This window comes from Carettochelys insculpta, chromosome 6, assembly GCF_033958435.1.
Source record: "Carettochelys insculpta isolate YL-2023 chromosome 6, ASM3395843v1, whole genome shotgun sequence".
Taxonomy (NCBI): Eukaryota; Metazoa; Chordata; order Testudines; family Carettochelyidae; genus Carettochelys; species Carettochelys insculpta.
Window position 1 is genome coordinate 8,781,222 of NC_134142.1, and position 286,329 is coordinate 9,067,550.

The 286,329-nt window shown below is 47.7% G+C and overlaps 6 protein-coding genes across 10 annotated transcripts; 3 read left to right on the top strand and 3 right to left on the bottom strand.

The window, feature by feature from the left end:
- Positions 1-29,594: 29,594 nt before the first annotated feature.
- Positions 29,595-105,412, bottom strand: TXNDC16 (thioredoxin domain containing 16). Of its 3 annotated transcripts, none has more exons than XM_074996215.1 (22): positions 105,294-105,412; positions 103,960-104,155; positions 89,347-89,449; positions 87,059-87,262; positions 84,518-84,600; positions 79,449-79,522; positions 76,114-76,188; positions 73,969-74,090; positions 73,590-73,680; positions 70,212-70,368; positions 68,702-68,868; positions 67,409-67,469; positions 65,121-65,256; positions 64,166-64,312; positions 61,173-61,232; positions 54,228-54,396; positions 46,024-46,142; positions 38,936-39,020; positions 38,106-38,244; positions 36,998-37,158; positions 33,551-33,741; positions 29,595-30,364 (listed from the first exon to the last, which is right to left on the bottom strand). In XM_074996215.1, exons 4-22 carry the CDS (start codon positions 87,225-87,227, stop codon positions 30,072-30,074), a joined length of 2,499 nt encoding a protein of 832 aa, XP_074852316.1. In that variant the 5' UTR covers positions 87,228-87,262; positions 89,347-89,449; positions 103,960-104,155; positions 105,294-105,412; the 3' UTR covers positions 29,595-30,071. The 3 variants fall into 3 exon arrangements, with proteins under 3 accessions (XP_074852316.1, XP_074852317.1, XP_074852318.1); XM_074996216.1 differs by lacking the exon at positions 105,294-105,412 and adding an exon at positions 104,652-104,779; XM_074996217.1 differs by lacking the exon at positions 89,347-89,449.
- Positions 105,061-133,166, top strand: GPR137C (G protein-coupled receptor 137C). Its single transcript, XM_074996218.1, has 7 exons — positions 105,061-105,530; positions 122,700-122,743; positions 124,074-124,302; positions 126,194-126,343; positions 128,025-128,150; positions 128,362-128,480; positions 129,919-133,166. The coding sequence occupies exons 1-7, from the start codon at positions 105,174-105,176 to the stop codon at positions 130,091-130,093; spliced, it is 1,200 nt and encodes a 399-aa protein (XP_074852319.1). The 5' UTR covers positions 105,061-105,173; the 3' UTR covers positions 130,094-133,166.
- A 7,045-nt stretch (positions 133,167-140,211) lies between these two features.
- On the bottom strand, positions 140,212-182,336 carry ERO1A (endoplasmic reticulum oxidoreductase 1 alpha). Its single transcript, XM_074998518.1, has 16 exons — positions 182,163-182,336; positions 168,153-168,272; positions 166,791-166,874; positions 162,933-162,971; positions 162,402-162,478; positions 162,242-162,315; positions 157,563-157,683; positions 152,564-152,601; positions 151,189-151,200; positions 148,577-148,603; positions 148,309-148,401; positions 145,965-146,211; positions 144,925-144,994; positions 143,456-143,542; positions 143,096-143,229; positions 140,212-140,603 (listed from the first exon to the last, which is right to left on the bottom strand). Exons 1-16 carry the CDS (start codon positions 182,268-182,270, stop codon positions 140,543-140,545), a joined length of 1,392 nt encoding a protein of 463 aa, XP_074854619.1. The 5' UTR covers positions 182,271-182,336; the 3' UTR covers positions 140,212-140,542.
- A 12,090-nt stretch (positions 182,337-194,426) lies between these two features.
- On the top strand, positions 194,427-208,213 carry PSMC6 (proteasome 26S subunit, ATPase 6). The gene is made up of 14 exons (XM_074996220.1): positions 194,427-194,569; positions 195,839-195,918; positions 196,251-196,290; positions 196,484-196,536; positions 200,383-200,450; positions 200,911-201,025; positions 202,230-202,317; positions 202,860-202,921; positions 203,011-203,134; positions 203,500-203,561; positions 204,623-204,743; positions 204,841-204,921; positions 206,780-206,851; positions 207,734-208,213. Exons 1-14 carry the CDS (start codon positions 194,443-194,445, stop codon positions 207,850-207,852), a joined length of 1,212 nt encoding a protein of 403 aa, XP_074852321.1. The 5' UTR covers positions 194,427-194,442; the 3' UTR covers positions 207,853-208,213.
- Positions 208,214-213,046: 4,833 nt separating this feature from the next.
- On the top strand, positions 213,047-242,075 carry STYX (serine/threonine/tyrosine interacting protein). The gene is made up of 11 exons (XM_074996221.1): positions 213,047-213,249; positions 230,073-230,105; positions 231,089-231,142; positions 234,102-234,199; positions 235,109-235,169; positions 237,024-237,060; positions 237,627-237,666; positions 237,748-237,798; positions 238,666-238,738; positions 240,423-240,516; positions 241,623-242,075. The coding sequence occupies exons 1-11, from the start codon at positions 213,193-213,195 to the stop codon at positions 241,694-241,696; spliced, it is 672 nt and encodes a 223-aa protein (XP_074852322.1). The 5' UTR covers positions 213,047-213,192; the 3' UTR covers positions 241,697-242,075.
- Positions 242,076-257,640: 15,565 nt separating this feature from the next.
- Positions 257,641-272,121, bottom strand: GNPNAT1 (glucosamine-phosphate N-acetyltransferase 1). 3 transcript variants are annotated; one of them, XM_074998520.1, is made up of 6 exons: positions 272,042-272,121; positions 267,384-267,580; positions 264,081-264,143; positions 260,825-260,952; positions 260,500-260,561; positions 257,641-259,163 (listed from the first exon to the last, which is right to left on the bottom strand). In XM_074998520.1, the coding sequence occupies exons 2-6, from the start codon at positions 267,553-267,555 to the stop codon at positions 259,016-259,018; spliced, it is 573 nt and encodes a 190-aa protein (XP_074854621.1). In that variant the 5' UTR covers positions 267,556-267,580; positions 272,042-272,121; the 3' UTR covers positions 257,641-259,015. The 3 variants fall into 3 exon arrangements, with proteins under 3 accessions (XP_074854621.1, XP_074854622.1, XP_074854620.1); XM_074998521.1 differs by lacking the exon at positions 272,042-272,121 and adding an exon at positions 271,936-271,966; XM_074998519.1 differs by lacking the exon at positions 272,042-272,121 and adding an exon at positions 269,598-269,816.
- Between the last annotated feature and the right edge of the window lie 14,208 nt (positions 272,122-286,329).

Here is a 286,329-nt window from a genome sequence, read left to right on the forward strand (position 1 = left end):
AGAAGACATTCCAATGCCACCCAGCTGATTGACTGAGTGCCCACAGCTAGGTTTTGTGTTTCTCCTGGTGGTACACATTTGCACACACCTCGGGGCACATAAAATTTATTCTATACACGAATGGAAAAAAATCCATACCTCGATGGAAAAAAAAAAAACCTAGCAAGATCATTGCTGAGTGTCTTCCTGCGCTCTCACATAGTCATTGTACCTGAAACCCTCTTGGACACAAAAAGAAGCTTACTAGGAGGAGGGAGAAAAATTGTTCTCCTTGGTCTCTGAGAGTAGGTACAAGAAGCAGTGGGCTTAAACCACAGCAAAGGGAGGTTTAGGTTGGACATGAGGAAAACCTTCCTAGCTGTCAGGGTGGTTAAACACGGGAATAAATTACCTAGGGAGGTTGTGGAATCTCCATCACTGGAGATATTGCAGAGCAGGTTAGCCAGACATCTGTCAGGGATGCTCCAGATGGTGCTTGGTCCTGTCATGAGGTCCCTTCCAGTTCTAGTGTTCTGTGAGTCTATGACACGGTATTGCCTTTGTGAAGCTCTCTGCGAGGTCCAGGGTGCCCAGAGTGTCCCTGCTGGTACAGGACAGGGAGGACCTGGCTGGCTACAAGGAGGATTCTTTACTGCATAGATTGGTCCCAGACAGACCTGTGGACTACATCACCTTGGAGGCTGTCCCTCACTCCCACCTAAGGCTAAGCAGCCACTGAACAGGCTTCAGGCTTTGTCACAATGTCTGACTAACGACACTCTCACTACAGGATTGTCTGGATATGTGGACTCTCTACTCAGACCGTACAACTACCAGTGCTCCCAGCTTTCTTCAAGATACCTCCGACTTCCTCAGAACACTACAATCCATTGGTGACCTTCCTGAAAACACCATCCTGGCCGCCACGGATGTAGAGGCTCTTTACGCCAATATCCCACATGAAGATGGACCCCAAGCTGTTAGGAACTTTGTCCCTGATGAGACCAAGGCACAGATGGTGGCAGAGCTTTGTGACTTTGTCCTCTCCCACAACTGTTTCAGATTTGAGGACGATTTATACCTTCAAATCAGTGGCACTGCTGTGAGCACCCACAAGGTCCCACATCATGCCCACATTTTTATGACTGACCTGGAACAATGCTTCCTCAGCTCTCATCCCCTCATGGTCCTCCTCTGCTCATGCTACAGTAATAACACCTTCATCATCTGGACTTATGGGAAGGAGGCTCTTGAAGAGTTCCACCGTGATTTCAACAGTTTCTACCCCACCATCAACCTCAGCCTGGACCAGTCCACACAAGAGATCCACTTCCTGGATGCTACAGTGCAAATAAGTGATGGTCACATAAACACCACCCTATACCAGAAACCCATGGACCGCTATGCTTATCCACACGCCTCCAGCTTCCATCCAGGGCACACCACACGCTCCATTGCATATAGCCAGGCACTAAGATACAACCCTATTTGCTCCAGCCCCTCAGACAGAGACAAATATCTACAAGACCTTTACCAAGCTTTCCTCAAACTACAATACACACCTAAGGAAGTGAGGAAACAGACTGATAGAGCCAGACGGGTACCCAGAAGTCCCCTGCTACAAGACAGGCCCAACAAGGAAAACAAGAGAACACCACTGGCCATCACATACAGCCCCCAGCTAAAGCCTCTCCAGCAAATCATCAGTGATTTACAACCCATCCTGGACAATGATCCTTCCCTCTTACAGACCCTGGGAGGCAGGCCTGTCCTCGCCTACAGACAGCCTGCCAACCTGAAACAAATCCCCACCAGCAACTATAGACCACAACACAGTAACTCTAAACCTGGAACCAATCCCTGCGACAAACCTCGTTGCCAACTCTGCTCACATATCTACACCAGTGATATCATCTCAGGACCTAACCACATCAACCACACCATCGGGGGTCTTTCATCTGCACATCTACCAATAAAATATATGCCATCACATGCCAGCAATGCCCTACTGCAATTTACATTGGCCAAACTGGACAGCCTCTAAGTAAAAGAAAAAATGGACAGAAATCAGATATCAAGAATGGTAACATACAAAAATCTGTAGGAGAATGCTTCAATCTCCCTGGACATTCAGTAACAGATTTAAAAGTAGCCATTCTACACCACCACCAAAAAAAAAAAAAAAAAAAAACTTTAGAAACAGACTCCAAAGAGAAACCACAGAGCTGCAATTCATTTGCAAATTTGACACCATCAACCAAGGATTGAACAGAGACTGGGAGTGGCTGGCCAATTACAGCAGGAGTTTTTCTGCTCTTGCCGTTCACACCTGTACATTAGCTACTGATAACAAGCCATATCCTCCCTGACTGAATTGATCTGAGTTCTCCTGTCTTGATGTTCACAACTCCACATTAACTGCTGTTAATGGGCCACATCCTCAATGACTGAACAGACCTTGTCAACTCTGGCCCTCTTCTTGACCGTGACTCCTCCTTCTCATAAGCCCATATATTTAAACCCTCCTCTGGAAGCCCCCACTCATGCATCTGATGAAGCAGGTCTGTGCCCATGAAAGCTTATGCTCCAAAATATCTGTTAGTCCCTAAGGTGCCACAGGACTTCTTGTTGTTCTCAAAGCTACAGACTAACTCGGCTACCTCTCTGATACAGTGCCCGTGTGTCTGTCTGTTCCCTGCATGGGTGACTACACCCTAGAGTGGGCAATTGGCCTCTTCCCATCTGGTTGTTTACAGCTACACCATTCAGCTTGGCTACTGGAAGCTCCTGCTTTCCAGTTCCTGGCTCAGGTCCTGCTGTCTACAACTCTGCAACAGTGTTGTGTGACAGCTGCAGGAATCAGACTTGCTCCTGGCCCATGGCCCTCGTCAAAACAAGGAGGCAGGTGCTCTCCCCTTAGGAAATGCAGCTCCCCAGTTGCACCTGAGCACCTCTGTTCAGAAACACCCCCTCCTGCAGGCCCTTCATTAAGCACAGCCGGGGTCACCGAGGCCATGTTACGCAGAGTCTAGCGCTGTTTTAAACCCCCCAGCAAGTTTGCATTCATGCGACAGTGGCTGGTAGCTACAAGCCAGTGTGGATAAAACTAGAAGAGCCCATCCTCACAGAGTGTCTCTCTGCAGGCGAGAGCAGTGGCTGGAACACAGACCTGCCTTGCCTTATTCTCTGGCCTTGATATCGGCCCATCTCTCTGCAGTTACAGCCTCCTGACCTCTGTCTCACTGCAGTCAGGCTGCTTCCCACATGAATCACTCTCCTTCAGCCTGCACAGACCGCCACTGCCTCCGCGGGCCTTTGTACTAACAGCCGCCAAGCTTGGCAAACCGCACTAGATTGCTCCCAGGCCCTCTCCCCCAGCCAGCAGGACATGCTGTACTACAGCCCAGGCTCCCCGTCTGTGGAAAGATGGGGGCTCCCCCTAGTGAAAATCGGGCTGGAGCAGAGAGTGTGGCCATGCAAGCCAGCTGCTGGGTTCACCCCTCTGTGAGAGACCATGAAGCAGGCGGGGCTGGCCAGGGAGGTGGGAAAGGACACATCCCCCAGCCAAAGAGCTGGTTTATCTCATCTTCAAATGTGTCTGAAACGGGCTGGCTCCTATGGGGTGGAACCTTGGCTGGAGTGAAAGGTGCCATCATCTTGCAGAGGCCATTATCATTACCCTTGGCCCAGGGGATGAGTCACTGCTTGGTTGCAAACCCAACAAGGAGTCTCCTGGCACCTTCAAGACGAACAATTTTATATGGCCAAAGGTTTTGTGGGTTGCAACTCACATCATCAGCTGCATGAAGGGAAAGAAAAAGAAACAGAGATGGGAGCGAATTCCACCCCCAGAAACCTGTAGGGGAACATTGTCACCACCCTGGCCATTCAGTAACGGGGTTAAAAGCAGCTGTTCCTCTGCGAAAGAATTTGATCACCCGATGACTCAGGGAGACTTCTGGGGTTCAGTTACAAATTCAGCACTATCAATTTAGGCTGGAACAAAGAGCTTAACTGGCTCACACCTTACAAAAGCAATTTCCCCACCTTTGCTATTCCCATGTCCACATCACCTGCTATGAATGAGACACACCCAGCCTGACTGACTTTGCTTTATTAGCACTGGTCCTACAAGCGATGGGTAACTTCTTTTGCTGCACTATATACAGGCTGAATTTTGTTGTTTGCACTCCAACTCACCTGACAAAGTGGGTTTTACCCACCAAAGCTCATGATCTAATACATTTGTCAGTCTCCAAGCTCCCACAGGACTGCTTGTTGCTTTTAAAGTTATAGAATAACGTGAACCCCTCTGAGACTTCTTCCCGGGTGCCTGTTTGATACTGATGCAGCCTCCTTGTTCCTCTAGAGCGTGATTGCCCAACCTGGGGGGCAGGCCCCTCTGGCGGTGTGTGAAGAAATTCCAGGGGGCACATGAGGTGACCCAGTCCCCTCCCATGTCATTTCCCCACCCCAACAAAGAGCCGGCCCTTTGCTTCTGGCTTTCAGCCCCTGCCATTTTACGTGGCTGACCCAGCACAGCCCCTATAAAAAGCAGGCAGGCAGCAAAGACCCACATGGAGCTGGCTGCCTCCTGCAAAGGTGAGTGAGTGTGGGTTGGGGGAAAGGAGGAGGATGGGGTTGGATGGGGGGCTGGGGGTGCCTGGCTCAGGGGAAGAGGATGGAGTAAGAGCAGGGGGCTAGTGGTGCCTGGCTTTGGGGGAGGGGAGGGGCATAGGTCAGACTGGCAGCTCTCAGGGCTTGGGCTGGCGGCTGGACCTGGCAGTGCAGGGCTCAGTCAGCATGGGCGGGCGGCTCTGGCAGCACAGGGCCTGGGCAGGTGGGCAGCTGGTGTGGGCAGCTCTGGCAGCTGGTACAGGGCTCAGGCAGCTGGGCAGGTGGGGCTGCACCAGACACCTGCAAGGGGCGAAGAAAAACTATTTGTGTTTATTTTTAATTTGAAATAACATTTTTATACCAAGTTTTTGTGTTTATTTAAATTACAAATTGAAATTTTTGTTAAAAGGGGGTTGGCTGATGGTAAAGAAGAAGTGGGGGGGGGGTTTCTCAGAAATCCAAAGGTGGGGGGTGATGCCAAAAAGTTTGGGAACCACTGATCTAGAGGAAGAGGAATCTGAAATGGCTCCCATCTTAAAAGGTTTCTTCCCACCATATTTGCAACATAGCTTTGTAAAGTGGTAAGTGTGGCAAAAACACAAGATAGGAAGGGTGATCAAAGGGTTAGTAGGGTATTGCAGGAGATCTGTGTTTGATTCTCTGTTCTGCTGTGAAATGCATGTTTAATCTTGGGCAAGTCTCGTTCTGCCTCAGTTTTCCCATCTGTATAATGGGGATAATAGCACTGCCCTACCCCACAGGGTGCAGGCGGGGGACGAAGATTAAAGACTGTGAGGTGCTCCAGTCCTACGGTGAGGTTGGGGGAGCTGTAGAAATACCTACTCCGGGGGGGTATCATGTAACTTTTCCCATGCCGTTGAACGAACTGCCTTTTCAGGCATGTCTAGGGTGAAGCAATTTGTTTGTAATCTTCCATCAAATGATCTGACCCCAGAGGTTTCTGCGTTTCTATAAATCACATTGCAACAGAGCACCTTCCTTCCCACACTGTTTATACACTATTAATAAAGGCCTGACCACACTAATCCGAGGGAATTGTTTTTACGCAGATCCCATAAGCTGGTTTTGGCTCACATAACCAGAAAAGGCCACGCTGTGCTGCTGCACCAGGGGAACAGTTGACTTCTGATATTGTTCTGTGGCTGGAGAGAGGAGACACATAACAGCTCCAACACCTCTTGCCAAGGAGAGAGCCAAACCCAGAGAGCTCAGATAACTTCCCTGGCAAAAAAGGCCAGGGATCCTTTCCCAGCTCCTGGGTTTGTAGCTGCCCCCATGTAGATTTAAACCTGTGACTTCTTGAGCTCAGTGCAGGGGCTGCTACAGTGTGACCTAAGAGCCACCTTCCTGTCAGCTAAGGCTGCAGAAGAGACTTGGCCTTTCTCCATGTAAGAGGGCTAGATGCCACTACATGGGACAGCCAACAGCACCTCGGTGTGTGGGTTACGCTTTGAAGGGGTGTCATATGCGGGTAGGAGACCCCAGGGGCTGAATCTTTTTTGCCTCTTTGTGCCAGCGGAGGTGAGGTAAGGGGCTGCCAGTGCTCCAGCAAACTGGACCCTTAATGATAAAGAATTGCAGCGGGAGCACAAGCATTGTTAGGGGAACTAAGGGTAGGCATGTCTCCTGGGGCTACTGGGAAGAGATTTTCAGGAATACCTAAGAAATGAGGCACAGCCTTCAGCCACACTGGGCCTGGTAGGGGTTCCTGGAAGCGGCCCACCTAACACACGTTCTGAAGTTAATTCCATTTCAGGTCGATGGTATCGTGCTAAGCACTGGCCTGTCTGCCCCCACACGCTCGCCCTAATTTTCCAACAGACGCAGTTTTGTAAAAGTGAAATTTCAAAACAAAACAGCCAAAAGTGCTGGTGCCCACAGAGGTAGCTGATGTCCGTGCCTCCTTCTGGACAAATGCACAAATGCCTGTTGCTTTTTAAGGTCACCTATCAGAGACGGTTTAGAGGCTCTGGAAGTGCTTGGTCCTGCCGTGAGGGCAGGGGACTGGACTTGAGGACTCTAGAACATAAGCACAGCCAGACTGGGTCAGCCCATGGGTCCATCAAGCCCAGTATCCTGTCTTTCGACAGTGGCCAATGCCAGGTGCCCCGAAATGAACAGAACAGGTAATCATTAAGTGATCAATTCCCTGTCATCCATTTCCAGCCTCTGGCAAACAGCCATTGATAGACGTATCCTCCATGAATTCAGCTAGTTCTTTTTAAAACTCTACTATAATCTTGGCCTTCACAATATCCTCTGGCAAGGAGTTCCACAGGTTAACTGTGCGTTGTGTGGAAAAAATATTTCCTATTGTTTATTTTAAGCCTGCTGCCTATTCATTTCATTTGGTGACCCCTAGTTCTTTGTTGTGAGAAGGAGTAAATAACACTTCCTTACTTACTTTCTCCACACCAGTCATGATTTTATATACCTCTATCATATCCCCCTGAATCATCTTTTTTCCATGCTAAAAAGTCCCAGTCTTATTAATCTCTCCTCATACATCCAACATTCCATACCCTTAATCATTTCTGTTGCCCTTTTCTGAACCTTTTCCAATTCCAATAGATCTTTTTTGAGATGGCGCAACCACATTTGCACACAGTATTCCAGGTGTGGACGTATCATGGGTTTATGCAGAGGTAATATGACATTTTCTATTTTCTGTCTTCTTATCTATTCCTTTCTTAATAATTCCTGACATTTTGTTAGCTTTTTTGACCACTGCCCATTGAGTGGATCTTTTCAGAGAACTATCCACAATGACTCCAAGATCTCTCTCTTGAGTGGTGACAGCTAAGTCAGACCCCATCATTTCATAGGTGGAGACCCCTAGAGGTCCCTTCTAGTTCTTGAGTTCACAGATTCTATGAAGTAACCCTGCGTAAGTAACATGGTGGGGAGGGAGGGTGAAGGGGGTTAAAAGGAAAAAATGATTGGGGAAGGGAGAAAAGGGTCTACCCAATTCAGGAGGCGTTTTGCCCATCCTTATCTAAAAAGCCCACTTTTCTGGAGACATCAAGCATGGAAAATTTCAGTGTGAAAAGTAAATGACTCATAGATTCCAAGGCCAGAAGGGACCACTGTGATCATAGAGAACAACAAGAAGTCCTGTGGCACCTTATAGACTAACAGATATTTTGAAGCATAAGCTTTTGTGGGCAAAGACCTGCTTCGTCAGCAGCAAGGTGATGCTCCAGAATATCTGTTAGTCTATAAGGTGCCACAGGACTTCTTGTGTTGTCAAAGATACAGACTAACACAGCTACCTCTCTGATGCATTGTGATCATAGTTTCATCCAGGGGTGACAGGTGAGTCCCATGCAGCCCCCACCACTCACCGTTAGTGCCACAGTGCTTCTGGAGGAAGAAGTGGGTGGGAGCAGAGCAGAGCAGAGGATGGAGGGGGCAGGAAAGAGGCATGGGCAGGTGGGGTGCAGCAGGGATGAAGCTGGGGCAGGAAGTAGGCAGGACAAGGGCACATGGCCAGTGCCTCCCCTGGAACCCCACTCACTTGTCATCACCGACTTGACTGCCCATATCAGCAAACGGCCCCGAAATAATGCCTAGAGCACAGCTCTTAGAAAAACAGCCCAGCTCGACTCTGGGTAATTGCCCAACGGTTAATTAGTCTCACTGTTAAAAACATATCCTTACTTCCAGGCTGCATTTGTCTACTTTCACCTTGCACACATTGGAGCCTGTTGCACCTTTTCCTGCTGGCTTGAAGAACCCCTCAGTAACTATGTCTGCCACGTGCAGGTATTTATGGGCCCCTTAGCTGTATCTTGGTTAACAAAAGAGATTGAGCTCTTTGAGTCTGTCCCTCTAAGCCACGAGGTCGAGTCTTTTAATCATCCTGGGGGCTCTCTCTGAACCCTCCCCCATTTACCAGTGTCCTCCAGAAGGGTGTGATAACTTTGCGATATCAGAACAAGCCCAGAGGAGTTCCTACGACAGTACTGTGCATGTGAGTGAGGCGAGATGAAGTGGCCAAACAGCCCAGGGTGCTTTTAATTGATGCTGTGAGGAAGCGAACCAGAGCAGCCTGCTAAGAGCTGGAGATACACTGCAAAAAGCTATTTCGTTCCCTTCTAGCACGTAAGAAGGTTTGTCTTTGAGTGACATCTGTGGCTCCAGAGTGGCTGAGGGCAAACCGTATGCTTCAGAGTGTGGTTACGGCAGAAAGGAAACAACAGCGAAACTGAAAGCTTGCCAGAGAGCACTTATTGAAAAAAAACCAGGGCAGTGCAAGATTTTTCCATTATATCTCACGCTTGTGTTATCAGCTCAGGAGAGATTCAGGTGCAGCCCAGCTGATTAGCAGAGTGATTGCAGACACCCACAGCTGCATTTCTAATCGTGGCACACATCTGCACATGCAACATTTATTCTACCCCTGGGTGGAGAACAAGTAGAGGGAACAGTGTTGCTAGCTGCTTCTGAGTGAGGTGCAAGAAACTCTAAGGAACCATAACAATAGGCTGCTTATAGGAAGAAACTGCCTTCTAAACCAGGACCTTTAGGCCATGTCTACTATGGGACTCACACCTCCAGATTTAGTGTAGTTGCCCTTGCTGGGCCGCAAGGGGGACAATTTGTCCTGCCAACGCAGCTGAGCTGTTTCTGAATCACCTGCTCCCAGCAGCTGGAGTGAGCAACACAGAGCCCAGGTCAGTGGAAGAGCAAATGAGCCTATTTCTCAGTCCAGGTTCGGGGGCTGGGGAGAGCACCTGTGAGAGGCTGGAGGACACTTTGGCAGTGGTATCTGATCTGCTGAGGGAGCAAATGAGCACAGACGCTGCATGAACTACTTCATCATTATGCAGGCCCTGGTCAACCCCCGATACGAATGCGTGGGATACTAATGAGGGATGCTTCCAGTTCCTGGGAATCAAGTGAGAGCATTTGGGATGGACAAGCTGGGAAACACAGACCCAGGGGTTGGGGGACAGCACTGGCCAACTTTCTAGTCCTGAGCCTGGCTACCCAAGATTGAGCTGCTTCCACACTGGAACCACCTTCAAGCAGGCCTTTGGCTTGGACCCATCTCCACCCCCACCAGTTCTGAATCTTGAGGGTCAACTGGCTCAATTCAGACTGATTGCGAGGTGCAGGGGTGGGAAACGGTGGAGGGGATGAGGGGAGCTCGTTTAAACCTGCATCAGAATCCAGGTTTACTGTGTCTTGTAGAAACAATGATTTCTGTGACACCTGAGAGACTAATAGATTTATTCAGGCACATGTTTAGGTGAGTAAAAACCACTTTGTTAGACTCTATGCATCTGACAAAGTGGTTTTTACCCACAAAAGCTTATGCCTGAATAAAACTGTTAGGTTATCGCTACACTAGAAGCATCTGTCAACAGATGTTACTATTGACAGCGAAACCTCGACAGACCCTCTGTCCATGGCTATAGCCTACATACAACTTGCTCTGTCAATGGAGAACTGCCAAGGCTGCACTGCCTCCTGGTGACAGAAAATGGGATAGCAGCTCTGCAAACAGGCCTGAGAAATTTCTGAGCTACAATTCATCTGCAAATTCGACACCCTCAGCTCAGGCTTAAACAAAGACTGCGAATGGCTGGCTAAATACAGAAGCAGCTTCCCCTCCCTTGGTGTTCACACCTCCAGATCAACTGCTGGTGGTAAGCCTCACCCTTCCTGACTGAGCTAACCTTCAAAACAAAAAGCAGTCAAGTAGCACTTAAAAGACGAGCAAAATGGTTTATTAGGTGAGCTTTTGTTGGACAGATCCACTTCTTCAGACCATAGCCAGACCAGAACAGACTCAATATTTAAGGCACAGAGAACCAAAAACAAGTATCGGAGGGGTAGCTGTGTTAGTCTGGATCTGTAACAGCAATGAAGGGTCCTGTGGCACCTTATAGACTAACAGAAAAGTTTTGAGCATGAGCTTTCGTGAGCACAGACTCACTTCTTCAGATGCTGGTCTTGGAAATCTGCAGGGCCAGGTATAAATAAGCCAGAGCGAGGGTGGGGATAACAAGGTTAGCTCAGTCAGCAAGTGTGAGGCTTACTACCGCAGCTGATCTGGAGGTGTGAACACCAAGGGAGGGGAAGCTGCTTCTGTATTTACCCAGCCATTCGCATCTGAAGAAACAAAAAGCAGTCAAGTAGCACTTTAAAGACTAGCAAAATAGTTTATTAGGTGAGCTTTCGTGGGACAGACCCACTTCTTCAGACCACAGCCAGACCAGAACAGACTCAATATTTAAGGCACAGAGGACCAAAAACAGTAAGCAAGGAGGACAAATCAGAAAAAGATAATCGAGGTGAGCAAATCAGAGAGTGGAGGGGTGGGGGGGAAGATCAAGAATTAGATTGAGCCAAGTATGCAGACGAGCCCCTATAGTGACTCAGAAAGTTCCCATCACGATTTAAACCATGTGTTAATGTGCCGAATTTGAATATAAAAGTCAGCTCAGATGATTCTCTTTCCAAAACAGAGCAATAATGTCTCTTCAGTAACACACATACCTGAAGAGACATTATCGCTCCGTTTTAGAAAGAGAAGTGGACGAACTGACATTTATATTCAAATTCGGAACATTAACACATGGTTTAAATCGTGATGGGAACTTTCTGAGTCACTATAGGGGCTCGTCTGCATATTTGACTCAGTCTAATTCTTGATCTTCCCCCCCACCCCTCCACTCTCTGATTTGCTCACCTTGATTATCTTTTTCTGATTTGTCCTCCTTGCTTACTGTTTTTGGTCCTCTGTGCCTTAAATATTGAGTCTGTCCTGGTCTGGCTATGGTCTGAAGAAGTGGGTCTGTCCCACGAAAGCTCACCTAATAAACTATTTTGCTAGTCTTTAAAGTGCTACTTGACTGCTTTTTGTTTTGATAGTGTATAGACTAGCACGGCTTACCCTCTGCATCTGAAGAAGTGAGTCTGTGCTCACGAAAGCTCATGCTCAAAACTTTTCTGTTAGGCTATAAGGTGCCACAGGACCCTTCATTGCTGTTACAGATCCAGACTAACACGGATACCCCTCCGATACTTGACACCAAACAAAGCATTGTTTCCCAAGAGCCACAGTGGTTTCTCTCCACCGCACCCACAACTTTATGTACAGGGGGTTTTGTTGGATTATTTTTTTGTTTGTTTTACGGCTCAGCTCTGCCCTGTTGCATCAAATGTGCAGTATTTTCAGCATGCTGATTGCTGGGACCTTCTTGTGGCTGGTTAGGAAAGAAAGGAATTTCACAGCTTGTTAAACTCCTCTGTAGATGACAGCCAGGGAAGAGAGATTTCAGCCACTCAGATAGCCCAGAAAAACAAGCAGCCAGACACTGATTCCAGTCAGACAGTAATTCCCTAACTAGTGCCTGTGAAATCATCCTTAACATTAGGGAACATATGTTCAGTGGCTTTCTGGGAGCACATTTATGTGGGCCTGACTGCACGCAGGAAGACATCTGTTACTGGTCAAACCTCTCTAGTCTAGCACTTTCTCATCCAGTAATATCCATAACTCAGCATGGTTTCAGTTAGCTGGATGTCCACTTAGCATGGGTGTAGCCAAGTTTCCCACAGTTCCATAAAGTTTCTTTACAATCACCAAGGCTGCCTCTGCAGTGTTCTGTGTGGTTATTTAGTTATAAGTATCAGAGAGGTAGACAGTCTGTATCTTCAAAAACAACAAGAAGTCCTGTGGCACCTGAGAGACTAACCGATATTTTGGAGCGTAAGTTTTTCTGGGCAAAGACCTGCTTCTTATGCTTATGCTCCTAAATATGTTACTCTGTAAGGTGCCACAGGACTTCTTGTTGTTTATTTAGTTATAATTTACCCCTAAATGTCCTCTAAGAGAACAGCAAGCAGTGGCAACGTTGGTAATGCTACTAGACAATATTGATCTCTCATTGTTCAGCAAATTGTCTCATTCAGTACCAATCAGGTCCCGAGGGTGCCAGACCAGAGCGGGTCAACCTGTATTTTACCATATTTAGCTAAGCAACAGAGAGGTGGCCATGTTAGTCTGTACTCCAGCAAAACAAAACCGCAGAAATGTAGCACTTTAAAGACTAACAAAATGATTTAGTCAGTGATGAGCTTTCATGGGACAGAGCCACTTCGTCAGATCAACAGAAAAGTTTAGAGCATGAGCTTTCGTGAGATAACTCACTTCTTCAGATGCCAGCATCTGAAGAAGTGAGTTATCTCACGAAAGCTCATGCTCTAAACTTTTCTGTTAGTCTATAAGGTGCCACAGGACCCTTCGTTGCTGCTACAGATCCAGACTAACACGGCTACCCCTCTGATACTTCTTCAGATCAATCTCATTTCCAGGACAGACTGACATTTATAAGTACGGAGGACCAAAAAAAAAAAACCTGACAAATCAAATGGGACTGAAGGAGGGGGATAAGGGGAAGCAGAGAAGTTAAGTGTCCTGCCTGCGATAATTAGAAGCATGAGAGGAAGGGAAGCAGCCCTTGTAATGTGTGAGGTAATTGATGTCTCTGTTCATATCACGTGTTAATGTGTCAAATTTGAATATAGATTCCAATTCACAACTTTCACGCTGTAATCAGTTTTAAATTCTCTGTGCTCTAGGACACACTTTCTCGGGTCTTTAATAGAATGGCCCACTCTATTGAAGTCAACGAGAAGTCTTGTGGCACCTTGTAGACTAACAGATATTTTGGAGCATAAGCTTTCATGGGCAAAGACCTGCTTCATCAGATGCATGCGTGGGGGGGGATGGTTTCAGAGGGGTATTTAAAGAGTGGGGTCCCAGTAAGAGGGAGGGCCAGAGCTGACAAGGTCTAGTCAGCAAGGTGGAAATGGCCCAATATCAATAGTACTTAGCAAAAGAGGAAAAAACAAGTCAGATCAGATGGGGTTGTGAGCCTGTGTCAGCGTCTAATGGGGAGATATTAGCACCCAGAGCAGAGAAACTGCCTTTGTAAGCTGCGAGCCACTCCCAGTCTGTTTAATCCATGGTTAATGGATTCAAATTTGCAAATAAATTGCAACTCAGAGATTTCTCTCTCCATTTGATTGTTGAAATTTCTTTGTTTCAGAACTGTCACCCTTAAATCTGCCACTGAGTGTCCAGGGAGATTGAGGTGTTCCCCCACAGGCTTCTGTACATTACTGTTCCTGATGTCTGATTTATGTCCATCTATTCTTTTACGGAGAGACTGTCCAGTTTGGCCAATGTAAATTGCAGTGGGGCATTTCATCTGATGAAGCGGGTCTTTGCCCACGAAAGCTTATGCTCCAAAATATCTGTTAGCCTATAAGGTGCCATAAGACTTCTTGTTGTTCTCGAAGCTACAGACTAACACGGCTACATCTCCGATACTTGACCCCCATTGAAGTGTTCGCTGACCAGCTTATGTGCATTGAGTTTCATCATGTCTGCTCTGTGTCCATGTATTTTGTATTTATCATGGTAATGCCCAGAGGCAGCATTACGATATTCCAGGGTGCAAAAAGAAGACACCATGTGTGGAGAGTCGGGGAGGGTGCTCTCTGGAGAGGGTACCTGCAGCAGGTTATCACTGAAGGTGAGAAGCAGTGTCACTCCCTGTCATGGCAGCAAGGCATTTGGCGCAAGCCCAGGACTCAGTTACAGCTCTGCCAGCATCTCAATGCAGGACCCTTCCCCAGTGCCTGAAGCCGGGGTTTGCATAGGCGGGATCTGGCAGCTGTGGCTGCACATAAAGGGACCAATCAGGAAATGGGCCCATTGAGGTTCTTTCTGAGCTGCAGCATCTGCTCTGCAAAAAATCCAGGTATCTTCTCTTAGTTGACAAATCCACCTGGACAGAATCCAGAGGCTCCATGAGAGGCAGTGTCTGGGAACCCGATGGTAACCCTCCCTCCAGGTCACCCACGAGCAATGCCCCATTGCACCCAGCGCTAACCAAGTCTAGGATGCGCAATAGATTGCAGGCTTTGGGGGGTCAAGGATGAACTACTGTAGCTGATTTGCAAACATTAGCAATGCTAACACAGCGTGTGTGCGTTTGCCCCATAAGCAGTTCCCACTAGTGGCAGGGTGGCCTAATGGCTAGGTCCCTGCAGTGCCTAGGGGCCCGAGGGGAAGGCCTTCAACCTGCACCCTAGAGGCTGTACTGTCAGTTGGGGCACAGCCCCAAGAGTCTAGCTTTCCCTTCTTAGGGGGAAGGTGCCACCTTTTAGCCTGGGGGGAGGGTTTGGAGGCTGCATCCTCCAGCATCAGCTCTGACTCAGGCCCTGCAAGCATCAGAGCCAGCTCCTGCCTCCGGGTTGGTCAGCCCTGACCTAGGCTGGCTTCCCTCCTTTTATCCTGCCTCCAGGCCTGACACTGGCGGCAGATGAAACGGGGTGGAGCTAATTGGGCAAACAGGCTCTGTTTAGCCCCTGCACTGCCAGGCCTTCCTCTCACTCCCTTACAGTCCCCCTCTACTGGGGGCAGCAGTTATCACGGCAGCTAGGTTCCAGGCGGAGGAGATTTGTGCGTTTGGTGCAGAATTGGCCAAGTTCATGCCAGATGACTGCCCCGGTGAAGGGGTCAATACATGTGCTTAAATGAAAGCATGGACGAGCTTTGAAAGCGTTTTGCAAGCTCCTCTGGGTGCACAAAAGGCCAAGCGTCCTGTCACGTCTCTATTTTTCACTCGGGCCTTTCCCCGTGTAGGGAATGTGGCAGAAGGAACACAATGCTGCTGAAGGCTGGGAGGAATGTGTCTACCTGAGGTCATCTGCATGAGAATGCAAAGGGCTGCAGGGCTACGTCTACACTAGCCCCAAACTTCGAAATGGCCATGCAAATGCCCTTTTCGAAGTTTTCTAATGAAGCGCTGAAATGCATATTCAGCGCTTCATTAGCATGCGGGTGGCCGCAGCACTTCAAAATTGACACTCCTCGCCGCCACGCGGCTCAGCCCGACGGGGCTACTTTTCGAAAGGACCCCACCTACTTCGAAGTCCCCTTATTCCCATGAGCAGATGGGAATAAGGGGACTTAGAAGTAGGTGGGGTCCTTTCGAAAAGTAGCCCCATTGGGACGAGCCGCGCGGCGGTGAGGCACGTCAATTTCGAAGTGCCGTGGCTGCCCGCATGCTAATGAAGCGCTGAATATGCATTTCAGCGCTTCATTAGTAAACTTCGAAAAGGGCATTTGCATAGCCATTTCGAAGTTTGGGGCTAGTGTAGACACGGCCCAGGTGAGATACTGAGGCTGGGAGAAATGTGTCTCCCAGAGATCATTTGCATGAGAATGCAAAGCTGTGCATGTGTGATACCTTTTCAGGCAAAGCCTAATGTGTAGCAAGTAAGCCATGAGATTTGGTCTATTGTAAACATGTAGTTGTAAAATCAATGCAGGGCCTTCCAGCAGGTTTAGAGCAGTACAGCTTCTTGGGTCTCAGCTTTAGCTTGGAGCAAACTAGCGAGTGATCTGTATCACAGTCAGCACTATGATAGCTGCGTGTCAGAAGGATGTTTTTTGAGGTTATTACGCCTAGTGGTGACCACGTCTAGTTGATGCCAGTGCTTCGAGCGTGGGTGTCTCCACTACACTCTGTGCTGTGGCTTCGTTTGGAAGAATGTGTTTGTGATGCACAGATTGTGGTATGTGCACAGTTCAAGGAGACGCTGTCCATTGTCATTCATTCTTCCCCCCACCGAAGTGTCCTAAGCAGGAAGGCCATGAGGCCCAATCAGCTCCACCTCTTGCATTGAAGTCACCCAAGATGTACAGTTGTTCACGAGCAGGTATTTGCGCTACAGCAGCACTAAGCACGTCATAGAATTTGTCTTTTACTTCTGGTGTGGCGTACAGGGTTGGAGCACAAGCGCTGATCAGATGGACGGGACCGGCACAAATTTGAAGCGTGATCCGAAGAAGTCCTGAACTGAAACTATAAAGGGCGTGATCCATAGTCTGTGCAGACTGAAGGATGCCTACTAGTTGTAAAATCACAATTTAAGCTGACAGTTAGTGCGGGAGTTGTGAGATCTCACCAATGCTCTGGATTGTTGCAGGGGACAGGGCAGTTGCCATAGCTGCATAAGACATTGGTTACACAGGGCACCCTAGTATCCAGCTCTCTTTTTCAACAGATGGGGTGGGTTAGTCAAGCCAGTCTTACAGCTATATGGCATAAGCAGGGCCAAGGCACTCAGCAAGCCAGCTAAACCAGTACAGTACAGTACAGCACCCTCCCCCTTTACAATGCTTTAAAACAGGGAGCCCTGTGTAATCAATGTCTTATAGCTATGGCAACTGCCCTGTCCCCCACAACAACCCAGAACATTGGTGAGATCTCACAACTCCCGCACTAACTGTCAGCTTAAATTGTGATTTCACAACTACATGTTTACAATAGACCAAATCTCATGGCTTACTTGCTACCCATTAGGCTTTGCCTGAAAAGGTATCACACATGCACACCTTTTGCATTCTCATGCGAATGATCTCTGGGAGACACATTCCTCCCAGCCTCAGTATCACACCTGCAGCCCTTTGCATTCTTATGCAGATGACCTCTGGGAGACACATTCCTCCCAGCCTTCAGCAGCATTGCGTTCTTTCTGCCACATTCCCTACATCTGGAAAAATGTACCTGTTGACCCACACACAAACAAACTTTCACATCACAATTTGTGCCCCACTGGTGTGGGCAGAGAGGTGTTTAGACTACCAAAAGCCAATCTGCATGACCCAGTGCACACACAATCCTAGGCACACAAGTGCATACTTCTCTTGGCAAATGTCCCTCTTGGGCAACAGTCATCCAAGAAACTGGAAGTGGCCAAACCTTAAGCACGACTATAGCGGGTCAGACCAATGGCCCATCAAACCCAGCACCGGTCTCCAATATGCCCAGTATCACAGCTTCAAGGGGAATGTACACAACAGGGCAATTTGAAGAGCTCCACCTTGTCTTTCCTGCCCAGCTTCTGCGCCCGTAGATTACCTTACTACGGTTTGGTCAACATGCAATGGTCACCACTGATTTATTTCCCCCCCTCTACACACACACACACACACACACACACACACACACGCGCGCGCTCAGCTATTTTGCATATTCTTATTTCAAAATGCATTTTTTGAAAGACGAAAACCAGCGTAGACACAGCTCTTTCAAAAGTAAACCCCTTCTTCGAAGGAATACTTCTTCCCTTTTTTTATGGGAAGGGTTCTTCCGAAGATGGGGTTTACTTTCGAAAGAGCTGTGTCTACCCTGGTTTTCTTCTTTCAAAAGAAGCTATTTTGAAAGAAGAATATGCAAATGAGGTGCCAGCTATGCAAATCTGCACCTCATTTGCATTTTTGATTCCCCTCATATGCGTGCCTCTTTCAAACGAGGAATGCAAGTGAAGACACAGCCAAAGGGAACAGACCTTGACTGCTGGCTAGAGGGTGGCTGAGCTGGACGCCGGAGGTTGGCAGCCCGGGTTCCCTTGCCAGCCATGAGAGACTGGCATGATGTGCCAGGGAATGGGAAGACACCCAGGCTTGCTGATGGAACCTTTGGTACCCTGGCTGCAGGGCTGGGTGGCAGAGGAGGCAGCAGCTTGTGGCATGAGAGAGGGACGGCACCCCAGAGAAGCAGGCAGAGAGATGGTGACCTGGTGAGCTATTCCCCAGAGCAGCCTGAGGAGGTGCCACCCTAGCAGTGAGTGGCATGTGCTGTCATGCCCGCCCCTAAGTCAGCATATTGGCCACTGCCCTGCCCGCACGTGGGGTGACGAGGGGGTTGAGAGGGGGAGGTCTGCAGGTATGAGTGGCTCCTGATTGACTAGAAGCTGGTGGGGGCAAGACCGGAATCAGGACATAGGGGAGGCAGGCTCTTGCCTTCTACTGGGAGCCGTTCAGCCCTCCGTGGCTGACCTCTGAGGGAAGGGAGTAGGCCCCAGTCATGAGAGCAGCAGGGAGGGGAAAGGACCAGACCTTGCTGGGCAGCTGGGATCAAGCACCTAGTCCATAGAGCAGCAGGGATTTGGGGGAGGAGGGGTGTCCAGGACTCCCACCCCCCCCACCAACCCCAGGAAAGAGGTACTTGTCGGTAGGGGACAGGCGTCCCAGTTACAGGGCAGAAGGCTGGATTCACCGCAGATGGCAAAATCAGCCACAAGCGTTCAGATGCTTCCCCTGAGCAACGCACACGGGAGCAGCCCCTGGGATGTCCTGCTGGCAGCTCCCTGCCTGCCCCGCCAGATGCACCCTAAGTTCCTGGCAGGATCTGGGAAGTTCTACCAACATGGAGACAACCCCTGGTATCACCAGCCCCAGAGATTCACAGACCACCAGTTGCCTTCTGCCAGCTCGTGAGCGTTGAAAATAAATAAATAAATACAAACATTTGGTGGGCCCTTGAGTTGCCTCCTGGGCTGGTAGCCTGTAGGGGAGAGCCATGTCGTTCCTCTTTTCTCTGCTGCCACGCAGGCTAGAAACTCACTTCTCTTTCCTTCACACGCAAGCTGAGGTCTCCTGTAAATCACAGGACTCCAGGAGCTGGTGCCTGAATGGGAAGCACCAAACGGCATAGGCACCGACCGATCTGTGTTGCTAGCCCTGGTGTCACGGAACATGACAACTGCTGTTCCTGCCAGGGGCTCCACACAGCATTTTATAAATGGATGTGACAGACACAAGCCGCTGATCTGGTCATGGCTGGGCTGGGTGGGGAGTTGACTGTCTTAACAGCTGGCCCTCGGGCAGGGTGTCTGACAGGATTTCTGGGCAATGGGGAGCCCTGATCCATGCTCCTGAAAGGGGAGGAGCCTTGGGCAGAAGGGGCAGGGCTGGGGCAGTCTGTCCTCAGTGCCTGGATCATTTAGCATCCCCCTATCCCCGCTGGCCCTCAGAGCCAGCTGGAGTGGGTGGTGTGGTGCTGCTCAAGGGCCGGGGTCCCCACGCCCTTTAGAATCACTAGGCCCTGGGGCATCTGCCCCCTTGATCCACTCACCCACCCCCGGCAGTGGGTCTTCCTTCTGGGGCGGACTCTTGGCGAGACGGCTCAGAGGTGAATGTGGACCAGAAAGGGCTAATGCTGAAGCCAAGGCTCAGCCAGAGGGAGCTGCTGCAGTCTGCAATTATAACACTACGTCCCACTCCGTTAGGAGTGAGAGAGCAACTGTCCGTCTGTGTCCTGCAGGCTGGAACCAGGGGACAGGCTCAAAAGTGTAGCAGGAGGCAAAAAAAATACAGGCAGTCTTCTGCAAGTAAGCTGGAGTTTCCCCTTCTCCCGGGGGGTCTGCTCCTGAGATACCTGCCAGAGGAGAGTTTAAGTTGGCTAGCTGCTTGGGGCCTCCGGTGATCCCTGCTGAAAAGCACTATCCCCCTCTGCTGGGCATCTGTGCAGGGAGCAGTTGAAACAAATATTAAGAGTCAGTTGGGACTATGTTGCCAAGAATCGGAGCCAAGATTTAGATGTCTACAGAATTCTGTAGGCGTCTCCCCTACAGAGTTTCCCTGTAAGCTGAGCGCTTGGATGGTTGCCCAACAGAGATTCAGGTGTCCCTGCCGCCCCCAGCTGATTAGCAGAGCGCCCCCAGCTGGCAGTGTGTGTGTGTGTGTGTGTGTGTGTCTATTGGTGGTGCACAGCCCCATATGCTGTGGTGCACATAACAAAATTTATTCTGCCCAGGATGGAAAAAAATAGAGGGCACCCTGCTGCCCTGCATTCTGCTCAGAACTTCTCATACGTTGTGCAAAATACAAGAGACAGGACAAAAAAGAGGTGGTCATGCTAGTCTGTAACTTCAAAAACAACAAGCAGTCCTGTGGCACCTTAGAGGTTAATGAATTGATTAGGTCGTGGGTGAGAGCCTCTCCTTCAGACGCAAAAAGGAGGTTGAAAAATAAAATCCAGGGTTTACATGGGGTGGGGGGGCAGTGCGGGGAGGCGGGGACATTACCTGTCACTTGTAGGTCCCCTAGATGAAGCACATGAAGTAGACTGTGTCCCATTCCTGGGACTATCAGAGGTAGGGAAAGTGCCTTTGTAATGCAAAGGACAGTTGAGATCTACTTTCAGGCCTGGTTTAAATGTGTCACATTTGCAAATGAATTCCCATTCAGCTGGCTCCCTCTGTCATCTTGTGGTAAAATTTCCCTGCGGAAAGTTGCCTCTTTCTCTCCCTGTCACAACTCTGTCCATACCAAACTCCCTCCAAGCCCCTCTTCTCATCCCACTGTCCCCTCCACTTCCTATTTGCCCCTCCTCACCCGCCTGCCCCTTTTGGCCCACGATCTGTTCCCCATAAGGCCACCACCTGACCTTACATGGGCATCTTCTCCAGGGGACAGGCCCCTAATTAGTGAAGCCACACCTGTGGGTGATAAATAACTCCCCCCCACCCCCCGAGGCGTGCTGCCCAGAGGCCTCTGCTGCTTCTAGGAGACCAGCTGCAGCTCTGTGCTGTGGTCCTATGGCAGAAGCAGTTGGTCAGGTAACCAGAGCAGGGGCCCTAACTCCATTGCCTGGAATTCCACTCAGAAAATGGCTGTTTAATGAGCGGGCTGCACCCCGAGCCGCACGAGGGACGCCCCAGGCAGAGCACACGACAGCACGGATGGCTGGGGTCACCCTGTGTGAGAGAGGAAGGGTCTCTTTGGTGCATATGGAGTGAAGCCCCCTTGGCCCCAGCAGCTGGCTTGGCAGTGGGCTGTTGTGCACCCAGGCAGTGCTCCTGTATTGCAAATGGCTGCGGTGGTCTTGTCTCTCTGTGTGTGTGTGTGTGTGTGTGTGTGTGGTGGGGGGCACAGCGGGGCCACCCCACATTCTGCCAGTGATTTTCCCGCTCCACTGTCATCCCCGCCCTGCCTGCAGTAAGACGCGGCTTGCTGGGCCTCCCCCCACCCCAAATTCCCATCCAGCGAAAGTCTTCATCTAACACCCACTGCAGTGTCGCTCCCTGACCTACTTGGTCCACTTGCCCGGCCTGCTCAGACACCGCACCTTCAGGGCAGGATAAAGGACTGTCAATGCTTCCAGGAGCAACAGGGCCTCATCCTCAGCTGGGCTGATTACCCAGAGCTTCCATTGACTCCCACTGCAGCCACGGGTGCTCGGCGCTTCTGATAAATCAGGCCTCGAGGACCAGAGCCTCCCAATGGTATTTCAGCAACTGAGCTTCCTGGACGTCAGAGTGGAAAGATGTGGAATCAGGTGGAATCAGACGCTGATCTAGCATGGTGGCTCTGTGCCCGTGTTACCGCTTGACCAGTGCCCTATGAATCAATTGGCGGCTCTCCATTGATTTTAATGGGCATTTCATGGGCCCTTGAAAGAATTCAACGTAAACAGTCTAGGGCAGAGAAGGGCAGCCAGGAACAATGGCTGGGCTGAATGCATGGCCCTCCTTCACCTTCACCTTCACCTGTGGCTCTGCAGGGCCCTCCACGCCTCTCGCACGCCAGAGCCCCACACTTACCAGCTGCTCCCCAGCCCTCCCAACACTTTCAGAGCATGCAAATCACCTGAGTTGTGCTCCATCTTTACTCCTCCCCCACCCTCCCAGAGCTGGAACGGTGTGAACAGCTGATTCGCGGCATCCTAGCTCTGGGAGGGAGGGGGAGAGTCGGAGCAGGAATCACATGAGATCCATGGTGCTCCCAAGGTGATCGACGGGAGGGGGGAGGTTTACGAAGTGCGGGGCTCCAATGCCCCAGTGCATGAGAGGCAGATGGGGTAGCTGGGGGTTCACTGGTGCAGATGGAGTCCACTGATCTAGGGGATGTCTTTGCACATTGTGTTCTCCAGCTTACTCAGTGTTGGGCTAAAAGAAGCAAGAAGCCTATTGCAAACTTCAGTGTCTGGCAGAAACAACATCAAACTTGCTACGCTTCAACTCAATAGCTGTCAAAATAATTACAAAATGTAAATTTCTGCTGAGGCTGAAATTTGAGCGTTGGGTGGATTGCAAAGTTCCTGTGTGAGGATTCAAAGAACTAAACTTGTCTTCTGCGAGTCTGAATCACCAACTGCACTTTTAGCCTGTAATGAATGGAGAAAGGAACTGAATTTCGTATTAGCTACCAGACTCATCCAGGCATTGGAAACCACCACCATTTCCAGATGCTGACATACACAAAGACTTCTCTTAAGAGAACTATTTATGTGGTGGAGGATTGCTACAGACCTGGCCTTGGGAAATACATTTTCCTTGTGGTTTGTGAATAAACTTCTAACAAAACAAAATAAACAAAAGAACATAAGTGCCACAGCGGCATCTGAAATAAGTTGGCATAGACTTAGCAAAGCTATACCACTTAAGGCCCTGGCCACGGAGTTTTATTTTGGGAAAGCTTGCATATTTTACGAAGTTGTATTTCATTACAAGCTACCAGTGCAGCTGGGATTGCCTATCTACAATTGACCTGGTGTAAGTCATGCCAGCCTGCTAGGGACCGTTCTACAGGCTAGCGACGGTCAGAAAGTGAAGGGTTCTGACCAAGCCAAACCCACATTTGATAATCTCCTGCAACTCATGGCACTGCCTCAGTTTTACGCCAGACAGAAATTCTCCTGGGAAGGGTAGGTGCATTCCTGACTGCCCCTCGAAGGCAACTTTCTAGTAGTATTAACTGGGCCACACAAATAGCCTGACTGAGGCTGAGAATCTATCCTAGCCAGAGAGGACAGTGAGATGTTCTCATCTCACTTAGACTGATGTTACTCCACTGGCTGCTGTACTGTTCCGGAGTGACACTGGTGTACACAAGATCAGAATCAGGCTCCCGGTTCCCATTTTGCTCTGTTGGAACTGGGCCAGCCACACAACCCTTGCTTCAAGCCTCTCAAGAGTGGAAAAGTTCAAGTCCAAATATTGCAGCTGGTGCTTATCTCGGGAGCGGGATGGATCCCAATAGTCCTGGACCTTGGGGAGTTCCATTCTGGATGCAAATTCAGGAGTTCAGAGAAGCCTCTGCCTTCTCGGTGGCCAGCCAAACCAAATGACCCACAGGAATCAAACTCCCCACCCCCATCCCATTCAGCTGCGATTCCACCCCTGAAGCTCTTAAGCTGCAGCCTGTCGAGGGGAAATGTTTCATATGCAACATTTTCCTGGTGCAAAAAGGGGCCAGTTTTCAAAGTCAGAATTTTTTAATGAACAACATTGTTTTTTTAAGTTCCCATTTTTTTGCTGACAGCTCTGGAAAATTAAAATAGTAAGGGCTTATTTGTTTGTTTGATTGGCCCCCAGCCCCCACCCCTTCTTCAGTGGCAAAATGGACAATAACACCTTACTCTTACATAGCACTTTTCCGCAATTGATCTCAAAGTACTTCCCAATCCTTAGAAACAAAAGGTGGGAGAGGCTATCGTTTATTGCACCAACCAATTTCTAGGGGTGAGAAAGAGCACACCCTCACAACCCCTCCTGTGAAGCAGGGCCACATTATTGCTCCACTGTACAGATCGGGAAACTGAGGCAGGAAGTGGCTCATTGACTCGCTCAATATTATCCAAGCAGTTTGTGGCAAATCAGGGAACTGAGACCAGGTCTCCGAAATCCTAAGGCAGGGCCCTGACAGGAAAAGGGAAAGCCACAGAAGCTGTTGGTAATTTTCACAAAAAAATCGGAATGAACCAAAGACGGATCATTTCTAAAACCCATGGAATGCAAATGACTGGGATTTTTGGTGGCCTCTCCCCTCTTCTATTGCCACAGGCTCCTTCTGGTGAATTAAACATATTTTTGCAGCCAACAAATGCCAGACACATTAGTAGGTTGGTAAAGGTAATTTTTTCCAATACGTCATTTACCACAGGTGGGGGTGGGAGAAGGACGGAGTGCTGTGATAAGTCACCACCGCAGTGACTTCATTATCTGACGCCATAGAAGGTTCTGCAGAGCTTGCACTGAAGAAAAACCTACCTCAGTGAAAAGAGTGGATTTTGTTGCTTGAGAAACCACAGCTCTCTCACCTCTGCCTGTCAGGAAATTGAACATGTTCTCCAAACTCTGCGAAATTTAGAGCTGGCTGCCTGCTCCAAAGGACAAAAGTTCATGTCTCTGAGACCAAAAAAAGCCAAGCCAGAACTGCAAGGATGGCTCTGAACTTGGCTAAGTTAGTGCAATAAATCCACCCAATGACAGTCGTAATTATTCTGCACTCTGTCCATTAACTGGGCTCTGCTGTGCTGTCCAATGCTGGTGCTCATTCGTTCGGTTGTCTTGCCTCCTTAAACACATCATGACCTAGGTTTCAAAACAGCCTTTCCTTTTTTTTGACATTTAGGATTTTCCACAATTGTCCCTCTGGAGACACACTTTTTTCTGACAGGGGAGGGACATTTGGTTTATATGTTTAAGCAAGAGGGAGGATCAGCAAAGCCAAATAAGCTCTGTCTGAAGACAGACGAGCACAGGGTAGGTTCTCCGGTGATTTACACCAGTCTTGCCAACCAAGGATCTGGTGTCATATTTCAAGCGGTGTTTATCACCCAGTGCCCAGCTTTTACTTATGTACCACAAGAGCCATTCTGACTTGAAAAATAAGGTCATTTAAAATATATATGCAAGAGAAAGCCTGAAAAGCTACCAAACAAGTATTCAGCTCCTTGGCTGGTGTAAACTAGTATAGATTAACTCTGGCCCTTAAGAAGAAAGCTCGTTGGTGAAATATACTTGCTCCTGCTATTTTTGGTAAGGAGCAGGCACATTTTACAAGGGTCGGTCTGAAATAATTCACACTCCTGGTTCTGATTTCACCCTCCCCATCTCCTCTCATTTGCCCAAGCCTATTGCAGATGACATGATTCAGATGTCAGTTTCCAACTGCCTTCCAAAGGGCTCCGCATTCGCTCCTTGATTAGCGAATCTCTGGACTCCAGTTATTAAGACTAGTCGCGTGTGCAGATAGCACTGGGCAATCTCTTCACCGTGCATGTGGCCTGAGCCGACAGCGGACTGCTTTCCCCAATCCTGCAGAAGAAAGACAACATCTGCCCTGCTCTCGGCTGGTTCAGATTCCAAGGGGACCTGCAGCTAGGAAGAGGTGGAGCAGAAAAGTGCAGAGGAAGTGACATTTTGGGTGCAGCTCAAATCAGCGAGCGCCTGGGCCACTGCCTGCCCTGCAACACTCAGGGATTGAAATAGTCTGCAGCTAGGACTCACAGCCCAGATGCTATCAGCCAGTGACAAGCATGGACCTCCCCCAGGGGCTGCCTGCTGGGCAGTGTTCCTTGTAAACTGAGCTTGTGTGGCCACTCAGGAGAGTCAAATGCCACTCAGCTGATTAACGGTGCACCTGCAGCTAGGTTTTTGTTTCTACTCGTGGTGCACATTCGCTCATTCCTTAGTGTCCGTAAAATTTTATTCTGCACATGGATGGAAAAAGTCTGCACATGGATAGAGAAGCTCAGACTGAATACTGGTGCTGGGCAGCCCTCGTTCTGCACTCTGAGCCCAGCCGCCTGCCTCCAACAGAACAGCCCTGCCCTGGTCTCCACCAATCTGGGTTACTACTTGCAGGGGGATCCCCAACAAGCCCCCGATCCCAATATTTTCCCAAACCAGCTGCCCTGATGCGCCCAGCCCTTTCCTGAAGCACTCCAAGAATCATAGAACAGGACTGGAAGGGACCATGAGAGGCCATCGAGTCTAGTCCCCTGCCCTCATGGCAGGACCAAGCACTGTCAACACCATCCCTGATAGATGTCTCTCCAACCTGCTCTGAAACATCTTCCATGATGGAGATTCCACAACCTCCCCAGGCAATTTATTCCAGGGTTTAACCACCCTGACAGTTAGGAAGTGGTTCCTAATGTCCAGAGTAAACTTCCCTTGCTGCAATTTAAGCCCACTGCTTCTTGTCCTATCCTCACAGGCCAAGGAGAACAATTTTTTCTCCTCCTCCTTGAACACACTTTTAAATACTTGAAAACCGCTTTCATGTCCCCTCTCAGCCTTGTCTTTTCTAAACTAAACAGGTCCAGGTCTTTCAGTCTTCCCTCATCGCCCATGTTCGCTAGACCTTATTTCTAATTCTTATTGCTCTTCCCTGGACGCTCTCCAATTTGTTCACATCTGTCCTGAAATCTGGCACCCACAAAATTCCAGTTCAGGTCTAACCAACACAGAGCAGAGCAGAAGAATGACTCCTCTGGTGTGCTTACAACACTCCTGCTAATACACACAAACCAGAAGGAGTGTTACCCTGTCAAAGGTTGGCTTGACATAATTTGCTCTTGTGATAGATGATCGTCTCCAAGAGTAAATTGGTAACAGTGTGCAGTGCTACAGCAAACCAGCAGAGAGTCTGAACTCAAAGGTGGACAAAAGATTATCCACATTTCCTCCACTGAGGGTGAACCAGGTGGTCAAACTCATCTGTAACATCCAGACTGTTTATGAAAGAGAAGCTCTTGGTCTACGCTACACCTTACAATCGACTGCAGGTATGCAACTCTAGCTACGGCAACTGTGTAGCTAGAATCGATGTATCTGCAGCCGACCGTAAGGTCCGTCCTCACTGAGGACAGTCAACAGGCGTGTTTCTCCTGTTGACCTCCCTTACTCCTTGTGAGAGCAGGAGACAGGGAGTCAACTGCTAACCCCAGAGAGATCGATTTTCTGCATTTTTACCAGACGCGCAAAATCAAACTCTAGAAGATTGGTCCTGAAAGGGTAGATCTCCCAGTAAGTATAGACAAGCCTGAAAAGGTATGTGAAAAGAAGGTGACCAATAACACTCCAAACTTCCCTGTCTTTTCCCCCATAGCAAAACCAATCACCGTAAGCCAGAATAGAGGAAGCCTGGTACTGCTGATGCTTTCAGTGCCTTTGATATGCCTCCTCAACCAGTTTCTCCTGGAAAACTCTTTACATGCGAAAAGCCCAACGTAAGTGATAAGGATTATCATTCCTTCCTGAATCATGTGCTTCTGCAACTGCTTTCCCCCGCCTGCCTCTGGAAAAGAAATCCCCACATATTATGGATTTTATCTTCCAACTCTTATCTTCATCTCAGTTGAGATACACAAGGGAATATGCCCAACCACTGAAAGTTCTCAACTTTATTATGTTCCAGTAAGCAGCACAGAGTCAACACAGAAAAATGTGTGTAGTCAAAAGACCAGAAGGGCCAATACCACATGTATCAAGTGCATGTGACATCAGATCACAACGCCCTACACAGGCAAGTCTCAAACACAACATCCTGGGGGAAAATATAGATCTGCGGCTTAACTGGATGAAATTTCACTTTAATGCTGAATGTCCGACAAGGAAATGGATACAATTGATGCTTCCTGTAGTTTTGCTTCAGTTAACTTAAACATGTGCTGAAATAGATTTTTTTAAAAGTGATACATCAATACACACAGTGAAACAAAGATCACTGGCCTCATTCCAGTCCCTTGACATGCACAGTGCACTGAGTAGGACTTCTACTTTGGAGCATGGTGACATGGATTCAATCTGTATCACAATGCTATTCCATCACTACGGAAGCCCAAGGGAGGCAGAACTCGAGTTAGCAAACTCTGGGTTTGTTAACCTAGGACTTGAACAACTCCACCCACATCCCAGAATTCCTATTGTCCTCCCCAAATGTGGAGCCACTCTAACCCTTTCATTCATGCTGCAGTGTGGGAAAATTTGACTTGGCCACCAAACTTGATTGTCCTGAGGAGAAACCATGTTGACTCCCACAGCACACGTCCAGTGCGGCTGTTTCTGTACTGCAAAGCAATAGGGCTTGAACCCTGTCTCATGGCTCTGAGCTTTGGATTAGCGCAATTTGTGTGTAGACAGAAGGGGAGACAGGCCTGAGTCTGAACCCTAGACTTACACTGCCCTGCGGACATACCCTAAAGATTCAGGACCTCTTCTTGCAAACACATCGCTTTTTCACTCCAAACTGCCTGCATGGATCAGGCCTTAAACTTACTATGTGCCTGATCCCGCAGCCCAAGCTCACACGAGTTGTGCCCTTGGATCAGGCCCCACAAATGAATACATTACCATCACCGGTGACTGTAAATAGGAAGGAAACGCCTAAGGGATGCTGCCTTTTTCCAGGGCAGGAACTCACCCAGTTTAGAACAGGATGTGAAACAGACCTCCCAGCATAGCCTTAGCTCTCTTGCCTGGGTGAGTGCAGACTCTTCCTTGACAAGCCTGCTGCCTTTTGCACCACTCTGAATGATGGTCCTTCCACGCTCTCCCTTCCTCCTCTGCTCAAGTTGCAGCACCCTGACAATCATCCCAGGAGGACGAAAAGAAAGGGGCACAGCGAGTGGTGACAGCTGCCTGATAGTAGCCAGCCCAGCTCCAGCCCAGCAGCCAGCATGCCCTGCAAATTTGAGTCTGTGGCTAATAACCCAGCTCCTGGGGGCGGTTTCCATCCCGGCTCAGAAAGAGCCCAGTGGTGGGTTCAGATAACCAGAGCTAGGCCTGCCCCAGCAGTTACACACAAACATGCCCGGAAAAAACTGACCCAGGGAGGCCAGTGTGTTTGTCTTCCCTACTCTGGTCCCCTTCCCTACGGCTGGCTCCACAAGCAGCTTTTGTGCAGTGTAGCTATTTCTGTGAGGGGTGTGATTTTTCTACCACAGTTATACCAGTACAGCTCGTCGTGTGGACGCAGCTGTACTGAGATAAAGGTGTCTTATGCTGGTGTAATCACATTTATAGCAGCATAACTGCAGATACACTCTGGCTTTAACTAGTAACAGAGAGGAAGCCGTGCTAGTCTATACACTATCAAAACAAAAAGCAGTCAAGTAGCACTTTAAAGACTAGCAAAATAATTTATTAGGTGATGAGCTTTCGTGGGACAGACCCACTTCTTCAGACCATAGCCAGACCAGAACAGACTCAATATTTAAGACACAGAGAACTTTGCTCACCTTGATTATCTTTTTCTGATTTGTCCTCCTTGCTTACTGTTTTTGGTTCTCTGTGTCTTAAATATTGAGTCTGTTCTGGTCTGGCTGTGGTCTGAAGAAGTGGGTCTGTCCCACGAAAGCTCACCTAATAAACTATTTTGCTAGTCTTTAAAGTGCTACTTGACTGCTTTTTGTTTTGGCTTTAACTAGACTGGGATAATTCAGTGTGTGCCCAAAGCCCTTGGCCTCTTCACACGTGGATTAGCTTGCAAAAAGCAGAACACCAGGATATTTCCCTTCCCAATTTGCCACAGGATGAAATACCACAGCAGAGATTTAAGCGGTGACATGGCCATCTTCATGGCTGGCTGCTGGGTCGCTCCATCAGGAGGAATGAATATTCTCAGAGCCCGGCTGTGGTAACAGATCACAGCGCTAGCTAGAATGATTTGAGCTTGACTGGCTTGGATTTTGGGCTTTACAAAGACATCCCCTTGCGGCCTTCACTCCACTATCACAACCACATCCCTTTTGGTTTTAGAGAATCACTACGGATCAGCATGGCAAGAATGTCCCAGCCAGCCTTCGGACGGCCTTTCTTAACACCTGCAGGCTGATCACTGGCCGTCACAGCTCGGTGTGTCGCTTGGACGGCTTCTCTCTCCCTGCCAGCCTGCGGGCTGTGCCCCGCAAGTCTCTCCCTGGCGACTGGCCTTTCTCTGCTGCCAGCCCCGGCTCCTCCACCAGCTCCTCTCGGACTGTCGACTTCTCTTCAGATACCTCCTCTGATTGCTGCAGCCTGTCAGTGTCGCCGCGGCTATAAACAGTGTGCACTGTGAATTCAGGCAGGGTGGCCTCCATCAGGCGTAAGAAGTTGTAAGCCGGAAGAGGAGGCTTCCAGTCTTCATCAGACAAAGTAGCTGAGAAGAGGACACAATCGGAAAGTAAGGACCAAGGACTGAGCCACACCGGATGGCAGGCCCAGATTGTGCACTGAGAACTGCAGGGCTCTGTAGATCCCTTCCTGTGCGATTCTCAGAGCAGATCGGGGCCTTAACACAACAGTTTGGGCCAAAGCTGTTTCAGTGAGCTAGGGAATTCACAATTTCACTTTGGTTTCCATCAGCTACTCAGTCCATTTGTTTTGCTAATGGCCAGAAAGACTTTGTATTTTTGAAATTGGATTTCTTCTTTAAAGGGAGCCCTCAAAGAGTGTTTAATAACACAGGAATTTAATAAATACAAAATACAGCTCTGGCCCTTTTAAATTCCTCCTGTACTACGAGAGATCTCATTCCCTTAAAGGTGAAGTCCGGTGAGTAAGATTGAGTGCCTGTCAAAAGTTCCCAGAGGGCTAGAGGAGTTTTAAGGGGATGAGACTCCATATTCTTGTTTTGCACATAAGAAACTGGTGTTTTTACAAAACAGCTCCATTTCCCCCAAAAGTTGTGAGTTAAAAATGTTTTTAAATGTTGCATCACATTCACTCCCGTTCCTCAAACCATTTTCTCCCCAGAAAGATTTCATGCAAACCAAAAGGCACTTGTTATTGTGTGCAAATAACACTGTTTGCTTGAAAGTCATTTTTGCTCTTCAAGAAGCATACCAATGACCCCACACCGACTTCATGTGACTAGAACCAACGCAGAAGTCGGTTTGTTAAGCTACAGCTCATGAATGTGGAGTTCTGCATTAGGCATATTGAGCTTTGTCAGGGCTATGATCTTAAATTGCCAGTTTCTTAATTCAGGCATCAGCAGAGCATATACGCCTATGCGTAAGGCCCCAGTAGTATCAAGTGAAAACCTAGAGCTCACTGTGTCTTAAAGTGTTTTGCTTAGTAAGAATGTGCTGCTAAATTAGAGTCGCACAAAAGTAACTCTATATGCAAGGCATAAACGTACACAAAAAAGGTAAAACTGGGACATGAAGGGGGAAGAGGGCTTATGTGGGACATCACTGGGGCATCCTCCTCTGTCTGTCCAGGGATGAACTCTATACACAGGCCCCAGCCTTAGCCCTGCAATGAACGGGTGGGGCTACAAATGGCAAGTCCACATGATAAGAGAGAATTATTTCTTCAATTATAAGACGAGCAAATTCAGATTGTTGGTACAGATGCTGCAGAAACACAGGAGACTGAACAATATTGGTATCTCTCGGGATCTAACGAGATGGGGAGATTGGACAGAAAGCTGAGAGATGGAGCATTACTCTGCTGACAACAGGAGGCAGAAGATGATTATCTTGCCCCAGAACACTACTGAAAAGGAAGAGAAGTAGATTTGCTTCCATTAGATAAGAAAGGTTCTTACTGATTTTAAACCCTAATTCTACCATTTGTGGGAGTTAAAGCATGAGACAAATCAGCTTCGTGTCTCCTCCCTAATAAAACTGGATGCAGTTGCAGAAGTAGCCCATAACAACACACCGCGGAGCTTTCTCTCTCTCTAGTTGCCAGATCACATAATAAGTATATGTGTGTTGCTGCCTCATTGTGTGCACACTTATTCTGAGCTCAGGAAGTAGAGGCCCATGTTTCCAGTTTCCCAAAGTCCTGAGTTCAATCTCTACCCAGAATCAGTCTGTCACAAGGAAGGAGGCAGGAGCAGACTCATAACCCTAACATGCGGCCCTGCCACTAGCGGGAGACAAATCGTTGACGAGGGTTCAGAGCGTCTCAAAACATCTCACGTTCTGAACTTTTTCAGTGGACAAGAGGGACTTGTAGTTCAACAAGAACACGGGCTAAAAAAGCATCCTCTTTTCCAAGCTGCTGTATGTGAGTCACATGGATACGGCCAATAGCTACTGTGTGTGTATTAGTCAGCTTTACGCAAGTACTGTAGTGTCTGGTCGAACTGGCTTATCCAAATGTTAGTTTAGAAAGACTTGCAAGGGAAGGGCGCTGGATGTTAGTTCTCCAAATCCAACTCCTGCCTGTCTGTACCATCCCCACTGTCTATCAGCCCCACCAGAACGCTTATGCCCACACGATCCAGGAGCTATTCTGAGCACAAACTAAGAGCAAGAGCATCGCAGCTGGTTCTGCAGGTGTTAACTGGAACAGGTTTGGAAAGTGAGATTTCCAGGAATTGCTCCATTGGGGAAAAAGACCCATGAACTACCCAGGCAGAGATGTCTTAGCTGTGGAGGGGACGTGCTTTGGGGTCAACAGCGGGTAGGTCTTAAGTTAAAAAGGGATGTCCGCAATTTTGTCACTGGCCACTAGGGATTGTACCCAAAAGCCACAGCAGCCTTTCCACTGACTTGAATGGGGTTTGGATCAGACACTAGGTTATCTCCTTGGAGAAGGAGCTTGCCTTGCCTCACTATCATTAACAAGACATCAGGTTTGTATTTCGGCAGAGCCATGTGTTAGTTTAGCAATGGTGAGTCTTCAGTTGTTCTTATCATAGAACTGGAAAAAGGCCTCGAGAGGTCATCAAGTCCAGTCCCTGCACTCACAACAGGACCTATCACCATTCCCAGCAGTTTTTTTTTTTAAATCTAACCTGCCCCAGGCCCGAGAAAGGCCCCTCATGGCTTGAGCGCACAACCTGGCTTTACAAGGCCAATACTCTAACCACTGAGCAATTCCCCTGTCTTAGGGCTGCATCATAAAATAGACCCTTTGGCTTTTTCCACCTCAGTTCCTGACTCACCCAAGCCACCGCACAGTTACCAATAATGATGGTGCTCCACCTCTGAAGAATTTACAATAGGAAAGCACCAGATCTCCTCCCACCGATTCCGCACTTCGTCAGGAAACGCACGAGAAGGCTGCAGGCCTCGCACTGAACGTTCCTAGGACAGTTGGGGCAGACTCAGGAGGCTTTTCATTACCAGTCAGCATTGCAACAGCTGAGTTCTCAGTAACAGGGGTCAGATACAGGTTTGTACCTTCCTGTAGCTCAGCACAATGCCGACTTGGCTCCGGACTGTGGGCCATCAGCATCTCAGACGGCAGGACTGCAGCAGCATTTTCTGGCTGGCTATTTCTATCTTGACTCAAGCACAGAGCAACAGCATTTCCCCATCATTAAATAACCACGACAGACAACTAAGCACAGTGCCTCAATACGCCTGACAAGCTGCATACTTACTGCTGGGAATCTCCAGCCCGGCTTTTACATTTTCCAGCCAAGACAAGACGTGGGTTTCGGTGACAGATTGCTCTGAAGGAAATGCAAATACTTGACTGCCAGAGTGAAGGTTCAGCCAGGCAAGCAGCGGCAGAGGAGGTGGAGTGCTGAAATATGCCTTCAGGACTCCTCTGCCCACAGGGGTGTTTTTCCTGTACAACAAAACAGATTGAACTCACTCGCATTTGACTAATGAGACAGAAAGGAGCAGCCAGGGCTGGATTCAGCGAGGTGCTGAGCGCTCTGCCCTGATCCAGCAACACATTGAAGCCTGCACTCAATGTTAAGCATGTGGCCAGTCACACAGAGGTCAACGAGCTTACTTATATCAGAGAGGTGGCCGTGTTAGTCTGTAGCTTCAAGAACAACAAGAAGTCCTGTGGCACCTTATAGACTAACAGATATTTTGGAGCATAAGCTTTCGTGGGCAAAGACCCACAATTTACATCGGCCAAACTGGACAGTTGCTACGTAAAAGACTAAACGGACATAAATCAGACGTCAGGAACGGTAATGTACAGAAACCTGTGGGAGAGCATTTCAATCTCCCTGGACACTCAGTAGTAGATTTAAGGGTGACAGTCCTAAAACAAAGAACTTTCAACAATCAAATGGAGAGAGAAATCTCTGCACTGCAATTTATTTGCAAATTTGACTCCATTAACCAAGGATTAAACAGAGATTGGGAAGAGCAACGAAGGGTCCTGTGGCACCTTATAGACTAACAGAAAAGTTTTGAGCATGAGCTTTCGTGAGCACAGACTCACTTCATCAGATGCTGGTCTTGGAAATCTGCAGGGCCAGGTATAAATAAGCCAGAGCAAGGGTGGGGATAACAAGGTTAGCTCAGTCAGCAAGGGTGAGGCTACGACCAGCAGTTGATCTGGAGGTGTGAACACCAAGGGAGGGGAAGCTGCTTGAGTGTTCACACCTCCAGATCAACTGCTGGTCGTAAGCCTCACCCTGCTGACTGAGCTAACCTTGTTATCCCCACCCTTGCTCTGGCTTATTTATACCTGGCCCTGCAGATTTCCAAGACCAGCATCTGATGAAGTGAGTCTGTGCTCACGAAAGCTCATGCTCAAAACTTTTCTGTTAGTCTATAAGGTGCCACAGGACCCTTTGTTGCTGTTACAGATCCAGACTAACACAGCTACCCCTTCGATACAGAGATTGGGAGTGGCTCGCACCTTACAAAAACAGCTTCTCTGCCCTGGGTCATATCCCCCTGTCTGATCTGACTTGTTTTTGCCTCTTTTGATACCTACTATTGATAATGGGCCATTTCCACCTTGCTGAATAGACCTTGTCAGCTCTGGCCCTCCCTTTTACTGGGACCTCACTCTCGAAATACCCCTCTGGAACCCGCCCTCACTCATGCATCTGATGAAGCGGGTCTTTGCCCATGAAAGCTTTTGCTCCAAAATATGTTAGTCTATAAGGTGCCACAGGACTTCTTGTTGTTCTCAAGCTTACTTATGTGCTTCACGGTAAACATGCTTAAGTGGATCAGACCTAATCTGTCTGTGTGAGAATGATTATTTAATAGGGAGGGACTGTGGCCCACTGTATAGGGCTGCTGGGGGCAACTTTCCCCTGTGAAGATGATTATCAGGAATCTTAAGAGCAACTGAAGTCCTACTTTGAGAGGGGCTGAGGACTAACGCTGGCGTTCTGCACAGGAATGAATCTTGCCTTAGAAGAAGAGGATGCAATTTACCAGCTATCAAGCAAGCAGGCTTCTCTGTTTCACTCCATCTGTTCAACCAACACAATCTTTTCCTCTTCAAAACCAAACTTCTTCCTTCCAGGAAGGGGATTTTTCTTTCAAATAAAGAACAGTGGCGGAAGGGGGAGGGAGAATTAGAGAAACCCAAAAGTTTAAGGGGCACCTTTATATGGTTCATTACTGGCAACCAGGTTGTTTTCTCTTTAGAAAAAAGCTGCGTCTACACGTGCACGCTACTTCGAAGTAGCGGCACCAACTTCGAAATAGCGCCCGTCGCGTCTACATGCGTCGGGCGCTATTTCGAAGTTAACTTCAACGTTAGGCGGCGAGACGTCGAAGTCGCTAACCTCATGAGGAGATAGGAATAGCGCCCTACTTCGATGTTCAACGTCGAAGTAGGGACCGTGTAGACGATCCGCGTCCCGCAACGTCGAAATTGCTGGGTCCTCCATGGCGGCCATCAGCTGGGGGGTTGAGAGATGCTCTCTCTCCAGCCCCTGCGGGGCTCTATGGTCACCGTGGGCAGCAGCCCTTAGCCCAGGGTTTCTGGCTGCTGCTGCGGCAGCTGGGGACCTATGCTGCAGGCACAGGGTCTGCAACCAGTTGTCAGCTCTGTGTATCTTGTGTTGTTTAGTGCAACTGTGTCTGGGAGGGGCCCTTTAAGGGAGCGGCTTGCTGTTGAGTCCGCCCTGTGACCCTGTCTGCAGCTGTGCCTGGCATCCCTATTTCGATGTGTGCTACTTTGACGTGTAGACGTTCCCTCGCTGAGCCTATTTCAATGTTGGGCTGAGCAACGTCGAAGTTGAACATCGACGTTGCTGGCCCTGGAGGACGTGTAGACGTTATTCATCGAAATAGCCTATTTCGATGTCACCACATCGAAATAGGCTACTTCGAAGTAGGCTTCACGTGTAGACGTAGCCGATGTGTGTTTTCCCCTTAGCTAAATAACTCCCCACCTCGCAATTCAGTTCTCAATCTACAAAGTATGATTAATGTATTGAGGCACCTCTGGAAAGGGAAAAAAAAAGTAAGAGACAGAACAATTGGTACATGGGGGAAAAGGATAACAAACTTCCCTCCCACCACTTTGCATTTCTTGGTTGTTATCTTTGCTCTCTTTCGCAATTTGGTGGGTTGGTGGGGCGTGGGAAGCGGGCCTGGTCTCTTCTTTTGCTTTAATTTTTTCCCTCCTTCTTTTGAAAACTTCCCTCCCCAGCTATTCATCGCCTTGTTGATGTGTACTTTCACATTCATTACTCAGAAAGCAAAATCAGTCAAATGAACGCCCATAGCAAGAGTTAATTCACCCTGTCCGTGGCAAATAAATGCCAGGGCAGCGTCAGTTACAAAGCTGGGATTCAATAGAGAGTAGTTTTCCTTGGTCATCATTCACCTTTGGCTATACTTGGCTCTTTAGGTCTCTGTCTCTTTCCCTGTTGTACGTGCCTACATTATTAAAGACGTTAGTCACCACTAAATAACTCAACGTCAGGAGAGGAATATGGACGGTGGACTGGAATGCAACCCTGCCATGATCCACAGTGGTTCTCATAGAATAATTGGTTAAAAACTCAGCTAGACGGTGTTTTCAGTAACTGCAGAGTCAGCTTTAGCTTCCCTCAAAATGCTCTGAGTTAGGTCCTGGAAAGAAGGAAATGTGTTTTTTTCATGCTCACAGGTTTATCCAACAAGCAAGAAATGCCTTGCGGCCTTTTCCTCTCGCCAAACTCAACATTTCGCTTCTCACTCTTTCCGTCAGGGCTCCCTCGCTGAACAGAACGAGTAAGGGTTTTGGCAAGCTCAGGTAACTGGGGAGATTTTCCACTGTGATTTCTGGCTGCAAGAGAACAAAATAAGACAGGTTTTAGGGAGAAAGGCTCACAGCCCGAAGAAGGCCGGGGCCAGTTTTACAGCGTGTTGTCCTTGGTTGAAGCTGCTCAGATGATGGGCATGTTTCGCACACCTGGAATGCAGACACACGGATCTGGCAGACTTAGTGATGTAGACGGTGTGAAATTCACCCCTTCCAGTGGAATGGCACAAGGCCTCGGTAACACAGATCCCTCTTGGGCCGTGGTTCCCAACCTTTTCACTGGTGTGGGCCCCCAATCACACCTCCAATTGTCCCCGCCCAATCATTCACAGACCCCAAACAAACCCAATTCTAGCGGCTATATACACTTCATTAAATGAAAAAGGAAATCACATAGATTTTCAGACCTCAGTTAGTAAAATGATTGGAAGAAATTTAATTTAAAAATAATAATTGATTGGAACTTTGCAATTTATTTAAAACTTATTTTCTATGAGCATTGTTATTTTTGTCCTGGACCTCCTACAATACCCTCCTGGACCCGCTGGGGTCTGCACCACTCCTCTAGGAGACACAGAGCTGTCTACCTACCTGATCCTCAAAGGTCATTAGGTGACTAACTCATTCACTTCAATGAGAGTCAGATACCTAAAGACCTTTTGAGTGTCTGAGCCTGACCCAAACTCACTCAGCAGGTGGGAACAGAATCCAGGTCTCCCAGGCAGGTCCCCTATCCACTAGACTCTGCTGCCATGCAGGCAATGAATGACTTCAGTGCAGCTACACTGGTTTATACCCAATGAGCTCCTGGCCACAGTCCCTTGTTATATTAAGAACTTTACTGATAAAAGCATGGAGCCAGGCAGCTCAAATAACCCCACCATACCAGCACTTGTCTAAACACGTCACCATATATCATGAACTCCCAAGAAAGCACATTTATTTCTTCCGCAAGCAGCAATTATACTTACAAATGTTCCCAGTAATCCAGATCTGATTGTCTGAACAATGTCCGGTGCACTGTGTTTGGCAAGTGGAATGCCATCTATTCGGTGATCTTCATGCCACGCTAGCAGCAGGGCTGGAAGAGGCACGCCATATTTATGGGCCCTACAGGAAAGTGGCTTATTACAACAACCCAATGCAACATCTTACCGCACACAAATCCCGCAGCAACACATTGGCTATGTCCTCAGGGACTGGAATGAAATGTGAAACTGACCAAGTACCTCTTGGGAAAGGCTGGGGTGGGACAGAGACAAGAATTTATCTGGGTCTCAGTCCTGTAAGGTTCTGACCACTAGCTGCCCTAGGGGCAAGGGCTAGTTGGGTGGGTTGAACATCGGCCTGCTAAGCCCAGGGTTATGAGCTCAGTCCCTAAGGGGACCATTTAGCAATCTGGGAAAAATATGTTTTTAAAAAACAGTAACAGTGCTTGGCCCTACCCAGGGGACTGGACTTGACAACCTCCTGAGGTCACTTCCAGCTCTGAGATAAGCATCATCATTCATTTAGTTCTTGCTTTCTGGGAACAGTAAACAGCACTTCCATATCTACTTTCTCTACACCATTCATGATTCTGTGGATCTCTGTCATATCCCCTGGGAGTCTCCAAGCTGAAAAGCCCCAGCCTTTTCAATCTTTCATCAGATGGACGCTGCTGCCAATCTCTGCTGTATTTGAACAGCCGCAGTGACACCAGGGCATCTGGAATATTGTCCTTAAAATACAATGAGATTCACTCTTGTGCAGATCCTTTTCCAAAAAGGGGGAGAAAAAAACCTCACACCAAAACACTTACAGAACCAACACGTCATCTTCAGCATACAGTCCTGTTGCCACATATCCCCGCAGTGTGTTTCCTGCTTCAACAAATGCATCCCTGGCTGTAAACAATCCATAAATCAGTAAATAAACCTCCCACCAAAAAGTGTCTTTTTTCCCTTTGCAAACCAGAGAGGGCAGCTGAGGGCTGGCATAGGTTTTCAAGGGAGCGGGTGGAATCCCAGGCTGCAGGGCTTGAGGTTGTTAAGAACAAGTTGGACAAACACCTGCCAGGGATTGTGTAGGTTTACTCGGGGCTGTCTCTGAGCTCTTGAGTTCCCTTCTAGCCCTGCATTTCTACGATCATGCGCTGCTGGCATCCACAGCAAAGTCCAGTGCAAGGGCTGTTGTTTTGTTCTGTGTTTGGACAGCACCCAGCACAGTGGGGACCTGGTCTACGCCTGTATCTCCTAGGCTCTATGATAATTCAAACAATTGCCAATAATATGGAGTATCGACAGCCTGCCTGGCATGACTCTTACACTGTGATAATAAATCTTCAGATTTATTATAATTTATCCTGTGGCTGGCCAAAGCATCAAAGAGTCTCAGTTATGCACCAAGCCTGCGTTGTGCTAGGTGCTGTACAAACACTGAACACAAGAACATCAGAACGGCCAACCTAGGTCAGACCAAAGGTCCAGCTAGCCCAGGATCCCGTCTTCTAACAGAGGCCAATGCCAGGTGCTCCAAAGGGAGTGAACCGAACAGATGATCATTGAGGGATCCCTCTCCTGTTATCCATTTCCAGCCTCTGACACACTAGGCACACTATTCCTACCCAGCCTGGCTAACAGCCATTGATGGACCTAACCTCCATGACTTTATCTAGTTCTTTTTTGAACACTGTTAAAGTCCTGGTCTTCACAACCTCCTCTGGGCAAGGAGTTCCGGCCGGCCGTGTGCTGTGTGAAGAAAAACCTCCCTTTGTTAGTTTTAAACCTGCTCCCCACTAATTTCATTTGGTGACCCCTAGTTCTCATCAAAAAGTTGGTCTCTGCCCAAAACATTTACAGGCTCATCTGCAGTGCATGATCTAATCAAAAAAGGACAGTGTTGTAATTTTTGTCTTGACATTGCCCTAAACTGTGGCTGCTGCAAAGAAGTTCTAGGCCACTTAAGCAGACCTCGGGAGGCCCCAGTCCAGGGCATCTTGGGTTCAAAAAACTGCTTATTTATGAAATTAACAGGCAGCTGGGGGCAAATCTCCTAAAATACAGATTAAAGTCCGTAAGGATCTATTGCTAAATCCAGCAGAGTCTAGAATTTCTGTAGACTGTGTACCTCCCACTTTTCAGTCATCCTCCTCTCATACACTTAGTCTCCCACCCACACAAAATATGACAGCTAAGTACAAAAATCCCACATGCTTTCTTGATTAAAGGAGAGAATTCCTACACGCAGAAGAAGCCAGGAATTTCCAAAAGTCAAGGCCACAACTTTAACCCAGCCAGGTGACACATGAGTAACTTTTCATAATCCTCATTAACTATTAAGCCTCAAAATATTCATTTTTGGTTTCAATGTTTACCACGAAAAACAACATCACCCAAGCATTCAAAAACCATGAGTCAAGCTTTGATAAATCATAAGAATGAATTAAAAAGTAATAGTTGTGGGGTTCTCTGCCTTAGGGAACACTCAGATCACATTTTCATGCCCTTCTCTTTGATCACAAGGACTGGAAACACTCTTTTCATTTTGTAAAGGAAAGCTGAGAGTCTCCCATAAATCACATGACTCCAGGAGCTGGGGCTTAAAGTAAAAACACCAGGGGTGCATCTACACTAGCTGGCTACTTCGAAGTAGCCGGCACAATGTCAAAATAGCACACATCACGTCTACACACACCATGTGCTCTTTCGACGTTGAAATCGACATTAGGCAGCTAGACATTGAAATCGCTATTCCCATCCAAAGATGGGAATAGTGCCCTACTTCGACGTTCAACGTCGAAGTAGGGCGTGTGTAGATGATCCGCGTCCCGCTACTTCGAAATAGCGGGGTCCTCCATGGCAGCCATCAGCTGAGGGGTTGAGAGACGCTCTGTCCAGCCCCTGTGGGGCTCTATGGTCACTGCGCGCAGCAGCCCTTAGCCCAGGGCTTCTGGCTGCTGCTGCTGCTGCAGCTGGGGGTCCATGCTGCGTTCACAGGGTCTGCAACTGTGGTTGTCAGCTCTGTGCATCTTGTGCTGTGCAGGCTGACTGTGTCTGGGAAGGGCCCTTTAAGGGAGAGGCTTGGGTCTTTGCTGGCCCCTTATTTTGATGGGGAGTGCTTGTGTGTGTGGACACTCTGCATTTCCTTCCAGGGCGGCTCCTTTCAACGTTCCCTATCGCTACTTCGACGTTGAACAGCGACGGCACCAGCCCCAGAGGACGTGTAGACGATATGTGTCAAAGTAGCCTGTTTCGATGTTCTTACGTCGAAATAGGCTACTTCGACGTAATGTGCTAGTGTACACGTAGCCCAGATAACAGAAGACTTACGGTAAAATTGTGAGAGCTGGCTACACTGCAATATAGATTGCATATAAACCCCGAATGAATTAAGGTGAGAGACCCAACCTTAATTTTCAGAAACTTCCTCATCTTTGGCTGCTTGATGTAACAAGCTTAGTAAAGCCTCGGTGGCAGGGTAAAACCAGCTGCCTATACTGTACTAAACATAAAAAAAGCAGTCATGTAACATTTTAAAGACTAACAAAATAATTTATTAGGTGATGAGCTTTTGTGGGACAGCCCCACTTCCTCAGGTCTGTCCCACGAAAGCTCATCACCTAATAAATTATTTTGTTAGTCTTTAAAGCGCTATTGGACTGCTTTTTTGTTTTCATAGAATACAGACTAACACAACTATCTCTCTATCATTGTCCTAAACGTAAAACGGAATTCAATGAAGTGCAGACCAGCTCATACTTGTACTCTAAAGGGGAAAAAACCCCACCAAAATACTTGCAGAACCAATGCATCAGCAAATAAGCTGCAAAGGAAGAACTGCTTACAAGGGCTTAAAAATGGGAAGGCAAAAAAAAAAAGTCAGCACTGAGCTGAGATGAATGACCATGTCCCACTGTTTTTTTTTGTCAATACAGGGAGTAGGTGGGTGAGGGAGTATCTTTCACCTCCAGTGTCCTGGGACCAGCAAAGCTAACACAACACTGTATAAACCAACACAAACAGGTTAGTGGGAGGGAGGCGTAAGGAACATCTTCCAGGAAGTGTCTAGGTGGACACGACACACGGACTCCAATTCAGAGAAGTATTTAGGCTATTGAAAGTAAGTCGACTTCCCACACCACAAAATATCTGCTCCTGGAAAACAGGGCCTGGGATTATGGACAAGTTTCACCCCTGTCCTTTGTGCCAGTGACGTGGATGGCTCAGTAAGCTGTGACCCTGCCCTGCAGAAAAAGGTAAGAGGCCCTGTGGAGGGTCACGGTGAGCTTCTGAGTCATACGATAAACTACCTAGAACCATAGGACTCATGAGGCATGGCCAGAACTTTGCCATGTGTTCCAGCTCCCTCTTCAGGACTCTTCAGGAATAAAGCTGGTTGCCCTGCACCCTCCTCAATCCTGCGTAACCCTCAGATTTTGCTCATAACTCTCTGTGCTGGTTTTGCTATTCACGAGGTTTCATCTCAAGCAAGCATTTTATCACTGCCCTACCAAAGCCTGCTGCGTGACCACACAGGGCACTTCAAACCCTGCATCGGAGGGATCAGTCACTTTCAAGGTGACAGGCAATAAACAAAATAACAAACAGATAACGCCAGATGAGTTGTATTTCAATTACACCCAGAGGCTTCAAGGACGTATGGCAGCAACGATGGTACATCAGACCTCACCCAGGAAAAGTCCTCTTTGCCTATGGCTGCAGACCAGAATCAATGAGGTAGGAACCATCACTGTGGTGTGTATTTGGTCTGTGCCTCACGCAATAGGGTCTCGACCTATGTGTGGAGCTCCTGGGTACTCCCAGAGCACCAATAAATAACAAGGGAAGTAGAATTACAGTCCTTCTTTGCTTTCTGACGCACAACACTTTGTAGCAGAGATGGAAGAACAGATAAGCATATCAACGCCAGGATAGGGAAAGCAACAGCTACATTTGGGACTCTTTGTCCCACGTGGAGTTCACAGATAATATCTGTGAATATCTGTAATATCTGTCACTTCAAATAATATCTGTGAAGATGAAACTGCAGCTCTTCAACACAAATGTGAAGACTGTCCTCTTGTATGGATGCGAGACCTGGTGCACTAAAGAGTCTTCAAATCACAAGCTACAGAGATTCATAAACAGATGGCTGAGGTACATCCTTCGCATCCAGTGGCAAGACCTGGTCACAAATGAGGACCTTTGGAACAGAGCAGGACAAGAACCACTTGATATTCAAATCAAGAGAAGAAAGTGGGGATGTTGAGGCCACACTCTCAGAAAAGCACCATTCAGCATAGTCTGTCAAGCTCTCACGTGGAACCACAAGGAAACTGCAAAAGAGGAAGAACTCAGACAATATGGAGAAGATCTACTGAGATTGAAGGACAACAACTGGGGTGCTCCTGGGGTCAGCTAGAAGTTTTGTCCCGATACAGAGTGAAGTGGAGGAGACTTGTAGATGACCTATGCTCCACTCAGAGTACCAGGGTTTAGGTCAAGTAAGTCTAGAATTACAGTAGTGCCAGGCCATCTGAACTCAGACTGGGGACCCATGGAGCCAAGGCCTCCTGTCCCAAGGAGCCTACAGTCTAAACAGGCAAGACAGATAGAGGCTGCATCATTTAATTCAGCTAAGCACTGATGCATTTGCTCGGTTGCACTGAGTTCAACACTCTCCAGCACCTGTGCACATGCGACAGCAGCTTAAGGAAGACGAGGTGGATTAGTGGTTAGAATAATGGATTGGGACACAGGAGACTGGGATTCTCCTCCTGGTTCTACTACCAGGTGACTGGATAAATCATAGTCTTCTTATCAGTGCCTCTGCTTCCCCATCTGTAAAATGGAGTTAAAGATGCTTCTGAAGTGCTTGGAGAGATACTGATGAAAGTGCTCTATAAATGCTAGGTCTTGCTATTATTATTAAGTTGTATGCATGAATGTTGGTGGGGAGGGAGAATGTGAACTGCTAGTGGATGTGCAGCATTAAATTCTTCCCTGAAGGGCACCTGAACACACAGCAAAGCACTCTTACCAAGGCCTCACTTCTTTATCGCAAGACTTCCCATATTGGTGGTGGTATTTCTTAAAAGCCCCAGCTCCTGGAGTCATGTGCTTAGGTGGGAATACCAGCTTCCGTTTTAATAAAAACTATCACCCTCATGGCTGCAGAGAGAAACTGATACACTTGACCCCTTCCAGGCTCAAATCCCAGGCACAAAATCAGCAGAACTCACTATTCAACTCTGCATGCAGCTGATAAGCCCTTCTTCTCCCTATGCACCCCGAAAACCCTGCAGTTGGGCAATATTTTAACGAGCAGTCCATGTGCCAGAAGCTTAGTCATTCACAGCTAGGAATCTTGCAGGTGCTTCCTAACTCCACGGCTAAGCCAGTATTTAAGAGAGCATTCTGCGTCTGGTATCTTTAAAGAATCCACCAACTTTTGGTATCAAATCAAATTAATCTTCTATGTGACCTCCATATTTTCCAGGAAATGCCTCAGCCACTGTTCTTTAGAGACAATGTCCTAAGGAGCAATCTGTATGGGGAAATTTGCCATGGCAGCTGTACCAGCATAATTTTCTGGAATAAAATCATCCACACAGGATTTACAGAAAATTAACTATAATTATTTTGGTACATTTCCCCCCTGCAGGTGCGCTCTTAGGAAAGCACATACTGGTCCCTCAAACAGTTGTCTAAAATAATTTAATTGAAAGTGCATTAACCTGTTTTTTTAGCTGGACATCCTATTTGTTTAACTTCAGTTCCTGGAAAAGCCAAGCCCATGACACCAGACACTTTTCTGGAATACAGTGCAAAACTTTTGGCGTGGGAAAATTGAGCTGCCCTCTACGTGGTAAGCAAAGAGACGGGCGTCAGGAGACCAGGGATCTGACCCTTGCTCTCCGTATGACTTGCTATGGAATGTCAGACCCATCACGTAGGGTGCGACTCCACTTGCATTCCTATTTTTGAAAGAGGTATGCAAATGAGGTAAATTGAAAATGCAAATGAGGTATAATTTGCACATTTGGCACCTTATTTGCATGTTCTTATTTCAAACGAGCTTCTTTTGAAAGAAGAAAGCCAGTGTAGATGCTGCTCTTTCGAAAGTAAGCCCCATCTTCGAAAGAATCCTTCTTCCCTTGTAGAAATACCATACTGCTAACAGGCACCTTTTCATTAACTTTAATGGACTTTGGATCAGGCTCCATAGCAATGCCATACAATATTATTACTACCCTGTGTTTGGAGATTGTAATGTATCTTAACGATCTCCGATCAATCCTGTACCTTCAAGCCTATGACTCTCATGTTGAGCACAATCTATATTTTTATCCCCTTCTGTGTGTGCATAACAGAAACCAGCAGGAGGTATAATACAGAAAACAGTGCTATGGAGCAAGATGTAACCAATCTGGCTCTGGCAGGCAGAATCCCTTCCCAGCAGGGTTCCCTCTAACTTTCCCTGCCCCTGCGTGGAATGAATTTTGTTGGGTGCACCAATACGGAGGTGGTGTCTGACATATCACCTTCATCTCGGTGCACCTAACAAAATTCACACTCTTGGGGCAGGGTGGTTCTGAGTGTGGGAGGGAGCTCAGGGCTGGGCCAGAGGGTTGGGGTGCAAGGAAGTAAGGGCTCTGGCTGAGGGTATGGGCTATGGGATGGGGCCAGGGATGGGATGTGGGTGGGGCGCAGGCTTATGAGGGCTCCAAGTGGGGGTGCAGGCTATAGAATGGGGCTGGGTTGAGGGGTTCAGGATCACGGAGGGCACCCTTGGGATACTGCAAGGAGAGTGGATTTCAGAGACATTGGCTCATCTCCCTTTAGGTATCAGCTAGGCCCTGCTAACCCTGCTAACCTTGTACTCTTGCTCTCAAAGTGTCGCTTTTACCTTCTTTCATGCGAGGATGGAATATTCCCAGAACTGATGTGTCTGCATGGACCTCCCCACTTAAATATTCTTCCACTTCTTCCAGTGTGGTCAGCTTCAAAGGGCAGGAAATGCTGCTTCTAGAGAAATGAATGAAAGCCAGGAGGGAATACTTTGTTCAGTATAATTCAAATAATTCAAAACATGCAGCTGTGTTGAAGAAACAAAAACCACCATCACGTGAGGGCAGCACAAGACGGAGATACCAGGAGAAATCACAACTGGCTTGACAGCAGAGCTTTACTATGACTAATCCTCTGTCATGGGTTTGCACTCTTACCCTCTCCACACCAGGAGATGCCTGTGGAGGGAAGGGTAGTTTCTTGTTTGTGCAATGTGCCGGTTGCTCCATGTTTATATTAGAGACAAGGCCAAGAAATGCACCTTGCGGTTGGAGCAGAAAAAGAAAGGTTACTCACTGTAGTAATGGTGGTTCTTCGAGATGTGTCCCCATGGGTGCTCCACATTAGGTGTCGGGCTCGCCCGGCGCCGCAGATTGGATCTTCCGAGCAGTTTCTGCCGGACCGCGCATGCGCTGGCGCGCGCCGCTCCCTTGCACACTCCTGGCCACGTGCGCGATCCGGTCCCCGCCAGTTCCTTGACCAACCGCCTCGGATGCCCCTGCAAAACACTAACAGAGATCCGAAGCAGGGAGGATGGGCGGGTAGTGGAGCACCCACGGGGACACATCTCGAAGAACCACCGTTACTACGGTGAGTAACTTCTCTTTCTTCTTCGAGTGTCCCCGTGGGTGCTCCACATTAGGTGACTACCCAGCAGTAACCCAAGATAGGAGGTGGGTAATCGGATTATGTGCAGCTTGTCCCCGAGAGGACTGCTGTCGAGAGACGGGTATCCTCTTGGAATACCCTGTGAAGGGCGTAATGTTTGGCGAAGGTGTCATAGGATGACCAGGTCGCCGCTCTGCAAATGTCTTTTAGCGCAACGCCCTTGAAAAAGGCTGTTGATGCCGCCACCACCCTAGTGGAATGAGCCCTGGGAGTGGCCAGTAAAGGAGTGTTTTTGAGTTCGTAGCACATTTTTATGCAGGATACGATGTGCTTCAAGATTCTCTGCGAAGAGAGACCTTCTCCTTTCGATTTGGGAGCGATAGAGACTAGGAGTCTATCCGTTTTCCGGAAGGACTTGGTCCTGTCTATATAGAAGGCTAGCGCCCTCCTCACGTCCAGGAGGTGTAGGCGCGCCTCTTTGTTAGAGTTATGAGGCTTTGGATAAAACGAGGGTAAAACAATAGGTTCGTTAATGTGAAACTCAGAAGAAACTTTAGGAACAAAGGCTGGATGCAGCCGTACGGTTACCGCCTCCTTGGAAAAAACAGTGCAGGGTGGCGTTGCCATAACTGCCACAAGCTCGCTCACCCTGCGAGCTGACGTGATTGCGAGAAGAAAGGTCGTCTTTATCGTAAGGAGGCGGAGGGAAACCATGGCCAGAGGCTCGAACGGTGGTCCCGTTAGCACATTAAGCACCAGGTCCAAGTTCCACGAACGTGGAAGCGGTTTCCGAGGGGGGTATAGGTTTACCAACCCTTTGAGGAACCTGGTAAGTATGGGATGGGCGAACACCGTGTTCCCTTCCTCTTCGTGTCTGAACGCCGAAATGGCGGCAAGGTGGACCTTTAACGAGGATAGTGAGAGTCCTCCTCTCTTGAGGTCCAGTAAATACTCTAATATTACAGGTATAGGCACCGAAAGGGGGGCTAGCCGTTTGGTAGAACACCATGCCATGAAGCAAGTCCATTTCTGCTTGTAGGTCTTCCTGGTGGAAGCCTTCCTGCTACTTTCTAGGACTTGTTGCACTTCCTCCGTACATGTGCTCTCAAGGGAGCTGAGCCATGGATTAACCACGCTTGTAGTCGCAGGCCTTGGGGGTGCGGATGCACTATGGACCCCTGGGCTTGCGTAAGCAGATCTGGCGCCACCGGAAGGGGCATCGGTGGACGGTCCGACATGCACAGGAGTAGGGGGAACCATTGCTGTCGATCCCACATTGGGACTATCAGGATCATTCGGGCTCCTTCCCTCCTGGCTTTCTGCAAGACTTTGTGGATCAGCACTGTGGGAGGAAAAGCGTAAAGCAGGGGGCCCCTCCACGAGATCGCGAATGCGTCCCCCAGGGACCCCCGTCCCAGTCCTGCCCTGGAGCAGAATCGTGGGCACTTCTTGTTGTGTTGAGTGGCAAACAGGTCTATCTGGGGAAAACCCCATGCGTGAAAAATCGGTCGTAGCAGATCGGGACGGATCTGCCACTCGTGCATGAGTGCAAAACGCCTGCTCAGCTGGCCTGCCTTCACATTGTGAGCGCCTGGTAAGTACGAGGCTTTCAAGATTATATTGTTGGTGATGCACCAGTTCCATAACCGGACTGCTTCCGCACATAAGGCACGGGACCTAGCTCCTCCTTGCCGATTTATATAAAACATGGTGGAGGTATTGTCTGTACTGATCCCGACAACTTTGCCTTGTATATGGTCTCGAAAGTGTCTGCAGGCGTTGAACACTGCTCTGAGCTCCAGTATATTTATGTGCAGTGACTGCTCCATGAAGGACCACAGCCCTTGAGTCACCTCTTCGCCCATGTGTGCTCCCCACCCTATGAGGGAGGCATCTGGAGTAAGAAAAACCGATATTTGTGGTTGGTGGAAGGGTACCCCTGTCAGCAAGTTCTTGGGGTTTACCCACCATTGCAGGGATTTGCGCACCTCTGCTGTGGGCGACACCACCCTGTGAACGGTGTGTGCTGCTGGTTTGTATACGCTCACCAGCCAGTGCTGCATGCTGCGCATGTGTAACCTGGCGTTCTCTACTACGAACGTCGCTGCTGCCATGTGGCCCAGGAGCTGTAAGCACGTCAGGACCGGCACCGTAGGGCTGAAGGTGATGACCTGCATGAGGGAGCTGATGGCCCGAAAGCGAGTCTCTGGTAGATACACTCTCGCTGTAATAGAATTTATGTGTGCCCCTATGAACTCTATGTCCTGTGTGGGGTCTATCTTTGATTTTGCCAGATTGATAACCAGGCCGAGCAAAGAGAACGTGCCTGCTGTGACGCGTATCATGCATAGTACCTCCTCCTTCGAGGCCCCTTTGAGTAGGCAGTCGTCTAGACACGGGAATATAAATACCCCCTGTCTGTGCAGGTAGGCTGACACCACTGCCAAGGTCTTGGTGAAGACTCTGGGGGCCGAGGAGAGGCCAAACCGTAGGACCTTGTATTGAAAATGTTCTTTGCCTACCATGAACCGGAGGAATCGTCGGTGAGCCGGATGGATAGTTATGTGAAAATACACGTCTTGTAAGTCGAGGGCTGCGAACCAATCTCCATTGTCCAGTGCTGTAAGGATGGAGGCGATTGTGATCATCCGAAAGCGTTGCTTGCGCAGGTACCGGTTGAGGCCTCGAAGATCTAAGATGGGCCTCCAGCCTCCTGTCTTTTTCTCCGTGAGGAAGTACCTCGAGTAGAACCCTTTTCCTTGCAGTTGCTCCGGCACTCTTTCCACTGCCCCTATGAGCATGAGATGGTCTACCTCCTGCTTGCGCCTCGCTACGTGGGAGGCCTCCTGGAGGTGGGGCCTGGGTGGAGGTCGTGGTGGTGGGAGCGACTGGAAGGGGATGGTGTACCCCGTGGCTATGATCTCCAGCACCCATTTGTCTGTGGTGATCCTTTGCCACTGGTCGTAGAATGGTCGGAGGCGATGGTGGAATAGCCGTTTCGGATGACCTTGTGCGATGGTAGTGATGGCGCAGCCCTGGATCTGTGTGTCAAACTTGTGGCCTTTGGCCCTGCCCCGAGGACGCACAGTTCTGTTGGGAACGTCGCCTGGGAGTTCTGTACTGCTGGTGCTGTTGATGTCGCCCTTGCTCGTAACCCCTGTGGTACTGGGGACGCTGTTGCTGGTACTGGTACCGTCTTTGTTGAGGGTAGTACTTTTTATTTCCATATGGAGGGGTGTAAATCCCCAGGGTCCTAAGTGTGGCTCTTGAATCTTTACTGGAATGAAGGACCGAGTCAGTTGATTCAGCAAACAGCTTCTGCGAGTCGAAGGGAAGATCGACTATCTTTGCCTGCAGATCCCTCGGTATACCCGAAGTCTGGAGCCAGGACTCCCTTCGCATCACCAGTGCCGTAGCTGTGGAGCGTGCTGCTGTGTCCGCAACCTCCAGGGCGATCTGAACTCCCGTCCTCGAGGCCGCGTAGCCTTCTTGCACGATGGCCTTGAGCACCGGTTTCTTGTCCTCTGGAAGCGAGTCCATGAGGGAGGTTAACCTAGTGTAGTTGTCGAAATTATGGTTCGCTAAATGCGCTGCGTAATTTGCCATTCGCAACAGTGGAGTGGAGGAGGAGTAGACCTTTCTGCCGAACAGCTCTAGCTTCTTGGCATCTTTGTCTGTTCCCCCTGTCTTGAATTGAGATGTCTTTGATCTTTGCTGCGACAACTCCACCACCAAGGAATTTGGTTGTGGGTGGCTGAACAGGAACTCCAAGCCCTTCGCCGGCACGAAGTATTTCTTATCCGCTCTCTTGTGGACAGGCGGAATAGTCGCAGGGGTCTGCCATATCGTAGTGGCGGACTCCAAGATTGCTTCATCAAGCGGTATTGCTATTTTGGAGTAGGCCGGAGGTCTCAGATTTTTGAGGAGCTTATGGTGTTTCTCTTGCACCTCTGCTGTCTGGATGCCTTGCGTGAAGGCCACCCTCTTAAACAGCTCCTGAAACTGTTTGAGATCGTCCGGAGGATGGACGTCCCCCGGGGCCGTAGCCTCGTCTGGGGAGGAGAGCGAGGAACCACTAGGGTACGCCTCTCTGGACCCTTCCGGTTCCTGTTGGTGATGGTACATCCGCTCGCTGGAGGCCTGCAAGGGAAAATCTCGGGGTTCCATAACCAGTTCCCCCTGAGATACTTGAGTCTCTGTCCCCGTTCGCGATTGCCCTCGGGCATACGGGACCGTCTGTGGGGATCTTTCCCTGGTAAATTGCCGGTGATGTCTATGCCCCGCGTGATAGGGGCGACCATGGCAGCATGGGCACTGTTCTTGGGAAGGTGACCTAGACCACTCCCTTGGTGCATACCCTCTGCGTCTGGGGGAGCGAGATCGTCAAGAGACCTGGGACACTGGAGAGAGCGATTTGTGATAGTACTCCAGCAGTTCAAACCCCAGGAAGGGTGAAGGTGGTCCCAGCCAGGGTGAGGCTGGTTGTAAAAATGGAGATGGGGGCTCCGGGTAGGCTAGGGGGGACCCCTGCCTTCTGGTTGGAGTCTGCAGCATAAGCGGAGAGCTGAGAGAAAGCAACTCTGCAGCCCTGTCTGGAGAGGGGCTGCGGTGCCTTGTTTTGTGTGCAGCCTTCCCCCTCCCTTGAGGGGGTAGCTCCGCCCCCTGACGTGTAGGGGATCTCGGCCCCGTCCACGCCGTGCTCGGCACGCTCGAGGGCGGTGCCGCACGTGCGGTGTCCTCCGGTGCCTGTAGGCTGCGTGCCTGCGCGCTCTGCACCGCCGGTTCCCGAGGGTCAGTGCCGCTGCTTGTGGTGCCGCCGGTACCGGCGCTTGTTTAGCCGCCGCCCTGCCTGCGGTGCGGGGCGGCTGCTTGATTATCGGAGGCTGAGCCGCCTCCACGTGGCTCTCTGTGCCACCGCCGATCAGCTGTTGCTGCGGCTGGGGGCTGCTCGCTCCTCCCGTCCCGCTCGCTGTTGCTGCCGGCAGGGATCGGGTTGGGGAGACTTTCCTCCGTTTTTGCGCTGATGGGGTGAGGGAGGCGGCTTTCCTTTTATGAGCCCCGGAGGGTCCCTCCTGCTGCGGCCACTCCGGCACGTCTGGCTGGAGGGCCTTGTCGAAGAGCAGCATTTTAAGCCGCATCTCCCTGTCCTTCCTTGCTCTGGCTGTTAATTTTGCACAGAAGGAGCATTTCTGCGTGACATGGGACTCCCCCAGGCACCTTATGCAGAGACTGTGCCCATCAGATGCTGGCATTGCCTCTCGGCAGGACTCACATTTCTTAAATCCTGAAGAGGACATTGTTGGTGAGTCTTTCAGTTGTTAATGGGTACTTAGCACCTTCTCTGTGCTGTTTTCCCCCTCTCGGATAGCCTGCCGCGGCAGGAGGGCTAATGGCCCTAGGCTCCTGGCCTCCGGTGCTCCACTTGTTACTAGGACTGGACTGAATGCCGTCCCGCTTGTTGTTTCTTTTTTTTTTTTTTTTTGAAAATAACAACTGGCTAACTTAACAGTAGCCTAAGAACTTGAAAACTTTAAAGAAAAACAGTTAAAACCACTGAATACGCTAACTTGGCCGTAGCCTAGTCGGATTCTGTCTGCAGCCGACGGCGGTTCAGAGGAACTGGCGGGGATCGGATCGCGCACGTGGCCAGGAGCGCGCAAGGGAGCGGCGCGCACCGGCGCATGCGCGGTCCGGCAGAAACTGCTTGGAAGATCCGATCTGCAGCGCCGGGCGAGCCCGACACCTAATGTGGAGCACCCACGGGGACACTCGAAGAAGAACGGGCAGGGTTGTGATGGTGCTTAGTTCCCATGGGGAACCACTGCACAGGCACAGACCCACCCCAGCGAAAGTTCTGGCTCCTGCACAGAAGCGTTTGGCTCTTATTGTGAGCTCTCCTTTGGACCAGAAGGATGTGGGTGTCAGCTTTGCTCTTCATCCCAGAGCTTTTAGCTGTTGCTCTCGTCCAGACAAGAGGTGATGAAGCATGACTAGCAGAAGCCAGATCTTCATCCACCAGGATGGGATGGAGTCTCCAGGCCATCCAGACAGGGTAGAAAGAAAACTGGTACAGCTGCGCTACTTTGTTCCACTCTGCGTCTGCTGTGAGGTGACAGACATGTGCCACTTAGGAAGCTGCTGTGCATTGCCCCTGCTGCTGTCTTCTCAGGGCAGGCCCAGCCATTTGAGGTCAGGGTGAGTTATCAAAGATGGCTGATATCAGCTGCAAAAAGCCATCCCAGTTTGACAGCACCAGCCTATGACCTTCCAAGAGGGGGAGGCCTGGTCTAACCCACCTCCTGTCAGCAGGCTGTTCACCAGGGCCACCTTGGCCTGGTCGGAGGCCTTAATGCAGAGACGCCTCAGAAACAGAAGATGGCTGTGGTTCATGAAAACCCAGAACTGCCTGTGGCTTCCATTGAACCATTCATGTGAGGGAACGGCAGGACCCATTCAGGGCAAGGCACTGCAGTGTGTCGCTCGCAGCATAGCATTCGTGGCACTGAGCTGCCTCCTTTGCTCCTGCAGCTGCAGGTTGTCCCCGATCAGCAGAGCAATTTGCGCCTGCACTACCACGTTATCTGCCCAGAGGAGATGGCTTATCCAGGGGAGTTCTAGGCTTCCAGTGGCCATGGCAGTGCAGCTGAGTTGTCGGCCCCAGGCTCCGTCCTGCAGAGTTACTGGGCCACAAACAAACATTGGGGCAGGATCGCAGGAAGCCAGACCTCGTGGTCACAGCTGGAGTCCACAGTCATGAGACAGGTGTTAAGGATACAGGGAGCTCAGAAGCAGGAAAAGAAACTTGAGATCAGAACCACAAGTTGGGTCAAACTGGGCCAGTAGCAGGGGCTCAGAGGTAAGAGACAAGCAAGAGCTCAGAACTACAAGTCAGATGCGAGGACATTCAGCTGGGGGAGCAGGAGTGGGATGGAGCCCAGTTTGGCCAGTTTCCTGTTCCTGCTGCAGGCTTAAGTCAGGCCAGTGAGCCAATCACCTCCTTGGAGACTTGGCCACTAGGAGCTCGGGGTGGAGACTCAACCTGGACCTGGGCTTCATGAGTCCCAGGTAAGGAAGTGTCAGCAGCTGCCAAGTGACAGCTTGGCACGTGGCTGCTCCTGTGGACCTGGGTTTGGAGGCCCATCAGCTGTGACGCTCGAAACAGTAAACAAACATAAGGCGTTGCTCTCTTGTGACAGGGAGCCAGACTAAGGGATGGAAGTGTCCTTTCAGAATACCTCGTTCCTGACAATGACAATGGGTGGAAGGTGGTTAAAGCTCATTCCACACCCCCACCAACTAAATGCATAAACCTGGCGTTCAAATTAAGATTTTCAAGTTATTACTACGCAAAGGACAATGGTTCTGGGACCCTAACAATCCTGCAGCCATGTCAAGCTGAAGTATTAATGACTCCAGCATCAACAGGACACTCACAGCCTGAGGAATCTGAGCAGCTCTGCTGTTCCCAGCATGCCTGTGTAAGTCCGTGATCTCACTCCCTTCTCATACATCTTGATAATGGGAAACTGGGTGACATTCTGCTTTGTGCAGACATCAGGCCACTCCCAGCAGTTTATTTTGGCAAGGGAGATTCCTTGGGTTCCTGGAAGACAAAAATATGCACAATAAAGTTTAAGCAGCAAAGACTCGACGACAAATTATTCCAGCAGAGAGTTTTCCAAATGAGCGCTTGGAGATCACTGTATTTATCAGTAATTAGCGAGGTGAGAAATCCTTTCGCTTCAGACCTACCGTAAGTGCAGTGGTAAAGGCCAGGTTCTGATATATCCTTACTCTAGCAGAGAAGTACCTTAGTCTGGTGTACTGCCGTTGAAATCAATGACACTGGTTGCACAGGAAGACCTCAGTCTGAGTGTGCAGGAGACTCGAGAGCTGGCCCTAAATGAACCTCACCCATCACACCCTGCACTGCTGTGGCGCTTACTAAGATGGCGTTTAACCATTGTTCCCCTCTCTGCTAATTAGCATTCCCTGTAAGCGGAGCGCCTGGGTGGCCATCCAGGAGAGATTCAGGTCCCGCCCAGCTGATTAGCAGAGTGCCACAGCTGGCAGCCTGGGTTTCTATTGATGGTGCACAGCTGCACAGGCCTGGTGCACATAACAAAATTTATTCCACGAACGGATGGAAAAAAAACCAGAGGGAACCCGGCTGCCCATGTATTAATTACCACTGCGTGGGCGGCTCATTTTTGGTGACTCCGTGCAGCTCATTACGCCACTCGATGGAGTCCACTGCTTGTTGCACTTTCACATTCAGCGGAGTGTTAACCGGAGGCTTTTCTGCACCGTGTACATTGCACGGGCCAAGAAAATGACAGTCAGCTCTGAACTATGGGGTTATGATGCCATTGAAACCATAAAGCGATGTCAGAGCATTAGAGGACAAATGGCTTCTGTGGCTACCGCAGCCACAAGATGCAAGGGCATCCCCTTAAATCAGAACTGACCAATTGTCATATTTAAGGGATCCAATCTTGGATATCATCTCATATTCCTCTCCCACCACAAAATCGTTTCAGTGCCCAAAAAGAAAGGGTGGTGACAGGTGTTATAGTGCACATGTATTTACCAGCAACCAGCATGTTAGGCAGTGCATCCCCTGGGGGCGATACAGAGGTCTTCCAGGGGGTACATCAACTCATCAAGCTATTTGCCTGCTTTTCCTGCAGGCTACATAAAAAGCGCTAGCGAAGTCAGTACAAACTCCAATTTCAGACAGACAATGACTTGTTTATGTGGTTCTACGCACACTACACTGAAATGTGAGTACAATATTTGTATTCTGCGAACACCGGCAGTGTTTCAGTACGCGGGGGCTGTGACGCTTTTGCCTGTCTAGGTCTGATTTTGTACGCAAGTTGTTTTTACATGAGAGGACTCTTGGGAGTCTGCAAGACAAATCAGACTCCTGAAAGGGGTGCAGCTGTCTGGAAAGACTGACAGCCGCTGCTGTAAGGCAGCTCACTGCAACCTTTAATAATACAGTCATCAGATTCAACACTTGTCACAAGGCTCTCAGCTCCCTACAGGATTGGGCCTGGAGCTGCAACAAGTTTTAAGCATTCAGCCTCTCTGACTTACCGTCCCTTTCGCCAAGCAGAGCTTCTGGCTGAACGTTTAGGAGAAACAAAAGAGCTTTCACCTCCAGCCAGGATTCAGCTACGCATGTGCAACGTCACAGAGCCAGTGTACGGACACCGGGCCAGTCAAGTCGTTAGGAATTTCAGATTCCCTGTCTGCAATTCACAGCAGCCTCACGTACAATGCACCCCTTCTGAACTACTGGGCCCACTTCCCCTGATGTCCATCTCCAGCCACTGGAGATACCCATCTCCCACAAAGCTCCGGGTCCCAAGAATTCATGCCCTGGTCTCATAGAATCACAGAACAATAGAGCTGGAAGAGACCTAAAAAAGCCATCAAGTCCAGCCCCCTGCCCTAGCCTATGGCCTTCCAACAGGGGAGAGGACCAAACCCATCAGATCAGCCCAGCCAGGGCTTTGTCGAGGCGAGACTCATTTTACTCAGCCTGTCCAAAGATTATGTTCCCCACAGCCAGAGCTTGCCAGCCCAGAGGCCTCATTTTTGGAGGGGGAGAGTTAGGTCAGTGGTTAAAGCACTGGCCTTGCACAGATGCGGTTGTGAGTGAAAACCTTGCCGGGGCCTTCCAAGGCTTGCGGCAGGTAGGAGTTAAAAATCAAAAAGAACCCAGCTCTGTCAGGGATGGTGATAGGTCCTGCTGTGAGAGCAGGGGACTGGACTTCATGACCTTCCAGATCTATGGGACATACGTCCAGCTCCATGTTTTTTTGGATGCTAAATCTACAGCAGCCCAGATCTTCCAGGGCCGGTAGGCTCTAAACTCTCGAAGGGGTGTTAGGCATCTCAGAGCTTCTCTGAGCCAAAGGACTTGTGCTCCTAAGCCACCCAGGTGCTTTTGAAAATCCCACACTCCTGTGCTTTGTTAGACTGTGACATTTGAAAACGTGACCCCACCTCTGCAACCAACTTCCCTGCCCAGAGGGAAAGCAGCGTAAGTTGCTGGCCGAATGTGTTGCTTGCTTGTAGCCAGACTGACGGTTCTCTTCCTGTGGGTCCAGGAAAGTGTCTCTGGCTGTCACCCTGATCAGCCAGGGCACTGCCTCCAGCCGTCTCATGCAGCAACAACCGTCCCATTACTGGCTGCACACACAACAGCATTCCTGCATCAGAACGCCCTCCCCTCTCGCAGGCTGCAGGCGCTGGTCAGGTCCTGGCCCCCACCTAGACTCTCTGAGCTGGAAGCCCCCAGTCAGACCCCAGCTGAGCTCAGCTGTCCCCTCCACACCTGACACCTTCCGCAGGGATGACAGAGTGGGCTGGTTGAGCCCGGGGCTACTTGTTAACTCTTTCCTGGCCAGTGTACAGTTTGTCCAGTCCAATTGCGTTCTTATCTCTGTCTTGTTTCACAGAGGGCTGACATCATGCCAGTCAAAACTCCGCCAGATGAGGGGCACTGAGGTCGATGGCTCTGTCATTCCTAAAACCTCTGCTATTCTCACAGCAAAAGACATTGCCCCACAGGCACTAGACTGCATTCTTTTGGGGGATGCCAAGAAGTCAAACTCTTGCTTAAGTTGGTGACCGAGATCATTCACTAAGGCTTGGTCTACATAAGGCAGGTAAGTCAATTGCAGATACGCAATTGTATCTACAGCAACTGCATAGCTAGGATCAACTTATCTGCAGTTGACTTACCTGGCCATCTTCATAGACGGAGATGGATGGGAGACACTTTCCCATCAAACTCCCATACACTTCGCGATATCGAGAGTACAGGGGTCAACTGACAACTCCAGAGCATCTGATTTTGTGTGTCTCTCTCAGGTGAGCGAAACAGAACTCTGGAAGATCTAACCAAACCGGGTCAATCTGCTGCATAGGCCAGACACACCTTAATCTGAAATGCCATTTTTTTTATCTCCCCTGTGCTAGCTGTGTGTGGCCTCTGGACTGTGCCTTCCCAAATGGAAATTCAAGCCCCTGGCAAAGCCAGCTGTGATCCTACCTAAGCGTTTCTGTTATTCTTAGGCAGTTTCACCCAGAGAATCTCAACAACGGGACGGATAGCTGGTCTTCCTGGAGGCGGAGGAAGGGGGCCGTCAGAAGTTCTTTGAATGCAGTTATCTAGATTTTGGCATACAAAGATGAAGCCACTTGAGGCTTAAAATGCAACGGGCTAGAATCCCCATCATCCTCAAGCTTATTCTGTAAGGCTCTGAAATGGAGGCAGGAAAGCCAACCCACTGAGCTAATTATTGGAATGGCCATGAAACGCCTGCACCAGGCGAAAGGTGGAAGAGACCAAGCCAGTGAGAACAAGGGGCCAGAAGTGGGGAGTGATTAGAACATGAGCTCCCCACTGGGGGGTGGTTCTGAGCACAGTCGGTTTGCTAAGCAGAGAACACACCCCGGATGGCCAAGGTCTCAAGGCAAGAAGGAAGGATTTCCCAGTGTGAAAATCCCACAGAGAATGCAGTCCACAGTGCAGCCTCAAGACTTGGGACATGGCCCAACCTGACAACCTCTAAAGCCAGCCAGGGCTGGTGGAATTGCCATCCAGGTAGAAGCAACCCAATTCACAAACCCTTAGCCAGCGTCTCCGGGAGAGTCTCTCTCTGAGCCGTAGACCATGCTGGCGACACAGTCACACCATGCCTGGAATAAACCACACAAGAGGATCACCTTGTTTTTGTAACGCGTTGAGGGCAGGAGCCGGAGCAGAGAGCACGGCCGGCTTCGGGGGGCTGAGATTTTATCTCATGCTTTCCCTGGCTTTCCCGCCTGGATTGAGGTCAGCATAATGTCTCCCCTGAACGGGGCAATGCCTGTCTTTCTACTGCAGTGCAGCTCCATTGGAAGTCACCTGCTGGGGACCACGCACCCATCATGTTAATGCCGTGCAGGCTTTTCTTGCATAACCTGTTACCTTGTCAGCAATTCCCAGCCTGAAGTCTCCCCCCTACAGCCCAAGATCGTGAATCCTTCAGGGAAGAGGAAGGATCTTGCAGCGCATCACATAAGCCACCCCTGTGGCTCCTTTGCCCAGAGACGTGACGCACACCACTAGGATTCAGCTCTCTTTTGGAAAGGCAGAGCACCCTGCTCCCTTTCGTCCCACTAACTCCCTGCCCTCAGGCATTGCCTAGGCTAGACCTGGTAGCCAGAGATGGCAGATTTAAGCCAATGGTCTGTGTGCCATGCTTTGACCTCCCACTGTTGTGATTCTACATAACTCACCAGGCAAACCTAATCCCACCCCATGACGGGAAATCCACCTCTGACATCTTCTTCCCTCATTTCCCACCAGTGTAACATTTTCAGTTTTTGGTGCCACCTACTGGCTACCAGATCATTACTGTTCCTAATTACGCGCTTTCAACAGGAACTGGGTTTTTTTCGTGTTTCATGGGGAAATTCCAGGATCTTGAAATGTTTTCTGTTCCAAAAATGGTAAGCAAAAAGTGTCAAGATTTCCCAGGAAGCAAAGTTCCAGGGGAAAGAGTGATTTGGGGCTCAAATGAAACACTTGGATAAAGCTGAAGTATTTCATTCCAATCTTGAACTTTTCCAACTTTTTCAATGTACACAAAAAAAAACAATGAATTTCATTTCAAAAGGAGGCAAAAAATCAAAACCTTCTGTTCTGGAAAGGGATGTTTTATAACTTCCAACGTGGGCAGTGAGGGTAGAAGAAGGGGGGTCAGTGTTTTCAAAATGTTTTGCTTTCAATAAAAAGAGGATTTTTCATCAAAAATCTATTTCAATGGAAAATGTCTGAGCTGATCTACTCATTATCTTCCTTTCTCTGCGCAGCTACAGCTCTCCTTCACTCTTGTCTGCAAGGGTCCAATGCAACAGGGGTGTATTTGAGCAGCCCTGGGGATGGAGGGAACAAAGGAGAGCCTTGATTTGACATTTGTGACATACCTGAACATTCACACCCAGCTCTCTTTCATTTTACTTAGGCTTGGGCTACACTAGGCAGGTTAGTCGACTGCAGATACGCAATTCCAGCCAGGGTAATTGCGTAGCTAGAACTGACTGATCTGCAATCGACCTACCTGGCCATCCTCCCAGAGGAAAGTCAATGGGAGAAACATGCCTGTCAACCTCCCTTATTCCTTGTGATATTGAGGAGCACAGAGGCTACCCACCAACCTCAGATTGTTCGATTTCGCACATCTCCACCAAGGGCACAAAATCACACTCCAGAAGATCGACCCTGATGGGGTCGAACTTCCGCATGGTCTAGACACACCCTGAGTTTGCCACTGGGGATCAGGTCAGGCAGCTGCTGGGCTGGCGCCCCTTTCGTAACTGCCAAAGTCACAACCACTTGCTGTGTTCCCTGTTCTGTTCTGCAGGCAGGATGGGGCTATGACACACCAAAAACTAGCTTCAGGATAATGGAGTCGCCCTCTCAGACCGCAGCAGACCACGCTAAGGGACAAAGGAGATGGACAGTCCCCTTCCTAGCTCAACGCGCTGTCGGTGGTGAGGTGGTGGAGTGAGTCCCAGTGGAGACATTTCATAACACATGTGGTGAAATCTCAGGCCCACTGAAGTCAACTGGCCAGGACTTCACTGGTGGACCTTTCTCCAGAGCAGGGACTGCTGTTGCCAACCTGGTGTAGCATATGCAGTGCCCACCTGGAGGAGCAGTTCAATGGTTAAGCCACACTATTGTTATAATAATAATAACAACCAACTCTCTGAGGTTTCCTGTTTGTTTTCAAGAGCTCTGTTTAACTGACGAACAGCCACTAGCAAAGCTCGCGGCCAGATTCCCTTCCTGGGGTCCAAAAGGAGGGAAACACTGAACAGGATCAAACCAACACAAACCAAGCGAGTATCACAAATTATATCTCCAGAGCTTCCCTTCCTGGGCTCTTGTTCACAAGCACCTCACTCTGCCCCTGGTCAAGGCTCTGCACAGAAGTGCAGCTGTTGAAGTTTGCTAGGACATCTGCTTCCTGTGTGTCGGGGTCACAGAGCCCAGCTCCAGACCAAGCCCAAATGTCTACATGGCAGTTCTAGAGCCCCACAGCCAGACCCCTGCAAGCCTGAGTCAGAAGATGGGTCTTCTACTGCAGTGTAGACATAACCTAAGCGGCTATTATAAGCCCGCAGAAGTTAGAAGAGCTCCTGGGTGTATACAGGTGTACATATACTGGATGAAATCCTCTCCCCATTGCAGTCAATGCAAGTTGGCCAGGATTTCACATGAATTAAACTCTCCCTCCTGTGAAAAGAGGACAGGATACCGGGTATGACCCATGCCAGCTTTGTAACAGCTATGTCGCTTTGGCACTATACCTTTTAATTCAGTAGCCACCTCTACATACGACTGCAACATCGCCAGAGACACCGCTTCCCCTGCAACAAACAAGAGACGCCGTCATTACAAAGTTCCTTGTACACCGCGCAGTGCTTGTTTCAATGCTATGGTACACGTGTGAAACAGGGACAACCGACAAGCACCATTTGAAGGCATGTGAACAACATCATCAACGCTGCCTCAGGAGAATCCTAACTATCCCTTGGGAGGACAGGCGAACGAACACTAGAGTCCTGGGCAAGTTGAACATGATCGGCATCGAAGCCATTATCAGTCACCAACAACTTCGCTAGACTGGCCATGTGGTTTGGATGTCTGATCAGCACCTCCCAAAACAGATTCTGTTCTCCGAGTTGGAGGAAGGACAGAGGAGCGTTGGGGGCCAGTGGAAGCAATATAAGGACTTGCTGAAGGCGCATGAAAAAGCGCAGCATCGGTATCTGCACTTGGGAGAACTTTGTCCAGGACCATCCCCAGTGGAGAACGGTGATCCATGAAGGGGTGGTGCAATCTGAGATGTCCCGCCGCAGTGTAGACAAGGAGAGGTGGAGATGAAGAAAAGAGCATCAAAAACTGTCCTGCACCCCTCCAACAGCTACCAGCACCTGCTCCTTCTGTGATCAGACCTGCAGCTCCAGAATTGGGCTGGTCAGCCATCAACGGACTCACAAATAGGAGGGTGACACAAAGACATCCTACCCTTTATTGCGTGACTACCAAGAAAGAGACCATGCTACATCACATATGGCCTGTCAGCAGAGGGGTTGCTCCCTGTGAACAGGACAGGTTACTCTCTCAATAACCAGCTTCTCCAGTTTCTCAAGCTTTGCCATCACTTGCTGAAATAAAAAAGGCCGCTCCTTTTCTGGAATGGCAGGACAGGAAGAAGACCACAGGCAGCAATGGTAGCCTTACAATTTAATGGATCTACTGAGATTGAAGGAAACAACTGGGGTGCTCCTGGGGTCAGCTAGAAGTTTTGTCCCAAGACAGAGTGGAGACTTGTAGATGACCTATGCTCCACTCGGAGGACAAGGGTTTAAGTCAACTCTTTACTCAACATTTTCTGGGTTAATGCTGTTTCATTGTCGCATTGCTTATCTACTAGAGCATGTGGCTCTTTAAAATGCTGCAGGGATCCCTTATACTGTCATTTGGCTGCCTGCTTTGCCCACTACTTACAGGCTTGTCTGGAAAAGCTGCCTGTCCTCACGGGGGTTTGGCACCAGGGTGATCCAACAGCCCCCTCATCAACTCCCCTAAGCTCTCTGTAAGGTACGCAGCAGGGCAGCTGCAGTTCAGCTACCCCTCCACCCCCTCCACCATGCTCCTTCCACGCTCTGCCCTGGAGCTGCTCCCAGGAGCAGCTTGGTCGGGGAAGAGGGGTGCTGGTCTGGTCTACTTACAATGGCAGTGTACTTGAAGTGGGGGTCAGTTCCTTCTCAGACATGGCGCATGCTTCTATGTCTGTGTGTGTGTGTGTGTGTCTCTCTCTCTCTCTCTCTCTCACACACACACACACACACACACACACACACACCCTCGGCACTAAGCAGATGTGTATGCCCTGTCTGGAGGACAGAGTGATGCATGCCAGCAGAACAGAATCACAGAACATTAGAACTGGAAGGGACCTCAAAAGGTCATTGAGTCCAGTCTCCTGCCCTCCCGGCAGCACCGAGCATTGTCTAGACCAGCCTGAAAATATCTCCAGTGACAGAGATTCCACAGCATGTGTGGGCTCATCCCCATGGTCAGTTTCTGCAGGAAGTGTCTGCAGCCACTGCCAAGCATCTCTCGTCTCTCCTCCCTCCCTCCCGCCTCAGTCCATGCTGCCTCTAAAATAATGAAGCTACATTAACAACATGTCAATACTTCAGGGCTCAGCTGTGTGCTAGCTCATCATTTAGTAGGAAGACATTCCCTGGAAAATACTCCACCCTCTGACTCCACCGCCTCAATCGACCTTCACAATCACCCTTGCTGTGCACCGGATTAAACTGTTTAAAACTTATACAGTCTGTGTATACGCTGCCTTTTGTCTGCTGAAAAGAACTCCCTGGAATCTAAGCCCACCTCACCCACTTACAGTAATTCTTATGGGGAAATTGGATTCACTTCACATCATTTCAGGACCACAACTACAGAGTTAAGTGAGGAGTTACTGTAGTGAACCGCTCCGGCACTAGGATTGCAATGCAGAGGGTAGAATTATACTGAATGTGTCACTACGAAAGAAATACAAAAGATCTTCCAAAATGACACGCCAAAATGCGTTCAGTATTAATCTATTACAGAAATTGATTTAAACGTATTGTTCATGAGAGCTAGGGCTACACTACACTGATCCTTCGAAAGAAATTCTTCTGGAATGTAACCATGGCCCAGCCGCTCTTTCAAAAGAACAGGCCAGGAAATGCTGCAGGTTGAAAAATCCAGCGCCATGGAGGACAGCTCTTTTGAAAACAGGGCCCCTGGGGGTGTCTACACACACATTTTTTTCTACAAGAATCTGTCAGATAAAGGCGCTCTTCCCCATCCAGGAGCAGAACAGGGCTGCCAGAAAAAGTCCCCGTTCTTCCAGTTGAATATTGAAAGATGCTCCATGGGATTTTCTGAACGAGCCCTGGCTTTTTCGTAAAAACCTGGTAGTGTAGACATAGCCTAAGTGTGAAGATATGAGAAGACTTGCACAGGCATCTTCATCAGAGAGGTGGCCGTGTTAGTCGGTATCTTCAAAAACAACAACAAGTCCTGTGGCACCTTATACACTAACAGATATTTTGGAGCATAAGGTTTCGTGGGCAAAGACCCGCTTCATCAGATGCATGAGTTTGGCGGGGGGGGGGTCAGGAATCTTTTCAGCTATTGTTTAAATAGAAATAATTAACTAAATACAAGACTTGTAAAAATCTACTAAACGAAATAAGAAAAGGACAGCCCCCGACTGATGGCTGTGTATTGTACTCACAACTAGCATAGAACAGCACCACCGTGTGGGCAGACTCCATCAGAGCAGCATGAAACGTTTCTTCTGTCAGGGTTCGGATGAGTTCCAATGGCAGTTCTCGCTTCCGGTCTCTGTAAACAGCTTCCATCACCTGGTCATCTTGAATGTCTGTAACATATGATCACACAGACACGGCAGGAATTCAATGTTTGCCAGCATCTGAACAGAGGAACCAAGGAATGTGTTATGTTGCCTTCTGTGTATTCCAGTAGCACCTGCAGCCACCAGTCAAGAAGAGGGCCCCATTGTGCCAGGTGCTGTACATATATACAACCCAGACAGTCTGTGTCCCAAAGAGCTGACAGTCTCACTATGAGAGGAGAGGGAAGAGGTGGATATGACAGATGGGGAACAAGAATGAGACCGTTTGGAGCAGTCAGGATTTGCTACTGATACTTAACACTATTCTACTAGGTATTCAGATTTATGCCAGCTGAGGACGTGTGCATCTGAATACTTTATCTAGGAAACCCATATACATTTTTGTTTCCCTCAGACTCAGGCCCAGCTGTTCCTTTCTTCATGTTGGCAGATTCCGATTCTATGGGAAATTCCTGGAAAACACCAGCAACTTTCTACGATTGCATTATGACGGAAGATTACATGGACACTTGTTCTGTAAGACAAATAAAATCCAAGCAAGGTGTGCGTGGGCAGTCAGAAGAGGGCAGCCTAGATTCTTCTGGGGACTGACCTAAAATACCTCAAAGGGGCTGTTTTTCTGGCAGCAACAAACACTCACCCTCTGAAAACCAAGTGTCTCAAGGTGGACACTTAAAAATTGAGGGACCAGAAGAACCACAGACCCTTTTGCATCACTTCAGCCGGTCCACACAGTACTTCTGCACCTTTCAGAAGGTCTCTGGCAAGCACTAATTAACTAAGTGTGAAAAGGAGCATTCCAAACATTACTTACCCTGATTGTTATTGTCCCTTTCATCCTCATCCTCCTCATCCTCTTCTTCCTGGATCTGTTCACCCTTTATCTTGTCTTCCACAAGGGCTATTATTTCATCAGTGTCCTCCAAAAGCAGGTATTTGATCGGCAGGCCCTGGAGGAAAAGCAAAATGCCAGCTGGAACACAAAGGCCTGGATTTGCACCTGCGCTCTCGCAGCGGCTGCAGCTGCCACTATACCAGATGGGGTCACCAGGGTGCTCTGTGTCAAACGCAGTGGAACCCCACGGCCATGTTGCAGTTGCTTGCTTGATTCGGGGCACGTCAATAGACTTCCAGAGCTGCTGCACCTGGTTCCACCCTCACACATCCCATGGCCCAGCCAGGCAGGGGGAACATCAGGCAACCAAGTCCAGATGACTTTGCAGTTCCTCCTCCTGCCCAGGGGGTTTCTGTGGTGTCCACCAGGTGACTCTCCTCTCCCCTTCTCTTCTTCCACCAGCAAATGTACAGTCAGCACCGAGTGGCTGGCGAGAACCAGCAGGGGGCAGCAGCAGCACCAACAATCTGGGGCGACGATGCTGCCACAAGACCTACCTGCCTACACCCCTTCCCATGTGGGGTACAAGACAGGGAGGAGGCAGTTTCCACTGTCTCTGGACTGCAGCTTTAAAACCCCAGATTTAACCTAATAGAGGGGGCTCTCATCTTTGTATTTGGCCATTGCAATGTGGTCCTCAGAATCACAGGGCTGGAAGGAACCTCAGGAGGTCATCTAGTCCAGCCCCCTGCTTCAAGCAGGATCAACCCCCACTAAGTCATCTCAGCCAGGACCTTGTCCAGCCGGGACTTAAAAACCTCAAGGGATGGAGAATCCACCACCTCTCCAGGCAACACATTCCAGTGCTTCACCATCTGCCTAGTGAAGTAGTCTTTCCTAATATCTAACCTACACCTCTCCCTCTTCAGCTTCAGACCCTTACTCCTTGTTCTGCCATCTGACACCAGAGAACAGTTTCTCACCCTCCTTTTTAGAGCTCCCCTGCAGGAAGTTGAAGGCTGCTATTAAATCACCTCTAAGTCTTCTCTTCTGTAAATTAAACAAGCCCAAATCCCTCAGCCTATCCTCACAGGTCTTGTGCTCCGGACCCTTAATCATTTTTGTTGCCCTTCACTGAACCTGCTCCAGCAAATCCACATCCTCTTTATACTGGGGGGGGGGCCCAAAACTGGACACAATATTCCAGATGTGGCCTCACCAGTGCAGAATAAAGAGGAATAACTACTTCCCTAGATCTGCTCGAAATGCTCCTCCTAATGCACCCCAGGATGCCATTAGCTTTCTTGGCTACAAGGACACACTGTTTACTCATACCCAGCCTTTCATCCACTATAACCCCTAGGTCCCTTTCCATCGTACTGCTGCTGAGCCACTCGGTCCCCAGCCTGTAACAATGCTTGGGATTCTTCCGCCACCAGCCACCAGCACTGCTGTATGAGAACTGGAGCAAGCCTATTTCCCAGAGGTCCCCTGCTCAAAACGCTCCCGCTTGTTGCCTTATCTCTCAGGACACAGACTCTTTTCCCTCCAATGAGAGAGCTGCGTGCGCTTGGCTGCCAGCCTCAGCCAGGAGGCTACATTCACGTCTCGCGAACTGCCTGCTGTTTAAGACCTGCTACAAACTCAACCGGTCAGGGAAACGGCGAGCCGATCACATGGGAGAAGACTGAACCAGCTGGGAGAGAAGGAGGGGTCTGACTGTGCTGTGGAAATAATCAGGGGGACAATGCCAATGTTCCCTGTAAGCTGAGAGCTCGGGCAGCCGCCCAGGAGATATTCAGGTGTCACCCAGCTGATTAGCAGAGAGCTCATAGCCGGCAGTATGTGTGTCTTTTGGTGGTTCACATCAGCACATGCCTGGGTGCAAATAATAAAATTTGTTCTGCACCAAATGGAAAAAGCCTAGAGGACACACTGGCAAATGCCCAGGAGGAAGATGAGCTAGTTTAGCTGCAGGACAAGAAGGGTGGATTTTTCACACCCCAAGTGATGTAGTTCCACCCATGTACGTTTGTATCATGGAGCTGGTCTTGCTCCGTCTCAGCAGCCAACCACAGCTCTGCACTAGTGATCTGGGCCGCTCTGCATTGATAAGGGAAGAAAGGTCACTTTTACGCTCCCCGGGGTACTGTTAATTACTCGCAGGAAAACAAAGCACACCTTGAACTTTTACCAGGAAGTGCCTGTGTTCAGGCAGTCAGATTCAAGGTGAGTCAATCGTGTCATGAAGAAACACAGCCACTAACCTCTTCTGCTGTCTTGAGGGCGACGTTAGACCGGAGCAGAACGTTCAGCTCTACGAAGTCCCTTTTGCAATACAAAGCAGATATGAAACGGTGTTATGGATACAGTCATATGATCCCCTAGGTCCTGTCTAACTTGTAGGCACTGGTGCTTCCTTGGCAGCACAGGGGTGCTGTCAAGGTGGGAGATGCCAACCTACCTTTGCCCACCCCCCTCCTCAGCTGCTGGGCCACAGCCCAGGATCCAGGCCAGGGTGTTCTGTATATTTCTTGCAAAGTAAGGCTGAGAAGCGTGGGAATTCTAGCCCAGCCGCTCTTGAAGGACGTGGGTTTCAAAGAGGCCTTGGCCTGACTCTGCTCCCACTGATGTTAGAAGGGGGTTCTGCCACAGGCTGCAGAGTTAGGCTAGAGTAGTGGCATCCAAGAGAAATTTAACCAACCCCACCCCCCAGCCAGATGCTGCCCACCCCTGAGCCAGGTACTCTGCCCCAGCCGCCCCGCCATGCACCCCCTGAGGTTACTCACTTGAAGCCATCCCGGGCTGAAGCAGCCTCCGCCACTGCCCCCACACGCTTGTCCCACCATGTGCTGGGGCGCGTGCATGGAGCGGCCAGAGGGGCGCCCCATGTGTACGGCTCTCCTGAGCCGCATTTTGCCGCACTGTGCTGCCCTGTTCCCCACAGGGGCATCTCGAACACCGCGGGGCGAGTGGTTACTGACGCTGCAGCAGCTCCTGGGAGCTCCAAGCCCTCAGCTGACAGGGAACACTGATCGCAACCCAGCTCAGTGATAACAGGAGCACAAACAGCAAGCGGCTCCTGCTTGGAGGACAGTCATGCAGAGAGCACAGCCCTGTCCCACCCACACTCTGAGTCAGCACCTGCAACTCCTCTCCCTTCCTGGGGTTTCCTTTCCTCCTAATTGAAGAACAAAACACAACTCTTTACCCAAGCTTCTTTGGCCGTTTCTCCTTCCTGTGTTGTCATGCTCAGACCCAGACTGAGATCTAAACCCCTTTAGACTCCTGCGATGAAACTAACGAGGCCAGCCTGGTCTGACCGCCAGGAGGAGTCAGCAAAAACACCCTGCGTGCAGGGACCAATAACCTGACAACCTGCCACAGGGCCCAGATCTGGTCCCATTTACTCTTGTGTAATTCCACTGCCTTTGTTCGGAATCGTCACCGGTGTAAACTAGAATGTGTCGTCCTTGTTAGCCTGAGCAGGACAAAGTTATAAATTGCCATCAAATGAAGGGTGCCTTATAGGAGGCTATAATATTACTGAGTTTAAATACCTTGACAAGAGGGCAACTCCAGCTTTCCCCAGCAGCTGCCAGGCAACAAACTCAGCAGTTCCCTTATCAGCCTGGTAAGTCTCCTTCTGACTGAGGATAAACACCAGTGGCAGACCGAGCTGGAGATGGACAGTTGAAACCTTTTCTGGGTCTTCAGCGACTTCAGTCTAAAGACGAGACACAGTTACATGTTTAAACAGCTTCCTGGTATATGGTCGTGGTCACACACAGGTGAGCAACAAGCTTAGATTTTAGATAATTTCTGCAAAGCAGATAATGAGATACTATCTTAGCTTCGCCTACATAACTAGGATCCAACCACTCAACATCTGAATTGCTGCCATCTGATTATGCCCATTTGGGGTGATATTTAAATGGAGAAGCATCTTGTGCATCAAAATGTTGACAAGCTAGGCCGGGATTTTCCTGGATTTTAAGGCGAAAAGAGATACTGCATAATCCAGGCCCCGGCTCTTACTGAAGCTGATTCCCGCTTCAAATCCGAGCAGCATGGTTAAACTGGAACAGAACTTGTGGGGAAAAAATATCCAGTCTGGATTTTAAAATTGCCAGAGCTGGAGGAGCCATCCCTCCACCCAAGTCAGTTGCTCCAAAGGTTAATTACCTTCGTCATTAAAAATTGGTACTTTATTATCTGCGACCATTGATTCTAATATGGCCCCAGCGCGCTAAACCCTGCAGTGGCTTTACAAATCCTGCCAGGAAGGAGCAGCATGGCCTGGACTCTTTTTCCTTCCCTGTTTTCACCACGCAGCTGCAGTCAGCACAGCCACTGATCTGCACGGCAGACCAGGCACGGCCCATGATGCAAGACAAAGGGCAGCTGGTGCGCCCTCGGGGGGGGAGGTGGGGGGGTCTTATTCTGACCTGTTTCTTCACTTCTAGCTCAGCAGAGGGGCTCTGGAGCTGCCCTTTCATTGCCCCAAACACCTTGCAGCCACACAAGTTGAGGCAGAGTCTCTGCTGGTTTGAAGCCAATTTACACACACTTTTCAGCTGCCCTTGAACCCCCCACCCCAGAGGAGGAGGGATAGCTCAGTGGTGAGAGCACTGGCCTTGTAAACCCAGGGCTGTGAGTTCAGCCCTTCAGGGGGCCTGTCTAAATCCACCAGAGATAGTGGCAGGTTCAGCTGCGAGTGCAGAGTCTGAATTTGATGGCCTCTCAAGAGCCCTTCCAGTGCTAGGGTATATCCAGAACATCTCTGTCGGCTTGATGTGATCTAGAGAAGAGCTTCATTGCAGGGACAGACACAAATGTGCTCTGCAGAGCTCTCAGATCGGGCCCCAAATCCCCCCTCCCTTTCACTCCCCACTGGGAAGGCGCCATGCTCCCAGCCAACACACTAAAGCCCAGGACTCCATTCCAGACCCGCCCCCCCCCCCCCGAGGCCAACAGGAGCTTTTCCACTGACTTCAGCAGGGTCGAGGTTTTCCCCTCCCCTCATGAGCCTCCAGTGCAGACTATGACGCGTAGCATCGCAACCCATACCACCAGTGGGGCCGCCATCAGTTTGAGGTGTGTGTGTATGTTCAGCGTGGTCAAGGATTGCGCCATGGGAGTCCTCCTGCATGGCTGGGCCGGATCCAGGGCCCGCTGACAATGGCAGAAGAAGAGTCGAGCAGACAATGCGTCAGAAGTTTCGTGGCTAGGTGAGAAAAAGAAGACACGGGGTTTGTCACTGTTCCAGCCCAGCACTGTGCCTCCCCTCGGCGGTCCAGCAGGAGCAGCCACCTTCACCTTCTGGCTCCCAAGCTATGGTCCTTGTAGGTGGAGAGATGTGTTTCTCTCCCGCCTGACTAGAGTATGTCCTGGCTGCACAATTCCCAGCCTTCCCTGGGTGGTTCCCAGCAGAGACAGGCTGCCCAAGCGCACCGGCTGGCTTTCCCGTCAGAGACACGTAAGAGGTGTCATCGCTATAGAGACAAGGACCTGCACAGCTCACCCCATGCCAGGGTGGAGCACCCCAAGGAGCCAAGCATTCCAGAGAAACCCCATTAAAATCAATACAAGAATCCACATGCCTGCTAATGAGATTCTCAGGGCTCTCCCCCACCTTGGCAGGGGCTCCAGCAGGAGCAGTCCTTCAGCCCCTACCCCCGGGCAATTCCTTGTGGCTTCAAGTTCATCCCAGCTTCCGCTCAGAACAAGCATCCAGGCTTATAGGCCCCATCCTTCCCTACAGACTGGGCCCATTGTGGACCATCCACCCTGTTCCTTCACTGCACCAAGAACAAGGCCCTGAGCTAGCTTGAAATCAAGCTATTAATCCCAACCCCCTCTTTGTCTGATGGCCTCTGGCAAATCCACTTTGAACTTGCACACGCACTCCTCTTCGGGGAGCAGAATGACAGGAGCCTCTGCCTGATACCAGAGAAGGTGCACAGAGCACCACAATAAAACACACCCAGTGGAGCCCAATGGTATTAGATTGAATTCAGTGAGGTTTGCCTGAATTCACTGAAGCAACCTGGGCCCTCTGTGATCGAGCAGGGAACTGACCCGGAGACTCCTACAGGTTACGGTGGGGCCCTAACCCCTGGGATACGCTGTCACTTATTAAAGGGTGAAAACCAGAATATAAAGCAAAGAATCTCCTTTGGACCAAGGCTGGTTCCACCGAAGTCAAGGGACATGAGTGCAATGAACTGTGGGAGCCAAGTGATGGTCACACACGACCACTGAGGCAGAGTGCTTGCTGGGTCCTCGATAGACAGCGGTGTCATGGCTTTGGCTCATCCCAGGCAGGCTCCAGTTCAGCCACAGTTTATTGGTCTCAAAGGCATTGGTACCCCCCCAGCGCAGGAGTCACTGGGTGATGTTCTATGGCTCAGCTGATTCTCTAGGACTTCAGACTGGATGATCGTAACTGTCTCTTCTGGCCCCAACATCACGCAGTCAGGGCGCTCCAGCATGAGGCAGCACAGCTGCACCTTGGGGCTGATGAGGAGCGAAGGGAAGGAGAGAACAAATTCAGAGGGCTCAAGTTTTGCTGTTGCTTGCGCTGGCCCGAGCTGCAGCCTGTTACATTCACCTGTGCAAGCAGCAAGCTCTGGCAAACACTGTATTCTTCTGTATTCCACAACGACTGTCTCGTCCCTGCTGGTGCACCCAGAGACTTGACGCTGGAAAAACTCCCGGGAAAGGTTTGGGATTCGGATCATCGCATCGTTTCTTGGATCCTCAGCAAGATTTCCCTGATGCCTCCTGGTACGTGAGGTGTTCCGGTGTTACCGCGCTAGGAGCCAGGCCAGAATATAGTCAGAAATTGCCCCTTCTGTCCAGTGTTAGGGAAAGAGGCTCTGATCCCAATGCCTCACAGACTGGAGTACACAGGTTGGTTTGATTTTCCACTCAAAAACGTAAACTCCTCCCCATTAGCGCTCAGTCCCACCCCTGAATCCCCACCTCCGGCTGTGTGGGACTGAGACAGCAGCTCTACCTGCTATGATTTTCAGTGGAAGTTTAAAACCTCCAGGATGAGGGATGCGCACCGCAGCCTGGTGAGGCAGAAAAGACACAAGTTCTGGTGGACAAAGCTTGGGGCTCCGACACCAGGGCTACGTCTACACGTGCAGCCAACATCGAAATAGTCTATTTCGATGAACAACGTCTACACGTCCTCCAGGGCTGGCAACGTCGATGTTCAACTTCGACGTTGCTCAGCCCGACATCGAAATAGGCGCAGCGAGGGAACGTCTACACGTCAAAGTAGCACACATCGAAATAGGGATGCCAGGCACAGCTGCAGACAGGGTCACAGGGCGGACTCAACAGCAAGCCGCTCCCTTAAAGGGCCCCTCCCAGACACAGTTGCACTAAACAACACAAGATCCACAGAGCTGACAACTGGTTGCAGACCCTGTGCCTGCAGCATAGATCCCCAGCTGCCGCAGAAGCAGCCAGAAGCCCTGGGCTAAGGGCTGCTGCCCACGGTGACCATAGAGCCCCGCAGGGGCTGGAGAGAGAGCATCTCTCAACCCCCCAGCTGATGGCCGCCATGGAGGACCCGGCAATTTCGACGTTGCGGGACACGGATCGTCTACACGGTCCCTACTTCGACGTTGAACGTCGAAGTAGGGCGCTATTCCTATCTCCTCATGAGGTTAGCGACTTCGACGTCTCGCCGCCTAACGTCGAAGTTAACTTCGAAATAGCGCCCGACGCGTGTAGACGCGACGGGCGCTATTTCGAAGTTGGTGCCGCTACTTCGAAGTAGCGTGCACGTGTAGACGCAGCTCAGGATAGCAGTCAGAAAAACCAGCTCTTCACTGGTTAACTGGCCCCGTTCACTAGGGACATCAGTGAGGAGCTGCAGAGGTGCCATCCCGCATGGCTTTTCCAGTAACTCTTTGGAGCACGGCTGCATGTTCAGTTCAATGGAGGGGCAAAGGCTGATACTAGTTCTACTGAAATGGGCACAGTTCAGCCACTTCTGCAGGCAGATTCTGCTACATTTCCAGCAAAGAGTTCTCCCCTCCGTGGGTAGTCTTGTTCACTTCAACGGTGCTGGTTATGGAGCTCTCAAAACCTGGGTCTGTGCTTCTTCCTGCAGGGAACTGTGACCAAGCCACCGGCATAAACAGTTTAGAAGAGTCCCTTTTTCAGAGAGCTGCATCCAGGGCTGGTGGCATAAGCAGAAGGGGTGGGGCATTGGGCAGAAGGGGCGGGGCTAAGGAAGCCAGCCCTCTGTGACACCCACACCACGCCACACCTCCAACACCAGCTCTCAGAGCTGCCTGGACTGCATCATGTAGGACTCTGCCGGCTATTTAAAGGGCCCGTAGCCTGGGGCCCTTTTAAATCACCAGGCCCCAAGCAAGTGCCCTATTACCCGCCACCACTGTTGGCGACCCTGGTTGTACCCACCCAATGTGCTTCAACAGCTCTACTTCTGTGCTTAGAACAAACTGGTGGGTGGTACCATATACAAAAGCAGCTTCCATCACCGCTCTGTGCTCTAAAAAATTTAAAAAAAAACACGCTCCAGTTAATACATTCTTAGTCCACTCCCTCCCCTATGCAAACGGTTACAGCTAGATTTTCAGAACTGGCCTCAAGAAAACTATATGCCGGACTAAATTTGCATGCATTCCTGTGTACCCTACGCCAGGGTGGATTGTTCTGAAAAAGAAAACAACGTGTCAGGAGAGCTGGGTCAGAAATTCAGTTCTGCGCTATCTTATTAAAAAAAAAACACCGAAAAAGCTCTTGAAGGGATATGAAGATGGAAGGTTGATTTTAATACCTGGTGTTCCAATTGCCGGCACATATGCCAAGACGATATTGGATCTTCCCTTCAGAGAATTTTCTAGATTCTGGAGCTCCAGCAGCGTTGTAATATATTTAACTTCGTTAAAGAGAAGGGCACTGAGAAGACAGAAATATCTCATTGACGGCGTTGGCCTTCAAAAGGACATGGAGGGTAGGTCTACACAGCACAGTTATTTCGAAATAACTAACCTAGAGCATACATGACGCAGCCACTATTTCAAACCAAACTCAAAACAGTGGTTGGCTTTTTTTGAAATTGGTAAACCTCCTTCTTCAGGCACCCCAACGACCTCGGTCAAGGGACTGATGATGATGATGGAACCTCCTTCTATGAGGAATAGCATCTATTTTGAAACAGTTATTTGGAGATAGGGGCTGTTAGGACAGGGAACAGCGCCTATTTTGAAATGAGCCTTAGCGCATCCAATGGTTCTGTTTCGAAATAGGCTCTGTGGCTTTGTCTACATTACGGAGAACTTTCGAAAGAAGCCCGTCCAGAAGATCTCTTCCGAAAGGACTTCTTTCGAACAAGTGCGTCCACCCACGAAAAAGCCGACCAAAAGAGTGATCTGCTCTTTCGAAAGACAGCGTCCACACAGCCCCTGCTCTTTTGAAAGAAAGGACCAGGGATAGAAAAATCCGGCACCACGAGGACAGCTCGTTCGAAAAGAAAGGCCTGCGGAGCATCCACACAAGATTTCTTTTGAGGGAAGCTTTCAAAAGGGGGCGCTCTTCCTGAAACGGGAGAAGAAGAGTGCTTTCGAAAGGAGCGCCACGTTCTTTCGATTTACTTTCGAAAGAAGGCTTTGTGCGTGTAGATGCGCTGTGGGAGCTTTCGAAAGAGCCCCTGACCTTCCAAAAATCTTTCGCAAGAGCTTACCAGTGTAGCTGCAGCCTATGTGCGTAGACGCTGTTTTTCGAAAGCGCTAAGTGCTATTTCGAAACGCATTTTGTGTGTAGCGGCCTTATTCTGAAACAAGTTATTTCAGAAGAGCTCTTCTGGAATAGCTGTCTCGGAATAAGGCTGCTGTGCAGACAGACCTGGAGAATCGGAACCCACAACTGCCGGCAAAAAGCAGAGTCGATGAGCCTCTGGCTACCTGCCTTGGGATGCAGCAAGTGCAACGGCTCCAATTGGGCCCCAGAATTCATTGCACAGGTTTGCTGGACGTGCGCCGACAGAGAGGACAGCCCCCCGCTCAGCAGGGATCCGCCCCCAGGATGCCCCACGTTCATGCTTAGGCCAGGCTTCAGGTCCAAAGTGGCCATCTGCCCTGTTTTGGCGGGGACAGCCCCGTATTTCGGGTGCCAGGAAGGCATCACAATTTATTTTAAGAAAAGGGCTAATTGCCCTGGATTAGGGCCCCCTGCTGAGCTGCCCTTTCCCCCTGAACAGGGGACACAAGCTGCCACCTGGCTCCCAGCTCCCCAAGGCTTGGGGGGGACTAGCAGCCAGATCGGCACGGCTGCCACTACTTCCCCAGCTCTCCGCGGCTTGTGGGTGATGGGAGACAGGCCAGTGCAGCTGCTGCCCAACTCTCCACAGCTCAAGGGAGCTGGGAGCCGGACTGGCATGGCTGCCGCCCTGTTCCCAGCTCACCACGGTTTGGGGAAGCCAGAAGCTTTGTCGGTGGGGCTACAGTCCCATTCCTGACAAGTAGCAGAGAGGTGGCCGTGTTAGTCTGTGCCTTTGAGAACAACAAGAAGCATAAGCTTTCGTGGGCAAAGAAGGTTGCATCTGACGAAGTGAGTCTTTGCCCAAAAAAGCTTATAGACCAACAGATATTTTGGAGCATAAGGTGCCACAGGACTTCTTGTTAGTCCCATTCCTGGCGCTCTGAAGCATGGGCAGCCAGAAGGCACAGCCGCCCCCTGCAGCCAAGGAGCACCCATTCCCCCCAGCAGGCTGGCAACCCCCACAAGGCAGCCACTGCCTCAGCAGTGTGACCATCTGTCCCGTTCTGGTCCGGACAGTCATATTTCAGGTGCCAGGAAGGCGTCATCCCTCCCCCCCAGGGTGTCCCGTATTTGGCCTAGGTGAAATAGGGTCACCCTATTCAAGCAAGAAGCGAAAGACAGAGCAAATGATCTCACACAGCTGAACGTTCACTCTACTTACAACAGGGTGTTGGCGACAATGGCATTCACGTCGAACAAGGCGTCTGTGGGGAATTCTCTGAGCAACACGTTGCCTCTGGGAAGGAGAACAAACAACCAAGCCAGAAAACAACAGGGAGGTAATTCCTCCTCGCAGTTGTGCTTCCCGGGCCTGATTCTTTTTGTAGGCTCTAAACCAGAAGGGACCACTCTGACAATCTAACATGACCTCCACCCTAACTGGCCACACAATTCCTGCCTCATATTGAATAATGAACTTGTATTGAACAATGCCTTGGTTTGAACTCGCGCATTGATCTTTTCAGACGGACATCCCCCAAAATGCACATGTGAGCAGAGACAAGACGAATCCCCTTAAGTGAGATGGTCCAGTTAAAAGGACAGCGTTGTGTAAGGGATATGAACACAAATGGGTGCTGGGCACCTAACTGCTTTAGGTGCTTTTGGTGTTGCCTTCAATCTAAGAAGCCTGAAAGGGATCCAGAACTAATCCTGTGTTCACCCACTTTGCATTAATTTCAACGCATTTTGCATCAGATACTTTGTCAGGCAGCAAGTGTGATCAGCGGTGAGCACACGGAGCCCATGCATGCTCGAGTGGTGCTGTGTGCTCCTCTAGTGACTGGGGCACATGGGTTAGCGTACCTTCAGAATTTTTCATCAAAGTGTCAGTGAAAATCCAGCTTCCACAAAACACATTTCAGTGCAAAATGAAATCCCATTTTTTACTGGCTCAACAGCTCCGAACAATGCAGTGCCACACGGCAATTGTCATTTGAGGGCCTCATGCCCCTTCTCCACCAGGGGCCAGGCTTCCTGGCTGGACTACATTTTCCATGAGGCACCTTAGCCACCCTCTGGCTGAACTTCTACAGTGCATCAAGGGAGTTACAACCATGATGCATCATGGGAAATGCAGTGCGGTCTTTTCCCCACCCCATAATCAAATCCTGAAGTCAGTCTCTTGTCTCTGCTCCTTGTAACATCAGCCTCTTCGTTTGTTAAAAAGGAACAGGAAGTGCCTGCTTACACTCAAGTTCTCGGTGTGAAATGACTACAGTTAGCTTGCACAAATATCTGCTTCCTCCGGACTAACACCGAGCAACGTATCTTCAACAAAGAAAGGAAGAATCACAGGCACCTCTTGTAAGGACTAACCCAAGGGTGGGTAGGGGGCCACTGACCCACAGACAAACCATTTGGCAGCCACATAAAAGTGAGAAGCAAAAAAAAAAAACCCACAAAAAACCCCCAGGGATGTCGCCACTGATGAGACACCTCACTCCCCTCACACTGCAGCACCAGAGGTGTGGAGAAGTGGGGCACTGGGGTTCAGGGCTTCCCCAAGGCCAGATTAACTCTTCTGGGGCCCAGGGTGGACACAAAACTGTGGGGTTCGGGATTCATGTAAGGGAGGGGGCTGCCAAGGAGTGGATGTGGGGTCTGGGTGGGAGGCAGGGTGCAGGAGCAGCATGTTGTGTGTGGGGTCTGGACAGGAGGTTGGGGTAGGGGTCTGGCTGGGTGGGAGGGTGCAGAACAGGCTGGGGTGGGGCTCTGGCTGGGTGGGAGGGTTCAGAACAGGCTGGGGTGGGGCTCTGGCTGGGTGGGAGGGCGCAGAACAGGCTGGTGTGGGGCTCTGGCTGGGTGGGAGGGCGCAGAACAGGCTGGGGTGGGGCTCTGGCTGGGTGGGAGGGCGCAGAACAGGCTGGGGTGGGGCTCTGGCTGGGTGGGAGGGCGTAGAACAGGCTGGGGTGGGGCTCTGGCTGGGTGGGAGGGTGCAGAACAGGCTGGGGTGGGGCTCTGGCTGGGTGGGAGGGTGCAGAACAGGCTGGGGTGGGGCTCTGGCTGGGCGGGAGGGTGCAGAACAGGCTGGGGTGGGGCTCTGGCTGGGCGGGAGGGTGCAGAACAGGCTGGGGTGGGGCTCTGGCTGGGTGGGAGGGTGCAGAACAGGCTGGGGTGGGGCTCTGGCTGGGTGGGAGGGTGCAGAACAGGCTGGGGTGGGGCTCTGGCTGGGCGGGAGGGCGTAGAACAGGCTGGGGTAGGGATCTGGCTGGGCAGAAGGGTGCAGAACAGGCTGGGGTGGGGCTCTGGCTGGGCGGGAGGGTGCAGAACAGGCTGGGGTGGGGCTCTGGCTGGGCGGGAGGGTGTAGAACAGGCTGGGGTGGGGCTCTGGCTGGGTGGGAGGGCGTAGAACAGGCTGGGGTGGGGCTCTGGCTGGGCGGGAGGGTGCAGAACAGGCTGGGGTGGGGCTCTGGCTGGGCGGGAGGGTGCAGAACAGGCTGGGGTGGGGCTCTGGCTGGGCGGGAGGGTGCAGAACAGGCTGGAGTGGGGCTCTGGCTGGGCGGGAGGGTGCAGAACAGGCTGGGGTGGGGCTCTGGCTGGGCGGGAGGGTGCAGAACAGGCTGGGGTGGGGCTCTGGCTGGGCGGGAGGGTGCAGAACAGGCTGGAGTGGGGCTCTGGCTGGGCGGGAGGGTGCAGAACAGGCTGGGGTGGGGCTCTGGCTGGGCGGGAGGGTGCAGAACAGGCTGGGGTGGGGCTCTGGCTGGGCGGGAGGGTGCAGAACAGGCTGGGGTGGGGCTCTGGCTGGGCGGGAGGGTGCAGAACAGGCTGGGGTGGGGCTCTGGCTGGGCGGGAGGGTGCAGAACAGGCTGGGGTGGGGCTCTGGCTGGGCGGGAGGGTGCAGAACAGGCTGGGGTGGGGCTCTGGCTGGGCGGGAGGGTGCAGAACAAGCCAGGGTCCTTCCCCTCCTCTGGTCTGGCCCATTCCTCCCATTCCCACCCAGGATGGGCACAAGGCAAACGCCTCTCAGGGGTGACCTAGGGATGCCTAGTTCTGCCTGGGCATGGGGAGGGGGAGGACAGGATGACCTCATGAGGTCCCTTCCAGCCCTACATTTCCAGGCGTCTATGACAACTGTCCCCTTGGCAGAACTCCAGAGATCCTGGGCCAGGTACCTATTGACACAGCTCCATTGAAAACAATGGAACACCAGTTTACACCAGTTTAGAGCGTTGTCCATTGTATTCTCCCAGTGAGCCCACACACCAAACATCAGAGAGGCAAAACCAGCGGTTCCCCCTTGTACTTCCAGGGTGATCCTAGAAGCATCCAAGACGGGCAGTTGGCCTGACACACGTGGGGCTGATTTAACTGGGGGTCTTTCCACTAGTTTCAAAGGATCACAGTGGAAAGCGTCCCCTTCACTGCTAACATCCGGTCAGCCTCCGAGACATCAGCTCACCTGCACCGGTTCCTTAAAACCGTGCAACGAAAAAGCTTTCAAAAACAATCCATGGGGTTTTATTTAGTCAACAGCATGCAATAAATGCCACTCACCTGAAGAGGTACGCCTTCATTATAGCGTTTGCTTTCCTGCAATATCTTGACACATCTTCTTGGAGACAATTAACCTACACATTTAAAACAAGTTATTATAATTCCCGACGCACAGATAGCTACCAGTACGTAAAGTCTGACATGTTTTATGCTTCGATGGCACAAGAGAGAACTTTTAAAACAAAGATACCATGAAGCGATCATGTGAATGGGATCCACCAGTTGAGATTTTACAAGCACAGAAGCCAGGAAATTCCATGCCATGGTTCTCAGACAAACGTCGGTTCGCTGCCTTGATTCGATTTCACACATTTGCGCCTGTAGTAATTCCAAACTGTGGTTCATTGCAAGGTACCAATTTGCACAAGACAACGTTTATGTAGAGCTGTCCCCATACATGATTAGAGGAGCAGTGTGAAGATACAGAGAGGTATTACGGTGAGCGTGAGACCAGGGAGGTGGATAAGATGATGAGGAATATTAAGAGGAAGTGGCAGCTGAAGCAGATGGCGACAAAGGTGAGAACAAAGAGGTGCTCTTGAGCAAGAAGATTGTGCAGCTATATCGTCATATATTGCACCGATCTGTACAAAGCACAGTTGGACCTGAGTGTCTCAGAGAGACTGATTGGAGAACTGAAAGAGATTATCTCGGCTGAGCATCGACAGTGAGACTGATATTTTGAAGGAGGAAGGAGAAAGAGCAGTGAGAAAACTAAAGAACAGTAAGAGGCCTGGAAATGATAAGATCGCGGGAAAGATGACTGTGGAGAAAGTATGACTCAGGAAATACGCTGACTACATAATGTAGCATGGGAATAAGGGAAAGCACCTAAGGAATGGACAAGATCTGTGTTAGTGATATTACACAAGAAAGGAAGTGCATTGGAGTGCAAGAAGTACAGAACCATTGCCCGAACGAGTCATCTAGGCAAGGTGCTGATGATACTGATGGAGAGACTGAGATCACAGATAGATCATCTAGCGGATGAGCAAGCAGGGTTCAGGAAAGATAGAAATACCACACAGCAGATATTGGCACTAAGACTGATAGCAGAGAAAGCTCGACGAAAGAACAAGAACACACACACTTGCTCTGTCGATTTTCAGAAGGCATTTGACAGTATAGATCAGTCATACAGAGTCGTATGGAGCAGATAGCAGACTGATACAGTTGTTGAAGAACATCAATGAAAATGCAGAGCAGAGGTGAAAATGTGCAGAGTTGGGAAGTTGGTTTAAAACAAGTAGAGGTAAGAGACAAGGGCTGTATCTAAACTGGGCCCTACTGCCCACAGTTTGATGTAAATAACTTAGACTTAGGTCCGCCTGCATGTCTGGGCACACTGGGCAACAAGTGTTTTCAAATAAGCAGCATCAAAAATGCAAAATGGCAGCTCATTTTCATATTTGCTTGGTTAATGTGCATATTCATGTGGTTATTTGCATGTCCACAGCAGAAATCAAGCAGTGTAGACATGGTTCTGCCAGGAAAAACCCACTTTGTCAGCAGCCCCTTATGCCTGGAAAAAATCGGACATAAGGGACTGCCAACAAAGGGAGTTTTTGCCAGCAAAACTGCATCCACACAGCCCAATTTCTGTGGTAAACATGCAAATTAGCATCATGAATATGCACATTAATTATTTAAATATGCAAATGATTCTGTATTTTGCATTTTCGAGACCGCTTACTTGCATCAACCTGTCTGCACTAGGGCTCAGTGTAGACACGGCCAAGTAAATCCTATATTGCTGAGTATCTTCACCATGCACCTAGACAGAACGATGGACAAGATCAAGGAAGCGGTAGAAGGGATATCAGCGCATGGGATGACAATCAGCACCTTGAGGTTCGCAGATGATATAGTTATTACTGAAGAACATGAGGAGAAGCTAGCGAGAACAGTGCAGGTGCTAAACAAGGAAGGGAACCGGTACGGACTGATTATGAACATTGATCATACAAAAGCAATGGTATTTGGGGATAAGGAAATAGGAAGGAAGATCAGTTCAGACAGGATCCAACTAAAGAAGTTTACGTATCTGGGAAGCAACATAACATATGATCTAGACTGTAAGAAGGAAATAGCGACTAGCATAGCAAAAGCAAGAAAGCGTTTGAAGGCGATGGATAAGATCTGGGAAAGCAAAGCAATTAGCTTAGGAACGAAGATGAGAGTCTTGAAAACATGCGTATTCAGCAGCACTTTGTACGGATGTGAGACGTGGGTGATAACAAAAGATTAGAAGAGGCCTTCAAGGGGAGTTGTTGAGAATAGGATGGATGCAGAAGGTCACCAACGAGGAGTTATGTAGGAAGATACAGCCGAAAGAGAACCTGATGCAGAAGGTTATACAACAGAAGTTACAGCTATTCAGGCGTATCTGCAGAATGAACAACAAACGAAAAATGAAGACCCTGGTATTCGGTATAATGCACATTTCGAATAGGAGGAGCAGACCTCACAGAGAATGGGTAGATGATATGAGCTGTGTCTACACGTGCATGCTACTTCGAAGTAGCGGCACTAACTTCGAAATAGCGCCCGTCGCGGCTACACGCGTCGGGCGCTATTTCAAAGTTAACTTCGACGTTAGGCGGCGAGACGTCGAAGTCGCTAACCTCATGAGGGGATCGGAATAGCGCCCTACTTCGATGTTCAACGTCGAAGTAGGGACCGTGTAGACGATCCGCGTCCCGCAACGTCGAAATTGCCGGGTCCTCCATGGCGGCCATCAGCTGGGGGGTTGAGAGATGCTCTCTCTCCAGCCCCTGCGGGGCTCTATGGTCACCGTGGGCAGCAGCCCTTAGCCCAGGGCTTCTGGCTGCTGCTGCGGCAGCTGGGGATCCATGCTGCAGGCACAGGGTCTGCAACCAGTTGTCGGCTCTGTGGATCTTGTGTTGTTTAGTGCAACTGTGTCTGGGAGGGGCCCTTTAAGGGAGCGGCTTGCTGTTGAGTCCGCCCTGTGACCCTGTCTGCAGCTGTGCCTGGCACCCGTATTTCGATGTGTGCTACTTTGGCGTGTAGACGTTCCCTCGCTGCGCCTATTTCGATGTGGTGCCGCGCAACGTCGAAGTTGAACATCGACGTTGCCAGCCCTGGAGGACGTGTAGATGTTATTCATCGAAATAGCCTATTTCGATGTTGCTACATCGAAATAAGCTATTTCGATGTTGGCTTCACGTGTAGACGTAGCCATAGTGAACTGGTCCGGAGTTAGTCTACAGAAACTAAGCCACTCCACACTGGACAGGGAGCGATGGAAGGAAATGGTGAGGGAGGCATCGGACGCCAACGAGTGCTGAGCCCCATGGTTGGTGATGATGATGATGATGATGATGATGATGTCCCATACATAGGACGGCTTGGGATGACCATCCCAGACACTGTAATTTGGGGGCCCTGTGGTGGCCACCCCAACCATGCAATGGAAGGGAAAGTCCCCCACATGGAAGTTACCCCGTGGGGCCCAGGGCAGCCTTGCAGATTACCAGGGAAGGAGAGAAGAGGCTGGGTCAGGCCTCCTTTCACTCACTGCAATGGCAGGAGCTGTGGGAAGCAGAGTGATGCATGCAGTAACCTGCTCCACTCTGCTGCCATCTCCCGGCTGGGTCACTCCACTTCACTGGGGTGGGAGGAAGCAGAGAGTGCTGCCTCCAGCCTGCTCCGCTTCCCCGAGAGACGCAGGACTCAGGGAAGCAAAGGGGAGTGGGACGGGGGTGGGACAGGGGAACTCCATTTCCCACCATCACAAGGGCTGTGTCTACACGTGCCCCAAACTTCGAAATGGCCATTTCGAAGTTTACTAATGAAGCGCTGAAATGCATATTCAGCGCTTCATTAGCATGCGGGCGGCAGCGGCGCTTCGAAATTGACGAGCCTTGCCGCCGCGTGGCGCGTCCAGACGGGGCTCCTTTTCGAAAGGGCCCCGCCTACTTCGAAGTCCCCTTATTCCCATGAGCTCATGGGAATAAGGGGACTTTGAAGAAGGTGGCGTCCTTTTGAAAAGGAGCCCCGTCTGGACGCGCCACGCGGCGGCAAGGCTCGTCAATTTCGAAGCGCCGCTGCCGCCCGCATGCTAATGAAGCGCTGAATATGCATTTCAGCGCTTCATTAGTAAACTTCGAAATGGCCATTTGCATGGCCATTTCGAAGTTTGGGGCACTTGTAGACACAGCCAGGGAGTGGAGGGCTGGGTCCTTCTGCTGCTCCCCCACTGGTAATCCCCATGGTAACTTCTCTCAGGGGAGGTGCTCTGAGGAAGGGATGGAGCAGAGGGGGGCCTCAGGGGAAGGGGTGAAGTAGGGGTGGAGCAGAGGCTGGGAACGGGGGGAGGGACCTGGGGTGGGGAAGTTCTGCTAGGCCCCAGGTCCCCCTAGCTATCTCCCCGCATTTGTGTGTTCATATAAAAGGCTGAAGAAACTTTTTTTTACACTTCTCGAAGTATCTGGCTTGAAAGCAAGTGTGCGAAATACTAACCCATAGGTCATCTTTGCCTTGGGATAAGGATTAACAGTTCAGCAGGTTGAAAAATGGTGGTTCCCTGCCCCACAGGAAATGCAGATTTTTTTTTCAGCCAAAATTTAAATACCAAAAATATCACCATTGAGAAATGCGGATGTAGTGCTTCCCATTGGCCTCCGTAAGCAGTGTTCAGTCTACCTCACCCATGATGAACCACAGCCCCTGCCACCGAAGAGGGGAGGTAATGCATGATGGGAGTCGCGGGCCGTGATCCATACAGGGAGACCCCTGGGCTCCCATGGAACCCCACAGAGTTTAATGGCTCTCCAGCCAGTTCCAGGGGGTTGCCAGCAAAGAGCCAGCTAACAAGGCTGGATAGATGACAGCAGCACCTTCCCAATTAGCAGCCTAGTGTTGCTAGTCCTGCAATTTAGAGATAACTGTCTGCTGAGAACATCTTAATACATCTGTTACATAGACAGTGACAACATAACCACTGATACGGAGAACTGCCCCGTGTGAGGAAAATTACAGCCCCACCAGAAAGCAGCTGGGAAGTCTACATTCCTCAGCTAGGAAAATCAATGTCATGGTCCATTTACCTTCACCACCGAAATCCCGTAGTCCTGGAGAGCACCAGCCGAGTTCTCTAGCTGGTCCAGAAACAGGCGGACACTTGGAGAAACTGGAACACCAAGAAAAAAGCTGGTTTCTCTACATCTCCGGTCCTCTTACGTATCAGGTAAAGTAGCTGGAACAAAACCTCGCGTCACCTAATCTCTGCGGACCAGGCTGAGTTACCCTTATTCACACCGAGCAGAAGTTTGCTCCACAAGTGTCCTCATGCATTCCAGCAGAGCTACTTGAAGCGTCGGCTACTTGGCAATGCGATATGGGTGTGACACGCTGACCTGATCTGCCTTCTTTTCCCATTAGGGACGTTAACAGGTCAGGTGGCCCTTGCTGATGAACTCTGCACTGAGGGGACTTTTTTTGTTGTAGTTTTTGGGATTTTCACCTATTTTGTTATACACAAACGCACGACCAGAACATTCTGCTGAGGAGACTGACCCCTCCGCAGCCGAATCCCCTCCACGCTGGAATTCAGCAGCTGCTCTAGCAGCAGGCGGAGGGGTACCGCGTCTGTAGGTATCTCTGTCAGCCTCTCCCTGCATAAGACGAGCAGGGCGCTCACCTTCCAGACTGCCGGGCTGCAGTCTGAGAGTCCCAGGGCAGCTACCATGCAGAGTGGCAGGCAGAAGAACAGGGGTAGATGAAGATAAATCATGCAGACACTGGATACCCTCATTGGTCAGATACCAGTATAAGTATCTCCAAGCAAACTGCTCCTTCCCATAGCCAGGGGATGTCAGTGACTTTCCAAACAGGGAGGTTGGGCACGTTCCCGTTGGCCAGCTCTGGGTGTTTCGGCATGTGAACACCTTTCTTGGCCACCACCACTCCCTCCTTAAAAAGGAGTTTGCAGGTGGCAATCCGGTTCTTCTTGGGCTCCAACATGGCGACAGTAACGGTGAGCCCAAGAGCCGCACGGAGCTAGAGCAGCCCCAGCCACAGAGGGGCTGGCGGGACCTCGCGGCCGTGGCAGGACGATGGGGCGGGCGTTCATTTAAAACAGTTAACGGGTTAAGTGCTCACCCGTTAACCATTTTAACATCCCTGTTTCCCATTTTTCAGAGAGGGGCCATATTACAGTAAGGTCTCAGAGAGCGCCACCCCAGAGGACGCGACCCCGCTCTTACGCAGCTGACCCCAGTTCCTAGAGTAAACCCTGGAAATGCGCCATTTCCAGTTGTGCTTAACTTGGTCACCCCCAGCTACACACAGCCCTGGCTCAGCTCCCCGCACCCCACAGCTCACCGCCCGCGCGTAGCTCCGGCTCACCTGCCACCCTCATGCTCAGCTCTGGCTCCGGCTCACCACCCCTCACCTGCAGCTCCAGTTCAACCCCCCACTGCCCTGTTTTAAACCCCCAGCGCATGGCCCAACTTCCATCCTCCCGCGCCGGTTCAGCCCCCTGAATGTGGCTCCAGTTCAAACCATCCCCCTGCCCGGCTCTGGTTCAACTCCTTCACCCCAGTTCAAACCCCCCGTGGCCCAGCTCACCATCCGAGCAGGGCTCCTGCTCACCACCCCCGCACACAGCTCCGGCTCAACTCCCCCTTTTTTCCCCCTGCAGCCCTAGCCCACCCCAGGCTTAGCCCCCACTGCCCGCCTCCCACAGCCCCAGCCCACCGCCAGGCTTAACCCTCCCCAACTGCCCCTCCCCACCCCAGAACTTACCTTTCTGCTGCTTCCCCGGCTGCAGAACGTGCGTTCCGCCAGGGAAAAAGCCACACCCCCACTTACGCGAAATCTGGGTTACGCGAGGGCGTGGGGAACAGAACGCTCGGGTAACTCGCAGGTCTGCTCTACTTCCTCTTCCCCCACAGAGGCACTTTCGGAGAGAAACACAACCCCCTTCCTGCCCGTTAATCCACAGGAGAGCTCTACGTGCACGCAGCACCCTAACGAAGGCGAGAGAGGCTAACAGAGACGCAGGGGTCTGTCCATACCCCTCAGCCTGCAGGATGGGTGCCTCCAACAGGCACAGCAATGGGAAATTGCCCATTGCCTGACATTTCTATAGTCATCGGTGGGAATATGCAAGGCGGTTGGTAAACTCCTGTTCTAAGGTTACATCTACATGACCGCGAAAGTCCAACCCGCTCAGGGTTGATCTTTTGGGGTTTGATTGCATGTGTCTCGTTTGGATGCACGAAATTGACCTCTCAGGGGATCACAGCTGACCCCTGTACTCCTTGCGAGACACGAGGTCCCATCGACCTTCCCCAGTATGGACACCCAAGGTAGTCGAGTGCAGTTATGGCTGTAGCTAGAAGTGCATATCTGTGGTCAACTTTCTTTGTCTAGCATAGCCATAGCCTTAGACATGAAATTTGATCTGCTCTTTCAAACTACGCAGGGTTTCAAGGTTTCAAAGAACTGTGACCATCTGATTTCTCCATCACCAAAGAGGTCTTTTCAACAGCGACCATGTTATTCAGTCTCCCAGTGTCATGAGACTTTGCTCATTTCTCCTGCAAAGCCAGGATGACGAAAACACGTGTATTTAGAATACGTACCGTCTCGACTAAAATAAACGAGGGATGCTCTTCCTGGTTGCGAGGTACTGAAATACTCCTGGGGGCTCAGCTCCTGCAGCGCATTTGCATTTCTTGCCAGAGACAAGTAATAAGCACGTAACAGCAGGAGAGCAATGTACGATCCTGCTCCATTCATTGTGGAGAGCATGATTTCATCAGCGAAAGTCACTGCAGAAGCCACATCTGGAAAAAAAAATATCTGCTGTTTACATAGTTTTCCTGACCAGACAAATAGGATGAGGCCAATGAACAACACTGATTAAAATGAGAGTTTATCTAACTATGAAAATTGCAGATGAACGTAGTTATGGCAAAGCTAATGAGGACTAAAGTGCAGGCTATCTCTGTTTCTTGCAAGTCTACAGAGCCTGCATCCTCAGCACCCTCCTTTATGGCAGCGAGACTTGGACCCTGTATGCCTGCCAGGAAAAGAGGCTGAACGTCTTCCACTTGCGCTGCCTCAGGCGCATCCTTGGAATATCATGGAAGGACAGAGTGACCAACACCGCCACCCTCGAGCAAGCTGGAATCCCAACCATGCACACCCTCCTCAGGCAGCGTCTGCTCCGCTGGCTTGGCCATGTCCACAGGATGAATGATGGAAGGATTCCAAAAGACATCCTGTATGGTGAGCTAGCCTCTGGCAAAAGACCTCCCGGATGTCCCCAGCTGCGCTACAAAGATGTCTGCAAGAGAGACCTCAGAGAGGCAGACATCGAGCTGGACAACTGGGAAGAACTAGCAGACGACCGCAGCAGATGGAGGCAGGGGTTACACAAGGGCCTTCAGAAGGGTGAGATGAAGATCAGACAGCTAGCAGAGGAGAAGCGAGTGCACAGAAAGCACACTAAGGACTTGCCAGACACCCACCACATCTGCAAGAGATGCAGCAAGGACTGTCACTCTCGTGTGGGCCTTCATAGTCACAGTAGACGCTGTAAATGAAGTCCTCAATTGAAACAATGAAGGGCACGATCCATAGTCTATGCAGACTGAAGGATGCCGCCTACTACTACTATCTCTGTTTCTTATTAGTTACATTTGGAACTGCAAAATGTTCTGCGGTTGTGCTTTCGGGCTGTTTGGCTTTGTTGAGATGGTTAAAGAAAGTCAAGTATCCAGAAATCACGCTCAGCTGCAAACCGATCTTTGAATGTACGAACTCTGCCCTCCACTCTCAAGTTCTCATTAGGGACGAATTAAGATCAAACTAGCCTCCTGCCCTCTGCAGAGCGTGCCTTGCATGACCAGAGTTTTCAAAATGGAAAGGGCTGATTAGCCACTTCCTTGTTTCAGTTTATACCAGTTCCATTGGAGGGAAATCAGGGCAACCCCTCGGCCAGCCATCTTACCACGCCCACCGCTGGTCCGGAAGGGAGCAGACACAGGGATGTTTATGGGACTCTTCCCCATCATCCACGCACAGAAGGTGAAACTCACGCCCCCTTCTCCTGGAGGCAAAGCTGGAGTCGAGACTTCTCCAAAGCTTTGGGAGCTTGATCCAGCCTCTGACGTTTTTGTGCAGGAGATAGGGCAGCTCTGCAGCTGTCATCCCTGAATTGCCAGGGGCCAGAGCTCCTGCAGCAGTGTTAAGAAGCTGCTCCTTCTCTCCTCTTCTCTGTGCTGCTCGGTGGGGAGCTGGCACAGAGTCCCCTGCCTCCCAGTGGGTCACCTCACCATGGCTGCCCAATCCCCAGACAGCAGCAACACTGCAACATGGCTCTGGTAGGAACCTTCCACAGACCCATGGCGTTTGGGCAGAGGTGCGAGTGGGCTGGTGTGGGCTGGGACACCACAACAGCAAGAACCAGCCACCAGCCGGGCCCTCACGCTGCCGACTGTATGCTTCCTGGTCAGGCGTGGGAGGCAAAAGGGGCAGCTAGGTTAAAACACTGCCATGGCAATGCTGCCAAAGCCAACCAGCAGGGTTGCCAAGAAGGAGAACAAGAAGGGCACCAGCCCTGGGCCCCAGCAATTTAAAAGGGCCATGAAGGACTGGCTGGGGTAGGGTGTCTTCCCTCAGCCTTGTCCCTTCTGCCCAAGACCCCACCTCTTCTTGGGGCCCAAACACACACACACGCACACACTGCTGCCTGGTAAATCCCAGCTTCTATTTTCACCCCGTCCTTTGGGTGAGCTTGACCCCACAAAGATCAAGACTCTGGTAATCAAGCCGCACGAAGCTGAGGGATGCTCTTCTTCCATCCAAAATCAACAAAAACAATAAGCTACCGCTGCAAAAATACTACCAGATTCGTAACTGTCACCTGTATTTCAGTCTCCGGTGCAGGTGTTGCGTGCAGAATCTGATTTAGCCACTAGATGTCACTGCTTGCTCTACAGTACAGAGTTTCAAACAAGGAGTGGTGCCTGGCAAACAAGAGAGACAAGGCTGGAATTCAAGCTGCATATAAGCTCTTTTGTTTTGCTCTATAGTCGCAGATGATTTCTTTACTCAATACCTCCTCTTTAAGACAGACAATGAAACTGTCTATTGTGACATCTTGTGCAGCCAGCTAGTAGGTTTGCCAGTTTTGGTTGGAAGTATTCCTGGACATAATCTTTAATTAAAACATAATTTCTGAATCCTGGAGACTCCAGGACAATCCTTGGAGGTTGACAACCCTATGAGCAAACAGACTGCCATAGCAACACTGTTCAAAAACAAACAAAAATCCAGCCCCCCTCCAACAGCAGAGATAGTGAGCAAAGAGACAGAGCCACCTAATCTTCATGTTCTTACACTGTGTTCAAGGATTCTGCTCTCTGGGCGGAAAAAGGACGCTTTAAAATACAAGTACACACAAATTTCCCCTTGATGGTAAGCAAGCTTGGAAGGATTAGACTTTTATTGGTAAACACCAGTGAACATCGATCACAAAGGCCACATATTAACCGGGGAAGATATATTTCCTTCTAAATTTTAATATTGAGGCAATATTGATCTTAGGTCAAGACGCTTCAGGGTCTCTGCTGTGGGCAGGTAGATGGGAGGAACCTCCTTACACATCATGTTCTGGTGGAGTATTGGGGTCAATGAGAAACCAACTGGCAGTCGATTTTGCTGGTCTTTACTAGAGCTGCTAAACTGATCCCCAGGGGATAGATCACCACAGCAGGGTGGTGTCTAAATAACTCTCTGATTCCTCCAAAGCATTTCATGCAACTCTAAAACTGTAAGTTGATAAAAAGAGAAATAAAGGGCTTAAAGCCAGGGCTGTGCCTAGACGGGTGCAGAGCTCAGGATAAATCAACCCCCACTGATTAAGGGGCCACACTTTGCACTGGTTGCTGGGCTGCTTGGACAGCTCCCGCTCCAGACTCCAGGCCTAGGCAAGCGCCAGGACCAAAGGCCCCAGGGACAGCTGCTGGGACTGCAGGCCTGCAGGGTAGTAATTGGAATCTTGAGTGTAAGTACGGCAGCTGGGACCCCAGGGGTGCTTCAGGACGCCCCTGCCCCACCTCCATTTCCTGCAACTATGTCTGTCGGGACTGATCATGCTGGTCAAACACACCAGCCTGCTGGGTCCCCCCATCGCAGGGCATGGAGCAGTCACCCCTACTGAGCCCACCCAGAATATATATGAATATTCTTCGGCAACATTACAAAAGTCAAATTCTGTCAAGCTGAATAGTAACCAACACCCCATTCCGCCGGGGTCTGCCAGGTCCCTACAGAGTGATGCTTAATACCCAAGGACATACAAGTACTTTTGGGAAGTGGGGATGTAGCACATGCTGGGCTCTTCCTGGCAAGCATCCTGGGCCAGAAGTTCTCAGGCTTTCCAAAGGCGCCGGCCCAGCCAGCAGCGGTGGAGGAAATAAGGAGCCTGCTGGCCAGGCAGTGGGTGAACCCAGGGCTTTGACCAGGGGCTGGTTCTCTGCAAAGTGCTGGACGCAGGATGCAACATAAAGGGCTGATGGGTGAACAGCAGAGGTGACATGTAATGGGAGTCTGTACCGCACACCAACATCCGCAGCCAGGGCCAGCTAGAAAGAGGTATGGTGAGCGGGGGCCCTGCGCGCAGGCACACAGCATGGGCTGGCCTGACACACTGCATTTTCCTCCAGCCTTGCACACTCGCTCCCATAGTCAGGCACTGGGAACTCCCCGCACTCACCACTGTAGGTAGGGGGCTAATGAGCAGGGATCTGGCCAGTAGCAGGTCCCTCCAGTACAACTGAGGGGAGACAACATGCAGGACAATTTGCCAGTTTTTAGGAAACAGTCAGGACACCTGCAGGAGGCTTAAATACAGGACCGTCCCTTTAAAGACAGGACATCTGGTCACCCCCGAAGCACGACGTTAATTTCTGAGCCGATTCTGCTTTGTGCAGTGGTACAGAATTCCCCCCCAGAAGTCAAAAAGAACATATTCTTCACCTGCTAATTCAACATGCCTCCTCAAACAGCCAGGCTGTGTCTACATTAGCAAGTTCTTTTGGAAAATCCAGCCCTTTTTCGAAAGGACACGCGGAACGTCTCCAGCAAAAGGCAATTTCGATCCAAAATCGAAATAACGCGTCTCTTCTTCCAGAAGCCCTAGTCCTCTCCCCGATCAGGAAGATCACTTCCTTTCAAAAGAAGTGCGTGTAGATGCTCCATGAGCTCTTTATTCCAAAAGAGCAGTCCTCATGGGGCTGCATTTTTCGATCCCCGGCCTGCTCTTTCGAAAGAGCGGGGGCTGCGTGAACGCTCGCTATCAAAAGTGCGGCTCCATGTTTCGATCTGCTTTTTTGCGTGTGGATGCGCTCTTTCGAAAGAAGAAGAGATCTTCCGGAAGAACTTCTTTCAAAAGATGGCTGTAGTGTAGACATAGCCACAGCGTTTTTAATATTGCCTGAAGAATACAGGCTGACGTTTTAATCACGTTCCAACATTCTTCCAAATTAACTTAATTCGTTGTCATTATTTGTCAAAACAAAAAAGCAGTCAAGTAGCACTTTAAAGACTAACAAAATAATTATTATTTGTGTCGCCGTAGCGCCGAGGGAAGCAGCTAGGAAGCACACAGAAGCCGTGTCTACACATGCACGCTACTTCGAAGTAGCGGCACTAACTTGGAAATAGCGCCCATCACGGCTACATGCGCCGGGCGCTATTTCGAAGTTAACTTCGACGTTAGGCGGCGAGACGTCGAAGTCGCTAACCCCATGAGGGGATAGGAATAGCGCCCTACTTCGACGTTCAACGTCGAAGTAGGGACCGTGTAGTCGTTGCGCATCCCGCAACTTCGAAATAGCGGGGTCCGCCATGGCGACCATCAGCTGAGGGGTTGAGAGACGCTCTATGGTCACCGTGGGCAGCAGCCCTTAGCCCAGGGCTTCTGGCTGCTGCTGCTGCAGTGGGGGATCCATGCTGCAGGCACAGGGTCTGCAACCAGTTGTCAGCTCTGTGTATTTTGTGTTGTTTAGTGCAACTGTGTCTGGGAGGGGCCCTTTAAGGGAGCGGCTTGCTGTTGAGTCCGCCCTGTGACCCTGTCTGCAGCTGTGCCTGGCACCCTTATTTCGATGTGTGCTACTTTGGCATGTAGACGTTCCCTCGCAGAGCCTATTTCGATGTGGTGCCGCGCAACGTCGAAGTTGAACATCGACGTTGCCAGCCCTGGAGGACATGTAGACGTTACTCATCGAAATAAGCTATTTCGATGTAGGCTTCATGTGTAGACATAGCCAGAGTCTGGCCCAAAATCCATCGCAGCCAACGGCAGGATTTCCCCTGACCACTCTGGGCTTTGACTCAGGCTCTAATAAAGTCCAGAGACAGAGGCTCCGGAAATCCCTTTGACAGAGCACACAGATTTCATTCTCCTTTGAGATGTGATGAGCTTTGCCCTGTTTGTAAAGTCACAGGGCTCCATTTTGCTTTGCTGTAGCGTTTGTTCCCCTGTAGCATCGATGGCTTGTTGATCAGAAGGGGCATTTTCTAGGCACGGTCATTGTTTGGCCACGGGTCTTGGGGAAAACAGTGTAGGGTCCTTCTATCTGGGGCATGAGGAAACACAGTGGGACAGACCAGGGGCTCTGCCAGCTGGGGTGCTGGGGGAGCTGCCCCTGGGAGACATTAAGTGCATCAAGTTTTATCTCTAGAAGATTATGAGTGTTTGAGATTTAAGAAGTTTACAAGACCCCACACACTCCCAACCCCCCGATGCCACTTCTGTCACACCAATCCATCACCCCACGCACCACCTGGCCTGACTTACTGCGCTCCTTCACAGCCCACCCTGTGGGGGGACCCCCCCAAACCCTCAGAAACGGCCAACTTTTCATGCCTTGCCATTGCGTGGAAAGATCTCCTCGCCGCCTGCTCTGCCCCTCCTCAGCCTCCCCAGCAGCTGTTGTTTCCTTCAGGCCCTCAGCCTTCCGGTCTTCTTCCAAGCATCCCTCTACTCAGTCTATCAAGTATATAAATCACACTTTCCTCCACACACCCATCCCCTTTATGCCTCCCCAGACCCGTTCTCCATGACCCATAAGTGCCCTACCCCACATTCCCCTCCTGCACAGCCCCACGATGCAAGCTTACGAAGTGTTACTCCATACTTAATGCTCCCTGCTCCCCTTACCCTTAGTCCACCGCCCTTCCCATCCCCGCCTCTCCTGACAGGCTCTCCTCCTGGACTCGGGACTCCTGGCTCCATCCCTGCTCACCTTCCTCTTCTCCTCACCCTCTCTCACTGGGTCGCTCCAGCAGCGACTGCATCCACGCCTGGAGACAGCGGAAGGTCAGTTGATATTATAAATGTTTACATTATTTCTACTGTAAATAGTGCTCTCTACGCTCCTCTAACCAGCTCTCTCTAACTTGGGAATTCCCCAAATACCCCTTGCTCCTAAGAAAACCCCACCTCAAAGGCACCTCTCCCCCAGCAAGGCCAATAAACAAAATAAAGCGGGGACGCCAAACCTTTCTGGAGACAGGATTAGACAAAGAAAAACAATAGGACATTTTCCAATGACAAAGACACTTTAAAGATATGGAGCCTTAAAAACCCCGCCTTGGAATGTCACCAAATTTCCCAAATAGTCTCTTGCCAGGGATGAGATGTGGCAGGTGGAATTTCAGGGCATCCAGTTTATTCTCTATGAAAACAAGAAGTCCTGTGGCACCTTATAGACTATCAGATTTTTTGCAACCATAAGCTTTCGTGGGCAAAGACCCGCTTCGTCAGACGCAGGTGGTGGAGATGCCAGACGCAGGTCTATGGTCTTGCACCTTGTGTCTTCATTTACGCTTTTGCAACATGAGTCTTATTTGATTCCCAGAGCTTCTGGAAGCCCCAACCATGAACCAGAACACCTTTGTGCTAGGACCAAACCATATCACACTCTTTTGTAATCTGTGGGCATGTCCCATGCACCCTGCAGTAGTATCACTGAAGTAGGGTGCATGGGAGAATCGAACCCAGGCTACCACAGGAGGAGCCAATTGGACGCTCCAAGGTCAACAAAGTCATTGTTTGCCTTTATGCAACGTAGTTATGGCTGCCTCAGTCTCAGGGTGTTAGAGAGACACAGCAGAGGAGGTAATACCTTTGGCTGGACCAACTTCAGTTGGTGGGAGAGACAAGCTATCCAGCCACGCAGAGCTCTTTGTCAGATTAGGGAAGGGAATTCCCAGCCTCACAGCAAAATGCAGGTGAAACAGACTGTTTAGCAAAGTAGGTAGCACTATTGTAAGGGACCACTGAAGACGGAGTGGCTCATTAACCCCTCTGCAGCCATAGGACAACAAGAGGCGGTTACTGGCTTACAGATGATTGCCATCATTCATCATTAAACCCTGTGGTGCAGGTGGAGTATAGATCATCGGCAAAATTGCCAGCTGATCCCAGAAACACCTAGTTGTTCTTCAGTCTCAGTAGATCTTTTCCGTGTTGTCTGAGGTTTTCCTCTTTTGTGTTTTCCTTGCTGGTTTCGTTTGAGAGCTTGACCGACTGTGCTGGATGATGGTTTTCTGAGCGTGTGGCCTCGCCATTCCCACTTTCTTCTCTTGATTTGAATGTCAAGTGTTTCTTGCCCTGCTCTGATGACTGTAACAGACATAAATCCTGTGTTCTAGAGCAGAAGTTGGTCCAGTAAAAGATATGATTCCTTTCCCACCTAGTCCCCTTAGTTTGCCATGCTCTATCCTCAGGGGTCAACTCCAGTTTGCCTGCATCATTTGCAGAGTCAAATGGAGAACTTCCCAAATGGAGATGGAGACTTCAGGGACACGCACTTCTGAAGTGCACGTAGATAAAATGGACAGCCAGAACCCAATGGAGACTGGAGAAATGCTTAGTTATGGGGAAGTTCTAACATAGTACAGAGGTCGGCAACCCCCAGCACACATGTCAATAGTGGCACACAAGCCAATTTTCATCAGCACATGTGGCAGGAGCTCAGCCATGCCCCACCTTCCCCATGCAGCCGGGAGCTTGCTCAAAGCCAGGCCGCCTGTGGATTAACAAAAGACCAGCTAATGCGACCGACCACCTACACGGTAAAGCTCTGCACCTTCATTTATTTATTAACGAAGCTGTTGTGAGTAGGACTATCAGTGACTTTAAAAAGTATCACCAGCCCTCGAACGGCACATAGAGATCAAAAGGTCAAATTTTAGCCCTCTGCCTTGGAAAAGGTTGCTGACCCCTGCTGTAGTAGTTTGGTAAATAAGAACAGGAATCTGTACAGAAGACCTAGAGGAGGAGCCGGGTTACTTCCATAAAGTTCTCCCCTCATCTCTCTGGGTTCAAAAGTGAATGTAACCAAGGCAGGAGAGGCCCTGATATACTGAAGAGGCCATTTCCTATAAGTGTGAGCTGAAAGCCATCACCAGCAGCAAGGCACCAAGGCGAGATAACAGCAAACACGGAAAGCCCCTGAGAAGCACAAGACAGCACTCTGGTGGTGCCCTGGCCGGGGTGGGCTTTGTAGAAGGGACTTCTTTAAAATATCGCTGTTCTGGACAGTTAGTGAGGGATTTGCACTGGGGACAACACTGTGCACAAACAGTGGAAGTGCTGGTGCAAGTAGGGCTCATGTTCTTATATCCCCTGTGACGGGCTGTACCGTCCCCGCACTGAGCAGCGGGGTGGGGGCCAGGCCTATTCGGTGGAAAAGGTCCTGCCCCCAAGGCCCTGCTGGGTATGCTCCGGCTGCACCCAGGTATAAAGGCTGGGGAAGCCTGGCAGCTGGGGCTGGCCAGCAGCAGGGAAGGAGCTCCTGATGGAAGCTGGGAGCAGCCGTCTGAGGAGCAGCAGCGGTGACAGCAGCAGCAGAAGCCGCCCAAGGAGCAGTGACCCGCAGCAGCAGCAGCAGCCACAACGATACTCCGGGGAGATGCAACCAGAGCTGGAGCAATGCTCCCACCTGGAGACAGGGCAGGAAGCAGCCCAGGGCAGGGAACCGAGAGGGCACCCTGGAGCTCAGCGTGTTGCAGCAGGGATCCCTGCTGAGCTGGTGGGTGGGGGGTGACAACCCCACCACCGACCGGACCCTGGGCTGGAGCTCGGTGGAGAGGCAGGGCCTGAGCTCCCCTACCCCCACAGACAGAGGAACTCTGACTAGGCTGCTGGGGCTTACGCAGATTGACTGGGCTGCTGGGCCGGCACACAGTGACTCAGCCGCCAAGGCCTGCAAACTGGGGCCTCCAGACTGTAACTGCCCAGCTAGGCTGCGGAGGCCAGGCTTTGGCTATTAGGCTGCACCGCCCAGCTGTAGGAACGACGTATCTGGAGGTTAGCCATTAGGCTGCGCTGTCCTGATGAAGGGGCAATTCCTGCTGACTGTGACCATTAGGCCCCACAGCCCAGATGTAGGGGCGACAGGTACTGACTTTACCTTTTGGGCTGCATTACCCTGGCCGCAGAAGCGAGTCGCACTGACTAGACGGCTGGGCCTGTGAACCCTGACCAAGCCCCCTGAGGCCGGACCAGGGTGCGGAGACTGGGAGGACAACAAAAGAGCCCTCAGGAATGACACGGGGCCGGAGACCCCTCCACATCCCCATGTCAGCCGAGGTGATGCTAGGTGCTGCTTTGATGGAAGCTACCCAGGGGGCAGCTGCAGGAGGGCTCAGGGTCGGCGGGGTGTGAGTCTTACTGGTGGTGAATGCTGGAAAGCCCTGAGCAGTGGGGGGCTCGGCCCATGGGCTGGTTTGGCTTTGGCTTGTCTGCCAAGAACCCGCCTGCATTCCACTCCAGCTCGGCTCCTGCTCTTCCTCTGTCTCCGAGGTCCCCCACTGTCTGCTGCTTGCTCTTCCCTGCCTCCTCCCCGCAAGGCCCCCCTCGTTTGCCTCTCATTCCCCTGAGACCCACCTGCTCACCAGTCGTGCCTCTCTGCCCCCTTACCTGAGGCAGAGACTAGGGACGAAGCAGTGGCAGAGGGCACCTCGGGGAAGAGGGAGACAGGAGCGAGCGCTGGGTGGAAACCGCCAGGGAGGGGTGCGGCAGATGAGATGCAGCCTAGGCAGGACCACAGAGGAAGAAGCCGAGTAGGGGCACAGCCTGAGGGCCGAGTGAGGATGCAGCATGGGCAGGGCCATGGTCTAGGTGCTGGGGGGCCCCCACCTCTCAGGAGCTTCTGGCAGCAGCACCCCAAAGGCAGCAGGCCGGAATGCCTGCAAAGGGAGGGGTGCTGTATCCGGCATGCCTAGCCCCGTTTGGGGAGGGCTAGCCTCCACCTGTGCCTAGTGTAGACACAGCCACCCAGAGAAGCCCAGATCCACAAGGCCCATGAGGTGCCCAAATAGCTGGTCAGCTCCATCCTCCAAAGATTCCCAGGGGATCCTTAGCAACACAAGGCTCATTCCACCTGTTACCGACACTCAGCCGCTCCCCGTGTGGCAAGCAGCCCGCCTTGCAGAGCACACCGCAACAGCACACAGAGATGGCATGGAGTTGAGAGGCGGCTGGTGAGGGGAACCTGGAAGGGGCTCCTGGCCACATGTCTCCCCTGAGCCTGGAGAAGGACCTGGACAAGCGTCCTCTGCCACTGCTCCCCTCTCCTGCTCTCTCCTGGCCTCTTCTCCACTCTTGCGCTGCCCCCACCCTGCCTCCTCCCCCCACTGAGGTGGCCCAGGGGACTAGGTGGGCCAGGTGCCTGGCACTGGCAGCTGCGGCCTGCTCCCTCCCCACCTTCACTGGCAGCAGTGGGGAGAAGCGAAGCATCATTCTCCCAGCTTGTTCTGCTCCCCGGACCACACGCGCGCTGGGGCAGTCCCCCATTCCCCTGGAGCGATGCAGCCTGGACAGCAGAGTGATCTGGAGCAATCTTGCTCCACTTGCTTCCTCGCCAGCATGCTGTGGGCTGCTGGGGTACAGTGGGGGCTGTGGAGCGCGGCCAACGAGGTCACTCTGAGCAGCCACGTCCGAGAACAAGGCTGGAGAAATGTATGCTGTTTTGCCCGAGTTCAGACATTTCCACTCTTTAGAAGCGTTCTAGGTCCTCCTTGATTTGAAGCAGGGGCTCAATGTTTGGTAGGGGCATGTGACTTTCAGTTCTAGACTCGGGTCTTCGTCAGCCCCAGAAAATCTCCTTTGATTTGGTCAAATTATAAGCCCTCAAAAATCCTCCCAGCTTGTACACAGTAAAGACTTGCTAGAGCTTCGGAAAACTTCCCTGAAGACTGTGCAAAGCTGAACGTGCTCCACCCCAGGGCGGAGGAGGGTTTTCCCCACAACTGCAGCCCCAGGCTGCTGGAGACTGTGCCAGACATGGGCACTCGAAGGGAGAGCAGGGACCCTGTATCGCCTGAGCGGTCAGAGACCCATGCTGGGCCCAGGCGAGACAGGGAGGAAGCTGCCTGATCCGCATGCAGAGGGGACAAGAGCCAGGCCTGCAGAGGGTGAAGCAGCCTGGGACAAAGTCTGGGGAAAGAGACTGGGATGGGAGGTCTGTGCTGGGTGGGGGCAGGGGGAGAGGGAACCTGATACTGGGGGCTGAACTGGGGAGGGACTGGGAGTGGGTAAGGGTGGGGCTGGGAGCCAAATAGGAGACAGAGAGAGGGTTAGGGGACTAGGCCTGGGAACCAGGAGGGCAATGGCTGGGAGCCAGTGGAATGGCAGAGGGGCTGACGGAAGATGAGGGGCTGAGGAGAGACAGGGACTGGGGAAGGGAAAAGGCAGAGTGGTCTGACCAGGGGCTGGGATGCGGGAGGAAAATTGCACCAAGCCAGGCAAAGCAACTGGGCCAGAGCAGAGCAGGGCTCTGAGACGAGATGTGCCGAGAGAGAAAGGCGGGGCCGGGGAGCTGCGGGGCATGTGGGATGTGGAGGGGAGAGACAAATCAGGGAATGAAACTGGAACTGGCTGGGCAGGAGAGTGGGGGCAAGGGGGCAGGAGGACTGGGAGTGGCTGGGTATCACAGACTCCTAGGGCTGGAAGGGACCTCAGGAGGTCATCTAGTCCAGCCCCCTGCTTCAAGCAGGATCAACCCCCACTGAGTCATCCCAGCCAGGACCTTGTCAAGCCGGGACTTAAAAACCTCAAGGGATGGAGAATCCAACACCTCTGTAGGCAACACATTCCAGTGCTTCACCACCCTCCTGGTGAAATAGTTTTTCCTAATATCCACCCTACTTCTCTCCTTCTACAACTTCGGACCATTGCTCCTTGTTCTGCCATCTGACACCACTGAGAACAGTTTCTCTCCATCCTCTTTAGCGCTCCCCTTCAGGAAGTTGAAGTCTGTTGTTAAGGAGACTGGGAGGGAGAGCAAGGGAGATACTGGAATTGTGAGGAGACTGGGACAGGGATGGGACAGGACTGGCCACCAAGGAGAAAAGCCAGGGGAGTTGGAGCCGGTGGGTGTGGGGAGACCAACGTCAGACAGGGAGCCAGGGACAAGCCAGACCTGGCTGAGAAAGAAGAGTGGGTCTGGGAACCAGTAGGATGGTAAGGAGGTGAGCTGGAGGAGGAGGTAGGACCACAGACCTGGAAGAGAGGAGGCACCAAGACTGGACAAGGGAGCCAGCAAGGCAGAGCAGAGGAGGCTTTGGGATACGTGATGGGGGGAGACTGAGAAAATGTCTAGGGAAAGGTAGAGCTGGGACTGGCTGGGCTAGGAGCGTGGAAGGGAGAAGTGGACATGAGGAGACTGAGAATGGGACAGGGAGTCCAAAAGGGTGAGTCTAGGGCAGGGCCAGGGCAGAAAGGGCCAAGCCTGGGGGGACAGGCATACAACTCAGTGCCTACCCAAGCACACTCCCTTCCTGAGCCCCGAATGGAAGATCCCTCTGTCTCACTGTTCCTCTCCTGCTGATAACAGGCCACATCCTCCATGACTGAGCAGACCTTGTCAGCTTTGACCCTCCCCTAGACTCAGACCCCCTCTTTAAACCCTCCTCTGAAACCCACCACTCATGCATCTGCTGAAGCAGGTCTTTGCCCACGAAAGCTTATGCTCCAAGATATCTGTCAGTCTATAAGATGCCACAGGACTTCTTGTTTTTGCAGATACAGACTCACTCGGCTACCTCTTTGATACGTTCCTCTCCTGTGTCAGGAACTATCCATGAGCCTCACTGTCAAAGTGGTCCATACCCATCGAGCGTGGGTCCATGTAGAGCATGACAACCTACTACTGCTGCCCGTTCCTTCTTTAGCTCAAGCGGCAGAGGCTGGATATAACGGTCCCAACCCTGCTAGTGACCCTGCGTGTCAATGTGATGCCACAAGATGGAATTTCTGGAATTTGGCCCATAGCATTTATTCCAAACATAAACAAGATCAAGATCGCAAAAAGTGACCAGTGGTTTGGGACGGGCTTTATTTTTTTTTCCATGCCTTGCTTAACCCTCCCACCCCTGGAGATCAGACCCCATGAAGGCTTCTGGTATCACCAGTCACACTTGAAATCTTGGCCTGTGGAGGCAGTCACCAGCTGGCCAATGTTATTTGCATTACAGTAGAACCCACATACTCCAACTGAGATGCAAGACCCATTATACTTGGTGCTATATGCAGTAAAAGACAGACCCGGCCCGCACAGTGCTTACAAAACAAGGGGTGGAAAGAGGCACAAGTAGAGATGAAACGATTACCCCAAGTTCAGAAAGTCGGGATTAGAACCCAGGTCTGTGACAGCTAGTCCAGTGTTCTAGCCACTAGAGAATGCTGCCTTCTGAGCTGCTTATTGGCTTAGTTTGTGGTTTCAAGATGTATTTCTTAGAATGGTCTGGATAAAAAAAAAGACCGATGTGCAAGCAGTGTTTGTTAGTGCTTCATCCATGGGCAGCAGCAATGGATACTGAGGTTGGGTAGACTTCCCCACACCTCTGTTAATGCTCCCCACTGCAGCCCCAGAACCGGGCTGTGGCAAAGCTCAGAGCTTCTATGAGTGGCCCATACTCAGGGCTTGGCTCACCATGGCTAAGAGACAGGTTTCCTCTGGCCTGCTCCAGGCACCAGGGTGCCAGCCAGCATCTGGGGCTGTTCCAAGTTCTGGTGGGCTGGCCAGGGTTCAGAGTCACTCCAGGCACCAGCTGGAATGCAAGGCTGCTCCAGGTGCCGACTGGGGTTTGGGCTGTGCCGGCAGGCAGGCCAGCCTGGATAAGACCTCAGGTGAAGGAGGTGGGGCAGAGATTAGGCTCCCCAGAAAGTGGGCACACGTCAAGCCCATGATTTCATCTGCTTTGAAACAGGGAATGCAAACAGTCTGGTCAGTTTTACTGCACTCTGTGTCGTTTCATTGGACCATCTGTAATTATTCTACAGCCTTTCCAGACACTCCACTCCTGCTCCTGCGAGCAATCCCCTACAGGCACAGCTCACAACAAACCTGAAGGTAAATCCAAAGGAGTAAATAATTGATGCTTTGATCAGCAAATGAACTTGCATAGCTCCTATTCAAAGAGTGAGAATAATAAGACAACATTGTCACAGTAAATTAAGCTTGGTAACTGAAAGGTAGACAGGATGCCTGTACTCCCATCACCGCGCTAAGTACCTCTTGGTTTAGATCAGAAAATCAAACCCCAGAGAGATTCATTTCCCATCATCTTAGGGTCAGGGAGAGACTAATCGACAGGGAGGAGCTAACGCAGGGAAGACATCAGCCACCTTAGTGTGATCCAGGCAGTTACTCAACAAAGGCTGGTGAAGAACTGTTTGTCTTTGTTGGCTATAAATACAAATATATCACAGCCATTACAGATTTATTGCTGGCATCACCCGGTTAACTGGTTGTGCCCCAAGGCTGCCGGGTTTAAAGGAAAGTGCATGGGGTGAAAGTGAGGAAGCACCAAATATTCATCTTAGATCTGCCTCTGACATAAAGCAGAGCCTCAAGCACGTCCCCTTCTTTCTCTGCTTCAGTTTCCCCATCTGTAAAATGAGGACAATACTCATTTGTTTGCCTCAGAGGAGTGTTGCGAGGCTATGCACAGACAGGCCTTTGAACGTGCAGCTTAATCATAAACGGGTGTGAAATGTTACCAATTAGAAGGCTAGCCTTTCGCACAGACGTGCTTTACATTTAACGTACGGGGCTGGCCAATCAGACCCGCATAGCATTTTGCAAAGAGCACACAAGAGCATACAGGTTGAACCTCTTTAATCCAACACCCTCAGGACCTGACCGGTGCCAAACCAGAAAATTACAGGATCACGGGAGGTAAATGTTGTCTAACCGCATTACCAACACTTTCATCACTTACTGCGCTTTTAGGCCTGGTCTGCATTAGGGAACAAACTCAATCCCAGATATGCAATTTTAGCTACGTCATTAGCATAGGTAGAATTGATGCATCAGGACCGACTTTGTTCCCTAGTGAAGACTGGGGCTCTTCGGGCCAGCACCAATGTCCCTCACTCCACACGACAGCGTGATGTACCAGGGTCAACGGCTGAGCCCAGAGAGATTGATTTTGCTGTGTTTTCACAGCTGCAGCAAAATTGAATTCCAGTAGATCAACCGTGGCACATCAAACAAAGGGTAAGTATAGACAAACCTTAGAAGACATTTAGGGGTAAATTTGAGCTAAATAACAGCCCAGAACATGGGAGCCAGGACTGGTGGATATAAACAGACCTTATGGGACCACAGGAAATTTGGCCTCACCCATGATAAGTGGACATCTAGCTAACTAAAATCATACTGGATTAGGGATGTTGCCAGATCAGAGAGTGACAAATTAGAGAAGTTCAACCTCTCTTACTATTAGACCTTCATGCTAGCACTCTGCATGGACTCTTTCTGGGAACCCTATGCCATTTCCTGCTTAATCTCATGCTGATTTTAAATCAATGGAAAAGGGAAAAGAGACCTCAGGAAACTAGAAGACATGCAGAGCCAGATCCCTGGCTACGCTCTGGCTGCTTTGATCATTCCCAGGGTGAACATCATCCCTAAAGCCAGCCAAATATGTCCCTTTGGGTAGGGAATCTCTGTGGAGTATACTATCTCCTCTGCAAATGTTACCAACCCCACTTTACACGCCTAGGATTGATTAAAATCGAATTTAGATCTCACTCCCAGTGCTGTTTGTATCTCCTGGCAGTCGACACAAAGGAAATAGCCCTCAGGATACTTTTGCTGGTTTCACTTTCACTTTCAAATTGTCATGCACTTCTCCAGTCAGCACCCTGTGGTGTGGTATGAGTTGCAAAGGCTGCAGGAGTCAACCAAGCCCCATCTGTGTGTGAGCTGGGAGGGAGGAGGGGGCATCTGGTTACTAATGCAAAGTGCCTGTTCACTGATGTTGCATATTGGACAGAAACATTTCTGCTTCAGGTCACAGATTCAAGTTGGTTTCTCTGCAGATTGTCTCCTGCCCTGTGTCTGCTTGTTCTGGCCTGGCCTTAGGGACCCTCCCATGGGCGTCTGTCGAAAGCTGCATGCTGTGACTAGATCAAAGGGGGTGTATCCCAGGTTGGCTTTGGGGTCTCGCTTACCTGGCAGGTGCTAGCGCGTTTCGGGCACCATTTTGTGCCCCAAGTACCGTGACCGGAAGCTCTTCGCCCGCCTCTCTCCTGGCACAGTGGGGATGGGATCATAACCAGCTCTGCTTCATCTCTTCTGGATGTCCCTGGGCCTTCCTGTCAGGAGTGGTGGTACCAGCTGCCTCTGGTGGCAGATAGCCAGGCTCACCTGTACCAGATACAGATTGCAGGATGGCATGGGTGCTGCTCCATAGTTAGGGCTGAAAAATCCAGACCGAGCTAAATCTTACCATGCTGGTAACCCAGGTATTACCTGTAACAGTGGGGCTCTGAGATCCCCTATAACAATAGGAATCTCTGAGACACCCCTATAACACTGGAGATCTGAGACACCCCCTATATCCCTGGGGTTCTCTGAGCCACCCTATAGCAATGGGGATCTCAGACCCACCCCTATAGCACTGGGGGTCTGACTCATCCTCTAGCAATGGGGGTCTGAACCACCCTTATAGCACTGGAGGTCTGACTCACCCTACAACAGGAGTCTGACTCAATCTTACAGCAGTGGGGTGATCTGACCCACCCCTATAGCACTAGTGATCTGATCCACCCCTACAGCACTGGGGATCTGACCCACCCCTATAGCACTACGGACCTGACCCACCCCTATCGCGCTGGGGGTCCCCGCGCTGCCGGCCGCAGACCTGCACGGGAAGAAGGAGAGCAAACCCGCAGCAGCAGCCAGCGCTCCTGTCCCCCGGCACGCGCGCGCGCGCCCGCCCGCCCGCACAGGCCGCTGGCCGCTCAGCGGAGCCGGTCCCAGGCAGCGCCCGGCTGCCGCTCGGGAGGGCGCCAGCACAACACAGGCGGCGGGAGGCGAACAAAGTGTATGGGGGAGGATCCGAATCGGGCGGCGGCGGCAACCCAAGAACAAAGCCGAGCCCGGAGACACCCCGTAGGGCGGGGCGGCTATGACTGACAGGCCCTGCAACCAGTAGAAAGGGCAGGAAGGAGCGCGGCGGGCGGGCCCTGCGGCAGCCAATGAGAAAAGTCTGCTGTCCGGAGCGAGCGCCTCAAATAATCTGGCTCAGCTGATCGTCCCCAGCCCGGAGTTGTTTTCGAAGCCAGGGAGCGCTGCAGCCAGCCAGGCGGGCGGCTTTTGTTGCATGGCTTCTTAGCCGTGCTTGTGATTGGGGTGGGGGGGGGCTGCCCCCCATTTCACCCCCATGAGCGGGACCGCGCCCGGCCGCTCCGCTGGGGAGATGCCCGCCGTGCCCTACCCCGTGGAGCTGGGGCTGACGGTGCTGCACACCGCCCTGTACGCCTCGCTCTTCCTCTTCGCCTACCTGCAGCTCTGGCTGCTCCTCCACTACGGGGAGAAGCGGCTGAGCTACCGCCCGCTCTGCCTCTTCCTCTGCCTGCTGTGGGCAGCGCTCCGGACCGTGCTCTTCTCCTGCTACCTGCAGAACTCCCTGCGGGCCGGCCAGCTGCAGCACCAGCCGCTCCCCCACTGGCTGCTCTACTGCTTCCCGGGCTGCCTGCTCTTCGCCTGCCTCTGCCTGCTCAACCTCTACTTCGCAGAGGTAAGGGGGTGCGCTGGGGTCTCCCCGAATGCTGCGGGGGGAGGGGGGGCTGGCTGTGCTGCCCCCTCACCAGGTCACCTGGGGAGCGACACAGTCTCCCCGGTGCAAAGCCAGGCGGGGGGATGTGCTGGGTTTTAAGGGAGGCGAGATAAAGTGCCAGCGGGAGCTGGACTCCTGCCAACCATTACGTCACCAGCGCGAGCCTCTTCTGCTATTGTTGCTGCGTTTTTCCTCTCGCGCTCGCTCGCTCTCCCCCTTGTCTTCTCAGTGGGTTTATTCTTCTGCACCGCCGTGTGCCGCCGCGCCGGGGTCCCTGGCTGACCTGTGCAGCGCTGGAGCCCTGGCTCAGCCCCGCACACAATGGGCCAGCATTGATCGGGACGCTGCTTTTGTTGTGTTGGTGTTTTGTTCCTGGGCTTTGGCTCCTCTCCCTTCGGAGCTCGTGGGGCGGGGGGGGTGTAATCGGCCGCCCCTCCATCCCCCCCCCCCCCGACCTCGAGCCTCACTCCAGCCTCGGGAGAGCTTTCCCCACCCCTTTGCATCGACTCCAGTTGGTGACTCGCTTCGCCCCCCTGGCAGTACAGGACTTTCCTTCGGGTTGTGTTTATTACTCTGCAGCCTCACAAAGGGATCTCCGCCAGGGTGAAATCGCTCGGTCACAGGGGAGTTAGGAGTTCATTTGCTCTAGGACATCGGCATTCACATGATAACATATAAGATTTAGCATCTGAGCAGCGCCCTTACCTCTACATACCCCCCCCCCCAAAAAAAAAACAAACAAACCCTGAACATTGGTGAAACTGTCCATTTTAAAAACCACTATCAAATCTGTCCACCAACAGGATGAGGAGGTAAGGTTTTTTTAGGCAACATTTGTTGCCTTACAGCAGTGTCTCTACCAAATTCCCACTTACCTCCCAAGAGGAGTTCGCTAGGGCCCCCAAAGCTAAGGGGGCTCCCATTGGTAAGAGCCTTGCAGCCTGGATTTTGTGACTCTTGTCAGTTACTTCCTGCTGCAGTGTGTTTATGTGCATTAGGCTTTCTCCAGCGCTTATAAAGATCCTTAAGGACAGAGCTAACTCTCTCTGAAATTGCAAAATAATTCAAGTGACTGCGATAAAGGGCTGGCTCTAGTTTGCAAGAGAACTGATTGGGGAGGAGGGGAGAGGCTGGTTTTGGTTGGCTTTTTTTTTTTCTCTGCCTAGTTCTAGCTTCAGTATCAATATTAATCTAAACCCCAGTAACTATGGGATTCAAAGTGGTGGGGAATCTGGGATAGTTTAGTGTGAAGTTCAGCCTTTGAAGAGGCCATTTAGGGATCTGGGGCAAAGATTTTTTTTTTTTAAACAAAAACAAACAACAAACAAAAAAAGATGGTGCTTGGCCCTGCTAAGAGGGCAGGGGACTGTATCTGATCACCTCCTGAGGTCTCTTCCAGCTCTATGAAATGCCTATCTCCATAAGAGACTCCCTGTATGAATGCTTACAGGGCCGGGCATTCAACTGGCCAGTGCAGTCAGATACACTAGTACCATGGGTTTCCTCGTTAGTGGACCTGTACATACCAAGTGCAGGTTTAGACCCCTTTGGAAATCTTAGACTTAGACTGCAGATGCTCTGTTGGTCCATGATCCCCTCATACACACACCCCAGTTGAAAATCACTGCTCTTGTGTGCAGTGGTGTAAAATCCTCATGGGCCAAAATGATAGCATTAGCTCCCAAAAGTGTGAGCAACTACATGGGGTGCACAGTGATGGAGAATTGGGTCCCATAGAGTTTGAGATGACAGAGGTAGGAAGTATCTGAAATGTCAAAGTTTTAAGCTATTTGTTCACCTGCTCCTCCCCTTCCTGCACAAGAGCTGAGTTGCGACAATTTTAGGCCCGAGCGATGTAGAGCTAAAACTAGCCAGGTTAGACTCAAGCAACCCCCTTGCCTGGACACCCAGGAGTGCCGTATGTTGTTAGCTAACTGGTGAAGAATTACTTTATTTTGGATTTCAGAAGTAACTGTATCAGTCTGTCAACAAAAAGGAGTCAATGACTAACAATTATCTATGGTATAAGCTTTTATAAGAGGCTTATGCCATAATAAAATTTAGTCCGTAAGGTACCACTAGACTCTGCATGGGTTTTTGGTTGGTTGGTTGGTTTTGTTTTTTTTTTTCCCCTTAATTTAGTTTGAATCCTGATTAAACCAGCTAAATTGATACAGGGCCCCCTTAAACTGACACAAAAAATAGACTCCTCCAAGGAGTAGCTGTGCTCCTCTATAGTCTCACAAATTGCAAGCAGCCCTGTAGCGCCATTGAAACTTAACACGTTTATTTATTAGTCTCTCAGGTGCAGCAGGGCTGCTGGTTATCTGTGAACCAAGGGGGCCACTCCACTTCTAAGTGGATTTAGTAAAATAAATGCAACTCATGCATTGACAAGGTCTTCAGTGCACCATTGCAGTTTGCTCAATGGTGACACTTAAAACACACTAACACCATCTTCACCTCTTGATGAAGATCTCCCAAGGGGTAGTGGGGGGGGGGGTGTTGTTTCTCCCCCCCCACCCCCCGCCATGCTTCTTATCTTGCATCAGGCCAAGTGTGAGCCAGAATGATGGGTCAGAAACTTTACCCTTTTGTGCACAACTCAAGCCTGAAACTGGTACTAGGACATGTTGGGCCTCTAATTCACAAACCCCTCCTGCCCAATCCCATCACTTCTGTACATATTACCTGTTTGAAACAAGCCAGCACCATTCATTGTCCAACAAAGTGCAGAACGCAAACTGTCTGGGATTCTCTCTGGGCTTCCAGCTCCACTGTGGAACTTCAGCTTGCCAATGCTTGTTTTCAGAGGCTTATTCTTGGTGGCTGGAGAGGTGTTGCTTTAGCAAAAGCAGTTGTGGTTTTTTCTTTCTGTTGCTAACCAGTGTCATGCTGTCATGCAGCAGATGACCAATTTGGTGCATGATCTGCATCTCTTTGTTCGGCCTCAACTTCATAAAATGGGTTATGTTTTCATCTTCGCTTGGGCAGGCTGGGCTGATCTGATGGGGTTTGGCCCTGCCTTGGGCAGGGGCTGGACTTGATGACTTCTTAGGTCTCTTCCAGCTCTATTGGTCTATGACTCTAACCTTCCTCTGAGGTCTCACTTCTCTGGGTATGTCTGAGATAGCAATTTGTCTCAAACTGGGCATCTTTTTCCCCTGCCGTGCCTACAAAGGGGTGCCTCTCCAAATCATAAGTCCAAGAGATCACTTGGAGGTGGAACTGTCAACGATGCTCCAGGTGAGACCTGAAACAGTCTTGCAGCCAGTGGATGTCTTGGTGTCTTTCTAGTATGTTAGTGCTGAAAAGTCTTCTCCCTCCACCATCAGTCACACCCCTTCCTTGGTCATCCAGAGAGTCCTCTTATGAGTAACTTCAACCACTTGCTTCTCCCCCACAAAAGCATGCTGGAATATGTGTTCTCATCACTGTTCTGACCATGTATAGCAATAGGCCTCTGGGCTCCTGGAAGGCAGAGCTGTAGACATCCTGCAGCATGTTAATCCATGACCTCCAACCTGCCTGGGTTTCCACTTCCCCTTCCTTAACTACACTGGAGCAGAGGTGCATGGAAGCCAGCCCTAGTGTGGGAATGCGGGTCTCCCCAAAATGCCCAAGCTAGGGAACAAAACTGAACAGCTTTGTCTCGAATCTGTGTGTGGATCGTCTTGGGACCTCACATTCTTGTACTCTAACCTTTTCTCATTAGCTTCATCTGGTTCTCCTGTTCTATGAATATCTAGTACCAATATTTCCTCAACAGTACGGCTTGCAGGATAGCTTCAGGCTCTTTTTTAAAAAAAAAAAAAAACAAAAAAAACAAAAAAAACTCCAGACTAATGTCAAAACTGCCCTATTTGCTAGCTAAAGAGCCTCTAGAAATAGGAGGTGCTGACCACCAGGGGACATGCCAGACACGCTGCCACTTATCTGGGCTGCAGATAGAGGGTGTGCTCCAGCAAGCCCTGGTGACTGCTCAGTGACCATCTGAAGCAATCGAGACGCTCATCTCTTCCTCCCTAGAAGAGTAATCTTTTGCAGCTTCTGTTCTTAATGTCATCCCTTGTTGACAGAAGGACTTGTGCAATCCTTTGGATCCTTCTGTGGTGTGGTCCCAGAGGAGCCCATGGCATGAAGTATGTAAGACTGTAGCACGGCTATACCCTACACAATACTGTAACAGCACGACTGTACTTGCATAATTCTGTAGTGTGGTTGCAGCCTGAGCCAATGGAAAGGGCCTTTGCATTGCTGTAGGAATACAGCTACAGTAAAGCCTCGAATTGACAGACCCTCATATGACAGACTTCAGAAATAACGGATGCTGTCTGTCTGCCCCCCACCCCCCCAAAAATAAATGCTGAAGACTCACCAGAGCGCTGCTGGGGCTGGAGTTGCTGCTGGAGTGACTTGGGCCAGAGAAGGCAGGGGCTGTGGCCGGGCGCCAGAGCTCTCCTCCCCCAGCGCTCTCTGCATGAAGCATGTCCGTTCCCAGCAGCCACCACCTGCAATGGCGCTGAGCAGCGGCCGTGGTGTCGGCAGCTGCTGCCTGCTGGCAGGCTGGGGGGCAGCCATGCTCTACCTTCACCTGGGCGGCTTGGAGCCAGGGGCTGGAGGAGCAGTAGCGCTGGGAGCTGCCAGGGGTGGAAGGAGCCAGGCCAGCATTCAGCTCCTTTCCTGGTGATTGGGAGAGGGAGATGGAGGTGTGAGGGGGGGAAAAATGGGGCAGGAGGGCGGAAGCAAAGGGAGCAGAAGACAGGCGTGAGTGACGGGCTGGGAAGGCAAGTGTGTTGTCATGCAGTAAAACCACGCCGCTATAACGGACTTTCAGCATTAACGGGCATCCCTTCCCCTTGATAGTCTGTTAAATCGAGGGTTTACTCCCTCATTTGAGGAGGTGGTGGTGGTATCCTTCCATGGACCCACCTGCATCTTGACTACCCTGTGAAATTTGTCACACCCTGACTGATGTAGCTGTGTGTGGACCTCAGTCTTGAGTACAGACAGGCCTTTCTGACAAAAGACCATGTCCAAATGTGACAGCTTCCTCATGACAATGGTGAATCTGCATGCAGAAGTCTCTCTAATCTTAAATTGGGTAGCTGTGTTCTGCCTTGTACCTTTTTATGCTTGGGGAGAGGGGCCCTTGTGGACATACTGCAAGCTACATGCTCTTCCAAGTTGATGGGATGGTTTGGAGATTACCCCACAAACACCCAACGTGGGCAGGCCTTAAAGGTTTTAGCTCCTTCCATAGAGAGGCTTTCATTGATTGTTCGGCACTGTGCTACCACCATCACCGGAATAGTGCATCAGGGTTGGAGTAGTACCAAAAGAGGCTCTGAGACTCAGGGACCACCTATAGATTAGCCAGGTCAATGTAAGTCAGTCTGCTAGGGCTGGGGACTTAAAGCAGCTCCCTCCCACTCCACTTCCCCTGCCAACCTCTGGCTGCTTGAGGTGGTGCCTTGATCAGTCTCATGGATTTCTTGTTCCTTCTTGTTTAACTTCCAACCTGATTGCAAGATAATGTGGCCATATTAAAACTTGGTATTGGTTACACGAGCGTGGGTTTCTAACAAACTGCTTGGGGTGGGGGGGGGAGTACTGTTGTCTATGGCTATGGTAAACTGGGAGAGACGGGGAACCAAGGATAAGGCGGATAAGGCAGACTGTTTTGGGCTGAAATAATTTGGCGGAAAAAACTTGCTAGAGGTTGCTCCCTTGTATACTGCTTGGTGCATGTTACAGGTATGCCTCTCCCCTGCTTTACGATTTGGATGTGGATTGAGACTTTAGTGAAATAAGTACTACAGGATGAACTTCTCTGGTTTGGCACCCTCTGGACTTGACCAGTGCCAAACAAGAAAATTTGCCAGCCACAGGAGGTCGATGTTGTCTTGCAGGATTACTAACTTTCACAGCTTACTGGGCTTGTAGAAGATGACGTTTAGGTATAAATAACAGCACAGAACACTGAGAGCCAGGGCTGCAGTCTGGAAACAAATTTTATGGGACCACAGGAAACTTGGCCACACCTGTGATAAGTGGTTATTTGGCTAACTAAAATCATGATGGATGTTGCTGGACAAGAAAGTTCTAGGCTAGAGAAGTTCAGCCAGCAATGGAAATTGTGATTATGATGTTGTCTTATAAATACTTCCCAAATTCATACTGGCGGGTAAATGCTACTAGTAGGTCCTAGATTTTTCCTGTCTGTGATAGGTGACACATTTCTTTCCCAAAATAGTTGCTCGACCAACAAGAAGTGATGGTGTTTTAGATGTGGTAGTGGTGAGGCTCTTGTGGAAGAACTAAATGTAGAGGACAATCTTGGTTTGAGCGGTTGTGACCTAATTCCATTAATCTAAATGGAAGGATAAACAAAAATAGCTCTGCAGAAGGGTTCTGGATTTCAAAAGTTAACCTTTAAAAGATTAAGGGAATTAGTTAAGGAAGTGGACTGGAACAAAACTCGAGGCTGGAATGTGGAGGAGGCTTAGCGTTACTTTACGTCAATGTTGAAGGCGTTGGCTGAAGCCGGTATCGCAAGCAAGAGGGAAGAATTAGTAGGGGAGGGTTGCAGATCAAACTGGATTTCTGCTCTTAATCACCACTCTTCCCTGCCCTGTAGGCTGGATCAGCCAGGAAAGCTACCGCTTGAAGGTCAGAAAGTGCAGGGGTGAATTGAGAGCCGCTAGTGCGAAGCAAAGTTGGACCTTGCAAAGGAAATTCGAATCAATAGTAAAAGGTTCTATAAATTTAAAAGACTGCTCAGTGATGAGGTGGTGATTAAAGATCTAGGCATGTCTCAAACCTAAACCAATACTTTTGTCTTAGTTTTTAATGCAGCTAATGAAGCTCTTGGGTGTAGTAGCAAGGTGGCTAGAGGCAGAAATTTAATTCAAACAATGAAATGGGACTAAATCTCCATACAAATAATTGTTTAAAAACTGGCAGTAAAATTTCAAGTCCAAGAGCAAGGAATTTTAATGACTGTATGAATTGGGGAGTGGGGTTGTAGTCTATGATGGGAGAACTACTAATAAGCAAGCCTTTATTTTTAAAGGTGGGGATGGAGAAGTGGTTTGAGCATTGGCCGGTTAAACCCAGAACTGTGACCTCAGTCCTTGAGGGGGCCATTTAGGGATCTGGGGCAAATAAATTTAAAAAAAAAAAAAAAGTACTTGGTCCTGCCAAGAGAGCAGGGAATTGGACTCCATGACCTCCCTTCCAGCTCTGAGATGTGTATCAATTGGAAAACTACACGCCTGTTTTGTTTGACCTCGTTTGTATGCAAGGTGTTTGGAACAAATTTTGACGAAGAAAATAATTGAAGGGCACAAAGGTGAATGGCAATTGGTGTAAAACACAACATGGTTTTACAAAGGTAGCTTTTTTTTTTTTTTTTTTCTTTTTTGCCTGACCAGCCTGATTTCCCTCTTTGTGACAATAACTTCCAAGGCCTATGTCACTTTCTTTGGAAAATCCAACCTGGATTTCAGAAACCCATTTGAAGATGGGACTTAATATGAAAACTAAAAGGTGGATATAAAACTGGCTAAAAGGGATTTTATTGAGCGAATGTTTACAAGCAAACATCCTGTGCGATTTGGCCAAGAAAGAAGGAACATAAGTCACCCGTGGTGCAGAGGTGGGTTACAGCAGTAAACAACAGGAGAAACCACCTGCACTTGCACATTGGACAAAGCGGGTCTTTGCCCACGAAAGCTTATGCTCCAAAATATGTTAATCTGTAAAGTGCCACAGAACGACTTATTGCTTTCAAAGATACAGATTAACTCGGCTACCGCTCTGATAGCAGTTACAAGCCCTTAACATGGTTAACGAATGTACATCGTAGCCTGCCTTGCCCTGGTTACATGTATTTTTGTGAATTACACTTAAGCCAGTAAGTAACCCCTGGGCAAACCTCCAAAACACACTGCGGAGTCTTAGTCTATCACCATAAGTAAATACGGTAGTGGATGAACTTGCCCCTGTTGGGGATAAGGTCTAAGATTTCAAATAAACGAAACTAGCTCAGTCCAATTAAATTCAGCCCATTGGGTCATTGAAGCCAATTCTTCCCTTGACATGGTTCCTCATTGTCTCTTGACATGTCGTGCAGTGGTTGTCTCTCATCCCTCAGTCTGGTTACAGTCAGCCCCTGGTCATCCTCGGTCATGTCCCTTTGTGGTCATCGTAGGTCCCTCTGTCCAGCAGTAGCTCATACACTGGATCATGCCAAAAGGGGAACTGTCAGGCTGGAAGGAGACTGTTAGTGGGATTCCTCAGAGATCAATCTAGGAACCGATCTTAAAGCACAGAGATGGGAGGTGCTCCCGATATGGAGGAGGGGGAATATAAAATCTCAGAACTGGCAGGACCTTCTGAAGTCCTAAAATCCAGGCCCTTGTGTGGCAGGAGCAAGCACCATCTGGACCATCCCTGACAGGTATTTGTCTAATCTGCTCTTACATCTCCAAAGTCCTGTAAGATGATTTTAAATGACCTTGTAACTGAGAGCAGTAGTTGAAGATTGTATGTTTCGGGAACTAATGACAAATTTTTTTTGCTGGAAGCTGGGGACTTATCAGTTCGCAGTGATGTTGGAAAAAGATTTGGGTGTAATGGCTGATCACAGGCTTATGACCTGGCAATGTGATGCAGATGTGGAAAAACTAATGTAGTCCTAGGAGGCAGCAGGGCGAGCATATCCAGTAGAGACTGGGAAGTGTTAGTACTGTTCTAAATGAGAAGGCATGGAGACCAGGATTTCGGAGAAGGTCTCACCTGTCTTTTTAAGAGCAATGAATTCAAGCTGAAATAGGTGCAGAGAACAGTTATGAGGATGATCTAAGGAATGAATTATGGGAGGAAACTGAGGGGAGATACAATTACTCGCTGTAAACACCTCACAGAGGGAGAGGAGTTATTTAAGGACCAGTATGAGCAGAAGAACAAATGGGTGTAAACAGGCCAACAAATTTTAGGCTCAACTTGGTGAAGGTTCATAACCATCAGAGGGGTGAAATTCTGGAACAGCTTTACAAAGGGAGCAGTGTGGGCAAAAGCCTAGTAAGCTCACAGGAGGGTGATGGAATGGTGGTACTGCCTGCAATGGTACATGAGCCAGGGGTGGTTGCCAGTAGGCAATCTCCCCAGCTGCTGGAGACAGGGCTGTAGATGGGGAAGGCTGTTACTGCAGAGGGCTCTTTCCTGGGTACGTGCTGGTGGATCTTGTCCACGTGATCAAGTCTAAGCACCTTCCCAACATCCAGCACATCAAGGAGTGGTTGGGGGTGGGGGGACGGGAGAGTTGTCTTTCTCTGCAACATGTTGCCAGGGCCCTCCTTATGACTCCTAGTGCTCTACACGGTCCAAGCCCCTACAGCTCCTCTCATCCCCCACTGGCAAGTAGGGCAGCAGCTGTGGTGGGAAGGGATGGGGCTGTGCTCAGTTTGTGAGGGCTGTGAAGCTGGGTGGAGGAGGGCAGTACAGCCCATCAGTGCTGTGAGGGAGTATATTGAGGCCAGCAGGTGGGATGAGCCAGGGATGGGGACCTGTATTAGGCATGCGCAATATGCGGCACTACTTAATTAGAGGTAAAGTGGTGCTCTGCATTTTGTGTGGGTCACCTGCCGGTGACTAGTGGCTTCTCTAACTTGCAGTCTTCCTCCTGGGGACAGCAGTAACTCGGCCAGAGGCCGTGGGCCTATCCCAAGAGTGGGTGGGCAAGAGTCTGTGGGCTGCCACGTGCAGGCAGCCAGAAGGGACCATTGTAATTATGTGACATCTGTAAGAATCCATCTTCCAAAGGCCTGACCAAGCCACTTGCCAGGGGAAGGTGGGGAGAGGTTCTCTGCCAAATTGGAAGTTTGCCTTTCAGGTTCAGCTGCCTTCATTCTATAACTGAAGTCCTCTGCTGCCCTACAGCCCTTTTGGGGGTGTGACTTTCTTCCTGAGTCTGCAATCTTGACAGTAGCCTGCTGGATAAATGGCCAAAGGTTTGCTAATAATATAAAGGCCTATAGTAGACGTAAACTATCGCCTACCTAAACTGTTAGAGTTGGTATTGAGGAGGTCAGATATAATGCATAATGGCGTTTTGATGGTCTAGCCCCTGTTAAGGCTTATTCATCACCACAGGTATTTCAGGGCAATCAATTTTAAGTACTGGCTGTCACATGGCAGCAGCTGTGCAAGGATCTCAGGCCTTTGGGGTGCTCTGGAAATTCTCTGCAAGATGGGTTGATGCTTTCATCCATGTTGAACAGTCCTGGAGAGAGGGCGTGCTGCCTACTCCTATTTCTTAGGACTTACCTCAAGATTAACAAGAGTTTCTTGCCTCTCATCAATGGCTCATTGGGAGTACAGGGGATTTTAGTGTAGCAAAGAGCCCCTGGCCTATCTTCCTGAGAGCTGGGTCTGAGCTCTGAAGTGTGCCTCTCAGAATAGTCCCTTGGGGTGATAGGAATGTTTTTGTTGGCATGCAGACAACCAGGGTGTACACACCCATAAACCAAGGACTTCTCCAGGTGATGCATCTTGCCCTGTTGGTGTGTTTCAACCTTAAAAACCAGAAAATCTCCTGTGTAATGGACTAGCTGTAAAAAGAAATCTGATGTCCTGCTGATCTGCCACCAATAGTCCTGGCTTTGAGGAACACGTAAAAGCCCTTGAGCTGTTGACTTCCTGGTGGAATCTCCCCATATGGCTTGGGAGGCAAAATTTCTAGTCTGTGGGTGCGTGTTTTTGGTCCCCCGTCCCCCCCCACCCTGGGGAGGGGGCAGGGCCTAAGCTAGCCTCTAGAGAGGAACATGGAGAGGCTTTCATACCCATGTACAGGGCATAAAGTAGGGTACTTCAAAGGTTGGTTCTGTTCAATAGCTTTATCCAGTTTCAAGTGCTTAGGATTAAGGTTGAGCATTATCTGGACAAGCTGGAGAAATGGGCTGAGGTGAAGAGGGTGAAACTGAGTGACAGGTGTGAAGTCCTTCCTTCCTAAATGACTTCTTCAGAGTACAATGGAAAGAGATTAAGGGGAGGGGTCACAGCAGACCACAGGCTAAACAGGCGTTAAGTGTGACCTTGAAGGCAGGAGTGGTGACAGAACAAGCATAATTCTTGGGTGCATTTGCTGGATGGTGATTTAAAAAAAAAAAAAAGACAATTTTTCTGCACTGATGAAGCCTCTGCTGGCGTGTTGGGGCCCAGAAATGAACACCTGTTTCAGGAAAGATGAGGACAAATTGGAGAGTCCAGAGAAGAGCAACAAAACGATTAAAGGGCTAAAACAGTGGTTCTCCAAGTGGTCTATGACCTCATTTTAATAGGGTCACCAGGGCTGACTTGTGGAGCCCGGGGCTGAAGCTCAAGGCCACTGATTACGCACCCCCCCCCCCATGTGGAACTGAAGCCCAAGTGCTGTGTGGTCAGGCTCTGGTTACAGGCCCCCTTCTCAGGGTCTAGGCTCTCAAGCTTTGGTCCCCTGTCCTGGGGTTATGTAGTAACTTTATTTTTCAGAAGACAATCACGGTGTGATGAGGTCCGAGAACCCCTAGTCTAGAAAATCTTCCCTCTGAGGGAAGATTGAAAAAACTGGGTTTGTTTAGGTTGGAAAACAGAACCCTGAGAGGGGACATAAAAGGTTGTTAAAAGAGGCAGGAGAAGAAATGTTTGTCCTTCACATCTGCAGATAGGACAAGAAGCAACTGTCTTAAATTGCAGCAAGGTGGGCTTAGTTTGGACATGGGGGAGAAGGGGGCAGGGATACTTCCTAGCTGTCAGGGTGGTTAAGCACTAGAATAAATTGCCAAGGGAGAGTCCACAATCTCACTCATCAGAGGTTGGTAAGAGCAGGCTAGACAAAAACCTGTCGGGGATGCCCTAGGCAGTGCTTTGTCTTCCCACCAGTGTGAGGACTGGACTTGCTGACCATGCAAGGTCCCTTCCCGTCCTATGACTTTGCAGTCAGTAGTTCTTGGAGCTCAGGATTCCTCTCAGAAGGAAGCGGCTGCTTTGATGCCTCAGACTCACAGGTGCAGGCAGATGTCTGGTCAGCCTGTTGCAGTGTTTGAGCAGTAAACTGCAGTTCATCCACAGAACACCCATGATGTGGAAACTGTCACCGCTCCACTGTTCAGCATCTCTTCCTGCAGCTGGGGGTATAACTAAGCCTCTGCATTTGGGTGAGACCCACACAACTGCTTTAAATATTCTGGGTAAATCTCGCTCCCCAGTCCTGATCTTTCACCACAGCTGCACCGCCCTGTCAAACTTGCCTCTGGGCATCAAAAACCTTACGACCATATGAACGTGACTGTTTCAGAACCCATCCTTGCTAGGCAAGTGCCCTAAATACACAGGCCCATGTAAGCAACAGGCAGTGTGCTCCAAACCCTGAAATCCTGTTTCTTCTCCTATTTCTCTTTACCAAACATTCATAAACCTGAATTACCCACCAGGAGAAATAAAAGAACAAATCAACAGGACCAGATGAATACCTAGAGACCAGCTACTCCAAGACAGGCCCAAGAACAGAACACCGCTGGTCATTACCTACAGCCGCCAACTCAAACCACTGCAATGCATTATTGAAGACTTACAACCTATCCTTAATCAGGATGCCACACTCCAGAAGGCCCTAGATGACAAGCCTGTTCTCTCCTGCAGACACCTGAAATCCCTCAAGGTTGGGAGGTTATCTAAAAGGGAGTCATAAGGAGAAAACTTGTTCTTCCTTGCCTCTGAGGATAGAACAAGAGGCAATGGGCTTAAACTGCAGCAAGGGAGGTTTAGGTTGGACATTAGGAAAAAGTTCCTAACTGTCAGGGTGGTCAAACAGTGGAATAAATTGCCAAGGGAGGTTGTGGAATCGCCATCGCTGGAGGTATTTAAGAACAGGTTAGTAAGTACTTGGTCCTGCCATTGGGGCAGGGGGCTGGACTCGATGGTCTCTCGAGGTCCCTTCCAGTCCTAGCGTTCTATGATTCTCGCCTACAACCACAGTCTGTACTGCAGGAACACCAGTCCTGGGACTTTTCCTTGCAACAAAGCCCGTTGCCAACTTTGTCCACACCTGTTCTGGAGATACCATCACGGGACCTAACCACGTTATTCACAGAACTATGGGCACATTCTCATGTTTTTCAGCTAACATCATATGCTTTGTATATTGGACAGTCTTCAAACTCTCTTAGGCAAAGAATTAATGGGCATAAAACAAACACAAAAACACTCCTGATCCGCAAACTGGTCAGCCACAACTTTAATGACCTGAAAGTTTGTGTCTTACTGGAGAGGAATTTCACACCACTTTGGAAAGAGATGCTGCTGAAATCTCTTATTCAAATTTGATGCATTAACATGTGGTTTGAACTGGGATGGGGAATTTTTGTAGCTCATTATAGGGTCTCTTTTGCATAAATCTTGACCTTCCCCCTTCTGCCCCTCCACTTTCTGATTTGCTCACCTTGATAATATATTACTGCTTATCAACCTTGATTACTCTTTTTGGTTCTCTGTGCCTTAAATATTGAGTCTGTTCTGGTATGGCTGTGGTCTGTAGAAGTGGGTCTGTCCCACGAAAGCTCATCACCTAATTAATTATTTTGTTAGTCTTTAAAGTGCTGCTGGACTGCTTTTTCGCTTCAATAGTATAGAGACTAGCACGGTTCTCTCTCCATTACTATTTCTCCAGTGTGTGAGAAAGGAAAGTGATTCTTCTGTTCTGAAGTAGTGAGGTGGTTGTGTTAAGCCCACACCGCCTGAGCACGAGGAGCAGCCGTTCTACTTGCTGGCTGGGTTTTGAATCTTACCCCATCGCTTCAAGCTGGGCTCTTTACTGAACTGGGAGTTGTGATGGTCTTGTCTTGTGAATCTCTCTAGGCAGAGACTTGTATATCTGTTCTGTGTGCCAGTGATTCCCCCTGTCTTACATCCATGGTGTGCAGAACAAATCTTCTCCCACCCGAGGTGGGTGCAGATTTGACCACCTGTAGAGCACGTGCTGCTGGCTCTGGGTGGTCTACTGCTCAACTGGGCAGCCCCCAAATAATCTCTGCTTACAGGGACAACTGCCCTGTACCCCTACAATCTTCCAAAGGAGCCACAGGGTTGAAGTGTGAGCCTCACAGAAGCTCAAACCACCCCCCCCCCCCCCACACACACGCTCTGTCCTCGGTGAAAGCTCTGGACGCGCCAGTATGACGATTCTTGAGTGAAGCGCTAAGCTTCATCTAGAAGGAGTGACTCCCTGGTGGGTCGCTGCCCCCCTCAGCAGAGGTTGGGAGTCCCTCTTCTCTGGAGGATGTGCGGGAGCTAAAGGAGCTACACTAAGCAGAGCCTCAATCTGAGGGACTCCCACCCAGAGCTGCTGAGTTCATCAAATATAAGCTGCTGGACCCTGTCCTTCCCTGCCCCAAAGCCCATGGATGTACTGTGACCAACTGTACCCCTGCGCTAGGGAGAGCCACTCTTCAAAAGGCCCTGCTCTTGCCCTCTGCTCAGGCAGCAGGAAGTGCTATCTTGGGAGCCCAGGCCGCTGTGCGGAGCCTCAGATCTCCCCCTTGATCTGGACAACATGTCCTAGAGGTTGGGGGCCTCAGCCAGGGGCTACTTCCAGGCCCCCTCGCCCCCCATTCAAGGAGAGTGAAGGGTTGGGGCTCCTCCTTGGGAGGCTTTTACCATGGCCCTGGCTGCAGCTGCTGGCTTGGCTGGGGGCATAAGAGGCCATGCGGAAGAGGCTGGCACTGCCGCTGAACCCAAAGCCACTCAGACCAGAACTCTTACTCTGCATTTCAGGCGTGTTCTGCTTACCCTGGGTTCCCATGCTACATGTTAATGTCATCACACTTGTACGAGGCACACCTTGTAAAGTGTCATTTGACAACTCCCAGTTTGCTGGTCAGTATCCACCTGATGCAATGTGAGACAACATAGTATGTGAAATTATACGGTGCCTGCAGGGTGTTAACAGGTTTCAAGCCCCGCAGCCCCTTTACCTCTTACATCCATGCATAGAATAAATCTTACGTGCATCCCCTGTAAATACACATTCTGCTGGCTGTAGGCACTCTGCTAATCAGCTGGGCTGCTGCTGGATCCCTGCTGGGTGACTGCCCAAGCAGTCAGCTTACAGGGAACACTGCCCAAACAGAGGCTGGCAAGCATGTCTGCCCTGACCAAAGCAACGTGTGCACTGCATAATTTGTGCTTAGGCGGTAAACAAAGTAATCAAACAGGACGGGGAAACAGAGCTCTCACAAGAGGAAAAAGGCACAGAGAGCATCTCCCACATAAGATGTAACTCCTGCTTCCCAGCTAGAAATGTTTTTTCTAGAGGGATTAAAAGTACAGAAAGGGGAAATGAATGTAAGTGCCCCCAGGCAGACTTGAACCTGGGATCTCTGGAGCTTAGTCTAGGTGATTCTACTGCCCAAGCTAAAAACTGACTGCCTCTCAGCTAGGGCTGCAAAGGAGATTCATTCTTTCTCTGTAAGTGGCCTAGGTGCCACCACATGGGACAGTGACCCGCATCCCTCAGTGTGTGGGTTACACACATACCTGAAGACACACCACCCCTCTCCATGCCCATCACTTTCTGCAGCAAGACTGCTGGAAGTATGTGGTGAGAACTCTGCTTGGCTCTGGTCTAGCTTGTTGTTCAGGTATTAAACTCTTGTCTTTTTGTCTTGTGACCATTTTCAACTCTTGTGTACTCCATCTTTGTAGCTAATCTTGTTTTTACTGTTGAATCTGGTGGGTGGTTCAATTTGAAGTGTCTGGGTAACTCTGGGGTGACAAGTTTTATGTGCATGTCCACTCAAAGGAGTAATGAATTTGAAAACCCTCTGTACCATCTCAAGGAACTGGGCAGTACAGGACATACAACTGAGATCCAGGGTTCCCTCTAACTCCCCCCACCCCAATCTGTGGGTGGAATAAACTTTGTTATGCACCAAGGCATATGAGGACTTGCGCCACCCATAGAAACACATGCTGTGGGTGCTTTGCTAATCAGCTGGGTGACGCCTGAATCTCTCCTGGGCAGCCGTCCAAGTGCCGCAGCTTACAGGGAACGCTGCTGGGGTCACCCTGCAGAGTAAGCAAGGCTGGGGAGACTGGCATGTAACCCATGCAAGGCTGGCAGGCTGTAGTGACACTCAGGGTGTGGTGTGCATGCTGGAAGGCTGTTCGTGAAGGTAGCCAAGGTTACAGGGCACAGATGACACCTGCTCGTACCCTGGTATGATACATGTGCTCAATTCCTCTTATGGAAGAGCGGTGCTTCTGCTCTCAACTGGTCCATATTGCTCCCTTCCCAACGGGAAAGCCCCTCCAAAGCACAAAACATCACCTGAATTGTTGACCTTCTCTCACATTTGTAGCCCTTTGAAATTAGATAACCATCTTCTACTTGGCAGAAGTCCACATATCTGGGACTTCAGCCCTCATACGAATTTCCTCCTAATACATGGTGAATCACGGCAAACCCGCTATAGCCAGTTGGCCTGTTTCCTGGGCGAAGAAGCCCAGAAGCTGAAATGCACATACTCTGCTGCAATATAGTTCTCCATGAGTGCTAATAGTTCCTGAAGTTGGACGTTAAGAATAGCAGCCGAAGCCCTTCCTGGGTTAGGGAAACTGAATGGAATTGAGGCCCTAAAATATTCAAAATGTCACAAAACAAACTCTGTTTGCTCAACAGTATAGTCCCTATCCAGCTGCTGGTGGTACATCCCTCTTTCCTCCTAAAGCCCTTGAGAACAAAGCATTTTGAATGCCCCCTGTTGAGACAAGACTTGTAATGTGGCTTTTTTTTTCCTCCCCAAAGAATAATTGGATTCATAAATGACTCGACTACTAAGACAGCTGTGTTTGGCCCAAACCCTTGTGACCCATTCAGGTCACCCAGCAGACAGGGCATCTTTCTCTTGGACAATGGTCACAGGCCACAATGGGTATTGAGTATGGAGAACTAGATTGCAGGGCTGCTTCTGACAACCTTCTTCTGCCCCATGGCTGAGCAGAATCCCCTTCTAATGTAGCTTCACAGTGAACTGTACCATTGTAACTATAGGCGTGTTAGAGTAACGTTCCAAACTCTTCCTTTTGTAGGTTATTTTCAAAGTCAAATGTGCAGCAGAATTCAATAAGTACAAGTAAGTCATTCCTCTTCTTGCTACCCCAAACATGCTCTTGTTGGGTGTATTAAAGTACAGTGTCTGTCTGAAATTTACTGGTGCCTCTGTTAGAATTTCATAGGAATAGCTCTGGTCTCTCTTCCCCCGATTTTTTTTTCTTTAATTGAACCCCTTTTGAGCACAGTGGGGGCGGGGGGGAAAGCAAAGCCAAGAAGTTGTGTGCTAGTTCCTAGACACCCAATTCAGATAGTCAGGCTGCCTGTGTGGTTGAGGGGTGAGGGACTCCCATAGCTATAGCTTTTGATTTGCCCCTCCTCTGTTGCTACAGTTTCCCTGCAGCTATAATTGCTGTGTAGGTGTACTTTTAAAGCAACGTGAAAATACCCTCCCTGTCCTGGTACAGCAGGCTCCAGCAGTGGGACTGTTTTTGGACTTGGTAGCTCAAACTGCAGCCTGAGCTCAGGGATCCTTGAACTTCACAGAGCCTGGGTTTCAGCGTAAGCCCCACCATCTACTCGGCAACAAACCCAGCTCACCAGCCCTAGTCAGCTGGGCCTGGGCAGCCCTGGGTGTCTAGCTGCAGGGTAGACACATCCTGCCTGTGAGCGCTCACGGTAGTGGTGCTTGTGTTGCTGTAATTCCTGGGAGGTTGCTATTGCTCTAGCCCATTAGTCACACACGAAGATGCTGAGAACCCTATCATAACACTCCTGGGACTTGCCCTATCTAGCCATAAACCAGCAAGGGAGGTCTTAAGTCTCTGGACCCTTGTGATGAACCCGTACTGCGGCATAACCCACATAGGCTTGAGCAAGAGGAGTGGCTGGTGCCTGTGAAGTCCTAGTAGTACATCTGTCTGTGCAGAAGGTGGGACTTAAGACTGGGTTGGTCAGACTTGTAAATCAAGAACTAACTGGCCTGTGTTGGGAGGTAAACTGTTAATGGAAAATGTATGCACCACTGTTTGCAGCAACAGGTTCACCAAGGCTGATGGGCTCTTAGAACCTCTCCATTGAAATCACCTGTTGCTCTAACCCAACAGTAAGTTCTGATCTTGCACCTTAAACTTTGAGGCCCGAAAGACACAGGAAGCCTGTGACTCGGGATTCCTGGCCAGCCTCTCCCAGCTGAGAGATATTAAGTCCCAGCAGTCTGCATGCTATGCCAATATCAACTGGCTTCAGCATGGTCGTAGCCTACCTTTCACACTTCCTAGCCTGCTGAGTTGTTATGGCAGGCGGAGAGTAATGCTGGACATGAGATGAATTGACCACGAATTAGGGAGCTGGTGGGGAGGTGAAGACATCTTCCAACTGTTTTGTTCAATCAACTTGTCTTTCCTTCCCAGGGTTCTGTTGTATCTGGCCTCCATATTCACCAGCCTTCTCTTCCTGGTTGTGAATTTAACTTGTGCAATGCTTGTCCACGGAGATGTCCCGGAGAGCCAGCTCAGATGGACCGTGTTCGTTCAGGCGCTAGTCAACGACAGCCTCTTCATTCTTTGTGCCATTTCATTAGCTTGTTGTATGTGCAAACTTGCAAAAATGTCGTCGGCAAATGTCTACCTCGAGTCAAAGGTAGGTCAGCGCTCTTGAAAGTCACGGAGATTATTCAATTCAGCACATTGGGGGGGGGGGGGGGGCGCTGGCGCTAGTCCAAGGCCATGGCCTCTTCTATGCTCAGTGTCCGCACAGCATCTAGCACGAAGGTCCTGGTCTGGAACTATTCAAACTGTTCAATGTGTTCTGTAGTTGAAGGAAAAACTATCCCATTTGGCATAAACGCCTGTCGTAATGGGGAAGTGGCAGAAGCCTTCTAGGAAACCATCTTCCATTGAGTCTTGAATAGTTCTTGTCTTGCTAGTGAAAGTTCTTGAACCCTCTCTTATTGTGTTAATTAAGGGCTTGCCCCCCCACCCCCAGCAATATTCAGCTCTGTTGGTGCAACAGAAGATTTATTCTAACTCTGGCCCTTTTTGCATGGAGTCTTTTAAGTCACTTGTATCCAGGTGGCTCGTCTGGTGCTGTCTGACACCAAGGTGATTTCGTGTTCAGGCATTTGATAGTAACTACAATTCTCTGCTAAAGCGTTGCCCGTAAACTAAATCTACTCGCAACCCATTCTAGTATTAAAACTCTGGCTGTCCTCTATATTACTCCTCTCTTCTAGGTTTGTAGGTAACTTTTTTTTCACCTTTCTACAGCTGTAGATTAGAAACGAAAAGGGGCTAAAATGATCTGCCTTTCTCCCCTTCCCCCCCTCCCCGTTTCCCAAAGAAGGGAGACTAGATGTTCCCGGTTCTTGAGTTTCATTTCTCCAGCAGGTAAAGAACCCTTGTGGCTCAGCCAGTCACTCCTGTTTTTGGCCAGATTACCGGTGGCAGCTTAAGTGTTCCTTGAAATCTGTTTCCTTCTGCAATGCTGTGTGTAAGCAAAATGCCGCTCTGTCACAGCCCGCACCTCGTTATGGACGAACTGCCCCTTGTTTTGGGCTTCCCCTCTCCCTGCCTCCTTCCCCCATCTCCATTTTTTTTTCCACATATGTGGGGATGTGCACCACCGATGAGAAACGCAGGCTGCTGTGTGTGGGCACTCCACTACTTAGCTGGGTGGCTTTTGAATCGCCCCTGGTGCCCAGCCAGGCCTTCAACTTACAGGAAATGATGTCCCCTCCCCCCCCCATCTTCACAATTTTCCAGAGATTTCTGCACTAGCTCAAGGGGTGTACAGATGTACCCCCCATTCCGTCAGCTGGGAGCACTGAGCAAGTCAGCTCTGGCTTCGCTGGCCCTTCAGGATAAGGGAAATGCTTTCCTTCCCCCACCTGGCCATGACTTTCACCACTTGAGGGAACATAGAATCCTAGAACACTACAACTGTCGGGAACCCTGAGAGGTGCTCAAGTCCAGTCCCCTGCCCTCGTGGCAGGACCAAGCGCCATCCAGATCATCCCTGACAGATGTCTGTCATGCAGGAGCACATACCCTGGTAGAGCTCTCTGCAGTGTGTGCTGTGCTCACCAAATAATGGCACTGACAAGGATTTTATATTGGGGCTTTCACACTGATCAGTGATGCTACATTGCTATTAACAATGAAGACCAAACCCAAACTGTTTGAGTATAACCAAGCTCTAGCTGTTTGCAAAAACTAACCCCTAGGTTCTGGTGGCATAGTACTGGAATAGCTTCCCAGGGATTCTACCATTTAATTTCCAAGTTCTACCTCTCCTCCTAAAGGTCAGTAGGAAACGGTCGTGTGGAAGTGGACAATTGCAGTCAGCATGTCACCAGATCAGTACGAGGGTCTGAACCAGGCTCCCCCTGAAATATTTAAAGCTAATGTAATGCGTAGATGTTCTGGGTCTGCTGCATAACTTACCCTGCATGAAATCACAACTTTTATGGGAAGATTTGTGTTATAGCCTACTAGGGGTTTTTAACATCTCTTGCTTCTTCCCCTGTTCTTAGGGCACATCGGTCTGCCAGGCTATCCTCGTTGGGTCTGTAGTTGTTCTTCTGTATTCTTCAAGGGCTTGCTACAATCTGGTAGCCGTGGCCATATCTCCAGAGAACGTTCCTAGTCCATTTAATTACGGCTGGGATAACCTCTCAGATAAGGTAACTGATGATATTGAGGGGTAGGCATTTGGGGAACAAGGCTAGCGGGAAATCAATGCTCAGGATCTGTGCAGTAGAGTCCTAAGCTTTCATATCACAGTTCCTGAGACTCCCTATAATGAACCAGTTCTAACAGGGTTGTAATGTCTGATATGACACATCTGCTGCCTGTGACTGACCACAGGTTGAACCTCTCTCATCTGGAACTCTCGTATCTGCAACATCCGTAATCCAGCATGATGTTGGTTTTAGCCAGATGACTACTTATGGGTGTGGCCAAGTTTCCTGCAGTCCCATAAAGTTTGTTTCCGGTCGTCGCGTCTGGCTCTGTGTTCTGTGCTGTTGTTTTAGCTCTAACTTACCCCAAATGTCCTCTAAGAGCTCAGTAAGCAGCGCGTGTTAATGTGCTAGAAAATACTGACCTTTCGTTGTCCAAAAAATCGTGTCAGATCCCCAGGGTGCCAAACATGAGGGTCAACAGGTAGCAATGTGGATAACGGGACTTGACCCTAAAAACTTAGAAAACCAGGCAATTCTCACCTGAAGTTGATACATTAAATGAACAGCCTTCTAAACCTTTTGAGTCTAAGGAGCAATAGGTCTGCTACCCACAGCTACTGTCTGAATCTCCCCCATTAATTTGTCACATGTCTTAAGTGTTAGATTTCTGTGGTGACCACTATCATTCCTTTGTATTCCAGGGAACAGCTAGTGACGTGTGTGACTAGCCAGAATAGTCAGGTGCAGCGAGTGGCGTTTGCATGCCCTGTATCTAAATGCTCACCGGGTGCACAAGATTAAACATCCGGGATCTGGCAGCAAGCTGTGTGCAAGTAAGCACACTAGAGCTGGTGCATTGGCACTAGACTATGCTGCAATATAGAGATGGAGAGGTTGCTCAGGATCTCCACTGACCTATGTTCCTTCCAATCATCTTCAGCCATGTGCTGAATAAATTTGCACACAGAAGCATGGGTGACTGTGCACCACCAGGAGAAACAAAACCTAGCTGTGGGTGTTCCAGTGAGCAGCATTTGAATCTCTCTTGAGCGGTCCCACAAGCGCATAGGTTCAAGGAATGTGGGTCCTGAGCCTCTCTGACCCGCCACGGTGGTCTGAATCCACTGGGACACGGAAATGTAGAGACGGCATCTCTCTCTCTCTCTCTCTCTCTCTCACCGTACCCCCTCCCCAAGAGGCAATGGGTGGTGTTCTAGCTGGCCCATCACTGAACACCTTGGTGTTGGTATGTAAGACATTCCTCCCAGTAATCTGGTAAAGTTCCAGAAGATGCCTAACATGAGAGAATTGCTTCTATTGGTGAGGGGCCTGCACTTTCTACACTAAAGAACTAGCCCAGCCCTTTGCCCCTTCCCGGGAACTGAGTGAACTTCGCAGGCAAATTTTGCTGCTGGACTGTGTAGCTACTGGTAGTGGCCCTTCAGTGACCACTTACTGCCCTAGTGGGACCACCGTTCTAAGTCTGGCAATTGTAGTGTGTGGCGTTAATAGGGATTCCTTATAGACTTGGGCTCTGGAACAGATCTGGTGTGCTGCATCCTAGTCTGTTCTTCGGAATCCCATCTCTCCGGGGTATAGCTCAGGGTTTGGTTTGGCTTTTGAAAAGTGCTAGTCTAAAAACCAGCTTCTCTGAGCTGAAACAGAACCACTGTGTTCACAGGTGCACGCAGAAGAAGTCAGCGGTGAAGAGTATGTGGTGTTTGGAGTGGTCCTCTTCCTCTGGGAGCTTGTGCCCACAACCTTTGTGGTGCTATTCTTCCGGGCACAGAGGCTATCACAGAATTTGGTAGGATATGAGCTAGTTGCTCTTGGGTTCAGAGACTTCCCAACCCCCGCAAGTTGCTCTTTGCATGGGGAACTTGTCTGATTTACTCTATATAATTGTTCTCCTGCCCCCCCGCCCACACTCGTGCCCCCATAATCTCTAGATAGAACCTGGGTGCTTCTTTAAACAAACCCAACTCACTTTTTTTTTTTTTTCCCCCCTTGATCAACAGACACCCGCTGGCATGATAAACAGCCATAGTTACAACTCCAGAGCATACTTCTTTGACAATCCAAGGCGCTACGACAGCGATGACGACTTGCCAAGGCTTGGTGCCCGAGAGGGAGGAAGGTAGGTTACGAGAACTGTTTGACTAGCTAGAATCGCCATTTGACTCTTGCGTTGTGTTGACAGAGGATCGAACACCTGCACTACTTTAAGCTAAAGAACCTTCCCTGCTAGAGGGGCCTAGAATCCAGTAGCCCAAATAGGCAAGGCAGCTCCTAACGTAAGCTTTGGTGTACATGAGGGACCTGAGCTGTAAACTGTAGTAATAGGTGTTAGATGCCATTGAAAATTGGGGGAGGGGAGGGGAGGGGAGGCAGCTGGGTTTTTTTGTTGGTTTAAACTGAGACATTTTGTTTAAATTGCATAGAGGCTTACAGGAAACTAAACACTGCCCAGGTCCTGGGGAAAGACTTCCAAGCAGTGTTCCTTATAAGCTGAGGGCTTGTCTGGCTGCCCACGAGCAATTAGCAGAGCGCCTGCAGCGGGCAGCATGTGTTTCTAGTGGCGGTGCACATCCACACGTGATGGTGCCCATAACAAAACTTAATCCGCCCATGGATTGAAAAAGTTGGAGGGACGCTGCTGGCAAGATGCCAGAAGTCCTGGGTAGAGTTTCTGCTGGAGGACCAATTGGTGCTGTGAGACAAAAGATGTATGAAAATGTAGCTGCAGTGTTCTCATCTTCTGCCTAAAATCCAGGCACTTCCCTGAGTGCATCTCGGCATGAAGCACCAACAGCCTTACAAGTGACCAGACTTGTGTGTATTTGGCCTTTTGTAATGCTTGGCTTGTGACCCCCACCAGAAAAGGTCTGACCACCTTTAAGTGCCAGACACCGACCCTCTGAAAACGATGGGGCCTTTAAGATGTCAAGCCGCATAGGCAGCGGGTGTAGTAGGCAGGGGAAAGTGGTGATGCCTTACCAATCTGCCAGTCTGATCCCTCCTTCACTCCATCTCCCAGCCTCTGTCCCCCTTCAGTGTGTGCCCCCCACCCCCTCCCATCCCCCCAGGTTGTCTGGGATTCAGCCCTGTTGGGGCTGTGCTGCCAGCTCTTTGGAGGCTGGGGCTGGGCACAGAATGCCCCGTCTCTCTTCCCAGTACCCCAGCCAGGGCCCGGGAAGGCTGGAGTGACACTCTGCCTCCTTTCCCCACCCTTGAGCAGTGAGAGGGGTTGGGGAGCTGGCGTCATGCACTGCCTGTGGGGTCAAGGATGGCCTGCCACTGCAATAGTGGAGTGCCTGGCTCCTATGGGGCCCCAGGCAGCGGGGTGGGGCCCAGAATGTGTCCCAGCAGCTTGCCTCTCCCAGCCCCAGGTTCACCCACTGCACTACTAAGGCAGGCACCCAGAATCATTGGTCACCTCCAAAAACTTCCAGCATCGGGCCAGGATTTCAATCCAACGCCCTTTCAGGTTTCTGTCTTTGTTAAAATTCCAGCACTATCCTGCCTTAACCCGACTCCCATCCCTAACCAGTACTTCCCGTTTCTTCTCTCCCAAGCCTGGCTCCCGCTCAGTGCTCTGACTGGTACGGCGCGCTGCCCGAGAGCGAGAGCTATCCGGTTATCCCCTACCTGAGCAGACCGAAGCCAGACGCCGCCCCACTGCTCTTCACATGCAGCAGTGATCTGGAAGGAAACCATCCCCACAGCTCGTACTCCACATCACAGAACTGAAAAGCCCACCACAACTCGCCTCTCTTGCATAGAGGCTGAGGCGGGGGGTGGGTCCCATCGTCTTTTGGAACATCTAACTCCATCCACACGCACGTTCCATTCTCTCTTGCAGCTGGAACCGGGACCTGGATGCTCTGGGCTGCGTGCAGTGTGTGAAACTATTTGCGGTACGGTGTAGCAAAGAGGGGAGAGAGATGTCTGGGAGCTTTTGTTTGGGGCGGGGGGGGGGGGTTTAAGTCTCTTCAAGATGCTCTTTGGCAGCTAGAAGCACCAGAGCTGACTCTCTAGACCAACATCCAATGCATATTTGCACTTTTTAGCTGCGCATCCCCAGACTTCCCTTGGGAACAGCCTGCCTCTGTTCTGTGTGACGCTTTTAATTGCACGTCTGTAGCTGGGAGAGATGCAGTCGTCCTGCAATGACTGGAGCATGGACTGCTACACGGTTCTGTATTTTGCATCCTGGTCTGCTCCCAGGACGGTCTCCCTCTTCAGAGAAACTGTGTGATTAACCCTAATGAAGAAAGTTACCGAATGTATCATGTGCCATACTCGCAATACACATTGAATCTGCACTGGGGATGCAGTCTTAATCTAACTTGATCTTTGTGCCAGCAGATGACTCAAGTACTCTTAGCAAGACTCTGGATTAACAAATTTAAAAGCATGGGTGTTGTGAGGGCTTTGAGAAGCCTTTTTACTAGCCTGAAAGTCAGAGCTGTGACTTTTTTTTTTTTTTTTTTTGGGCCCCAACCTAATCCATAATGCAGCCTCCTTCATGCTAAGGTCTGTTTGCTGCCTTCCCTATTGGAATCGGAGCTTAATCAGCCTGGGTTAGAATTGCAACTTTAACTCCTCTAACAATAAACTAGAGGTCATTTTTTTCAGGCAAGAAATGTTCCCTTCACTTTCATGGCAGCTTTCTTGGACAGACTCTCAAAGCCTGCAGGGGGGTACCTGCATGCTACTATTTAGGACTGTCTCAAAACATCCCATTCTCCTGTCTTTTTGCAATGTGTCCATGGAGCTAGTGTTACGTGACATGCCACTGAATGTAATGTAAAAGGAGGGCAGCCTGAACTAGCGGCTCCCCGCCCCCCGGTTGAAGTGTTGGTAAATGTTGGTATCCCGCTGCAGCATGTGCACCAGAAGGTGTTTCCAGTAAGTAGCATTGAATGGAATCAGCTTTTTTAACAGCCAGGATTGTAATCTGGCAAAATGTTGGTGTCTCAATCACGTTTTTAACTGTGTCCAGAAGCACCCTACTCAAGATAGGCAAGTGAAACATGGCAATGAGGATGCACAAGTGTGGCTTTTAGACTGGGCTGTAAGAGACACTGTTTGGTCCATACAGATTGCTAGCTCCCCCACATCAAAGCATGCCTCTGTAGCAAAGCTGGTGTAGACACACACCCCACCCCACCCCGTACCTAGCCACCTTGGCATTCCCTTTAGACACTTAAACTGGAAAGGATGGGCGTACGCTGCTGGTGGCAGGAGCTGGTCTTGAGCTGGTCTTGCTCATCCATTGCAGGGACTTTCCAAGGGGACTTAGATTTTAAACTTGAATTAGGATTTGATGTTTGGTGAAGTTTTTACTTTAAAGGGGACCGAGACTCAAGTGTGTCGTAGTCTGTAGGACAGCACGGAAGTGACCCACTCCGTAAGAGGGGATACTGCTGGCAATGAGACGTGGATGAAGCGGCACCTGGCCTTTTAAAAGCCTAATTCCCAGGCTCACAGCTGCACGTTCCTGTGGCCCATGTGATGTTCCAGGAATGACCTCTAGGCTCTCAAGGTTGAGGAGATGTGGGGCCAGGCCTCCAGATCTGAGTAGTAAAGAATATTTTGGATGCACTCAAAATATACCTACATCCTTGCCGTAAGGGAGCTCAGTGTGAATCAGCTGGCAGACCAGGGGTGCCCCCCGGCATATGACCCCATCCAGAAAATGACCAACTGGACTGAAGCATACAGCGTATGCCCAGGTCCTTCTCTTGGTCTACACTAGACCTTAGTCGACTGCAGAGATGCAATTCTAGTTACAGTAATTGCAGAGCTAGAATTGCATCTCTGTGGTCGACTGTGAGGTCTGTCCTTGCTGAGGCAGCTCAACAGGCACGTTTCTCCCAGTGACCTCCCTTATTACTTGTGAGAGGAGGAGTACAGGGGCTCGACGGCCAATCCCAGAGAAATCAATTTCACAGGTCTTTCAGTCGATCTCCCAGTAAGTGTACACGTACCCTTCCTCTTCACTCACCGGTCCAAACAAAGGCAACCCATGCTCTGGAGTGGGAAGGCTCTGAGGCTTTTTTGGCAGATCAGTTCAACCTTCTCACGTCCGTACTTGAGGCAGGAAGGACTTAGGGCAACAGTTCTCCCAGGTCTTTTTATGTTCACACCCGTTGTGAAACCCATCTCATGGCCTATGTTGGGACTCAACCTGGTTGCTCTGTTTTGATCACTGCTTGACTTTATGGTGAAGCTAGCCAGGGACTGGAACTGCTGCCGCAGCCTTCTCCTTCCCCTCCCATAAGTCACCAAAGACGCTAAGTTCAGCTACTTGCCCCTGTTCTTGCTTATAAAAGTCCAAAGCACTAGGAGCACTTTAAGTTTCCTTTGGAGGGAAGGGAGCGTTGCGCAAAAAAAGGGCTAAAGGCTCATTGTTCATATTGCACTGACGCACAGAACGACAATATGATCTTCCTCTCATTAGGATTGCAGGTTAGGGCCGTGAGTCTCGTTGCTTAAGTGCGTACTAGTGAGTGATTAGCAACTTTTTGGTTTTATTGATTTGTCTGGATGGCCATTAATTTCTGAACTCTGACAGCTCCGATGGGGGCTGGCCTCGTGTTTTACTGAAGTAATTTATAGTTGACCAGTACAGTGACTTTTTTATATGCATAGTTGCCTTTCGTTCAGTTTTTCTTTTGTAATGGTTGAACAATGTTTCTCAGCTTGGCAACCTGTTGAGAGGCGGTTGCAACAGTAAGCTGTGGCCAATGAATGTACCTATTTGTTGTTCTTCACTAAACTGTAACCAAGCACTACTATGTTGAATAAATACTTCTGTGCTATTTATTGGCTTCTGGGCCAAGTTCTGCTCCTGGGGCCACCTTCAGAGGGGCAGCTGGGGTCTCTGCATCGCTTGTCCACTGATCGGTGACAATAGTTAAAGCCATGTAACACTTTTTTCCCCCTTGATGGCCACATTACTGTGCAGAGATCCAGCTTCCACTCGCTTGTAAAGGGCTTTGAGCATTTAAGGGGAACCTTGGCTTGAACTAGGGAAAGCAACACGCTATGGTGGCCTCCTCCTTAACTAGGATGCTCCATAGCACTCCCCACCCACATCTCCTACAATCGGTGGGCAGGATTCAGTGGCTCTTCAAACAGGAAAACCACAAGCATAAGGGCTCTGCATAGTCTAATCTGGGACGTGCCCTATCACAAGGTGACTGGCGCGCATGGCAAATCTTGTTAAAGGCAGAGAGAGAACTGTGTCTCCTTCATATATGAAGGAGAATAAAGCAGTGACCTTCCTCACCCCTTTTGTCCTGGAGCCTTCCATTTCCGTTCCAGGGCCTCAAGAAGGAAAAGGCTCGGGTGCTCCTTTCCCCACTGGGTAAGCACAAGAGGTGGTGGTGGAGCAGCTGGCAAGCTTGAATGGAGTTTCCCTTTACGGGGGAATGTGTTTCTGCACTGTGCATCCAGCTTTGGTTTTAACCAAGTGCCCTCCAGGGTGTTGAAGCACAAGATTTCTGAGTTTAGGCAGCTAACATTCAGCTTTATTGAATTCAATAAGGTGACAGATGAGCCAAACTGGACACTAGTAAAACCAGGTCCAGCAAGGCTGCTTGATGCTGCCAACTCCTAGTATTTCATACCCTTACACAAACAAAGCCCAGTGCCAGAGGCAATTAGAGAATTGTAAATCACTTTCCAAAGAGAAACCATTTTCAGCAAGGAAAAACAGGTACAAGGGAGCTGGGTCCCCAACTCCAAACAGTTCACTAACGCATTCCCTAGAGCTCATCCTCCCAGCCCTTCCCACACAGGTCAAGGAACAGATGGGCTCTAGTGGGTGTGCAGAAGTGAGGGATGTGAAATGGCTTCCACAAGGGCAGCGGGGCCAGCTGGGAGGTGGCCCTTCCCCTGTAACAAGAGAGAGGAGTGAATTGAATCTCTGTGCCCTTAACTCAGCGGTGGGGTGTGATGGAGTGGCTCAGTCCCACATTGGGCTTGCAAGGGCTAATCCTGGTTAACTGCCTGAGCAGCTCCCCTACACCCCAGCCCTTCTGGGCTTGAGCCAGGCTATAAAAGCCTGTGGAGCAGCTCGCTCAGCATTGATGGCCTCTGGGGAAGGAGGTGCCATCTGTGCTCCCAAGGAAGATCTACGGGCAGACCTAACCCTGGAGACCAGTCAGCAGGGAAGAGCCGGGAGAGCTCCCCGTCCCCCACAGAGTGGTGGAAACTGCAGCAGAGAGTCCAGTGGGAAGTAGCTCAGGGTGAGAAGTTCTCCAACCTGAGAGCTTGGTGTGCTGGAGGCAGCTTCCCTGCTGAGCTAGTGGGGGACTAGTCAACTGCTGCCAAGGCCCAGGGCTGGGACCCAGGGGAGAGGGAGAGCCTGACCCCCCTTCACCATTAGCCAGTGGAGGACGTGCTCACTGGCGGAACTGCCTCCGACTGCTAGGCCCAGCCTAGCCGGCACGGAGCGCTACTGAGGCTGAGTTGACTGCAGCTGCTGGGCTCCGCCGCCCTGAGGGGAGGGGAGTGTGACTGGGCCCCAGGCCCCATGGCTGCAGAGAGGAATGGGGTTATGGGGCCTGGGCCACCGGAGCTGGTTGGCCTGCAGGGTAGAGCGCCTGTGAGAGGCTGAGTGCCTGCCCTCGAGGGGATGGGCTGCCCGCTCAGTGACACGCACCCAGTAAAGGCTTTGAGGCAGCAAGGGCCAGGCCAGTACCTCCCAGCTGGGGAGAGTGGACAAGGCCCCCCCAGGCCCAGCTGTCGGGCGCTGTGGGAAGCAGGGGCAGTTACAGTGCTCGGCTGGGGAGGCTGTAGGCCTAGCCCCACAGCCTGTTGTTTCCCCTTGGGGCAGCCTTCACGTTCATAGTCCTGCCACGGTGGGGCGGGGGCTAGTGCTGGCAGAGGTAGCCGGTTCCACAACTTGAGGCCTGGGGGTGGTTATTTCCTCCACTTCCACCAAGCCCTGGCTTACCCCACTCCTTTGTACCAGGAGCCGTCAGCCCCAGCCAGTGCTAGACCTGTGACTGACTGCCCAGCCTGTGAGGGAGGGGAGCCCTCCCTGCTGCATGGCCTTGGCCTAGCAGCTCAGTGCCGAGGGACTGGGCGTTCCCCAAGCTGAGCCTACGGTGCAGGGGAGAGGAGTTAAAAGGGGGGTGTAGCCACCTCAGAGCTAGGCTCCCCCTCCCTGGAGAAACCTAGAGCCTGGCTGGTCCCTTCCTCCCTCCTTGTACCCTTGCAGCAGGGGAAAAAGCAGCTCGGGAGGGACTCCAGCTAGTAGCAGCGGCTGCCTGAGCTGGGACGTCTGAACAGTTAGCCCATGTAAAATTGTACAAAATTCTCTTTCTCTGCCCTGCACTACTTGGGTGTCTTGCTCCAACATCATCTTTCTGTTTCCCTCCACTTTGTGCTCTGTCTCTTTGTCCCTTGCCCAGTCACCCTTCCCCTTTGCTGAGCCCTTCCTACCTGTACTTCCTCTAGCAAATAAGCCCTGGAACTACTTTGCCACTCCCTCCTTTCCCCCACCACTCATGTGGTCTTGCTATCTCCCATCATTGCTGTTGTGCCTGTTTAGATCCCATACTTCTCAAAGCAGGACCTGTTTGCCACTCTGTCTGTACACCACCTGGCACACTGGGTTGCCCCTGGGGCATGCCTCTGCTCAACTCAGCCCATAAAACAAAGGTAGGATGCTGCTTTGGGTTCAAAGAACAATCCAGGGCCATTTTGGGGGGCTGGGGCATTGCCCCATGATGCAAATCAAAGTGATTTTTGTGTTGCTGCACAGAAGCAGCCTGCCCATGACACATTCCTATGCTGTGATAGAATAGAACTTGCTTGTGGTTCTGCTCAGCCCTTAAACTTGACTGCAGAAAATTTGATGGTAATTGAAAAGCCCATGTTTTCCTCTTTCCCGAAGGGAGAGGAGTTGTACCAGGTACCTAGCTGCTGTAGCCATCAGCAGTTAACAGCAAACACAAGGCAGTTTCCTGCCAGGAGCTGTTTTTAACCATTGGTCATTTGCCCTGGGCACAGAGAGGCAATGGTGGATGTTGCCAGAAGTGAGAGAGGTTAGTTAGGCTGTGGGAGGAAGATGGAACACAGGGCCCCTCATGGGCAGGAAACTGAGCAGCCATCCAAATTTTGCTACTGCTCAGAATAAAAAAAGCAAGAGCAGGGGCTGAGCACTGGGACAAATAGCTTTTCACAGTACAGTGGCTTGAGGGAAGGAGTTACTCTTTTTCCAATGAACAGTGGAGGACCAAGTCCCTACTGTTAGGGCTGTTTCCCAGCGTGTTTGCTGTGGAGCAGCAGGGGGTAGGCTAAGAGTTAGGAACTAATAAAAGTCCCAACCAGAGCCATGAACATTATCAGGAAGAGAGGCGGCTTGGGTGTGTGTACATCTCCGTTTTCTGTGCCTAAATTGTTGCATAGGGAGGAGGAATGTCCTCCCTGAGAGCCATATGGGGTAAGGGGCAGAGTCAAACTTCAGACTCACTCTAACCTGGGTATAGCTTATTTGGAGAGAAGCCCAGAACCAGGGACCAGAGAGAGTGTGCTTGGGGAGTGTGTGGGAGAGTGTGCTTCCATGGCATCCCTTTTTCTTACCTGCTGTGCAAGGTGCACCAGTTTTGTTTCAGCCTGTAGGGAAGGGGTGGCTGGCAATCTTGTCACCCTGCTACAGGTGGTGATGTCCTGAGATCTGGTTGTATAGAATCCTTTTTGGCTGGATTAGGAGTACCAGACCCAATGCCAGGGACTCTAAATACCCTTCTAACAGAGCAAGCAGCGTGCAAAATACCATTTTAGGATTTGTCTAGTAGTTTCACACAGTTTAAACTGATTTTTTTTTTTAAAAGAGCAGCCCTGTGCAGAGCTAAACTGAGTCTTAACTGACTAAAACTCAACTGAACGCAACTTGGTTTTCACATTGAAATCAAGTGCATCCACCTAGGGCATTGTTGTGATTTAGACTCACACCTTCAGTTCAAGGGGTGCAGCTTTCTAAGTCAGCCCATTTCAGCAGGCTGCAGACCTGCTGTCTTTTATAGCATTAGCCTTAAAGTTTAGGTGGCTCTTCCAAGCGACACTGCGGCTGCATCTGCACTAGGAGATAAAATCGAATTTGTTCATATTGATTTCGTAATTCTGGACTTCACAAATTCGCTTTTGACCATCACCTCCCCATGTGCGCTGCACAGCTGACTTATTGCTGCCCCACTCAATTGGCAAACATCGCTTGTTGCAGTAGTACATTGTGGGAGCCTATACCACAGGTCCCTCATCCCCCATACCATTCTGGGTGTTTGCTGGTCTCTGCCAGCAGGAGGGATGGCTCAGTGGTTTGAGCATTGGCCGGCTAAACCCTGGGTTGTGAGTGGCTATTTAGGGATTGGGGCAGATAGGTGTCAGGGATGGTGCTTGGTCCTGCCAAGAGGGGAGGGGAGTGGACTACATGACTCTCCAAGCTCCCTTCGAGTTCTAGGAGTCATGTAGCTCCAGTTATAGCCTAATCACTTTTTCCCTCCCCTTCCATGCTAAGCAAACATCCCTTTTTCCTCATTGAAAGGAGGGAAAACAAAGTTAACAGAAATCTTTCTTCTGTAAATGAATTCTCAACTGGCCATCCACTGCCTGTCCCCCGTCCCATGATTGCATCCGATCCCTGAAAGGCACACAGAGACCGACTGTATTCTCAACTGGCCCTCCACCCCCTCTTCCCTGCGTGAAGGGGTGCAAAGTTAGAAAAAAGGATAGAAAAATCTAGGAAAAAAAGATTTTTGTCTTCCGTCTTCACCACACAAGACGTTGCCAGCATGGCCAATGGCAGTGAAATCTCACCCACTGGACTTTTAATGGTAACAGGAATCTTAACCGGCCCTCGCCCCTGTTTTGGGGGCAGGGGAGGTGTTAAAGCATGAAGACAGATAGGAAAAAGATTTTTATAACAGAAATATCAAAGCAGCAGGTATCTGCAACTGGCAGCAAACTCCCAAAAATATTTTTGGCAGGTGAAATAGAAGAGGGGGCTGTGGTCTGCAGCTGCAGAGCTGGCTGAAATGTTGAAGTTGTCCCCCAGACATATCTTACCTGCTAGGGGTGATTTCCCCGCCTCCCCATCAGCAGCAGCAAGCCCCTGAGTATCTTAGCTGCTGGGGCAGACTTCCACCCAAAGGCCCCAAAAGTATTTTTGGTGGGTGGAGCAGTGGAAGTAGTCCCCTTGAATATCTTAGCCACTGGGGGTGACTCCCCCACCCTCCGCCCCGCCCAAGGCAGCAAAACACCAAAACTCTTTCCTGTCTTTTGAGCCCTAACCACACACAAGCCTGGAAATGGTGCTGCCTGGCAGCGTGGGCAGCACCAAACGACAGGCACGTCGTTTTATTGGTTTGCGGACTACCCATGTGATGTGGCTGAGTGCAGGAAAGACCCCCCCGTGTGGAACCGGTGGGGGTGGGGAAGGGAGTTCATGCACAAATGTAAACCGCTGAGAAGTTTGTCAGCTTCTTTAGCAAGCACGACACCCCACAACAGCCTTGTTGCTATGTGGTGTGGCGGGGCAGCCGCTGGCACCAGACGGCGGAGAAAAAATCCCAAGTGTAGGGACAGAACCACAAACTCCCTCCAGGGGCTATTTGTAATGAGTAGATGCTCTCACAGCGCCAACGGCAAAGAAAGACGTTTCTCAGGCTCTCATACAAGCATGAGCCCGCAGCCACAGGCTTCCTGGTCGCGCTGTGAAATTCACAGTCGTCCTGTGACCCAATTCCAGCGCACCAGGAGAGCAGCGGCCGGAGTGGAGCACTGAGGGGCATCGTGGGTTACAGGCAGGACGCCTCTGGAGGCTAATAAATTTGATTTTAAGACGTGGAGCTTCCATACGGGCCTTTGATCGAACTTCTGCATTCAAGCTTGACGCTACACCCCTCAGGTAACGGTGACGTTGTGATATCGATATTAGTGCTCCCTAAACCGCGCTGATGGTACTTTCAGTAAACCCTCGATTTAATGGGCCCTAATATAACGGACTTTGGAAATAATGGAGGCTGTCTGCCAGCCAGCCCCCGCCCCCTCTCCCAATAAATGCCAGAGACTCACCAGAGCTGCAGCTGGTGCTGGAGGAGTTACCAGAGTAGCTGGGGCCACCGAGGGCTGTGGCGGGATGCAGGAGCTCTCCTCCCCCGGCCCTGTGTGCATGGAGCACGTTGGTGCCCAGCAGCCGCTGCCTACAGTGGGGCTGAGCAGCAGCCATGGTGGTGGAAGCTGCTGCCCGCTGGCAGGCTGGGGGCAGCCATCTTTGTGTGGGCGGCTCAGAGCCAGGGGCTGGAGGAGCTGCGGCGCTGGGAGCTGCCGGAGGCGGAAGGAGCCAGGCCGGCGTTCAGCTCCTCTCCTGGTAATTGGGAGAGGGAGATGGAGGTGTGAGGGGAAGAATGGGGCAGGAGGGGGGAAAGGAAGTGTGGGGCAAAGGACAGGAGTGAGTGACAGGCTGGGAAGGTCAGTGCATCATCATACAGTCAAACCATTCGGCTATAATGGACACCCCTTCCCCCCATTAGTCCTTTAAATCAAGGGTTTACTGTCCAGCGAAGACAGTCATGCGGCAATATCGAGCTAACTGCCTTAAATCCAAGTTTATCTCAGTGTAGACATAGCCTGTGCTATGCCCCAGGACTGCACCATAGAAGAGGGCTTTTTCAATCATTCACACGCATGCAGGCTACTGTCTTTAAAACAATTTAAAGGGTGGGGTCTGGAAGAAACGAACACAGAAACGACAAAACTGCTGGTGAAACAAAGACAACCCCTAGGAAGTTAATGTTACTTGTCTTTTGTGTTGCTGCATTTGTTCAGCGTCACCATCAACCTCAGGAGGCAGACAAACACAGAGAGCTTCTATCCAAGGACGGAGTGCAGTATGGATTTAATCATCAGTCAATTATTCACAATTATCTTCAAAAATAAAAATTGATCATTTTACTTTACACAGTCAAATCTTTTTCCCCCCACCCCTTTACAAAAAGCAGCTTCTTTGTACAAAAGACTTGGTCACAGCCGGTTACTGACACAATCATTCTGTAAAGTGAAGAGTGCTTCCAGTGTATTTTCCTTTTTGGTTGCCTGAAGTGTGAAGAAAACCTGATTTTTTCCTCTCTTCTACAGAAATCAGAATCAAAAGGTACTCGAGTCTTTTTCTCCTAGACAAATTCACTGCACATTTCGTAACAAGTTCTTGAAGTTTTCCAGCTCTCTAACACTAGTTGAGATTCTGCATGCAAGAGAAGGAAGGAAAAAAAGAAAGCTAAAATACAGAAAAGGTCTCATTTGAAATGTTTTTCTACCAATGCAAAAATAATTGTAAAGCAGTTCGCAGAGCTAAGGATTTTGCTTGTTAAATGGATCTGAAACAAGTTTTGCTGACTCATTTTAAAGCCAGATGTAAATTATTATACAATCTTAATAATGGTGACAACTGAACACTTCTTAAACAGAAAATTAGCGTGTGATCATTAGAGGTGGAAAAAGTACCCAAAATTATTTGCATAAAAGTGCACCTGCTTTCACTTCTGAGATACTGGAGTAAACCTAGATGGTGTGTGCACATGTGCGTACTTTTACTCAAGTAGTTTTCCACCAGGACAATGGCAACTTGTATGTAAGTACATTCCCTCCTCCCCCAAAGCAGTGGCACTTTTACTCAAGTACCCAAAAAGTTACTTGAGTAAAAGAGAAGCCACTTTTACTTCTGGACACTTGAGTATAATAAAGATGCGACGTGCGTGTACTTTTATTCAAGTAGTTTTTCAGAGGAGGACAGGTGACTTGCACTTAAATACATCCTTCCCCCATCCTCTCCTACAGCTGTATTTTACTTTTTGAGTACTTTTTCCCCCATCTCCGCTCTGCATATACACTAGCTCAGAGGTTCACATGAAGTCAACTACCAAATTAAAGGAGCCATCAGGAAGGTTGTCAAAACAACTGACCGATAAAGTGATGCTTATCTTTAAAAGTTTTTTGACTTGCACACCCCAAGTCATTTTACTGCAAAATGCATTTTGCTGCTGTAGGTCTGGCATCGGTAAAGCCACCAGAGCAAGTTGCTTGCCTAACGGCCCATATTTTTCCAGCACTCTACGCTGCTTCACTGAATTTTCTTTTCAAATACAGGGTACTGAATGGTTGAGTTGAAAGTCGTTTACAAGCAGATGATGTAGCAAAGAATATTTTCCATTTGTCCAGATGTAGCTAAATGTCTGCTTTTCAAAGCACTTCCAGCCCTTGTAACTGGGAAGAGAAGGTGAAATGAAAGGCCCCGATTGCTGGATACAGCTTCATATACTCAGGCTGCGACCACTGAACAGTTCTCTAGACTAGAGCATAACAGGGCTTGTGGTGGGGGAGGGGAACCTTGAGCAGAGAAGAATGGAGGCAAAGCTTAAGTGTCATTTATCAGCTTTCTTTGGAAATATTCACCAGTGGAGTGCTCCCTGTTTCATACAAGCTGTTTTCTAAAGGCACCTTTAAATCAGCCCCTTAAAGAGCACAAAACATGGCTGCACTTTAACACTCGCTGCTTTATTTTTGTGCCTCTCAGCACAAGCTGAAAATGTCCACCCGCTGAAGAAAGCGCTTAATGTTTTCCAGACCAGCCTGGAATTTTCTCCCTGCCATGTGCTAGCAGTGGGCATTACAGAGGATCAAACAGGGAAACTTGGTTTGAAAATAATTTAGCTGTAAACCAGAACTACTAAACTTTAAAAGCCAGCAACTTGGTGCAAAGAATCCCACAGAAAACCTGTTAGCCAGCTAAATACCCCAGACCTGTTAACACAAGAAGGTGGCAGCACACAACCAAAACGTCTTCCAATAATGTCTTTCTTTTGAAAGGTTTCTTTTTAAACACAGCTACTGCCAAATAAACCTCCCCAGCAGCCCAACAGCTGAATTGATGGATGCCTATTAAATAATGAATGCTTATTAAATAGAACTCTTGCAAATATACGTTTTTAAAAGAAAATTACTACAACATACATGCTTTAAGGTCAGCCACCAAGCTAAACATAGGCCTGATAATGGGAAACTATTGAAGGGCAATGTGTTCCTAAAACAGATACACACAATTTCTTGCAGGCTTATAAATTCTTCTTATCGGGGCCTTGAGCATTAAGTTTAATCACTCAGAAAATGAAACAGAAAAGATTACTGCTTCTTCCTACTGTTAAACTATATCAAAACAATCAACTCAAGTTTAGAAAAGTCTCTATCTGAAGATCTGATGAGATTTTAAGAGTTATCACCAGTGTTCCTCGTGAACTCAGTGCTTGAGTGGCCCCTGAAGACAGAGTCAAATGTCACCCACTGATTAGGAGAGTGCCCAGAACCAGCAGTATGTATTTCTACTTGTGATACACATAAAATTTATTCCACACATGGATGAAAACATTAGAGCAGGTGTGTCCAACCCGCGGCTCACGGGCCGCATGCGGCCCTGGACAGCTAGTAATGCGGCCCCACAGGATCATAAACTTTTAACATTATTATGTGATTTATATACATTAAACTATATTATATATTTTATATGCGGCCCAAGACAATTCCTCTTCACTCAATGCGGCCCACGCAAGCCAAAAGGTTTGAGACCCATGCATTAGAGGGAACATTGTTTGCCACCACAAATACTAATCAGTTCCGTACCCAGCACCACAACCTTCCCCTTCATTCAGATTAGTAAAAAAGCAAACAACAATTCAAACTAACCTTCCAAAAGCATTAAAGAAGGCAACAATTTCTTGTCTTGTTAGGTGGAATCCATAGGAGGGGCCGCTTTCTGGCAGGTTTGCGATCAGTTTTTCTGAAAATAGGATCTTCAAAGCTGTACCCAAGCCCTGAGTCTGTGCAGTACGAAGTAGACAGTAGTAAGCGTGCAATTGACAATCTGATTAGCAAATTAACTTCACCTCCCATCCACTTCATTTGAACAGATTAATACAAAGTCATCTTAATCAGGTGCGTTCATTTATTATTACATATGTTGCAGTAACTGCAAGCCCCAGTCATGGTCTAGGCTCCTTTGTGCTAGGCGCTGTATAAATTGAAAAAAATGCTTATTGGATTTACCTGCAACTTTCCCCAAAGGCGACATTTTAAACACCCAACGCAGTCCATAATTCTTGAAATATTCCTAAAATGGAGCCTAACTTCCTCCTTAAAACAAACAAACAAAAAAAAAAGTAGGCCTTTTAAATACTAAACGTCATCCTTAACGTGGTTCTTAACAGATTTTAAAAATCACATGGCAGGCTACAGCTACACTGCAGCCCTATTTTGAAATAGCTATTTCAAAATAACACAACTACACACAACAGCCGCCACACTGCTCCTCCGTTTTGGAAGGGGCATGTAAATGCAGCAGATTGAAAATGCTAATGAGGCACTGATGAATATTCAGTGTCTCATTTACATAATGGCAGCCACTCACTCACTGCATGGCAAGTGCTGCTTTCGAAATGCAAAATAGTCACGCAGACAGGGCACCCTTCAAAAACACTCTTCCTGAAAAAAGGTGTAGCAGTGCCATAACCCACTCCAGCAGGGAGTGGTTTTAAAAGCAGGCTGGAGGAAGCCTGCAAATACCTGGCCAACCAGGGTGAGGAGCAGTCAGCCAATCAGAGCTAGGGTAGGCCCTATAAAAAGGTTGAAAAGCTAAGGGCTGCTCACTCCTGCCCTGACCTGCCAGGAAAAAGGAGCTGGGCCCTAAGAGGGGAGAAAACAAGCAGCATCTTAGGGAGGGCACAGCAGTGCTGGACACGCTCAGGGGAGCTGAAGAGGAGTCCTAGCCTGATACCTGCAAGGCTGGAGCCTTGATACAAGGCCTGAGAAGGTGCAATGGTTATGGGCAAGTGGCCCAGGGAACACGAGCAATCAAAGGGAGTGAATGAGAGCAGGATATGGCTGCTGCCAGAGGGTCCTTGGATTGGAATGTAGAGTAGTGAGTTGGCCTGGGCCCTCCCCTTTCCCCACGCACTGCACTTAGCCACCACGGAGCGTAGCCTTTACAGACTGCACCTCACCCCGAGGCAAGGGACTCGACTTTGCAACTGCATTCAGGAGGGTGTATGGATGTAGGACTGCCAATACCTTCTGGAAGTGGGGAGAACCGAGCAGTAGGCACTGCCAAAGGGCAGTGTCCTGAAGCAGATGCCACAGACCAAGAGAGCAATGCAGGTTCCAAGCCAGACAACGGAGACAGCAGAGGACGGGCAAGATATTGACCAGAGCAGTGAACTCCACGGACTGAACTAATCCCCAGCATGACCAGAAGGAGGCACCAAAGAAGCGAGTCCAACTTGCTACAGGGCTCTATCAGGTACCTTTACATGAACCCATTTCCCAGAAAGGTTTGGCGATGCCTCTCAGCTTGTTCAGAAAACTGGTTAAAAAAAAGTTTACTCCAGCTGGATATTTCTTGTCTAGTAAACTTAAGTGCATCAGTGTCTCATGATATCATATTCAGTCTGCTCACCCAACACAGACAGTACACTGTCAGCACATAGCTTCAGGAAGGGGGGCACAAGGTGAACAATTACCTTTAATTTTGCAGCTTCCTTTTTATTTCCAGCAAAAAGAGAGTTTTCATTGAAGTGCAAAGGGAAAGACCTGAGGCAAGAACAGAAACAAACCGAGGATGACGTTTCCCCAAATCACCCAGGTGATAGGAGCTTACCATCCCATTTTCAAAAGTGATTTAGGCACAACAGCTCCTAAGTCCCATTGAAAGGGAAAGGCAATGAGACACAAGTTGCTTTGAAAAGGGGATTTATACTCCAATTCATTGGGCTCTCACGTTTCATCCTGAATCCACTGCAGGTACTTCATTCTCATCGCACAAAGTCATTTTCATAATAAAAAAGTTATCAATGTCTGTCCCAAACAATAGAAGATTGGATAGTAACAGAGGAAGCCGTGCTAGTTTATACACTATCAAAACAAAAAGCAGTCAAGTAGCACTTTAAAGACTAGCAAAATAGTTTATTACGTGAGCTTTCGTGGTCTGAAGAAGTGGGTCTGTCCCACGAAAGCTCACCTTATAAACTATTTTGCTAGTCTTTAAAGTGCTACTTGACTGCTTTTTGTTTTAATAGAAGATTGGGGATGTGAAACTGATGAACTGGAGCCTCTGAGGTGGAGGGTCAGATTCTAATCTTAGCTAACATACATCCCATATCAGATGTAAGACCTTCTCTTTTTAGATATTAATATTATTTTGGACTGAAACGTACAGCTAGTGCTGAAGATCAGTGAGATAAATTTAAGTTTCTGAAGTGGCAACTGGACCGTTATTTGGTTTAGCTAAAGCTTTAAAAACAGCCTAAATTATTATACATCAGGGTGAGTGCCTGATTTGACCATCTGAATTCATATTCCCGGGCAAGGCACTTAGCCTCACTGTGCCTCTGTTCTCCATCTGCACAGCACTGCCCTGACCGATAAACACTGGATCTCATTATATTATAATCTCATTAGCTGACCTGTATTGTCCCACTACAGAAAAAATAATTTTCTAAAACATTTTGGAAGAGGAGAGCATAAGATGCATTCATAGCTGCTCACTACTGAATGTATTTACTTGGTTAGGTGAAGGACTTCCAGCAGCTGGGTTTTGGTTTCTAGATCTCTTTTTTCATTCGCTGTGAACAGCTGGAAGCCTGGGCGCTCAAAGAACGGCAGAATTTTTGACATGGCCCGCAGTTCAATTAAGTAGAGGAAGTACAGGTTCTTGAGCCTCTTGGGACCTTCTCCTTGAGAAAGGACTTCATCAAATCTGCGCTGAAACTCAGTAATGTTGTGGCCCCACTTCGTCCCTGCCCACGTATCTGAGAGGAAAAGAAAGGGAGAAGGACAGCTGTGAAAACTGGACAGTAAACGTCTTTTCCCGCTATCCCATGCATGTGGTCACAGTTAATTTTTAGAATTTAATGTTTACAACACTCTGGCTTGATTCAGACATGAAGTTGCACTCTTTTTTTTCCCAATACTAAATTGGAACCTAACCTGCTATAAGCCCCTGTGTGGATACTGTGAAATCATCTTAAACCTGGCTTATATTGCTAAATTTACAGATACAATCTAAAGTTTAAAAACAACAAGAAGTCCTGTGGCACCTAAAAGACTAACATATTTTAGAGCATAACCTTGCAGCTGATGAAGTGGGTCTTTGCCCACAAAAGCTTATGCTCCAAATTATCTGTTAGTCTGTAAGGTGCCACAGGACTTCTTGTTTACTTTGAAGATACACACTAACATGGCTACCTCTCTAATCTAAATTTAGTTAACCAGTTTTCATCTGATTTATGCAAGGCTAAACTGCTGCAACCCTGTTGATAATTAAATCTGTTTTTTAAACAACTTAATTTAAGCTGGTGTAATTCGCATGAACATCAGGCCTGTGCTCTCCCTCTGAGTTCAACATACATTGACTGATGCCACATTTCCCTCATCTCTTCATTCCTACCCTCCAAAACCATTAATTCATTGCAAAATTCAAAAAAAGCATCTTTGTTTTGGGAGGATTTCCTGCAAAGGAAGACTGCGTGACCGTCCTAGTTTCATACAACAAGAACAAGCTCTGGACCCAGGCCTGTGGATGAAAAAGGTGGGGTGTGTGTGTGCGTGCACAGAGAGGTGTTATGTTGTCTTTTAACAAGAAGTGCTACAAAATAAGTGATTTGTCCAAATCAGGATTAGTGAACATCTATTCAGTGTTCAACCTCCTTAAATAAAAGTCTGTAAACAAGACAAATATAGAAGAGGTGTAACCAATATCTGGGGGCTAAATGACAAATGGGCTGTGGCCACACTAGCCCCTCATTTCGGAAGGGCTATGCTAATGTCGCACTTCTGAATATACTAATGAGGCACTACCATAAATATGCAGAACCGCATTAGCATAATGGCAGCCACACACGCTTCGACACTGCCGGTTTCAAAACGCACGCTGCCCATGTAGCCGGGGGGCCTTTCGAAGTGGCCCCGATTTCAAAAAAAAAACACCTTCTTCCGATCTGACTTCTCTTAGTGCAGAAGTAGCCTCGGTGTCTTAAATTCAGGCATAGAATCATAGAATGCTAGAACTGGAAGGGACCTCGAGAAGTCATCAAGTCCTGCTCTCACGGCAGGACCAAGCACCTAGATCATCCCCGATAGGTGTTTATCTAACCTACTCTTAAATATCTCCACAGATGGAGATTCCACAACCTCCCTAGGTAACTTATTCCAGGGTTTAACCACCCTGACAGTTAGGAAGTTTTTCCTAATGTCTAATCTAAGTCCATGATTAGGTACCCAAAGAAAAGCAGCAGACGCGTTGTGGGAATAATTAAAGAATCCTGCAAAATCTTATCACAGTAAATCACAATTTCTGTGAAACTGCTGCTAACTGTACTGTAAGCGAGCAAAGTGGGAAGGGGTCCTTAGATTGGCAGGTCAGGCTGGGCCAGAGGAGGAAAATGACTCCAAAGTGAGTTGTATGTAGAATCTGAAGGAATGGAAGGGGAAAGGTCAGCCATTTTCAGACCCGAGTCTCTGAAATGAGGGTCCAAAAAGCCATGTTCAAGCAGTTCAGTACAAGGTGTGGAATGAGCGACAATGAGACATCCGGGTGCTCAGTTCTTCTGAGCATGTGCCGGTTTGAATTTTTTGGCTATGGTTTCTAAAGAAATTTTGGGTGGGGGAATGAAGATTTCTAAAGTCATTTGGGTAACTGCACACCTGATTTCATGCATCTCATTTCTGCATGCAGCTCCCATCCCTATGTGAGGGGGAAAAAGGAGAACAAAGGGATGAGGACAGCAAACCCTGCCAGAATGGGCTGACGACTAGTAATCTGCCACGCAGTGGAAGTTGACTCCTCCGTCAGCTGCCTGCAGAAGCAGGCTGGCTCTAAGGGAAATAAAGCAGAAAGTCACACCCACCTTGCAAGAGGTACCTGGCACACAAATGGATGTTGATGCTTGAGTGTAGGCCAGAAATGAGTCTATAGAAAGCCCTCTTCTCCACGCAGATGCCTGAAAGGGAAAATGAGTCAGAATGTAAAAAACCCCAAAGCTTATGTTTGGATTTCCTTCCCTTGCTCTTACTAATTTAATCAGTTTGCTACAGCAATCAATAACCACCCCACTCCCTGCTCCGCCAGAAAAAGTCCACTTTGTGTCAGTCCGAGAAAACCAAATGAGCCATTACCTTTCAGCCAACGGTAAAAGGCATGTCCTGCAAACAAAGAAAGAAAGAGTCACGATAGCTTTGACAAAACGCACAGTGATGGGCACATTTAGCAATTGGTCCAAAGAAATCGCCTGAAACGCGGTACAATGGTGTTAAATGCTGCCTGCAGAGCACACAAAGCAATTCAGAAAACATTAGAAGTGACAAGGGAACCCAGCCCTCTCTGTTTGTATTAGGCACTTCTTGTTGTAACATCACAGTTGGTTTGGGTGTCTCAGTACAGATGTCCAAGCTAAGGCCATGAGCTGGCAATCAGAACACCACAGCCAGCCCCCAAACCAAGCAATGCAGCGTTGCAAGGATTTCAGTGAGCCCGCACCCCAGCAGGAGCTGGCTCACACCGACTGGATTGCAGGATTTTTTTCAGATTTTTCCTATAGAGGGCATACAAGACCCCACTGAAAGAGACCTGTTGCCTGGGGATGTATTTGGCTTAATATTTGCTAGCAAGTGATTGACATGGTAGCAAAGCAAACTATCTCTGCAGAAGGATGTCCAACCCTGGGCTCCACAGTGGGCAGCAGCATGGATCCCTCTCCAGGAGAGGAAGAGGAAACGAGATGGTTTATTGTTTGCACAAGACACAGAGAAATAAACCAAGACAAACGTCACTACAATCTACCGCCACCTCAAACACGGACTTTGTACCCGCTTACTGCTGTGTGATGGATGAAAATGCAGGGACAGAACACAAGCCGTGAGAAACGCCACGGGGAACAAAGGGGGGAACCTCAGCCCTGCAAGGCGACAAATACTCCGATGCATACAGGGCCCTGAGCTTTGAAGGCAAGGGGAGGTGAGGGTATTGCGCAAGCACAAGTCAGGTGCCAGTTGCTATTGACTTCCAATGACTCTGGGGGTGTAGGTTCCCGTGAAAATCCCCAGCCTCAGGGTGTTGCTTCCCATAAAAGGAGCTCCCTCTACCACAACACAGTCACAAAACACACCACTGCCATGCACAAAGCAAGACATGGCTGATTCTCATGGCATTGGGTTTGAAAAGCACTGGAGGGGGCCTGTCGATGCAGCGAGAGAGACCCAAAGCAGCATGTCTCCGAGCCGGGTCAGCTCCCGCAGACTTGCGCTGCGGAGCTAAGAATAGCCACGTAGCTGTTCAGGCTCTCACTGGAGATGGGCTCTGAAACAGGCACCCTGCTCGCTTGCCCGAGTTCAGGCTCCAGCCCCAGCAGCTGCACTGGCATTTCTGTCCTTCCCTCCCCCTGCATTGCCCTGACCAGTGCAAGCTCACAGGACTGACCCAATTCACCCAGAAACCTGGGCACAAAAAACCCTTTGGATCTTTTGAGAGCCCCATCCAAAGGCCGTTAGCCTCAAAGAGGGGGTATACTCTCCAAACAGGTCACAGAGACTCCTCCATTCCAAAGCCAGAAAGAATTACTGTAAACATCCAATCGGCTCTCGTGTAGAACACAAAGCCAGAGAACTTTCCCCCTTCCCCATCAATGTCCCCTCTGAATGTTTTCCATCCAGGGCAGAATAAATTTTGTTATGCGCACCACCAATAGAAACACATGCTGCTGGCTGTGGGTGCTCTGTTAATCAGCTGGGCAGCACCGGAGTATCTCCTGACCAGCTGCCCAAGTGCTCACCTTACAGGGAACACTGACCACTACCAAGAATTCCTAAAAAGAGAACTTCTCGAATGAGGTGGCCAACCAGATAGGGACTAAGAGCCAAAATGGAGCACAAAGAGCTGTGTATTATATTTATTTTCATCTCTCTATATAGATACAGGATCTATAGATAGATAAACATAAATGTACCAGATGTGGCTCAATGACCTCCCCCTCCCACAGAGCCAAGCACCCCCAGCTGCTCTGCTCTAATCCAGTGCACCCATTCTACTCCATCCCTCTCCCAGGGCCCGGCCTCCAGCCTCCCCTCATCCCCTGCTCTAACTCACCGCCAGCGACTCACCGGAGCTGCTACCACGTGCTTCTCCCACCAACTGCTGGGGCGTGTGCGCAGAGTGGCAGAAAGCATTCCTGGTACGCGGCTCTGAGCAGCCGCCACATTTAATTGCTGAAAGAGCCACAAGTGGCTCGAGAGCCACAGATTGGCCACCCCAATCTAGAAATATATCTATCTGTTCTTGATTTTAAAGCGCTCCATGGTGGGAATCCAGCCTGATTCTTTATTAGTTATTCCCATGGTTAATTCTTCTCAGAGTTAAATGTGTACACCTTATTTCCCAGCTGCATATGTCTGGCTTTAACTCCCAAACACTGCATTTGAGCTTCCTCTGCCAGGTTAAATAGCCCATTGGGTAGAGATTTGTTCCCCATGTCGATACTGACAGAGCGGTATGTTCACCCCTTACCCTTCTCTTTGTTAAGTTATGCAAATCATAGTTATAAATCTAAACAGATCCAGGCAAGAAAAACTGCATGCTGGACGATTTCTAGACTATTCCCATTTTCGCTTAAATAAATATTCTGCTAGCCTCGCTGACTACGCTAACTCTGCAGATCATGGATATGGAATTTTTGCCGCCTCCTCTTCCATTTCTGTATGGTCGAGGGAACAAAAACCCACCACAAACCACTTACCATCATTATTTCCTGGAGAGGAAAAGGGAAAAAAAAAAAAAAAAATGGTATTAATTCCAAAGTGCAAAGACAATTCAGATATTGTTGTTGAATCAGTTCACACAAGAGAAGAAACAGGGTTAGTAGTGTTTAAAAGCACTCTATACATACATGATAGATTATCTCATGCCGACACAGGTACAAAATAAGTAGAGTGCCTTGGAAAGAATCTGACTAGCACAGAAGTAACTGCTCCAAGGTGTTAAGGTCACACCGAAGGGCTTTCAGAAGAAGAAAAATTATCATGGGATTAGTTCGCACAGGACTGGAAGGTAGGTAACCTATGTTGCTTTTTTTCCCCCACCTCTGCCAAAGACTTCCCATGTGACTTGGGTAAGTTATTTAGGGACCTATCCAAAGGCCATTCCCATCTAAGGGAGGTCTCAAATGGACTTATGATGGGTCAGTCTCTGTGCACCTCGTGCACAATGGGCATTTCTTGACTTACATTCTCACATGCCCACAACAAAGCTGAAGTTGCACATAGAACACAATGAGATGATCAGAAGGTGGCACTTTTATTTTATTTTGCTTTATCGGCTTTGTCCAGCAACATTGCTCGTGGAACACACTCTTGTTTTATTCATTCAATAATCCATGAATGAATCCCAGGAGCTTTTGCCAACAGAATTCAGAGTCTCTTAAGTGACAAGTGAAAATCCAGGCCCAGATTTTTCCTTTGCTAACCCCTAATATGGTGGAAATTAGTGGTCAACACAGGTGCCAGGGCTGCTGCAATAGGGCAAACATTTTTTCAGGCTTTAGTACGGAAGAGGTAACATGAACAATGAGGTCAGAGTTCAAATGAAGAGCGGAGACGTGGGGTGATCTGGTGGACAGGGTATGAAACTGTGTGTCAACAGGCCCTGGGACTATTCCCAGCTCTGCAGCCAACCTTTTATGTATTTTTAGTCACTTCTCCTCTCTCTGCCTCTGATCTCCTTGGCACCTTTTGTCCATCTTAACTATTTAGATCATAAGCCTTAGGGCAGGATCTGTCTTTTACTAGATGTTTGTAAAGGTCGCCATTATATTAGCCTGTTTCCTAGGGACATTCTCGAATGCTCTTGGCATCTTCAAGTGTAAAACAGGAGTACCCCTAAAGCAACCCTGTCCCCAGTCAATATCAAAGCTTGCATTAATTTCTATGTTGACTAGAAGCTGCTCCCTCAGACAATTTTTGAGCCGTTAGTTACGCACCAAAACATCATCCCTGCGCAACGCCCTTTATGGTAAACACACTAAGTCAGAGAGTGAGCACAGATAGCTTTCATCATCAATGCCACCAAAATTCATGGGCTGCTAATCAGCCAAGCGGGATGAATAAATGACTCACCTCTGCCAGCAGTCAAGGGTCTTTTTATGGTCGGAGGCCTAAGAGACAAAATAATTTAAATGTGTCATTTCAAAATACATGTAGATCGCTTTGTCCTGCAAAACCATTTTACAAGCTCGTGAAAGTCAAACCCAGAATGACATCAAACCGTTTCCTCTGCCTGGGTGCATCCACACTAGGAACTAACTTTGAAGTTCACTTGGAAGTTAGGCACTACGTTGAAGTAGCCAGCAGAGAGTCTACGCACATTTTCCCTTACCTCAAAGTTAGGGAGCCCAACATCGAAGTCCTTACTCCATTCCTGGGAACGGAGTAGTGCTCTACTTCGAAGTTTAACTTCCAAGTAGGATGTTCGTAGACGCTCTACTTCAAAGTGGCTGCCTTCAAAGTAAGCAACTCTGAAGTGATTTTGTAGTGTAGGCACAGTCTCTATGTAGATGAAAAGATGGCTAGCAACACCAAGGGAAGGGAGGAAAAAAAAAAAAAAAGGCATTGTGGCAGATTTGGATTTTCTTTTTAATTTAAAACAAAAACCTTTTGTTACACTCTGATGTGCTGCAAGCTAGCAAGCCCAGAACACAAAAACATCAAAGTAACATGCACAGGTCAGTCAGAACATGTAATAATCACGAACTGGTTCAGTCAGCAACAGTCTGAAGAAACCATAACAGTGTGAAGAGCTGGCATGAAGCAGCAGGCCTTGAGTAACTACACACACCCAATGCTACACACGCCCAGGTACAGGGACTAGAACAGGGAATTCAAGAAGCAGGAACGAAACAGGAAGTTACACCCCCCACAGGAGTGCACACAGATTTCATTTCGTCTCTCCAGGAGTTCAGGGGAACCTAGGGAGGAGCACCAGGCAATACCGTAGGTTATGCCTCTGATTAAGCTCAGGTAGTGGTGCAACTTATGCAACTGGCCACGATGTCATCGCACACCGAAAGAACATCTTCGTCCCTCTCCTGTCAGTAGGCAGCGTACCTTGCGGTTAGTGCACTCCCCCCCTACAGGCCATATCCCACAACCCAGAAGATCACGCCACGAGTCTCAAACCAGATCCTTGCCTGACATGCACTGCTCGTCCAGGATAGAACAGATGGAGTCCTGCATGGATACGCTTTCTGAAACTCACATATTGCCTAGTCACATCAGTCAACTTCTAGGATGGGCCTAGAGGCGGAATGAATTAGCAGGAAACCTGGTCCTCATATCACCCAAAGACACGGTAGACCATTACAGCCGTTGAGTGTATGCCAAATATCCTAAAACCCATGACAATGCAATACAGAAGGGCATATCAACATTCCTCCCAGATACAACCTCCATGCTTCTTCAGAGTCCCCTGCAGTCTCACCATTATCCCATTTACTTGGGGATGATACACAGAACATTTATAACACACTGTGTCAATACTAGTGAGAAAGCCCCCAAGTTTTTGATAGGCAGTATCCCACAATCTGAAACAAAGCTCTCTGGTAGGCAGAATGTCATAAATTAAATGCTTAGGCAGGAAATGAGCTCCTTTGAGAGGTGTTATGAATGCAAAGTTTTAATGCAGGCCATGCTCTACAATTGTCCACACCCTGTAGCTATGCACTGCAGCTGAGGAGCCAGTATATCTGCTGTAATTCTCTGCAATGGTCTCTCCAGGAATACTGATTTCAGAGGGGCTGGAGGAGCACCAGTTCTATGCATGACAAGAACGGCTTGTGTGATGCTCAAAGTCTGATGGTAGCCCTGGCCACCAACCACAAACATTCAGGTGTTCCATCATTTGTAACTCCCAAACGAACTTCATGGGCCACATCTGGAACTGTCTGTTGCAACGCTGCTGTGTCCATGACCTGGGCTTCTCTGCATAAGATATGCCAAGTGGCACATGTGTTTCCCCTTGAGCTTGGAACACATTTTGTAGAAATTAGACAACGTTCTCTTAAAGGCCAGGTCCATCCAATTCTCCTAGACTGCACATACCATTAGCATCTTCCGCAATGGATGTATCGTTCAGTAAAAAGCATCCAGTGTCCCTTGCTGTTTCTGCACACAAGGGCACCAACCCAGCAGGATTTCTCTAAAGGGCATCGCAAGCAAATGGCGTCTTCCTTTGATATGGAACACATCCACATCCTACTGCTACAACTGAAGAAACCACCACCAAGTGTGAGGCTTCAGTTGGTCAATAACTTTGATAGAGGCTCAAAGAAGCAAATAATTAGCTTCTAATGTAAAATGTCTTCCCCACTCAGTAGCTTACAATAGTGAAAACTAATGCCAGGAACACTCACTCACTCTGGGAATACTTGGTTTCTATTGGCATGAGAGTTGGGATGCAAATATAACCAGCCATCCCTCCTGAGCAGAACTAGGCACACATGCATCAAACTGAACCACTACTGACCTCCTTGGGTCAAAATAAACCTAAGATAGGATTTGACGGGGTTTCAAATGCATGATTTGTCTCGTCTCAGGTCAAAACTTCTAGCTGACCCAGGAGTACTTCAGTTGCTGTCCTTTAATCACAGTAGATCTTCTTCACGATGTCCAAGTTCTTCCCCTTTTACATTTTCCTCACGGGTTCCATGTGAGAGCTTGACGGACGATGCTGGACGATGGTTTTCTGAGAGAGTGGCCTCGCCATCCCCACTTTCTTCCCTTGAACGTCAAGTGGTTCTTCTTGTGCTCTGTGCCAAAGCTCCTCATTTGTGACCACGTCTTGCCACTTGATGCTACGGTCATACCTCAGGCATCTGTTTATGAATGTCTGTAGTTTGTGATTTGAAGACAAGACAAGCGTGCACGTACAAGAGCGCACACTTCCCATTTTCTGTTGAAGAGCCGCAGTTTTGTCTTCACAGATATTATTTGTGATCTCCGTATGGGACAAAGAGCCTTGAATACAGGGAAAGCTGAAACTGTCCCTGACCTTGTGTTCAATACCACAGTGGATTGCCCAGGGTACCAAAACGGGACAGAACATGAGCACCTATGTTTCCAGCAAGGTCACGGATCAAATGTAAACTGCCACCAACTGTAATGGTAGCAAAGAAACAGCATGTAGCCATTCAGGTGCCAGTTTCACACCATCAGCCAACAGAGACCACCTGAGAAAATCTACGCCCTCCTTTGCAGAACTGCAGTTGGACACATTCAACTTTATGGCCGCTTGTTTGAGTTGGTTTAGCCCCGGTCCAGAATAGCATTATGCTCAGGAGAGGGCTGAACAGTAAAGAGGAAAATGGCATCGTGCAATGTAGATATTATCAAGGAGCTGAGAGAGCAGTCTCTGAAAGTCTGGAGCAGAGACTCACTCACCCAAGTGGTAGCTGACAGCAGTACCTCTCAAATGGCATGCTGAAATTCAGCAACTATGAATTTTCAGCCACAGGCATTTCCCAATAACCAGACTGGTTACACAACATAGAAAAAAATCTGGGATCCATTTACGCAGCATCTCACCTCTTCGAAGAGTGTCAACTGTTCACAGTTCACATACATGTTAAGTGCCCTGAATTCTGTGCATAGGCAAATCTCGCTGTTTCTGTATATGATCATCATTGTAGAGCTCCATTTCCATAGGCCCTTCCACCTCCAAAACTGATACCATTATCTTTCACATGCTACAGCTCTCCTTTGATCTTGTCTACACGTGCAGGAGGTACCCAACATGAACGTGATGCAAAAAGGCTGGTGTTTGTATCCAGCTGCAGAATATGCATATCCCACGGAGAGAACACCATCACCATGGAATAGATCATGGCATCTCGGAATAGCACATTGGGCATCCTCTTCTGTTCTAATCAACACAACCACACCTGAGGAGTCCCGTGCAAATTCACGCGTATTATCAAGCTGAAAGCACAGACCCGAGGATAGCAATGGAAGAGCATTTGCAGCGGTGCCTTTACCAATGTCAGTCTGAGCTAGGCCTTTATAGAGCACAGAGCACACAGTTCTACCCACTATCTTTTATTCCTCTGTCGTCAGGCAGAAGGCCAGATTATTAACTAAACCAGAGGGGAGAAAGTTAACTTCAGCACTGTGCCGTTAAATTTCTACCCACTCCAGCACTTTGCAATTTGAGAAGAACGTACCAAAGGAAACATCAAGGGCTCTGGTAACAGCGGTCTCCTGCAGCTCCAGGTTAACAGAATGTCCGTCAGCCCTCCCGTCATTGTGAACTAGTGTACGGAGGCAAACTGACTGAACGTGTCCTTCCTCCCCACAAGCCCAGCACTTAGCAGTTCTAGCCAGGCAGGCTGGGTAATTGGCTAATAAGTAGGAAGGCGATGTCAAATCTGGTCTTGCCTAGTTGGCTGGAGAACTCAGAGATGCCGACTGGGCTCCCTCTGAACTTCACTGGCAGGGAGGGGTGCTGCATCTTTCACTGAGTCCTCACCTCCCCACTCTACAAGTCCAACAAAAACAGACTGAATGACTCTGGCCATGAGTCACTGCTGTATTTCATGGTGATGTAACTACACTGAAAAGATTGCCCCAGATCCTCTCAGAGTTTCACTGATCCCCAGATATTCCCCACTCTGTAGCAATCCATCAGACACAGCTTGGGCCTGTCTATGACTTAGTAGTACTCAATGAGTCAACCAGAAGGATTAGTGGCGAGTAATGGGAAGGAATCCCTTCATCCCTGCAGATGAAGACCTTGACTATGCAGGGTTCTTAGCCAGCTGGGGACGAAGGAGCGATGCTCAGAGCCTACTCTATGCGATTGTGATAGCTGCCATGCCTTTAAAAAAATACCATATGGTATAAGCAGCAAAAAGAGGGCTAAAAACCATTACATGCAGATCCTGAAGACATGAATGCCAGTAAGAGACCACTGCCTGTAGAGCTTTTCAATTTCCAACAACCATCACAGAATGCCCCATTTAAACAGTTCTCTTACAATTAGTCAGGGAAGATTACTTCCAATCATATGTATTTGCATGCAATGAGTAGCCGCCAAACTCACAGCGGTCTCTCTCAAACCACGTACTTGAAACAGTTCTCCTCATAAATGCTGTTCCAGATCTTCCAAGCCTCTGGCCCTTTGTAACCCGTGTAGCGTTCAGGATTAAGGAGTAAATCCACATACTCTGCGTCAGGAGACTGGACATCTGTGAAGGGAAAGACTTAGCTGAGGATGAAAGGAAGTGATGAAAGCTACACACTCAGGGCCAGATTCTGCCACCTTGACGGTGACCAAAAATGCAAGTGTGAAAAATCAGGACTTTTTTTTTCTAGGAAGGAGGGGTACAGTTGAACATATAAGATAAAGCTCCTAATATCAGACCATCTGGCTACCCTAGCACAATGTTTCTCAACCAGGAGTACATGCACCCTTGGGGGTATGCCAAGGTCTTCTATGGGGTACATCAATTCATCTAGATATTTGCCTAGTTTCACAACAGGCTACGTAAAAAACACTAGTAAAGTCAGTACAATCTAAAAGTTCATTCAGACAATGACTTGTTTCTACTGCTTCATATGCCTTACACATAGGCTATGTCTACACTAGCCAAAAACTTCGAAATGGCCTTGCAAATGGCCATTTCAAAGTTTACTAATGAAGCGCTGAAATACATATTCAGCGCCTCATTAGCATGCGGGCGGCCGCGGCACTTCGAAATCGACGCGGCTCGTCCAGACAGGGCTCCTTTTCGAAAGGATCCCGGCTACTTCGAAGTCCCCTTATTCCTATGAGCAGATGGGAATAAGGGGACTTCGAAGTAGCTGGGGTCCTTTCGAAAAGGAGCCCTGTCTGGATGAGCCGTGCGGCTGCGAGCCACATCAATTTCGAAGTGCCGCGGCCGCCCGCATGCTAATGAGGCGCTGAATATGTATTTCAGCGCTTCATTAGTAAACTTTGAAATGGCCATTTGCATGGCCATTTTGAAGTTTTTGGCTAGTGTAGACACGGCCACTGAAATATAAGTACAATATTTCTATTCCAATCCATTTCTTTGAAAATAAGATGGTTGAAACTCAGGAAGTTTTCAGCAGTAGTCTCCTGTGATATTTGTGGATGTTTTTGTAAGTTAGTAGTTTTTAAATGAGGTGTAACTTGGTGGTATGCAAAATAAATCTGACTCCTGAAAAGGGTACAGTAATCTGGAAAGGTTGAATGGCACTTGTTTCAAGATCTCAGATTACCTTAAGACCATGCTTCTCAACTGGTGGTATGCATACCCTCAGGGGAAGGTGAGAGAAGTCTGGGGGTACTTTTTTTTTTTTAAAGGGGTATTTTAGGGTAAAAAAGGTTAAGAAACACTGCACTAGTAGAGAGGTAGCCATGTTAATCTGCAGCTTTGAGAACAAGAAGTCTTGTGGCACCTTATAGACTAACAGGTATTTTGGAGCATAAGCTTTCATGGGCAAAGACCCACTTCATCAGATGCATGAGTGGGGGGGTAGTTTCAGAGGGGTATTTAAAGAGCAGGGTCCCAGTAAAGGGGGAGGTCCAGAGCTGACAAGGTCTAGTCAGCAAGGTGGAAAAGGCCCAGTAGCAACAGTACTTATCAAAAGAGTTAAAAATAAGTCGGATTCAGATCAGACAGGGGGATGTGAGCCTTTGTCAGCGTCTAATGGGGAGATATTAGCACCCAGAGCAGAGAAACTGCCTTTGTAAGCTGCGAGCCACTCCCAGTCTCTGTTTAACCCATGGTTAATGGAGTCAAATTTGCAAATAAATTGCAGCTCAGAGATTTCTCTCTCCATTTCTATGGAGATAGAGATTTCTCTCTTCTTTTCCAACCTTAAACAAATCCTCACCAGCCACTACAAATCACAAACCAGTGACTCTAGGCCTGGAACCAGCCCCTGTAACGGTCCTCACTGCCAATTCTGCTCACATATCTACACCAGTGACATAATCACAGGACCTAACACCAACTATACCTTCAGGGGCTCCTTTACCTGCACATCTACCAATATAATACACACCATCGTGTGCCAGCAATGTGCCACTGCAATTTACATTGGCCAAACTGGACAGTCTCTCCACAAAAGAATAAATGGACATAAATCAGACATCAGGAACAGTAATGTACAGAAACCTGTAGGGGAACACTTCAATCTCCCCGGACACTCAGTGGCAGATTTAAGGGTGACAGTTCTGAAACAAAAAAATTTTAACAATCAAATGGAGAGAGAAATCTCTGAGCTGCAATTTATTGACAAATTTGACTCCATTAACCATGGATTAAACAGAGACTGGGAGTGGCTCGCATCTTACAAAGGCAGTTTCTCTGCTCTGGGTGCTAATATCTCCCCATTAGACGCTGACACAGGCTCAAATCCCCCTGTCTGATCTGACTCGTTTTTCCCTCTTTTGATAAGTACTGTTGATACTGGGCCATTTCCACCCTACTGAATAGACCTTGTCAGCTCTGGCCCTCCCTCTTACTGGGACCCCACTCTTTAAATACCCCTCTGAAACCACTCCCCCACTCATGCATCTGATGAAGCGGGTCTTTGCCCACGAAAGCTTATGCTTCAAAATATCTGTTAGCCTATAAGGTGCCCCAAGATTTCTTGTTGCCCTGCTAGACACACCAAAACAAATGGGAATTCATTTAAAGATGAGTATTACATGAGTAAGCACTTAACAACCAATCCATAGACTCACTCTATGCACAGCAACCAAAGCTGCAACTGTGGCATAGGTAGATACACCCATGGTAACTTTAATCTAGCTAGAACAGATAACAACTGTAGCATAATTGAGGTGGCATGATTTCCAGCATAGGCTAGTAACCAGGGCATGTACCCCAAAGCAGGGCACAAGCCCACAGGGGAATGTTAGCCCGTGCTCCAGCATCTTCATTGCGATTGTTGCTCCTGCTAGGTAGATTACAGCTAGTACAGGTGTGCCTGTCTGTGCTCCAATCACACCTTCATGTGTGGCATAGACATAAGCTATCTTCTCATTTCAAGTTTGGGCCACTTCAGGAACCCCTTGTAAGCCCTGTAAAAGGAAAGTGGAAACCTGCACCTCTCCTGTGAAGTGTGAAACATTTGTGTCCAAAGACAGCTACTCACGAAACTGCAAAGCCCAGCTGACCTTGTTATAGAAAGGCGCTGGCATTACACTGCGCCCACACATGAACACAACCTCTTGCGGTGCAGTATTCCAGCATTCAGCATTGCCAGCTGGAACGTTTCCAGTGGCAAACGCCTCTACAAAGTGCAGGGTGTTTCACTTTCATAGCCCACTAGAACTGGAAGAGAGCATAAGAGGCCACCAAGTCCAGTCCCCTGCCCTCACAGAAGGACCAAGCACAAGCTGATAATCATCCCTGACAGGTATATGTCTAATCTGCTCTCAAAAATCCTCAGCGACAGAGATTCCACCTCCCTAGGCAATTTGTCCCAGTGCTTATGCACCCTGACAGTTGGGAAGTTTTTCCTAATGTCCAGCCTAAACCTTCCTTGCTGCAATTTAATTCCATTGCTTCTTGTTCTATCATCAGGGGTTAAGGAGAATAATTCTTCTCCCTCCTCTTTGTAATACTCTTTTAGGTACTTGAAAGCTGCACTCACGTCCCCCCCGCCCCCAGCCTTCTCTTTTTCAAGCTAAACAAACCCAATTCTTTGGCTTGGTTTTATACTTAAATGTTAGGCTGACATTGCCAAGGGACTCAAGGGAGTAAAAAATTCACACCCTTTTGCATTGTAGCTAAGATCACTAAGGGCTTGTCTACACTACCACCCTCTTTCAAAGGAAGGATGGCAAGTAGGGTGTTGGGAGTTTACTAGTGAAGTGCAGGCGGGTGAGCTGTGGCTAGACGGGAGCCGGTACTCTGAAGTTTACAACTTCCAAGTTGATGCGGGGGGCGGAATTTGCTTAAGGAAGTGCTGCATACGCAGCACAGCACTTCACTACTAAACTCCCAACACCCTACTTACCATCCTTCCTTCGAAGGAGGGTGGCAGGACAGACAAGCCCTAAGCCTCCAATGCAGACAGTGCAGAATGCTTCTATCACTTTAGACACTGTCCCATGTGGAAGCTGTGTTCCTAAAGTAACAGAAGAAACTCTTCTGTGGCTGTGGAAAACAGCTACACAACACCACGATATTGAACCTGCACGACTGACATGTCCAAAGTGTAAACCAGCATCTTAACCATTAAATAGTTAAGAAATACGGAAAGTCATGTTTGCTGCTGCAGCACATTTTATAAAGGACAGTTCTTGCCTCTCTTCAAAAATGCTCAGATAAAGACTGAAGTATTTGTGTTTAGACTTACTACAGGTTGAATCTCTCTTATCCAGCACCTTCAGGACCTTATCGGTGCCAAACAAGAGAATTTGCCAGACCACCAGAGGTCGATATTGTCTAGCACATCACCAACACTTCCACTGCTTACTAGGCTCTTAGAAGACATGTAGGGGTAAATTATATCTAAATAACAGCATGGAATGCTGAGAGCCAGGACTGGTGGCTGGCAACAAACTTTCTAGGGCCACCGGAAACTTGGCCATAGCCAGGATAAGTGGCTGTCTCACCAACCAAAATCATGCTGTATTACAGATGTTGCTGGACGAGAGCCTTCCGGATTAAAGATGTTCAACCTATAGTATATTATATCAAAGGTTAAACTTTTGCAATGCTTTCAGCCTTCACAATCAGCCTTTGCTAAATTCTGTTCTCAAAAGCCAACAGATCCTCATACCATCAGCTTCGCAAAAGTTGTCTGAAGAATCTTCATGCTGGATCCATTGTTGCATGGCTCGCTTGGTTTCCTCGCTATAAAGAATAAAGAGAGACCGTTTGAAAGCTGATATTGATTTTTTGTTATGACCAGCGTAATGATTTTGTGAACAAATGAATACCTCAAAGATTCATTAACGGCACCAAGTCTCTTGGCTTCCTCACATTCTTCTTCATGTTTGCTGGCTTCTTCTGAATACTGAAAGACAAAGAGGAAATAGCTGATTTACTGCGTTGAAAATCCTTCCCCATGCCCAGGAAAGGATTTGAGCTGATTTTCCAAACTGCTGAGCCCCGAAGCTCACAATTAATTGTCTGTCGATCTGTCATGCGTCTGTCTACAAAGAGAGCAGGGTATTTGAAGATGTTCAGAGGCTCATACAATCGTGGTACATGAGTTGGATTTCACTTCAAAAGTCCCCACTGGCACCTTCCGAAACTCCAAGAGCTTTGTTGTTTGGAATGGAAAGTAGCTTTATGAGCACTACAACATTTATGAGGGACAATATTTTAAACAGGCAGCAGAAGCAGGGGTGATTTTTGGTTCACTTGATGTCAACCAGATTTGCAGTGGTTACTACCCGCGAGAGTGAAATATTATCATCACAAGTCACACCAATCCCACACCATTTGATACAAGCAAACACACATACCTTATAGCTGGCAGATTCCGTTCCACCAGGGACTTCATTCTGAAATGCAAGAAGTAAAACAGACACTTTTTATCCATTGTGCTACTGCAGCCAGGTTGAACCTCTCTAGTCCAACACTTTCTGCTCTGGCAACATCCGTAATCCAGTGCGATTTTAGTTTTAGCCAGATGGGTGTGGCCAAGTTTCCTGTGGTCCCATAAAGTTTGTTTACAGCCACCAGTCCTGGCTCTGTGTTCTGTGCTGTTATTTACCCCAAATGTCTTCTAAGAGCCCAGTAAGCAGTGGGAAGCATTGGTAATGCAGCTAGATAACACTGACCTCCTGTTGTCTGACAGATCCTCTAGTTTATCATCATCTAGTAGTCTGACCTCCTGTACAAGCGACAGGCTATAGAATTTTCGCAAAAAGATTCTTACAGCAGAATCCATTGATAATTTTTCACTTGGGGGGGGGGGGGATGTTTTTCTGTGATAGAGGATCCACCATAGCCCTTGGTAAATTGCTTCAAACTGTTAATTACTCCCAGGGTGCCTCTACACTTGCATTCCTCTTTCAAAAGAGGTATGCAAATGAGGTAAATCAAAAATGCAAATGATGTGTAAATTTGCATATAGACTCATAGAATCATAGAAGAGTAGGACTGGAAGGGACCTCGAGAGGCCATCGAGTCCAGCCCCCTGCCCTCATGGCAGGACCAAGCACTTTCTAGACCATCCCTGAAAGCCATCTCTCTAACCTCTTCTTAAATATCTCCAGTGATGGAGATTCTACCACCTCCCTTGGCAATTCGTTCCAGTGTTTGAGCACCCTGACAGTTAGGAACTTTTTCCTAATGTCCAACCTGAACCTCCCCTGCTGCAATTTCAGTCCATTGCCTCTTGTTCTAGCCTCAGAGGCAAGGAAGAACAAGTTCCCTCCCTCTGCCTTATGACACCCTTTTAAATACCTGAAAACTGCTATCATGTCCCCCCTCAATCTTCTCTTTTCCAAACTAAACAAGCCCAATTCTTTCAGCCTTTCTTCATAGGTCATGTTCTCTAGCCCTTTGATCATTCTCATTGCTCTCCTCTGGACCCTCTCCAATTTCTCCACATCCTTCCTGAACTGCGGTGCCCAGAACTGGACACAATACTCCAGCTGAGGCCTAACCAGCGCAGAGTAGAGCGGGAGAATGACTTCTCGGGGCTTGTTCACGACACACCTGTTAATGCATCCTAGAATCATGTTTGCTTTTTTTGCAACAGCATCACACTGTTGACTCATATTTATATTTGGAACCTAATTTGCATGTTCTAATTTCGAAAGAGCTTCTTTCAAAAGAAGAAAGCCAGTGCAGAGGCTGCTCTTTCGAAAGTAAACCTCATCTTGGAAAGAATCCTTCCAATGGATTCTTTCAAAGATAGGGTTTACTTTCGAAAGAGCAGCGTCTACACTGGCTTTCTTCTTTCGAAAGAAGCTCTTTTGAAATTAGAACATGCAAATTAGGTTCCAAATATGCAAGTTTACACATCATTTGCATTTTCACTTTACCTCATTTGCATACCTCTTTCAAAAGAGGCATGCAAGTGTAGACGCACCCCCACATACATCTGATTTCCAGTCTGGCTTCATCTTCCAGCCTTTGGACCACGTTATAGGTTTCTCTGCTACTGTCACCGAAATTATCACATCTTTGTTCCCCGCACAGACAGATACAGACTGTGATCAAATCACCTCTTAACTGTCTCTTGGTGAAGCCAAGCAGAGCGAGTTCTTGGAGAGCACTGCTATGAGGTAAATTTTCTAATCCTTCAATCATTCTCATGGCTCCTCTCTGAACCAGGTCCAGTTTAATCAATGTCCTTTAGCGCCTTTTTCTTATTTACAATCCACGCCTCGACACTGCCACAGTGGTGCCAAAGAGGCTTAGCATACATCAGAATTAGGCCCCCCAGCCTCTTTTGTGCCTTCGTTTCCCTATGAATCATAGGGGGACTAACAATATTTTCCTATTCCATAGGAGGTTTGGGAGGTTAATTATTTGCATTTGTGAGTCACTCAAACAATCTGGTGGGGAGCTGTGTTTGCTGTAAGCTGACCAGTTGGTTGGCTGCCCAGAAGACATTTAAATGCCAGCCAGCTGATTAACTGAGTGCTCACAGCCTGCAGCGTGTGTTTCTATTGGTGGTGCACATCCACTCATACCACAGTGCACATAACAAAATTTGTTCCACCCACTGATGGAAAAAAATTAGCGGGAGCACTGGAGGGGAGTACCACGGATAAACCTATAAGTAAATAATGTTCATGTCATCTTTTTGGGGTGGGGAGGAAGAAAACTGACATTGGAAAATGTAGCAGAATACACTGTGTGTGTGACAGAGTGGTGCTTCTTCCTGAGCTAGACTTCTACAGTGTTACATCAGCTGGTGTACTTCCTGTTAGTCAGGCCTCCCCACCTCTACATTTGAGATGTTACAACATGGCTGTCCAGGGAAGAAAAGCGAATTCTCTCACTAGGCAAGATAACTGAAATGCGCACCAGGCTTCTTAAGGATACGTAAAAATTAACTACAGTGACACGGAAAATATAAGCTAAATAGGATCAGTTCATACAAGGCAGACTTATCTCTAGTATCCTATATGGTTTTAAATGCTTTCATTAGCACAGAACACAGAAATGAACAGTGGTTTGAGCATTGGCCTGCTAAGCCCAGGGTTGTGAGCTCTATCCTTGAGGGGGCCATTTAGTGATCTGGGGCAAACAGATTTAAAAAAAAAAAAGAAAAGGGATGGTGCTTGGTCCTGCCAAGAGGGCAGGGGACTGAACTCGGTGACCTTCTGAGGTCCCTGCCAGCTCTATGAGATGTGTATTAAGGACGTCATAGTTCTAGAATGGTTCCAGTTTTAAATCTGATTCTTTGATTCTTTTGCTGTGACTATGTGGTTTTTGATCACATCTGTCAACCGAACAACCAAATTGACAACCTCACTTTCTCTCTCTCTCTCCTTTCTCTTCAGCCTCAAGCTGAGAAGACATTTTTCCTTAGCTCTTACATATTTAACATTTCCAGTATTCAGTAACAAGGACAAGTGCCTCTGCTTTTTGTACAGGTAAGTCACAAACAAAAAAAAAGTTTTATATATGAAACTGTTTGTGAAGCTACAAAAGCCAATTTAAATTAAGATGGTCAGTTCATTATGGAGAGATCTGAGGAACACTCAAAGTATGCAATGTGGCTAATTTAGAAATGGGTGTGGGGATACTGATTTTAGGCATTTCTGGTAGATGAACATTTTTCAGACATAGCATCCCTTTTAAAAATGGGAACAATTAAGATTCACAGGACACACAGGATTGTATGACTGCAAAGCCCTTTTGTACAGTCAGCAAAATGACTCTCTAATAAAATCTGGTGTAATCCAAGGCATTATTTTCAAACACCCCCTTAAATCTCTAACATTCACCCCTTTTAGTAGCTTGCAGTAGCATCTCTTAACTGTAAGCCTGATCAGAGAACTATAATTTTGTTGGCTCCAATAAGCCAAAGCATGGATTGCCTACACTACCACTTTACTGTGCTGTAACTTTCTCGCTCAGGGGTGTGGAAAAAAAAAACAAAACACACGCACAAGCGCCAGTTTAAATGGCTCCCAGTGCTGTTCACCTCCACGAGGGAAGTAACGGTTAACCTACAGCGCTGCCAGAGATGTAACCACACTGTCTCACTTTAATAGCGTTGCTGCAGCTGCACTTCAAACTCGGAAGTGTAGACAAAGCCTCTGTCTCCTAACTCGGTTAGGTGTTGCAATGCTGTGTTCGACATCAATGCCTATGCGCCCTTACAAACCTTAGCCTGAACAGGTTCTTGTACTTACAGGGGGACAAGGGTGTACTGCACAATTCCTTATCCCACAGGTATTACTGTCATTCCAAAAAGGGCAAGGTTTCTTTAGGTTTACCTGTAAAGAATCATATATAAAAATAATTGCACAAAGCCACATAATCCAGTTCATTATGCAAGCCACAGCCTAATTTAATAACGCTCGTTTCTGTGGAAACAGATCTAAGCCATAGCTTTTGTAAGCTAGTTTAGGGCGTAACTCAGCATATGGCTTTCCACCCTTTTATGACAACTTAAGTGACGCATGGCCAGTGTGCTGGCTTTCTGCACAGGTGTAAACTTCCCCAGTGGTAAAGAGACTCAGGATGAATGATTCGTACTTCCCTCTCTCACACACAAAAAAGTTTTCAGTTATGGTGACCGGACAGGTGACTAATTAAAGATTTCAAATGTTTGGCAGTGCATTTTTCAGGGCCCTTTTTAGGCAGCCCTGAGGCTTGAATAGATTTTCAATTAGTCCCTTATCTGCTTTGCAATAGCAACATACAAGGGGCACTCTTCTAAACAACCCTGGATACTTAAGGATTTTTTTAAATGGCAGTAGACAAAACTACAGTTAAATACAACTCAAAGGTGCCTTATGTTTGGCTCAGGCTTTTTTTAAAGCACAAATGGACAAATAATGCACTTGTAGACTATGCTTCCGTTACAAATTAAGATGTGTCAGGGTTCACGCAATTTGTTTACATTCATAACCAACGCAGCAAGCCAAGAGGTGCTGAGGCTATGAACTGCCAAGCCTAGATGTGCCAGGGCTCATCTCTTGCACACATCAAGCACTGCTTATATTCATGCAGTCCTAGCAACTCCAGAGAGCTTATTATGGGCGTAACTGTAGGCAGAATTTGGCCTGTGAAGGATCAGTTTAATAAAGACGGGACAGAAGTAATAATGACCCATTTGCTTGGTATTCTTAAATACCTCTTTACGCATATAGAACATAGTACAGGAAACAAAACTTCACCGTTTTTCCCCAGTAAGCATTTCCCAAACTTCACCTAGCAAAAAACCCACTTCCTTGTACTACCACGAAAGCTTTTTTACAGGGAAACATATTTCAGAAGCCATTCTTAAAAACAGTTATCATTTATTTGAAAAAAACGTTGCCTCAAATTAAGATTCTCTGGATAGCACGAACTCCTGAATTGTTATGATCATGCTCCTAACACGCGAATACATGAATTAATAGATAATCGATACGTTTCTCTCTCACACACACACACACACACACACACACACACACACACACACACACACACACACACACACACACACACACACCTCTCTTATCTAATCCCGATGTATTTTTGTATAACATGAGTCTGAAAAAATATACCTTGTAATGTCTAAAGTAGTCACTTTCCAGAAGTTTATTTAATCTAGGAAAAAGCTTCTGGTTGTTAAAGGTATCTATGGTTTCAACATCACAGGTGCAATCATCTATGTATCCAGTGACCTGTTGGGAAAAAAAAAAAAAGGTGGAACATGACCAAAGTATAGAATCTGTCTTCAAACGCAGTGCTGCACAGTGAGCATTTAATACAAAACCTCTTCCCAGACTTTGCCTAAGATTCTACCAGAAAAGGATCATTAGAATTATTAAGCATTCAACTCCACTGTATTGCCTTGTTATAGTGTGTTTTTTGGTTTGTTTCTGTTTGAAGAGGGATCTCTGAGAACAGTCTTGTGCCTTTTGCAACATATCTTGGCATCTGTAAATCTCGGTTTAGGAATGACCTTTCCCCAAAACTTAGTCATATTTGGCATATTGCTGAAGAGCTGGTATTTCATGACGACTTCGCTCTTTTAAAAAAAGAGTCTGATCGAAACATTTGGCTAAGGCCGTGGCTACACTAGCCCCCTCCTTTTGAAATGGGGATGCTAATGAGCCACTTGGCAGATGCTAATGAGGTGCGGCAATGAATGAAAGTGCCGCTTTCCAAATGCATGCTGCTCATGTAGACGGGGGCCTTTCAAAAGGACCCCCTGGATTTCAAAAGCCCCTTCTTCCCAAAAACCAAATAGGAAGAAGGGGCTTTTGAAGTCCGGGGTCCTTTTGAAAGGCCCCCCCGTCTACATGGCCGGCATGGGTTTCAAAAGTGGCATTTTTGAAACGCGCATGGCCATCATTATGCTAATGAGGAGCTGCATATTCACTGAAGCGCCTCATTAGCATCTGTCGAAGTGGCTCATTAGCATCCCCCTTTCAAAAGGTGGGGGCTCGTGTAGCCATGGCCTAAGTTACATAATTAGGCATATACTTTTGTCCTGCCAACATAAATATACTCCTTTAGCTACGTAAGTGGTATTCTGTACATGCAACTTTAGGGCCTGATCCAACAAGATCCTGTGTCTTGAACTTTAACAGAACACCCATAGCAATTGCCTAACTCGTGTCTTATATGACAACAATCCCTGGAGCATCTCAGGGTTCTTAGATGTGCAGTCCCTGCATCAAGACCGATTAAGCAGGAAGAATATCTCCATCAGGACTCACAATGGCCAAACTAAAATGCTATATTTCTAGGCAATTGTGTTGTGACGATTTAGCTGATTTATCCAGCACTCCCAAAAATGTGACAGAATCTCTTCAGCCCTCAATCAGTTACAAAAATTCAAATCAAGTAGTCACATCTAGTGGAAAAAAACCCAACATTTCTTGCGTCATTCCAAAAGTGTGGTTTTGTTGGGTGTCTCTTTTAAGACTGCATGAGAAGACAGATTCATTTGCGGTCTCACGGCACATCGACTGCTGGTTCAAAGAGGAAGTTGCACAACATCAAATGAGCAGCACCAGAGAGGTAGCAGTGTTAGTCTGCATTCTAGCAAAACAAACCAGCAGTCAGGTAGCACTTTAAAGACGATCAAAATGATTTATTAGGTGATGAGCTTTCGTGGGACAGACCCACTTCTTCACATCTGAAGAAGTGGGTCTGTCCCACGAAAGCTCATCACCTAATAAATCATTTTGTTAGTTTTTAACCACCAAATGAGTAGACGGAGTAGGAAGTGAGCAGCTCCATGTTCAAACACCTCAGAAGGGCTCCCAGCATTAAACCCCTTTACGTTATCTAGTTGACAGACACTGCTCCTCACGTGACAAAATCCAATGTGCCATTTCTGGTGTCAGTTAGTGTTCCAGTTTTGTCAATCAGAGACTTAAGACAGAGAAGGACTTTAAATATATATTAGTTTATAAAGTGAATATACACAGGAAGTTTCTCAAGCCACATGAAGTCCTGTGGCACCTTAAGGGTGCATCTACACTAGGAACTAACTTCACGTTAATTTTGAAGGTAGGCAGTACGTCTATGTAGCCAGCAGAGAGTCCACACACATTTTTCCCTTACTTTGAAGTTAACTTTGAAGTAGGGAGCCCAACTCTAAAGTCCTTACTCCATTCCTGGGAATGGAGTAGTGCCCTACTTCCAAGTTTAACTTCAAAGTAGGGTGTGTGTAGACGCTCTACTTCGAAGTAAGCGACTTCAAGGTTATTTTTGTAGACACAGCCTCAGAGTTTGTTCGAGCTTATTATAAATAGTTTCCTTTGAGTCTCTCCTTCACCACCAGTCAGAAATAGCAGAAATCTACAGCACCTCATGATTTAGACACACATAACATTAGTTCAGTCTTCAACATTTCTGATCACGTCAAATCTGAACTCCCTTTTCAATGTGCCAGATGCAGTGCTCCAGGAAGAGGCAAAGGAGAGATAATGGCAACTGTATAATCCCTACGGGTGTCATGGTTGTTGTCAACTTGTAGCAGTGCTGGTCTACTGATTGACAGTGGTTGGCAGGAATAAGAGTCAAAGAGAAGCAAGAAATAAAGAAAATATCAAGATTTATACACAACGGAGTTTTTGTTGCTGGTTTCAAGAAATTCTTGATAATTCTCTTCTTTCACTTGCAAGTAATTCATAAACTTGGGCCTTATTTTTAAGGCATTCCTACGTGCAGGCCAAAGATATTGGTCGATCCCCTTGAGATCACCTAGAGATCCAGGATAAGAACTGCAAAAATACGTCTACTTCTCAGGCCCAACACAACTGTGTAAAAGTAGGGTGAATCTCCTCTGTGTGAGCTTTCTCAGGGGCTGGTCCCAAACTTTAGCATGAAATCCCACAGCAACAAAATACCAATCACCAGAGTGATTTAAGTAACCCAAATAAAAGATTTAAATCAAGTTACCAAAAAAAAGCTAATGCTGACTGTGCTTGAAGCACACAGAGTTTTGGAGTTAAACCCCATTGAACTCACTTGCACTTGCTTTTTTTTTTGAGAAAATAAGAATAGAATGGGGTTCCCTTGGATAAACTGAATTATGCTGAAGTAAAATAGGGAATTGATTTATGGCATCACCATTACGGTCTGTGACCATGATGTTCCAAAACAAAGGGCATGTATTGTGTCATATAAAATAAGAAAATGACACTTACTGGTAACTGGCAACTTTACATTTCACTAACTGCAGCTTTCCAATTCGTACACTTGCATGATAGAGTCTAAACCTAATTAACTAATTAAAAAAGCCATAAGGATTAGCTAAAATAAAACTTTTGTTTCTAGCAAACACCCAACACAGCAAAGAGGTTGGGAATGTACTTGTCACATCACACTTATACAAGTTGAACCTCTCTAGTCCAGTACCCTTAGGCCCTGGTGGCTGGTGTTGGGTACATACCCTGGGAAACTGGCTAGGGCTCTGCACCCCTGGTGGACAGCAGCTCCATTCCAAGCCAGCAGAGTTGCCTGCTGCCAGATCAGCTGAGAGCCAGCTGCTGGCAACCTCTGCACAGAGGTTCAGCCTGTAATTCACTTTGCAATGCATCATTCTTCAAGACTCTCTCTGTACCTTTTAGTACAGCTTGAACGTCTCTAATCTGGAACTCTCATCTGGCAACATCCCTAATCTGGCATGATTTCAGTTAGCTGGACGATCACTTATCATGGGTGTGGCCAAGTCTCCTGCGATCCTATAAAGTTTGTGTACAGCCACCAGTCCTGGCTGCCAGTGTTCTGTGCTGCTATTTAGCTGTAGTTTACCCCTAAATGTCTTCTAAAATCCTCATAAGCAGTGGAAGCTATCTAGCAAATACCCTCTCTTCCAGCGCCTGTCAGGCCCCAAGGGTGCCAGCCAAGAGAGGTTCAACCTGCGCGTGGAAAGGGAAGAGTGAAAGAATGAACCAGGGCAAGAGATGCTAGTCTCGTCGCTTGAAGACTCTAATGACTATGCTGGTGAAGGTCATCTATAAACCAGAACAAAACAGTGTCGAACACCACAGGGACAAGTAAACACCTCCTTGCTCCCTTCTCCTGCCTCCAAATGGGGGGAGGGCAACAGCAACAGAATATTTTCCTCCACAATAAGTGGTAAACAAGGAAAGAAAGAATGGAAGGAACAACTAGCACCCTTTGCAAAAAGTTCCAGGTGACTGACCTTGCAATGTCCGGCCCTGGGAGCCAAGGAATAAAGAGCCCTGTTTCCAAAACTGAATGTCTTGAACTGCATGTCGACACTCTGGCGTAAAGTACTTCAAAGAAATCATTTGGACGTCCTGGGCCACAAACGAGGCTTGCAGAACTCAATGGAAAGGGAAGTCTACGTTCCCATGCCAACACTCCTGCTTCCCCAGTAATAAAACTATGGTCCCATGTCTGGTTTTGGAGCCACCTGTTGCATAAAGCAAACACAGAAGTATTTCCTACACCTGGCCTCATGTTTTCAATATAAACATTGAGATTTCTAGCCTTACATATCTATGCTTCTGTAACTGGGGAACAGAAGAAGTTCTGTATTGCAGTGACTAAAATTACAAGCTTAACAATCAAGTTTATCACCAGGCTAAGCCACCCAATTAAAAAAAAAATTAACCAGCTGACTAATCCCAAATCTACCCTCATTTCAGTTTCAAAATCCTCCTTGCTGCTGTCTGGAAATATTGCATTCTTAAGCCAGGGAACACAGACTGTGATCCAGCTGGCTGTTCAGAGCTCTTGTGGTGCAAATCTGGGTAGCTAATGACTCGTCTACACCAGAAAAATGTTCCATTGTCAGAACACTCTGCTCCTGCTAGCACCCTTGAAAAAAATAGGATACTTGCACGCTGAAGTGCTTCAGGGGTGCATCCACTGCAAACGCTGTTGTAATTAGCTTTGCTTTCTCACGGATTCAGCTGGAGTGGTCTTGGCTGGCCGCATAAATGGCAATAATACCAGGATGGATGGTTGCCACCATAACTGTTCAGGTGGGTCTGCAGGACACTGAAGGACTTTTCAAACTGGCCCGATTCCACTGCTGACAGGAGCTACAGCATAGGGAACCACTGATCATTGCAGCTAGGGTTAGACTAGCACCAGGGTAAAGACAAGCCAGGCAGAGGGTTCAGAACAAGTCAGAACTGCTGGTGTAGGCACATGGAATGCCTGATGCAAGCCTCGCACCTGACAACTCCCACTGATGCACTCAGGAATTCACCTTTTGTGCTCCATGCAGTTCTAGTCTCCCAATTAATCTGGTGGTACTTGGTTGCTGTGGGATTTCATGCCACTGTCTGGGACCAGTTCAGCTCTCAAGCATGCATATGGTCTAACAGGCCGGCTTACCAACACTCTCTGAGAAGCCAAAGGCAGGGGACAAGATAAAGGGAGATGAAACTGGGCCCAGTGAAGCCACGAACCTTCTAAAATGCTGGAGCCTGAGACATCAGAGATGCCAAAGAAAATGCAGACTCCAGCCAGGAAACACATCCTGCACCAGAAACGTATTCTTGATTCCGAAGTTGCAATATTCCTTATAGGTTCTGGTATCACTGTACAGATGCACATCACCGTACCGCACATCACCCTTCCCTGCTGCTTTAGGCCCCTTCGCAAAAAGCTGTAATGTTATTTGAATAACTACAGCACTTACTGTCACAGCAGCTATGTCATAATTACAAATATGTTGACACCATATGCCACATGCTAGGCGATAGTTTTAAAAGATAAATATTTATCTGGAACAGTTGTTTAAGATGAACCACACCAGCTGATACATGCACCCTTTACTTCATTGATTATGGGAACTGCTGAGCTCAAACAACTAGGTTTACCAGAGCCCAGAGGCCAGGGATGGTTTTGCCCATGCAACAGGAGGCAACACTAAAGCTAGGGTGAAGCCAAAGATGGCAGGGGTGTGGGAGCGTGACATGAAGCAAGAGGGCAGGGCGGGTTTTGCCCAAACAAGACATAGCAACACTAAAGCTCTGAGGCAGTTGCAGCTGGAAGACACAAACAGCCCAGGCAGTGGGAGCGGCTCAGATTCCTGGGGAAGTTTGGGGTCTGCTTGTGACAGAATCCTACTGGAGCTCAGTACACGTCTAATTAACTCTCTAACGCTGAGACATCAGCACGGTATGTGCATCTCACGTGGCCATTACATCACTGCAGTATAGTGGTACTAAATCGCAGCAGATACAAATCTTCCCCTATTCCTCCGGCTGTCGCTCTTCCTCCTTCACTTTGGCAACATCAAACACTTCTGGGAAGACCAACCTGGGTCAACCTTCTGGAGTTCGATTTCGCACACCTGATAGAGACGCACGAAACCGAACTGTCTGGGGTCAGCAAATCGCTCCTCTTACAGGAGAAACTCTCCCATTGACCTCCCTCTGTGAGGATGGCCAGGTAAGTCAACTGCAGATAAGTCGATTCTAGCTATGCAATTGCCACAGCTAGACCTGCGTACCTGCAATTGACTAGTATAGACCGAGCCTTCGTTCCTCTCCTTCTGCTCTGCAGCATGCCTTGGGGGCTCTCTTTCATAGAATCCTAGGGCTGGACGGGACCTCAGGAGGTCATCTAGTCCAGCCCTGCTTCCAGCAGGATCAACCCCCACTAAGTCATCTAGTTCTCCACTCTTTTCTGCAGCAGTCTTCTCTGCTTGTTCCCCTCCACTTTCTTCCCCGTGTCCAATTTGCTCCCTCATCCCTCGCTTTTTCTAACCTCTCCCACTTCTTCCTTAGGACCCAGTCCAACTCCCATTTAAGTCAGTCCAACAAATAAAGTCAGGGTTCACGTATTCTCCTCCCTGTGGTGTGGCTCTCTCCTTTCCCCACTTTCACCTGCCCCAGCCCAGCTATGGAGAGCAGGGAGGATGGTGACATGTTACCCTGCCATCGCCACCAGCAGCCAGACTGGGAACTGGGGCCACCTCCAGGGATGGAATGAGGAGCACCTTCTAGCCCACCTCCCAACTCTTCCTGCCTGTGGCACCCCACTCAAATTCAGGATGTCTGCATTCTTGAGCTGGCAGCTCATGGCCAGAGGAGGATCTTCAGTTAAGGAGACCCGTAAGCCTGGTTTCTGCCACAGCACCAGTACCCTGGGATCCAGTCAGACCTTTCCCTCCCTCACCTCATCCAGGCAATTCCTGTATGACGTGAGGGATGAGACTGGGCTTGTAGGTCTTTTGCGTTAGACAATCTGGTGGCTCCAGAAGCCAGGTGCGGAGCTCGACACTCAGCAGCATCTCACCTGTTGCTTCCCTGGCAGCATCTTACACGGTGCTGGCAGAAGTTGCATCGAGGGACATTTTAAAGCATGTGTTTGTCACGGGGAGCTGCAGCTGGCAGCAGCGTTAAAAGATGCACATCGGCTTACTCCCCAGAGCTTACTCAGAATGACTCTGGAGCATCCAGAGGTTTGACTTCCTGTCTCAGTGGTCACGGCAGGACGTGAAAACACAAACTTAATGAAATCGTTCTCTTTGCCCAGGTCACCACTTCCCTGCATCCTTCCACTTGTTCCCCCTTCTTTATCTCATCAGACACAGGCTCCTTGTCTTCACATGCAAGGTTCTTCACAGCCTAGCCCTATCACCTCTTACTGACTACCAAAATGTCTATTCACACTTTCAGTCGGGCCATGACGTCAGCCTACATCACCTACTCATTCCTGTTTTTTTAAAACAAGACACTCACCGTCCCTACCGCTTGGGAGGAAATCCACAAAGACATCCACAAAACTGTCTTATTCTCCTCCTCCAAATCCTTCCCAAAAGACTCTCCTTTCCTGTGTTGCCTTCTGGAAACTTGACAGCCACTAGGCCTATCACACTGATCAGCAGAACCATAGAATCATAGAATGCTGGGACTGGAAGGGATCTTGAGAGGTCATCGAGTCCAGCCCCCTGCCCTCATGGCTGGGCCAAGTACTGTCTAGACCATCCCTGACAGACATTTATCTAACCTGTTCTTAAATATCTCCAGAAATGGAGATTCCACAACCTCCCTAGGCAATTTATTCCAGTCTTTGAGCACCCTGACAGTTAGGAACTTTTTCCTAATGTCCAACCTAAACCTCCCTTGCTGCAGTTTAAGCCCATTGTCTCTTGTTCTATCCTCAGAGGCCAAGAAGAACAAGTTTTCTCCCTCCTCCTTATGTCACCCTTTTAGATACCTGAAAACCGCTATCATGTTCCCCCTTAATCCTCTTTTTTCCAAACTAAACAAGCCCAGTTCTTTCAGCCTTTCTTCATAAATCAGGTTCTCTAGACCTATGATCATTCTTGTTGCTCTTTTCTGGACCCTTTGCAATTTCTCCACATCTTTCTTGAAATGCAGGGCCCAGAACTGGACACAGTACTCCAACTGGGGCCTAACCCGTGCAGAGTAGAGCAGAAGATGAGTTTTCGTGTCTTGTCTTGTGGCCTCACCACACAAGGCTTGATCAAAATCCAGATTACCCATCCAACAGCAGCAGTGTTTCCACCAAGCAGCTATACAGCTCTGTAAACATATATGCAGTACATTGCTGGGAAGAGTTGACTAATGCTTGATTAAAGCATTTAACGCTTCATAAACTAAAATATCTGACAAAACAAAGCAGCAAAAATGTAGCACTTTAAAAACTAACAAAATGATTTATTCGGTGATAAGCTTTCGTGGGAGAGACCCAGTTCTTGTACTGATCTTAAGAAGTGGATCTGTCCCACGAAAGCTCATCACCGAATAAATCATTTTGTTAGTCTTTAAAGTGCTACATTTCTGCTGCTTTTTTGTTGGAGTACAGACTAACACAGCTACCTCTCTGTTAGAATATCTGAACAGAGGATGAGCGGTTTGCAGAGTTATTGGAACCAGGATGGTGAAATGACATTTAGTGCTGTGGAGACAGATGGTGAAGCAGCAATATTATGTGAAATTGTCAAGTTGTTTTTAGTTACACATGGCTGTTTCTGATACAGTTTCAGAACCGTGTGGTGGCAGTGGCTTTAATATAAAGCAACTGTAACTTAGCAGTCAAATAAGTTATGCTCCTCTTTCCCCACCATGGGGAGCCTCCCAGACCCCACACCTATTTGGTCCTGCATCTGAAATGTTCCGAGAGCTAGTTTTATCTTACATCTTCAGCAACACCTCCAGTGTCATCCACTACAATGTCTGAGCTCATGAGGTCATAAAAACGATTCCCTTTCTTTACATAATATGCCACCAGCACATAACCAAACCCCTGCTTTGTGAAGTTGATCAAGTTTGGAATACCTTGATTATTAAATATGTACATATAAATAAAAATTATATTTAAAAAAAAAAAAAAGACAGCAGAAAAATCTGACTTTAGAGAGCTCAGACATATAGGACATAGTGCCAGCCATTCCCACCCAAAGGAAAAAGAACAAACACTTCAATGTGCAGATGGAAAGCACAGTTCCACTTACCTGTTTATACCGTCTGTCCCATAACACTTTCTACAGCTGTGTTTGCTTTTCATTAGACTTGCACTTGTGTTAATTAATGCTCTTTTCTCCCAATTACTACTGAGTCTTTATAGTTATCTTTAGCCAAAACATCTTTAACGAAGAACATTTTTTATTCTTTATCAGCCGTTTATGTCCGACATTTAAATATCACATCCATGGTCTCAGAGAACAACAAAAGGGAGGGGCTGTGTAGATGAAAGTTACTATCAACCTAAGCGCATTGTGCAATTCTATAGTTTCTTCATTTCCCACTTCCTTTGTTACATATGGAAAAGAAAGGAAGTTGATGAAAAACCCATTCTTGCAATATTGTGGTTGCAAGGTTTAAATCTGGGTCAAAAAAAGAAAGTGTTAAGTACTTCATTTCAATTTTACCTCATCCAGAACTCAAATCCTGCAAATGAACCAATACAAAATCCTCTGAAATCAAGGGTATTCCACGTGGGGTCCATTCATATAAATTCCATTGTAAGAGCAGGTCCTGATGTTGGGCATACATAGCACTGATTGCTGCTTAGCCCGTTAAATGTATAGTTAAAACACAGCAGGACACATCCTCTACTCATAAAAGTCAGCATAGTATCATTGAAGTTAATGGAGCTGTGCCACTTTACAACAGCTGAGAATATGACCCCAGCACATGGAATGTGGAAAAGCTAACATTGCCACAAAAAGGCTCATGAGCTAAGTAAGCTGTCATGGGTTAAGAGGAAAGGTTCTCTGATGGACTGATAACTCGGTAAAACATATGAAACAAAGGGTAGAAATAAATGGTCAGTTTTCAGAACTCAGAGAGATAACTAGTGGTGTCTCCTATGGGCCTGTACTGTGACTGATCCTAGTCAATATAGTCATAAATGATCTGGAAAAATGGGTATAAAGTGAGGTGGCAAAATTTGCCGATAATATAAAACTACTCAAGATAGTTAAGTCCAAAGCAGACTGTGAAGAGCTTCAAAACGATCTCCCAAAACTAGGTAACTGGGCAACAAAAAGAGAGAGATGAATTTTAAAGTTGATAAATGCGAAGTAATGCACATGGGAAAACATAATCCCAGCTATACATATAAAATGATGGAGGCTAAAGTAGCTGTTGCCACTCAAGAGACTTCACTGTAGCTACTTCTCTGAAAACATCCACTGAATGTGCAGTAGCAGTGAAAAAAGCAATCAGAACGTTAGGAATCATTATGGAAGGCATAAAGAAAAACCACAGAGAATATCTGATTGCCTCTGTATAATCCACGGTATGCCCAGATTTTGAATACTGTTCACAGATGTGGTCGCCTTATCTCAAAAATGGTATCTTGGCACTGGAAAAAGTTCAGGAAAAGGCAACAAAAAGTATTAGGCATTTGGAAGGACTGTCATATGAGGAGAGATTAATAAGACTTGAACTTTTCATCTTGGAAAAGCGAGGACTAACGGGGAGGGAATATAAGGGCTATAAAATCATGCCAGTTATAGAAAAAGTGAATAAATAGGAGTTACTTACTCTTTCTCAAAACACAAGAACTAGAGATCACTAAACCAAATTAATAGGTAGGAGGTATAAGACAAACAAAAGGAAGTATTTCTTCATACAATACACTGTCAACCTGTGGAACTCCTTGTCAGAGGATGCTGAGAAGGCCAAAACTACAACAGTTTTTTTTTTAAATAATAAAATAAAATTTAAAAAAGCGAGGTAAGTTCATAGAGGTTAGGTCCATCAATGGTAATTAGCCAAGATGCACAAGAACGATGTCCCTACCCCTGTTTGTCAGAAGCTGGGAATGGGTGACAGGGAAGAGATTACGTGGGGATTACCTGTTCAGTTCATTCCCTCTAGGGCATGTGGCACTGGCCGCTGTCCCAAGACAGGATACTGGGCTAGACGAACCTTTGGCCAGACTGGGTCAGACCATTCTTACATTCTTCTGTAGAGGCTTTACTCAGGATAAATTTCAACACCAGTCAAAATTTCTCTCTTGGTCTCCTCTCTGGTCAGAATGTCAGAAGCACAAGGAATAGCTCCTGGGAATGATGATTTTACCCTTAGATACGCTACTGAAGCCCATTCTTGAAATAAAAAAAACAAGTAGTCCTGTAGCACCATAAAGACTACCTAATAAATAAATCTGTTAATGAGCTTTTGTGGGTAAGACCCACTTCTTCAGATTTTCAAACTGGAATAAATAATAAGAACCCAAAGTTTACATGGGAAGGGGACGGGGTCTATGGGAAGGGGGAGGGTCACCTGTCATTTATAGGACCAGTGGAAGAATCTAATTCTACTGGTCCTATTCATGACAGGTGGTCCTCCCATCCCTCGTTTCTTCCCTCCCCCTCCCATTATCTTTGGATTCTTATTACCTACTCGAGTCTGAATATATGAGTAAGTGGGTCTAACCCATGAAAGCTCTTTACCTAATAACTAAAATTGTCAGTCTTTAAGGTGCTACGGGACTGCTTGTTTTTGTGAAGCTGCAGAATAACAGATACCCCTCTGAGACTATTCTTAAAACATCTTAGACAAGAGGTAACCAATTATTTGTGTCAAGGTCCAACTTTCTTGGTCAAGGTATAATCAAAATCCAGACTTCAGAGAAAACAGTAACAAGATTTCTGGGTCCAATTTCAAAGGGTTTGGCTGCCTAGCCTTGGCCTGCATTGCACCTATGGACTATTCCTGGTCTAAGGGCTATAAATAAGACTGCAACTTGCACTGTCTCTCACCCCCTGAAACTGGGTCCCCCCAGCTCATGAGGACACTGGCAGGGGGGGCTCTAGGAGGCACCAAGTATGATTGTTCTGTGCTGTGCTTATGGTTTCACAGCTCCATAGATTTCAAAGGCAGAAGGCACCACTGGATCACCTAGTTCAGGGGTCGGCAACCCAAATAGCAAGAAGAGCCATTTTTTCCAATTCAGTAAAAAACTAAACAATTCAAGAGCCGCACTGGCACGCGAATGCAAGAAGTCAACCTATCCTTTTTGTAACCCCTATTTTCAGCACAGAGCACACACAATGATCTGGAATATGTTACGTGTTTACTGCAGGACATTCACAAACTTTTTACATATTCCATTTCCTCTCACTTTACGTGTGTGTTTGTACCACTGTCTTCCTGACTGTCACGCTGAACCTTCTCTCTTTCTTTGGAGGACCTGAAGGAGAGTTATCCAACGTTTCAAGGTCACATACCGTTTGCTATTTACAGAGGAGTTGTTCATTTTTAGGCTTTTAGACATTCACCATTTATCAAAAATAATCAGAAAGTTTTTTTGTTTTGTTTTGTTTTTAAAAAACTTGGCAATTATAGCGCTGGGAGCCACAAAGAAGTCCTTCGTGCGGCTCCAAAGCCACAGGTTGCAGACGCTTGACCAAGTCTGACCTCCCATATAACACAGGCCAGAGCTCATCAACTAATAAATTATTTTGTTAGTCTTTAAAGTGCTACTTGACTGCTTGTTACTTTTGATAGGCCAGAGAACACTCCCCAAATACTTTTTAGGCTAGCACCACACTACAGCTGAAGATCAACCTGCTGAGCGTCAATCTTCCGGTGTTTCATTTTCCATTGATGTCAACCCCTGCACTCCTTGCGAGACGTGAGGAATAAGGAATGTTGAGGGGAGAAACACTCCCATCAACCTTCCTCCGTGTGAACAGACATGGAAGTGGACCAGGGATAAATGAATTTTAGCTACGCAAGTGGCGTAGTTCAAACTGCCTCTTGGCAGTCGACTTCTAGGTCTAGTATAGACATAGCCTCAGAGCAAGGCTTTTAGGGAAACATCCCCCTCGACTGACAAGAACAGACTCAATATTTAAAGCACAGAGTCTGGCTATGGTCTGAAGAAGTGGGTCTGTCCCACAAAAGCTCACCTAATAAACCATTTTGCTAGTCTTTAAAGTGCTACTTGACTGCTTTTTGTTTTGATAGTGTATAGACTAGCACGGCTTCCTCTTTGTTACTTGATTGACAAGGTGTGAGCAATGGAGGATCCATCACAACCCTCGGCCACTTGTGACAGAGACCTTCAACTCCAGCCCTGCCAAGCCGGCCCTAGCCGCACAGCACGCAGCTCTAGAAACCCTCTCTCACAACACGAGACAAGGAAGAGATAAATGAGTCAGTGCCCAGCAGGGCAGGAGAAATAATGGGAGGAGACCGGTAGCGGAGGCTGTGACAGGTTGGGGGCACCCCCACCAGACAGAGAAGCATGCAGGCACCTTGGGTGTGTGGATGGAGGGCAGAACACAGGCACTGTGATGCCCCCGGGGAGGGAGTGGCAGGGAGATGGACAGACGGACCCCGCGGGGAGGTGCAGGGGGGAGAGGACAAAGAGGCAGGAAGGAAGAGAATGAGGACAGGCGCACAGCCGGGGTAGGCGCAGCAGGAGGACGGACCGACCGACCGCGGGGAAGGGAAGGGAAGGGAAGGGAGGGGAGGGGAGGGGACCGGGGGCAGGACAGATGGACCCGCAGGGGCACGCAGCAGGGGAAGGGCGGGGGCAGGACAGATGGACCCGCAGGGGCACGCAGCAGGGGAAGGGCGGGGGCAGGACAGATGGACCCGCAGGGGCACGCAGCAGGAGGCCGGCCCGCAGGCTCTCACCTGGCAAAAGCACCTCTTCTCCGCCGAGCTGGGGGCCGCCCCGGGGACCAGCAGCGCCGCCGCCCCCAGCAGCGCCAGCAGCAGGCAACGCGGCCGACAGCGGCGCATGGCGCTGGTGTGTGCAGGGCGCTGGGCGCGCGGGGACTAGATCCGCTCCGCGGCCCCGCCCCGCAGGGCGGGCCTGGCACTTCCCGGCAGGGCGGCCGCGGACGTGTGGCGCGGCCCGCACCCGGCCCCGCCCCATGCCTGCAGGGCGGCGGCACCGCCGCCGGCCTCGAGCCATGCAGGCCTGCCAGGTGGCAGTCCGCCGTGCCCCAGGCCGCACCTGGCCCTGCCACTGCACCAGAGTGTGCCGTGCACCAGGCCTTAGAACACCCAGCCGTGCCACTACACCAGAGCGTGCCGTGCACCAGGCCTTAGAACACCCAGCCGTGCCAATGCACCAGAGCGTGCCGTGCACCAGGCCTTAGAACACCCAGCCGTGCCAATGCACCAGAGCGTGCCGTGCACCAGGCCTTAGAACACCCAGCCGTGCCACTGCACCAGAGCGTGCCGTGCACCAGGCCTTAGAACACCCAGCCGTGCCACTGCACCAGAGCGTGCTGTGCACCAGGCCTTAGAACACCCAGCCGTGCCAATGCACCAGAGCATGCCGTGCACCAGGCCTTAGCACACCCAGCCATGCGTGCCGTGCACCAGGCCTTAGAACACCCAGCCGTGCTAATGCACCAGAGCGTGCCGTGCACCAGGCCTTAGAACACCCAGCTGTGCCACTGCACCAGAGCGTGCCGTGCACCAGGCCTTAGAACACCCAGCCAGCCAGTGCACGAGAGCGTGCCGTGCACCAGGCCTAAGAACACCCAGCCAGCCAGTGCACCAGAGCGTGCCGTGCACCAGGCCTTAGAACACCCAGCCAGCTACTGCACCAGAGCATGCCGTGCACCAGGTCTTAGCACACCCAGCCAGCCACTGCACCAGAGCGTGCCGTGCACCAGGCCTTAGAACACCCAGCCAGCTACTGCACCAGAGCGTGCCGTGCACCAGGCCTTAGAACACCCAGCCAGCTACTGCACCAGAGCGTGCCGTGCACCAGGTCTTAGCACACCCAGCCAGCCACTGCACCAGAGCGTGCCGTGCACCAGGCCTTAGAACACCCAGCCAGCCAGTGCACCAGAACGTGCCGTGCACCAGGCCTTAGAACACCCAGCCAGCCAGTGCACCAGAACGTGCCGTGCACCAGGCCTAAGAACACCCAGCCATGCGTGCCGTGCACCAGGCCACAACCTGATGTGCCACTGCACCAGAGTGTGCCGTGCACCAGGCCCTGGAACACCTTGCCCTGACACTGCACCACAGCGTGCTGTGCACCAGGCCACAACCAGCTGTGCCACTGCACCAGAGCGTGCCGTGCACCAGGCCTCAGAATACGCAGCCGTGCCAGTGCACCAGAGCGTGCCATGCATCAGACCTTGGCATGCCCAGCTGTGCCACCGTATCAGAGTGTGCAGTGCACCAGGCCACACCCAGCCCTGCTCCTGCACGAGAACATGCAATACACCAGGCCTTGGCACCCCTAGCTGTGCTGCTGCACCAGAGCATGCCATGCACCAGGCCTTGGCACACCCAACCATGTCACTGCACCACAGTGTGTCATGCCTCTGCACCAGGCCACAGCAACATCCAGCCATGTCCTGCGGCAGTGTGCTGTGCATCAGACCATAGCTCTCCCAGTCGTGCCACTTCCCCAGTGCGCTGTGCACAGACCACAACAATGCTCAACCCTGCCAATTCACTGAGCAGTGTGCCATGCACCAGGCCAACCCAGCCACGCCAGTGTACCAGAGTGTGCCATGCACCAAAAGGTGGCAACACCGTAAGTTGTTACGGGGTAAGACGAAAGGTCCTCTCGTGGATCAGTAACTTATAAAACAATGGTGAGCAACCTGCAGCCTATGAGTCACGTATGGCCCACCAGGATAACCAAGACCTTTTTGCGGACGTTGACTGTGAGCAAGCATGACCTTGCCCGCCCCTCCACCAGCCCTGAAAGTACTTATGCAGATGTGTAATTTTACTCTCATCCTATTGAACTTATGGGTAAAGAATTTGCAGGATCAGGCCAATGGTTTCCATTCCATTAATGACCTGAAAGTCTGTGTTTTACTGAAAAGCGACTTTAACAGCCGTTTGGAAAGAGGCTGTTGAACTCTCTTTTGTATTCAAATTTGACACATTAACGTGGTTTGAACCAGGATGGCAATTACCTGTGTCATTATAAGGACTCTTTTACATACTTTGCTTTCTCTAATTCTTGACTCTCTCCTCCCCTTTCTGCCCCTCTGCTCTCTGATTTGTTCACCTTGATAATAATTTTTCTGATTTGTCAACCTTGATTACTATTTGTGGTTCTCTGTGCCTTAAATATTGAGTCTGTTCTGGTATGGCTATGATCTGAAGAAGTGGGTCTGTCCCACCAAAGGTTATCATCTAACAAGTAATTTGGTCTTTAAAGTGCTACTGGACTGTTTTTTTGGTTTGTAAACATGTTGTAGATGCATACAACCCCAGTGAGGGCACCTCACAGCTTGAAACTCAGTTAAAAATTATTACATCATCATGGGGACTGGCCCAATAGGAGTCAAGGATGTGTACAGCTTATGCATTCTTTATAATGACCTAGATATTTGCACCTCATCACCTGGAAGAACTCTGACACAAGCACTCTCTGGAGAGCAACAGGGGTAGTGGGATAATATCCAAAGTGAGTAATTCTGCAAAGGCCATTCAGCTGTTGCAAACTGAAATTTTAGTGCAACTCTGGTGCTTCCTGAGTGCGCTATTGTTAAAGAATGTCTTTATTCATTTACCTGCAACTGTCTCTTTGCTATGCAAATTATAACATCTATGTCATTTGATTATTCATTTAATTATTGTACTACAAAATTAACAGTACGTGTTTCTACCACACCCACCACCTGGAGACTCAAAACACCTCAGAACTTCCCAGTAGAAAGAGGAAATAAAGATTGCCCATGCTTGATTGGAAGGGATATTAAGGCACAGAAGACAGAGGTCATCATTTTCAAGCTTGAGTGCCTCAGGTTAGTCACAGAGTTCTGTGTTGAGACACCTGGATAAAAGCAATCTGATTCTTGAAAGCACAGATTCCTTGCAGCTCCCACTGATGTCAGGAGATTTAGGTTGGACGATAGGAAAAGCTTTCTGTCAGGGTCATCTAAATCAGTGTTTCTCGACTTTTTTTATAAAGTACCCCTTTAAGAAAATTACCCCCAGACCTCTCTCACGTGCCCCAAACTTCCACATACCCACCAGTTGAGAAACATGGTCCTAAGGTGACCTGAGGTCTTGAAACAAGTGCCATTCTGCCTGTCCAGGTTACTGTACCCTTTACAGGGGTCGGATTTGTTTTGAATACCTCTGTTACACCTCCCTCATGCCACAAGTTACACCTCACTTAACAACTAATTACTTACAAAAACATGCACAAATATCACAGAAGATGACTACTGAAAACTTGCTGACTTTTTGCCATCTTAATATCAAATAAATGACCTGGAATAGAAATATTGTACTTACAGAACCGGGACATCTATCCCAAGACAAAGCTCCTTGTACACCATGCAGTGGTTGTTCCAGCGCTACTGTATGCATGTGAAACCTGGACAACATACAAGCATCATTCGAAGGCACTTGAACAATATCACCAACGCTGCCTCAGGAGAATCCTAAATATCTCTTGGGAGGACAGACACACGAACACTAGTGTCCTGGAGGAGTTGAACATGACCAGCATTGAAGCCCTTATCATTCATCAACAACGTTGTTGGACTGGCCACATGGTTCTGATGTCTGATCAGCGCCTCCCAAAACAGATTATGTTTTCTGAGTTGGAGGAAGGGCAGAGGAGAGTTGGAGGCCAGCAGAAGCAATATAAGGACATGCTGAAGGCACACGTGAAAAAGCGCAGCATTGGTGCCAACACTTGGGAGAACCTTGCCCAGGACCGTTCTCAGTGGAGAACAGTGATCCAGTGGGGGTGGTGCAGTTTGAGAGGTCCCACCACAGGGCAGACGAGGAGAGGTGGAGAAGAAGAAAAGAGCGTCAAAAACTGCCCTGCGCTCCTCCAACAGCTACCAACACCTGCCCCTTCTGTGACAGGACATGCAGCTCCAGAATTGGGCTGATCAGCTGTCAGTGGACTCACAAATAGGAAGGTGACATGAAGACATCCTACTTGTTATTGAGTGATCACCGAGAAAAGGCATATGAAGCAGCAGAAACAAGTTCTTGTCTGAATGAACTTTTCGATTGTACTGCCTTGTGTTTGTCTGTAGCCTGTTGTAGAACTAGGCAAATATCCAGATGAGTTGATGCACTCCGTGGAAGACCTGGGTGTACCCCCAAGGGTGCACTTACCCCTGGTTGAGAAACACTGATCTAGATGGTGCTTGATCCTGCCATGTGCTTGAAACTGGACTTGATGACCTCTCAAGGTTCCTTCCAGTCTGTTGATTCTCTGACCTCATCCAGCGCAGCATAGCACATTTTGAAATCAGGCCACTTATCCTGAAGGCCTCATTCCTGCAACTAACAGGACTGGTGTGACCACCAGAACCCCAGAGGCTTCAATGGGGCTCAGTGGTCAGTGCAGCGCTCTGGACCACAACAGAAAGTCAAGGCCTAAGGTTCTGCTCCTCAGACACATTCAGGTGCCGGAAGAGCCCATATGCCTTTGAGGAGTTGGACCTAAATGCCTAAGTATGGACCTGGTGCCTCAAGTCAGGAACCCATTTGTGAAAATTTTTGCCTGGATACCTGGTCCAGGGTAGACAAACAACCTGTAGCCACAGAACCCAGTTCTTCTGATGCACCACCCTGTGCTTGACCCACAGAGCCATTTTCTTATCATCTTGTTGCTCACACTTCTTGCATTTGAAGTCTCCTCATAGTTTCCCGATGCCCCTAGGAATTCCAGCTGAAGGCTGGACCCTGGCATCCATGGCCCTACACTAGGAAGGATATTTGCATACAGGGGTTTCTGCGGTCCAGATTGTGCTTGCAAAATCAGCACACAAAGCATGTGTTCCATGGCTGAATCTCACCAGCCCATGAGGGAAAAGGGTGGAAATCAGCCTGCTATTTTGCACCGTCCTCCCAGTCCAGCTTCCAGGGGGAGATGCTCCATTAGCTTGGGCCCAACACTGTGGCCTGGCTCTATCATCAAATGCAGTGGAAGTTACTCGCAGCTGTATTACCTTGACCCGAGCCCTCTCTCAGCCAGTTCAATGGCTTTTGAATGTAGCCCCTTCTGTGCACCTGCCCAGTGTGAGCTGATTCGGCATAGGGGAAGCCTTGTGATTTCTTATACAACTGGGGCAGACTGGGCCTGAGGCTCCTTGCTGTGCTCTGCATTGCGTTTTAATGCGTGTGTACTTCAGACCAGACCCACTCAGACATACCATCAGGAACAGGCTTTACTCTGTAAAAACCCACAAAGCAGGATCACTGTTCAGCAGCCCTGCTCCTCTCCCTGCAGCCTGCTTCAGCTCCATCTCTGCTGAGACCTTCCTGGGGGCAGGGTGCATGTCCTGGCAGGAGCTAGGGAGTTCTCCCAGTACGCCGCAGCTTGTATTCTGCAATTTGTACTTCCCAGGGCTGGGGCTGAAATGCACTGGTCCTTGGGCTACACCAAGTTTCCATGACCAGTGGGAATCATGGCCCTCAGTGCCAGGAAGCACAGACTGTGGCCAGCGGAGGTAGCCTCCCCCTAGATGGCCCTTGTCCTCTGTAGATCCTGGAGCAGTGGTTTCCAATCAGTTCACTCACACGGTACGCTTCAATGAGACAAACATTCCACGGCACAACCACTTTTTTCAGCTGAATTTATTGCTCATAAATGTCAGTGACGTACCTGTGCTATGGTTATGGTCTTACTAGGGAGGTTTGCAACACAGCCGTGCATACAACAAGCTAAACCAGGATCAAATGCATTCATGTTTCAAATCTACCACAGAATGCCCTGTCTTAGACAGCGAGCACAGACACATTTCCCAAATCTGCTCAGTGCTGTGCTAGGGATGTTGAGTAACTGCTGAAAGCAGCTCCTCTCCCCGCCAGCCCGCTGGAGCCAGAACGCAGCATTTACACCACATTCCAGCTCCAACAAGCTCTTACCCTCCCTTCTCCGTGCCACAGCTGAGAGTGGGGGTGGGCTGCCCGCCAGCTCATTCCGGCCAGGAAGCAGCATTTCCCAGCTCAAACAGGGTGCTGTGGGGTCAGCATTTCCCCTCAGCTGGGAAGGCACCTCGAGCCGCCTTAGGGGGCGGGAAATTGACAAACCCCTTGCCAGCTGGGACTCAGGCAGCCTTGCAAAGATCTACAGTGAGCAGCAATTGATGAAATTTCATGGCACACTTGGACAGTTCTCACGGCTCACCAGTGTGCCATGGCAGTGTGCCATGGCACACTGGTTGAAAACCACTGGTTTAGAGGACAGCGGATTAGTCACTGGACCTCCAGAACCCGTGCTCAGGTGGGGAAATCCTGGCACCCTGACCCCGCACCCAGGAAGCAACACCAGGTGGACTGGATGGTGCACTGGTGGGGGAAGCATTCTGCAGCCCTGACCCCATTCCCAAGTAGCCATTGTGATGGGATTCAGGGGTCCCCAAGCACTGCACCCCGTCTGCAGGCAGGCATGACTCTCACTCAGCAGGTAGAACAGGAAGTTTATAAGTCGACAGAGGCCCAGCTAAGCACAGAGGTGTCAGTACAGCCAGGAGAGACAGTCATAACAACCCATCCTGGGGAGAGGAGCCCAAGGGGTGCCCCTCTGGGATGTAGCTTCCCCCGCAGCCAGGCTGGCTGCCCTCCAACTCTCCCCCCACCCCCAACGTCTAACTGCTGCCTCCAATTCAAACACAGCTTGGCTCCTCCCTGCTCTTTGTTCAGGTCAGAGGTGTTACCTGCCAGCTTAGGTTACAGTGGGGGGGGGTCATCCTTAGCCTGGGAGTTTACTTTCTCTCTGCCTGCACCTATTCTTAACCCTTACTGCTCAGCAAGGCTGCCCACTCTGAGGCTCCGGGCCGACAGCTAGCACCTGGGAGGAGATTGTGTCTGTCTCCTTCCTGCCCAGGGTATTTTCAGACTAAACAGTTTCCTGCCTCCCCTGTGCTAATCTGCCAAAGCAGGCTGGCTTGCTTGCTCTTAGAGACTAACAATGCAACGGCCATCAAGCTTTGAGTTACCACCACGGGTGGCAAGGATAACAGGTCGGGCTGTGGGGCACCAGGGGTGAAGATTAGTAACAGAGAGATAGCCATGTTACTCTATATTCCATCAAAACAAAAAGGTAGTCCAGTAACACTTTAAAGACGAGCAAAATAATTTATTAGGTGAGCTTTCGTGGGACAGACCCACTTCTTCAGGCCATAGCCATACTAGAACAGACTCAATATTTAAGGCACAGAGAATCAAAATATTGTTATCAAGGTAGACAAATCAGAAAAAGTGTAATCAAGGTGGGCAAATCAGAAGAGCGGAGGGGCTGTAGGAGGGGGGGAAGTCAAGAGCCAGATAAAGCAAAGTATGTAAAAGAGTCCTTATAATGGGCCAGGGAATTGGCATCCTGGTTCAAACCACGTGTTAATGTGTCAAATTTGAATATAAAAGAAACTTCCCTCACTTTCTCTTTGCAGACGGTCATTAAAGTTCCTTTTCAGTAAAACACAGACTTTCAGGTCATTAACGGAACGGCTCACTCCATTAAAGTGCTGGCTGACAGGCTTGTGAATTAAGAGTTTTCTGATGTCTGTTTTGTGTCCGTTTATTCTTTGTTGAAGAATTTACCATTTGTCCTATGTACATAGTATGTGGGCATTGTTGGCACATGGTGGTATGTATAATGTTAGCTGAGGAACATGAGAATGTGCCTGTGATTCTGTGAATAACCTGGTTAGGTCCAGTGATGGTATCTCCAGAATAGATATGTGGACAAAGTTGGCAACAGAGATTTTCCTTTATTCAGCCCCATGCTGGGTCTGAAGTGGCTGAGGAGGTGGTACGTGCTATTCAGATTCCTGGGTTCCACAGTAATTTCCCTGGGCTCCCAGGAGGTTACTCAGGAAGCTGAGTAGCAAATATCACTGCCTCAGCTGCTCCAGAACCTGCATGGGGGCCTAGCCAGTGCTCCTTGTAAGCAGAGCACTTGGGCAGCTGCCCGGGAGAGATTCAGGTACTGCCCAGCTGATGAGCAGAGCGCCCACTGCCGGCAGCCTGTGTTTCTATGGGTGGTGCACATCCACACATGCCTGGGTGCACATAACACAATTTATTCACCCCATGGGTGTGTAAAATGCAGCTGGCTCTCAACTAAGGCTGTAGAGAAGAGAGGTCACTCTACCTTGTCAGTGGTCTCAGTGCCTCTGGGGCTACAGATGGAAAGAATTAGAGGGAACACTGGGCACGGCAAACGCATCTCCAAAATTATGCTTTTCCCTGTGGCAACTTGAGTTTGGGGAAGAGAGAGGGGGTGCAGCTGGGCTGGGCTGGGCTGGCACCGGTTCTGTCTGGGGATGAGTTGCAAGCAGAAAGGATGGAGGTGGGACTTAGCCTCCCCAAAAGCTCTAGTCCTGTTCACTAGTATGAGGCTGTTCAAGTTACGCAAAAAGCCCCAAGGCAGACGTACCCTCCTTGGGAAACTGGGCCCACGGCTCAGTTTGAGCATTGGCCTGCTAAATCCAGGATTGTAAATTCAATCCTTGAGAGGGACATTTAGGGATATGGAGCAAACAGATTAAAAAAAAAAAAGGTTGGTGCTTGGCCTAGCCAAAAGGGCAGAGGGCTGGACTCGATGACCTCCTGAGGTCCCTTCCAGTTCTGTGACACGTGTGTGTATCTCTTCCAGGTGCTCTGAGTAAGCAGGAGCTGAAGGGAGTGCTTCCCGTACAGATAGCTGGAAGGTGGGGAGCAACCCAGAGTGTGTAACTAAGCAGGATCTCAAGGAATGCTCCCCTTTCAGACAGCGTAAAGCGGGAGAAACTCAGGGTGTGTCTATGTAAATACACTTTGCTCCTGCTCATCTTTACATTTGTTGGACATGACAGAGTGGTATTTTGCTCATTGCAGTCAATTTAATTTGCGACCCAAAGCCAGCTCTGTTTGTCTTAAACGCAGGGCTCGCTGAAATATGGTCCCCGGCATTTGTAATTTGGTGGGAATACAGAAAAGCAGGACTGTGCTAAATTGTTCCAAAGAAAAAGGCTCACAGCTGGCAGAGAGAAACTTGCTTAATGGGCTCAACTTTCAGAGCTCTGTGAGAGTAGAGCAGATGAAGAAAAGTTATTCTGATGGAGGGGGCTGCATACTCTCCCCTGCCTGGAGTGGTTTGACCTGTTTTCCATCCCTGTTCTTGCATTCCCATTCCAAGAACAGAGCTAACTAAACAACAAGCAGTCCTGAGGGACCTTAGATGCCAACACATTTATTAGGCTCATGAGCTCATTAATTGGTTAGTCCCTAAGATGCAGCAGGACTGCTTGTGATTGGTGAAACTACCGACTAATACCACTATGGAGATAATTGGCTTGCTAAGAGAGTTGAAACCACTGGGTGCTGAAATCACTTGAAACTGATAGGTAGAGGTCACAGCCCAGAGATGGACGGCAGCAGATGGAGACTGACAGCCAGGCCAGCAGCAGCGGAGAGGTGCTATGAGCGACCAGCAGGGAGGTGTGATGTGCAGTTAGCAGGGCAGCAGCAGAGAACAATGAACAGGTGGATGGCAAGTGACCAGTGGAATGGGTAAGGATGGGAGGTGAACTCTGCAGATGCATCTCTGAATTCTGGGCCTGGCCTGACCAAGGGCAGCAGCTGTGAGAGGGGTGCAGAGAAGTGCTAGGCATGGGAATGGGACACTCGGATGGCTGGACTTAAGAACCTGAGAGGAAAAGGGCACTGCCCAACCTACATGGGGGTGAGACATTTACTTGTGGTTTATGTTTACAAGCCCTGTTTGTCGTGTTTCCCAACTGAATGCTGAGCTACTTCCCTCCATTCTCTTCAAAGTTTCTTTTCTCCACTCAGACTCAGTGTTTGTGAGGGGAGAGCATTGCCTCTCTGAGGCTCCAGGGTGTGGTGGGTGAACTCCCCTGGTCGCTGGGTAGGGGCTCGAGCCAGTTCTCTTTTGAATGAAACCTCTTATATATTAAGCCCAGCCCTGGCTGCTGGTGGATCTGCCTGGCAGAAGGATAACGTCTGCATCATGTGTCCATGTGTATTCATCTCTGACTAGGCCCACCCAGCCAAACCACCAGGAACGAGGTTGTAGCCTGTAAAGAAACACAGAGCGGGTTGACAATCCCGCAGCCTCCTCTCTGTGTGCTTGCCTGGTGCTCCCAGCTTCAGGAAGTTCTGAAACCTGAGGCCAGGTGCAGCCTGGCAGAAACCAGTGTGCCACAGTGTGTAGTCCACAAATTGCAGTCCCCCCTGTTGAAGCATTCAGCCTTCGGCAACCTAAGCAAGTCTATGTTATTCTTAAGGTAAAAGCACTACAGAGAGAGATGCACATTAAAAACATAAAAGAACCTACATACAGTTTGAGGAAAAATCTCCACCTCCTGGTCAGTGTTAGTCATGTCAACGCTTCCCTAAGGACAGCAATGAAGGGTCCTGTGGCACCTTATAGACTAACAGAAAAGTTCTGAGCATGAGCTTTCGTGAGCACAGACTCACTTCATCAGATGCTGGTCTTGGAAATCCATGCTCAGAACTTTTCTGTTAGTCTATAAGGTGCCACAGGACCCTTCGTTGTTGTTACAGATCCAGACTAACACAGCTACCCCTCCGATACTTGACTTCCCTAAGGATAGTGGGCCTGTCAATTTTGCATGATAAAAACAAAACAAAAACAACAACAAAAAAACAGGCACAGTTTAAAACCAGGTTATTTCACCAAATATCCTTGCTGTGTCCAGTCCCAGGAGAACCCCTTCTAAACTAATATTTGCAGATTTCACTGGATGTGGCTTTGAGAAGCTGATAACCACAGGAAATTCAAGATCAGCTTATCCCCCTCCAGGTCACTTCCAGCTTTTGAGGCTCCTATCCCTAATAAGAATGAAAAATGACAATACCAAAGCAAAATAAGGTGCCGAAAAGAGTGAGGCAGAATTTGCATTTTTTTTTCGATTTAACAAATGCTTCTCTAGCCTTTTTCTGAAATGCAGTGATCCTCAAAGAACAATCTAGCTTTAAAGTCTTCTTTGAGCTTGAGGCTAAGGTCAAATCGCCTTCCTGCTCTCCCATGACTGGCCTCTGCCTCCTCCTAGAGAGGGCATTTACAATCTCACAGCAACAACACATCTAAAATTGCACTTTGCTGTAAGTAATGTGCCAGCAGGAGATCAATACTGCTGAATGATTTCGGGAGCATGTCCTTTAGCGATCATTTGCATGAAAATGCAAAGGCGTGCGTGTGTAGTGAACTCAAACATCTGACCAAGCGGGTCTTTGCCCACAAAAGCTCATGCTCCAAAATATCTGTTAGTCTATAAGGTGCCGCAGGACTTCTCGTTAACTTCGAAGATACAGGCTCACATGGCCACCTCTCTGATACATGCAATGTTTGCAAACACAGCCTGATGGGTAGCAGGTGAGGCACACTCAGACACTGTGCTTGCGAGTGGGGAAGCATTGTCCCTCGCAGGCGCGTGTGAATTTCCCAGGCTACCGCCTGGGGGGCTGGAGGCCTAAGTGAGATGGATGAAAAGGAGCCCCTAGGTATGAACCCGGCCCTGGCTGCTGCCCACTCCTTCCGGCAGAAGGGTTACATCAGCACAGGGGACCCAAGGACACCAGACTCAGCGGAGTAAAGCAGAGGCAGGACCCGGACTTCTACGGGACGTCTGGAAGGACTGAGCCGGGGAGAGGAACCTTGTGCAGACTCCCGCCGGTGAGGTGATCTGTGAGTGCCGAACCTTACGCCTGCGGCAAGCACCGCCTGTGCGGGCAGCTAAGCGGGCTGCGCGGACGGCTGCGGGCAGCTGGGCCGATCGCGGCCCGCCCCTGGCCCCTTTCCCGCTGCGAGCTCCCGGCGCTAGGACCCAGCGGGGTGATGGGGCTCGCGGCAGGCGGCCCCCTGCCCCTCCGCGGCGGTGGGAGGCGCTGTCGGCCGGGGAGGGGGCGGGGCGGGGCGCGCGCGCGGGGCAGGGCGGGGCGGGGCCGGGGGAGGTGGCGGCGCGCGGCCCTGCCCCCGGCGGCCATGGCCCTTCCCGGCATTCCCTATGAGCGGCGCCTGCTCATCATGGCGGACCCGAGAGACAAGGCGCTGCAGGATTACCGCAAGAAGCTGCTGGAGCACAAGGAGATCGACGGGCGCCTCAAGGAGTGTGAGCGCCGCGCGCCGCCGGGCCAGGGCGGGAGCCGGGCCGCCGCGCGCCCGCGCCCGCACCATCGGCCGAGCCGCCGCACGGGGCCCAGCGGCCTGGCCGGGGAGCGGAGAGAGGAGAGTGGCCGGCCCGGGCCCCGGGGGCGGGGGGCGGCCCGGGCCCCCGGGAAGCAGGAAGTGGGGAGGGGCGGCCGGGCCCGTTTTGGGTGGGGGCTGGGGTTGCCATCTGTCCAGTTGCACAAACCCGATCTCCCTGGCCCCGCCCCCTGCCCTGAGGCCCCGCCCCCGCCCTCACAAGGGTTCAGGCGGTGTGGGCTGCGGGAGGGGGTTGGGGTGAAGGGCGCAGGAGGGGGTGGGAGGTGGGGACTTCAGCCGGGCAGGACTTACCTCCAGAAGCAGCCGGCCAGCCTGGCTCCTAAGTGCCGGTGCGCCAGGTGGCTCTGTGTGCACCTGGCACTGCTCCCCCAGTCCCACAGGCTGTGGCTCCTGGCCAGTGGGACCTGCAGAATCAGTGCTTGGGGTGGTGGCACCGTGCAGAGGCTCCTTGGCTGACCCTGTGGCTGAAAACTGAGGGACACGCCAGTTGTTTCTGGGAGCTGCATGTAGCCGGGGCAGGTGGGGAGCCTACCTTATCCTGGCTGTGCTGCCGCTTGGACTTTTAACAGCTATTGAAGTGTCTCACATTGGGTTCAGTAGCTACTGGGAGGTCGATTCTGGGATACTTCTGACTAATCTGGGAGGGTTAGCGCACCTGGAGGCTCATAGTTCCTGTTTTGCAGCCCCTGGGTGTCCATTGTGGCTGGGATGGGGGCTCTGACCACTGCCCTGATCCTTTGAAAGGGGGCAGGGGGGAAGGGTTGATTCTGTGCTTACGGAATCCACATCTTGGAGAGACATGCTCTATCCCAGCTCCGTCACCCTGACTGGTTGTTAGGCAGTGAGGGGTTAGGCTCAGCCCAGCTAACACTCTTGGCACAAGGCCAGAGATATATGTGACTTGACAGGTGATTAAAGTCCTTTGTTTTTTCCATTGGCATTCTCTAGACCTTGGTCTAGGATACCTGGGCCGCAAGCCAGAGTTAATAGCTGAGTATCGTTGTACTGGGATAAAGTTACTGCATTTAGCAAGAATAGCCAATTGCCGGTTCTCCTATATCAACTTTACCCTGAAATGGTTAAATTCAGTTATATCTTCTCTGCAAATTGGCCAGCCCTGGCATTTGGTTGCTAGTAGATTACAGTTGTAGCAAATCCTTTTTTCTCTTTCCAGTAAGGGAACAACTAAAAGAGCTTACCAAACAGTATGAAAAATCTGAAAATGACCTCAAGGCTTTGCAAAGTGTGGGACAGGTACGTGTTATATATAATGACACACTTTATATGGCATTGTGTGGTAAGTTGTGTGTAACAAATTATTGTCACACACATTTAAAATTGAAGGATATGAACAGGATATGATACCATCAGAGTAAATGCGTGAGTACACAGAGTGGATTTATTTTTAATGGCTGTTCCTGGTGTATGGAATGAGAAAGAAATAAAATTAATAGGCTTCTCCTATGGAGCAAAACAGGGTGTAGCAGATGACAAGCAGAAACAGAGTTGTGAGTATGTGTTAAATATTCCATATACTAATATAATTTCATAGGTGTCACTAATACTATTTTTCATTTTTTCCAAAGATTGTTGGTGAGGTTCTTAAACAGTTAACAGAAGAGAAATGTAAGTTTCTTAAGTTCTATGTTTTACTTTTTTCAAAATTCTAGTGTTCAAAATAAGCCAATAATTGATTTTTTTTTTAATGAGTGAAATAGAGCATTACTAATTAGACATCACTCTGAAAATTTTGTAAAATTGCTACTTCTTTTGCATCAGCAATTAAGGGGATTAAAAAGTAATTTTCTCTTGTGTCTAGTCATTGTGAAAGCTACGAATGGACCAAGATATGTGGTTGGCTGTCGTCGTCAGGTAACTGCTTTGCTCAGTTATTTTTAAATATCTTGCTCTGCTATTAAGTATTCACTGTTCATATGTTACATTTTTAAAATTAGCAAGTTCATACTTAACTCTTTAAGCAGCTTGGCCATATAGATGTGATGCTCTCTTCACACTAGTGATAAGTAGTGACATGCAAGTAATGCTGAAATGAATTCATGAGAATAGTAAAGCAAAGTGTAAACAGTTCAGGACATTGGGATTTTCAGCTTGATTTTTCTTCTAAAGTTAAGTATAAGCTGTTAAGGCTATTCCAGAAACTCATTCCTTTAATGTTTAGAACCCTAATTTCTAGCCTAAACCTATTCATGGCCACTTTATCTCCATTTTTTTCCTGTGCTATGCTTAGTTCTTCTCCCTCCCTGGTGTTCTCTCGTTTGCTGTATTTAGAAAGTGTAATCCTGTTCCCTCTCGGTCTTTGTTTTGCTAGGCTAAACCAGCCAAGCTTTTTTAGTCTTTTCTCAAGATAGTCTCCATTCCCCTTATCATCCCAGTGGTACTTCTCTGTACCTCTGCCAACTTGAATTCTGCTTTCTTGAATGAGCAAGTTTGTCCACGCTATTCCCGATAAGGTCTTAGAAACTTGGACTCTCCATCACTAACCACAGGGTCTGCACACCTTTCCTTTGTGACCTTTTTCTTTAAAACTCAATTCAGACTCTAGTGAATTAAGCCTAACTCATGGAATTGTTTTTCCCCTTGAAATCCTGATAGTCTGCCCCACTTGCTCCTTATTTTTTTTGTAACTATCAAAAATTAGCTACAGCTTTATTATAGGACATGTCTAGCATCTGGTGTCTGGCCATGAGAGCTAAGTACATTTCACACAAAATAATCTCCTTTCTAGCCATGCGAGCAGGTATAAACTTGCCACTCCTGGGATTTTTGTATAAATGTGAGGTGCTGGTGTTACAAAGGGCTATTGCAGGAAATGCTTGTCGTCTTCACTTTTTTCCTGCTACCTCATGTACTGCTGTCAAAATGAAAACGAAGAGCTGATGCTATTGCTTTTGCCAATTATGACATTTTGGACAGTTGGTGCTGGAAAGAAAACAGTAAAATCCTGTTAATGGGCTACTGAATGACATGGACTGAAAGTGTAATCCATTTATGATGTATAGCAGGGAATAGCCAATCTGATGCTGTATTTTTTTAATCTACTTTCCAAGATGATTTTCAGCCACTTTTTATATAAGACCTGTTCATTGAAAGTGTTCTACAGTTATAGAACTAGCAGATGGAGCACAAATTAATCTTTAGGTGGTGATATTGCTATGCAGTTTCTTTATGTAGAAAACGAGAAGTGAATACAACTGCATATTAAACTTGAAACTTGCCCTTTAACAGTATCTTCTAAAGAAAGGATGACAAAATAGATGAAGGGTGAAAAGTCAACTTTCAGGAAGATGTAAGCAATCTTACACTTCTGTTTTTTTAATCATTCAGTGTTTTTAATATTCTTGGAAGGAGGTAGCTATTACTGGGACTTCTGACATAATCCTAATAGTCTCCCTTGTTTAGAAAAATTTAAACAAGAAGGAAAGATACTTTTTCTGTAAAGGAAACAATGTGACATAATAATAGTTTGTTAATCTGCACAAGAAAAGAAGGAAATCAAACGTCATTGTACATACTAACTTTACACTTAAAAAAAAAATACAAACCGGTTGATAGACTGATTAAAGTTGCAAGTGTTCTGCACTCCTGATACATTCTCTGGGTTCCTCAACTGTTAATGTACAAAATTGAAGTTGAAAACCTTTGTAGACTGTGGTTTATTAAAAACATTCAAAAAAAAAATCTATGAAACATAAAGTAGACTGAAGTATTCGTTTGGATTATGTAAATTCTATTTGCCTAGACAGCTTTACACTTTACAGAATGGCTTTAAAAGACTGCCCAGAATTTGATATTCAGATGTCGCTTTACCAGTTTTTTTTCAATTTCCACAACATGTTCATTCTGTTTTTGTCAAGCGATGTATATATGTGCTGGGCTTCTAATGGTATTTAGGGAAACGAAGAGGTATTGGTGCTGTCCAATAAATGCTTCCAGTTACAGAGGAAAGGAAAACCAATAGCTCAGTCTGCCTATCATCCTTGTAGGATTTCTTTAAGGGCCCAACTACCTGGCAAAATTCAGAGTTGTGGTACAAGTGTCACAATTGTTCAACAGTGCAATAAACTTAGTCCCATAACTCTAAATCTTGCTGCGTAGATATGCTTTGGTTCCTCAGTTTTTGAAAACTTCAAAACTACAGTGTGACACACTAGTATTTGGCCAGTTTTTCCATGTATCTTGACAAACAGTGGCTAAATATGTACAAAAATACACCTGGGAATGGCATGTCTGGAAATTTTTTTAACTTGAGTAATCCAAACTCTAGTAGCTGCATAGTTTTTAGAACTTCATTCCCTAGATCACAGATGGGGAAACTTTTTTTCAATGGGGGGCAGTGACCCACGGAAAAATCAGCTGGGGGCCATACACTGGAGAGAAGCAAGACAAAAACAACCTAACTGTCCTAGCCCCCAAGTGATAAGGGAAAAAAAGAGAGAGACGTTCACTTCACCCACAAAACTCGGGGCGAGCTAGTGCTTATGCTCCAGCCTTGTTGTGGGGGGTGGCGTAGAGACTCTGACTTGTCCCAGGGCTGTAGCACAAGTGCTGGCTCACCATGGTGCAGGGGGAACCCCTGAGCCTCGCCCCAAGCTGGCTCCAGGTAAGCCAGGGCTGGATCTAGTCCACGGGCCATAGGTTCTCCCACATGCCCTACTCAGTTTATATAGTACAGGCCTGCTTATTGTAAATAGTGCAGCAGCATAAACAAAGCATTTTGTATGGAATTAGAGATACAGGTTGAACCTCTCTAATCCTGCACAGTGTTGTCCAGCAACATCTGTAGTCCGGTGTGAATGCAGTTAGCTGGATGTTAGGGGTGTGGCCAAGTTTCCTGTGGTCCCATAAAGTTTGTTTCCCGCCGCCAGTCCTGGCTCTGTGTTCTGTGCTGCTATTTAGCTGTAACTTACCTCTAAATGTCTTCTAAGAGCCCAGTAAGCTGTGGAAGTGTTGGTAATGCTGCTAGACGATATTGATTTCCTGTAGTTTGGCACGTTCTCTCATTTGGCACCAGACGCATCCCAAGGATGCCAGACTAGAGAGAGGTTCAACCTGCACCTAATTTTGGGGCATGGAAGGATTGATGTGAATGGGCTAGCTTGCATCTGAGCAAGACAGGTGTAACTCTTGAATAAAATATTTTAGTCTTGTAAAATGCCCAGAGCCTAAGCATGGTGCCAGGCAACCAGCATATATTTATCCATCGCTGTTCCCTAAATGGTGAAATATCAAGTGAAATAGTTTCCTGTGTACTGTCCTGGCACGGATTAGTGTGATTTTGTTTGGTGCAAGTGGGTCTGCCAAGTATGGAGAGTACCAGAGTTCTGATTTAGGCAGGATATCCATTTTTTAATTGGCCATTTTTTGTAAAACTTGCAATTGCATTGCAGATAATGCAGTGTGAGGGGTGAAGCACCACCATGAGTCAGGACTGAGCTGAGCAGCAGGAAGCAGAGTGTAGGAATATGTGGCCAGCAAAACTGCCTCTCCAAATTGCAGGGGTGTTGTAAACCATTAGATTCCCATGGATCAGTTCTCTTCACTTGCATGTGAGGGAGAAGGAAAAATCACCATCTGAATTCTTGCTGAGATTAAACTCTTTCTCTCATACCAAACAAGAACAATTACTGCAGAAATATGGAATTCCATCACTTGGCTGTTTGAGTCAATTTCTAATACAAAAATCTCTTGTGAAACTAGCTTGACAAAAGTAAGCTGAAGCCTGGGACAAGAGTTGCTCTGGACATGACCACACTAACAATTATGAGGTAAGCTTTTGCCACCAATTTTTTTCTTTTGTGAAGGATAGAGTTGGTGTAAACATACTGCAGATGCTAGGTATGGATAATAAATCTTAAAGTGCTTTAAAAAAACTTTCAAGTACATTGTATGGGCAGATACTTCAAGGTCGACCTCACTGATTTTATTACAGCTGGACAAAATGTATTGTTTGAAATGACTTCTTAATCAAAACAAACTTCTGTAGAAAATGTTTGATTTTTGTTAGTTATGGGTATTTTGTTGAAAATTGCCCCAAATGTTTAATTTTTAACAGTTTCTAACTACCCATTTAAGTTTTATTGCAAAAGTGTTTTATAAATTTTGAGGGAAAATGTCCCCTTTTTCACAGGGAAAACAATAATTTGTCAACCAGCACAAAGTGTATTTAAATGACTGAATATCATCTGCGCAGAAAGAAAAGATAATATCTATGTATTAATGTTACAGATACTTGCCAAGGGAAGTGGATCCATTGGTTTACAATATGTCTCATGAAGATCCTGGAAACGTTTCTTATTCTGAAATTGGAGGCTTATCTGAACAAATCAGGGAGCTGAGAGAGGTACTGAATGTTTTAATTACAGAAATATGTACTGAATAGGGGTATCTACTCAGAGGAAAAATTGTACTTCGTACTGAGCCAGTTGGGCAGGTTGCAAGGTGTAGAAGTCTAATGCATGCTATTTCAAGATGTTCAGAAGAGGTACATATGCTGATAATTTTCTGACAGGGAACGGGGAGGGTTTGTCTTTCTGCATCATAAGTATATAAATAACATCATGTTATATATATTTTTATCTTAACTTTAATATTCAGTCTCATGGTTATTTATCTACCAGACTAGCTTTATACTTCCACCTTATTAACTTAACGGAGGAAGGAGAGATTTTTAGGACATGATTTAAAAACAACTTTTTGATCTCCAGAAGTGTACATAGTGCTCAGCAAAGCCTCATAAAGTATAGTGGCTGCATACCAGGTTGCTAGTTATCTCACTCTGAGGAGTATCACATGCATATCAATAATTCAGGCACAAGAAAGTGTGGAGATGCAAATGAGATCAACACTGGGAAGCTGTACTGTTGTAGGCGGGTTTGAAAGCAGCTTCCAGTTGATGGGGGTATCATAAAGTAACAGTGCAAAGCAAAGTGGAGGAGAATGACAAAGCGGTGTTTGCACTGGAATAACTATTGAAATAATTGGAGTTACTCTGGATTCAGGTGTGTGCTAGGGATAGAACATTGTCCAAGGGAGCAAGCTACAAGAAAGTTTTCAGACAAGACGTAGGAGGGATTGGAATAAGAGCAAAGATGGAATTGCAGTGCTCCTCAGAGTTAATCCATAAAGCAGGCAAGGAAAAGCTCCCTTGCAGCATTTCTCTAGCCAACTCCTTTTGATCCTAGAGGATAGCCGTGTTAGTCTGTAGCTTCAGAAAAAACAAGCAGTCCTGTAGCACTTAGACTAACAATTTTACTTATTAGGTAATGAGCTTTCGTGGGTAAGATCCACTTCAGACTGGCTTTACTCACGAAAGCTCATTCCTAATAAATATATTTTAGTGTTTAATGTGCTACCAGACTGCTTGTTGTTTTTTATCCTGTATAAAGAGATTGTATTTGGGATTCTAGGAGGAAAAAATACAAAAATTATTGTGAAGTCTGTAGAAATATATTTATGGGACAATGTATACCATAGTGTCTAAGCACAGAGCAACAGAGACAAGGATCTGTTTAAAACTAAAAACTGCTTACTGCCTTTTAAATCAGGTAATAGAGTTACCACTTACAAATCCAGAATTATTCCAGCGTGTGGGAATTATACCTCCAAAAGGCTGCTTGCTGTATGGTCCACCTGGTGAGTACAATATGTAGATGTCTTTTATTATCAGTTTTGAATTCTGGCCATAATTAAGGCAGATTGAGACCGCATATCCTTAATCCTGTCGTCTCGGCATCTGAATTTCAGTTCTTACAACAGCGGTCTTCAGACTTTTTACTGTAGACCCCTAATTGTCTCATCCATGCATCCCACTCCCTGGGGGCTTGAGCAAAGCTGGGACTCTGGGAGTGGGGAAAGTGGATAGGGATAAGAGTGTGACAACTGGGAGGTGGGCTGGGGCCAAAGCATGGGGCAGCAGTGGGAGTGCTGGAGTGGAGCTGAGAGATGTTCCTACTCTGCTCACCCTAGGCTCTAGCTAAACATCCCCGTTCTTCCTCTGTACCTCTCTGGGTGGTAGGGATATGCGCTACAGTTTGGGCACCTCTCCCTTACAATGTAATTGGTGCTGAGCTGCCCCCTTGGGAACCTGTGGTTGCAGAAGTCTAAAAGGATACACCCCTGAAATATATTTGGCAATTAGTCTGCAAGATAATCACTTTCGATCTTTGTCCATTCAGGTACTGGGAAAACGCTCCTAGCCAGAGCTGTTGCAAGCCAACTGGACTGCAATTTCTTAAAGGTAAAGTGACAGCTTTATTTTCAAATAGTGATGGTCCCTCTGGTTGTACTTCAGTCTGTTTGCTCATGTTACCTGTTCATTTTCAACAGGTCGTGTCTAGTTCTATTGTAGACAAGTACATTGGTGAAAGCGCTCGCTTGATCAGAGAAATGTTCAACTATGCCAGAGATCATCAGCCATGTATCATTTTCATGGATGAAATAGATGCTATTGGTAAGGCTAATGGACTGTAAGATAGCTAAAGTCTCTTGAAAATATTTAAGCCAGCTCTGACGTTAATCTCTAAAAAGACTAATATGAAGTTGATTATCAGGGAGCCTTTCTGTGCAGCATGAACGGAGTAAAGGAGACTTTTCCTTTCAGCTTGCTCTTGGAACCATTATAGCTAACTTAAAAAGAACTGTTTGTTTGTTTGGATCTTTGACCAAGATACATAGCACTCTTTAACGTGCATTTAACTGTACCTAACACTTGATTTGATTTTTAGTACTTTTAACACCTTTTTTTAGCTTGGAAACCATTTAGACCCTTAACTACATGGATTTTTTTTTAACTTCTAAATTTAATATGCACTATAGGTGGCCGTCGTTTTTCTGAGGGAACTTCAGCTGACAGAGAAATTCAGAGAACCTTAATGGAGGTAGGTGTCCAAAATGCAGTCTTTTGTAGTAAAGTGAATAATAAATATACAAATCAATATTATCAGAATTGTTAGAACTGTTGCTGCATTGGTGTCATGTTAGCAGGGATACCACACCAAAAAGAAGGGCAATTAAAACTGAGATCTAAAACACATGGGCCTCTTATTTGCATGTAATTAACTTCAAAAGTGACTTGAGTCTTTATCTTCCAAGGCTTGAACTCAGGCTTTGCTTCGTCCCCAAGAGCTGGCTACACCAACACTTAAGATATCTTGTTTAGATGTTGGAGGGCATACACTCTTTCAAGGGAAGAAATCTCTGCAGATTAGAGGCTTTCTGTTCAGAAGATGTCTAATGTTTAATGTTCAAAATGCATATTGTCTTCAGTTGGGATAGTAAATACAACCATGAACTAAGTTAATTGGAACCAGAACAATCAGTCATGCAAAGAGAATTTTTTTAAAACCCAAAATCAGTAAAATATTCTTTATAAGAATTCTAGGACTGGTGGTGCGAATATTGGTCCTCACCCCCCGCAGTATGGTTTGTCAGTTTTCTGAGTCCAAAAAGAAGATATATTAAGCAACTATATTTGCCTCAATTCTAGTATAAAAGCATCACCGCTAATAGTTCCTTTTCCATAGCAGAACTAGAGATATCTAATTAAATGTCCTTAACGACAGTTGAATATTCTAGGGGCTGGTCTCCAAACAGTTTGTGTGAACCATCCTTTGTGCAATATATTGAAAGTGCATAGCTGCCAATTTCTGGCATTTATTATTTGGAGGGAAAAAGATTATTCCATAGTTGAGCTATTTTTTTTCTGGACTCTTATCCATATTTCTTTAAGATCCCCCCATTATGAAATACATGGAGATCTGTGGTATTCTTGGATCATCACATTTGTTAAGTTGGTAGTATTGTTTTAGGATTGTTTCCACAGATCACTTTCACAAGTGATCATTGCAGACGAAGTGTGTGGAAGACAGCATGAGCTACTTATGAACATAGTAAGTTTGTTTTTTAAATTCTGTGTTCAAAAAAAGTCCATTTCTTCCAGTTATTGAATCAAATGGATGGATTTGACACTCTGCACAGAGTTAAAATGATCATGGCTACAAATAGACCAGATACTTTGGATCCCGCATTGCTGCGTCCTGGAAGATTAGACAGAAAAATCCGTGAGTTGAGACATCTTCTTTCTTAAGCACGTGTAATTCTGCACATTGCCCTTGGTCACCCGTTTCAATTTAAAAAAACCCAAACTTCTCTCTTTAGATATTGATTTACCAAATGAACAAGCCAGATTAGATATACTGAAGATTCATGCAGGTCCTATAACTAAACATGGTGAAATAGGTAAGTATGTAGAGCTGATTAAATACTACTTTGAAAGTTAAAAATGAGGGGAGGGTGAACTGGTTACCCTAACACCAACCTTCCAAAAATGCTCCTCAATGTGGGTTTTTTTTTAAATAGATTCATACTGGACTTCATTTTGTTGAAAATGTTGAGGGTTACGGATTTAGTAACCCTCCTAAATTTGGCTGTGAATTAGAGAAACTGATTTGACTCTTTCCTTTGTTATGGAACACCTTGCTGTAAGCAAACATTTCCATTATCATCCTCCCAAAAATAAATACATAAAATCCTGTGAACTATATATGGGTTTCAGAACAAACAAGTATATTTCTGTTCAAAAGGAAAACTCTGAAAGTTTTGAGCAACTAAAAAGTGAGTTTTACATGGAAATCTTTAATTGCGGTGATACTGCTGTTAAGTTTTGCTGTGCCTTGAAGAAGAATGCACTTGCTGTTAAGGAGTAGGGCCTTATGTGGGACATGGCTGGGATATGCAGCTGTAGAATGAAACAGAGAAGATAATAGTCAGTTATGTCACTGCAGAATGTCCAGAATCTTGATGGCTTCATTCTGAGATTTCCTTCAGGAAATCTGTGACAAGCAATTTCAGAGTGTCAGCTATAATGAGAACTTGGGAAGAGGGGAAGAATTCCAGGGGTCTGGTGAAGAGGACATGAAAACAGGAAAGTAAAGATAGTGGGAACAGCTCATCTCTTCACCGCCAGTGGAGGGCTTTTTCCCTGGCTGTAGTGTTTCAGATGTGAGATGGGAAGAGGAAAAGTACAGCTGCCCCTCCCTCACAGAAGCCAGAGGGAGGATCTCAGTTTCAGACACCTGCTACCTACAGCAGGTTACAAAAGAGAGTGGTAAAGTTGAATCCAGATAGCCTCCTGTAAAGGAACCCCAGCACATACTTTTCCAGAGAGATGAGTATAAGCTGTATTATGCTCTCTAGCAGGGTACTTTCATGCTTGGACCTAGTGTGAGGGACAGCAGTTTTGTGTCTGTCTGGTCAGTAGGTGTCAGACTTCTCAAGTCCTGGCTATAACTTTTAAAATTCTTTGGGAAGATAAGCAATCTACAAGCTGTTTCCATTTTTGTGATCTTACCAATATATGGACATTTGTTAAACTAGAATGCCTCGCACTTACAGTAATAACTCAGGTGTCAATACTAGTCCCATGTTTTCAGATTTATAACATAAAATAAAAACACTTTTTTAGCTAATGTCCCTTGTGGCGTTCATAATGAAAAGGGCAACTATTTTTAAAAGTCTGGTGAATATCAGATTCTTCGTTTAAGATAGGTGAATAAAAAGTTATGGAGAAATGGTTTTGCTAATTCAGACCCTCAATATTTTGTACTAATTAAAAATTGAATATGCGGTCAAAAATTTGGAGCTCTGAAATGTACAGAATTTGTTAGTTTATGCACCCTAAAATCTAACCCTGGTATACATTTCGTGCATGTGTAATGGTGGTAGATGGGGCTTTTAATGCCTTTTTTTTTGTAAATCCCACTGTAAACACTAGAGTTGTGTAAGGGGGTCAAATTATGGCTATTGTGGGAATAATGTATGTTTGAAATTATTTTTAGATGCATCTGAATCTCAACTCTAACATACATCTTTTTCAATTCTATTGTATGTATATGCAAGTTAAAAATTACTGGGGTTATTTTATCTTAGCTGAGCTAGATTTGTATGTAGATGCAGGTACATCAGTGTAGCTGATAATTTTTCACTTGCAGTGAGAATCAAAGCAAAATGTTTGGTATTTTATAGTTGATTCTGCACTGCAGTGGAACATAAACTGATTCATACATCTAGATAATTGGCGTTCCTGTTTCATTAATAGATTATGAAGCAATTGTGAAGCTTTCAGATGGCTTTAATGGAGCAGATCTGAGAAATGTGTGTACTGAAGCAGGTAAGAGGCTTCTCGCTTGTATCTGTTTGCTCAGTTCTTCATTCTGGTATTCTGAGGCTTGCTTTAAATGCTAAATACTTGTGGCTCATTTTTCTGATCTGTTTTTAGTATAAATGAGTATGAAATTGAAAATTGCATTGTTTCAAATGCATTCATTCTTGAGGGTCAGTTAGCATTTGCATTTTTATATTGGTGCTTGAAAACTTTGATTAACAGAAGAGTTCTTTTAGTGTGTTTTCACTAGTAAGTTTCAGAGTGCTATAAAAATTCATCTCTTGGAACACTGGCATTACGGTGAAATTCAAATGGGAAGGGACCTGTATATATGCCCCTACGCTTAAACTGTGGGGGGAAGTAGTAAAATGAAGTTCCCTGAAACCAGATGAAACATGTCTACCCATCTTGGACAACACTGCTTTTTTTTATGGCTTATGCAGTGATATAAGCTGCACAGAAAGTAATACTTTGGATTGCTATCTTATGCGTTCCAGCTTAGTCTACATCAAAAAAAAATCATCTGCTCAAAATTTGTCTAGACTGGGAATCTGACTGGCATAGTTGTAATGGACTAATAACTTCAGAGCTAAGGTGGTATAACTGCATTGTCTGGGTGCTCCTTCTGTGAATAAAAAGGTGACTTTATTCCAGAATATTTACTCTGCTTCTAAACATGTCTGAGGTGTATGAAAAAGAAAAAATACAAAACTGATTAAAGTTACTTACTGACTTTCCATATGGAGTATGTAACTTTTAACTTCAATCCTTTCAATGTTTTAATTACAAAGTGATAAACTTTATGCAATGTCTCAGTTCTCTGTTAATTCTGCTAATAACATTAACTGTATATAAATGTTCAGCAGGTTTTCAAATTGTTCTTCACAGGTATGTTTGCAATTCGTGCTGATCATGACTTCGTGGTTCAGGAAGACTTCATGAAAGCTGTTAGAAAAGTAGCTGATTCTAAGAAGCTGGAGTCAAAGCTGGACTACAAACCTGTTTAAATTAACCACATAGTTTATGATCAACTGCACTGCAGATATTGGATTAATGTATAGAAAAAGAGAAATAATGATGTACCTCTTGGCTATGATCTTATTACAAGTGAATGTTTAACACCATAAGCAAGTAACTGATGCAAGCTACAGGTCGGCAATGGAAGTGTGTTCTGTACAGTTCTGAAAATGTGGCAATTGTTGCTGCCCAAGTTAAGAAGTAAGATGTATTCTCATAATAATTACTGTGTGGCTCTCTAAAGATACCCAAATGGTTGAACTCGGCAAATTTTAAGAAAGTCGGTGCATTTTCTGGCATTTTATATCATTTTCCTTCCTCAACAGTTGAATAAAACTTATTTGTCTTTCATATGTACCTTCTCTTTACCTCTTCAGTTAAAAGAGCAGTCATTATAATTCTTTAGGTACTGCATGTGCTGCTTACTTCTGATATTAATGATCATGTTCCATTTAGATAAGTATTTTGATAAATAACCTATACAAAATTCTCCATTGGTAAAATTGATGTCTCCAGATACATTGTACCAAAAGCACACATCAGGAAATGTAATCTAATTTAAAAAGCTCTTAGCATGTGTAACAATTTCCTGTTGCCTGTCCATGTGGAAGAGGGTTTGGTACTACTTTTTGTTTAAGGATTCCATGGTTGAAACCTGGGGAGGGGATTCAATTGGAACTAAAACTTAAATGATCATTGCTCAAAATCCTTTAACCAAACTATATTTGTTACAGTTTGATTATTTTGAGCAATGATCATTTAAGTTTTAGTTTCAATTGAATCCCTTCCCCAGGTTTCAATTACTGTATACAATACATACACTCTCCCCACCGCCCCTCCGAAAGTGCCACACTCTGAAATGTTTCTCGATAACCTATACAGCCAGATAGTATTTTAATTTTATAAAAAACACTTAACTTCAAAGAATAACCGTATGAGGGCCTCAGTCTAGAACAACGGAAGCTGTCAAACATGGGAGGCATAACTTATTTTGGTTTAGATACCTTGGTGAAAACAGCTCTTTGCCTGCCAGGCAATGCAAGCGACACCCCTCTCTGTTTTCTCAGCTGTCGTTTCTTTCCTACAGCAACTTGGACTTTCTTCCATAAACTAGTAAAATTGTAACATCTAAATTAGTGGTTTTGAGAGTGGCAGGGAGGAACCCATATGGAATGCAGAGAGAGCTAAGTATTGCTCTGCTGTGGACTGTACGGGTGTAACAGGCCAGAGCTGGAACTATTGTCTAATATCTCCATGTGTACTGGGAACTAACTACTGCAGCTCCTAATTTTAGCAATCATTGAAGCACGATAAAACTGCTTTAATTCAGAAGCTGAGGAATGCATTGGTCATGCAGTCTAGCACATTGCCACAGTGTAGAGTTTTTTTCTTTACACGTTTGATGCGTGTAAGAAAACGTTTTCCATAGTGCTTATATTTTACTTCAACTTTTAGGTAAATGTTATAGCCATCCCAAGAGTGATGATTGTGTATTAAGACTTTTCATTTTTTTTGCCATTTTTGACTACCTCTATCCAAATTATTCTGTGCTTGTCCATCTCAAACAACTAGGATTAGTTCTAAAAATTTTCTTAAGGAATGCTATTTCAGTTTGCCTTATGTGCTAGTACAGAATGAACTGTAGTACTATCCTTGTTAGAACCACAACAGAGCTTCTAATAAACTAAAATACAGAACTGTAATTACTACAAGGCACAAGTAACTATTTTAAGTGGATACAATCAGTTGATGATTATCATTGCATATGAAAAAGCATGTGCGTTTATCTCAATCGCTGCAATAGTAAAACAGGCTTGTACCACATTACCTTTTCTGTAGTGTCCATAGTTATGTCCGTGTCAGTCTTTCTATCGTGAAACCACTCTGAGTAGGGCTGGATGTCAGTCTGCGTGGCTGAATACTGCTGTTACAGAAAGTCTGAATGTATTAAAAACAATTAGATGACCATTTAATAAAATGGAATATATCTAGTCATAATCTATGCAAATTTGTCACAAATTTGAAGAGAATAGATAGAGAGTAGCAGTGTTATAATTGATTTGTCTAATTAAAATCCTCTCATTAAGCTCAAGCCAAAACATAGCATGTTACAAAGATCCGTACCTCTGTTGTGCATACAATGGAAGCCTTAAGTGCCATTTTGTTAATATAAACGTTGTGGTCACTTCATTGTGAGCAAACCCTCTCTTCAGAATTGAGGTCAGTAGATGTGGGTTTTTTTAATGATTCCTTCTGGTGAAGGAGACCAAAGAAGCAAGATCTGCTCAAGGGAGATGGCAAGAGCAAAATACCAGAGAATCCCATTTATCTGGCCCTCCATAGTGTGGTTCTCTGCATCAGCCAAACAAATAGGAACCCCATGACAGGAAGTGGGTGACCTTAGCTGTGACTGATAGATGGTGCTGCAGCATTGTACTTTTCTCAAAACTCTGAGGATTTTTGAGGACCTGATCTTGACTCAGCCCCAAATAAATCAGATAAAGGGTATCCTGCTATAGTTATTTCCTTTTGAGGAGGCGTAGTGCTTAAGGGTACAGTTCTCACAACCCCAGTGTAAGTCAAATTTCCTGTGCAACTAGGAGGAGCCGAGAAACTGAGGAGGGCATCAACCCCAGTCAGTTTCTTGGCTCCAGCTGGCCCTCATCAGTTCCCTGCTCCTGGCAGTGGTGGTAGCTGAGAGCCTGACTCTGCTACCACCCCTGACAGGAGCAGGGAAACCTCTCCTGTCAGGGGTAGCAGACCATTTGCTGACACCCTTGACGGGAGTGGTTTCTCTGCTACTGTCGGGATGGCAGTCTTGTTAACCTGAGACACATGCAACTCGGTTGCGTGTATTTTGGTGGGGGGCAGAGAGGGGTACTGTATTTCTGTATTGCAACGCAGCATCTGCAGCTGGCCTGTGTCAGCTGACCATGGTCTAGCTAATAGCTCAACACCTGTGGGCTTTAAAATGGATTTGTAGATGTTTGGGCAGGGTCTGAGACCCTCCTTGTGGGGCCCCAGAGCTTGGACTCCAGCCTGAGCTCAAATGCCGGCATGGCAATTTTACAGCCCAGTAGTCTAAACCCTGGAAGCCTGAGTCAAGTGTGTTGCAACACAGACATATGCCAAGAGGCCCAATCATGGATCAGGACGACTGGCTAAGGACTATACACATAGTGATCAAAAACAATTTATGCCCAAAAGTCTTAAAGATGAGAAAATAGGTTGGGACAGACAAGAAAACAATGAGCCCTTGTTGGTCAGCATGATAAATAAGAATCACAGCCCACCACTGCCTATTTATTTGTAGGCATACTATTAAAGGTTTGAAGAAGGAAATTGAGAAAGCTTTGTGGATGTTGATAGGGAGCTTCTCCCATGGGTGGGAAAGCACAAAGGGGAAGATTTAATACATGGATCATTCAGGGCAGTATCAGTGGCTAATCAGAGCAGGAATCAAGTCTTAATAGCATATGAAATGACAGGTTGTGAAAGTGAAGACAAGTAGGTGTAGGTAGGATATAATGGAGAAAGGAGAGCCAGTGGTAGCACTCACAGAGGTAATAATAAAAAGCAATCAGCTAGGAAAAATATCTTTCAGTGGCATGTTTAACAGATTTGCAAAGCAAGATTGTATTTTTCAAGGGCAGAGAAGGAGATGGTTCAGTAATTGAGATATAACATAGAACTGGAAGAGACCTCAAGAACTCATCCAGTCTAGTCTCCTGCCTTCACCGCAGGACCTATCACCATCCTTGGCACTTTTTTTTTTTCCCAATTTAACCTGCCCCAGACCCTTGAAAGACCCTTCAAGGCTTGAGCTCATAAGCCTGGCTGTACAAGGCCAATGCTCTAACTACAAAACTATTCCCTCAGTTCATGAGAGATAGCAGGAGCCTGGGTGTGATTTTAGCTGTGTGGAGGACTAACTTAAGATTTGTCTTAAGAGATGTTATGCAGAAGAAATTGGTGTGATTTAGAAGCAGCCTGAATGTGAGGGCCCAGAGGACCAAGTCAAAGATGATACATGGTTTAGAAGCCTGAATAATATTGGTTGGATGGTGGTAGTGTATAGTTTGGACTAAGATAGGGTAAGGTGAATGGCTGGCAGAGGAATATTGGAATTCTTGTTTTGTCATGTTGAGTTGAAGGCTCGAGATGTGGATGGATTTGAAACTTGTCTGCAGAGATAGGTTGGTTGAATTTGTTTCTGACAGATTAGCTGGAGTAAGGTGTACAGGGAGAAGAGACAAGAACCGAAGTCGGGGGTGAGGACGAGCTGCTGAAGAAGGGGCGGTGAGTGCAGTTACTGAAGCCAAGGTAGGAGAAGATAGCGAGGAGAACACAGTCTAAAGCAGTGGTTCTCAAATTATCATTGCGGTCCACAGGTCGAGAATCACAGGGCCTTCCCCATCCCCAAAGTTCCCCCACAGACTCCTATGGCCAGCGCTCTCTACCCAGAGACACTGGTAGAGAGTGGGCCCAGCAGCAGAGCCTCAAACACAGGGCTGGCAGGCAGTAGCAGCCCTGACTCTCACCGTGCGAGGCCGGGCAGTAGGGCAGCTCCTGGTCTGCGCCGCACTGTGTGCGATTGCGCAGCAGCGCTGACCCCAACACTGCTGTATGCCGTTGTTCAGCAAGCGGCTCTTTGAACCGGGAGCTAACAACCCACCGCAACCCGGGGCAGATCACAGCAGCAGCCGAGCCGCTCCTGACGCCCGGAGGAGGAGAAGAGGAGGGGACGGCTGGCCGGGGGCGGGGGCAGGGTGGAGCACAGTTGCTGGGGCCAGCGTGGCGAGGATCAGCTGCATCTGCGCAGCACCCGCAGCCCGGAGCTGGTCCTCGCGGGGCGGCCGGGGGAGCCACAGAGGTCGTCCCGCTGCTCCAACAGGCGGTTGGTCCTCCTGAGCCCAGCCTGTCCCGGGGCCCGCCCGCTGGCCGAGCGCGGGGAGCCCACGTGCAAAGCACCTGCCCCCGCGCGCCACGGACTCGGGCTTCGTGGGCCTGACCCCAGACTCCACGGGCCAGGCTAAGCCCCGCCCCCTGGTGCTTCTGACCCGGAGAGGCCCCGCCCCCGAACGTTGGCCCAGAAGGCCCCGCCCTCTCCTGCCACGGCCCCGCCCCCCGCTGTGACGACGCGGCCCTACCCTGGCTGGCGGCGGGTGGAGGCGCTGCTGGAGCGGCGCCCGGCGGCCGCGGGAGGGACGCAGCATGGCGGCCGGGTGCGAGCTGCGGAGCGCGCCGCCGCCTTCCCTGCCTGCCGCTGCCGTGGCGGAGCCCGCGGGCCCGCTGCCCAAGTAGCCGCGCCGACCGCAGAGCGCCCGGCCATGGAGCGCGCCCGGCCGGCCTTCCCCGCGCTGCCGCAGGCCAAGGAGGACTCCGAGGTGAGCGGCCCGGCCGCGCGCTCAGGCCTGCCCACGGGCGGCCCCTCCCCCTCCCCCTCCCCGGAGCCGGCCTGCCCCGCGCGTCCCGGACCCCGTCCGCGTGGGCCCCGGCCCTGCAGCGCTCCCGCCCCGCCCCGGGACCCCCGTTCCCTCTCCTTGGGGGTTCTCCAGCCTCCGCGCCTCCCATCCCCTCTTCGTGCGGTTCTCTGGCCCCATCCGTCCCGGGTCCCCCCAGCCCCTCCCCTCGGGCGTTCTCCGGCCCCCTCACCCAGCCCCCCGTATCCTACTTCTGGGGGTTCTCTCCACCCCGCCCCGCAACCCCTCCATTCGGGGGCTCTCCTGTCCCCCCCCGGCTCCCTCTGGAAATTCTTCTGTCTCCCTTGCCCTGGGACCCCCCCATCTCCCTCCCTTCAGGGCTCTCATGCTCTTGGGAGAGCCCATGTCTGTCTCCTCATGGGCTCTATGGCCCCTGGCCCCCCATGAGCCCCCTTGCCTCCCAGCCCCCAGGATGCCCCTTGCTCCCTCCTCTCAGAAGCTCTTCAGTCTCCAGCAAACCCTCTCCCCTTACCCACTTTCCCCTGAGAGGCTTTCCAACCACCTGCATATCCTGCCCCAACTTCTGTTCCCCTTAGCGCTCTCCAGCCCCTGGGACGTGCCCCCCCACCCTGCCCTTGGGTTCCTGTGAGATATCCTCTTACATCCCCAGGGGCAGTCCTGTGATCTCTGTTTTCAGCTTGTCCCTGAAACACCCTGCCAGACCACCCATTTCTCATACTGGGGTGCTGCATAGTGGGGGTTCTGGAAGACACTGAATCCAACTGTAAGCCTGAAATCATATCATAGAAACCACTAGGTCAATGGGTGTGGGAGCACACTTAGTTTCACTGTGTGTGTCCTTGTAGGGTGCCTAATGACCCTCCATCCTATGCCTTCTAATGAGCAGGCCTCTATAAGAGTCATGTCTGGTTCCTATGCTGCTTGCTAATGATTAGACCTGTGCACAGCACTCCATCCCCACTAGGCAACTGCCTCGGTCCCCAGTATTCCACTGAATATAGCACCCTTTTCCCTGTGTATGATTGCTGGCGATTTCAAACCAAACGCCATCTGTCCTTGGCTGTAAGGTTGTCCTTACTTTGATAGTGTGCTGCAGGGTAATTGGGTGTTACCTCAGTCGTTAGAAATTTGGGGGAATGGGTCATCTGGAAATCCCCTTTCCACATGTGTGGTTTTTACTGAGGCCTTGTCCGTGCTACTGTTGCCCGTCAATCTAAGTTACATGAGTAAGGTAACCGAAGTTAGTGTACTTGGACCTACTTACTGTGGTATCTTCACTGTGGTGAGTTGACAGCTGGTGTGCCTTCATTCACTCCCTTTACTCTTGTTCTGGTGGAGCACTGGAGTCAATAGGAGAGCTCTTGGTGCTCAATTTATCGTACCTTTACTGGATGCGATAAATTGACCTCCACTGGATTGATCGTTGCCCACTGATCCCGTATGCCCTGACATACAGTAGAAAGAATTTGGGGTACTAAAATATCCTTTGTTGAGAAGCTATTTTTAGTGTTCAAGAGCCACAACCACCCTGAGGTTTGAAAGGTAGCAATATCTTCTAAGATAAAACTAGACCTACTGTGGTGTCAAAAGAGCGAGGGCACGTTGTTGTCTTATATCTGGACATGGCTTAGATCTGTAGTGCGAGTCTCAGATATGGGTAATGTACTGGTATGCAACAAATGAAAACCCAAGTGTGCTCCTTTTGATAATAGATGGGTAGGGCCCTACCAAATTCATGGTCCACTTTGGTCCATTTCACAGTCATCATACTTAAAAAATTTTATGGTGGTATAACTGTAGGGGTCATGACCTAAAAGATGGTGGGGGAAGCTTATTTCAGGGAGGATCGCAGTATCACCATTTTCTGTGCTGCTGCTGCTGGCAGCGCTGCCGTCCGAGCTGGGTGACAGAAGCACAGTGCCTTCTGGCTGGGAGCCCAGTTCTGAAGGCAGAGCCCGCAGCAGTGCAAATGTTTGGATGTTATGGTGTCATATTGTCGCCTTGACTTCCGCAGCGCTGTCCTCAAACATGGGACCTCCAGCCACACAGCCCTGAAGACAGCAGCACAAAAGTAAGGGTGAAATGTATTGTATTGCTACCCTTACATCAGCACTAGTTTTGGAGGTGGTGCTGCTTCAGAGCTGGTCACATAGCTAGCAGCTACCATTCTCTGGCCACCCAGCTCTGAAGGCAGCACAGAAGTAATGTTGGCAATACCACAGTTGTCCTACAATAACCTTTCTACACCTCCCGTCAAAACTCCCTTTTGGGTCAGGACCCCTCAGTTTGAAAAACACTGGTGTCCCCTGTGAAAGCTGTATAGTACGGGACAGGGTAAAAGTACACAAAATACCAGATTTTATGGAAAAGAACTGATTTTATGGTCCATTAAGTGTTTTTTGTGGGTATGAAATTTGTAGGGGTCATACATGGGGGAACACAAAATGCCACTGTATTATTGATTAGATGTTGGTAGTATCTTGAAATTTTGTCCATTTTATAAATGGCAGCATACTTCACAGATGCTTGCAATTATTACATCCGTATTGGTGGAAGTCATTGTTTCTTGTTTGTTTTGTATTATGGTAAGGTATCTGCAACATCCATCCAATTTATTATATCTATTTTCTTGTTTTGTGACTATTTCTTTAATGCCCTTTCCTTACTAGGTCAGGTGTCTGTGTCTAAAATTTTGAACATTCTCAAGCACAATTGTAATATGGTTTGCATCTGAACTCAGTTTATAAGTTGTGTTCATAACCCGCCCCCCGCATCTTGTTTATGGTATAGCTGTTTGTTTAAACAACGTATCTGCCCACTTTGGAGCACCCACATGTGCTACCTACAGCTGAGTCAGGAAATTGTAACTAGAATTCTATGTGACTTTTTAAACCCCAGTTTTAGCTACTGTAGTTTGAAACAACAATAGGTAAACTGATTTTTAAAATAAATGTGGTTAATGTTATAACTATTTTAGGTAATTAAATGATAAATCTGATGTATTTCTCATGGTTTGCATTTTTCAATCAAAACAGACTAATCCATCTTGGTTTTCAACCACTAATATAATGTTAGGGCTGTAAAAGCTACAGGGAAAAATATGCTTTAAATTGTGAAAAGACACCTATTGATTACAGGTTTTGTAAATGTTTTTACATAATTCAGGTCATGTAACTTGCAGCCCTTGGATCCCCATTTCTGGAGGGACATAAAACCATAATACCACTGATTTTAGAAGGTATTGTTTTAAAACCAAAGCAAATTGACGAGGAACCTAAAATTACTTAGTGCTCTAAAGACCATTACTTAAGCTATGTTTTGCCAAAAAAATTGTCCAGTCCACATAAATAAAATACAGTGAAAACTGAAACCTGATCTTATATACTGCCTAGAATGTAGATTAGTAATAGTAGTACAACAATACACAGCTGGTGAGATTCCTACAATACCAAAAATGTTTGTGGTAGATAACATAAAAATCACAATTTAAAAATGATCAAGAACATTGGTAATGTCTTCTGATAGGAGTATCAGTGTTCTCCCCTAAATCACAGAGGTTACTACAGGTTGAACCTCTCATCTGGCAAGATCCCTAATCCAGTTTGGCTTTAGTTAGCCAGGTGTCCACAGTTATCATGGGTGTGGCCAAATTTCCTGAGGTCCCATAAAGTTTGTTTACAACCACCAGTCCTGGCTCTTACTGTTCTGTTGTTTAGCTCTAAGTTATCCCTAAATGTTTTTGAAAAGCCCAAGAAGCAGGAGAAGTGTTGGTCATGCTGCTAGACAATACTGACCTCCTGTGGTCTGGCAAATTCTCTCATCTGACACCTGTACTTTCTGTAATGTAAAAGTTCCACGTCCAGTTCATTTCTCTCTGCATAATAGCTGAGAAAAAAAGTTAACAGGTCAGTTTTCTGGTAAGTGGCTTATTTGGGATGAAATTGCAGCCACTAGCCCTGGATGAAGATGCTTTTCAGAGCTCATCAGTGCCACTCTTTAATCAGCTGGAAGACTGCATTAGCCAGCATTTACTGGTAGCTGCTGGGGTGAGGTTAAGTTCAGCATGCCTCAGCAGCATTTGTGGTCTGCTGCCTTCTCCGGAACTGGAACTGATAATTGACTCTGCCATATGAAAACACACAGAGCCATTACTGAGATGGCTCACATTTTCAAATTTTTTTGTCTTTAGTTTAATGGAATTAATTGAGTGCTCATGTAAATGAGGAGCTCAATCGTGATCTCCAGGTAGGCTCAATGTAGGCAGGTGCTGTCATAAAGCTTCTGAGATGCACATTTCTGCCAACATACATCAGTGCTGGCTTGCATTATCTCTTATGTTCCACTTTGAAGCACAGACTACAATAATGCTAAATTACACAATTTTGTGACATGAGCTAATAAGGTCTAGGATGAGACCATTTCTTCATTGTTTTCCACTTGTAATCTGATTAGAATTTGAACCTCTATTTCCAGCTTTCAGTACTACCTGGGTTGTTATGTAGAATTTCTTTATCTTCTAGTTTGTCCATCTTTATACATCCTAGAAATATACCATTGTTCTGATAAAATTCAGTTGGTAGATATGAATAAATGGTAATACATCATAAGCATTTGTTTTATTATGGAGCAATAATATTGAAGATGTCAGAGCCTTCTGGATAATGATTTTACATACTCCAGCTCTTAAACCCTTGTGCTCTTTCAAATTGCTTCCCCTCAAATCCCAAATAATTAGCCTACATTTTGTAATTATTACGTGCCAGATTTCATTAAACACTGCTGCAGATTCACAAGTGGAAAACTGATAAACTGTTTCCAGATTCCTATACCTCAGTGGTCTGTGGCCAGGTATCTTAGGTTCAAAGTTCAGCTTGCTTTTAACAATTAATTGTTATTGTTTTAAGTTTCAAAAATTTTTTGGAGAAAATGCTCTGCTCAGATGCTGAGAAATGAAAATACAAAGCACCTGCATAGGAGCTATATTTTATACTCCTGTTCCCTCTGTGGGCTCTATAGCAGTTGTTAATACACTATTCCCCAGAATCGGGTGTAATAACAGATTTTGTTGAATAAAGGAAAGAATAAATAAAAAACAATCTTAAGAGGTAAGGATAATCAGTGTTTGCCAGAAATGCAGGAAAATATTATGATCAATGTAATTAAAACTGTGCAGACCCTTAAACATACTGGCAGTGGTAATCACTGCTAAAATACTGTAATTTGAAGAAAAAATTAGATGAATTTAATACAAATGTTAAGGATTTAAAATTACCATTTTGTAATCTTAATTTCTAAAAATTGGATGATAGTTCACTATTTGGATGCATGTGGCTAAGATAAACATCGTTTAGTCTCTTGGTATAGTGGCTCTCAACTTTTCCAACCTTCTGTACCCTTTTCGGAAGTCTGATTTGTTTTGTGTATTCCCAAGTTTCACTGGGCTTAAAATTTACTTGCTTATGAAATAAGATGTAAAAATACAAGTGTCATAATACAGTCTTGTGGGGAAAATTCCTTACTTCCTCATTTTTACCACAAATTATACAGTCAGTTAACTGGCATATCAATATTATACGTACATTTCAGTGTACAGTACATAGAGCAGTATAACCAAGCCATTGTATAAAATTTTAGTTTGTACTGATTTTGTTAGTGCATTTTATGTAAAACTAGGCAGATATCTAGATGGGTTGATGTATCCTCTGGAAGACCTCTATAGAGCTCTTTTTGGTCTGGTCTATATGAGGGGTAATGTCAGCCTAAGGTACACAAGTCCAGGTATGTGAATAGCTGGAATCAGCATGCCTTAGGTCGTAATTGCTGTGGTGTCCCCACTGTGAGTGGTCAACAGAACAATGATCAATGGTCGAGTTAGAGAGTCTTTACTAGACTCACCTCCAGGAGGTTTTGTTACAGAAAAGTGCAGACGAGGCTTTTTTTTTTTTTTTTGGGCAAACAAATATTTGACAGTGGTAAAAATTCACAGCACCACTGATTTTGAGTTAGATTTCTGTGATTTAAAATTTTGTAATCTAGCTGTTTTGCCCAGATGGATTGCAACTGCTTTGTGTAATGTTTAAAAATATAAGAAACTGGGAGCATTTACTTAAGTTTTTGCTTTTATAGGCACTTTAGATTATCGTAAAATGAAATGCAACAAAACCCCTCATCATAAAAGCCAGAGAGGGCAAAGGCTTAAAAGAAATTCTATATGAGGGTAGCAAATTAAAAAGAAAATAAATCTTGAGCCTAATTTTGCCCAATGTTATCAAAATACATGTATTAAAGGGGGAACGTTTCACAGCTGCAGAAACTTAGTCCTGTCATCTGCAGTGGTTAGTTCAGGCCCTGCACCTGTCTGGAGCTCCACTGAAGTCTGTGGGAATCCCATCAGACAGAGGTTTACCTGCATTCAGCAGCTTCCGGAAGCATTCCGAAAAATTATTACAAAAATGACATTGTGAGGCTCAGTGTTTGTCTCATTACAGTCCAAATCAGTGTGTTCAGTTTACAAGAGGTGTATTTTCTTACTCTAGCAAACCCTTTCGTAAGTAGGTGAAAATAAAACCAGTTTTAAACAATCGTAGTGGAAAATTCCTTCCCTATGCTGGTAGTGTGTGGTGATATCCTACCAGGTCTTAAATAGGTTCTCATAGACATCCAGACAATACAGTTGGCAAAACCTCTGTTTTCATCCTGGTTTTTTTTTGTTTTGTTAATTTATGTTCCTGTTCTGCCTTCATGTGTTACTAACACAATAGTTATAATTTAGTGATTCCAAGCTTGGTTTGTAAATTACGGGATTTCTTCCAAACTACCATAACAAGGCAGAGGAAACACACAAAACAAAGATTTTTGTTGATGTCATCTTTACTTCCTTTGTGTGTGTTTCTCCATTTTTCTTTCTAGTTTCCTTTGGCTGAATTTCCTTTTACTCTCTTCCTGTTTCTTGAAAGAACTGGCTAGCATACTATTGGTTAAACCTCTCTAGTCTGGCACCCTTGGGACCTGATCAATGCTGAATGAGAGAATTTGCTGGACCACAGGAGGTCAGTATTGTCTAACAGCATTACTAACACTTCCACTGCTTACTGAGCTCTTAGAAGACATTTAGGAGTAAATTCCAGCAAAATAACAGCATGGAAAACAAGAGCCAGGAGTGGTGTCTGTAAACGAACTTTATGGGACCACGGGAAACTTGGCTTCACCCGTGGTAAGTGGTTGTCTGGCTACCTAAAATCATGCTGGATTATGGATGTTGTTGGACGAAAGAGAGACGGAATAGAGAGGTTCAACCTGTAGCATACGTTCTCTTTCCTATTTGGGATCCTTCTTTCTCTTTGGTAATCTTCACATTTTTTCTGTTCTGTCTGCTGCTCCATGTCTTTTCCCAAGTTGTTCCTCCTTGTTTTCCTGTTCTTCCCCCATTGCCATGATAGTCAGTTAACTTAGCATTCACTCTGTATCTTCAAAGGTTAGAATGTTTGCACTGAAGTTTGAATGCTGCATTGGGAAAATACTTTGGAAACTGGTTCAAAACACACTTTTGGAAGTTTGTAGACAGATGCACATCCACCGAGATGGGGATAGGAAGCTGCATCACACAACTGCATGGTGCACTTGTTTCAAATCCTGTTTAACTGCTGCTTAGAACAGGGGGTGGGGAACTTTTTGGTGGGGGGGGTGTCACTGACCCGCAAAAGAGTTAGTTGGGGGTCACACAAGTGAGAAGGGCAAAATAACCTTCCCTCCCACTGACTCAGCCCTTCTGAAGTGAGGAAGGAAAAAAAACCCTAAAAACCTCACAGATGTGGGCCCAAACTGAGAAGCAGAAAAAAAGACATTCACCTCACTACCCTTAAGCCCACCCCTGGGCCTAGGGGGACCAGGGTTTGTAGGTTTGTTGGGGCCTCCCTAGGCTCTGGGATGAGGCCAAAATTAGGGGTTCTGTGCATGGAACTGGTCAAGGAGCAGTCTGGAGTTGGGTCTGGGGTCTGGGCAACTGTTGGGTGCACAAGTAGCCTGCAGATGGGGTCGTTTGGGCAGTAGGTAGGGGATAGGAGTGTGCTGAGTGAGGGTGTCAGCTCTGTGTGGAACATAGGGTATAGGTCTGGGTGGAAGCTAGGGTGCTGAGTAGTCTGGGGGTGGGAGTGCAGGGTCTGTGCAGGAGGGAGGGTGCAGGATGTATCTTCTTGCTTATTACCCATGCACAGCTGATTTTTGTGGCTACTACAGACTTCAGTCTTAGTAGGAAATGGAGATGACAGTAGCATGTTTTAATGTGATAGAAAAGGTGGTTGTCAGTAATATTCATTCCTTTCTCTTGAATATATTTTCAGTAGCCTTTTTCTATCTGACTAGCAGATATACCCAAGCCAGGCTTGGGTCCTTAACTCAGTTAAGGCTTTTTGGAAAATGTACATGCTTTAAGTGATTGTATTTTTCAAAAAGGGTTATTTTTATGACGTTAATTTTTATTCCCGATTTCTTTAAAAATGTTAAAATTTGTCTGTTTAATTTTTTTAAAATAGGAATTCTATCACGTGTATTTTCATCTCTACAAACTTGTTTGCTGTGTTTTAACCAAAAAAGGGCTCAATAGTAAACTTGTTTTTCCATGAACAACAAGAAGTCTTGTGGCACCTTATAGACTAACATATTTTGGAGCATAAGCTTTGGTGGGCAAAGACCCGCTTCATCAGATGCGTGGGGGAAGTTAGTTTCAGAAGGGTATTAAACTACTCCCCCCACCACTCATGCATCTGAGGAAGCGGGTCTTTGCCCACAAAAGTTTATCCTCCAAAATATCTGTTTAGTCTAGAAGGTGCCACAAGACTTCTTGCTGTTCTCGAAACTGCAGACTAACGTGGCTACCTCTCTGATACTTGTTTTCCTGTAACATTTTCTTCTAATTTTCAAATCTTAAGCACTGATTTAGCTGTGCCAAAACAGAGCACTACTCCAAATTTCTCTGTTCTCTCTCTTTTCTGTAAGGTTTTTTGAGAAGCAATCCTGTTGTGGGTTCATCCTATTTTTCTGGCTTATCTCATTTCAGTGTCTTTCAGCATTTGTTCAGTTATGTCAGTTTTGAGGACACTAGTTGCTTTTGTGATTCTCTTTTTCTGTTTGGGATAAGCTTCTCATAAAACCGTTCCAGGCACATCCTGTTTTCCTGGCACAACGAGACCCTTACATTGCTTTAAATTGTGATAAGAGGAAGCTGTATATCGAATTTGGTTGTCCTAACTCTTACTGTTTAGGAGAAGTTTTTGATGAAACAGACAGACCATCTCTCTGAAATACATGTAGAACAACAAGAAGTCCTGTGGCACCTACAGACTAACAGATATTTTGGAGCATAGGCTTTTGTGGGCAAAGACCCACTTCATCAGATGCATGGGAGCGGGGGGCATTTCAGAGGGGTATTTGAGGAGTGGGATCCCAGTGAAAGGGAGGACCACAGCTGACATGGTCTATTCAGTCTGGGTGGAAATGGCCTATTATCAGCAGTATGCATCAAAAGAGGAGAAACAATATATATAGGAGGAAATATATATAGTAGATTAATGGCAAAACTAAGAATCAGACTACATGAAATTCATATAATTGGATGTTCAGTCATTGCTTGCTTAATGCATTTTATGGCCTTTTGGCAATTAAATTTTTCCACTTCTATTTGGAAGGGCCATCAGTACAACCAATTTGTTTCATATATAGTCCTTAATGCACAATATCACAGTTTTTAAAGAAAGCTATCAGCTAATGAGCAAAACAAGGTTTCAATATTAGTAAAGAGAAGGGGGAAGAATTAGAAGACACAAGTGAAAGAATAAACCCACAACCTTGGGGAGTTGTGATCTGAGGACAAGATGCTAAAATTGTCCAAATAGACTATGAGTAGAAAATGAAATGAGGGAAGTAGGGCAAAGTAAATTAATGAATTTGAATGGCAGGAGGTCAATCTTGATTTGGAGGAAAATATGAGATTGGTAACTCTAGTTACACAGGAGGGGTGATACTTTTTTACTTGGAGCAGCACCCCAGGAACTTCACCAAAATATCCTGGACATCTTGAAGTTCAGAAATTTGGGATGTAGAAAGACTGGTTGAGCAATTTCATTCATTAAGAAGAGCCCTAAGGGTGGGAATTAAAATCTCTGCAGAAACAGATCCAAAGTAGAGATGGATTCTTGCTGCATTATGAAGGTAGTTCTAAAGATGCCTACAGGGAAGTGAGGTGTGGCAGAGAAAACATGTGGGCCCAGATCATAAGTGCCTAAATTCTAGTTTTTAGGAACTTCTGCAATACTCAGCTGCCAAAATCCTGTAGGTATCTAAACTCATACCAAATTTTTTGCTTTATAATTCTGGTAGCAGCCTTCGTGTCTGAGCACTGCTGTCTCAGGCTGGAGATAGGCAAAACAGCCAAGACAGAGGAAGAGGAGACGGTGGTGGCCTCCTGCATAAGCTTCAGTCCATTGGCTAGGAGACTCATCTGGGATATGGGTAACCCCAAATGAGTTTTCCCCTCTCCCTGATAAAGTGAGGGGATTTGAATAGGGGTTCACCATCTCTTAGTTGAGTGGCCTAACCACTGGATTCTGGGATGTTCAGATGTGGCTCTCTGGCACTCTTCTTGAAGCTGTCCATTTTGTATTAAATATCACTAGGGCCAGAGAGTGTGAGAATGACACTGCATTGTAGTAGGTAGGGCACTCACCTGAAAGGCGAGAAGCTCCTGTTCAGATCCTTCTTGTCATGCAGGCAGGGGAATAAACTGCTGTCTTCCAAATCTGAGGTGAGTGCTCTGACCAATGGGCTAAAGATTTAAATGCAGTCTGCCACCTCCTTCCCACAACTTAGTTGGGTGGAGTTAGGTGTGTGGCAGTGCTTCTCTGGGGGTGGATGGGGGGGGGCGGGAAATAGCCTAGGCACCTGACTACAGGAGAGGTTTCCAGGTTCTGAATTGCAATGAGAGGTGCCTGTCTGCAGCCTGGACTTTGGAGCCAAAGTCTGAGAGAAGTGAGGCTTAGGCGGCCACCTCCCTCTCATTTGCATCTCTCACTGTCTGTCATAGATGGGCAGCTGCCTAGCATCCTAGGTTATGTGGATTCCACGCTCCCTGCCTGCGTTGTATAGAACAGTGTTTCTTAAACTTTTTGAGACCATGGAACACCAAAAAATATTTTTATGCAGAACACCATGAAAATTTTCTTAAAAAAAAATTGTTGATGGACCTAAAAAAACCCAAACAGCAACACATAGCACAAAACCAAAATGAAGTAAAGTAATCAAGTACCATAGCAATGAACAAGTAGCATTGTATCTGATTTTAATAGCCGAAAATATCTACTATCAGTGTATATCAAGAGTGTCAGACACCCACCTGCAAGTTTTTCATGGCACACCAATGTTCTGTGGACCATAATTTAAGAAACACTGGTCGAGAGAGCATTCAAGTTTATGTCCCTCTGAGGATCCCTAGTCCCTGATATCAGGGGTAAATTAAGATAGTAGTGATGGAGTCAGACTGTGGTGGAAAAGGGGAACTTTCTCCTTACTGGCCCACGTACACCATAAACACAATCAAAATAGGAAGATTTAGTTTCATTTTTGATTGTGTACAGAACAAGATTTAACACTCTCCTGCAATTGGAGGAAAGCCTTGGACGTGCCTAAGATTCTCTTCCCGTGTTACAGGTCCATCCACGTGGCAGATTGTAACCTAGTCAAGCAGATTACTATAATATAACCAGATGTTCTGACTTGGTTTTGATTACAATGCTAGATGAACCTCAAGACACTTACTTAGTTTGAGAGCCAGTACTAGGAGGTTGCTATATAGGCAGGGGATAGAAAGAACAGAATGCATGATCAAGTATTTTCTGCGTGAAAGTCAGACTCAAGCAAGAAATGGCACAGCCAAAGGAGAAAGATGACCAAGGGTAAGGGCCAAGCCTTGAACTGCTTCTAAACTTCTTACAAGAAATGAAAAAGGAGTGCTTTAGATGAGAGGATGCTGAAGATGGTTTCTTGTTTAAGATGCTTGGGGAGCAATTGCTATTAGGGAAGCCATGCAGATCAAGTAGGGTAAGAAGTGGCATCTGGTTGAGAGGTGAGGGGTGTATTAACCACCTGGAGAAGAGCGGTATCAATATGTTGAAAGGGTCAGCACTTACGAAGGGATCAAGGAGACTTGCTAGGAGGTGAATAACCATTATCCACAGCAGTAAGGGCTTCTCCAAAGGGGATGGTTGGAGAGCAGCTTTGTGTGGCAGGGCAGGGCCGGGCCATTGTTGAGTGGAAGTGACTGATGGCAGCGATATGAGATGAAAAGATGGGGAGCTTGAGGTAATGGTTAATGTTCAAAGGGGGAAACTAATAGATCTTTTTCTTCAAAAAAGAGAGGTGCAAGGTGACATTTTCTGGTAATGCTACATAACATCCTAAAGTTATGCAGGTCCATGAGGTCAGAAACTGTTTTCAGCTAGTATGTATAATTTCACAATTTAGCCAGCGTTTGTCCAACAGTTCTCTAGGTGTTAATATTGTATTAAATATATAGAAGTCGGTATCCCAGCTCGTACGTTAATACGTAGCCCTTGCTTCAGAGCAGATTCTAGTTACAGCTTACATATAAAGCTGCCTTACTACAATGTGCACCAGGTGTTGTACCTTTTTTTGGAGTTTGTGCCTCTAATCTGGAATACAAAGTGTTTTATAGGCCACCATTGGTAGTGAACAGAATCACGATCAGGCACAGTTTTTGACTGACAGGTCCAGGAAGGATTAAACTTTGTGGCTTGCTTGCTCCTCAGACAGATCTGAGCTTCAGTAAGACTGAGTCACCTGCAGTGCGGCGGTGTGCACTCGTAGGCCTTAGCTGTGAAAGCAAATGTGCCGTGTATGTCATGGTTCATGCATGCATGAGTATGTGCACTGTCTTATACGAGATGTTTTTAATGGGGTATGTACTGATTGTACAAGGTAGATCCAGGCAAACGCTGGGCATTGTTTAAAACTCCAGTTCTGCACCCTGAACTGGCTGGGATTCTTAGGGACACACTCTTGCAGGGTCTACGCTGTGCATTCCTACCAGTTCACCAGATTCTTGTGGCAACAGCTGCCTGTGAACCACAATCCAGGTGGGGATAACTGGCTGTGGAACAATAAGTCTTTTGGAGACTCTAAATCACTTTTTACATGGTGCTCTTCAGTTGGGTGATTTACAGACCAGAGCTAGGAACCATTTCATCTGCTGCAGAGTTGCATTCGCTGCTTGGGTATAATCTGCCAAATGGCTAACAAAGTTTAGCAGTATTACTGTTTCCAGTTGGCATGTTTTAGTAGAGTTTGTTTTATGACAAAATGCTCACAGTCATGGGAGGAAATGCTTACTCTTGTTTGCTGGGTGTCATAGGCAGTATGCATTGAGCATTTTTACTCTATATAAAATATTGTTCGTGTGATGAATTCCTTGGTATGCAACATCTGTCAGGGTTTAATCTACAGACAAGGATTTTTTTTCATCTACTTTCTGTACAGTAACTAAATAATCTTCTATTGTTGAGTGCAAAGCCCTGGAGAGCTATCATGAAATCACCAGAATAATTCTTGCATTTTATTTTAAAATCTTGTAGTAACTAATTGTGTGCTTTTGGCTAAAGGAAGCACTTAATTTGAGGGCATCTAAAACCTACTGTCCAAAAGTGTCACTGGTGGAGAATGGCTTTTATACCCTTAACACTTCCCAAAGACATTGGAGACTGAAGTTTGGAGGACACAGACATTTTTCTCCATTCATTATACCTTCAGGACATACCTAATTTTCTTTCCCTGGACTGCGTATTGCTAATTGCTGCCAGCTTTTCTTGCATGACTACATTTTCTGCTGCATGATTTGGCCCCTTTATGATTTGTGCCTGTTTTCTTGTTTATTCTGTAAGGATTTACACAAAAAAAGAAAACGGTTTTTTGTTCCTAGGAGAAGAAATTGATCAAGCACTAGGAGTCCTTCTAGCCTGAATATAACTGATTGTGTATTTAAAATATCTTTAAAGGAATACTGTATTCCATCTAGACCAAACTTATAACAAGTTTACGTACTCCCAATATGTATGTTCATCATTCTAAATTAAGACAATGGCTGATAACTTTTAATAATACAGGTCAGCCAGAAAATGTTTATCAAAACACACACATGGGTTTGTACAGCAGGTACTGAGGACAAGAGGGGAATAAGTAAATCCATAGGCCTTGTCTATGTGGATAGCTAGATCAAAGGGAAAGCCTCTATGGATGCTCTCATTTAGGTTTGTCAGTCTTATTTCAGTTTAACTTAAACCGTCTGTAAACAATTTAAGTTTAAATGAGAAGTTTAAGCCAGTGCAAAGGTGTGTGTAGACAAACTTTTAAAAGGGGAGGTTCTTCTGAATTTGCCTAGGTGTCAACGGAAAGATACTGGTTATCAGTATCTCAGCACTTCATCTTATGTTTTTAACGATCAAAAATACTTTAAACTCTCTTCAGATTTTATTTCCAAACAAATATAAGACTAGTACTATTATTATATTCTGGCATGCAAAGTGGTAGGACTCATTTTCTTTTCCTAGGGACGAAAAACACCTTTTTGTGTAAATAACTCCTTAAGCTAATCACGAATCATGCAAAACAAAGGACACTATCAGCTTAGTCACATTTCTCTCATAGCATTTACCTTCTATTACAAGTAACACATGATTAGTGTAACAGGAAGTTAACTTGTATAAGTTAACTAATGTATTTACTTTATGTATTTGGGAGCGTTTTCTGTGCACCATAAACCCCAGATATGTGCGATTTCAACTTGTGTTAACATGAGTTAAACGCAAACCGAAATCCTGGGGTTCCTGAGGGCTGGTGAAGGTGCAGCTCCGCTGTTAACTAACTGGGGGAAGCCAGGGGACAGACAGCTGTGACAGCACAGCTTTTCTCTGGCTTCCCCCAGGTGGGAGAGTGGCACTGCTGTGACTGTCTGTCTACATACCTTCCCCCAGCTGGGGGAAGCTGGGGAGAAACTGCATCTGGCTCCCACAAGCCCAGGGAGCTGGGAGCCAGGCTGCTGCCTGGTTCCAGCTTGCCCCATTTCGCCCCCCCCACCCCCCCTGACTTGTGTTAAATTTGAGTTATGTGAGTGTGCAGGAGCGCAACCCTCATGTAACTTGGTTTGGGTGGAGGGGCTACTGTAATCAGTTTCACTGCAATCGATTTTCCTTGTTCGTGTAGTGTTTCATACAGTAATAGGGAAATCTTCTTAAAATGTGGATTCATATTTTAATTTGAGCTGAGCTTTTCTCAATAGCTGTCCCAGGTTCAATTTACAATTCAGGGGGTTAGAGAGAAATTTTACTCCAATACTCAAATCCTATATAATCCTACTAAATATTATTTAGTCAGTAAAGCCTCACTGAGTACCTGCTTTTGTTTTAAGACATGTGTCTAAATGTAGGAAGTGATACATTACAAAGTTAACAGAATTTAGGGCTTCTCCAAGTTCGTAGAATTGGCCATTCTGTGATTTTTGGGATCTGAAGTTACTGCTCCCACTTTTGAAATGTAGGGGTTTTATTCTGTAATTTTTTTCCTTGCAATATAAGCCGCTCTTGTAACCCTGACACTTCAAAGTCATGGTCAGTAATTGTCCAATAAATGTTTTTTTTATATATATAACTTCTGAATTTTCCAGGGGGCTGGTCAGAAGGGGTGTTAGCTAATCCCTGAAGTGTAAATGGGAAGAGTTCATATAAATTTAACAAAGGAGATATTAATGCCTCCATGGAAGGTGGATTGAGGAAAGCTTATGCAAACACACCCACAGTGGGGGAAAACTAAGCAGGTGTTATATCACCCTGATCTCTTTGCATATGTTTATTCCTTTGGCCTCCCATCCTCTCCAATACCTTTTCCAATTGTAAATTCTTTTGGTTGGTAAGTTTTAAACCTCCACTCTGCTAGTACGGAGGAAGGTGAGGGGGGGAATGCTGGTTCCGGCATCTAGAATGTGCAGATGGATTGAGGGGAAGGTACAAAATGAGCCAAAGGAGGCTGCTCTGTAGTGGACTTGGCGCTGGCAGAAGTGCATCCCAACCAAGCAAACTTGGAAAGGGTTGTGAAGGTGCAGGAATCTGGCACACTAACCGGAAACGTGTAGGTTCTGGCTGGGTGCAGGGAGGAATGTATACAAACCTACACAATGTCTAGGACAAACGAAAATGGAAATGCCTTTTCTGTGGCTTGCTCTGCAGTGAAATTGGCAAACTGTGTTCATACAAAATAAGTTTCTGGAACTGTTAAAGCTAATACCAAGGGATGGATTATATATGGTGTCACCTGCTAGGTTTCAGTTGATTGTGTATCCTGGCCAGTGTTATAGCCATAAGCATCACCTTTACCAGAATTTTGCATCCCCCAATGCTAAGGAAGAAAGCTATTCAGACACAGGTTAGATCTGATCCACTACCATGAAAAGTTTTAATTTCACTATTACCTTTGATTGGCATTCTGCTCATTAGTCCAACCACTTTCTTTGCTTTGGCAGTTCATTTTGACCCAAGATGCATTTAGTAGCAGATTATGAAATGGCAGGTTAATTTAGAAAATCCATTTTCCAGCAGTCTGACTATTGCACAATGTATGTATGTTTTTGGTTGCTAGCTTTTATTTATTTATTTTGCACATTCCCTATTTTGTGTGTGTGTGTATATATATATTCCTTTTATTTTTTAAAGGATTGGACCTATCCCATGAGAAGAGAGATGCAGGTATGACACTTTAATTTGTTCATTTGAGCCAAAACCCAGTGGCTCATTGAGTAAGTACATGGAGTTGCCAACTTAAAGACTGGTGTAAAACTACCCCAGGCTTTTAGATAGTAGGCTGAACGTATTGCAATATATGTGCCTCCTTGGGTGTGGGTGCATGCTACATTGTTCTTGAATTCCCTGCTCCTGTAGGGCAGTATGAGACAGGTGGCTGCTAGCAATCTCTCTTCTAAACACGTGCTGTGTAGTATTTGAGGTTTAAGTAGGAAGGGAGGGATTTCTAATGGTGGAGAGATGAGTGGACAGTCAAATGAAAGGTGACTGAGATCAGTCTTACAAAGTCAAAAAACGCTGTTCATTGGGGATCTTGGCCTCTCTCCCAACACCTAAAACATATAGTATTTTGCCTTTATAAATGTTTTAGAACTACAAATAGACTAGCACTTTGCTTCTGCCTTAACTTCATTCAGAAGCAATTGTTCTCAAATAGCAGCCTTTGGGGAATGTAACTTTTGGTATCATGACTTCTCAGCCAAATCCTTGCATAATGATCTTCAGACATGCCTGAAATGGAGGAGGGATAACTGGGTACAAATTCATCATTTGTTATTATCACATAAAGCGAAATGTCTTATTGTGTATATCTAGTGGATGTAAATGAGCTTTTGGAAGTACATAAGATGATTCGACTGCAGGTTGACTCCAGCTCATACTTCCACTGAAACCCACTATTTAAACCAGGACAGGATAAGGTGTGCCAGTCTAACTTGAACTTTGTCCATATAAAGGATTTAATTTCTCTTTCAAAAATAAGAGTCTGTTCCTGTGGATCACATTTCTTTTACTTTGCAAATTTTTTTCCCTAGCTCTGTTATAAATGACACTTGATAAATTACTTGTTTCCATGATCACAGTTGGAGTTGGGAGTGCAGTGGATTTTTAACTAAGTTTTTTGAGTTGATATTTGTTTTTCCCCCCCATAGGAAATTTTACCTGGGTTATTTTTAGGCCCATATTCTTCAGCTATGAAAAGCAAGGTACGTTTTTTTTCCCCAAAAATATTCTTCTTTAAGTAAAAAAGTTCTTGCAAAATTGTTCTTGGCATATTGTAACATAGTTGTGAAATAATAGATTGCAGATTTAGGCAGCTTTCTGAAGTCTTTCAAGTATGAGCTCGGTATAAATGAGACAAGGTGAATGAGGAAATATTTTATTGTGCCATCACCTTTTGAGCTATCCAGATCTCTTCCTCGGGTCTGGGAAAGGTACTCTGAGGGGATGCCTAAAAGTAAAGAAGAGCCTGCGGCAGGCTCATGTCTACTGACTCAGGCTTGAGATGCTGTGGCTGTTTGTTTGCTGTGCAGACTTCTTGCTCAGGTAGGAGCTTGTGCTCTGGGGTGCCCCAGCTCACAGTCTTAGAACCTGAGCACTCATCCAAGCCCAAAAAACTACACCGTAATGAAACAGTCCCATGAGCACCACTCAGCAGCCTGGACTAGCCACAGGTGTTCCTTTGTGGAGATATCCCCACGGTCACAGCTGAACGTGAGCAAACAGTGTTTAGCGCTGCAGTTCTGAAACTGTGGGTTGAGACCCCATTGTCATGGGGTCACCAGAGCTACCATTAGACTTGCCAGGTCCCACAGCCAGTCAAAGCTTGAACCTCACTGCCTGGGACCAAAGCTCAAGGACTTCAGCTGTGGGTGATGGGATTCATGTTCTAACTTTCATTTCCCTCCCGCCCTCGACGATGGAACAGTCTCTCTCACTTTTCCCACAGATGTGCAGAATGAATGTTGTTAGTGCCCCAGGGCAGATGTGATGTGCAACACATCACCTCCATAGCGGTGCACACAACAAAATTGACCTGGTGGGGATGGGGCCAAGAGGTTTGGAGCCAGGATGGGGCCCAGGGCCAGGGTGCAGGGGTGTGAGGGTTTTGGCTGGGACGGGTTCTGGGTGGGATGCGGATGAGGGGTCTGGGGCGCAGGTGGCCGGGGGCTTTGACAGGGAGAGAGGAGTCCCGACAGCTCTCTAATGTCACAGTAGCACGTGGGTTGGGAGACGCAGGTGCCTCTGCCTGTCGCAGCAAGGCGCACGTCCCCTTGTCGCAGGCTTGGCCTAGGGGAGGGATTCCTGTCCCCTGACAGTGGCAGGCCCAGACCTGCTCTCAGGTCAGAGGTGGCCCCTTTGCCCAGCCAAGACTAGTTTCAGGGGGTGGGGAGGGTGTGTGTCCCCCCCGGCTGCAGTATATCCAGGGCTGGTTTCAGGCTGAGTGGGGAGAGGTGCCTCTCCCTCTGCTGTGGCAGGTCCAAGCTGGGTGGTTTCCCTGGACACCTGCCCAGTGCTCAGTATCTTGTTGCATAGCCACACAGTTTACAGGGAACTTAGCCATGGAACTCAGGCTGCTGTTTCCCGCCTGGGCTCATGTAGTTATTTTGGTTGTCAGGAGGGAGAGGTCCCACTGCTATGAAGACTGAGAACCCCTGGGCATATGAAGTGAGCACTTACTGTAAGAGACCATTCAAGGTGAGGTGGCTTAGCTTAGCGTAAGCCATTATCTCACATTCTATCCTGTATTTGGCTCTGGTGCTCTGAGGGCCCATCCACTGTATAGCTCGATGTGGGCAGTGTAGTCATGCTTTATCACTGGAGAAGGGCACTCTCAGATTTAAAAAATACCCACCCTGAGTAGAAAGCGCTGTCTGTACTAGCCCTTTTCCACTGGAAAGCGGGCCCCTCCCTATCAACAGAAGTTGGTCCGACAAGATATTAGCTCACCCACCTTGTCTCTCAAATACCTTGAGACCAACACAGCTACAGCAACTCTCTCTAGCTGATGTACGGTCTGTTTCCTTTATTACACTCTGTCTTGTGAGACTCACTGTTCTCAGGCAAGATGGAGGTAATCCGGGGCCACGAGTACACTCTGACATAAGTCCCCTGGCAGGTGTCATCCTGCTGTGGCCCTATACTCCTCCCAGAGCAGAGAGTCTTGGAGTTGACACCTCATTCTGATACATGGAGCCCTTCAGTTCATACCTCTCAGCTGTTATTTCAGGCTCTCTGCAGACACAGACACTTTCGCACCTGTTACAACCAGTTCATGTTTTACGATCACAAGAGTGCAAAGGGGATTTTTTTTTATTTTTTTTTTTGAAATGAAAGCTGAAAGTCTTTCATAAGCACACGCCTGGGGTGTTAACTCCTCAGGTCAGACCCTGAACCAGCTACAGTGATTTATTCACCTCTCTGTGTCGCATACTACTATTCTAGTCACTCCAGACAAAAGGATCTGATACTGGATTGTATAAACAAGTATTCAGTGACTTCCCTGAAGGGTGATGATTTGTTATAAGGATTTGTTATTCACCATAATTAACAAAAATCTAACTTTATAAATTGACTTCTACTGACTTTGTAACAAGAGTAACTCCCAATGACACAATATCCAATGTCTGAATAAAATAAAGAACAGCACTCAAATATTTTCTTGTCACAATCTACATAAAGATCTGTTAAAATCATAGGTCAGATTAGTCAATATATTTATGTAGTGTGAACTAAGGTGGCAGGTTTGCAAAATTATGTCATAGTTGAAAATATCACTTCTCACTTGCTGTGAACTGGTTCCATCAAGATTCCATGTTAGTAATATTATCACATGAACTTGAGAGCTGTCACAGAAGTTGAAAAGTGTGTTCTGGACAGCGACACTAGTTTTTTTTTAAACCACTTCTCTGCTAGAATTTTTGTCCCTACTAGTTGTGGCATTCTTCTTATACCCTTACATTTAATTAATTGATTTAAATATATCTTTTGATCTTTATAGGAATGTTGGAGTCTCCTCTTTAATATGTTTACTTTTCATATACTTGGCTGATAATCTCAACCTAGCGTGTCACATCTATATTTTAAGAATAGCTTGTACATTTTATAACTGCTGTTTTCTGTCTTTTTTTCCTTTAAGTTGACCCAAATTCTTATCTTTTCCAGCTACCTATACTTCAGAAACACGGAATAACCCATATAATATGCATACGGCAAAATATTGAAGCAAATTTCATTAAACCAAACTTCCAACAATTATTTAGGTAAGAAATGAATGTAACATCATTCTGAAAAAAAGTGTAACAGTATTGGCGATGAGATTTTTTTAAAGTGTTTTCCTTATTGATGATGTGCCTCTCACAAATAGTTATGTTTGTATTAATTGTCTGAAAAAGCCTCACTAAGATAAACAAGGTTTTGTCAGATAATCTCTAAGATTCGAATTTGTCCCACTAAGCCACAAAATACTCTGATATGCCAAATGAACACACAAATGGAAGGCTCCATCTGTCTTCCAATTACAGATCTGGCAGTTCTGGGTGTATTTTGTTGTAGGAAGTTGAAAGACTGTTGCAATAACTGAATCAGACTATATAAGCAGCTTTTTGTGGCACACAGGGCTCCCAGAAGAGTGTTCAGGTACAATTTTACATCTTGCAAGTGCCTTTTTTGTGTGTCGGGGGGGGGGGGGGGGGGGAGGAGCCAGTACTGTGCCAGCCTGCCCCCCACACCACCCCAAATCCCATGACTGGGGCTGCTGAGGTGCCAGTACTCAGTACTGGCAATTACCAGCACCAAAAAAACCTGCACCTTGATAATACTGGGAATATGAAATAGCTATTTAGTTACGTTATATAGAAATTCACACCCTGGATGGTCCTCTGCATCTTTGATTCCTAAGCGGTCTTGCATTATCTCATTCTTTCAGCTGGGGACTGGAGAGGATCTTTCAGATTCAGTCAGAAACATATAACGCCTCACAGGGGTTCTACACACACAGGAGTCCTAGAATTGAGTCTGGAAAATGAGGTGGTCTTGCATTTAATAATGAACAGTTCAGCAATTTTCTGAGCGATATTGAGGCAGAGCTCTCTTCCATTAATAGAAAAATAAGATGTAATACTGTTGTACACTCACCATAACTCATAACTGTTGTACACTCACCATTGCAGGTATTTAGTCTTGGATATTGCAGATAATCCTGTTGAAAATATAATACGATTTTTCCCTATGGTAAGTATCTTGGTGTGTCAGTTTGACTGTGTTGGGGATGGAGCAGTTCACTGTCGGATTTTCCAAAGTGACTGCTGATTTTGGGCATTGCAATTTTTCAGTGCCTAATGTGAAACATTTTATAATGACTTCTGTTCCCGGCTCTGCCACTGCCTGCTGAGGGACCTAGATCAGGTCAGTTTGCTGCTCTGTGCCTCAGTTCCCCATCTGTGGAACTGGAATAATGATACCGACCTCTTTAAATCACCTTACGATGTGCTGAGGAGCGGTACAGCACGAGAGAGAGGTGGTGATAGTTATTATTAGTGCTTGGTTTTCAATGGGTGGCTCATCGCTTTCCAAAAACCAGGCCCAATTAAGCTGTCACAGGAAGTGTACCCAGAATGGGTTGTTATTTTGGAAAACCTTGGTCTCTAAGAACCAATCCTGTATTTTTGTTTTCCTTAGAGCAAGTATTAGTACAGGTCAGCTAAAGATGAAAGGAAACTGGATGGTGAAAAATTGAAATTCGTTTTCTGGAAGCATATCAAAATCTCCTTTAAAGGACTTCAGAGGCAAATTTCATAATACAAAAAAATCACTTTAATGCTGATACACCCTGGAAAGTTGTGCAGAAAAAGTTGGTTAAAGAAATGCTGAACTTCAGTTTGTGTACTTACCATTGTTTCTGAGAGAATCAAACCATTTTATGGGGGTCCCTCCCTCCCCCATGAAAGTTTCTTGCAGGGAGAACTTGCAGCTTACAGTAGTCTCATTGTTTTCATAGTGTGGACCACCTGATGGACGGTTTCCTGGACCACATCATTCCTAATCATGAATCCATTTTAGATCACACAGCATCCCTGTAGCAGGCCTTGCAGTTTGATATGGCCATATGTGTGTACTTTCAGCAGTCCAGTGCAGTCAGGCCTGGTTCTGTCTTTGAGGGGGAAATGCCTTTTTTGTTCATCGCTTTTCCTCACTGTGCTCCTTCAGTGTACTACTTTGTAGCTACTGACCTTCTCCCCATTCCCCTGCACATGCTGCCCTGCTGCCTGGTCTCTGCGCTATTCCTTGTAACTGTTTTACTTTGGATAGGCCTTTCTCGCTAATGGGTATGGACATTCAGGGTGGCTCTTGTTCACTCTTATGTAGCAGTGGTGCTAACAAGAGATCTCATTTCTAACTGCTTTGAAGGTTACCAGGCTCTCCTATGAAGTTAGGAGACTGAGGGCCTGAGCAGCAGCTGGGAACAAGGACGAGCCAGTGCTATATGACCTTCTCGTGTTGGTCCAGAGAGCTCTTTAAACCACAAATCCCATGTTGTAGGTTTATTAGCACATGAAGCCTAAACAATATTCCTAAAAATAAGGTCCTTGGAAAATGTAAGGTGGCTTTTAAAATTAGATATATCGACATCAGTGTAATTCTTAGTAAGTACTCTCTTGTGACCCAGATTATACTTGTTTTTGGTTATTTTGCTTTTTATCTGTTCCCTTCCGGACAACAAACTGTTTGCATAGAATTAGCATGCATAACTTGGGATCGTATTGGGATTACAGATAACAAACTGTGTGGTAATGCTTAACTAAAATGTAATTAATTTCTGATTTACCTGTTAAATATCTTCAGGAAGCTATTAAGTAACTGTCCACCAAAACTTTTCTCAGTATCTCAATTCCCATAAAAACCTCTAATTTCTATGTAGAATAGTTAAGTGACACATTGGGTTATAAAAATCTTGAATCTTTTACATAGTGAGTAATGAAAGGTGTGAAAACTCTTCAGATTGAAAATCTAAACATGGTGTTAGTATTTGCAGCTCTAATTGGAACTGCATGTCTTCATATAACCCATACAATCTTTTCCCTATAGACTAAAGAATTTATTGATGGAAGTTTACAAACTGGAGGTAAACTTGGATTCACTTTTTCTTTGATTTACCTAATTTCCTAATAGCTTGTTACAAAGCTATAAAAATCCACTTGCTTTGTTGCCTGTATCTGGACGTAAATACTTGTAACTGTTATGTACCTTAGTGGGGATTTCTGGGTGTGTGGGGTTTTTTTTTGGTGTTTGACGGGTACTTGTAATTTTTCATGCTCGTAAAACTAGTCCTAACATTGCATATTAATATAGGTCCATACAAACTATTTTCCTTCCATTCTGCCCAAACTTGTATAATCAAACTATTCCTATTACAGTCTTTACACTATAGACTTGATTGTGCTCTGGAAACCAATATCATAAACTTGGGTTTTTGTTTTTAAATGTAGTGCTTTGCTCCTATACTAGTATCCTGTTAGCATGCATCCTAGTTAGTGTTCTAGACCGAAATCAAACGACGTGTAAGACGTTTAATCTATTATTCTTTAGAAATAACTTGATGTTGCATAGATGTGTTTAAAGTGAAAAGCTGATAAACTTGGGAAAGGATCATTCTTACCCATCTCGATAAGCAATTCTCTGTCTTCCCAGGAAAAGTTCTTGTCCATGGAAATGCAGGGATTTCTAGAAGGTAGGAACCTTTTTCCTTTTTTTCTTTTGTTTATTTAATCATATGCAGGATTGTTTTTCTTAATTGTTTCTTCCCTTCCAGTGCTGCCTTAGTTATTGCATACATTATGGAAACATTTGGGGTGAAGTACAGGTAAGAAAAATGCATTTAACTGATTTGTAATTTAGTTGGCTCAAGTTATCTGCAGAAACTGAAACAAGTTTTAATTGAAAAAAATGCTTATGGAACATTGGTCCATGTGCACTTTAAGATAACTTCCCTTCCCAATCACATACTTAACTGCAAATGTAAAATGATAATATTACTAAGTTTAAACCATTCCGAACTTTCAAAGGGATGTACAGCTTCCTACCTGCAGGGTGTAAGCCAGCCTTTAACTCTTGGCAGTTGAGCAGAGACTTTTCCCTTTGGGCAGATTATCCCACAGAGCAGGTTTGCTTACAGCTTCCCCTGAACATATGGAGACAGGGTACTGGACTAGATGGACCACTAGTCTGTGCCAGTGGAGCAGTGCCCATGTTCTCACCTGCTGTAAAAGTCACCCAGTACAGTTTAGATCTCTAGGTGCGATGTTGGGTAGCAGCCTTGTGGCTCTAAGCAAAGTGGAACCTCAAGGTACCTAAAGCCACCTTTTCCCACACCTCCAAGCTACTCGAGGAATAGAAGGGCAAGTTCTAACAGTCTTTTAAAGAAACACGGCTTTCCACAAGAATTCAAAGCCAGTAGGTCTAGACCATGGGTGTCCAACCTTTTGGCTTGCCTGGGCCTCATTGAGTGAAGAGGAATTGTCTTGGGCTGCATATAAAATATATAATATAGTTAATGTATATAAATCACATAATAATGTTACAAGTTCACGATCTTGTGGGGCGCATTATTAGCTATCCAGGGCTGCATGCAGCCCGTGGGTTGGACACGCCTGGTCTAGACTGTTGTAGCTGTATTTATTTTGTCAGTCAATAGAGATGACTGCATTCTAGATCTTTTTTTTCCATTAAGGGATGCATTCACTTATGTTCAAGAAAGAAGATTCTGTATTAATCCTAATGCTGGATTTGTCCATCAACTTCAGGTAATATTTTTTTCCCTATGTGTATACTTAATGCAACTAAAATCAGTGTTTCTTGACCGGTTTAAAATTAATCTAACTAGGATGTTTGGTGTCACACTCTGACACTCATTTATCTGGAACCAGTGAGGGAAGATGATTTATCATTTTAATCAGTTAGCAAAATCAAACTGAAAAAAAGCAATGTCAGACATGAGTAAGAAATTAAAATTGGTTATTTCGTACATCAGCTTAAGGCTCCTTAACTACTAGTTAGTCTGCAGGCAGGCGAGGAATCCCACGCAGGTATTGCAATCCACATTTATTGGCCTAATATCACAGAAAAGAAAAATTAACATTTAATACAGAAAGCTGAGTAGTAGGGTTTGAAGTCACCATACACCAAATTCAATAGCCATGTTGTATAAATGGCTGGGAAACGTCAGGGATGATGTGCTGAAATGGGCTTGTAATGCTTGGCAATCATACACTTGGCTAGCTGGTGGTGAGACAATTTAGTTTTATTTTTATGGTGCCTTATTTGAAGGATTCCTCTTCTCTTCAGTAATTTGATTTCTAAATGTGTGGTATTTGTTTGCCAGTAAAATAATACTGTATCTTCATCTCCATGACCCTGTACTACTGTGTTGCTGCCTAAAATCACTGCAGTTGGCCTCTGTTTAAGTTGTCGTTAGTCAAGGTCCCCTTTCTTGAGCACAGCTGCCTCCTTTTGCCTAAACATCCTTCCTCTGGAACCTGTGTTCGTGCAATTTTATTGTCCTCCTTGGGCAATGCCCCTGCTGTCTGGTGGATGATGTCTCTTTCCTCCACCCTCCCCCATCTCAGCTGAAAGCTAATTGCAGCAAGCAAGAACAATGGAGCTAACAGGATGGATCTGCTCCAATAAGCATAACTCCGCATTTACTGTACATTTTGGCTATGTAAGGACATCGAAATAGGCTACTTCGACGTGTATCTTCTACACGTCCTCCAGGGCTGGTGCCGTCGACATTCCACATCAAAGTAGCAACGGGGAACATCGAAAGTAGCCGCCTCGGAAGGAAATGCGGAGTGTCTACACACACACAAGCGCCCCCTGTTGAAATAAGGGGCCAGCAAAGCCCCAAGCCACTCCCTTTAAAGGGCCTCTCCCAGACACACTTGCATTGCACAGCACGAGATCCACAGAGCCGACAACCAGTTGTAGACCCTGTGCATGCAGCATGGACCCCCAGCTGCAGCAGCAGCCAGAAGCCCTGGGCTAAGGGCTGCTGCACACGGTGACCAGAGAGGCCCGCAGGGGCTGGACAGAGTGTCTCTCAACCCCTCAGCTGATGGCCACGATGGAGGACCCCGCTATTTTGAAGTAGAGGGACGCGGGTCATCTACGCACGCCCTACTTCGATGTTGAATGTCGAAGTAGGGCGCTATTCCCATCTTCGGATGGGAATAGTGATTTCGATGTCTCACCGCCTAACGTCGCTTTCAACGTCGAAATAGCACGCGGCACGTGTAGACACGATGCATGCTATTTCGATGTTGTGCCAGCTCCTTTGAAGTAGCTGGCCAGTGTAGATGCACCCTTTGTGCCCACAAACCCTCATCTGACCTTTGTCCTAAGCAGTTTTCTCTCTGGCTTAGTCCTGTGTCTCCTTCCTTTGCAAGTCGCCTTGCACAACGAGTAGCAATGTCCTTATTTTTATTTTAGGAATATGAAGCCATCTATCTAGCAAAATTAACTATCCAGATGATGTCACCTCTGCAGCTGGAGAGATCGCTGTCTGTTCCATCTGGATCTACAGGTGAGAAGTCTTTTCTGTTGTGCGTAATCCACCCTTCTCCTTTAAAGACAGTGATGTGATTGGTTTTGTGACGTGATCTCCATTGGCACCGATGCAGCTTACTTGTACAGTGCATCTGTATCTCGCTGGATGAAAAGTGACTTCCAACTGGTTTATAGGGGATACCTGCAAATCTGTGTCTAGGATAGAGTATTGAAATGTTCTTGTTCCCTGACTGGCTGGCTTTGTGGTATGCATTCCCAGAACCTGCTGAAAGCCCAGACCCAGATGCGTAGCCAACAATCCGAGCATATTCCATGTGTAAAGCCCTGGCAGCTCTGGATTTTGTTGTGTTTGTTGAGAGAACTGGGCACTTTTAAAATGTGACGCTGTCTCCCTACCTAACAATGTCTCCCCCTCTCAAGTTGTCCCAGCAGCAGCTTCTGCTCAGACTATGTCCGGAGCATGAGTGATGATAAAAAGATATGGATTTAATAGCATCCACCCACTGTGCATGCTCAGCTATGATTTCTCAATTGCTTAATTCATTAATTTGCCCTTTAATGAGACTGAATTTGAACTGCTTGCTGTAGCCATGGCAGACGACAAAATGCGCTCGGACTGTTTTATAGGGGGAAAAGTGCTCTCTTTAATTCTCCTATAAGCCAAATGGCTGAATGTACTTGGCTCACACTTGGGGTGGAGGGGAGGGAAGCCTAGGCAGAGACCTAATCTGGAAAGCTTCACCCCACAAGGTGAAAGTTTTGGAAGGTTGAATACGTGCTGATTGGCATTTCTAATGCAAATGGTCTTGTGATCTTCATTATAATGAATATATGGAGATATATGTATCTCACAGAGCTGGAAGGGACCATCAGAGGTCATTGAGTCCAGTCCCCTGCCTTTTCAGCAGGACCTATCGCCAGCTCTACCAGATTTTTTTTTAAAATCCATTGGCCCTAGATCCCTAAATGGCCCCCTCAAGGATAGAGCTCACAACCCTGGGTTTAGCAGGCCAGTGCTCAAACCACTGAGCTATCCCTTCCTGCAAAGAGTAGATGTTTAAAATAGAGTAGGTTTTTATAATAAGAGACTTCTTAAAGCATATGTGCTGATCATTTTCTCAGGAAGCTTGAAGCGAACACATGAGGATGAAGAAGAATTTGGAAATATGCAAGTGGCAGCAGCCCAGAATGGGTGACATGTAAGGCACCACTGTTCTCAGAGACGGTGTATTCCTCCACGTGGAAGTGAAGAAAAGTAGAAAAGAGAACACAAAACAATGGACACACCCATAGCTTCTTTTCAAATACATGTTGCTTCCAGATGTAAATCTGCCTCTGCAACACACTAAGCAACATTTTAATATGTTGGACTTCTTGAATGAATAGATGGCACTGATTGTTTTACTCTTTTTTTACACTTTACAGTTTTATTCTATACCAAGATTTTTGGACTTGCAAAGAGGTATTATTGCAATAATGCACTTTTCATACTTGAAATTTCTTTATTTGTATGATAAAAGTTATTACTTTAAACAAAATGCAAGCTGGGGGGATTTGTTTATAAAGTTATTTGTAATTTATAACAAGAGACTTTAGTAAAGAAAAATTTGCTAAAATTCTCTGTGTTCTAAGTATATATTGCAGCTTAAAGTTACTTTTAGAAACATACAAAAAGTGGAAAGATACACACTTTACAAACTTCCGTATACCTTCTGCTGTTAGCAGTGAAAACCACCAATTATCTGGACAGCATTGACTCGTTATCTTCACACTAAAACTCCAATGACTGACTTTACTTAAACCCTTGTATCCGAGTGGAGCATAGGTCATCTACACATTTCCTCCAGTTCACTCTGTCTCAGGACAAAACATCTATTTTTCTCCAGGAGTATCCCAGTTGTTGTCCTTCAGTCTCAGTAGATCTTTCCCATGTTGTCCAAGGTCTTCCTCTTTTGCATTTTCTTCATGGGTTGCATGTGACAGCATGACAGACTGTGCTGGATGATGGTTTCTGAGTGTGTGACCTAGCCATCCCCGCTTTTCTTCTCTTGCTTTGAACGTCAAGTGGTTCTTGTGCCCTGTTCTGAAGGTCCTCATTTGTGACAGTCTTGCCATTTGATATGAAGGATGTACCTCAGGCACCTGTTCATGAATGTCTGTAGCTTGTGATTTGGGGGGGGAAAGAAAAAGAAAACCACATTATGTACCAGTTTATTTTCAGATAGACTGAATACCTTCTGGTTAGTCTTTGCGAAGAGGCAATACTGATCTAAGCAACTCCATTAGTATAACACAAGCTAATATAATTACTGCATCTCATTAAACTATTAAATAAAATGGTCATGTGTTAAACTAAGCAAGGGGAAAGCCACTGTTGCAACTTGATGTATATTGTAGGACTGAAGACTTTGTTAACAAGCAAGGATCAGTGAGTTTCAGTGTAATTTTGGGACAAACTTAGCTAAGTCAGCCAGTAGTTGATGTTATAAAATCAAAAATGGATCCGTTGCTGGCCAACTCTTTTCCCATGTATTGTGTCAACAAGGGAAACTTCAGACAAGTAGCACGGAAAACATATTGCAAGAGGGTATCCGGTCCATTGAACAGAGGAGCACGGACATTTCTAAAAATGCTTTTATTGAACACAAACACCTGAGTGTCTCTGCCACTGAAGATAGGATCTGTGCCCTTCCAAAGGGGTAAATGAATACATTCTAATTCAAAAAAAAAAACTGTGCAACCTTAATTTTTTTTTAAGTGCTCCCATCAAACTTAGTTTATGCAGTCTTAATGCTAAACCATTATTTCATCATTATGCGTCTGTTTTCTCGAACTCTGATATCGACTTTGTATGCCTACCAGGCCATGAAACAAATGATGTGAATGAAAAAATAGTTCCTTTATATCCATGTCTTACTTAAGCCCCTTAAAAGGGGATAGGAATAGCATGTTCATGTAATTAAATTTTCCTAATAAATAACCACAGGTGAGGTGGAGTTAGGAAATGTTAGTTCATTAAATCTTGACTTGGGTAATTAAGAATCCAGTATCACCCCACTGACCATAAATTCCCTCGATACTCTAATCCATTACAATCTCCCTGTACTCTGCTTCAATGTTTTCTCTCTCTCTCTCCCTGCGTTTTCCTTACATTATGGCTGTAGTGACAAATCAAGAAATCTTGTTTCCCTAAATGTAATTCCCATCTCCCATGTTTTCATCAGAAGCCCCCTCCCTCTCTCCGGTGTGTCCACTCCTCACCGACACATTGTCTTGTTTTCTCCCTCAGTGGTGTGGGGTTGGCTTGGGCACATTTTGAGAAACAGCCACCTTCAAATCTCAGAAAATTCAATTTTTTCCACTTCATCTAGTTTTATTTACATGACCGTCTGTTCCTGTTGCACGTTGTCTGCAACTTGTCACCTATATATTCTCTGTACTGAGGCTTTTGGTTTAGTCACGCAAGTTAACATGCTCTGTGATGTAATAGTGGGATGAAATTATGCAGAGTTTGTCTTTTTTTTTTTCTTCAAACAACAAAAATCATCCAGAACAGGGGGCTTGGTGGTGATGGGAGACTAACCATCCAGCTATCTGTTGAGAAAACAACACAGGCAGGGCACAGATTATCCAACAAGTTCTTGGAATGTAGTGGAGACATTTTTATTCTAGTAGCTGCAGGAAACTGCCAGGGGAAGAAGCTGTTCTAGATTAGATTTTGACAAAAAGGGCAGAACTGGCAAGTGGAAAGCAGCTTGGATGAAAATGATCATTAAATGGGTGGGAGACCCATAATATAAAGACAACGGATTTCAAGGAGGCAGTACCTGGAGGGGAGATGACCTGATTCCATAGGCAGCCTCTGGTGTCTCTAGGAAGCAACCAGTAACTCTTCTCTGACAATCTTCTGGATCTCTGGGGGTGGGTTGAGGCAACTACAGTCCAGGCCAGCTTGAGCCTGTGATATGTGCTCAACAAACCAGGCAGAGCTTGCACAGACTGCCCTGACCAAGGACGGCCCAGTAGGATCCCAGGGAGGGCGAAAGACTGGGGAATGGATTGTCTAGTCTCTCCTTTCCAGGCCTACACAGGATCAAGGTAAAATTGGCACCTATTCCTCCATGCTGGCCTCGCCTCCAAGATGCACTGGAGCCTAATCAGGATTCTGCCAGCTCCAGGGACAGGGTAACAGGGCCCCTCTGCTCTACTGCTCCTCTGCCATGAGCTCTGGCTGGGTGACTATGGGGGTCTTGAGCTCAGAGTTCACCATGGGCAGGGGGTATGTTCCCCCCCCCCCCCCCCAGACTTGGTGCAGCTCCTGGGAGTAGGGGCAGCTGAGTCCTGCCCTGGCTGCTCTCTGGCTTGGCTGTATCCTTGGCAGTGCGCTTGTCTCTTATGCTGAACCCAACATGCGTTTGCAGATCTCTGCTCCAAGTACTGCACAGCTGAGATCTTGCAATGTCTCCTTGCCCTGCACTCAGAGGGACAGGATCTCTGCTGGACCAGGAGGGTGCCCACCTCTTGGTCCCCCTGGTTGAGTCCAGGAAACCCTGGTGCTGCTCCCTGTAAGGGCTGAGGGGATCTCAAGAGGGGCTTGTGGCTCTGCCATAGGTGAGCAGGCCTGTGGCATGGTCAGGTTACTGCTCCCAAGCCAGCTTCTGCCACAAGGCTCGTCCAGGGTGCCTGCAGCTTTAACAGGAGACAGGACTGATAGAGGTGTGATCAGTTTGGATGGAGTATCCACCAGGGCACCTGTGTTATTGCCTGGAGGCCTCGTTTTTCATAAGAAGACCCTTGTTCCCATCCCACTTGCCTTTTTCCAAAATAGCTCTTTTGGAAGAGGTGGTGTTCTTCCATGTAGCAAGTGGGGCACCGCTGTCTGCAAAACCCCCAGTCTTGCGCTGTGCTCTGGAAAGAATGCACTTGCAGTGTGGGTGTAACTCCAGTTTTGTCAAAAAAAAAAAAAAAATTTTCCAACAAAACTCTGTGGTGTAGACATCCCCTCAGTGTGTTTCTTCCTCTCTCTTCCTTGCTTTTTCTTTATATTTTTTCATTTTCTTTCTTTTTTCCTTTACTTTCCATTTTTGTTTCCCTTTGGCTGTGTCTACACAGGCACATAGCTTCGAAATAGCCATATTTTCACAATTACTAATGAGGTGCTGAATTGACTATTCAGTGCCTCATTAGCATTAGGATGCTTCCAGCTGTGGCGCTTTGAAAGCGCGGCTCCATGGGTCCTTTTCCAAAGGACCCCACACCTTTCGATATCCCCTTATTCTGATCAGTGATCGGGCCGTGCCCGGAAGTGTCTTAATGCTAATGAGGTGCTGAATATTCAATTCAGCACCTCATTAGTAATCTTCGAAATGGCCATTAGCATGACTATGTCTAAGATTTGTGCATGTGTAGCCACACCCTTTTACTCTTTTTCTATCTCATTTTTCTCTCTCTTTTTCTCCATCTGTTTTGCTTCCTTTCTGTGACCCATTGCACCCTCTTGGTCCTTATATCAGTGCCGCAGCCCGGGAAATATCAGGCTGCAGCCTCCCTCTTGAGCGCGCATTAGCTGAGCCAGCACTGCCCTATTGAACGTGCTTCTGCTTCGCTGGGAGCCAATCCTGCACTCTCACTGGTCAGAACCCAACTGCTCTCTAGGCTCATATTAAAAGTCTTTTCCATAATATATGTCTGGTTTTGTTAAAACTCATCAGTTGAACCCTACAGCCAATTTACAGCTGCTTCTATAGACCTATTTCTCTGGCGATTATCAGACCTATTTCCAAGTTTCCCCCTTGAAACCCTAGTATTGTCCTGCAGACACTTAACTGCTGATGTCATGGAGTCTCTGTGAGATCACTACCTCCCCACTTCTGACCAATAAGATGAGGTACCGGAAAAGGCCCTTATGATGTCACTGCCACACCCACCTCCCCTGCAGGGCTGAGGGCCTGCCCTGGGCCAGCCACTTTACGTGGCAGGAAACAGACCAGCGGCAAGGGGCTCTCTTGATGCCACAGCCAGTTAAAGACCCTAAACAGTCAGCTACTCTGCTGGAATAGAAAGGGGAGAGCTTTAGCTTCAAGCTCAGCCAGTCAGCACTGAGACTCAGAAGGCTGGGAGGCTGAGATGTCCTCCCCTCAATGGATGGTTCAAGCCACCAGTGGGGAATCACAGAGCACTTTCCCTGCCCCCCCTCCACCTTTCTGAGAGCCTCCCTAAGGGAAGGCTGCAGAACAGCCTCCTGCTCGCCCACGGTGAGAGGAAAAAAGGAAAATCAAACCATTTTAAACTCTCAGGCTACCTCTCCACTAGGAGAAAACTTCGAAATGGCCACGCTAATGGCCAAATGGGAGAATACTGATGTGGTGCTGAATATTCATTTCAGCGCCTCATTAATATTTTCCGATTCAGCCATTAGCATAGCCATTTCGAAGTTGTCCCCAGAGTAGACAAAGGCCTAGGTGGGGAACAAAATGGCTCCCAGCTAAAACTAGTGTTTTCCAAGCCTTGAATTTGGCCAGCACCAAGTAGCTCAGGCTTCAGTGGTATCATACCCCTCTGAGGCACTTACCTTCTCTTACAGGGCCATCAGTCTTCTAGCAAAATTACTAGTGGGTCTAACAATGGGTTTTGGAGGGACACCACAGAGAGGATTAAGTCAGGGTGAACTGCTTAGAAACCAGGCTGCTTACAGCCCATGTCTGGGGTTCCTCCACTGTCAGGCACACCAAACCAGTCTCTCTCTCTCTCTCACACACACACACACACATACACACACCCGTTTGGGTCACCCCCCCTCCCCGGCTTACAAGAAGTCATACAAGCAATTCCTTCGGACGCTCCAGTTCTCTGAGTTCACCACCCATAGCACCCCTTATACAGCTGACAGATTATGAAAACGAGGATCATCAAATAAAACAATTCTTTCAATCCCAAAGACCAGGCACATTCCAGGTCACTCTATAACTCACCTTTACCCCAAAATCGTGCTGTTACCACTCTTTTAGAATCTAGCAGTAAGAAGCAGGATTGAAGACAAAATGAGGGAGTTTTCAGAGCCTTTGATATCTTCTGCCATGGGGCGGGAATCCCATTGTTCTTGCTGTGGAAAAGTAGCGCAAAAAGATGGCGTTTGCAGTTACAGGGGTACGTCACACTTCCATGCAGGACTCAGTTCTTGACTGTAGAAGCCATTGCTCCCATGCTAGCCCAGAAGTTCACAGGGAAGCTCATTAGATGTGACTTGGCATCAAATACGTCTGTTCAACTCGAATACTCCCTTCACGATAGGTTGGCCAAACCGCCTCTGGGTGTATTCCAGCAACAACAGCTGAAAGTCAAATACAGCGCCAATACGCATAACCTCGCATATAAACCTGACACGTACCGCAAATGGCGCAGATTATCGGTTAATTATAAGCTTGCCACAGACACCTCACTTGACACCCTCGGTACAAGATGTGCTGCCTGCCATATAACAATGATCGCAACAATGAGCTGTCTGTTCATGAGTCACGCACCTAACCTCTCGGTGAGCAAGAAGAAAACCCCAAAAGGCTCCTCCTTGCCATCATGTAGCTGAGCCTAAATTCTCTGTCTTCAAGGAGTGACCTGAGGAAGGAGAGGCCCTGAAGCAAAGTCACAGAAGTCTCTGAGCTTGTCCCTATGCTGCATACTCTCTAATTGCCCATGGTCATGGATGCTATATGAAGTCACCGCCTCCCAACTTCCTTTGACCAATAAGATCAGCCAGTGGAAGAGGCCCTTGTGATGTCACTGCCATAGCTAACCCTGCCTTGCAGATCTAATGTCCTGCCGTTGGCCAGCCCCTTTGAGCTGCTACCGCTGTGTCACAACCCCCCCTCACTCAGGGTTAGCAACACATGAAAACCAGCAAAGGCCTCTCAATGTGCTAGACTGAGTTGTGCCTGGATCTGAAGCATTTACAGCCAGAAGAGACTGAAAGACCATTATGCCCCTGTAGTCAGCCAAAGCAAGCAGAAATGTGCCTCAGAGAGAGTGGGATGGCAACCATCAGCAATGAGCAGCAGAAGGCATCTTCCCCAAGGAAAAGGAAAAGGCAAAGGGAGGAGTGTCCAGAGAGAAGCAGGTCTGGAAAGTGGTGCATGGAAATAGGCCCACCCTTTTTTTCTCTTTAGTACAATCCCAACCAAACTCCATTCTTGCCAAAGATTACCTGGAGGGAGGAAGAAACCTCCTCACCCCCAGAGTTCACTTTATCCCATTGTATTGTTGTGGCTGCGCTCATGGGGCTCTTCAGAAACCAGTCATGTAATCTGGGGTTAAACGTGGTAGCTCTCAAGATTCTTGATAAGGTTGCCTGACCAGTTACCACAATGTACCATCAGGAAAAAAAGCCCCATGTGCCAAAAATCATGGCTCTACAGTTGAAACACAGGCCTCCAGTAGGGCCCAGTAGCCAGTTTTGAACCAAAGCACACTAGAAAAGGCATCTGGTCTTCCTTGGACGATACAAAGAGAGAGCTAAGCCGTTACATCCACGGGTCATTTGGTGGAAATTGATGCAATAACAGGAAGGGAAGGGACTCCTAGGCTGTATGTAGGAGTCTGTATCGTAATACCCACGCACAGTGGTGTACAAGTAACCTTAGTCCTGGTGTTTCCATGGCTGCCCACAGTCCTTTGTCATTATAACTATTCTGGGCAGGTCTGCATTTCGTTATTTACGTCTGTGATGGGGCGAGGTCACAGAAGACCCCGCCGGGATGTTCTCCTAGAGTGCCAGTCAGGCCCCTGACACCCACCTTCTTGCTCTCTAGGACTCCCCATCATCCTGTCTTGCTCAGCCAGACCCTTTAGTCCCTCCCAGCCAAGACACAGAGGTGGGATTAGCCCCACAAAGCAATGCAGACACTGTTTAACTACAGCTGTGGGTGGATGTAGTACTAGGACACAGCACCCAGGAAATCAACCGCCAGAAGGAATCAAAGCCCCAAATAAATCCATCCGTGTAAAAGATTTGCACAGGGAGGGCTCATTAGGTAACTCCTTTGTCAATGAAAGGGAGTTATGCACAGTGGTAGCCCTACCCAGGTAATAACACTTTACACTGGGCTAGATTATAAACAAGAGTGCTTTTATTAAAGCAAAAGAGTGGAATATAAGCGGTTATAGATAAGAATCAGCAGAGAAATAGCTAAGTCTATTCTTTTGAGTTCTTAACCCTCAACAATTGCCTTTATATCAAGTGAAATCTGATATGTCAGGACAGAAATGATCTTATCCTGTCTTTCTTAGGGCATGTCAGGCAATTTTCCAGACAGGCTGAAGACCAAAGATGGAAGAACCCAAGGGCTGTCTTTATACCTTCCCCTCCTCTATGAAGGGACTCCCCTTGTTGGCTTTGGGCAACAGGATATTCCAAGATGGAGGGTGTCACATGAGTGAAATCATCTGTCCCAGTCCCTTTTAGGCAATCAGCCATTGCTGTGCACTGGTCTGAATGTAGATAGCAAAGTGCTTCAGATGGGGATTGATGACCATTAAAGGCCCTTTGTTGGCTAGATGCTGCTACCCCCCTCCTGAGTCAGACTCTCACCCTGCAACGGTCACACCTCCTGTTGTGCGCTTCACAGAGACAAACATTTGGAACACAAATATGTAGACAATACTTACAACTACAAAAATGGCCATGCACAAAAATGGGCTTCCTAGATCCAGCAGATTTACACCATTGAAAATGGCAGGTCAGCAGACACAGCTTGTCCAAAACATCTCCAAGGTACGCATATGTATAGTCATAAACCACTTTCCATAAAACATGGGGGGTACTTGTCACAGTGTCCACCTAAATAGCAGTCCTGCAAAACTTCTAGTGCATGTACAGTGATATCTTCTTAAAAGGTCCTGCTACAGTACAAAGGCCTAGGTGGGAAAAAATTGTCCAGCACCAAATGGAATAGGTTCAATAGGTGCCAAACCTTTCTGTGGTTCTGACCTCTACAAGGACCTCTTTTCTTCTAGCTCTGCAAAGAGGTTCTGCCTCGCTCCCATGTGTGTGAACCCGAATTCTCTCTCACTTTCCAAGGAGAGCCCTAAAGAAGAAGAGCCTCTCTGCAGCAATGTCACAGGGGTCTCTGATGATGTCCCAGTCCTGTAGGCTCTTACCTGCCTGTTATGTTACCTGTTACTGGCCGTGTCTACACTAGCCCTAAACTTCGAAATGGCCATCCAAATGGCCATGTCGAAGTTTACTAATGAAGTGCTGAAATACATATTCAGCGCTTCATTAGCATGCGGGCGGCCGTGGCACTTCGAAATTGACACGCCTCGCCGCCGCGTGGCTCGTCCCGACAGGGCTCCTTTTGGAAAGGACCCCACCTACTTCGAAGTCCCCTCATGTAAGGGCCATTTCGAAGTTTGGGGCTAGTGTAGACATGGCCACCATGTCCCAACCTCCTTTGACCAATCAGCTGAGGTGTTGGAAAAGACCCTTATGATGTCACTACCACACCCACCTCTGACTTGCTCCTGGCCAGGCCCTTTGGCTGTTTTAGCTGCTTTCCTTGTGTCACCCCCACACTTACTCTGAGCTAGTTCTGTGGTTCAAGCAGGGTACACCAATGCACAACACCTTGTTTTGCCTACACACGCAGGCGTTAAGGCCTAAAGAACCATTTTGATCATCTAATCTGCACCTCTTACATATCACAGGCCTCCTGGATGGCACAGTAGTAAGTTTGGGCTCAAAGCACACTCCAGAAAGGCACCAGGTTTTCATTGGAAGCCATCAAAGAAAGGAGAATCCATCATTTCCACTAGTAGCTGGGCGGAAACTGATGCAGTAACAAGGAAGGGGATTAACATGTACCCCACTCCCCAGGCTACACTTGTGAGGTTATGTCATAATACACATGCAAAACAGCAGTGTGCTAAGGTTGTGCAAGAAACCTGAATCATGGTGTTTCCTGGCATTTAAGATCCAGGTCGCCACCTAGTTCTTTGTCCTTATAGAGCTGTTTGGGGGTCAAGAGGCATTAATTTACTTGTTATTGAGAGGTCATGCCCTAAGTGGCCCTCCTGGAGCTGAGTGAATTCTGAGCCCTCTGTTCCCACCCGCCTGGCTCCCTCTCACACTGTGCTGCTGTGTGGAGCTGCAGGTCGGTCCTGGCCCTGCACTCAAACCAACCTTTACACAGGCCAGGACGCACTCAGCTCCAGTCTAGGTCCCCAGATCTCTACCACCTGGCATCTCATCTGCGGGGAGAAGGATGGGGCCACATCTCTCAGTCCTGGTATGTCCCCTGGAGGGCGGGGGGAAGCAGTTCCCAGCCCTGGGGTCTCCTCAGGGGGAAGTGGGGTGGGGCTATTCTGTCCAGCGGCCAGGGAGTGGTCCCGGGGGGACCATGGTGATAGAGCTGTTAGTTGGTAGCGCTCCCTTCATAAAGCCCTGTAATGGGGGGGGGGGGGGGGGGATTGAGGAGAGAGGGATTTGGGGCAGAGGTGCCAGTTACCTGGCCCGGTGGCTGGCAACGTGGAAAGCCCCTTCACCAGCTGGCCAGTGTCCTCCTGGATGTATAACTGTCCCCCACACTCTCTGTCCCCAGTGGTTACTCTCCAGTATAACCGTGCTTCCTATCAACCCCCTCCCTTTCCATGTTACGGAAAACAGCTGGATTCCAGGCACATCCCACTTTCCTGGCACAATCAAACCCTGACCTTTGCTTTAAAGTGGGGGTAAGGAGGAGCTACATGCCAAGCTACATCTGGTGGTCCTAGTGCTTACTATTTAGGAGTTCTTGAATAAATGGACTCTCAGATGCACCAACAAATTCAGACAGATGGACATGCACTCTCAAATACATATATCAACCAATCTCCCCTCCCTCCAAGTGGAGGGGACCATGCACCAGTTTTTGTTTGCAGATGCCCCAAATTCTTTCAGCAAAATGTACTGCTTTAGGTTAAAAAAAACAAAAAAAAAGACAAGTGTATTAACTCTAGGAAGATAACAGCCTAGAACATAAGCCACAGGTCTCATGCAAGGCCTGAAGCCTAGGCAACGATGGCCAAGACTTTGCCAATATTACAGAAAGTTAAGCTGTGAGCAAGAAACAGGCCTGCCTTGAAGAACTCGGCAATCACCGGGCCGACACTGCAGAAACATTCAGACCTAAGAGGTACTAGGCACAGACCGTAAACATGCTCCAGACGGATGGTTCCACCACCTCATTAAGAAACATCTTTGTAACCCTACACTCACCACAGGGACAAACCAACCCAGGTTCAGGATAGGGTCGAGCATGACAGCATGGTGGAGAGTGCAGTTTTGCTCTAAGCACAACGTACAAGCAGGTATCTAGGTAACATCTGAGGGTGGCACCCTAATATGTTACAATGATGTGTAAGTTGTTTCCACCGATGTATAAACATGTATCTTAAAGGGATTGTGTTTGTCCAGTCTAGGGACAGCAGTACTCTTATAGAGGGGTGGGGATAGCTAAGGAGCCCTAAAAAAATACTTGCTCTACTCAAACCGGCCATAGTGCTGCACCTGACTGGATAACCCAGTTCTGCTCTCCAAATAAAGAACCCGCTAAGTTTTGCAACTTGGACTGTTCCCAGCCTCCTCAACAGAGGTGGTGGTCCTGAGCATGGGACTGCTGTACCCAGCAGTACATTGGAATGGTACGAGATGGATGTTGCTGCATTCAGGGAGAGAGGACTTCCTGGCAAGTTGCAGCGAGGAAAAGATGCTGGTTAGACTTTGGTGAATGGCAAATGGAGGGCAAACCCACCTGCTCTGGGGAGGGGTTTGCCACCCACTCTTTGCTTGCAAACTGGAGGTGCCGCCAAAGGGGGTTAATGACGGACCTAGGTTCCTCATCAGCCTTACCTCTGGTGCTATGTTTGTCACCATGATTCATCCAGAGGAGGAGACGGTCTATTCAAACTAGGTTGGTCCCATGTTATGCACTGATCGTTTTGGGCCATTTCAATGCCCCACTGGGTTATGACGATGCACCTTAGGATAAGGTGATGGGCTGTCCCAGCACAGATAACATGAAATGATTTGCTCCCACTTCCCATAAACACTGACTACAACCGGCTCATCCCCACACAATGTTCCAGCTGGCCAAGTATAAGACAACTTGGGTGTATCACTGACGTGTCATCGATAACATTAAACAGCAAAGTGATCTATCTGCTCCAGGAGAAGCTGACTTGCTGCACGAGAGGGGTCAGTTGCTGCTCTGGCCCTAGGCTCCTGAGAAGTCAAATGTCCTTCTGCGGCTGTATTTACACAATCAACCACAGAGAGTAATGGGCAGCCTATGTGTGACAGTGAGAAACAGGCTGCATCCCCCATGTGGTGTACTCACCAGTGGAAGGCTCTGAAAGGCAGCAGAGAAAGGCTTCAGTGGCTCCCCGTTGCTGGAGTCTCGCACCGAACTGAGGAAAGGTGCTGGCACAGGAAGAGCTGTTCCCTCCTGTCGGTCTTGCTCTGCTGTGGTGAAAGGCCCCAGTAGCCGCTGGCAGAGCCTTTCACTGTGGGCGGGTGGGAGAGGGAAGGGCGCCAGCAACAAGGAGGCAAAGGGACACGGCCCTGCTAAAAACAGGAGTGCGCACATGGAGGCATGGTGTGGTCAGAGAGCTGGGTAGGTTAGTGACTTGGGTACACTCCCCACCTCCTGCGTGCGTCTCTATTCACCCAAATCACTACCGGGTCTGTCTGAATGAGTGGTGCTCTGAGGGGAAGTACACTGCATGCCATGGAAAAGCACGCAGGGGAGATGACACCCCACATTGCTCTCAAGGACCAGGTACTGACAAGTCAGGGAAGAGAATCAGCATGTCTAGCCTGGAACACTGACATGGGGATTTCCAATAGACACACGGACCATTACAGAAGCTGCTGGATGTGGAAACATCTTAGGAAGACGACTGATAACACAGCGGTTGAAGTTCTCTGCTTCAGTACTTCATGGCTCCCCAAACGTGCTGGGGGAAGGCGTAGGGAGTCCAGGGCCCCAGTGCATGGCAGGTACATGGGGAAGGGCAGCTGGTGAAACAGGGCCACTCATGCAGGTCACTCTCTTCTCAGTTGCCCATCCACACAAACAGGATGTCCAGCTCAACACAGCTGAGCTGTTCTGAGCATGCTTCGAATGCCAGATATCTAGCAATAATGGACAATTTTGATATTGGGACTCTTGTTCCAACATTACTCTTGCAAGTGGGCCAAGGACAGCGTGTATGCAACTGAGTGTGTTTCCCAATGAAACAGCACTACGTTGTTCATATCTCACAAACATCCCAGCACACTGGAACCAGGACTGCCAGGAAGGGATGTCAAAATAAACATGAAGCTGTTTTTGTGTAGGAGGAACATTCCAGCTGGAGAGCTGACCTCTGCTATGCCAGGGTTAGTATCAAGTGCGGCATACTATGACTCCCTGTGTAGAAAATAATTACCAGTACTTCTCCAGCGCCTTTGGAGGGCCACAAAGCTCCTGATTTGCGCTCTGTCCCTGCTCCTGCCCATCCCTCTTAGAACTTGCAAAGCCCACCCCTGGCCCACATCTGATTGATCCCAGCAACTAGGACACAACAACCCAAGACAAAGTGGCAGCAGACTTGTTATGTCATTGTTAAAGTGCCTTGCTTCCAAAGCAATTCACGCCTCCTGAAAAGCACAGCCTGCAATGGTCCTGGACAACTTTGTCTATCCCACATGTCACCGTCTTAGTGGTTCTTGCAAAGGTCTGCCCTGGCATGTGTTCAATGAATCCTCATAAATTGACATAGATGTGAACCTTCATCATCACTTTGATACAAGCTTCCTGCTGGTTCAGCTCCCTTTTGTTTCCCCTGGGAAAAGCTGGAGATCAAACAGTGGGAGGAAGCCTTCTGGGCCATCCCCTGTCAGTGATTGTTTAGGTAGGCTCTGGTTTTTAATAACTCAAACAACAGGGTTCCCCTTTGCTTTGCTAGGGGAATAATTTCAGAATCTAAAAGGTTATGAATAACCATTTCTCTTACATGGTTTTTAAACCAACTTTTTAACTAAATTTCAACTATCCCCTTTCTACTGCAGAGTACAAAGTCTGAAATTATTCTGCCTGACATAGCTTACAACATTTATACTCCTTTTAAATCCTTCCATAAAACTTAAGGGGCTGCAAAGCAAGTTTTCGTGAGGACTATCTTGTTTAGCTTACTACTAAAAAAATATACCTAGGATGGGACTCAGTATAGGCTCTAGGACAGGGCTCAGCAACCCCTGGCACAGGTGCCAAGAATGGCACACGAGCTGATTTTCATTGGCACACGAGATGGGAGCTCAGCCCCACCCTTCCTCCCCCATGCAGCTGGGAGCTCGCTGAAAGCCAGGCCGCCTGTGGAGTAACAAAAGACCAGCTCATCCTATTGGCCACCACCTACATGGTAAAGCTTTGCATCTTTAGTTATTAATAAAGTTGTTGTAAGTAGGACTACCAGTGACTTTAAAAAGCATCACTGGCACTCAAGACTGTACATAGAGGTCAAAAGTCAAATTTTGGCACTCTGCCTGGGAGAGGCTGCTGACCCCTGCTCTAGAAGTACTTACAAGGTTGCCAAATCAAGGGACCGCGAGGCTAACATAGCTTTGGGTATGCAGCCCAATAATCTTTGCCTCTGCTTTTCACTGTTACTGGTTCTTTTTGACATCACTACGTTTTTCTCTTATTTGGCTTTCTAGGTTGATTGTACAGATACAGCATTTAAAACTGCAAATCGTTTGCACTGCTTTGCGCTTCCTGAATTAGTATAACATGAGAGTTGTATATGCTCTCAGACTTCAGCCAGCCCCAGGTCTGTAGAAGAGAGCCAGTGTACAAGTTATCAGTTCCGATGAAAACAAAACAGCATGTTTCTCAAGTAGTTCAGCTAGTGTTAAACATGGAACCCTGCAGCACCCCAGCTCACTAACTCTTGAAACCCATCCAACTCTTCACAGTAATCAGTTCACAAAGCAGCTGACTGAACGACCACCAATCTGGCCACCCCTTCAAACTCTAATGGGATGTTCCCCCCTTGTGCAGATCAAAGCTACAGGCAGTATTTTCAGACACTAAGCTAACTCCATAATATTTAACTGATTACGACAAGCATACCAAAGGTATCAAGTCAGGGATATAGCTAAAGGTGCAGGCATAAAAACACAGAAGTGTCGCAACACTATCACTGAAAAACTGCTGACCATAGAATTATGAAATCAATAGGAATACAAATATTGTACTTACACTTCAATGTAAGGTAGATAGAGAGGTATAAACAAGTCATTGTCTGTATCACATTTTAGTTTGTATTGACTTTGCTAGTCCTTTTATGCAGCCTGTTGTAAAACTAGGCAAATCTCTAGCTGAGTTGACATAACCACTGGAAAACCTCTGTGTACTCTAATGTACTTAACTAGATGAAGTCTGACTGCTAATTAAAGTTGTGAGGAACTGGATAATCCATATAATTAACCTGGTGTAAGTGGAAGCCAGCTGTCACTTCTAACAGGAAGCTGGAATCTTTAATAAAAAGGCTTGAAAACCAGGGGCAGATAGTTACCTCACTTCCCTATTTAAATGCCCACCAGCACTTTCTGAACTTCCTAAGGTTTCAGCAAGGAAGAGCGAGGCTGTAGAGATAATTGTGTTTTTGCACTACAGCTAGCTATGTGTTTGTTCTAAACTTGTCTGGCAGCACAAAGATATTCACATACTATGCAATATTGCAACAGTGAGATGAGCTTTTATCATACTTGGTGAAGGCTTGGACTATTTAGCTCAGACTGTGAACCCCCAATGAAAACAGGTGTTCTCCAGCTCCAGAACCAGTAAAATTGAAATGATTGCTAATCTCCAATTAGCTGTTAATAGTGTTACTCGTCTTATTTTGTCAGAGTTCCAGAACAGGTAGTTCTTAAGAAAGTTAGCTCTGGCACCAGGATCCTCATTTAAATCACTGAGAGAAAAGAGACAATGATCTTTAATGTGTATTTTAAAAAGGTACTCTCACGACAAGGGAAGGCAAAAGCAATCAAGTTGTTCTAGATGGTTTTAAGGAAGTACACACACAGCTGGTATAAATCTCAATGTGAACTAAACATTAAGTACAAGGAAAATGCGTGAGTCTCCATTTATTTGAGATTAAACAATGCTTTTTTAAAAAAATAAATAAAACTAAGACGTCACCAAGGAAACAATATATTAGCGAACTATCAATTACATTAAATAGAACCCTCACCACAACTTCATGTAGTCCTCAGCTGAAAAGAGAACAGTTTGTAAGGCCTAATTGTTCAAAAACAACGAGAGACTATTCTCAGTAACCTTTTCTCACAATACCCTATTCACAACTGTTGTCTTTGTCACTCTTCTACCATATGTTACCACTGAAACAAGGGTTTTACTGCCATCAATGGCAAGAAGTGCTAAATTATTTACCCACTGTTAAGTGCAGATGGGACAAACGAAAACAGCATCAAGCCTTTGGTACCAGGATCTGGGATTTCTCTGCTAATTAGCAATTCAATATTGCATAAGCAGTTACCATTGGAGAAGAATGTAGATCTGGCCCGGAAGAATTAAAATATGGCAAGTAATAATTCAAATGTATTCACTGACTGCGCACATCACTGTCTTATCACTCAAAGGATGCGTTAACTCCTGTTCTTAAATGACAGAACAGAAATAAGGAAAGCCTTGCCCAAGATAAGATAACTATTTTGCACTTAGACAACTGCAACTTTGAAATTTCTTTGCTCTGTGCACAAGCTACAAGTTTGTAAGTGACTGCTTTGAATCTTTCCAATATATTAATTAAAGTGCAGGACCTGAATATGTAGTCAGTGTTCATTTAGCTTTTAAAATATCAACTATAGTATGGCCAATAAATGTCTACTATAACCAGATTATACTCTTCAATTATCATCTGGTTCAGTCTAATTTTGAATGTTAATTCCTATTTAACTTTTAGGTACATTAATATCAATAGCACTTAAGTCTACAATTTAAGGTTAGAAAAACCACATTCCTTTTGTGCACTACTGTTGCCGTGTAACAGGTGCATTCCCCACACAGGTTACATTTTCCCCTGAACAAAGTACAAAGAGAAGCTCAACTCCCATGCTGCCTGCACCTTGGCTACCAAGAAGCGCAAAACTTTAGAAAAATACAAGGCAAGAAAGATTTCGAGATTACAAATATATAGCTTTGGTTAAAAACCAACCCCTTTATAGCCCAGCAAAGAACAAAAACCAAAACAAACAAAAACACAACTTCACTTCAGCTGAACAGTAGTAAAATTAGTACCAACAGTTCCTCGCCCACAGAGATGTTTGAAAACATAATTCAAATTGAACTTTTTACACATCTGTTGTCCATCATCTACAGGGATTGTTACATTTGTAGCAACAAACTAAAATTTCCAGGAAGAGAATGTGTTTGTATCACCAGGTCCTTCACCAACTGTCTTTACAAAAGATAAGCTGCAAGTTCTTAATTAAAGAACTTTTGACACATGTAATTTTCTTCAGATACTGAATAGCCAAACTTTTTATAGAAAGCCACATTTTTGGGCAGACACTCCAGTGTAATTTTGTAACAGTTCAGTCTTTTACTTAGCAATGTAAGTGTAGACATTAATCTGAAAGAGACAGATAACACCAACAATTAGATAAAATGGCATTTGAATATTGGCACAACCATAGTTCAAATGCTCCACCAAGAACATGAACATTCTGTTACTGCTATGAGATGAAGCCTTTCTATGCGGTAAAAGCTTACATTGTATTGACAGAAGCAGTACAATTTTCTACATGAAATGTTACTTCAATTTTTACTAGAGGGAAAGCTCATTTTGAGTTTATTGAGCATGAACAAACTACAGGTTGAACTTCTCTAATCTGGTATGATTTTAGTTAACCGGATGGCCACTTATGGGGGTGGCCAAGTTTCCCATGGTCCCATAAAGTTTGTTTACAGACACCAGTCCTGGCTCTCAGGCCATGTCTACACTAGCACTCCCCTTTCGAAAGGGGGATGCTAAGGAGACACTTCAGGATATGCTAATGAGGTGCTGTCATGAATATGCAGCACCTAATTAGCATAATAGCAGCTACGGCACTTTGAAAGTGCTGCTTTCGATTGCATGCGGTTCGTCTACACGGGGTCCTTTGAAATCCCCTCATTCTTATAACCAAATAGGAATAAGGGGATTTTGAAGTGTGCAGGGTCCTTTTGAAAAGGACCCTGTGTAGACGAGCCACACACGATCGAAAGCAGCACTTTTGAAGTGCCGTGGCTGCCGTTATGCTAATGAGGCACTGCATATTCATTGCAGCACCTCGTTAGCATATCCTGAAGTGTCTCATGAGCAACCCCCTTTCGAAAGAGGGGTGCCACTATAGACATAGCCTCACTGTTCTGGGCTGTTATTTAACTTAATTTACCTCTAAATGTGTTCTAAGAGTCAATAGGCAGTGGAAGTGTTGGTAATGTGCTAGACAACAGTGACCTCCTGTGGTTTGACAAATTCTTGTTTGGCACTGGTCAAGTCCCAAGGGTGCCAGACAAGAGAGGTTCAACCTGTACAGCATCTTTTCTTGTAGAAGACAAGTAATTTTATACGGTGGCATTTCGTTTACATGAATTAAAACAGATCACCTAATGCCTCATGGCAAACGAAGAGGCAACTATTAAGTAAAGTTCATTTCATAACTGTCAGATGAGTACGTGCCATTCATTAGTTAGCGAGAACTGGTTAAACATGCCCCCAAGCAGACTGTTAAGTGATAGTGTTGCCCATATGTGCGTGCACACACAGGGACAACTTGTCATGGCTTGGACCTAGTTATTGATCAGTACACATTCATCTAATCAACTACAGCATGTATGTTAACAAATGCTAGAAAGTGGGTGTGGTATATAGGACTCCTGACCTGTACAGGGTTACAAGGAAAAGACGGTGAAGAAATACTTACAGTTTGCCAAGCTGCTTTCCTCTGCATTCATCACTTACTACAACATCTTCTACCCTTCCTCTCTGAGGAAATATATACATGTGCGTTTAGGTTCCTATAGCACCCTGAAGTCATTTTGCAGTTAATTTAAATGAGTCTCTACCCTCATGTCATGTTTTGACAGGTAGGCAAAGAAAACAGATGTTAAAATGACTTTGAATCTGATATTAGCCGAGTACATTAGTCTTATTCAGTTTCACAATAAACTGTAGTTGCTATTTTTGAAAACTAATTAGGTGAATGATATTCTTCCTCTATAATTACAGGCTAAAATGCCAGACCATACCTTTGCACATGAATGAGTAAATTTATATTCTATAACCAGTGTTGCTGTAGCAACAATCTGTCCCAGATTTGTATCTTCCACAACAGTCACGTAATAATCACCGGAACTCTTCATGTGTTCAAAGGTTTCTGTGGGAACAGGAGAAAAGCAGAATAGGCACATTTGATTAATGGATTAGAATGGACAGCCGCATAAACTGATTTTTGAAGGATATATTGTAATTCACAGCACTTAAGAATTCAGCATTTCAACCCATGAGATGATTGAGAAATTAGAAACACACAAAACTCCAAGGTCAAATAAGCTTATCTCAAACTAAGACACAAATGGGGGGGGTTTAAAAAAAAAACAAACAAATTCCTGTGTTCTCAGAAGCAGGGAGAAAATCCTTCCTTTGCTGATAGCATCACTACAGGCCTACTAAGATCAAAGGAGACCACTCTTAGTGACAGACACTAGCTTCAGGCCCTATTAGTTTGTGTAGGCAGACAAATGAGAAAAGTGTAATGGGATGATCTCGGTAATTATGGACTTGTCAATCTAACACTGATCCCAGGCCTGAAATGGAACTGCTGATATTGGACTCAGAGAATTAAAGCAGGATAACATATTTAGTGCAAATCAACATAGATCTCTGTTTTCAATAACCTAACTAACTGGTACCTTTTTAACAAGATTACAAGTTTGGTAGATAAAGGTCATACTGCTGATGTAATATATTTAGAGCCCTGTAAGGCTTGACACTGCACATTTCTATTAAAAAATGGAGGAACAGAAAATTAACATGGCACACATTAAATGGATTAAAAACGGGCTAACCTATAAACCTCAAAACATGACTGCAGACTGGGAATAGCTGCATATCCACTGTAGTCGTATGGAGATGGGCTCCTAGCCCTATGCTATTTAACATTTTTGTCAGAAACCTGATAAAGTTTCAAGATGACACAAAAACTGGAGGGTGTTGTAAACAGTGGAGAGGACAGATCACTGATTCAAGAGTGACCTGGATTGCCTGGTAAACGGGACTCGAGCAAACAATACACATTTTAATACTGCTAAACGTAAATGTATACTGAAGAATGCAGGCCACGTTTACAGGATGGGGAAGTCTACCCTGGGAAGCATCGACCCCAAAAGGATTTGTGGATCATGGTGGATAATGAGTGGAACACGAGCTCGCAACTCTTAGGCTGTAGCCAACAGAGCTCATGCACTCCTGGAATGTATAAATGGAAATCTCCAATCAGAGTAGAGATTACAGCAAACTCCAATAGCCGCCATCCACGGGACCAGGAGGTTGCTGGATAATGCAGAGTTCAGTACTTGTGCTGGAAAGAGTGCAGAGGAGCCTGTTGGCCGCACTCCAAACGCAATGCTGAGTGGGATGCCCCCCGCCCCAGCTCGTGTGCTCAGTTGTAGGATGACCACTGGCTGGGGCATGGGCCTGGGCAGGAGGAGGCTGGTTTACAGCTGTCACCTCCCACCCCCAGGGCTCTGCAAAGCCCTCTAAGGAAGAGCCTCACAGTGGTAGGGGAAGGAAGGATGGCACTGCGGGGACAGCTGCATCCATCTCTGGGATGGGGAATGAGAAGGAGGGTGGCACCACAGGGGGAGCTGCGTCCAGCTCGGGGGCGGGGGGGGAGAGGTTTGGCACTGCAGAGGGAGCTGCGTCCGTCTCTGGAGTGTGCCCCTCCCACCCCACAACTTTCCCTTTTAAGAGCAGGCGGCTCGCTGCGGAACCCACGCAAGAAGCAGCTCCTCCACCGGGGAACGGGTGCAGAGAGAGCAGAGGATCCTCCTTTATGTGAGTGCAGCCAGCAGGCTCCTCTGCTCTCTCCATGCTCCCGCCCGGTGTCCCCTTAGCAGAGCTACTCGGCTCTGAGTTATGCCAGTTATTTGAGAGTGCCAGTTACTCAGATTCTCATTAAAGAAGAGTTTACTGTATTTACTGGGACAGATGGTGCTTGGTCCTGATGACCTCCTGAGGCTCCTTCCAGTTCTAGTGTTCTATGACTATAGTGTGTCTAGTTCTAATATCCAACATTCCAGAAACATGTTAAGAAATTGGAGAGGGTTCATAGAGGAACTACGAGAATAATTAACTGATTAGAAAACCTGCGTTATGGTGAGAGTCAAAGAGCGCAACTTAATTAGCTTAACAAAGAGGAGGTTAACGAGTGACTTGATTAGGCTACAAGTATCTAGCGTATACTAGCACTAAATATTTAATAATGAGCTTTTCAACCTAGCAGAGAGATGTACAACATGATTCAATGGCTGAAAGTTGACACCAGACAAATTCAGACAGAAAATTGGGACAGTAATTAATCATCGGAACAACTTACCAAGGGTCACGATCTATGTTCCCTCTAATCTTTTCTCCCTTGTGCAGAATAATTTTTATATGCACTGAGACACGTGTGAAAGTGTACCATCAGGAGAAACACAAACCCAGTTGTGGGCCCTCTGCTAATCTGCTGGGCAGCACTGGAATCTCTCCTGAGCAGTGGCACAAGTGCTCAGCTTACAGGGAACAATAGTTACGATAGAGTCTCCGTCAGACACAATTTTAAATCAACAGACTGGCTATTTCCCTAAAAGATCTGCTGGAGGAATTATCTGGGGGAAGTTCTGTGGTCAGTTATACACCTGGCCCTGCTAAAGTCACAGCCGTGAAAATGCATCAGCGTCTGAAATCTGGTATCCCCACATGAAATCAGCTGGGGAGGAGCAGGGCTGGGATGCCCCAGCCAGTGCTCCTACCATGCACCCTTGCAGGCTCCAGTGGCTTAGTTCTGGTGGAGCTGGGGATGGACATGACTTCCTCTTCACCTACTGGGACTGCTCCCAGGGGCAGGTCAGACCCAGCTCCAGACAAGTTCATGTTCTCCAGACGAAGACAAGCCCCAACTGATATAGCAAGTGGCAAGCATCGGACCATGCGCAGACACCTTCGTTTACTTTCAGCGCTCACATCTCAAAAACAACCTGGAACCGACTAGAATTTGCCCCATTTGTGCATGTGAACTCTGACGTCATCCAAGACACAGAAGAATGAATGTCAGAGTCACCAGGAGATCCTAAATCAACTCGAATTTGCAGAAAGCTGCCTGGGCTAACTTACACTTCTGTGACGTTGTCCTGCTACTGAAGCCAAGAGCCTCATTCACGATCAGATTTGCTGTCAATCTCAATAACTTCTTGCTCCCTCCTTTCCCCTTTTCAAATGTCACGAGAATATATAATTACTCACTGATAAACTGCTCAGGGCTGACAACTCCAGCTTCAGTCAGCTGACCCAGAACCTTAAAAAAACCTGTTGCAGAAAAGTATTTTTAAAAAATGTAATGCCTGATAAAGATAAGCAATTAAGTATAAAATACAGCTCCAGTATTTCAAGTACATATTCAAATCACTAAGTCTGTACACGCAATTATACAAGTAAAAGTAGCACGTTATGCCACATAGCTGCACCTATGTCAGGGGTGGCCAACCCATGGTTCTTTGCTCAGTGAAATGTGTGCCTGGCCTGCTCACCACTGTTCTGTGCACACACCCCAGTGTCTTGAGGGTGAAGTGCAAGGCTGTAGCGGTGGCCCTGGTGAATCACAGATATTGGGTTAGAGCAGGGAGGCTAGGGGTGCCTGGCTCTGCGGGAGGGCACCGAAACATGTATTATATATTTATTTGTATCGCTCTATAATGGATAAAGATAAATATATAACATGTGGCTCTTTGCAGTCTATCCACAGCTATTCTGGCTCTTAGTCTCTAACTGGTTGGCCACCCCGACCTACGTAAGAGAGAGAACAATAGCCCTGAATAATCATGGAAACTACTTCTAGAACACCCATATGCCTTCAAACTACAGAGCACATGCCACATAAAAGTAACATTGACATGTTCCAAGTCAAATTCAAACAATTTTGAAACTCAGTGTGAAGGGAACAGACCTCTCCATATACCATCTACCATCTAGTCTAGTTACATGCAAAGTATTCCATATTTCACATATGTACACTGACAGAATTCTACATCTAGGACGCAAACACAACATTAAACTTGAATTTGTGCCATAAGTAATGTTAAACGATTATCTAAGGCAGTGTTTCCTAAATCGTGTTCTGTGGAACCCTGGAAAATTCCATTACAAGAGGATTATTTTAAAAAGTAATATTTTAGCATTTATGAATTTTATTAAAAACAATTTTCACATGTGTTTGCCACTATAAGTGTCCCTGTGTAATGCCAGCTTAGCCAGAGAGTGGGGATGATGATGTCACTAGTTAGGGCTACGTGTGCAGTCATTGGTACAATCACCTGTTACATACCACTGTAAATCCCCGTACTCACTCTCAGGGAGCATGGATCACTTTGGGATGGTTTATGTCAAGAATGTTCAGCTTTATCAAGAAGTGCAATTTGTCAGTTGTTATCCTTCACCAGCACATACTTGCACAAAACTGGGTTCTTGAATTATTCAGCCACAAAAGCAAAATACATAAATTGACTGAAAAATACCATGCCAGATATGTAAATCCAACTCTCCAGTCTTAAACCGAATATAAAAAGAATTTGCCAAGGAAAGAAAAAACACTCTTCATGTGGAAAACTGCCAATATAATGCGTATTAGTTTTTGAGCTTTATTTTTTTGTATACATTGTGACTTTTGTTTTTAAATATGTGCAATTAAACTAAATGCTGATCTCATGACCTTGTTTAGCATTTGTTCATTATTACCCTTATTTATTTGTGGTCTACTTTTTCTGCTCCATATATCAGACTGTTATTAAGGGTGCTGGGGCCAAATAAAGCTGGGAAACACTGTTCTAAGGCTAGTTATGCACAGAAGGGGAAGGTCAGGTTAAAATACGCAGCTCCACATACATTAATTACGTAGATGAAGTTGATGTACCTTAATTCAAGCTTCCATGCCACCTCTGCTAGGGGAAGTCAACAGGAGCAAATGCTTCTGTCAACTGTGAGAAGCAATAGTACTGGCGCCGACAGGGGTACCCTGTGAGTTCGAGCACATCCCTACTGCAGCAGTGTTGATCTTCCCCATACGGAAAACACACTGTAGTACTGTGACAGTGAACTGTTTTACAAAAGACATGTGAATCAAAGCAGAGAGAGAGAATGCTAGAAACCATAGGTACAACGCTACAGCCTCGCAGGTTCTCAGAGCCTGGGGTCCAGCCCAGGCCTGAACCTCTACCCTGCAATTAAGCAGCCCCATGGCCTGAGTCTCCTGAGTAGGGTCCTACCAATTTCACAGTCCATTTTGGTCAATTTTATCATCATAGGATTTAAAAAAATCATAAATTTAATTATTTCAGCTATTTAAACCTGAAATTTTGTGGTATTGTAATTGCAAGGGTCCTCATCCCAAAGGGAATTGCCAGACGGTTGCCAGTACTTCTGCCCTTACTTCAGCACTGCTGCTGACAGCAGCGCTGCCTTCAAAGCTGGGCAGATGGGGAGTAGTGGCTGCTGGTTGGAAGCCCACCTCTGACGGCAGCAGCACCACCACCACCAGCAGTGCAGAAGTAAGGATAGCAGGGTATGGTATTGCCATCCTTTCTTCTGTAGCCTGTTTGAAGAGAGAGATCGTCATCCAGAAGCCACTACTCTCTGGCTGTCCAGCTCTGAAAGCAGCACAGAAGTACAGGGAACAACACACCATGAACCCCTTACACCAACCTTGTGACCACCCCTGCAATTCCTTTTGGATCAGGACTCCCAGTCTGAGAAATGCTGGTCTCCCCCATGAAATCAGTATAATAAGGACACACAAAGGACCAGATTTCATGATCCATGACACATTTTTCATGACCATCAATTTGGCAGGGCACTCACGCATGTGCAGAGCCCTGGAAATCCACAGATATTCACTTTATAGCTTTGGATACAGCTATCCATGGATTGTTTCTGCAGACGCAGAGACCAATTTTGTATCCACACAGGGCTCTACCCGTGACCCCAAAGTAGGCTGACACAGGTCAGTCACAGATGTTTAATTGCAGCATAGACATACCTGGGCAGACTTCCATTTTCACGGACCCTCAGAGAAGTCATTTCATTATTGAACTGTAGTTTCAAAACAAATTTCCCCAAATTCCAGCAGATTTATTTACATTTTCTAGCATTCAAATGAATCAGTGTACTGTTTTTAAAAAGAAACGTAGGAAGAAATGTTATTTATGTAACAGATTGTGGATTACGTCAAAGATTCGAGCTTTGTGATATAAGTGCATTTTAAATAAGGGGAAACCTGTTTTAAGTGCTCATCCAAGCAACCAGCAAGTATCAAACACCTAAGCACTCAGTTACCACAATGGGGCCATATCCTAATCTAGACGAGACAGAAGAGGTTTCTCTGAACTAACGGACAGATCAGATTACATTGTAAACCTCAGAGAGATTTCCAAGTGTTTAACAACACAATCAGACCAGCCTACTGGAAATGGCTGTTAGTGTAGGTTGCACTGTACACCATGTACAATTCTGATCCACAAGAGTCACTGCACAACAGGGAACAAAACGGGACTTCACCTCTATTTAAATCAGCCGTGCAAAGGGGCCTCAGAACTAAACCGTCGCCTGGATCTAATGGCGAAATGGCAGGAGAAAACGTTGCCGTGTTCTGGCTCCAGTCAAGTTCATGAAGAAGATTTGGGTCAAACATGGGTGTGTCATCAGGCATCACAGTTGCAAAAGGCATCATGGCAGCAATGGTTGCGGCAGGTGTACTGAAATCAGAACATAAATGCACTCTATAAAAACATTTCAGATTGAGCTATAATCTTGGTAGCAATACAGTAATGCGACTATCGTTACACCTTTATTCTGGTTGTTTACACAGTAACATACGCCTTCTCTATGATGCAACAAAAAGTTAATGAAATTTAATCTCATATTTACTTTATCCGCAGTTGTACTGTTTGAACTAGAACCTACCAGGATCTGGGGTTAAAACAAACAATAAAAGTACATACTTAGAAATTACATTTTGCACATCCAGCAAAGCCCTTTTTAATAGCAACTTTATTTTTGTGCTAATGAATCAAATGTCTTATGGAATAAAGATAATTTGAACAGCATGTTTAGCATTTACACCAAATTAAAAATGTCTAGCACTCCAAATAAAAAAGAAAGGTAAGCTTTGTTGCTGTGTCAGACTGCAATTTGGATAAGTAAAATTACACTTTTTGCGAATAGAATACTTTTTTCAACTACCCATTCATGGCCACACTAGTAGCTTAATCTGATTTCTACCACGTAAATAAGTAACTTAAAACCATTTTACGTGAACATACACCCTCAACAACTTCCACGTCTCCCCTTGTTTAATATCATGCACACAAAAAAAAAACAAACAAAAAACTAACCCTTCCCATGCAGTAACGTTTGCTTGTTTTTTATAAGCCGTGTCTACACGTGCATGCTACTTCGAAGTAGCGGCACTAACTTCGAAATAGCGCCCGTCACGGCTACACGTGTTGGGCGCTATTTCGATGTTAACATCGACGTTAGGTGGCGAGACGTTGAAGCCGCTAACCCCATGAGGGGATGGGAATAGCGCCCTACTTCGAAGTTGAACGTTGAAGTAGGGCACGTATAGACGATTCGTGTCCTGCAACATCGAAAAAGTGGGGTCCGCCATGGTGGCCATCAGCTGAGGGGTTGAGAGACGTGCTCTCTCCAGCCCCTGCGGGGCTCTATGGTCACCGTGTGCAGCAGCCCTTAGCCCAGGGCTTCTGGCTGCTGCTGCGGCAGCTGGGGATCCATGCTGCATGCACAGGGTCTACAACCAGTTGTCGGCTCTGTGGATCTTGAGTTGTTTAGTGCAACTGTGTCTGGGAGGGGCCCTTTAAGGGAGCGGCTTGATGTTGAGTCCGCCCTGTGACCCTGTCTGCAGCTGTGCCTGGCACCCTTATTTTGATGTGTGCTACTTTGGCGTGTAGACGTTCCCTCGCAGCGCCTATTTCGATGTGGTGCTGCGCAACGTCGATGTTGAACGTCGGCGTTGCCAGCCCTGGAGGACGTGTAGACGTTATTCATCAAAATAGCCTATTTTGATGTTGCTACACTGAAATAAGCTACTTCGATGTGGGCTTCACGTGTAGACGTAGCTATAGTGTGACAACAGTAAACGATTAAAACTTAACACAAGTGAAATGAGGGGAGGAGAATAAAAAATGGGAAACTGAAATTTTGCTGGTTTCTTTAATTTAGAGATAAATTATTCTTTGTGTGTTGATGTTGCTTCTGTAACTAGAATATCTGACAGAGGATATACAATGAACTTGTACTCGAAAGAGCTATTTCTGAGGTACTTTTTATTTTTTAAAAGGAAAAAGAGTCCTTCATGTATTTTCAGTTGAACCAAAGAAACCATCATTCTTCAGTGAAAGTTACAGCACTCAAATGTGCCAAGGTAAACTAAGTTGTCAAATGAATTTTATTGGGATCCTTATATTTAAAAAAAAACGCTTTCGATATGAGACTGTGCAACATCACTGTAATGCTGTCTTGGGAAAAAGCAGAAAGTTTTACAGGAGATGAAGCATTTTAATGGAATCCAGGGCACAGAAGTTTCAGATCCAAAGGCAGTACTGTAAGTAGAACACTAAATATTTTCCCTCCACCTGCTCATGTACAATGATGTTTCCACACACACCCTTTTCACAAACAAGGATAAGCTTAAATGAAAACTGCTGCAGTGCACATCCCTTCTGGATAACTGCTAACAAACTTTCCACCTACCTTTCAAAAATCCGAAGTACCATACAACTCCTGGAACTTCTAGAGAAGGAGCTCACTCTTCCATACAAATAAATTAAGCCCAGCGATCTTATGAAATACCTAAATACTACCTTAATTTTAAAGGTGGCAAAACTGAATCACCAAGAGGTTAACTGGTATTTCCAAAGTCTAAGGAAAGCTGTCGCAAAACCAAGATGGTAATGCAAGTCTTTTGGCACCCGGTCTTGAGATTTTGTTACTAGACCATGCCAACGCATGCAGAGGCCTTTCAAGCTACAGCAAGTGTCTGAATTACTTTAAACCTGACGAGAACTAAGTCACTGCAGTTCAAGTCACAGCTCCGGTACCTCATGATAGCTAATGATATGTCACACTAAATTAATCTGAACATCTCTGGTTTTAATTGTTAGATTATCCTTTGCTGCTATTAACTTCACACATTATCCAGAAATCATGATGGATCATATAATAATAGAGCTCTCCTCAAACAATATTCTATGCGAAACATAACTGGAGGGAATTTTTGTGTTTACTAAAGAATGATAAAAAGATACACATAAGAAATGAAATATTAGAGAACACCAGGAAAATACAAATCTTTCCTGCTTCCCTTCCATTTAGTAATTTGATAAACTGATATTGAAACTGACCAGTGCAGCAGTGCTGGTCAGTCTCCTGGCTCCTGCAAGCCCAGGGGAGCCAGGCCCTAGCCCCATTCCTGAATCCCTGCCACTTGCGGGAGCCAGGAAACTGATCAGTGCAAGTGGATGGGAGCTTGGAGCCAGGATGCTGCCTGGTTTCCAGCTCCAGACCACTCCTGGGAGCCAGGAAATTGACCAGGCCACAGCGCTGGTCAGTTTCCCAGCTACTACAAGCTGAGAGGAGCCAGGAAGCTCCTGTCTGGTTCCCAGCTCCCCTTCACTCATGACTTCGGCTCATGTTAATCCAAGTGACAGGCAAGTCAAAATTGCATAAATAGGGGTTCTACTCTACCAATTTACATAATTCAAACCACAATACACAAAGCTGGCTGGTCCCTCGGTTTCCTGTGGAATACAGCAGGAGCTTAGATCAATCCCAGTTCAGACTGGGAAGGAGTGTATTAGAGGGCCTTTTAAAACTGGGAACATGTACTAATGTTGAACAGTTATGAATATGCTTTGAAAAACATCCTGTCCTTTTTTGCCAGCAATAAGGTGGCTGGCAGGAAAGGGGTAGTCACAAATTATTTCTCTGGACTCCAGAACTGTCACTCTGATTACAAGCAACTTCCACTTTTAAGCCCATATTCTGCACTTGAGTACAGGTAAGCAATCCCCAAGGAAGTCAAGGGAGCTGGATGCCTACATCACCAGGAAGAGCTGAGCCTCCCGATATCAGCTCTGAGACACCTGCGCACCTCCACGCCATTCTGACATCATCTTACTGTGCTGGTCTCCAGGAAACACCAGGACAAAGTGTGACAGAATGACAGTGCAAGCTTAGCATTACAAATACCAGGGTTTGGCACTGACCTGTTAACCACACAACTCATTTGGAACCAGAAGTGCACAACCAGGCAGTTAGTAGAGATAAAAAAAAGGTAAATAAAGTACAGCCCTGTATTAAACACAGATGACTAGGGAAAGGGAAAAAAAAAAATAAAAGGAAAAGCAGCATTTTTCTTCAGCCGAGTTTCAAAGCCAAATTAGACAAACAAGTCTGCAGCACTTTGAAGACTAACACAATAATTTATTAGGTGATCTGAGGAACTGGGTCTGCCCCACAAAAGCTCATCACCTAATCAATTACTTTGTCAGTCTCTGAAGCGCTACAGGACTGCTGGCTTGTTTTGTACCCTTACAGACCCAGGCCACGACCTCTCAGGTACCACTCAAAGCGGGCTGGGGTCAGCCTCCAGGTGCAGCGGTTTGCAGGACCCACCCCAACAGCCTCCCTTCCCCAGGGGTTGGTAGCGCGGAGTCTCTCACACGTGCATTCTCACGAAGAGCCCTGAGCCCCCGGACTTCACCGGACCAGGCTGTCCAGGCAGCCCACCCACGAGGGCGAGGTTAGCCCGCCCGGGAAAGACGCAGGGAAATACTGTACCCCCGGCTTCCGCCTCGGGCTGCGCGGAAAGCGGCTTCTCACCTCTCCCTGTCTCGTCCCACTGCCCCCCAGCCCCGCCCCGCCACGAACATCAGGCGCCCTCGAGCCTCGACCCCCTTCCCCACAGCGCGGTCCCCCAGCACCCCTGCGTCCCCCAAGGCGGCCCCTCCTCCTCCCCGCCACTCGCCGCCTCGCCTCAGCTCAGCGCCCCCGGACCGTGCGGCCCCTCTGGCAACCTCCGCTCCGGTACCTCACGCGAAAGCCGCCGCCGCCGCCGCCGCCGCCCGCGCGCGGGCCCCCACCTGACCCCGCCCCACACCGCGCGCGCCAGCCCGCTCTCCCCTCAGCGCACGTACCCCGCGGCGCGCGCTCGCTCGCTCGCGCAGCTATGGGCTCCTGCCTCCGGCCGCCTCCCCGCAGCGCCGGCCCCGCGCCGCACGTACGTGGCAAGGGCGGGGCCCGCACGCCGGCGGACGCACAGCCAATCCCCGAGGCGCGGGCCTGAGGCTGGCCCCGCCCCCAGGGGACTCCGGGCAGAGCGCGGGGCGGGCGGCTGCGTGGCACGCACGGAGGCTCCCCCCCTTCCCTCCAGGGTGGCGAGGCCCCGCCCTCTGCGAGCTCCCGCCACGTGCGCACCCGCCTTCCCGCTGAGGATGGGCCGTGTGGGCCCCTTCCCCTGGGGAACCCCCCCCCCACTGGGGAGTTCCCCCCTACAGAATCCCCCACGTGGGCACCTCCGGCTGGGTCCCCCAACACACACGTAGAGCCCCCACCCATCTTCAGCCCCCCTCCAACCGCCTGGTGCTACTCCCCGCATTGCATCGCCCCAGCTGCTTCTCCCACCAGAGAGACTCAAGGCTCCGCTCGCAGGCTACGTGCGCACCACGCTCATTGGCTACAGCAGTTACTGTCGGAAGAGAGGGGCTCACAAAACTTCTTTCGACAGCTCCCGTCTACGCAGGAAAGGGGATGGAACTTTTAAGCTGCTCCGTTGATAAAAGGGCCCCTCCCCCCAGAGTGTCCACAGTGCTCTCTTTTGTCGACACTCTTGGTTGACAAAATGCATCTTGTAGCTAAGTGCTATTTCAAAATGCATTTTTGTGTATAGCAGCCTTATTTCAAAATACTCTATTCTGAAATCATCTGGAAGGTCTTCTTTCAAAAGAGCGCATCCACACACAAAAAAGCAGATCAAGAGATCGATCCACTCTCTTGATAGAGAGCGTCCATGCAGCCCCCGCTCCTTTGAAAGAACAAGCCAGGGACTGAAAAATTGAGCACCCTGAGGACCACTGTTTGGAAAAAAGGGTCTGTGGAGTTTTTTTTTTAAAGGAGCCGCTCTTCCTGATTTGGGAGCAGAAGAGGGCTTCCGGAAGAAGAGCCTCTTTCTTTCCATTGTTGACAGGTTGCATCTGCAAGTAAAAGTAGATCCATCTTTTGATCTGCTCTGTCAACAAAAGGGGCTCCCCTGGAGCACCTACACAGCTTTTCTTGTTGACAGTTTCTGTTGACAAAACACATTGGCTGGGTCTACACGTACCCCTTCCTTTCGAAAGGGGCATGTTAATGAGCAGGTTCAAAATATGCTAATGAGGCACTTCAATGAATATGCAGCACCTCATTAGCATAATGGCAGCCACAGGGATTTGAAAGTGCGGCTTTTCGAATCGTGCGCTGCTGGTGGAGATGGGATCTTCCAAAAGTACCCCCCTCAGTTTTTGAAAGCCCTTCTTCCTATCTGGTGATCAGAAGAAGGGCTTTTGAAAACTGGGGGGGGTGTCCTTTCGGAAGGTCGCATCTCCACGGGCGGCGTGCGATTCGAAAAGCCGCACTTTCGAATCGCTGCGGCCGCCATTATGCTAATGAAGTGCTGCATATTCATTGCAGCACCTCATTAGCATATTTCGAACCTGCTCATTAACATGCCCCTTTTGAAAGGAAGGGGCATGTGTAGACCCAGCCATTGCATATAGAAACTCCCCAGTTTTGTTGACAAAACTCTCTAGTACAGATGTAGCTAGAAAGTATGCTTAAAACACTACTTTGCTGGAAAAATTCCAGTTTGCAATCACATTCTGCCTCACTACCCCTTGTAGCTTCACTTGGTTACAGTTTTCTTCATTTCCTGCTGTAAAACGTTGGGCATTTTTGGTGACAGTGTAATGCAGAACAGTTGCTTTTGTGGTACTTCACAGGTGGGTGCATCTTAGTGGTGGCTGATACGAGAGCTATATACAGGGTATTCTATATAATGAACCTACTGATTTGGGATTGTTCTGACTGAAAGCTCTGCTGAAGTGTTTATTGGCAATATTAGCCATGCGGGGCAGCTTACGGTACTGAAGCATCAGACCATTTTGAAATTTATCACATTTAGATTCTTTTTGCAATCACTGGGCTCCATCATCCAACACAGAGGTTACACACCCATACATAACTGCTATCGAGCATCTTCCTGTGATTTGGCCTCTAGATTGGTGGTTCTTGAACCCGTGGTTGTGTAGCAATTTTTGTTCTCAGAAGGAGGTCACAGTGCAATGAAATTTGAGAACTGCTCTAGACTGGGGTCCTTGTAGCACACAGGGATTTATTATGGAAGAGGGAATGAAGTCGTGATACTGACAGACCAGGAGATGCCTCTCACCAAGGCTTAGGCCTCAGCCAAGTACAGTAAACCCTCGAGTTATGCAGCATAACTTGAATTTTCATGCAAGTTGAGGGGAGCCAGGAACCAGGCTGCTGCCTGGATCCTGACTTCTCTGGGCTTGCAGTAGCTGGGAAACTGCCCAGCCCACTAGGGCTGGCTCCTAGAGTGGAAGAGAGCCAGGAACCAGGGGGCAGCCTAGTTCCTGGCTCCCCGCCACTTGTGGGATCTGGGAAACTGACCAGCTCATGGCTGGTCAGCTTCCCAGGTCCTGCAAGTGGGGAGCTGGGAACCAGGCTAAAGAGCCTTTTCCCTCCCTTCCGACAACCATGTGTCTGGGGGAAGGGAGTGAAAAGGCTCCAGCCATGGGGCTGTGGGGTCTTCCTACCCCCTCCCCCCGGGCCAGCAATCCTGCATCAGCCTTTGCGGGGCTCACCCTCCCCCCATACTCCCCTCCCATGCCCCTTGCATAAAAGCGATACACACACATGTTGAATGCGTGTATCTTGAGGCATTACTGTACTGACAGTAGCTGGAAACTAGTCTGTCTCATCTGTGCTTTAGTACGGTTATGACGGACATTGGGCTCGCCCCAGTATATTTAACACTTAGACTTTATGAAATGCTTGTAAATTGCCATATGCATGGATCTCACAAATTTTTTATCATGTTTAAGTTGGTAACTGTCAAAAGTGTTCGCCCTGAAACTGTGAACCCGGTCAGAGGAGATCATTTCCTGTGCACCAAGGAGCCCTGTCAAAACTAAACGAGCCATTGAGGGACACCACAATACAAAGACTTTGTTAATTGCCCTCCCTGCACTCACAAAGACATTAGGTCCCTCCAGGTTGAAAATCGCTGACAAGAGAATGTATCATTGCTCTTTGGACTGTCGCAGGGCTGGAGCTACATAACAGGGCTGAGGTAGCTGTAAAAAACCTTCAGAACTGAAGGATTACTATATAATTGTCACTTATTTGTGTGTGTATGTTCCCTGCCTTGCACTAGCTTGAATTTCTTTTCTTAGCGAAAACAAACAAACAAACAAAAGCAAAAAACAAAAAGCAAAGAAAAAAGACTAACAATTTTATTTATTATTGTGAGTGAGACCCACGTCATGAGCTTCTGGAGCAGAAATGAACAATCAGGACAAAAATATTATAGCAGGAAGTGGGAAAAAGAGAAAAGAAAAAAAGGGGGTGGGGGAAGTCACCTATCACTAAAAGGACCTGTGGAAAAATCAAATTAAGTGGGATGGCTGCCATTCCTGCAAATAACAAAAGTAGGGAAATTGTCCTTGTAACGTGTAAGATAATTGAGATCTCTTCTAAGCCCTCGCTTAGATGTGTCAAACTTACAAATGAATTCCAATTCAGATGTCTCGCTTTGTAATCTGGTGTTGAAAGCCCTTTGTAACAAAATTGTTACCTTAAGGTCCATAATTTTATGTCCTGTAAAGAGTAAAGTGTTCCCCTTCAGGTATATGTGTATTCCGATTCCTGATGTCTGATTTATCTTCATTCATCCTTTGCTGCAGGGACTGTCCAGGTTGTCTTATGTATGTGGCAGAGGTGCATTGCTGGCACATGATGGCATATATCACATATGTAGATGTGCAGGTGTTATGAGCCCCTGATGGGGCGGCTGTTAGATAATTTATTGTAGAGTTGGCTACAAGTGACCTCTTTGATGTGAGATCTAAGATGCAAATTGACTTGGGTAAATGATTGGCCCTTTGTCACTGGAAGTAACCTGAATATTTTTGACTTTTGGTGTAAAGTGACTAACTGTTGCTAAATCCAGCTTGCCTAGAGTTCCTGGGGGCAATGTCTGTGAGTCCATGGTAAGACCGTTAAAATGCGCTAGGAAAGCTTATGGTACTACGTTGGCAAAATCTAATTATAAACCATACAGCCAGTTGGGTTCTCTGCCCTGCTTGCTGTTTATGCCGTCTCGGATCTTAACTACTTGGCTGGTCACTTTGCTACCATGGAAACAGCCAACATCGCTTAGCTATAAGTTGAACTACTCAACAGTGACTAAACTTAAAAAAAAAGCCACCCCTTTTGGATGAGTTACACCCAAAGTTCTTACCAGTCATTCAGTTCTTGTCCAAGGTTTATTCAGATGGAAGGCATAAGATCACACTGGGAGCTACATGGATTACTTACTGGGATCTTTGTTTGGCATTAAAGGTCCTATCTAGGCTGGGAGACTCTGGGAAAATTGAACAGCGAGGAAAATGACAATGTCCCAAAAGCTAAAAGAAATGGAAATTGTACCAATTTGACTAAATCAGTTTGGTTAGTTTGCATAAAGATGCTTAAATCAAATGGAGAGGCTAAAACTAGTTCAGCTTAATTCACTCTGTAGTAACTTTTGTTCCTGAGGAAGGATTTACTGATGTGTGTAGATGAAAGGAGTCTGTCCATTATGTAAACAACTGCTCTGACAGTTTGGCAACTACCTGAAACAGATCTGGGAGATTTTATTGTAGCAAATGTATGTATCACTGTGGACCAGAGATTCCATGGGGAAGGAAGGCCAAAACTCCCTCAGGAACTAGGAAGAGTGTGGGGTGGGGGGAGTGGTGGGGAGCTGGGGGAGATAGGTGATTGGGCAGATTCATTCCAATTACTACTACTGTCTATGAGAGGCGTTGAGCAAGGAGTCAGGCATCCTTGCTGGCCCACTGAGGCGGGATACAGGTGACGTTGTCCTGAACTTTGACGTCTGCAGCAAGTTGAGCTGTTTTACTTATTTTGCAGGTTTGACTTGACTTTAAACATTTTCCGCCAATTAGATATTTTTGTTATTAGATAATGAGTTTCTTCATTAAGATTTTTTTTAAATGCTGGCTATGAATTAAGATGAATTGATTCAAAGCACCCTTAATCCAGTTGAAGATCGTCCATGCAAGTGGACTGAACTAATTTCACTAACTCAGTGTATTAAGAGATTTTTCTTAAATAGCTGAAACGAAATCACATCAGCCAGATCTTGGCAAATGAAAGTTGAGCAATATTTTAAGTTGGTCAAACCTCCTTTGATTTAGTTTTGTTAAATCCCACTTAACTTCAATGATTAATTAACATTCTGGAGAATGTATCAGAGAGGTAGCCGTGCTAGTCTGTATCTTTGAGAAAAACAAGAAGTCCTGTGGCACCTTATGATGCATCTGACGATGCAGTTCTTTGCCCTTTGAAAGCTTGTGCTCCAAAATATCTGTTAGGCTATAAGGTGCCACAGGACTTGTTATTCTGGGGAATGGAAACTCTTGTTGAAAATGCTACCTTGCTGATAAAGGTGTGCGCACTAATGATATACAATAACAGGCTGAACCACTCTAGTCCAGCACCTTTGGGACTGGACTGGTGCCGAACGAGAAAATTTGCCATACCACAGGAGGTTAATATTGTCCAGCACATTACCAACACTTCCACAGCTTACTGGGCTCTTAGAAGACATTTAGGGGTAAATTACAGCTAAATAACAGCACAGAACACCGAGAGCCAGGACTGGTGGCTGTAAACAAACTATGGAACCATGGGAAACTTGGCCACACTGATGGTAAATGGTCACCTCGCTAGCTAGAATCATTGCAGATTATGGATGTTGCCAGACGAGAGTGCTGGGCTAGTGTGGTTCAACCTGTACATCCTCTGATCTCTCAACAAGCCTTTCAACAAAACTAGGGGGAATCCAAGTTAATAGTCCTGATATTTTGAAGGTAATCGCCTCTCTTCTGAATGCTAGAGCCTTCTCTATGCATCATAAAAGAGAACATTTCCACTTTTAAAAATCTTTTTTAGAGACTAGCAGTGAGGGCTAATCCTGGGCTCGTGGTAACCAAAGGAAAATTCTCTCCGACTTCACTGGGACCTGGGTTTGGCTGCCATCAGTGCTCCCTGTAAGATGTATGCTTGGGTGTGGTCAACTAGGGGAGAAATTCAGAAGCTGCTCTTATGATTAGCAGAGCATCTGCATCATGTACTTCTGCTAGTGGTGCACATCCATACCTGTCTTGGTGCACATAACAAAATTAATTCAGCACATGGATGGAAAAAAATTGGAGGGAATAGTGACTGTCATAGAACTAGGCAGATCAAGCTGGAACAACCCATTTCTGCTTGTGTAGCTTCAGTTCAATATTAGAACATTTTGTAGCAAGAAAAATACATGACTTTTCCATGTTTAAGGAAGCTGGACCAAGACGATTTCGAGTTGAGAAAATTACAGATTAATTACTCCAGGATATGAGGAGTTATGGAAAATGTATTTTCTTCATGTAAATGTCTGAGTCAGAAATACACCCTGCTTTAGGAGGGGGAACCTCCCTTCACCAGATGACACAGTGTAGTAAGAATGAATAACTCCTTGGGACAAACTCATTGTTTATACTCTGTTTTGGAAACAGATTCCCAGGGCCCAACAGTCCATGACATTATTTTGTTTTGCTTCTTTTTAATCTGTAATGAAATTTTTTAATTTAGTTACATGTAATTCTTGAAGGTTGGAAAATGTTTAAGGCCTGTGTAGTAACTAAATAGAACAACTCAGTGTGTCACAGCTGTTGAAGTAAAGGATAGAATCCATTCAACAAGCGCATTAGTAAATCTTTCCTAGGAAAGAGGAGTTAGATACAAACAGAAGATGTCTTACCCAGAGGCAAAATATGATAAATAAATAGTGCTATAATTTAATAAAGTTGCATGGAAAAGCTGGCAGCCTTTGGACAAGGATCTCCAGCAACCCAGATGTCCATCTGGAGCTTGGGAAGTGGTGTTTATTCGGGGCTTACGCCTACATTACTTCAGTTATGGAGGAAGAATATCTGGAAAATGTCTGCTCCTTTGGAATATTTTACCCAAGCTTTATCCAAGAAGCCGAATATAATTTAAATATAGAGGAAAGGGAGGTGTTGGACAAACAAGTGTGCTGCAAACAAAATTTAAATATTTCCTAGCCAAGCAGAAGAAGAGGGTTTAAACCTCCCAGAAAAGTTCACACGCCAGAAATCTGAAATCTCGGTCTGCCTTGAAAGGCTCCAAACAAGAATTCAGGCTCAGATCCCCAAAGGTATTGAAGTGTCCAACTCCCATTGAACTAGTTGGGGTCTTAATGCCTTTCCTGCTCAGGTCCTAAATAAATATAGGGTCCAACATCCACCCAGTGGGGTCTGGCAACCTTTGTCTGTGCAGATAGTGCCACTGGCAGGCAGAAGCACTGTGAACCCCAAACAGTCAACAGCATAAGGCTGGCTTACACATCATAAGATTTAAATAATGCATTTGGGGATAGTTTAATCGGCCTTCCAGTTAGAAATACTATCGGGTGCATTTGCTTCACATTTTCAAGCTTTTCTCTGCAACTCTAAGGACTAGAAACTCCTTTTGTAAATGTGAAAGCTGTGAATCTATTGTATTCTATGGCTGACTTAGACCAATGTTTCCTCAGCTCCTGTCCCCTGTCCCCGCTCCTTTATTCACTCACATCAATGATATCTTCAGCATGGAGACCCTCGAAAAATTCCACAGAGATGTCAACAGTTTGCAACGCACCATCAATCTCAGCCTTGACCATTTCACATAAGAGATCCAATTCCTGGGCACTACAGTAAAATCAGTGATGGCCAAATTAAAACCACTCTGTACTGGAAACCCACTGACCGCTAAACTTACCTATATGCCTCCAGCTTCCATCAAACGATCCATTGTTTACAGTCAAGCCCTAAGATACAAATGTGTTTGCTCCAATCCCACTAAAGCTGTGTCTACACGTGCACGCTACTTCGAAGTAGCGGCACTAACTTCGAAATAGCACCCGTCACGGCTACACGCGTCGGGCGCTATTTCGAAGTTAACTTCGACGTTAGGTGGCGAGACGTCGAAGTCGCTAACCCCATGAGGAGATAGGAATAGCGCCTTACTTCGACGTGCAACGTCGAAGTAGGGACAGTGTAGACGATCCGCGTCCCGCAACGTCGAAATTGCCGGGTCCTCCATGGCGGCCATCAGCTGGGGGGTTGAGAGACGCTCTCTCCAGCCCCTCAGCTCACTGGTGGCCGCGTGGAGTGGCCCCTTAAAGGTCCCCTCCCCCGCCCTGACTCTGCAGGAAGCTGAGGCAACGTGCAGGCTGCAGCCTGCACACGCAGCGAGCCTGCACAGCCATCAGCCACCCACCCAGCGGCGATGGCTAGCCAGGAGCCCCCCCAGCGCCCCCAGGGCCCCCCCCCCCAAGGGGAGCCAGGGCAGCCAGTCTGGAAAGCGGCAGCGGGGCCCCTCCTGGATGGAGGCCGAGCTGCGGGACCTGCTGGGGCTCTGGAGCGAGGAGGAGGTGCTCCAGGTAATGGGGAGCAAGAGGCGGAACGCGGATGCGTTCGCTCGGCTGGCCGATGGCCTGGCTGCCCGGGGTCACCCTGCCCGCACTCCTGATCATGTGAGGAGTAAGGTCAAGGAGCTGCGGCAGGGTTACGCCCGGGCCCGGGATGCGGCCAGCCGATCTGGGGCCGCCCCCGTCACTTGCCCCTTTTACAGGGAGCTCAGGGACATCCTGGGCTCCCGGCACACCTCCTCCCCTCCGGCCACCCTTGACACCTCAGCTGACGAGGCCCAGCAGGCCCTGCAGCCGAAGTCCGCCCCGGAGGCAAGCCCCGCACCCCGGGGACCCCCCCCGGAGGCCATCCCCGGGACATCGCGGCAGGAGGAGGAGGAGGAGGAGGAGGGGGGCTCCTCCTCTGCAGAATCCAGCCTGCAGATCCTCCTCCTGCCATCCTGGAGCAGCAGCAGGGCCTCCGACCCCCGGGGATCTCCGGACCGTGGGAGCGGACCCACAGGTAGGTACCCCTCTCTGGTGGACACCCCTGGGCTTGAGGGGCGGGGGTAACAGAGAAGTGTCCAGGGCCCCCCACACGCTCACATGGCCATGGCCCCAAGGACACCAGGGCCATGGCCCTCACAGCACTGCAGCCATCAGCTCCTGCCCCCCGCCACCCTGCATGACAGTGCCATGCCCCATCCCCGGGCCAGGGGGGAGCGGAACCTCGAGGGGCCCCCGGGCGGAGGGGGTGGGACACCCCGCAGCAGCAGCAGCATGTGATGGAGTGGGGGGAGTGCCAAAGGGAGACTCAGGCTACATATGAGCCACAAGAGCCGAAGAGCTCCCAGGGCCAAAGGGGGATCCTGGCGCTACAGCTGGCAGGTGACACCTCTGCCCTGAACAAACAGGAAGGAGGAGCCGAGCTGGCTTGGAATTGGGGGGCGAGGGCGGGGGCCACAGGTAGAGGCTAGGGGAAGGGAGAGCTGGTAGGCAGCCAGCCAGAGGAGGGGGAAAGCTGCATCCCAGAGGGGCCCCCCTTGGGGTCTTCTCCCCACGACGGGTTGGAAGGACTGTCTCTTCCGACAGCTGGTGCTGTCGCTCCTGCCAGAAACTGGCCATCTGTGGGCTAAGAAAGCTCTCCTGCTCTCAGACCCTGCGGGGTGAAGTGAGAGTCGCTCCCACCAGGGGACGGGGTGCAGGGCAGGGGGACCCCTGAACCCCATCCATCACAGCAGCATCTCCCGGGGACGGGGATGGGGAACCTGCAGCACAGGGCTGGGGGGACAGAGGCCATGGCTCGGGGCCCACACTAACGCCTGTCTCCATTCTTCTTTCCCCCCTCCTCTCCTGTGTCCTGCACCTGCACCTGCACCATCCGAAGGACCGGAAGAGAGAGCCGGCGAGGCCTCAGTTGTCCCGGAGAGCCCTCCGGGACCATCGCTCCAGGGCAGCCCCTCGGCCGAGGAACAACCAGCCCCGCGGAGGGCTAGACGGCGGACCCCGCGCCTACTACCGGCGACGGCGACGGACCCCCAGCTGCTGGCCATCCTCCTCCGGCAGCTGGAGGTCTCGGAGCAGCACCTCCAGCTGCAGGAGCGGGTGCTGGCCTGGCGCCAGGAGGCATGGGGGGGCCTATATGCAGACATTTAACCGGCTTGTCGACTACCTGGCCCCCCATGCTGCGCCGGCCGAGCCATCGCCCGCCCTGCCCGCTCCTGCAGCCCCACCACCAGCTGCTCCAGCCGTCGCCGGGCCGTCCGCCGTCGCCCCCACCACCCACCCGCGAGGGCCAGAGCACCAAGGGACCCCTGGAGCCACCTGAGACTCGCCGGCACCGATACCTTCCAGTCCAGCCCGCTCCCACCCAGCCGCGGACCAGACTGCAGGCACGGTGGGGCTCCCGGCCGGGCACGCCCAGTGCTGGGCTATAGGGGCGAGGGGCCCGGGACGTGGCCCCCCCTTGTTGTATATAGTTGGACTCTTTTGTTTTGGTGCCCCCGTTTGCCCCGTCCCCCCCCATGTAAATAGTTCTCCCCGTTCTCCTCCCTGGTTTCCTTTTTTGATGGCGCACAGTTGTTTGCTTTGTTGTATTGTTTTATTTGTGCACATATTGCTTTTGTCGAACGTTGGTCCCTACTTTTTGGTTTGTGTTTGACATATATTTATTGACCCAAAAAAAAAAAAGTTTCTGAAAGACAAAAAAAAAGTTTACGTTCAGCCACAAGTTCGTGCTGTCATTTGTCCAGGACAAGTGGGGGGGGGGCAGTGGGGTGCTCCATGGTGTCGGCGTTGGGGCAGGAGTGTGGGGGAGGAAGGGGCGGGCAGTAGGGGCCCTGGGCAGAGTTCACCCCGCAGCCTGTTGGTCGAAGTGGGCCCGCAGGGCCTCCCGGACCCGGGTCCCCTCTGGGTCCACCTGCCGACTGGGGGCAGCAGGTGGCTGGACGTGTGCCCTGCCGGCCACCGCGGCCCAGCCCTGCAGAAAGGTCTCCCCCTTGCTCTCCACGAGGTTGTGCAGGGCGCAGCAGGCACCCACAATCTGGGGGATGTTGTTGGGGCCTGCATCCAGGCGGGTCAGGAGACATCGCCAGCGTCCCTTCAGGCGGCCAAATGAGTGTTCCACCACCTGGCGCGCACGGTTCAGGCGCTCGTTGAAGCGCTCCTGGCTAGCGGAGAGGTGGCCCGTGTAGGAGTGCATGAGCCACGGCCGGAGGGGGTAGGCCGCATCTGCGATGACGCAGAAGGGCATGGTGGTGTCCCCCAGAGGGATCTCCCGCTGGGGGATGTAGGTCCCCGCCTCCAGCCGACGGCACAGGCCCGAGTTCCGAAAAACCCGGGCGTCGTGGGTGCTGCCAGGCCAGCCCACGTAAATGTCGTGGAAACGTCCCCGGCTGTCCACCAAGGCCTGCAGGACGACAGAATGGTAGCCCTTCCGATTGAGGTATCGTCCTCCACTGTGCTGCGGGGCGCGGATGGGGATGTGAGTCCCATCCAGAGCCCCGAAGCAGTTGGGGAAGCCCAGGGTGGCAAAGGCAGCGACAGTGGCATGTGGGTCCCCCAGCCTCACGAGCCTGTGCAGGAGCATGGCGTTGATGGCACGCACGACCTGCAGAGAAAGCACATGGGACAGCCCCAGTGAGGGGTGAGCAGGGTGTGCGTGGCCCTGCCCTGCCCTGGCCCCCCTGCCCTGGCCTGCCCTGCCCTGGCCTGCCCTGGCCTGCCCTGCCCTGGCCCCCCTGCCCTGCTCTGGCCCCCCTGCCCTGCCCTGGCCCCCCTGCTCTGCCCTGGCCCCCCTGCCCTGCTCTGGCCCCCCTGCCCTGCCCTGGCCTCCCCCTGTGGGTTCTCTTACCTCCATGAAGACAGCCCCGACGGTGGCCTTGCCGACACCAAACTGCTGCCCCACGGATCGGTAGCTGTCCGGAGTGGCCAGCTTCCAGACAGCGATGCCAACCCGTTTCTGCACCGTGAGGGCACGCCGCATGGCAGTGTCCTGGTGCCTGAGTGCGGGGGTGAGCCACTGGCACAGCTCCAGGAATGTCTGCCAGGTCATCCTGAAGTTCCTGAGCCAGTGGTCGTCGTCCCACTCCCCAAGCACCAGCCGCTCCCACCAGTCGGTGCTGGTGGAGTAGCTCCACAGCCGCCGGCGTGTGAGGCGGGGGGTGGAGCAGGGTGCTGCAGGGGTAGGGGTTGAGCCCTGCTGCCCTGGGGGCATCTCCTCCCCTGGGGCAAGGAGGTACTCAGCTGCCTCCCACATGGCATGGGCCAGGGCAAGCCCTGCTCCTGCCGGGAGGGCTGGGTGGACCTCTAGCTGCTGCTGCTGCTGCTGCTGCTGCTGGGGGTCCATGACTGCGGCGCCCAGGGTCTGTGTGCCTATGGCTCCTCAGACCGCGTGCTGTGCAGGCTGAGTGTATGTGGGAGGGGCCCTTTAAGGGAGCGGCTAGCTGTTGCCCCGGAAGAGCTAGTCCGCCCGTTGACCCTGTCTGCAGCTGTGCCTGGCATCCCTATTTCGATGTGTGCTACTTTGACGTGTAGACGTTCCCTCGCTGCGCCTATTTTGACGTTGGGCTGAGCAATGAAGTTGAACATCGACGTTGCTGGCCCTGGAGGACGTGTAGACGTTATTCATCGAAATAGCCTATTTCGATGTAGGCTTCATGTGTAGACGTAGCCTAAGAGAGCCAAAAAAAAACCAAAAACCAAAACCAAAAACCTTGAAGGTTTCCACCAGGCAATCATAATACTTAATTACCCACCTGGAGAAGTATCAGAGGGGTAGCCGTGCTAGTCTGGATCTGCAAAAGCAATGAGGGTTCCTGTGACACCCTATAGACTAAGAGAAATGTATGAGCATAAGCTTTCATGGGCAAAGACCCACTTCATCAGATGCAGGACCTGGAGAAGTAAAGAAACAGATTGACAGGGCCAGACAAATACCCAGAACCAGCTACTTCATGATAGGCTCAAGAATTTGGTAAACCTCATTCTACAAATAATAGCTCCTATTCCAAAATAGGTATTTCCAAACAGGGACTGTGTAGACAAGGAATAGGGGTTCTTTTGAAATAAGCTATTCTGGAATAGTTTATTCCAAAATAATTCTGAATCATACTTTCTCTGCTATATTTAATCACCTCTGCTGTAGGCTTATCATATCCAGGGCTGTTGTTGTTCTGTAGTCATTTCACTGCTCTTTCTCCTTCCTTCTTTGAAATATCGGTCTTGCTCTTGATGCTCACTGGAGTTCTCTCTTTCATTTCTTCGATCAGTCTCTCTGATATGCTCGGGTCCAACTGTGCTTTGTATAGATTGTGCAGTATCTCATCTCTCAGTGCACAGTCTTCTCCTTGTTCATGAGCACCTCTTCATTGTGGTCTTTGATCGCCATCTGCTTTGACCACCACTTCCTATTAATATTCCTTATACTCTCATATACCTCCCTGGTCTTACACTTGCCATAATACCTCTCTATATCTTCACACTGCTCCTCTAACCATTTTGCTTTATCCTTTCTGGCCGCTTTCCTTACCTCTTTGCATTTCACCCTATATTGCTGTTCTGCCCTCTCGGTAACATCCCTTCTGATCTTCAACACTCTCTTCTCTTGGACCAACTTTAGTGTCTCCTGCATAATCCACTTCTTATTGATCTTCTCTTCTTCCAGAACAGTCTGCTCAATTGCGACTAAAAACAACAAGATTCCTGAAAATAATGCCATCATCTCTGGGAGAGATGATTAAATATGGTGGTGAAAGTAGGATTCGGGAAATACACTGACTGGAAAGAAGGGAAGGCACCTAAGGAATGGACAAGATCTATGTTATTGCCAATACACAAGAAAGGAAGTGCATTGGAGTGCAAGAACTACAGAACAAGTGCCCTAACGAGTCATCTAACCAAGGTGCTGATGATGATACTGATGGACAGACTGAGATCACAGATAGAAGAACATCTAGAGGATGAGCAAGTGGGGCTCAGGAAAGATAGAAGTTCCATACAGCAGATTTTGGCACTAAGATTGGTAGCTGAGAGAGCTGGATGAAAGAACAAGAACATCTACACTTGTTTCGTCGATTTTCAGAAGAGATTTGACTGTATAGATCAGAAAGTGACTTGGGCAGTATTGGAGTCGTACTAAGTGGATAGCAGACTGATACAGCTGTTGAAGGAGATCAGTGACAATGCGGA

Excerpts from the sequence above, each read along its gene's own strand:
- TXNDC16 (XM_074996217.1), bottom strand. The coding sequence starts at position 87,227 with ATGCTCTCCACAATGAATGGAGCAGGATCGTACATTGCTCTCCTGCTG. Across the intron at positions 64,313-65,120 it reads AAGGGACAATAACAATCAGG|ACATTCAAGATGACCAGGTG; the intron begins GTAAGTAATGTT and ends CATATGTTACAG. Across the intron at positions 39,021-46,023 it reads CCATCCTCGCATGAAAGAAG|CCAGGGATGCATTTGTTGAA; the intron begins GTAAAAGCGACA and ends GATTGTTTACAG.
- GPR137C (XM_074996218.1), top strand. The coding sequence starts at position 105,174 with ATGAGCGGGACCGCGCCCGGCCGCTCCGCTGGGGAGATGCCCGCCGTG. Across the intron at positions 105,531-122,699 it reads TCAACCTCTACTTCGCAGAG|GTTATTTTCAAAGTCAAATG; the intron begins GTAAGGGGGTGC and ends TTCCTTTTGTAG. Across the intron at positions 128,481-129,918 it reads GGTGCCCGAGAGGGAGGAAG|CCTGGCTCCCGCTCAGTGCT; the intron begins GTAGGTTACGAG and ends TTCTCTCCCAAG.
- ERO1A (XM_074998518.1), bottom strand. The coding sequence starts at position 182,270 with ATGCGCCGCTGTCGGCCGCGTTGCCTGCTGCTGGCGCTGCTGGGGGCG. Across the intron at positions 168,273-182,162 it reads AGAAGAGGTGCTTTTGCCAG|GTCACTGGATACATAGATGA; the intron begins GTGAGAGCCTGC and ends TTTTCCCAACAG. Across the intron at positions 143,230-143,455 it reads GCCTTTGGGGAAAGTTGCAG|ACTCAGGGCTTGGGTACAGC; the intron begins GTAAATCCAATA and ends CGTACTGCACAG.
- PSMC6 (XM_074996220.1), top strand. The coding sequence starts at position 194,443 with ATGGCCCTTCCCGGCATTCCCTATGAGCGGCGCCTGCTCATCATGGCG. Across the intron at positions 203,135-203,499 it reads GGATGAAATAGATGCTATTG|GTGGCCGTCGTTTTTCTGAG; the intron begins GTAAGGCTAATG and ends TATGCACTATAG. Across the intron at positions 204,922-206,779 it reads AACTAAACATGGTGAAATAG|ATTATGAAGCAATTGTGAAG; the intron begins GTAAGTATGTAG and ends TTTCATTAATAG.
- STYX (XM_074996221.1), top strand. The coding sequence starts at position 213,193 with ATGGAGCGCGCCCGGCCGGCCTTCCCCGCGCTGCCGCAGGCCAAGGAG. Across the intron at positions 235,170-237,023 it reads TAATACGATTTTTCCCTATG|ACTAAAGAATTTATTGATGG; the intron begins GTAAGTATCTTG and ends TTTTCCCTATAG. Across the intron at positions 237,061-237,626 it reads TGGAAGTTTACAAACTGGAG|GAAAAGTTCTTGTCCATGGA; the intron begins GTAAACTTGGAT and ends CTGTCTTCCCAG.
- GNPNAT1 (XM_074998519.1), bottom strand. The coding sequence starts at position 269,620 with ATGGTACTTCGGATTTTTGAAAG. Across the intron at positions 267,581-269,597 it reads GTACTTCGGATTTTTGAAAG|TACACCTGCCGCAACCATTG; the intron begins GTAGGTGGAAAG and ends TTCTGATTTCAG. Across the intron at positions 260,953-264,080 it reads CAGCCCTGAGCAGTTTATCA|AAACCTTTGAACACATGAAG; the intron begins GTGAGTAATTAT and ends CTGTTCCCACAG.